Source organism: Peromyscus eremicus, chromosome 8a (assembly GCF_949786415.1).
Source record: "Peromyscus eremicus chromosome 8a, PerEre_H2_v1, whole genome shotgun sequence".
Taxonomy (NCBI): domain Eukaryota; kingdom Metazoa; phylum Chordata; class Mammalia; order Rodentia; family Cricetidae; genus Peromyscus; species Peromyscus eremicus.
In genome coordinates this window covers 102,452,863-102,729,635 of record NC_081423.1, presented here as the reverse complement: position 1 = coordinate 102,729,635, position 276,773 = coordinate 102,452,863, and the positions used below count along the sequence as shown (strand labels likewise).

The 276,773-nt window shown below is 49.9% G+C and overlaps 17 protein-coding genes and 1 non-coding gene across 24 annotated transcripts in view; 10 read left to right on the top strand and 8 right to left on the bottom strand.

Annotated features, from left to right (window-relative positions):
* The window catches only part of Arhgdia (Rho GDP dissociation inhibitor alpha), a 2,826-nt gene extending 58 nt beyond the window's left edge, over nt 1-2,768 (top strand). Inside the window, exons 1-6 of one of the 3 annotated variants that reach the window (XM_059272286.1) lie at nt 1-56; nt 1,222-1,433; nt 1,732-1,815; nt 2,042-2,118; nt 2,207-2,270; nt 2,357-2,768. The exon at nt 1-56 is cut by the window's left edge and continues 58 nt beyond it. In XM_059272286.1, coding sequence (XP_059128269.1) covers nt 1,244-1,433; nt 1,732-1,815; nt 2,042-2,118; nt 2,207-2,270; nt 2,357-2,556 — 615 coding nt within the window. In that variant the 5' untranslated portion in view covers nt 1-56; nt 1,222-1,243 and the 3' untranslated portion in view covers nt 2,557-2,768. Of the gene's footprint in view, nt 57-352; nt 612-1,221; nt 1,434-1,731; nt 1,816-2,041; nt 2,119-2,206; nt 2,271-2,356 lie in introns of those variants that run through there. The other 2 variants (XM_059272285.1, XM_059272287.1) reach the window with 2 other exon arrangements.
* Nucleotides 2,769-8,559: 5,791 nt separating this feature from the next.
* P4hb (prolyl 4-hydroxylase subunit beta) lies at nt 8,560-21,243 on the top strand. Its single transcript, XM_059272284.1, has 11 exons — nt 8,560-8,825; nt 9,755-9,961; nt 12,636-12,769; nt 12,891-13,028; nt 18,038-18,142; nt 18,248-18,373; nt 18,585-18,785; nt 19,142-19,262; nt 19,384-19,565; nt 19,667-19,753; nt 20,265-21,243. The coding sequence occupies exons 1-11, from the start codon at nt 8,675-8,677 to the stop codon at nt 20,340-20,342; spliced, it is 1,530 nt and encodes a 509-aa protein (XP_059128267.1). The 5' UTR covers nt 8,560-8,674; the 3' UTR covers nt 20,343-21,243.
* A 7,335-nt stretch (nt 21,244-28,578) lies between these two features.
* On the top strand, nt 28,579-29,444 carry Ppp1r27 (protein phosphatase 1 regulatory subunit 27). Its single transcript, XM_059269867.1, has 3 exons — nt 28,579-28,768; nt 28,869-29,019; nt 29,321-29,444. Exons 1-3 carry the CDS (start codon nt 28,579-28,581, stop codon nt 29,442-29,444), a joined length of 465 nt encoding a protein of 154 aa, XP_059125850.1.
* A 442-nt stretch (nt 29,445-29,886) lies between these two features.
* On the top strand, nt 29,887-36,535 carry Mcrip1 (MAPK regulated corepressor interacting protein 1). 2 transcript variants are annotated; one of them, XM_059269865.1, is made up of 5 exons: nt 29,887-29,976; nt 34,521-34,573; nt 34,652-34,770; nt 35,424-35,525; nt 35,677-36,535. In XM_059269865.1, the coding sequence occupies exons 2-5, from the start codon at nt 34,566-34,568 to the stop codon at nt 35,739-35,741; spliced, it is 294 nt and encodes a 97-aa protein (XP_059125848.1). In that variant the 5' UTR covers nt 29,887-29,976; nt 34,521-34,565; the 3' UTR covers nt 35,742-36,535. The 2 variants fall into 2 exon arrangements, with proteins under 2 accessions (XP_059125848.1, XP_059125849.1); XM_059269866.1 differs by lacking the exon at nt 29,887-29,976 and adding an exon at nt 30,290-30,418.
* Nucleotides 36,536-41,870: 5,335 nt separating this feature from the next.
* Gcgr (glucagon receptor) lies at nt 41,871-46,387 on the bottom strand. Its single transcript, XM_059269864.1, has 13 exons — nt 46,038-46,387; nt 45,834-45,936; nt 44,772-44,879; nt 44,572-44,693; nt 44,370-44,476; nt 44,125-44,281; nt 43,884-44,043; nt 43,749-43,809; nt 43,425-43,494; nt 43,015-43,103; nt 42,764-42,902; nt 42,656-42,697; nt 41,871-42,356 (listed from the first exon to the last, which is right to left on the bottom strand). Exons 1-13 carry the CDS (start codon nt 46,095-46,097, stop codon nt 42,117-42,119), a joined length of 1,458 nt encoding a protein of 485 aa, XP_059125847.1. The 5' UTR covers nt 46,098-46,387; the 3' UTR covers nt 41,871-42,116.
* Nucleotides 46,388-85,015: 38,628 nt separating this feature from the next.
* Nucleotides 85,016-92,289, bottom strand: Slc25a10 (solute carrier family 25 member 10). The gene is made up of 11 exons (XM_059272283.1): nt 92,088-92,289; nt 89,349-89,468; nt 88,845-88,959; nt 88,705-88,753; nt 88,394-88,435; nt 87,262-87,305; nt 87,033-87,103; nt 86,632-86,724; nt 86,274-86,351; nt 85,763-85,819; nt 85,016-85,668 (listed from the first exon to the last, which is right to left on the bottom strand). Exons 1-11 carry the CDS (start codon nt 92,175-92,177, stop codon nt 85,567-85,569), a joined length of 861 nt encoding a protein of 286 aa, XP_059128266.1. The 5' UTR covers nt 92,178-92,289; the 3' UTR covers nt 85,016-85,566.
* A 3,035-nt stretch (nt 92,290-95,324) lies between these two features.
* On the bottom strand, nt 95,325-100,410 carry Mrpl12 (mitochondrial ribosomal protein L12). The gene is made up of 6 exons (XM_059270765.1): nt 100,402-100,410; nt 99,448-99,794; nt 98,772-98,958; nt 98,444-98,530; nt 95,831-95,968; nt 95,325-95,702 (listed from the first exon to the last, which is right to left on the bottom strand). Exons 1-6 carry the CDS (start codon nt 100,408-100,410, stop codon nt 95,586-95,588), a joined length of 885 nt encoding a protein of 294 aa, XP_059126748.1. The 3' UTR covers nt 95,325-95,585.
* On the bottom strand, nt 100,294-116,687 carry Hgs (hepatocyte growth factor-regulated tyrosine kinase substrate). 2 transcript variants are annotated; one of them, XM_059272281.1, is made up of 22 exons: nt 116,555-116,687; nt 115,191-115,275; nt 114,452-114,527; nt 113,966-114,058; nt 112,746-112,869; nt 111,624-111,676; nt 110,649-110,717; nt 109,843-109,967; nt 107,395-107,473; nt 107,215-107,313; nt 106,971-107,066; nt 105,981-106,019; nt 105,753-105,896; nt 105,605-105,664; nt 104,967-105,177; nt 104,461-104,633; nt 104,246-104,386; nt 103,993-104,167; nt 101,580-101,713; nt 101,378-101,497; nt 101,148-101,234; nt 100,294-100,868 (listed from the first exon to the last, which is right to left on the bottom strand). In XM_059272281.1, the coding sequence occupies exons 1-22, from the start codon at nt 116,589-116,591 to the stop codon at nt 100,758-100,760; spliced, it is 2,331 nt and encodes a 776-aa protein (XP_059128264.1). In that variant the 5' UTR covers nt 116,592-116,687; the 3' UTR covers nt 100,294-100,757. The 2 variants fall into 2 exon arrangements, with proteins under 2 accessions (XP_059128264.1, XP_059128265.1); XM_059272282.1 differs by having other exon boundaries at nt 104,967-105,174.
* A 5-nt stretch (nt 116,688-116,692) lies between these two features.
* On the top strand, nt 116,693-119,616 carry Arl16 (ADP ribosylation factor like GTPase 16). 2 transcript variants are annotated; one of them, XM_059272279.1, is made up of 5 exons: nt 116,693-116,948; nt 117,065-117,122; nt 117,551-117,664; nt 118,785-118,900; nt 119,055-119,616. In XM_059272279.1, exons 1-5 carry the CDS (start codon nt 116,887-116,889, stop codon nt 119,224-119,226), a joined length of 522 nt encoding a protein of 173 aa, XP_059128262.1. In that variant the 5' UTR covers nt 116,693-116,886; the 3' UTR covers nt 119,227-119,616. The 2 variants fall into 2 exon arrangements, with proteins under 2 accessions (XP_059128262.1, XP_059128263.1); XM_059272280.1 differs by having other exon boundaries at nt 116,697-116,856; nt 117,066-117,122.
* A 1,695-nt stretch (nt 119,617-121,311) lies between these two features.
* Ccdc137 (coiled-coil domain containing 137) lies at nt 121,312-126,548 on the bottom strand. The gene is made up of 6 exons (XM_059272277.1): nt 126,417-126,548; nt 125,947-126,080; nt 124,812-125,034; nt 122,885-122,967; nt 122,584-122,663; nt 121,312-122,404 (listed from the first exon to the last, which is right to left on the bottom strand). The coding sequence occupies exons 1-6, from the start codon at nt 126,515-126,517 to the stop codon at nt 122,189-122,191; spliced, it is 837 nt and encodes a 278-aa protein (XP_059128260.1). The 5' UTR covers nt 126,518-126,548; the 3' UTR covers nt 121,312-122,188.
* Nucleotides 126,549-126,610: 62 nt separating this feature from the next.
* Nucleotides 126,611-127,982, top strand: Oxld1 (oxidoreductase like domain containing 1). Its single transcript, XM_059269863.1, has 2 exons — nt 126,611-126,818; nt 127,405-127,982. The coding sequence occupies exons 1-2, from the start codon at nt 126,642-126,644 to the stop codon at nt 127,822-127,824; spliced, it is 597 nt and encodes a 198-aa protein (XP_059125846.1). The 5' UTR covers nt 126,611-126,641; the 3' UTR covers nt 127,825-127,982.
* A 3,610-nt stretch (nt 127,983-131,592) lies between these two features.
* On the top strand, nt 131,593-133,867 carry Pde6g (phosphodiesterase 6G). The gene is made up of 3 exons (XM_059269862.1): nt 131,593-132,063; nt 133,115-133,155; nt 133,616-133,867. Exons 1-3 carry the CDS (start codon nt 131,918-131,920, stop codon nt 133,690-133,692), a joined length of 264 nt encoding a protein of 87 aa, XP_059125845.1. The 5' UTR covers nt 131,593-131,917; the 3' UTR covers nt 133,693-133,867.
* Nucleotides 133,868-135,940: 2,073 nt separating this feature from the next.
* Nucleotides 135,941-140,238, bottom strand: Tspan10 (tetraspanin 10). The gene is made up of 3 exons (XM_059269923.1): nt 140,203-140,238; nt 137,663-138,294; nt 135,941-136,268 (listed from the first exon to the last, which is right to left on the bottom strand). The coding sequence occupies exons 1-3, from the start codon at nt 140,236-140,238 to the stop codon at nt 135,941-135,943; spliced, it is 996 nt and encodes a 331-aa protein (XP_059125906.1).
* Nucleotides 140,239-144,710: 4,472 nt separating this feature from the next.
* Nucleotides 144,711-206,916, top strand: Nploc4 (NPL4 homolog, ubiquitin recognition factor). Its single transcript, XM_059272276.1, has 17 exons — nt 144,711-144,938; nt 149,987-150,067; nt 155,362-155,474; nt 161,803-161,979; nt 164,492-164,540; nt 165,234-165,328; nt 167,813-167,936; nt 172,015-172,194; nt 175,550-175,636; nt 177,561-177,632; nt 178,366-178,492; nt 183,862-184,022; nt 196,354-196,425; nt 199,602-199,697; nt 200,827-200,943; nt 202,547-202,649; nt 204,708-206,916. Exons 1-17 carry the CDS (start codon nt 144,924-144,926, stop codon nt 204,863-204,865), a joined length of 1,827 nt encoding a protein of 608 aa, XP_059128259.1. The 5' UTR covers nt 144,711-144,923; the 3' UTR covers nt 204,866-206,916.
* A 1,629-nt stretch (nt 206,917-208,545) lies between these two features.
* On the top strand, nt 208,546-219,590 carry Faap100 (FA core complex associated protein 100). 2 transcript variants are annotated; one of them, XM_059272275.1, is made up of 10 exons: nt 208,546-208,718; nt 208,806-208,924; nt 209,577-210,532; nt 211,684-211,840; nt 212,530-213,299; nt 213,967-214,103; nt 215,028-215,144; nt 217,184-217,270; nt 217,569-217,704; nt 219,159-219,590. In XM_059272275.1, the coding sequence occupies exons 1-9, from the start codon at nt 208,554-208,556 to the stop codon at nt 217,698-217,700; spliced, it is 2,640 nt and encodes an 879-aa protein (XP_059128258.1). In that variant the 5' UTR covers nt 208,546-208,553; the 3' UTR covers nt 217,701-217,704; nt 219,159-219,590. The 2 variants fall into 2 exon arrangements, with proteins under 2 accessions (XP_059128258.1, XP_059128257.1); XM_059272274.1 differs by lacking the exon at nt 219,159-219,590 and having other exon boundaries at nt 217,569-217,789.
* Nucleotides 219,591-219,807: 217 nt separating this feature from the next.
* On the bottom strand, nt 219,808-226,383 carry Fscn2 (fascin actin-bundling protein 2, retinal). Its single transcript, XM_059272273.1, has 5 exons — nt 225,558-226,383; nt 221,201-221,357; nt 220,629-220,750; nt 220,162-220,329; nt 219,808-220,082 (listed from the first exon to the last, which is right to left on the bottom strand). Exons 1-5 carry the CDS (start codon nt 226,381-226,383, stop codon nt 219,877-219,879), a joined length of 1,479 nt encoding a protein of 492 aa, XP_059128256.1. The 3' UTR covers nt 219,808-219,876.
* A 12,634-nt stretch (nt 226,384-239,017) lies between these two features.
* Nucleotides 239,018-241,494, top strand: Actg1 (actin gamma 1). Its single transcript, XM_059272272.1, has 5 exons — nt 239,018-239,231; nt 239,319-239,558; nt 239,841-240,279; nt 240,378-240,559; nt 240,657-241,494. The coding sequence occupies exons 1-5, from the start codon at nt 239,109-239,111 to the stop codon at nt 240,798-240,800; spliced, it is 1,128 nt and encodes a 375-aa protein (XP_059128255.1). The 5' UTR covers nt 239,018-239,108; the 3' UTR covers nt 240,801-241,494.
* Nucleotides 241,495-268,520: 27,026 nt separating this feature from the next.
* LOC131918077 (U6 spliceosomal RNA) lies at nt 268,521-268,627 on the bottom strand. Its single transcript, XR_009380827.1, has one exon. It is a non-coding gene; the product is annotated as a U6 spliceosomal RNA (small nuclear RNA).
* Between the last annotated feature and the right edge of the window lie 8,146 nt (nt 268,628-276,773).

The window sequence follows — 276,773 nt, the reverse complement described above, 5'->3', positions numbered from 1 at the left end:
GACGACGTTCGTCATTTGGTGCGGGAGGGAGCGCGAGAGCGGCGGTCGAGCCTCCGGTGAGTGGGCGCGTTGCATGGCGCGGCGCGGCGCGCGAGCGGGGGCAGTGGGTTGGCTTTGTGCCGCGACCCCGGCAGCTGCGGAGCTGCGGGCGGGGCGCGGTCACGACAGCGGGCGGGGCGGGCCGGGGGCGCCTCGTAGGTGCTGCCCGAAGGGCCGCCGCTGCTCAGGCCTGGGCGCCAGGTGCCAGTGAGACCCAATCCCGGGCCGCGCGGGCGGGGTCCGGCGTGGGGCCTCGCCCGGAGCTCCCGCCGCGCGGCCCCGCCCCGCCCAGATTGCGGGCCCTGCGGAAGTGCGGGCCGCGCCCTGGATGCTGTCGCCCGCGGCCACGCTTGGCCTCGTCGGGCGGGGTCTCCTGGAGCCTCCCGGTGTTGGACCGGACCGCCGCTTTATCTGTTTCTTTGGCGGACACCTCTCAGAGGGACGACGGCGTGGGGCCTTGTGTCAGGGCTGTTCCCTGACCACTGCGCATCGCCTGCAGGGATCCGAGTGGGTTTCTGGGAGACATTTGGGGATCTGCGGAACTGAAAGGGACCCGAGGCGCTTCCGTCCTGGTTGGTTCTGCACCGCGACTGACGCGTTAGAGTCAGGGCCCAGAAACAGGTTCCTGAAATTATTTGCAAGCGATGCACCAGCTCCCAAGTTGCATTTGCAGACCCTCACGATCGAGGACAGGCTTGCATATTTAGGATCTCCTTTGGGCTCTAAGCGGTCGCCTCATAGTTGAGCTTAGGACAGTATTCCGTTGGCAGGAACGAACAGACCCTTGTCCTGCACGTGGCTAAGACATAGAGCATCCCGTTAGAAGAGAACTTACCTCCATGACCCAGTAGGAGTGTCTTGGGATTAGCGCCTGGGCAGTTAGGGGCAGGAGCAGGACCCAAGGGATTTAGCGATGCGGCTGCCTGTTCAGTTCGGTCTGGAGGCTATTTATTCTGTATGGGGAGGAAAGGTGTTTTCTTCTCTGAGGAACAGGCTGTGGTCCCCATTGTGTTGCTTCTGATGTACTCGGGGTGTAGCTTCTGAGTTAGCTGGGCAGTGGCAGCAACTTCTTCGCTCAAAGTTCCCCGCATGGCTGCCTCCATCATTCCCTGCAGGTGTCAGGGTCTCTCTAGGGTGGAATGCCTCCAGGCTGTCCCAGTCCTGCTCACTCCCCATCCACAGGTGTCCCAGGCTAGAGGTGAGCATGGCAGAACAGGAACCCACTGCTGAGCAGCTTGCCCAGATAGCGGCTGAGAATGAGGAAGATGAGCACTCTGTCAACTACAAGCCCCCAGCCCAGAAGAGCATCCAGGAGATCCAGGAGCTGGACAAGGATGATGAGAGCCTTCGAAAGTATAAGGAAGCCCTGCTGGGCCGCGTGGCTGTCTCTGCAGGTAAGTGGGTAGGAGTAAGGATGTCACCTGACCCTGTCGCCACTCCCTTTCTAGTCTGCCTCCCTCCTCCCAGGGAGTTGGAAAAAAAAATCTAAGGAATGGGGATCTGACCTTTTTTCTTTTTTATTGGTGTTTTGCCTGCATGTATGGGTGAGGGTGTCAGATCTTGGAGTTACAGACAGTTGTTAGCTGCCATGTGGGTGCTGGGAATTGAACCCTGGTCCTCTGGAAGAGCAGTCAGTGCTCTTAACCTCTGAGCCATCTCTCCAGCCCCTGACTCTTGACTCTCACTCTCCAGACCCCAATGTCCCCAACGTCATTGTGACCCGCCTGACCTTGGTGTGCAGCACCGCACCGGGCCCTCTGGAACTGGACCTGACAGGTGAGTGGGTATTGGAGCTCCTGGGTGGGGCCAGCTGGCATCCAGCCCTGCCCCTAAAAATAATTTTCTACACGGGTGCCCTCTGGTGGGGCAGAGGGGAAGTGCAGCTAGGTGCTCTCCCAAACTCTGCTTTGTGTCAGGAAGGGCCTGCCCAAAGTGATTGTAGGGGCAGGATGGAAAGCCTCCAAGCAATCAACTGAGCCTTCTCGCCTTCTCCCCAATACAGGTGATCTGGAGAGCTTCAAGAAACAGTCATTTGTGTTGAAGGAAGGTGTGGAGTACCGGATAAAAATCTCTTTCCGGGTAAGATGGAGGCCTTGAGAGTCCTGGCAAAGAGGGGCAGAGGAGCAGGACTGGGGAGCCAGCTGACCCTCGTTCTGTGTCTCCACAGGTGAACAGAGAGATCGTGTCAGGCATGAAGTACATCCAGCACACATATAGGAAAGGGGTCAAAAGTAAGTGGATGGACCTATAGAGTGGGAAGTCTGTGGGTTTGGGAGGGGTTCACATCACCAGTAACCATGCCTTTCCTGTCCCACAGTTGACAAGACTGACTATATGGTCGGGAGCTATGGGCCCCGGGCTGAGGAGTATGAGTTCCTGACACCCATGGAGGAGGCCCCCAAAGGCATGCTTGCTCGGGGAAGTTACAACATCAAGTCCCGCTTCACAGATGATGACAAGACTGACCACCTGTCCTGGGAGTGGAATCTCACCATCAAAAAGGAATGGAAGGACTGAGCTCCAGCTGGGAGGCGGGCAGGGCGACGGACAGACAGAAGGACCGACATGCCCCACCCTAGACCCCTACCCACCCCAAACCAAAGTGCTGACAGGACCCTCCCTCACCATTCCTCCCTGGTCCACTCAGGCAGGCAGCTCTTCTGTCCTGCCCCTCCTCCACCTCCTGCCTGCAGGCCCCTGTGGTCTCCAGTGTCACATTGCTGCTTCTGCCTGTGCAGTGGGGGAGGGGTTCCAGCCTAGGCCTCCAATCTGCTGTGTACCTCCAGGTTCCCTTTGTCTTCCCTTCCTCAGGCCCTGGCTTCTAGAATGGAATGGAACACTGTCTGGGTTGCCCAGCCAACTTTGTCTCTGCCCCAGCTGAGCTAGGTTCCTCAGCATGGGGAAGGGCTGTCTGTCTGTCCTCTAGCCCCACCACTCCCTGGCCAGGTCATCCATCACTGTCAGTCACTGTCTAACCATGATGCCTTAACATGTGGAACGTGTGCTGGGGGCCGTCGCTAACTCTTAACTCCCCTGTCTGCATGAGCATGTGGTCTCCCCTGTCCTTGCCTTGTCTGCCATCCCCATCCTGGTGACCCACCCTGAGAGGCCTGGGGTGTGCTGCTGTTGCTTCCTGCAGGCCTGGCCAGCTCGTTCCCTTTCCCAATGGCCAGGGTTGAGGGTGGCTCCAGTAGCTAGGGGAGGGTCAATTGCCAAAACTCAATGCCTCCAGCCCCATCTAGGAGGCAGGATAGGGTGCCTCATTCCTCTGCCTTCTCTGTCCTTGTAGGCAGCACTCAAAGCCCCTGTCCCCACAGAGAGCCCCTGAGGGACAAAGCCAGCCGAGCCTTACTTGTCTCACCTGGGCCCTATGGCCTGAACCTCGTGCCTGGCCTGTCAGTATTTATTGCCTCCATTTGGGCCAGCTGGCCTGATGCCTCTGCCCTGGCTCTTGGTGCCACCATCCCTGGGCAGGCCCTCCCCGGACCCAGCCAGGACAAACGTGGGACCAAGTGCACACAGTTGGGAGCTGTCTCCTGTGCCTCCCCTCCCCATCCCCGGTCCCCGTGTGGTGTCTGCCAGGCCTAGGCCTCAACAGGCAGAGGAGCCTGTCCCTGCTTCTCTTCTGACTGGGAAATAAACACCCCTGAAGGAGTCTGGGGTGGTGTGGTCTATGCTACTTGTAGGGTTTGGAGGGAATGGCAAGACTCCAGTGGAGGGTGGAGGTCCCTCAGGTGATATTCCCTGGCTAAGAGGTTGTCTGCTGTTAACAGCCTTGTGTGTCTTTGCTACTGGCTTCCTGTAGAGAAGTGAATATAAAACAAACCCCAGATCCGTGGGTGACATGACTCATAAACCTAGACCCTGGCTGGCAGTTGGGATTGGAGTTAAGGGTCACACTGTTGGCCCTGGGCATAGAGCGGATTGCTTGGATCAGCATACCCTAGCAGGAGCTTGCCCTCAGTGTTGGAGCCTTGCATGCCACCCCTGGGTACATCATTTGGGTTATCTCACAGGAGGTGTCTATGGAATAGGAACCCTGCTGAAAGATCTAGAACCTTGAGGGACTTGATGTGGGTCTGCACAACTTGTGTGTGCAAGTGTTCAATGCTGGCTGGATCAGGAAGTCAACACCATGGAAGCATCACCCCATATCTCCAGTAGAGGGCTCTCTAGAGCACCTACAAGGCTACATGTAGGGACAGGACCATTGCACTACATGGAAGCTTGTACTGGAACCCTAAAAGCCACTGATCCTTAACCAGTGCAACATTAGCTCCTCCATAGTCCTCAAGTGACCAGAGGCAGGATTGCTTGTCTGCCTCGGAGCACATTGAAAGACATCTAGTAACCTCAAGGCCCCTCCCTGCCCTTACAGGGGTGTGTATACGGTGACCAATATCAAGCCGGAGTCACTCCAGAACCTTCCATTCAGTAAAGTGGTTGTACTGTTCATGCAGCTAGTGGTCAGCTGCTTCCCTGTAGCCCTCCCAGTCTTGCCTTTGGGGTCCACTAATGTTGACCAGTGGGGTGAAACTTTACTGCAGCTGGTCAGGTGATGCTTTTTTATCTTGCCCCTGACAGCTGATCACAAGTCGGGCCATGTCAACCATCTTTACCAAGTCCGTGGAAGCCCACAGAATACCAGAGCCAGGCTTCTGCCCGACACTGACCTGGTAATAGCAGCCCCTTGCAGTAGGCAGTCAAATTGTTGACCCAAGCCTCTCCCAGAAATGTTCCTGGCACCAGCAGTCAGGCAGGCCTGAGCAGGGTGAGGCTCTTTCCCTAAGCTTTGCAGCCTTACAGACAAATACAGGACCAGCCAGTCAACTCTCCTAGATCACCCTTCAAAATTTTATTCTGTCAGCAATTCTGTTTATCAAACACGGCCTTCTGAAGCTGGAATTGGACTAAGAAACAATCCTACAGCTCCAGGTCTGGCCTGGCCTGGTAGGTGTGTGAACTCAGACCCTGAGTGCCAAGTGTGCAAGCACACTGCCAACAACTAGGACTTTGCTCTGACTCCTCCCTGTGCAGGTCAACTTACGATGGTCTAATAAAGTGCATGACGTGTTTCTTAGGTCCCAAGTCTAACTAGATCTTCCCTATCTCACCCCAACCTGTTCCTGTGGTGTGTTCCAAGGCCTGACCTCTTTCCCCCACCAACTTCTCTCCATGACTCCTAGGAATCCCCAGGTTTCTAGCGTCTCAGCCACCTCCAGACAGGCCTCCTTCCCTGAGGAAGGTGATGGGTTGTAGGTGGTACCAGTTGATGAGCAGTAATTATCAGCCAGTTTGATTTACAAGAACCTTCCCCATGCCCAGCACCATCCTGTACCAACCAAAGCTACTACACTCACGGGGTCATGTACGCCCTGTCCTGCTTCCCACTCGTCCCCAGCACTACCAGTTCACCCTCCAGCACAGATGTTGTGACCAGTAGCATCAATCTGCTGTTCATCCTGCCAGCTGAAAAGGAGTTGCTTGGTTCTGAGAACTCCTAACAGTAATAACCAAAAATGATCAATAACTCAACCCTTAGTTAATGAGTACTTTCTCTGAGTGAGATTCTTTCCTGAAGGATATTTTGATACATTTCCAATGGCCAGAAAACTGTGTTACAGCCGGTGTGGGTCTGGCATGACCTGGACTCTAGGGTGTCCAAACTACCTCTTCTGCAGTGAGAGCTGCTCTCAGAAGGTATAAGACAGGATTGGGAGCAAAAGGAAATTATCAGCTTGGCCCTCAAGGCCAAGATGTTCAGATGATCCAACTTGAATTCATAACATAATACCTGTATGTTATGAGACTACTCAACAAACCCAGAGGGCCCAAGAATTTCAGGCCTCCCTCTGGCTTCTCAAGAACTCACAGTGCTGTGTTTGTGTTTGGGTCTGTGTAGAAGACCAATGCGGAAAGAGCATTCATCAGTCTAAGATTCTGTGACCATACAGCAGACAACATGCTTCAGGGCTGGCCCCTCTTTTCACACAATGTCAGTAGCCCTATTCTGTTATGTAGATAGGGCAGCTGCCTACACTGAGAGTCTTATCCATCCTGTGTCTGCCACTGGCAGCCCAGAGGTGAGCTGAGATGTAGTCCTATCTACTTCGATCTGTCTTGTATGCATCTGGAATGCTCTTTCTTTATTCAGTCCATTTCTTTTTCATATTTACCTCTGTGTCCTGGAGGCAAGTTGTCTTTAACATACTCACACCCTCCTACTCTGTTCCCTTTCATAGACAAAACATCCCATCCCTAGTATTTGCTACCAAAACCCTGAAACTTTTTTTTTTTTTTTTTGAGACAAGGTCTCAAGTAGCCCATGCTGTCCTTCAGCTCCTGGTATTCACCAGGTGTATTTGAACATACTTGTAATCCCAGTGAGTTAGGAGGCAGAGGTAGTAGGATTGCTGAAATTCAGGGCCTGGATGGTCTATACAGTGAGTTTCAAGACAATAAGGCTGGCTTGAAGCGGGGTAGAGGATGGGGGAGGGGAGAGAGAGAGAGAGAATGAGAGAGAGACTTAAAACATGATTTATCCATCTGCCTCTCTCATGCTGGGATTACAAGGAAACACTACAGCCGACTTTCTTCGTCTTGGCTCCAAATCATTGTCTGTAAAACAGGTCAAGGTAACCACAAAAACACTGGGAGATGGCGCAGCAGACGGGAAGCAACCTCCATCATACCAAAGAGCAGGAGTGTGCACAAGCACTTCAGTTAGGCAGAGAAAGGGACAAGCACCTAACGCAGCTGCTGCTGGACTGGGGAGGAGAGGGCGTCCTCAGAGTGGTCTTCAAGGGCACATCTGAGCCCTCCTGAGCCTGTAAAATCACCTTTTAGACACATGAAGGTTTCCCGCTGGGCACAACCAGGATCTGACTCTCACTTTTCCTACACTGGATGTGGTTGAGGCACAGGAGACTTGGTTTTCAAGGTAAGAAACTCTAAGGGGACTTCCATGTAGGAAAGGTGACACATGCCCTCATTTACAGTGTCCAAAAGAAACTATCAAAATACAAAAGCATATTTCAGTTTTCACCATTTCTGAGAGCAGTATATTAGTCAATGTAATAACTATAATAATAATGTAATAAATATAATATTAGTCAATGTATGCACTTAATATGGGAGTGTTTTCTAATGACCCGTAACTAGCAGAACTGATTTTGTAGCAGGAAGCGCAAAAAAGGGGGACTGCTAGAAGAGGGCGAGGAGAGCGTCCGAGGGTGGGGGTGCAGAAGTCGGGTGACAGGCGTTGAGCAGTAAGGAGAAAGAAGGGTGGGCCGAACGCTGGCAGAGATTGCTCACAGCTGTAACCACAGCGCTCAGCAGGCTGGGGCAGAGCTTGAAAGTATCGCTTCAAGTTCGAGGCCAGTGAATTCCAAGCAAGTCAGGGCTAGAGAGACTCAAACCCAAAAGAAGACAGTGAATAGATGATGAGCCTGGAATAAGCCGAGATAAAATGTGAGTCTCTTATGTAACCCTAAATGCTGGTTTACAGAAGCCAGAGTTTCCATTATTAACCCAACCCAACACGCACAAATGCCATTTCAACATGTAGTCTAAACATCTAAAGCCTGACAAGGTACTGCTTTCTCTACTCTCCGTTCGGGCCTCCGAAGTCCGGAGCACACTCCACTCCGCGCGGTATCGGGGGCCGTATTCCCGCGGACATGAGCCTCGGACAAGCAAGGAGCGAAAAGCGCCTGGGACGGTGGTGGCGCACGCCTTTAATCCCAGCACTCAGGAGGAAGGAGCACCTCTGTGAGTTCGAGGCCAGCCAGGGCTACACAGAAAAGCCTTTTCTCGAAAAACCCAAAGAAAAAGCGCCCGGAAAGCGTGCCTGCAGGCTCTGGGACACCTGGCTGGGACCGCGACGCCCACTGGCTGGCGACAACTGTCAGGCCTAGGAGCGAATGAACCCCCGAGCCTGGAGGCACACCGCCCAGGACGCGGGCACGGCTGCACGGGCCGCACGCATACAGGAAACTGTATCACCTGGCTTCCGGGAGGCGTCGCGGGGGCGGCCCCAGTACGGAGACGCGGTCCAGTCAGAATGCAACACGAGGGGCTTCGGAGGCGCAGGCGTAGCTCCGCCCAAGGGCCCGGGACTCCACCCCACTGCCACGTTCGACGAAGAAACGCGCGGGGTGCGCGCATCTCTCGGCCAATCAGGAGCCGCAGGGCCGGCAGTGGGAAGCCGCGGCCGTTCCAGACGCATGGAAGGCGTGGGAAAAGTCGCCAGTCAGAAGTCCAGAAAGAGAAAGTTCGCCTCTGCCAGCCAATCAGGGGCTGGGGGATGCAGTGTGTGTGTGCGCGCACGCGCGCGCACCCCGGCCAATCCTAGGCGGGGACAGGAAGGCCTCGGGTCTGTCTGGACTCTGCGGCCCAGCCTTGAGTGGGTGTCCAGTCTTTGCACGAAGGGGGCGGGCCGCTGGGCTCCTCGACCAGTCAGACGGCGGTGCAGGGCGCATGCGTGCGGCGCCTGACGCGCGCGGCGAGGGGGAGGTGTGGGCGCGTCCCCGGCCCAGGATTTATAAAGGCGAGGTCTGGAGCTACGCGCGCTCTCGTCGCCTTGGCTGTCCCGGCGGCGCCAACCTAACCGACCTGCCCGCTGCCGACGTCCGACATGCTGAGCCGTTCTCTGCTGTGCCTGGCCCTGGCCTGGGTGGCCAGGGTGGGCGCCGACGTCCCGGAGGAGGAGGACAACGTCCTGGTGCTGAAGAAGAGCAACTTCGAAGAGGCGCTGGCGGCGCACAACTACCTGCTGGTGGAGTTCTGTGAGTGAGCCGCGGGGCCTGGGCGGGCAGGGCCCCTGGTCCACAGACCGCAGCTCAGGGCCGCCCTCGGTGGCACCCAGCACTGCCCTGCGCAGCCGGCCCCTCTTGGGTGCGGTGGCCCGTAGCTCGCCCCATGGAGCACTGGCTGGCGGGTCCCGGGCTGCACCTCGCTGGGAGCACCTACTGTCAGCTTCGCTGCTTCCAGCCTTCCAGAGAGCATCCTTCCTACCTGAAGTGGAAATCGCTGTGTTCAGGGCTCCTTGAGGGTGACTGAGGGGTTGAGAATCGGGAAGATGTCTTTATGCCCGACGTCCACATGGCCCGATCCTTCTGTTAGCCGGGAAAAACAGGACGGGCTGTGTGAGCAGTAGCAATTCCGATAGAACAGGTCCAACACTATTTACTGTGCCCACTCTACGTGTAACCTGCCATATCCTCCTCACTGGGAAGCAGGCCAGACCCCAGATCCTAAGCTTTACTTCTCTTCACAAGTATGTGAACTCCAACACAGCTGCCAGGCTGCCTTGACAGATTGTCACATTCCCACACTAGAAAGAGAGAGCAGCTTCAGATAGGCATCTGGGCTCGTTCTTGCTAGGTGATATAGTGCTGGGCCAGCAACCTTTTAACCTTTCCTGGATTCTTAATGGGAAATCCTAGGGATACATTGGCAATAGGAAGTTACAAGGCAGGATTGTTTTGCTGTGTTGGTGGTCACAGGGCAAAGTAGGGGTTGGAGTTGGTTGTCGCTCATGGCCTCTGTCCTGACATTGCCCAAGAACAACCAGCTATCAGCTCGGTCTCATGTATGCGTTAAGAGGGTTATCTTAGTGTGCTGATAAGGTTTTTATGAAAGGAAGTACAAAGTAGAAGGGAAGCAGTAGACCTGGGTCAAGGACTGCCTTCCAGTGTCCTGCTTTCTTTTTCAGATGCCCCATGGTGTGGCCACTGCAAAGCTCTGGCCCCTGAGTATGCCAAAGCTGCTGCGAAACTGAAGGCAGAAGGTTCTGAGATCCGACTGGCAAAAGTGGACGCCACAGAAGAGTCGGACCTGGCTCAGCAGTATGGCGTCCGTGGCTACCCTACAATCAAGTTCTTCAAGAACGGAGACAAGGCCTCTCCTAAGGAATATACAGGTGTGACCATAGCACTGCCCTTTAATGATTGTGTAGGCTTTGGGAGCTGACCAGAAGTATGTCTTGGAGGTAGGGAATCTTTTCAGAGGTTTAGAGAGGACCCCGTTCGAAGAAGGGGTCTACATCAGCTTTTTTAATTTTTTTTAATTTAGTATGCATTGGTGTTTTCCCTGCATACATGTCTGTGTGAGGGTGCTGGATCCTGGAGTACAGACAGTTGTGGGCTGTCATGTGGGTGCTGGGAACTGAACCCAGGTCCTCTGGAAGAACAGTCAGTGCTCTTAACCCCTGAGCCATCTTTCTAACCCCTCTGTATCAGCTCTTGCATCTGAGGACCATGGAAAGAAAGTTCCCTTTTTGGAGTACCTGACAGGAAGAGCGTCACATCTAGGATGACCTACAGAGTAGCCTGTTGGCTGAGGCTTATCTTAGGATTGACCAATGAGGAAAAGGAGGCAAGTGCCTCTCTGAATGCACGGGGCTTTGAACTATTGGTGCTTCTAGATAGTGTAGGCGTGACACTTGGGTGGCTTGTAAGTATCACTCACAGTGTGCCAATACCAGGCCAAGCGTTCATGATTCTCATTGCACGTCTCCCTTTGGGCCCCTTTCACAGTCACAATGTTCTAGTTGTTGGTTACAGACTGCAAATCCAAGCTTCAGACTGTCACCCAGCCATTGCTAAAGCAATTTTCATGTAGGCAACTCATTAGTTACTACTAGCAAAAGAAGACTCGGGCCGGGCGTTGGTGGCGCACGCCTTTAATCCCAGCACTTGGGAGGCAGAGCCAGGCGGATCTCTGTGAGTTCGAGGACAGCCTGGGCTACCAAGTGAGTCCCAGGAAAGGCGCAAAGCTACACAGAGAAACCCTGTCTCGAAAAACAAACAAACAAACAAAAAAAGAAGACTCGGGTCTCCAAAGCCAGTTTCGTGGAATAGCCTGTGTTCATAAAATATCCCTTTAAGCAGCCTTGTACTGTTGAGTGTCAGCCACTCTGGTCACCTCCCCAGGATGTCTCTACTTTTTACATGAGTTCACTATTGGAGTAGAAAGTTCCTGGTCTGGAACGTCATGTGTTGGCATACCTATGGCCAGAACCTGGGAGGCAGAGGCAGGAGTATCCTACAAGTTTGAGGCCAGCCTGGTGTTGGTTCCAAGCCATCCAGGTCTACAGAGTAAGACCCCATCTGAGGGAGGTGGAGAGATGGCTTAGTGGTTAAGAGCATTGGCTGCTCTTCCAGAAGACCGGGTTCAGTTCCCAGAACCCAGATGGCAGCTCATAACTGTCTGTAACTCCAGTTCTGAGGGATCTGACACCTTCACATCAATGCACATAAAATAAAAAAAGCTAAATAAAAAACCATTTGAAAAGTATAGAGCTCAGTTGATAGAGTTCTTGCCTAGCATGTATGAAGACCTGGATACAGTCCCTACCACCAAGTAAACTGGGCATGGTGACATTTTGTTTGCTTGTTTTTTTGTTTGTTTTTTTTGAGATGGGGTTTCTCTGTGTAGCTTTGGAGCCTGTCCTGGAACTCACTCAGTAGACCAGGCTATCCTCGAACTCACAGAGATCCGCCTGCCTCTGCCTCTGCCAACCGAGTGCTGGAATTAAAGGTATGCACCACCACCACCACCACCGCCGCCCGGCTTGTTTTTTGTTTTTGTTTGTGTGCACACGCTCCTAAAACTTAGTATATATGTGCCTCTTGTGTGTTCTGTGCCAGAAGAGGGTGTTGGATCTCCTAGAACAGGAAGTTGTGGGCTACCCATTGTGGGTCCTAACAACTGAACCCAGGTCCTCTTGAAAAGCAGCAAGTGCTCTTTTTTTGTTTTGTTTTGTTTTTTCTTTTTTGTTTTTGTTTTTTGAGGTAGGATTTCTTTGTGTGGCCTTGGCTGTTCTGGGATTCCAAGTGCTGGGATTAAAGGTGTGAGCTACTATTCCTGGCTTCAGCAAGTGTTCTTAATAATTGAGTCATCTCTCCAAGCCCTCACAATAAAAAATTCAAAGAAAAAAATTTTTTTTAGCGGGATAGTAGTGGTACACTCCAGAATCATGGTAAATCTAATGTGCAGACCTACCTTGATTAGTCCAAGTGGCCAGTCCAGGAGGAAAGAGTCATCTATCAGCCTCTACCTCAAGGAAGAAGCAGGCCTTCTTTCTCCTCACCATGTCTGCTTTGGGTGCACTCAAGCACACAATATTTTTCCAGTTCTTACCCATCTGGGAAGTGGATAGGGCAAGTTCCAGACAGGAACACCTGGCCCACCCTGGGTGTTGGGGTCTAGTCGAGCCTGTTTTAGGGTTGGCAGAACTAGCACTGGAGTTGACTAACCACATCTCCAGGGGTGTAGCCTGGTGTGAGAAACTGTAGCAGAAACTGAACTGAATAAATTCTCTAGTATTTAAGGAAATTTGGAAAATGCACACAGACTGGGGAGAAATGGGTAGTGAGGAAGCCCTGTATTCCAGATGTGTGCACTCTTTCCTTTGACAATCGTGGGAGCCTCTTCTAGAATCCAGAGGCTAGCCAGTCCTCTATAGGAGAACATCTTGCTCTAGGGATGGGCTGGCCTACCTTGAGCCTCCTGGGCACAGCTCAAAAGAGAGATGGCCTGGTGGGGTCGGTGACACCCTGTTTCACGGGAACTTGCGTTTGTTTGCGGTGTAGCTGGCAGGGAAGCCGACGACATTGTGAACTGGCTGAAGAAGCGAACAGGCCCTGCTGCCACAACCCTGTCTGACACTGCGGCTGCGGAGTCCTTGGTGGACTCAAGTGAGGTGGTTGTCATCGGTTTCTTCAAGGTAAAGCTTTAGCATTCCATTTGGCCTGTCCGTTGTCCTTACAGAGGGAGGGGTCCTGGTGGCTTGGGTACTGCTGAAGGTTGGGGTGTGTAGTCACCTCTGCTTTCCGTTCCTCTTCCAGGATGTAGAGTCAGACTCTGCTAAGCAGTTCTTGCTAGCAGCAGAGGCTGTTGATGACATACCTTTTGGAATCACATCCAACAGTGGAGTGTTCTCCAAGTACCAGCTGGACAAGGATGGGGTGGTCCTCTTTAAGAAGGTGAGTGGCCTTGGGCAGCTGTGCCCTGAGCAGTTCAGGTGTTGGTCTGCAGGGGGTGGTGTTGCCTGCTTATACTGGGGAGAACCAAGCTGGGCTGATGGGATGGATGGTGATGAAGGCTCTGCTGTATCATTGTGGAGTCATGCTATGGCAGCCACCTTATACTGTGGCCTTTGGACCAGCTTCCTGTGACGGCCAATACACTAGGTCTCCTGAACAGTACAAAGTGGTGGTTACGGCAAGTTGTAACCACTCTCTCTCTCCTTCCCTCTCTTCCCCTATCTTCCTTCTCTCTTTTTAAGATAGGGTCTTAGCCTGTAGCTCTGGCTGGCTATTTCTGGCTGAAATTCACTTTAACTCAAGGTAGTAGTTCTCCTGACTCCATCTCCTTAAAGACGCTCACCCCACCCCACCCCACCCCACCCCCACACACACACTGAGTTTCTCTGTGTGACAACTCTGGCTGTCCTGGAACTCACACTATAGTCCAGGCTGGCCTCAAACTGAGAGATCCGCCTCTCGAGTGATGGGATTAAAGGCGTGCATCTAGCCGGGCAGTGGTGGCACACGCCTTTAATCCTAGCACTCTTGAGGCAGAGGCAAGCTGATCTCTGAGTTCAAGGCCAACCTGGTCTACAGAGCGAGTTCCAAGACATGCTCCAAAGCTACGCAGAGAAACCCTGTCTCGAAAAAAACAAACAAAAGGCATGCACCCTCACCACCTAGCTTAAAGATTGTGTTGTTTTTTTTTTAATTTACTTACTTTTAATTTTATGTGCATTTGCCTGCATGTATGTCTGTGTGTGGGTGTTGGAACTGGAGCTACAGACAGTTGTGAACTGCCATGTGGGTGCTGGGAATTGAACCCAGGTCCTCTGGAAGAGCACCCAGTGCTCTTAACTGCTGAGCCATTATTCCAGCCCTTGATTCTTTTTTCCCTCTCCCAGGTAGTGTGTCATATACCCCAGGCTAGTTTTGAACTCTATGTGTAGCTGAGCCTGCCCTTGAATTCCTGATCCTCCAGAATGTACTACCACACCCAGTGATTTGGTTTTGTTTTGGGTTTTTTGTTTATTTGTTGTTTAAGTTATACACTTACTCTGTTGCCCAGGTTGGCTTCCTACTGTTTCTCTTTGGGATGTTAGCTCTACTTCCACCCAGTGAACTGGATTTTCCTGTCTGCCCTGAGACAGACTAGTAGGGCCAGATAGTTCCCAGTCAGGCCAGGCCAGCCAGCCACTGCTTACTTTCTGTCTTGCCTGGAAGATGACATGCATCCTAGACTGAAGACAGAGCTCTGGAACTAGGGAAGGCAGCCGGAGCCGCTGGTATACTGTCTGTCATGACCTGGTGGGGCTGCTGTTTATAGCAGAGACAGTGTTATGGTATCTGAATGAGACTCTCAAGCCAGGCCTTTGCAGCAGTCCCCAACTGAATGAGAGCTGTTTTTGTTTGTTTGTTTGTTTTCCAAGACAGGGTTTCTCTGTGTAGCTTTGTGCCTTTCATGGATCTCACTCCGTAGACCAGGCTGGCCTCGAACTCACAAAGATCCGCCTGCCTCTGCCTCCCGAGTGCTGGGATTAAAGGCGTGCGCCACCACCGCCCGGCAGAGAGCTGTTTTTGCCATAGTAGTAGACGGAACAGATTGTGTGGCTATATTGCCAAGAAGATAGCAGCCCAAACCAGGTAGTCAGTTTTGCTTGCAACCTTCCGTGAAAGGTTGTGGGAGTGGATTGTTCTGCTGGAGGAGGAGCCTTGTTGGTTGGTAATGGTGACTCAGCATCATACCTGGAGAGAGTGTCTGATGGAACCCTTAACCAACTCATTTTCCAAATGCATTCCATTCAGTATCCTCTCCATTGTGGCTGGTTTGGGGAAGATAACAAGGACACCTGTACCCTGTGGGCTCAGGTGGAGTGTAAGAGCACAGTGGGATCAGCTAGTTTTCACATTTCCATGCCTGCAACCTGTGGTTGTTTGAAATGAGCACTTCTGGGTTCCTTCCCTGGCCCCAACTGCCGCCTCCTCTTCTTTAAAAGTTTTTAGTTATGTGTGTATTTGTACGCCTGCTGTACGGGTATGTGCATACAAGTACAGAAAAGAGGGCTTTGGATCTCCTGGAACTGGAGTTAATAGGCAGCTGTGAACTGACCGATGTAGGTGCTGGGAGTGTCACTGTGCTCCAGAGTAGTGCGCACCCTGAGCTGTCTCTCCAGCACCTGCCTCCTCTTGAAGTTACTTTTGGGAAGTGTAGTAGAAGGTGGCCAGTAAGAAAAGATGAGTAGTCAGCCTACCACCTCCTTGGATCCAACTATCTGGGCTCAGAAGTGTTTGGAATAAGCTGGGCATGGTGGCACATGTCTGTAATCCCAGCACTCAACATGCTGGAGCAGGAGGATCACAAGTTTGAGGTTGGCCTGGAGTACAGGACAAACCCTGTCTCAAGTAACAAATAAAAAAACCCCAAACAAATAAAAAAAACTGGCCATGGTGTGTTAGGGTTTTAATCCCACCACTGGAGTTGAGACCAGCCTAGTCCTGTATAGGAAGTTCCAGGCCAGGCAAGGCTAAAAATTGAGACCTGAAAATAATGAAGAGTTATACCTGTACCTAACATGAGTAGGCTTTTTATTTTCCCTTGTCATTGCCTAAACCATACAATGTAACAACTAATCATAGAGTATTTACATTGTCATCATGCCAGGCAGTGGTGGATCACACCTTTAATCCCAGCACTTGGGAGGCAGGGGCAGGCAAATCTCTGTGAGTTCGAGGCCAGCCTGGGCTACAGAGTGAATTCCAGGAAAGGCGCAAAGCTACACAGAGAAACCCTGCCTCGAAAAAAGAAAAAAGAAAAAAATTATGTCATCAGCAGTAGGTAGATCTCTGGTCTCTGAGTTTGAGGCCAGCCTGATCTACAGAGTGAGAAGGATTGTGTTATCTGACAGGCGTGGCAGCACAGGCTTTAGTCCCAGTACTCCAAAGGCAGTTGGATCTCTGAGCTTGAGGCCAGCCTGGTGTGCATAGTCACTTCTAGGACAGCCAGGGCTGTCTCAAACAAAAAGTCATCTGGAGAGGATGTAAACAGCAGGCCATAGATGCTATGACCTTTTATATAAGGGACTTGGTGTGTGGATTTTGGATGGGAGGAGTTAAGGAATACCACGTGCCCACGCAGATACTAAGGGGTGGGTGTAATTTTATTCCTCATTTCAGAAGTTTCAGAGCAGTGATGGGCTCGTGGAATTTTCACCTGAAAAGTTTTAAGCACAGGAAACACTTTCTCTGCAGAACTTGTTTCTTGTCCACTCCTTATCTGAAGCAATGCCTTGGATGGTCTAAGCAATCCTGTCCCGAAGCTATGGAGGTGGATAGCTATCTCTGCCTCGTGACTTCAGAATGCCTTGATCTGTGGTGGTGGTGGTGGTGGTGGTGGTGGTGGTGGTGGTGGTGGTGGTGGTGAAGGATCCTGAGAGCTTATATGTGTGGATTCCATTGTCATACATACTATGTTAGAGGTTAGAACTATAGCTGAGTGTGGTGTCTCACCTGTAATCCCAGGACTCTGGAGGCTAAGGCATGAGAATTGCTGAGAGCTCAAGACCAGACAGTGCTACATAATGAGACTCAGTCTCAAAACAAAAGAAATGGGTAGACCTAAGGTGTTATTGGAAATGAATGAGTGGGTTTTTCTTTTTACAGTAGATGAGCTTGTGACAGCCGTCTGTCTACTCTAGAGGCTGAGGTTGGAGAATCATCTGACTGCAAGCTTTAGAGGACAGCCAGGGCAACATAGTGAGACACCTGTCTCAAGTAAATCAGAATAAGATATCAATAAACAAGTTCTTTACATGTTGTCAGGTAAACACTTACATGAAACTTGACTCTCCGTGTCAAGTCAGTTTAGTGACTGATGTTTATGTGTTCACCAGTTCTTTCTGTATCTGGTGTGTTGGGAGGTAGCTGAGTTCTTTCTGTTCCTCTGGTCTGTGCTGAACACATCCTGCAGGCCCCTCACCCTTTGCTGCAAACTAGGGACACGGAGTGGGAAGACAGGCACCAGTAAGTGTGGTTCTGAAAGAAGCTTTGACTGGACATGGTGCTGTATGCCTGTAATCCTAGCATTCAGCAGGCTGAGGTGGGAGGATGGTGAGGTTGAGGCCAGCCTGGTCTACAGAGCAAGATCCAAAACTACACAGAGAAACCCTGTCAAAAGAGTAGTTTAGGGCAGTTGAGATGGATCAGCATATAGATGTGTTTTCTACAAAGCCTGATGACCCAAGTTTGATCCCCTATTACCTACATGGTAGGTGGACAGACTGACTCCACAAATTGTCCTCTGACTTTCAACATGTGTGCATGCACCACCCCTCAAAAAAATGCATTAATTTTATTTACTTACTTAATATGTATGTATTATTTGCTTGCATATATGTTTATGCACCACCATGTATATGCCTGGTGCTTTGGAGGCCAGAAGAGGGCAGTGGATCCCCTAGAACTGGAGTAGACTCAGTTGTGAGCTACCATGGTAGTTTCTAGGAATTGAACTCAGGTCCTCTGAAAGAACAGCCAGTGCTCTTAACCATGGAGCCATCTCTCCAGCCAGTGTTTTGTTTTTCTTCAAAGTAGCTTTATCTAGCAGATGTCCTGAGAAGGTCTGAATTCCTCTATCGTCATTGTGGCCCCCACTCCACCTCATCCTTAGGAGGATCATGCTTTGTGAGCCACTGTTTCTAAAGCAAAAGTGGCTACTTTCCTAGCACTCAGCTCTGAAGATTCCTCCTCTGTGTTCTGCAGAGACTGCATGAGCTCATGCCTATGCCATTCAGTCAAAGCAGTGGGAGGACCGTGAGCAGCCAGGCATGAGGTGTGAACAAGCCACCACATTTGTGGACTGGCTGCTGGTCCCAGGTGATGGCTACATCCAGTTTAGGCCTTCAGGGACAGTTAGTGTCTGTCCTTTGAGGCTGGCACAGCAAAGCTCACAGCCCCTTCCCTGTCTGCAGTTTGATGAAGGCCGCAACAACTTTGAGGGTGAGGTCACCAAGGAGAAGCTGCTGGACTTCATTAAGCACAACCAGCTGCCTTTGGTCATCGAGTTTACTGAACAGGTGAGGCCTCTCTGAAGGCAGAGTGGTGGGGACCCTAGGGCCACTGAGAGAATAGTCTGAGAACTGCTCATGACTCAAACCCACTAACTATTACTTGTCCCACAGACAGCCCCAAAGATTTTTGGAGGTGAAATCAAGACACACATTCTGCTGTTCCTACCCAAGAGTGTGTCTGACTACGATGGCAAGCTGAGCAACTTCAAGAAAGCGGCCGGGGGCTTCAAGGGCAAGGTGGGCTACCTTAGGACGTGGGTTTCTTTCACAGGAGCTAGAAGCCTGCCTCGTCTCCCACACTGCTACCCGTTAGGGTCTGCATTATGGGGTCCACTGGGCCAACTCTGTTACTCTGGTGAGGCAGCCCCAGGCTCAAGGTGTACAGAGCCATTTCAGGGGTGTGAGCATGTGTCCAGGTTCCGTCTGAATGTGCCTTTTCTCCCCCAAGATCCTGTTTATCTTCATCGACAGCGACCACACTGACAACCAGCGCATCCTTGAGTTCTTTGGCCTGAAGAAGGAGGAGTGTCCAGCTGTGCGGCTTATCACCCTAGAGGAAGAGATGACCAAGTACAAACCTGAGTCAGATGAGCTAACGGCTGAGAAGATCACCGAATTCTGCCACCGCTTCCTGGAGGGCAAGATCAAGGTGTGGAGTCGGGCCTGGGTTGTGGTGACAGCTCACCTTGCAGAGTAGGATCCACCCCTGGGATCTGGTGTCCCGTGCCTCCTGCAGGGTTGCCTTCAAAGCCTGAAGACATGAGCATAAGTCCCCAGAGGACCGTAGACAAACTCCCCCCTTGTGTGCTAGCCTCACCGTGTACCAAGCTTCAAGCACCAGGACACCACCTGTATTCCACTTGGTCTATGTTGAAGACTCAGCTTTCTCACCAGATTCCTGGCAATATCAGCTCTGGTGCTTTATGGAGGACCGTGTGTGTCTCAGCTGTGCCAGGATTGGATTATGGGCCAGTGCTGTCCCTGACTACTCTCTCTCTCCTCTAGCCCCACCTGATGAGCCAGGAACTGCCTGAAGACTGGGACAAACAGCCAGTAAAAGTGCTAGTTGGGAAAAACTTTGAAGAGGTTGCTTTTGATGAGAAAAAGAACGTCTTTGTCGAATTCTGTAAGTGATGGTCTCTGGCTTCCCTGCCTGGTCCCCATAGGGCTTACAGGTTATAGCATACAGTGAAAACATCTGCAGGTGGTTCCGTCCAGGATGGACCCTCAGCACTGTTCTCTTTCAGATGCCCCTTGGTGTGGTCACTGCAAGCAGCTAGCCCCCATTTGGGATAAACTGGGAGAGACATACAAGGACCACGAGAACATCGTCATTGCTAAGATGGACTCGACGGCCAACGAGGTGGAAGCCGTCAAAGTGCACAGCTTCCCCACACTGAAGTTCTTCCCGGCAAGTGCAGACAGAACGGTGCGTTTTCCACCCAGGGCTCAGCTGGGCTGTTGTGCATGGAGGGGAAGCTGCTGTCTGTGGTGTGGGCCCAGTTCACCCTCTGTGCTCATTTCCTACAGGTCATTGATTATAATGGTGAGCGAACACTAGACGGTTTTAAGAAATTCCTGGAGAGTGGTGGCCAGGATGGTGCAGGAGATGATGATGTGAGTGTGATCAGCTCGGGGTCCTTGTGGGACGTAGTAGCTCAGGCTTTGACTTGGAGGCTTGATGTTGTTAATTTGGGGGAAGGAGAGGGCAGGTCAGGATTTGATAGGGCGGGACTTGAGGACATGTGAGGCATGTGTCCTTGAGGTTCACCTGGAAGTACTAATGAAGCAAGAAGCGTGGGGTAGAGTGAAGTGGCATCTCCTGTCACTACAGCACACAGCCAGGGAAGTGACCAGCAGTCAGGGTTTGGACTTGTGCTGGAGCTACTTTCCCTACCAGGTCTGCAACTTTGCAGTTCCTAGAGCCGTGCCCATTGGAGGTCATGAGGGCTTAGCTGGGCTTCCTGACTCTGGAAGCCATCCTGTATCTTGCCTTATACTCAGAACCCTCATCAACCAGAGCTACTACTGGCGATGGCAGCCAGGTCCTTGGTATGAGGGCTTGTCTCACTGAGGGCAGCCACACTGCGGCTTTGGTACTTTAACTGGAATTTCTTCCTTCGTCCAGGACGTGGACCTAGAAGAAGCTTTAGAGCCAGACATGGAGGAAGACGATGATCAGAAAGCAGTAAAGGATGAACTGTAGTGGAGAAGTCCCATCTGGGCACCTGAACCCAAACCTCGGTGGGCCATGCTCCCAGCAGCCCACATCTCCGGAGCCTGAGCCTCACCTAAGGAGGGAGTGTCCTCAGAACCCAGGGAATCTTTCTGAAGCCACACTCATCTAACACACGTACACTTACACCTGTCTCTCTTGCTTTTCAATTTTGGAACAGGCTCTCTCTCCAGGCCAGCCCATCTTAAAGAGCTGTCTCTTGGTGTGTGTGTTTGTTAGTTTGTTTTTGATTTTTTTTTTTTTAAATTGTGATGTACTTTTTTATATGTGGATTTGTCCCAAGTGCTCACTGAAATATTTGGAGATCTCACACTGGTAATGTCTTTCCTGTTAGAGAGGTTTATGCTACCACTTCAAATTTCATCTGTGAGACATTTCATCTTTTAGACAGTGTTTGACATCGAGACACTTGTTCCACCATGAAGTCTCCCTGAGACTCCTTCCTGCCCTCTGTAGGAAGTGATGGATCTGGGTTGGATAACACTCTCCACCTTCTACTAGTGTTGTCATGGCAGCATGGCTTTTGTAGTTTTCAGTTAACCCTGGGACTTAATGCATCCTGTCAGAGGGTGGGTCCCCCACGTGTGGAAGAGAGACTGTGTGGCTGGCAGCTGGGCCCGGCCAGGCCTGGACAGCTCTCGCTCTTCAAGTCAGGACTACCGACCAGCTGACTATGGGCACATCACTCTGTGACTGCTGGATTTTCTTCCAGCATGGCCTGTGACCTGTGTGAGGCAGAACTGGGACCCTTGATTCCCAGGCTGGGAGTCAGCCAAGGACACTGGGGCTGAATCAAACGCCCATTCTTGAGGCATTTCTACCATAATATTGGAATTGAACACATTGGCTAAATAAAGTTGAAATTTTACTACCCATTGTCACCTCTGTTTTATATCTCTGAGCCAAGGGAACAGCTGAAATTCTGCTATCAAAAGGGATAGTGAGCTTGATGGGATCCTGCTGTGGGATGTTCTGTATGGCAAATGTGTTGCTGATTGGTCAATAAATAAAACACTGATTGGCCACTGGCTAGGCAGGAAGTGTAGGCGGGACAAAGAGGAGAATAAAGCTGGGAAGTGGAAGGCTGAGTCAGAGAGACACTGCCAGCCGCCATGATGAGAAACAGCATGTGAAGATGCCGGTAAGCCACAAGCCACGTGGCAAGGTATAGATTAATGGAAATGGATTAATTTAAGCTATAAGAACAGTTAGCAAGAAGCCTGCCACGGCCATACAGTTTGTAAGCAATATAAGTCTCTGTGTTTACTTGGTTGGGTCTGAGAGGCTGCGGGACTGGCGGGTGACAGAGATTTGTCCTGACTGTGGGCCAGGCAGGAAAACTCTAGCTACAGGATCCCTTTGTCAAGAGGATACCACTACCCCCATTGGATTGTCTTTGAAATGCAGAAACCCATGGTGATAGCTCACCACACAAGCTGTTTGACTGTACTGCTTCCCTCCTAAGTCTAAGATCAGTACAGTGACCACATCACAACCCTGGATGCAGGTGTTATGGATAGGTGATGCTGTTGATAGGTACTGACTGGGTCATTGTAGGACCTACTTCTTCAAGTTACCCTGTCATGCATGCTGCAGTACATGCATGCCTGCATACACATAATGTCATACATGATAACTCTTTTGAGACAGGGTTTCTCTGTGGGTAGCCCTAACAATCCTGGAACTCGCTTTTGTAGGCCAGGCGGGCCTCAAACTTACAGAGATCCATCTGCCTCTGCCTCCCAAGTGCTGGGATTAAAGGCGTGTGTCACCATAGCCAGGCCACAGTAACTTTTTAAATTCAGGATTGAGCCCTCTAGAAGTAGGCATCCAGAAGCCAGGCATGCAGCTCTCTGAGGAAAGAAAAGCCTGATTATTAGGGTGGTAGTGGCATACCTTTTATCCTAGTGCTTGAAGGCAGAGGCAGGCAGATCTCTTGAGTTTGAGTCTACACAGTGAGTTCCAGAAAGGGCTACACAGAGAAATCCTGTCTTGAAAAACCAATTTAAAAAGACACTTCTGGGGCTGTGGATGTAGCTCAGTTGGTAGGGTTCAAGCTCAAGGTTTAGTCCCCAGCACCACAGCGTATCTGTTACCTTAGCTCTGGATGTGGAGGCAATAAGATCAGAAATTCAAGGTTATTCTCATCCACATCTTGAAATATTCAAGACCACCTTAGGCTACATGAAAGCCTGTGTTAGAATATTTTATCAGGAATGGTGGAGCATGTTTATAATCCTAGTGCTTAGGAAGTGTAGGTAGGAAAACTGGAAATTCACAGTCATCCTTGTTTATACAAGTTCACAGCTTAGGATATCTTCTGGCCTCGGAGGGTACCCCCCCATATATATATATACACACACATTATAATACATATACAATACATATAATACAAACATATACATATAATATATATACATTATATATATTATATGTATATATATATTATATGTATATATATATACATATAAATGAAAATGTTTCAAAAGGGAAAGCAAAGCTGGGTGCAGTGACGCACTCGTTTGATCCCAGCACTTGGGAGGCAGAGGCAAGTAGATCTGTGACTTTGAGACCAGTATGGTCTACATAATGCGTGCCAGGCATTGTAAGACCCTGTCTCAAAAAAAGAGGGGGAAAAAGGCTGGGCATGGTGGTGCATACCTGTAATCTCAGCACTTGAGAAGGGCAAGCAAAAAGACATCTTCAACTACACAGTGAGTTCAGAGCTAGCATGAGCTACATGAGACTTTAAAAATAAGGAAGTTTAACTTGAAGACAGTTCAAGGGGCTGGAGAGACAGCTCAGTGGTTAAGAGCCATCTCACTGCTCTCTAGACGACCCGGGTTCATGTCCCAGCACTCACACGGCCACTCACAACTGTCTGTTACTCCAGTTCCAGGAGATCTAACACCCTCACACAGACACACATGCACGCAAAACACCAATGCACACAAAATAAAAATAAAAAAGAAGACAGTTCAAAAGGAGAAACTAAGACTGGAATCAGTTGTTTTCCCAGGCTTAAAACTACCACCTCATGTGCAATGGGGATGGTGATGTTCCTGAGTCTGGCTTTCTCAGACTTCCCCTCTGGTATGGACACCTTTGGGAGCACTGCAGTGTCTGAGAGTCTCAGGGTAGTGAGTAGAGGCTTACAGGGCTAAAGGTCACAGGGCTCAGGGTGTTCACAGGGGTCCTGACATAGTAATGTTACAAGCTGCCTGAGGTCAGACAGAGACCCGGGCCTTACCTGTATTCTTAGGAGCCTGTGTTTACACACATGCACACACACACACACACACACACACACACACACACACACACACTTTCTGAAGATATCCAGAGCAAGACATCTTTACATCATCAAGGATAGGTGCCCTCCTGCTTATAACCATTGTGTCAGACTCAACTGTAGTGGGTAGCCATTCTAGCTTTGATCTGGAAATTCCAATCCCCATTGAGGCTTCGATAACTGTCACGCCTACAAAGCAGGGTCGAGAGAGGACCCTGAAGACCAGAGATCCGAATGGGCTGCCTCTCTTGGTTCCTGGACCCTGGACACTGGAGGTAGACTGAGCAGAGTTCTCCAGAGAACACAGCCGGACTGTGCTACACCTTTCCCAGACCCTGTAACCTATCCCTTCACTTGTAAGTTACCCCACAAAATAAACCTCCCTTTTAACTACGTGGAGTTGCCTTAATATTTTAAACAATACCCAACTGTTGGGATGGACTGAAGGACTTATGATTATCTCCCAGGTCTAGGAGTGTGGAGTGTGGTCATCTCCTCCATGGCTACCTTATCCTTCCATAAAAGTCCATAGATGCTCTGAGCTGATCTGGCACACAGGCAGGGGAAGAGGACCCTCTGTCACCTCCTCAAGCAGCACCAGATTGCCCAGTTATCTACCATTCTTTTTTTTTTTTTTTTTTTTTTTTTGGTTTTTCGAGACAGGGTTTCTCTGTGTAGCTTTGCGCCTGTCCTGGAACTCACTTGGTAGCCCAGGCTGGCCTCGAACTCACAGAGATCCGCCTGGCTCTGCCTCCCGAGTGCTGGGATTAAAGGCGTGCGCCACCACCGCCCAGCGTATCTACCATTCTTGATGCTGTCCATTCTGACTCGCAATTAGGTCAGATGTCCATTTATGCTGCCTTCACTGGCTGTTGGTGACTCATTATAGGGCTGATCTCCAGCTACTTCAGTTCCAGAAGCTTCAGCAGGGACCTGCTGACACAATGGCCCATGATCACCTTAAAGTAGGTACAGTCACTTTGGAGTTTGACATGGGAAGGTGCAAATTCTGTCCCCAAAATGTGAGTCAAGGCTCTGGGGCTGACGTGCCATTAAGGGAAGACACAGGGCTACCAGAGAAGAAAACCCAGCAGGGCTGTGAGCAGATTGTTTCCAGTCCCAGATAAAAAGGTGTGCTATACATCCTGCCCTAGAGACAGCCAGTGAACCACTGCCCAGCTGTGCAGGGACTTGGTCTCTGGATAAGAAAGCCCAAAACAGGCAGCCACTGTCATGTGCTTCTGAGAGGAGCATGACTCACAGATATCTTTCCCCTTTTGCAGAGGCAGCCAATGGAGCATTCCAAAGCCAGGCTGTTCAGGGCAGCTACAGGGTGGTGTCTAAAACCTCTGTGTCTGAGATTAGTGAATTAGTAAAACAAGTGGCAGTGGTGAAGGGTTAGTAGACTGGAATTTCCCAATTCCCCCCAGGTAGCCAGAGCCATTAGCTTGGAACTTTAAAAAAGTACTGCCCTAAGGGGTCTTCAGGCTTTGAAGTTTAATTCTAGACTGACCATTCCGTGTGCCTATGCTGGATTACCTAACACCTAACAGCCCCCAGGCACTGAGTACATGTCACTACTGTTGGGTGGCATTGTCAGACTTTTTTTTCTTCTTATTTTTTTTGGTTTGGTTTAATTTAGGCTTGTGTCATCTCTGCTGGCCTTGAACTCACTCTGTATCTCAGACTGACTTTGGACTCATGACAAACCATCTACCTTAGCCTCCAGAGTGCTGGGATTACAGGTTTGTGCTACTATGCCAAATTTGTGCTGGACTCTTCATTGTTGTTTTTGAGACAGAGTCTGGCTGTCCCGATAGGCAATGCTTTACCCCAGAACTATGTTCCCAGTTCTGGACTTTCATAAATTGGGATTGGGTATGGTAATACAAGCCTGTGATCCCAATGTTTAGGAAGCTCAGGAAAGAGGATTGATTTGTTTTGTTTTGTTTTCTTTTGTTTTTTTGAGACAGGGTTTCCCTGTGTAGCTCTGGCTGTCCCAGAACTAGCTCTGTAGACCAACCTGGCCTCAAACTCACAGAGATCCACCCACCTCTGCCTCTAGAGTGCTGGGACTAAAGGCATGCACCACCACTGCCCTGCTGGCAAGAAGATTGAAAGCTTGAGGGCTACAAAATGTTGGAGGGTTTTTTGTTTGTTTGTTTGTTTTTGAGCCTTGAACTTCTTGCCTCTATCTCCCAAGCGCTGGTATTACAGAAATTGTCACCACCCCAGCTTTGTGTAAATGTTTTAGTCCATTCTCTAAAAAGTAGAAATTCTAAACATCATATACTAGTCACTTTATAAGTCCATACTGGCTGAATCAATCAGGGACAGAGGCATGTAATTCCAGGCTTTGTTCTAACATCAACCACCATAAAAGACTCGCACAGCGTATTGTGGCTCCTACCGAAAGTCGAGGTATACTAGGCAGAGACCTCAGCTCAGAACACACAATTCCCAGGAACACTGTCTGTAAGGCTTTGGGAACTAGACTGTGACTCAAACAGAGACCCCAAACTCAAGAACCTCTGTGCTCTAAATGACCAGAGGCCTCATGTGCTAAATATGCCCAGACCTAGTCTCATTGGAGGCCATTCACTGAGGGAAGGAAGGGATGGTTCTACCAGTCCTCCCTGCTGCTCTGATGGTAGCACCTTCTTTCACATGCTTTCATATGATCCTCAGAGCTGGGAGTGCAGACCAAACCTTTCCACAACACAAAAAAAGACAATCGTCACATCTAATCAAGGAGGGGTTCTGTCACCCAGCTACAGCTTGGAACGTTTAGTTTCCCCACTTTAGGTAAACAAGTTAGAAGTCATGGTACCTGACTCCTCTCAAGTGACCAGGAGTTAGAACTGAGCCTTGGAGATGCAGAGTCACAGAACCATCCACAGCAGATTCTCTTAGGGCCCGTCCAAGTTTCTGGGATACTCAAACTCAGGGAACAGCCCCTGAGCACTGAGGGATATGGAAGCACCCTGCCAGGCAGGGAGTTCTTGTTCAGTGTGTCTTGTAGCCAATGGACCTCAGCTTTACACCTACAGGGTGCGTAACATGTTGGCTTGATGAAGGTTAGAAAGCAGCCAGGTGATGTAAGGCCTGCTGCTGACCACATTGCCTTCTCAGCTCCCCAGCTTGCCAAGGAGCTGCCCAGTCTCAGGCCTCCCATGACCACCTAGGAATCTCATCAGTATAGTAGGTTGTGTTTCTCAAACTCATGTCCTAGCTCCTAGTACTTTTGAGTGTGACTTTTTTGGAAATAGGGTCATTGTTAGTATAAATGGATAAAGTGAGGTCACACTGGAGAACGGTGTACCCTAAGTCTTTGTAAGAACATCTATGGATGGTGTCTTTATAAGGAAAAATCTGAGCCAGATGTGATAAAAACATGCCTGTAATTCCAGTACTTTTGTGAGGAGGCTGAGAGAGGAGAATTATGAGTTTAAGGCTGGCCAACCTGGAAAACAACCACCTTTCCTGAGGAAAAATAGAAATAAAAAATTAATGGGGTAGCTCAGTGTGGTGGTGAACACCTGTAAACCCAGCACTTGGGAACTGATGGCAGGATGCTCAGGAGTTTCCCTGATTTGCAGTTTAAAAGGGAGTTCAATGCCAGTGACTCTATCTAAAAAAAGAAAGAATAGAAAAAAAGGTGGAGGGGGTAAGACTTGACACAGGAAGAGACAGAAGCCATTAGAGATGAATGTAGAGATTGGGCAAATGTTTTTAGAAGCCAAAGAACAGAAAGACTGGACTGACTTCCAGAGCCTGGGAAGCCTGGGACAGGGGCTCTCCCAGAACCCCAGGAGTCCACCCTGGCATCAGGCTGCTAACCTCTGGAACTATGAGGGCAAATTCTTGTTTGAGAGTTGAGACCCGGTCTGAGCTACTTGGTCATAACAACCCTAGCAGACTCAACCATTAGCTTTCAGGAATTCAGGGAAGCTGTAGAGTCAGGCTATCCACACCTCCATAACCAAGTTTCTGGGCTCCTATGACCCAGCTGTACCTGCATTCCATCTACCAGGTAGTCTCACACCCCCAAGCCAAGCACCACCTGAGACCTTCGCTGAAGCTGTTGCAAAAGCAAGACAGCTGGCAGAGTCTGCAGGAAGCTAACATATGGGGTCCTTCCCTTTCTCCACCTGTACCACTCCCTGTCCCTTAGGAACAGACTGGATGCCACCTTCATGAGTCTCTAAGAAACGGTCCAGAACCCAGAGGCAGGGTGTGTGTGCGCACAGGGTGGGTGCCTTAGGACTGGTAGTGTTGACCTGCAGGACTGAGATCCTAGCCTGGGCAGCAGCAGTTCCTAACAGTATGATATACTCTGAAGGCAGTTCTGGGAATCTTCTCTAGACGCTACAAGGGAAGGTAAGAGCAACATGTTGGAAAATGGACAGTGCTGAGGCCTTCTAAATGACAATGGATCAGTGCTCTTCAGATGGGGAGGAGACTCAGTTTCCAGCAGGTAGACAGGTAAGCCATCCTTCAAGCTCAGACCCTCTTGATGCTTTTAAGCCCACATCCACAGCTTTTCTCATGGGCACTCTCCTAGTCCTTCTCCTGTCCTCTATAAGGCACCTTCTAGGTCCAGCTGCGGACACAGAGTAGTAGTAGCCAGGAAGGATCTGACCCCTTTGGCCGGACATAGTGACAGGTGTGCTGAAAGATGAGCCACTAAACATGATCCTGTGCTCCGGGAGGGGGGAGCAGCTCGGTTTCAGCCCCTCGCGTCTCCAAGCATGACTGTGCGGCTTTATATAGCCCCGCAAGCCCTATATAAGCTGGAATTGTGGTTCTGTCAAGCCAGAGGGCCATCACACTGATCTGGTCTGGCTGGCATACTTCCCACTCTTACCTACTGAAGTACGGTCCTCACAGAGATAGCCCACCCCGACCCCCAGGATGCCCAGCAGAACTGCCCGCTATGCCCGCTACAGCCCCAGACAACGGCGGCGGCGGCTGTTGGCTGATCGCAGTGTGCGTTTCCCTAATGATGTTCTCTTCTTGGACCACATCCGCCAAGGCGACCTGGAGCAGGTGGGGCGCTTTATCCGGGCTCGGAAAGTCTCCCTGGACACTATCCACCCCTCAGGTGAGTAAGCACTGATGGACTGGTCTTCTGTCTTTAAGGAGGTAGGGGAAATCCTGTGCAGAGGGCTACAGCCTTGACCCTGCATTCCCACCCTGCCCAGGCCTGGCTGCCCTGCATGAAGCTGTGCTCTCTGGAAACCTGGACTGTGTGAAGTTGCTGGTCAAATATGGTGCTGACATTCATCAGCGGGATGAGACTGGCTGGACACCTCTGCATATTGCTTGCAGTGATGGGTACCCTGACATAGCCAAGTAAGACTATGGAATACGGTTCAGAGGTTTCATCCCAATCCCTCCAAGCTTCAATTGGTCTCCAGCATGTGAACCCCCAAATATAGCTCCGATGGTGTAGGCAGCAACTCTGAGGGATTCTGGCAGTTTCTACTCGATTGCAACATTAGAGCAGGCTGGAAAATCTGGCCACAGGTTCCAAGGGGTCAGGTTTCTTCCTCCTTACTCTGCCTGGAAAAAACAAACAGGTGACCCCAGAATTCTAGCCCTCTGTTCCTAGGTGGGCTGAGTAAGCTTTAACCAACAGTCCTTCACACCCCAGGTATCTCATCTCTTTGGGAGCAGACAGAGATGCAGCCAATGATGATGGCGATCTGCCCTCCGACCTTATTGATCCAGACTTCAAGGACTTGGTGGAACTCTTCAAAGGAACCAGCATGGACTGAGCCACCCCTGACCTTTGGGGGTTTGTGCCTCCCTGGAGAAGAGGCAAGCACCTTGCCCCAGGGGCCAGGGTGTGCCCAGTGAACATGCCGGTGAGGCAGCCAGGCTGCCAGGACCTGTCGTGGGGCATGACTCCTCTGCCCCTATTTCTCTGGCTTGGCTTTTTCTCCAGGTTTTGTTTGGTTGGTTGGTTGGTTTTTTTATGATGATACTTTTTACTTTTTCAATAAACATGATTCCCAAGCTGTGATGGAGACTAATTAGCGCGGTCCACTGCAAAACCATCGCCATGCACGCTGAGCTGGGGCTTAGTGGCAGCGCAAGGCCTGGGCTTGGAGCCTCGAGGACCAGAGATGCAGGAAAAACACCCCCAACCCCGCGTTTCCGGGACGACCTCGCGCGCCTCCGACCTCGCCGTACCCCGTGCGCCCGCGATCACGTGGCCCGCTGCGTTTGCGCCTGCGCGGTGCCGTCACTTCCGGCCGGCCCACTGGAAGCGGCGGCGGCGGCGGCGGCGGCGGCGAGGAGGGCGAGGTGAGGAAGGCGCGGCGCGGGCGGCGCGGCGGGGCGGGGCTCCGCGGGCTCCGCGGGACCTTGGCCGCTCCGCCCCGCCCCGCCCTGGTGTCGCTGGGTCGCCTGGCCGGCGCTGGGAGAGACGAGGCCGGTGTCGCCGCGGGGTGCGGACGTGGCGGCAGCTTGGAGGAGCCTTTCCTGCCGGGCCGCCCGCGGGGAAACGACGCCCGCAGTCCCGGGGCAGCCTCCGAGCTCTTCCTGCTTTGGGCGTCGCAGGCCTGCCCCCTAACCCGCGCCCGGGTCTTTGCCGGTGCCCTGCCCTGCCTACATCCCTTTTGTTCCGGTGCAGCGGCTCCAGGGCCTGTCCGCTGTTAGTCCGCAAGGTGGACGGGATGGTGGCCGGAAGTGCCGTGCCCCTGTTGACAAAAGCAGTCCTGGACCTAGGGTGGTCGTCTTAGATAAGGTGATCTTCCCTCTGAGCGCCACGTTTCAGGCAGGGGACAAGCTCAAGCAAGGGTCCCCAGTGAGTTCGGATGAGCTCCTGGACTTCTGGGTGGGGAGTGTCCAGGGCAGAGAGAGGACACACACACACAGGACAGGAGGACAGCAGGAGCCAGGTCCTCCAGAATGAGGGGCTGGGGTCCAGTTGGGGAATATTGTGGTTTGCTAGTCCAGGGAAAGAAGAGAATACACATTGCATTCGAGGTCTAATGACTTGCCGTCATCACCCGGAAGCGGGCCCAACCTGTCACAGCAGAGTCTCCTGCTTGGCTGGTTAGTTATTAAGTAAAAGCCTAACAATTTGTAAAGGATACAAGGCATGGAAGGAGGAACCAGAAAATTTGAAGCAGGGAGTGGTGGCAGGTATCTGTAATCCCAGCACTTTGTGAGGTGGAGTCAGGAGTATCAGAAATTTAAGACCAGCCAGGGCTACACGAGACCTCTTTTTCTAAAAGGGGTGTGGAGAGAAGAAAGGAAGGAAAGAAAATTTGGATAGCAGAAACTCCAAAAGAACAAGAGTGACCAGCCTTTACACCTTTGGTTCTGGTGGGGGACCACCCTCGTTGTCACTGTGTTGGGCAGCAAAGTTATGACCACCAACTAGCATCATGTCCCTGGCATGTTGAATGTGTTTAGAAGAGTTGAAATGGGTTCTGGATCCCCTGCACCCTGTACTATCTCCCCCGCCTTGCCTTCCAGGAAGTCTCTGAAGGCCTTGGGTCCATAGAAGCTGATGGTTCTACATAGAATAAACCCATTCAATAAGAATTCTCCATGGAATAGAGGACTGTGAGCACACCTACATGGGTGTCACTGGGAAGTGGGCATTTCAGAAAGGAGAGGAACCTGATGTAGGATGCAGGCAGGGATTGAGGCAAACGTAGGGATAATTAGCATCTAGCACCCTGCTAGTTAATGCAGCTGTGAGGCCCTGGGTTGGATGGGGGCTGGGAGTCATTCAGATCACCTCTGTTAGGTGACAGCTGCTTCATCCTCTGAAGTAGGATTGTCAGATGTCTTCTTCCTGGCCAGCATGGTAGGAGCATGAACAGTGCGTAACATTCCCAGCCCAGGGGCTGCCCTGTGGTCCTCCCTTGGCAAGGGTCTGCTGTGGCCTGTGTGGTTCTCAGTCTCTGGATCTCCACCTTGTTTAAGTATGAACTGACTCCACATTTTCTGTCTCACACACAGTGGTCTGTAGCATCCCTTTATTATTAGTTTTCACTGGGGTAATGCAGTATGGCTCTGTCATGTCCATTATGTTGGCTGAAGAGCTGCAGGTCCTTCGTTTGAGGTACAGGCTTCATATGGCTATGCTTCAATCTTTGGAGCAGGAGGACCTGTTAACTGTTCCTGGTGACCAGTTCACTTTCAGTGAGGAAACCACAGGGTTTGGAAGGCCTCTGTCCAGGGTACTTCTGAACAGAAGATGAGGGAATAGAAAATGGTTCTAGTTCTGTTAGATTTTTAAAAGGCAGCTGGAGAGAAACTAAAGGAAGAAAGAAAGACTTGGTCTGACCTTAGGGGGGCCATGTTTATTCGCGGAGAGGACTTTGTCACCCAGGTGTGCAGATGGCCAAAATACCTACAGAGGAAGATGGGATGTGTAGTCTTTCAGCAGGAAACAAGTTTACAGCTGACTGCTGTGGGGGCTTCGGTATAGTGGCTGGTGACACGAGGAATTGTGGACCAAGAACTCAATGACTGTATGGCTCAAGTGGTTCCCACTGGGGAGTGGTGAAAAGTGTCAGGAGGCTGTACTGCCTGCCAGCTGTTTGTGTCTACAGTGGAGCTAGGGGGAGCTGGGGCAGCAGGGATGGGTGTGTAAGTCAGGAGGGCAGGGCCACAGGTAGAAAGAAGTATGTTGATAGAGGGAGTCCTTGGCCCAGGGATGTGTCAGAGGGTCATCAGATCTGAGATACAATCATTATTAGTTGTGCCTTATTTTGTGAGTTCACTAAACACAGCATGTATACACAACTGTGGAGCCTGGTAGCACAGGCTCATAACCTAGCTACTCAGGAGGCCGATGCAGGAGGATTGCAAGTCTAAGGCCTGCTCAGTCAGCAGTAAGTTCAGAGACAGCCTGGTGACTTAGACTGCGTCTCAGAAGTAAAGAAGGAAGCGGTTACACGTAAGGTGGCAGTTTGCCTAGATTTACGGGGAAGTGCTGCTTGGCTTGGGTGTGTGGGATTACTGGGACAACAACTTTCAAAGATACAGAGAAAAAGCATGGTGGAGTAGTGCCAGGCATAGTAGTAGTCCATGCCTGTAATCCCAGCACTTGGGGGTGAAGACAGAGAGCCAGGAGTTCATGGCTAGCCCTGACTACACAGTGATTTTGAGGCCAGCTTGGGCTTCCTATCTTTAAACACGAACAGCAGAAAGACCCAAAAAGTATTGTGGAATTGATGGAATGATTTACCTGTTGCTAGGGTGTTGAGGAAACACTTGTAACACAGAGAGAGAAGAAAAACAGGGCAAGGAAGTGCTGGGTTTGGAGCTTGAGGTGGCCTTGCCTGACCTCTGCTCCTGCTATCATCCTGGTGGGAGCCCCAGGGGATAGAGGCCTGGGTACTGCAAAAATTCTTTTGAAGTAGGGCTCTTTCCCTGGCTGCTCACTCGAAATGGTACCCCCTTCTATGGATGGCCTTTGTTAGACCACCACCCCCTTTACCTGGGCTGCTGAGTAATAGTCTGTGATCTCAGAGGTTTTTAGACATCCTTGGCACTTTTGCAGACTACCATTCTTCTTAGCCCATTGTACCTCTTTGGTCCTGGACCCCAGCATGTTAAACCTTTTAGAGACCCTGCTTATTTGGTATCATAATACTTTATTCCTTGCCGGTAAACGTGCTCAGGTTTCTCTGCTTCAACAAACATAAAGCCTGCTGCCAGCTAGGCTGGTGCCAGCAGGGGCACCCAGACAGAAAAGGCATTGGAGAATGTGACCACCAGAGCCTGAGGCTGCATGGGTAGAGGCGGCAGAAAATAGCGGCCTAGGGGACAGGTACTGACAAGTAGCAGTGAATCCTGGACAGAAAGGGTGTCAAGGGCAGAAGGCAGCGTGGACCCTGGAAGCTAAGGTAGGGATTGGCCCCTGAGCCCTGCCTTTCTCCTTCCTGGCCTGTACCTGGAGCTTCTCCATCTGGTCTCACTGCCATCCTTACATCTCAGAGGGCTTTTCTGTGCTTTGATGTCCTGGGCTGGCAGCTTTGGGAAAGACAGAGAGAGTGGGGGCTGGGAGCCAGGTTTGAGGAGAGGCACAGGGTTCTAGAGCTCTTATGGAATTGATACCATGAGGCATCTGAATAGTTAATGATCACTAACCATAGAAGAGCCTGGTGTGACATGCTTGGGACTGTCTGGATCTCCTTTGTCTTCAGCATCTGGGGTTGTCCCATCTGGACCAAGGCCAGGCTTAGAACTAACCCTGTATGACTGGTTTCCTTGTCTTGGGTTGTGTATCCTCAGCTGGTTAATTATGAGATTCTGACCCTAAACATAGATACCCCGCTCACTTGTCAGCAAAGATCCTCTGGCCTATAAACAGGTTGCACCCCAGGGTTCTGGTCACTAGGTTGGGTCAGGTCTGGCTGCTCCCACCAGAGATATCTTTCTCCTGGTCTACTTTATTTTTGATGCTCTAGTGTTCCTGGGATCCTTTGTCAAATGTCACTGAGCTTCAGGATAGCTAGTTTTCTCAACATGCAGTTCCCATGGACAGTTAGGAGGCTGAGTTTAGGCTTTGCAGAAGCATGAACGAGTCCTAGTAGCCCTCTGGGGTGGAGCTAGGGTCTGCAGACTGAAGACAGGAATGGGTTGGGAGATGGGGCTGAACACATGGTCCCAGTGGCTACGTTAAGCGGTGTTTGACCTGCGTGTGTCCTTTGTGTCTCTGACACCGACAACCTCCATAGCAGTTCAGGAGTGCTTGGAGCCCACTAGCCACTCAGGTCTTGGGCCTAGCCTAAGGGTCCCCAGTGGACTCAGGGCCGCATAGTTTGTTCCTTTTTCTGTTGGAAAGGCGACATCTGCAGTGCCTTGGGGTTTCTGTTTTATAGGCCGCAGGATCCAGCAGCCAAGTGCCAGGACCAGACATCCCAGCAATGACCAGGTGGGTCTTAGGTTTGTGTGGGAGTTGGGACTCCATCTGTCCTACTAATCCCTTCTCACACATAGAGCTTTTCCCCAGCTCTCCTGTCTCCAGAGTCGTCTACAACGGCAAGAGGAACAGCAGTCCCCGCTCTCCCACCAACAGCAGTGAGATCTTCACGCCAGCGCACGAAGAGAATGTGCGCTTCATTTATGAAGGTTGGTGCCCTTGGTGCCTGTGCTCTGCTCTACTGCCTGCCGTGGGTGAACACCCCCGCCCCCCACTCTTCCCACTCTGTCTGGGTCCCAGACAGTAGACCTTCAGTGAGAAGGCCACCATACTCCAGTGGCCATAAACTCTAGACCAAACAAGACTGGTGATAGAGGGACATGTGACGACAACCCAGAAGAGGGCATGGGGCTTGGGTAGAACCCCAGAAGAGGCGCTGTCTTGGAGGCAGTCCTCATGGCTACAGGCTTCCTTGGGAGAGGAAGTAGCTGTGAACACAGTGTGTCACTGAAGTGGACAGAGGTGGTATGGTTGGAATTGGAACAAATGTACTGGGAGGTAGGGTGACTAAAAGAGGTGGGGATGGGTGGGACCCTCTAAGGCACGTATGTGGCCCTCTAGCTTGGGGAGGCCATTGCACAGAAGGGACTGGCCTTCTGGAGGAGCAGGGGCGGGAGGAGCTGATGCAGAGGGAAGACAGTTTGGGATTCTGCAGGACACCCTCAGCTGACAGAGGGAGACTGTAGAAGCAGGCATGGATGCTGCTGAGGGAAAGGAAGGTCTGCTTGGCCCAGCATCAGGGGCAGATGCTCTGTTGGCTTGAATACTGCAGAGCACTCAACCCACTGTCCTCTTGTTGCAGCCTGGCAGGGTGTTGAGCGAGACCTGCGCAGCCAGCTATCTGGCGGTGAGCGGGGCCTAGTGGAGGAATATGTGGAGAAGGTTCCCAATCCCAGCCTGAAGAGTGAGTAGGGCAGACCTAAGGGAGCTGGAGGGAAGGCCCTGCTTCCTGCCTGCACTGTCATCCTTTCCAAGACACCTGGGTTTGGGAGCCTCTAGCAGTGGGGACTGGGTGGGGCTCTGTTCGCAGCACCAACCAGACTGTCCCCCGACAGCCTTCAAGCCCATCGATCTGAGTGACCTGAAGCGCCGGAACACGCAGGATGCCAAGAAGTCCTAGAGTGCCTGGCGCCCCTCCCCTGGCCTCCACAAGATCAGGGTGCACTTGATGTTGGTTCCCTCTGTTCCGGTGGCTCTGCTCCTGGGAGGGGGGAGGAGAGTGTGCTCTATTGGGCCGTAATCCCCAGAGCCAGCAGGATTGATGGTTAAGGCCCTTCCTTTCCTCTCCAGGGTATCAAGGTGCCTCTGTCACTGGGGGAACGGGGGTCTGGCCATGTCATCCCCTGTCCTTTTCCCCTGGCCAGCTGCATCTTGGGTAGCACCTGGCCCTGCCTACCCAGCCCTCTCTGCTGTTACCTGCCATGCCTGGCCCCTCTCCTTCCTGGCCACTCAAGGTCGGAAAGGATAAAGGGACCTCTGTTTCTTTGGCTGTTGGAACCTTGGATGACCAGAAATTAGGACATGTGCAGTCCCACCTGCATCTAGTGTGGGTCTCTCCATGGAGACTTCTGGCCTGGACCTTGGGGAGCTCCCCTATCCCCACTGTCCATCTTGCCCCTTTCTTGCCTCAGTTTCAGAGTGGAGTCAGCTCTGAGCCGAGGACAGTGCTGGCTCTCTGGAGGGGCCTCTGGCCACCAGGCCTGGTCTCCTGGGACCTGTAGCCCTGTGGCCACAGCAGTGCCCTTGAACAGGGGCACTAAGGCTGGCCTTGAAGGAGTGGTGCTGCCAGGCCTGTCCTGGCTTTCTGGGGTGTGCTGGGAGGATTACCAAGGCCCCCTTTTCTTGTACCCTCTTGAATCCAAGTGTCTGTGTTGGAGACTGAGGGTCTGTGAATAAAGGCGGGTGGCACTGGAAGTGGTGTCTTAGCGGTCTGTTAAGCCCTGCTCTGAAGCCCACACAGCTGCGCAGGACTAGAGACTCAGGCCTTGTGAGCCCTGCAGATCTGTGACCCCTGGCCCCCCAGAGCAGTCTGGTGAGTGATAAAACCAGATCCTTGTGGTGTCCAAGCTGCCGTTCCTCATATGGAGCTCTGAAAGTAGTTCACACTCTTTTTTTTTTTTTTTATCACCTTAAACTCCTTGCTGGCCTGGTTTATATGGACTCTGAGGAGCATTGGCTCCTTGGCTGTCTGGGGCAGCTGCTAGGCCCATGAGAGACCTGGCTGCATTTGACCTTCAATCATGGAAACAGCCCTGGAATGCTCCTGCTCCTGAGAAGATGCCAAAGCGGAATTTATTTCAGGAACATGCTTTCCCAGAAGAGTATTCCGGGGCTCAAGTGGCCCCCAGAGGCATCTCCTGGGTGTGGGCTGGGCAAGACAAGTCTCCTCAGGGAGGTGCAGGCAATACAGGACAGTGAGAAATAGGTGTTCTAGGTGCCAAGCCATCCCCCATGAGTTGGCATTGTTAGTTCCCTGGAGCCTGTTGGGCTCTTTGAAGAGGCTCAGTGTCCTAGGCTGTTGTTACCTAATCTGCTTCCCATTGTCAGGACTGGAAGGGGACATCAGGACAAGGTGGGTGGGCACACAATCTGTGATCCAGTATGTCCGCTGAGGGATCAAGCAAAGTCCTAACCCGAGAACATTCTGCCTCCTAGTGGGTTGATTCATACCAGCTCTACTAGGGCACTTCCAGGGGCTTCCCGGCCTTTCCTGGAGGGGTAGTAGGCTTGGACTCTGGCTGGGCTGGTGTCACACACATGACCTTCAGCGAAGTTGTCATATCCCAACCTCTTATAGTGATCAGTACTTGGTTCCTGTGTGGTTCCCAGGCTAAGTACCCGCTGCCACTATTAATCACTCATGGATTCACTTGACAAGGTTAGCCCAATATAGTGAGCTCAGTGACACATAGACACATACTAAATGTCCCTGAGATGTATCAAAGCCATATAATTGCTGGGCGGTGGTGGTGCATGCCTTTAATCCCAGCACTTGGGAAGCAAAGGCAGGCAGATCCCTTGTGAGTTTGAGGACAGCCTGGTCTACAGTGAGTTCCAGGACAGCCAGGACTGTTACACAGAGAAACCCTGTCTGTGGGGCGGGGGAGCCATATAATTTGGGTCCTAACAACTGGATCAGTCCTGTTTTGGGCTGTGGGTTCTGCCTTCTTCCCCCTAACCCCAGCCACCTAGGCCTCTGCTTTGCCTCTCAGTTCACCAGGAGTCCTTGCCTTGTACTCAGTGCTAGCTGGAGTCCCTTGCCTTAGAGTGTAAACACCTGGGAGGGCTATAGGGGGCATCCCAGTACCCATGCCCTCTGCATGGACCCTCGTGCTGGATGATCCCAGGTCAAAAGGTGAGCAGGACAGAGGAAAATAGGATTTGGTAGGTGGGGCTGACCTGCTTCAAGGACTCAGGGAGATATGCCCCTTGTTATGTGCCCCCCCCACACACACAACACAGTCATCTTCCCTCCCTGCCAAGGGCTACCACTTGGAGTCAGTGCCATGGGGCCACTACCTCCTACATAGAGTTCACCTTACAGGGTGAGAACGTGGATGAGATACTTGCACCTATCCACCTGTGGAGAAAGGGGTCAGGATCAGGGTTTGGAAACCTGCAACAGGTCTCCCACCCTGGCTGCAGGCCCATCCTGAAGCTACTCTGTCACCGCAGTACTTAAGTCATACTTGTAACTCTTAGCCATCCAGAGGGCTACCAGGCCTAGTGGTTAGCAAAATGAGCTGAGCAAGAGGATGCAAGCACCTTTGTGGATCAGTGTGCCTCCTCCTCCTGTGCTGTTCACAGAGGCAAACCCACACATCACAGTTAGCTTTCAACCAATGGTGACAATAAAAGTACAAATAAAGCAAGCCTGGATTTGTTTGTTTGTTTGGTTTTTTTGTTTTGTTTTGTTTTTTGTTTGTTTGTTATGGGCCTGGCTGGTCTGGAACTCACAAAGATCAACCTGCTTCTGCCTCCTATGTTCTAGGAAGTAAAGGCGTGTGCCACCACAACCAACTATCCTGAGTTTTTCATTTATTGATTTTTCCCCCTTCCCACTGCACCAGGCTGTTCCTGTCCGGTGTCTTCTCTAGATTTTTTTTTTTAAATTCTATTTATTTTAAGGTTTTGTTTTTTTTTTTTTTTTTAAAGATTTATTTATTATGTATACAGTGTTCTGCCTACATGCCTGCAGGCCAGAAGAGGGCACCAGATCTCATTATAGATGGTTGTGAGCCACCATGTGGTTGCTGGGAATTGAACTCAGGACCTTTGGAAGAACAGAGTGTCCATAGAGGCCAGAAGTTGCATCCCCAAGAACTGTAGTTACAGTCAATTGTGAGCTGCTTGATATGAGTGCTGGAGTCAGAATTCCAGTCCTCTGCAAGAGTATCCAGTGCTCTAACACAAAGCCGCCTCTCCAGTCCCTACAGTGGTTTTGCTTTAGTCTTTGTCTTTTTTTTTTTTTTTTTAAAGATTTATTTATTATGTATACAGTATTGTGCCTGCATATGTCCCTGCAGGCCAGAAGAGGGCACCAGATCTCATTACAAGTGGTTGTGAGCCACCATGTGGTAGCTGGGAATTGAACTCAGGACCTCTGGAAGAGCAGTCGGTGCTCTTAACCATTAAGCCATCTCTCCAGCCCAGTCTTTGTCTTCTTTAGATGGGATCTCAAGGTGGCCTCACCCTTACTATGTAGCTGAGGGTGGCCTTGAATTTCTGACCCTTCTTCCCTCCAGCTTCGTAAACGTAGGGGTTGTAGGCATGTGCCACCATATCTAACATGCTGAGGATCATGCTAGGAAGGGACTCTACAGCTGAGCTACATCCCCAACCCTCCAATAGTTTTGTTTTCCCTCAATTTTGGTCGCATCAAGATTGATCACATGATGTTTGTGTTTGTATTCAAAGCAAACCATATGGTGAGTTGTTTTTTCTATTTTTTTTCCTTGTGGAATTACTAATTGCCTTCTTTCACCATCTGCTTTGTTTCTTTTCCTTACCTTTTTGTGTGTCTGTATGTGTAAATGTGTATGTGCACGTTAAAGTATGTGCATGAGTGGAAACGGGAAACACCTTGAATGCTATCTCTAGGAAGCCTGTCTGCCTCCTTTGAGATTGGCCTGAAGCACTTGTCACTCAGGCTGGACTGGCTGGCTGGCAAGCCCCGGGTCCTCCTGTTTTCTCAGAACTGAGATTCCACTTGCATACCACCTTGCCCTTTCGTTCTGCCTTATTTGTGGGACCCAACAGCTTCATACGTGGTAGGCAAGCACTCCACCATTGCTCTGCAGCCTCTTCCCTTTAGGGTTTTGTTGTTGTTGTTCATTTGAGACAGGGTCTCTATACAGCCCTGGCTGTCCTAGAACTCACCATGTGGACCAGGCTGGCCTCAAAATCAGAGCCCTGCCTGCTACTGCCTCATAAATGCTGGGAATAAAGGTGTGCACCGTGACCCACAGCTGGCACCTTCAGGTTTTTGTTTTGTTTTTTTTTGGAAGTCTCATGTAGCCCAGGCTGATCTTGAACTTGTAGTTCTAGGCCTTCAAGTCTTTATCATCCTCCCAAGTACTGGAATGACCACATCTGGTTGTGTTTGCTTAGTTCCTGTATATTAATCCTAAAGCCTGAACTCTACCCAGTCATCTGAATCTACCATCTGTTCATTTTCACTCCCTTTAGGAGACTCTCTGGAGCCCTTTTTCTGGCTTGAGGTCCCCTCCTCTAAGCAGTCATCCACAGCTCAACTCTCCTAAGTTTGATCCTTGATGATCAATGTCTTTTTTTCTTCTTAGTTTTCATCTTTATTTTTGTGATATGAATGTCCACACACCAGATTCTAGGGGACCACGTGCAAGTCATCTTCCTTCTAACAATACACATTCCTCTGGAACACTGAACATACCTGCCACAGGATTACATTTCCTTTCCTTCATATTCACATGCCTGTGTCCCTCCGAGGTACCTGTGCACACTCACACACTTTGCTGAACAGCACCCAACATTCCTATGGGGAGAAGGAGACTGACATGCAGGACTAAGGGAGGAGAGAGAACCCTGGAGAAGGGATAGGGTCCCCTGAAATGAAAGTGATGCTGCATGGACCCTGGGTTGAGCTGGAAAGAGTTCCTCCACCACTGTGGAGCTGCCAGGTCATGGTTCATGTTCATTGGCTAAGTGAACCTGCCTGGCTCCCACCTCTTCCCTTGCCTGCACCAGTCTGCTCCAGTTCCCTTGGGGACAGAGATGGGGACAGGGGTGAAGGAGGACAAGGGCAGAAGGACTCAGGATGGGGAGGGCTGTCAGGAGGCCCCAAGTGAGCTACATCCCCCAAGGCAGTCACCAACCCTGAGCTCAGCTGGCGTGAAGGAGAATGTACATACTCATGTGCTGGCCTGGAGTGGCTTTGTGCCCACAGCAGGCACCCAGGCACCCAGAGCTCTGGATCTGGGGCTTAGAGTCTGGAGGTCTGGGATGAGCTGCCCAAGATTGCAATGTCAGAAGTCCCGGGTCTCAAGCAGATGCAGCCAGCTTCACTGGCTTCCAGCCCTTTGTCTCCTACCAGTCCTAGTATCTCAAATACCCACCTGGGCCAGAGGTGCACCAGTCCTCCGAACCCAGCCTCCTGCATGTCTCCTCCTCACTTCCCTCCCTGCTGCTCCCAGGCATTTGGAGGGTGGCAGGGTAAGGCCCCCTTCTGGCCCCAGTGCCTGGCCTGGCAGGTGAGTCATTCTATTTACCTTTCCTGAGAGGCCTCCTGTCCCTTCATTTGCTTCAATTAGCTGCTCTGCCTGAGCAGGTACAGCCCACGTGGCCTGATGCTGGCTGTGTGCACCCCTCCCCCAGGATCCTGCACCATTTTCTACTTTAACAGAGGTACCTGGCTGACTTCTTCCCCACCCTATCTTCACAACACAGGCCAAAGAGAGAACCCTAGAGGTTGACCACAGTCCTTCGTATGTCCTATTCTGCCCAACAAGGCCCTGGTTTGCATGGCTGAGTCAGGAGACTATCAAAAACACTTCCTCAAGGGGCAACTTAGGCTCAGGGTGATCCTGGAGAAAGCAGCCCCTACCCCAAAGCACCACGTTGGGGACAGCTATTTCCTGGATCGCATTAGCCCTCTCTGCCTGGTGAGTACCCATCCACAGCTGCTCCTACTCCTTGAGCTGGCCCAGCTCTCCCAGTGCTTCAAGCCCTGCTGTTGAGGATATGCACAGCAGCTACTACTTGGGCTCTTTATTGAAGGACATATATCTGTGCACATGGGACATGTCAATACACATGGGAACACCCAGAGTCTATAGCACAACTTCTCCATCATATTCCACCCTCACTCCATCAGTGTGGCCTGTACCAGGGTCCGGACAGGTTTGGGGAGTGTGGACAAGCTGTTGTCTAGCTGCATTGTCTCCCCAGCCTTGGCCAGGCATCTGGTCCTGAGTTGTCCTGTAATCTGAATCCAGCCTGGCTGGGCTCCAGTGGAGATTCAGGTGTGGCTGTCAGCCAACCCTGAGAGACTACTGGCAAAGGAGGTGTCCACAGAGGGTTCATGGTGGCCAGTCCCATTGCTGTTGCCTGCACTCACAAGCTGAAGTTTCTCCCCGGGATCACCACCACTAGACCCTGCAGGGGCCATGTGGCTGCCATGGCTGATAGCTGTCTGTTCATCCTTCAGGGCTTTGCCCTCTCGCCATCGCCTCCAACGCCGCAGCAGCTCCGCCTGCACCTAGGGGAAACACAGGTAGGGCCACTCTGTCATCCTACCTCGCTAGGATCCTGCCTGGGTCACTCTGAGGTGCCCAGCTTTAGTCTAAACAGACCTAAAGTCAAACTCCCATATTGGGTACATTAGGGCCATTTGTCACCAGGGAAGGTGAGGATCACCTCACATACTGAACTCCCTGAGGACCTGGGGGGCCTGACATCCAACACATGCACCCATAATAATGGAGAGGAAGGTATGGTCATACCAGGGCAGGGCTGGCCCCTGTGCCATGCTCTGATCCTGGTCCCAGCCTCACCTACCTCCTTGTTAAGGAAACAGTAGAGAACAGCCACCAGCAGACCCTGGAAAAAGAGGGTGGTCAGGGGCAGCACTCTGGGCCCTAGGGGTGGGGTATGGTGGGGACTCACCTGGAAGGAACTGAGGAAGAGGTCGAAAAAGAGCTTGGTGGAGCGCAGGGTGCCCTGGGCGTGCTCATCAGTCACAAAAGCAAAGACCACCTCATGGACCCCCAGCAGAGGGATGAGAGTCAGCGTGGACCTGGCTAGCCTGCAGAGGCAGAACTTGAGCACCCTTACCTGCCAGGGCTTCTGGGCTCTCCCCAAAAGGCATTGGCCCCCAACCCCAACCCTCTCTGGCCTGGGCCCTGGCCCTTGCCCACCGGAACTTGTAGTCAGCATAGTGCATTTGATGGGCACGCAGCTTGGCCACAAGAAGGTGAATAATGCGGACAAAGATGAAAAAATTGATCTGTGTGAGGAAGACAAAGGTCAGAGGCAGCCTGAGAACTTCTTGCATGGTGCTCATGTGTCCCCCCTGCAGGTGAGGTTGTTGCCAAGTGAGCCCTGGACACATGGTTCTAGGGCTGGCAGGCATCCAGCCAAGGATGGGCAGCTTGACCCACAGCCCAGGGTATACAGCCCTTGGATAAGTGCTGGGATTACCCACCCTCCATCCTCTGGGCAGAATGTGTTCTGCTAAGCCTCTAGAAGGCTGAGGAAGCAAGGACCTGGGAGAGCCAAGCCAGTGGCCCTTTCCCTGCTGAGGGCAACAAGCATCTTGTTTCCTCACCAGTATGGCCAGGAAGACAGGGATGCGCAAGATCCACCAGAAGCCCATGTTATCATTGCTGGTCCAGCACCTGCAGAGGGTGGTCGCTCACATCCTGGGGATGCATGCAGCTCCCCAGGCCCTATCCCTATCTGCTGGGATTTACTGAACACCCCCAGAAAGGAAAAGTGAGAGCCTTTAATGAACCCCAGCTCCAGAACCCTGGATTTACATCTCTTGTCAAAGTGTGACCCTCACCCATCTCCCCCCACCCTAGGGTCTCTTTACAAAGCCCAGCACCATCAGCCTCAGCTGCTCCAGCCCAGCCTATTAACTCATACTCACTGGACATTCTCAAACAGACACTTGACCACCACCCAGGGGATGACAAACAGCAGGGGCGCCCCTGTGGGAAGCAGCAGCTGTGGTTCCATGGCCCTGGTTAGCTTGCTTCCCCATTCTCCCCACAAGCCTACTCACCCCAGCCAATGCCCAGGTAGAGGGAAAAGAAGCTCTTCTCTGGGAAGCTGGCAAGGCTCAGCAGGCTGGACAGGTACACACCCTCTACCAGCAACCAGCAATAGTTGGCTATGATGCCGTACTGCATGATCACTGTGGCCACTCGACAGCCAGCCACCGCCTGAGCAAGGTGAGGTATGAATGGGGTCCATGACACCCTGCCACCCTACACAGGCTGGCGAGCCTTCAGATCTGGGCTCACCCCATCACTGAGCCAGACGCTCACGCTTAGGTCATCTCCAATCTTCTGGCTGTAACGTGTCTTGAGCAGCCAATCAATGACCAGCACAGAGCCAGCCTTGAGCACAAAGGATGCAAACAGGTTCCCGTGGATATAGTTTCGGGTGCAGTGCAGCTTCCTATACGACAGCAAGTCAGCACCACCCCTGCCCTGTCCCTCTCCCCCCTTACCACACTGAGTATGAGCTGTGATTGACAGCTGCATACCTGAGGCCCAGCAGGATGACCAGGGCAAGGAGCAGGGCCCCCAGGGACAGACTGTAGCCCACAGTGTACATCACCTGGTAGCTGCTATACATCTTGGCCACTTCCTTCTGCAAACCAGAGACTGAGCGGGCCTGGGCAGTGCCTCATCCCCGGGCCCCACCCAGCCCCACTGTGATTCCACCCCAAGCCCTCCAGAGCTGACCTGGACCTTGATCTCTTCATCATCCATCTGACACTGGGAGGCGTTGCGCCATGGCTGCCCCCGGGGCCCTCTCACCCACTGCCCGTCAGGCCCACACCTCTTGAACACCAGGCGGTGCTGCACTGGGACATGGGTGCAAGGCTCTGATCAGCCCACCCTTAAGCTCCACCCCCTCAGCTTCCCAGGCCCTCCATCATTACCTTTGTGGTACCAAGGCAGGTACCAGGGGCAGGAGATGTTAGCTGTGGTATTGGGTGGGGTGTCAGGCCAGCAGGAGTACTTGTCAAAGGTTCTGTTACAGACTAGCTCTGTGAAGATGAAGGGAGGTGGGAGAGGGATTCCAAATCAGGACCAGAAGGCCCCTGAGCATCACCATCACTTCATTGAGCCTGCATCCAAAGGGGCTGCCTCCCTGATGTGGGGCACAAGGCACAGCCCCTGGGTCTAGTTATCTTGCCTCCTGGACCCCATGCCCACCTCCCCCTCCAGCTCAGCCAACACTTGAGTTTGCCCAAGGTACCTTTCCTTCAAGATCTCCCATTCAAATGTGCCCCAAACTGCCTTTTTTAAAAATTAGTTTTTAAATTTTTCACATTTATTTTAGTGTGTGTGTGTTGTGTACATGTACATGTATAAGCACACAGAAGCACACGTGTGGACATAGCATATAGGGTCATAGGACAACTTGGAAGAATCATTTATCTGTTTTCACTCTGTGGGTCCCAGAACCTTTATCTGCTGAGCCATCCCACCGGCCCCTCCCTCCTTGTAATACATTCCTTCCCGGATGTTGATCCCAGTTTGGTTGGCATCCTTTCTAGGCCCAGTCCCAACCACAGTTCTTACATCCTTCTCCTTCATTCTAGGCACTGGTCATCTCCCTCAACTGAACAATGACATCGCCCCAATCTCTCTTGGCACCCACCACTGACCTTATCCACTGTCTGCCCACTGTGAGCCGCACCCTGCGGCAAGGAGGACAGCGGAGGTGTCAGCTGGCTGGGGATAGGGGCACCCTGCGGCAGGGAGGACAGTGGAGGTGTCAGCTGGCTGGGGATAGGGGCACCCTGCGGCAGGGAGGACAGCAGAGCACGCCAGCTATAAGGCAGTTCTGCATTTCTTTTGTTTCCTGACCATGCTGCCTTGGGGAAGCCACTTGCCTCTGGAGGTCAGTCACCTGGCCTGCATTGAGTGTCCCTGTCACATTCCCATAAGAAGGTCCCGCAGGGTGACGGACGCAGGAGTCTGTCGGTGGGACTCACCGGTAGGTGGAGGCAGCAGGCTCAGATTGTGGTGGCACTGGTCACCGTACAGCTTCCATTTCTCAAACAAGAAGTCCATTACCTGGGCAGAGGGTGCCCTTGGCTGGGAGACAGGTGGCAAGCCCCAGAAGGACAGACAGCTGTCAGCACTTCTGTGCAGGGCAGGCAGCCCTCTATGCAGGGTGATGGGTGCACAGCACTCACCAGGCACAGCAGCAGCAGCAGCAGCAGCAGGTGGGGACTGTGGGGCTGGGCAAGAGGCATACCTCTGGGTAGCCACCCCCCACATCTGGCGGGGGTTGCACGTCTTGGTCCTTGGGGGTGTGTACACCCCTCCTCTGGCTAGAGAGAAGCAGAACAGTGGAGTCTGGAGAAAGGCTATAGAGCATCCTGTCCCCTAAGACTAAACCTCTGAGCCTAAGGCCTCCTGATAGCTGAGGCTTGTGGAAGGGACATGTGAGCAGCTCCCAGTCAGAGATGGGCGACCATGGGCAACTGTTTTCCTGCTATCTGGGGCTGGCTGGCTGACAGTAGTCAGCCTTCCTACCTGGCCACCCTGTTCTCTCAGAGTGGCACCAACACCTCAGTTACTTCCTCCTCCCTCAGTCCTGTTGCCCTGGCTGGACCTAGACCTCCCCACCTATCCTTAACCCTTGGAAAGCCGACTGGCCAGACAATCTAACCCAGGATAAAGAGAGTGAGATGGAGTGCCTAGGCCCATTGCCACTTGGCCCTTGTGCCAGAGAAGTTCCTAGACTGCCAGGGGCCGGGGGGCGGGCATGTGCTCAGGTTGTCTCTGCCACCTGTACGTCCCCTTTCCCAGGACCAGTGTGTTGTACAAGGTTCTCAGACTGGGCCTCATGGTCACTTGGGGCACCAAACTGGCAGCACATTCCTTTAAGGTTAGCACAGCTGCTGCCAGGGCCCAGACGAGGGACACCTCGGCCTGATGTTGCCAGCAGGACCTGAAACACTAGTGGCAGGTCCCGGGCAGCAGCCTCACACCTCAGCCCCACACTGCTTCAGAACTCTGCTTGGCTCTGCTGGAATCTCATGGGAGAAGAGAGAAGAGCTTCTTAGGGCCTCACACTATAGGGTAGTCACACTATGAGCTTCCCAGGGCCTCTCTCCTGTGTACCCACAAGTAGAATATAAAATACAGAGCCAGGTATGATGGCATATATCTCTAGTCCTAGCATTTAGGAGGTGGAAGCAGGGGGACCACCCAAAGTTCAAGGCCAGCTTGGTCTATAGAGTGAGTTCTTGGCTGGCCAGGACTACATAGCAAGATGCCCTTGAGGTGGGGAAGAGAGGATGGTGAAGAGGAGAAGAGAAGAACATGGATATGGCTAAGGTAGAGGGATTTGCAGGGGTCTCAGCTGGCAGAAAGGGGGACCCCTGGATTTCAGCCTGCTATGGTAAGCCCCGTTGAGTTCTAGAGGCAACAGCTTGATAGGGCTTCCCTGCACTTCTGCCCTCCTACACTTCTGGCCCCTTCAGTCACACTTGGCTTGCCGCCTACTGTGGGACTCCTGAGTCTGGCAGGAGGCAAGATCCAAGAGTTTTAGATCTCTGGTACCTGAACCTCAGGGCAAAATAAATACCCATAGAGTAGAGGGTTCCTGCTAGGAAGAAAGCAGCAAACAGGTTGAAGAGGAGAGGAAGTTCAGGTATTCCTCTCTGGGTCACCAAGCAGCCTTACTCTCCTGATTTGGATCAAATAGCCCCATTCGCTGCCCAGGTCACTAGTGGGCTGGTATGGAGAAACCAGAAACTGGTGCTTCACCCACTATGCCTGGCTCCCACTCCAGAGCTGCTGGGGTCTCCCAGAGGCCCTGAAAAAGGAAGGGTGGAGATGGGAAGGCTTCGGGGCACAGTGAGATTGACAAGGGACGACCAGTGTGAGTAGATGGATATTGGGAACACAGGCAAGGGGCATGGGAAGGAAGGATACTGGCCCAAGGCCCTGCAAAGGTGGAAATCAGTCCAGTACGGGCAAACAGACCTTAGAGCCCAGGTCTGCCTCCATAGCCCTGGTTGAAAACATGAATGTTCAACAGCTGGATGGTCCCAGCAGCCTGGAGTCCCAGCACGCGGGAGGCAGAGGCAGGTGGATCTCTGAGTTGGAGGCCAGCCTGGTCTACAGAGCAAGTTCCAGGATAGCCAGGGCTACACAGAGAGACCCTGTCTCAGGGGAAGGGTGTGTGTGTGTGTGGGGGAGAAAATGTGAACTTCTGAAGCCCACCTTACTTATTTCCCCGGGCTAGGAGGACTGTGGAGCTGATTGTAGGAAAGGGCTGCTGATGCTTATCTGGGAACTCCAGAGAGAAGCAAGCCCCCAAAGAAGGAGGGATGGGTCATTCTGGACCTTCATGGCCCCAGATCTCTCTTCAGGGCAGCTTGTCCAGGGGCATACTCCCATACCACAGAGAGTCATAAAGGCAAGACTGAAGCTGAGCACAGTCATACAAGCCTTTAATCCTAGCACTTGGGAGGCAGAAGCTAGGTGGATCTCTGAGTTTGTGGCCAACCTGGTCTACATAGTGAAGTCTGGGACAGCCAGAGCTACATAGTGAGACCTTGTCTTGAAAAATACAAAAATAAATAAATAACAAAGAAGAACAAAGGTGAGACTGAGAATCCTTGAGGATTTCCTTCCACACAGATCAGGGTGGGTGGGCTCAAAAACGCTCAGGGCTAGATTACTAAGGGTCCAGTAATCTTCCACTGAGTCTCTCATAGAAATTAGGAAAGGGTAGAGTGGGCGAACTTCCTATTCCTGTGGGTGGTGAGGAATAACAACAAGGGGGTGTCTGGACAGTTCTCTGAATGGTGAGATAGAGAACATCAAGGATATGGGGACTGATTTTCAGTCCCACAAGGCTGAGACACTGGGTCTCTGCAGAGAACACCCAGGCCTCATGCTGAAGCCTGTGAAGAGGGACCAACAGGGAATCCTTTTTCTTGTCACTGAAGGGGATGTACCACTGGGTGGTACAGGGCTTGTAGGATAGCACTGCTCAGTCTGTGTATCCTGTGCAGTCTGCCTCCTGTCCCCACAGTGGGGGGAAATACTGACACCCAGACAGAGCCCACCAGCACTGATAAACACTCATCCAATGAGAGCACAGTCCCAGCCCTGCGGGGACAGTCAGGGGTGGATGTGGTACCTTTGCTCCTGTGGCTGTCCGCAGGTCTGTCCCTTTTTCCACCTTATTACCCTCCCTGGCAAGGAACACATGGGAGTAAGGGACAATGGACCAGGGACACTCCCCTCCTCCCTTCCTGGACTAGGTCGCTGAAATCCCTCTCAAGTCTCAGACTTCATGAGGCCAACTGTAGGTGAAATGTGAAGATGTAAGTCTGAATTCCTAAGATGTCAGTCTGTCTTGTCTTTATGCTCTTGCCTATGCCCTCTTCTTCACAGCTCAGATCTGGCACACCGGCCGGACTGGCACTGCCCCACACCACCACTGCTCCCAGCTGGCTCCAACAGGACAAAGGACGCTGGGGTGTTTGCAGTGTGGCCAGTGAGCCACTGATTTTTGTCTGTACGTGGCTGAGGGTCAGATGGATGGCCCAGTGGCTAAGGGAGGCATCACTGGGGAGGCTCTTGGCTCCCTAGGAGACGAAGTTGGAGGGGTAGCAAAGTCTTTGTTCTGAGGAATCCATAAAGGTATCGATTGGAAGAGGGTTTTGGTCAAAATAGAGAAACTAGTCCAGGTCACAGCCCTAGGGTAAGGACAGGATCAGGATCCATAGGCTGTTGACAAAACCTAATTCCTGAGTCCTTCCCCCTAAAGAGGGCGGGCAGGCCCTGAGATACCCGCCACAGTGAGCTCAGATTCCTCCTCCTATGTCTCCAAGACAGGACAGCAAAATATTCCTGGTCGATCCTCGGAGGGTGCCAGAGCCAAGAGGTGAACTGCGTGGGTCTGAAGTGGGAAGGTGGTCGCTGGGGAGCCGGAAACAAGACAAGGGCAGTGATCCGAGCTCGCAGGGGTCAAAGCGAACAATTGGGAGCTGCGGAAGAAAAGCCCTCGAGGCAGAGTGCCTACGCGCCTCACCCTATCCCAGCAAGATTGGGTCACTGCTAGGGAGTCCTGGGCATTAGGGACACGTAGGAGGGGAAAGCGGATCCAGCAGAGGGGAACGAGCGAGCCATCGGAGGAGGAGCGCGGAGCTGAACCGCGTTTGGCGCTGAGTGGGGCAGCAAGACCCACGCCTGCGCCCACCCTCTCGCGCTCCCGGAGAACAGAAAGGAGAGCTTGAGACCCCTAACCTTCCAGACGGTTAGGGATCAGGTGACCGTCCAAAGAGTAGGACACATCCCCGGGGTTGGAAACTGAGGTGTTCGACTGGGGCGAGAACCGCAACACCCAAGACTCCAGGGACAGTTGGCCCACGTCCAGGTCCGCGGGCCAGCTCTTGAGTACCCTCTCTGTGCGCCCTGGTCACGCCCGTGCTCCAGCGCCCCACAGACCGCCTGGGACTGCCCCCAAGGGGCCCGACCCTAGTGCTCACTGCGCTCAGTCGCTCGGGTTAGGGTTGGGCTCCTCGCGGTCCTCGAGCGCTCGGGTCTGGGAGCTGGCAGCCAATGGTCTCCTCCGCGCTGCGATCGGGGTCGGCGCCGGCTCCCAGCCAGCCGCTTGCAAACTTTCCGGCGGCGACGTTGGGCGGCGGCGGCGGCGAAGGGGGAGGGGTGGGGGCGGGAGCGGCCAGCAGGGGAAGGGGAGAGCCGAGGGTCCGAGCCCTCGCCTTAGCGCAGCGGACCTGCTGCAAGCCCTCAAACCCTCTCAGTGTAACCCCGGATATCTCTCCCGTGCGGCGCTTGCTTTGCGGATCTGCACCTCGCGCACCCGCTTCCCCTCCCCTCTGGCACACAGAACCTTGCGCAGGCCCTGACCCGGACTCCGACCCGACGGGTCCTTTCCGAGGACCCTCGCTTGGTGTACCGCAACCCTGCAGATCCAGTCTTGCACCTGGACTTCAGAGACCCTCCGCGGGTGAATCCTGACCTGGCCGGTGCGGGTCCTGGCGGGTCTGAGCTCGCCAAGAAAAGAAGTGAGGGTGTGACTCAGCGCGCCCCTTTCTCTTGAGACGTCCGCTGTCCTGGGGTCGCACCATTGCATTCAGGTTGCAGTCCTGATTTTCCGGAAGGATTAAGTCCCTTACTTAACCCCATCTGGCTCCCGAGTGAAGGAAACCACTGCAGCGGTCACACACGCACCACAGGCGAGGTGGGGGAGGTCAAGGCATGTGGACTGCCCTGCAGGGTTCAGACAAGGGATCCTCTAAGAGTGGCCCTTAATCCCTTGCCAGGTTACATCCCCTGTGGGCCTCAGAGACTCCTCCTGTCCGAAAAGTCCCCTCCAACACCGCTCATTTGGCAGCCGTTGACCTGACCCGGACCTCAGTCTGCACAATCCGTTCCTTTCCTCGAAGCATCCTTTTCTGAGGAGTCCAGTGTTCTGAGCAACAGTGCACCTTTCACCCCTAGACTCAGCCCTGGAAAGGACATTCTCTCCCACTCCAGCGCCCCACTCCTGTGAGCCCTTGAACCACCTTTTGCTCCCTCATCTCTGCCGGGGCATTCCCCTCTTGCCCAGTGACCTTGGGGTCAGAAACTCCCACGGGCGCTCTTGGATTTCCATTTCTCTAGCTTCTCCACATCCTGTAACACTGGGGGCCATGTTGCTTTCTAGAAAGTTCTCCGTGTGGCTGTGGCTTTCGGCATGGGTACTCACTTTCTCCTGCTTTCATGGAGATATCCCTCCTCAATTTCCAGAGTTCCCAGACTGACAACTCCTCTGAGGTCCAAGCTTCCTATCTGTGTGGTGTCTCCTTTACCTCTTACGTGCAGATCACCTAGGAGTGAACCCAAGGCACCTCTCAGGAGCCCAGGCCATCACCAAGTGTCTATGTCCTCTGGAACACATTTGGTCTCTTCTCTGTCACCCACTGGCCCCCTCCCCAGAACTCCCCTCTGGACCTTGGGTCAATTCTTTGGTCAGATGCTGTCCTTCTCCAGGACTCCATTTCTGTTTTAGGGGATGTTGAATCCTGTGCCCCAAGCTATGAGTCCCCCCACTGGAGAGCCAGTCCACCCTCCAGGGCCTACTAGGCAGCTCCTGCTTTGTACATGTGTCAGGTCCACAGGACAACCCTGCCACCTAATCCTCCTCCTGTGCTGCAGGACTCAGCGAGAGGGATGCTCCTGGCTGCTCTGTCTTCTGTAGCCTCATTTCCAGAAATCCCACATGGGGCCATTCTCTCCGTTTTGCTCCAGGCAATGACCAGAAGGCAAAGACCTTCTGTTTGCTTCTGCTGTATGGGGGCCACTTGTGCAAGGCTGAGGGACAGATACAGCCCCTCGTTCAGTTCCTGTCCCACCTCCCTGGGGCACAGGCTGGAAGACTGAGTGCCACAGCCAAGGGCTGCCCCTCTGTGAGCTGGTAATGAGACTCAGGGGTGAGAGGTGCCGTGAGCTGGGCACCATTGTGGCCCTGAGCTGCGGGTACCAGCTCCTCAGTGGTCAGGGGCAGAGTGAGAGCAGGAAACGGGTCTTCAGCTGCCTCCGTTATTCTGTGGTTCGCTTGGGCTTCCTGAACCTCAAGGCTAAGTCTTCCTTGGAGGATGGAGGGCTTTCCTGGTGGGATCTTTTGAGGACCTTACCCTCTGGCCTTGTTTTCTTGAGGACAGAGTGTGTGGTGGGGGAGGCAGCAGGAAGAGAGAGTCTTGAGAGTATGGGGAGGCAACTCAGGGCTGGCTGTAACAGGGGCCCGGCCCCTGGTGGGCTCCCGATTTACCTCACTGAAGTCTGCTTGCTCACGCTTCATCAGGCTCCTGGACCTGTTGGTGATCCCACGAGTGCTCAGCCTTGTGAGATCCAGTTTTTGGGGCTGGAGAAAGGCTCAGTGCACACAGGGTAAGCGTTGGATCTACGTTGGAATCCCTGCACACACACCATCTGTGTGCATCTGGAAGTTGGTGCTGGAGATTATAGAGACAGGGGGTCACTAGGGCTTGTCGGGTACCAACCCAGCTGAAAAACTGAGCTCCAGACCCTGTCTCAAGTGAAGAAGGCAGAGAGTGACAGAGGAAGACACCTCTGATCACACCCACTGGCAGGGGTGTGTGTATGCACATACACTCATGCATACGATAATAACTAATTTTGTTTTGGTTTTGGTTTTTGAGACAAGATTTCTCTGTGTAGCCCTAGCTGTCCTGGAACTTGTTATGTAGACCAGGCTGCCTCAGACTCAGAGATCCACTTGCCTCTGCCTCCTGACAGTAAAGGCTTGCACCACCACACCCAGCTAATAGTTATATTAAAAAAAAATACTTTTAGGGCTGGAGAGATGGCTCAGCGGTTAAGAGCACTGGCTGTTCTTCCAGAGGTCCTGAGTTCAATTCCCAGCAACCACATGGTGGCTCACAACCATCTGTAATGAGATCTGGTGCCCTCTTCTGGCCTGCAGGGATATGTGCAGACAGAACACTGTATACATAATAAATAAATAAATCTTTAAAAAAAAATACTTTTAATTAATTAATTTATTTATTTTATGTGTATGGGTTGTTTTGTCTGCATGTATGTCTGTGTATCACATGCATGCCTAGTGCCCCCAAGGGCCAGAAGAGGGCACCAGATCTCCTGGAGCTAGAGTTACAGACAGTTGTAAGGCCCCATGTGGGTCCTGGGAACTGAACCCTGGTCCTCTGGAAAAAAACAGCCAGTGCTCTTAACCATTGAGCCATTTCCCCAGCCTTTAATAATTAAACTTTTAAAAATCCTGCTTGGCAATGGCAAGATGGCTCAGCAGGGAAACTTGCTTCCATGCCTGAGGACCTGAATTTGATCCTCGGAATCCTCATGGCAGACTGTTGCAAGTTGTCCACTGTACAATGCATGTGCCACACTCCAACACGTACACATGATAAACAAATAAATGTAATTTTTTTTTTTTGAGACAGGGTTTCTCTGTGTAGCCCTGGCTGTCCTGGAACTCGCTCTGTAGACCAGGCTGGCCTCAAACTCACAGAGATCTGACTGCCTTTGCCTCAAAAATGCTGAGATTAAAGGTTTGTACCACTATGCCCAGTTTTAGCAATAAGCCTAAAGTCTGTGGGAGCACAGACTCCTCAGCCTCCATCTCTGTTAGCTGTTATCCCCTGCCCTGGTCTGCCTTTAGCATGAATCCTGTTAGGCAGATATACCAGACTTCCCTGAGCCCCAGTATCTGCTGCCATGGGCTGTTGGTTCCCACAGGTCATGTGCTCTGAGCTCAGTTCCAGATGTGGGTGTCTACCCCATAACAAGAACTCTGGGGGCTGGAGAGATGGCTCAGAGGTTAAGAGCACTGACTGCTCTTCCAAAGGTCTTGAGTTCAGTTCCCAGCAACCACATGGTGGATCACAACCATCTGTAATGAGATCTGGCGCCCTCTTCTGGCCTGCAGGGATACATGTAGGCAGAACACTGTATACATAATAAATAAATAAATCTTTAAAAAAAAAAGTCTGGAAAAAAAAAAAGAACTCTGAATAAAGTGTTTCTGCTGCTTGACCATTTAGTTCTGATTTCCTCATATCAAAAGACATAAACAGAGTGGAGCTGAGAATGAAGGGGGCTGGGCCTTCCCACGTAGCTAGCCAGTGTCTGTGGGCCTGGGACCCGGATGGCGCCTGTTGTCCGTGCTGTTGGGGTTCTTAGTGAGAAGGACCTCCCAGGAAATGCACTGTTTTGTGTTCCAAGACAGGCTGTATATTTGTTCAGAAAATAAGATGTGGCAATGCAGGAAAGGAGCAAAAGACAGTGATGCAGGGCCCTGAAACAGCAGAGAGTTCTCTTCTCTCCCTCTCCCTCAGGGTCCCAAATACCACAAACCAATCTTGAAGTGTCAATGTAGGCAAGAATGACTTTGAACGACTGATGTTGCCACTAACACGTCCTGATTGCTGGGATGACAGGCATTCACCACCATGCCTGGATTCCTTTCCCATTTCTGTTTCCTTCATGTCATGCAGGGATGAAATCCAGGTCTTGGTGCATGCAGGTAGCTGTTGTCTAGGTCTCTCTCTCTGTCTCTCTCTGTCTCTCTCTGTCTCTCTCTCTCTCTGTCTCTCTCTCTCTCTCTCTTAGTTTTTTTTTGAGACAGGGTTTCTCTGTGTAGCTTTGGTGCCTGTCCTGGATCTCCCTCTGTAGACCAGGCTGGCCTTGAACTTACAGAGATCCGCCTGGCTCTGCCTCCTGAGTGCCGGGATGAAAGGCGTGCGCCACCACCGCCCGGTGTTTAGGTCTCTTTACTGGGGTAGCACAGTACTTTTGTTGTTTCCTGACAGGATCCCCTGTAGCTCAGGCTGATCTCAGAAGTTCAGCACAGCTTAAGACTCCTCTTGCAGCCTACCTTTGTAGCTAAGGAAAGCTCAGGACTATGTAGCTCAAGCTGCCCCAAGGTAAGTCTTTCAAGTGCTGGAATTATAGATATGAATCACTATGACTGGCTACATCGTACTTTGGGGAAATATTTATTTTGTTAATTTATGTGTATGTATCTGTGTGTTTGTGTATATGCATACAGGTACCTGACAAGGCTGGAGGAAGGCATTGGATTCTCTGGAGTTGGGGTTATTGGAGATTGTGAGCTTCCCAGTGAGGGAGTTGGAAAACAAACACTGGTCTTCTGAAAGAGCAGAAAGTGCTCTTAACTGCTGATGCATCTCAAAGAGAACCATCAGCCAGGGACCAAGACTATGTGGGACATTTCAAACCACCATGTGACCTATGTACTTGTAACCAGGACACTAGGAAGTGAACCAGGACTTCACATACGCTGGGCAAATGTGTGAGGTCCTGGCTACCACTGAACCACATCCCCAGCCCTTTTTTAAAAACTTGTTTTTGGAAGCAAGTTTCATTAAGTTGTTCAGCCGGACATTCAACTCATTCTGTAGGTCTTTAATGAATAAAGATGTTTTAAATTACATTTTTGTTTGTTTGTGTGATGTGACTCAGCAGGTAAACTTACCTGCTGTCAAATGAGAACCTGAATTCCATCCCCAGATCCCACACGGTAGAAAGAGAGAAGCAACTCCTTCAAGTTGACCTCTGACCTGCATAGGAGCACCTTGGCACAAGTACACACACACACACACACACACACACACACACACAAATAATAAGTTATCAAGTGGCAAGTTTATTATAGATTTTTGGTATAAATCTTTCACTAGAAACATGTTTTATAAGTATTTTCCCTTTCAATGCCCCTACATAGCCAGGACTGGAACACCATGTCTGGTGTGGTGACTTGAATGACATGTGTCCCATAGTCTTGGGAAAATACACTTGATAGTGCTATCAGGGAGGTGTAGGAGGTGTGGCCTTGCTGGAGGAAGTGTGTCTGAGATATGAGCCCTCAGTGGCTCCTGCTGCCTCTCTGGGGCCATGTTTTCTGGCATGATGGACTCATCCCTTTGGAACCATAAGCCCAAATAAACCCTTCCTTTTATAAGTTTCTTTAGTCGTGGTATTTTATCACAATAGAAAATAATTGATGTTGTGAAATAATCTTTTTGTACACTGTGAATATGTGTCACTCAGATTGGTTTAATAAAAAGCTGAATGACCAAGAGCTAGGCAGGATTTTTTGGGCAGAGAGAATGCTGGGAAGAAGAAGGTGGAGACACAGAGCAAGCAGGATGTGCAGTATGGAGATGAAGTAAAAAGACAGAAGGCAGAAAGTAAATTAATAGAAATGGGTTAATTTAAGTTATAAGAGCTAGTTAGAAGAAGGCCTAAGCTATCAGCCAAGCTTTCATAATAGTAAGTCCCTGTGTCATTATTGGGGAGCCCACAGTCCCTACAAAAAAGTCTGACTTCAAATGGTCCCCAAAGTGGGGCACATATTTCCACATAAGACCTGAGAAGCTTAAAAAAAGGTTCCAGGGGCTGGGGAGATGGCTCAGAGGTTAAGAGCACTGGCTGCTCTTCCAGAGATTCTGAGTTCAATTCTTAGCACATGGTGGCTCACAACCATTTGTAACGAGATCTCGTGCCCTCTTCTGGTGTGCAGATGCACATAATAAATTAATAAATCTTTAAAAAAAAGGGGGGGCTGGAGAGATGGCTCAGAGGTTAAGAGCACCGACTGCTCTTCCAGAGGTCCTGAGTTCAATTCCCAGCACCCACATGGTGGCTCACAACCATCTATAATGAGATCTGACACCCTCTTCTGTGTACATAATAAATAAATAAATCTTTAAAAAAAAAAAAGGTTCCAAACACACAAAAATGGAGCCAAACATGGCTTCCTAGTCCCACAGTCTCTTATGTGGGCCAAGGTACAGAGAAGCATCTCCCAGACACTGCTTGAAGGCTTGAGCCACCAGTGCAACATCAGCTAAGCTGCAAAACAGTGTAAGTTTTGCTCATGCAAAGAAAAAAGGCTAGAGATATTCAGTAAAGTAGGTTCAGATAAAACAAACAAACAAAACCCTCTGAACAGGTGTGTTTAAACGTGTGCGTAGGCTTAAGAAAGAGAAGAAAATGGATATAAACAGTCATAGAAAAAATAGTTTAAAAATAATAGTCTTTAAAGAGAAAAGTAAAGTAATATAAAAAGAATAAACCATGTAAAGAGGAAAAATACACAGGGAGTCTGGATCCTGTATGGCATTGTATTGTATTTTAATTTTTTGATTGCTGATAAGCAAATGACAGCTGCTGAGAGACATGGGGTTAAAAGAGGGACTGCTGAAATAAACCAGCCTAGATATTTCAAGAATGCCTTATGGGCCTAGAAATTAATAGCCAGCAGGAAGAGGAGCCTGTGCAAGCATCTGATGAATCAGATCTCCCCTCAACCAGCTAGGACCCTCCTTCCATCTCTTCATGGATATTAGCAGTAGTCAGCTGAAGCCTTTCAGACTAGTAAGACTTCAGACAACATTGAGACAGGTGTTCACGGTTGTCAGTTTAACAAAGAGGTGTAAGTCATGCAATGGGAGGAAGAGGAAGAAAAAATAAAGGGATCTGTAAACTCTAACACCTGTGAATAAGACTGGCAAATCTGTTTTAATATAATGATTGTCAAGTTGAGAAATGTTTTGTATTTAAATAGGTAGGCTCATTTCAACATTCTTTAAAATAAAATTTATTTCAATGTCAAAAAAAAAAAAGAATGCCTTAACTTTAAAATGGAAGTCGAAAACGGTATTGCTTTGGGGAAGAGGTTTTGCCTTTGTTTCCAAACGAAGTAGAAAGCTGTGGATTTATTCAAGATTGATAGAGATCAGGTTTGATTGGGAAAGACCCCCTGAAAATCTTTCCTACAGATGAAATAAACCTAAAGAGACTACAAAACAGGTGACATATATTTTACCCACTCAAACATGAAATAAAAAATCATCTTTGGCTGGCTTATATACAATGCACATTCCATACTTGTGTTAATACAGATATGTATGTTACCTTTAAAAGTTTGTATGTTTTCAGAGCAGGGGCACCAAACACAAATGAAAATGGGTGGCCCAAGTGATCCAGCCTCTCACAGTGTGTCTGCTGCAGTTTCCTCAGAGTTCTGTATCCAAAACAGCTTCAAGGCTGCTTGCTGAGATGGTCCAGCCTCACAGACTACTTTAGCCAGACTTCAGATAAGCCCTACATTTTTCCATCACACTGAGACTAGACAACAGCTACTCTCCCAGGAGTTGAACATTATCCCAATTTTCCCAGAGTCCCCTAAAGATGTCAACACCCCCCAGACAACAGGAAGCAATCTAGAGAACATGACGCCCACATTCCCAAGAGGTGAGGTGGATGGTTTTCGGTTGTTTGGTTGGTTATGGATGTTTGTCATCATTTAGGGGTGTTGTTTACAAACTGTTACTGTTCATGGTCAGGGAGAAACCTAAACAAAGAAGATTAGACTCAGGGATCTCTTTCTGAAGGGAAAAAGGAGGATACAGTATAGAAATGAGATAAGCCAGGCGGTAGTGGTGCACGCCTTTAATCCCAGCACTCGGGAGGCAGAGCCAGGTAGATCTCTGTGAGTTTGAGGCCAGCCTGGGCTACCAAGTGAGTTCCAGGAAAGGCGCAAAGCTACACAGAGAAACCCTGTCTTGAAAAACCAAAAAAAAAAAAAATGAGATAAAAGGGTAGATTGTTGAGTCTACTTTTGAAGAATCACTAGTCACAAACATTTTACATTGGTAGAGATTTTTGGATTTTGATACAAATTTAAGGTTATTTTTGTTATATTGTATATATATTTCTACTCTTGTTTCAGGTATTGTACCTATGCAGCTCATTTAAAAATATACTGTAGAGTTTTAGTCCTTGAAAGCTATTTAGGATAATAAATAAATACAGGTTAATAGTTAGTCATCTATTACATCAAACTTATAGAAGTCATATTAGTTATGTTTTCAAGGTCATACAGAGATATACTTTAGATAGATAGGTGATCTTTAAACACTTCAAAGACCTACAGAATATGACATTTAAAATGTTTTAATAACATAGGACTTTTCATGATAGTGAGACATGTCTGCTCCTGGCAGCACCAATTTACTTCAAAAGAGGATGATGGGCATTGAAGAATCTCCATGTGGAGTTTGCTTTCTTTGTGGTGAAAGCTAGCCACTGGGCAAAGAAACTTCCCTTGCCTCAACTGCTGACAGTATGCTGTACAAATTGGACAAGCAGGACAAAAGAAAGTGACTGCTATACTTTGTCAAGACAAGTAGGAAAGTCCTTCAAAGTTCTTGCTTTACAAAAAAGTCTGGCAGCTGGGTGGCAGTGGTGCATACCTTTAATCCCAGCACTTGGGAGCCAGAGCCAGGCAGATCTTTATGAGTTCAAGGTCAGCCTGGTCTACAGAGCAAGACCTAGGACAGGCACCAAAACTACACAGAGAAACCCTGTCTCCAAAAAAAAAAAAAAACCCACAAAAAAAGAAGAAAAAAAGATTAGACAAAAAAGTCTGGCAGATAATCTAAGTCTGTAGGCCAAAGATGGATGCCCCAACATTACAGAGGAACCCTAAGGTAACTGCCCAGGCAACCAGATGTCTCTGTTATTTCATAGTTTTAGAAGTTGCTTGCTCTGTACTTCCTATTTATTTAGGTAATATTTTATCCTTCTCAAGTCTCTGATGGGGTTGAAGACTAGGTAGTTATAGTTACAGTTTTCCTTAGTCATGACAGAAAGTAAATTAGGTACAAAACTTTGGACTCACCAAGATAGGATAGGTAATACAGTACTTTCTCCAAATTTGCTAAACACAAGTGGACTGGACATTGTGAATATAATTCTTACCTGGTAATTGTTCTTATTGAATATAGTTTTACTGCATTAGAGTTAAAATGTTTCCTTTTTATTTAAACAAAAAAAAAGGGGGAAATGTGGGATTATCTTTTGTTATTTTGTTTTTTGTTGTTGTTTTTTCTAGAGCTGAGGACTGAACCCAGGGCCTTGCGCTTGCTAGGCAAGCGCTCTGCCGCTGAGCTAAATCCCCAACCCCTGGAATTATCTTTTGTACACTGTGATGTGTCACTGCTGTGGGATGGTCTGTATGTCAAGTGTGTTGCTGATTGGTCAATAAATAAATCACTGATTGGCCAGTGGCCAGGCAGGAAGTATAGGTGGGACAAGGAGGAGAATAAAACTGGGAAGTGGAAGGCTGAGTCAGAGAGACACTGCCAACCGCCACGATGACAAAAAGCATGTGAAGATGCCGGTAAGCCACGAGCCATGTGGCAAGGTATAGATTTATGGAAATGGATTAATTTAAGCTATAAGAACAGTTAGTAAGAAGCCTGCCATGGCCATACAGTTTGTAACCAATATAAGTCTCTGTGTTTACTTGGTCGGGTCTGAGCGGCTGTGGGACTGGCAGGTGAGAGAGATTTGTCCTGACTATGGGCCAGGCAGGAAAACTCTAGCTACATGTCACTCAAATTTATTTAATAAAAAGCTGAATGGAGCCGGGCGGTGGTGGCGCACGCCTTTAATCCCAGCAATCGGGAGGCAGAGCCAGGCGGATCTCTGTGAGTTCGAGGCCAGCCTGGGCTACCAAGTGAGTCCCAGGAAAGGCGCAAAGCTACACAGAGAAACCCTGTCTCGAAAAACCAAAAAAAAAAAAAAAAAAAAAAAAAAAAAACTGAATGGTCAATAGCTAGGCAGGATTTTTTTGGGCAGAGAGAATGCTAAGAAGAAGGTGGAGATGCCAGGAAATGCAGAGCAAGCAGTATAGACAATACAGAGATGAAGTAATAAAGCCACAAGTCAGAAAGTAAATTAATAGAAATGGGTTAATTTGTTGTTGTTTGAGACAGGATTTCTCTGTGTAGCTTTGGAGCCTTTCCTAGAACTCACTCTGTAGCCCAGGCTGGCCTTGAACTCACAGAGATCTGCCTGCCTCTGCCTCCTAAGTGCAGAGATTAAAGGTGTGCGCTGCCCGCCGCCGCCGCCGCCGCCGCCGCCGCCGCCGCCGCCGCCGCCGCCGCCGCTGCCGCCGCCGCCGCCGCCGCCCACCACCACCACCACCACCACCACCACCAATACCACCACCACCACTGGGTGAAACAGGTTAATTTAAGTTATAAGAGCTAGTTAGAAACAAGCCTAAGCTATTGGCTAAGCTTTCATAATTAATGATAAGTGTCTGTGTCATTATTGGGGAGCCGATGGTCCCTACGACTTCAAACTAATACACCTGGAATGATAATATATTTTTGGGAGCTGGATTCATATTCTCATGAAATTTTTTGAGGCAATGTCTCTCTATATATTTATAGTGTGTGTGTGTGTGTGTGTGTGTGTGTGTGTGTGTGTGTGTGTGTGTTGCCTCAGGGCAGTATATATATGGATTTTTTTTTTTCAAGATAGGGTTTCTTTGTGTAACAGCCCTGACTGTCCTGGAACTCATTTTGTAGACCAGGCTGGCTTTGAACTCACAGACATCCTCCTGCCTCTACCTCCCAAGTGCTTGGATTAGAGGTGTGTGCCACCACACTTGGTGCTCATGGAATTTTTATTTGATAGTTTTTCTCTTTCTTTAAATTTTTTCATACAATATATTTTGAGCCTGATTTTCCTTTTCCTCTAACTCCTCTCAGATCCTTCCAACTCCTTACCAATCCGACTTCATGTTCTTTCTCTCTCCCTCTCAAAAAAAGAAAAAAACCGAAAGAAAGAAAAGAAAATTAAAATTAACAACCAATAAGATGTAAATATCCAAATAAAACAGAATAAAACAACTATCCCCCATTCACACACACAAACATGGAATCCACTGTGTTTTGGTCAACTACTCCTGGAAATGGGGCCTGCCATGAGATGTGGTACCCAGTGATACTCCATTAGAGAAAACAGATTTCCCTTTCCCAACAGGTATCAATTGCAAATAGATTCTTGATTGATTAGGGTGGGGTTTTGTCTGGTTTGAACCTGTGCAGCTCTTGTGCATGCTGTTGCAGTCTGTGATTTCACATGTGCGTCAATCCTGTATTGTCTCGAAGACGACACCTCCTTGGAATCCTCCACCACCTCTGTGCTGTGAAATAATACTGTACACTGTGTGAATAGATGTCTCTATGATTGGTTTAATAAACAAGCTGACTGCCTAAAAGCTGAACAGGATAAAGTCAGGCAGGAAAGCCAAACTGAGAATTATGGGATGAGGAAGGGTAGAGTCAGAGGAGTCTCCAGCCAGATGCAGAACGAGCTGGACACATAAAATGGAATAAAGGTAAAAGCCGTGAGTCTTGGGGCAGCACATAGATTAATAGAAATGGGTTAAAGGGGGTTGGGGATTTAGCTCAGTGGTAGAGCGCATGCCTAACAAGCGCAAGGCCCTGGGTTCAGTCCTCAGCTCGGGGGGGGGGGGGGGGGGGGGGGGGGGAGAAATGGGTTAAGTTGTAAGAGCAAATTAGTAACAAGCCTGAGCTATTGGCCAAGAATTTTTTTATTTATATTAAGTTTCTGTGTTGGTTATTTGGGAGTAGGCAGTCGGGACAGGGAAATTTCTACCAACACCTCTGGCTCTTACAATCTTTATGCCTCCTCTTCTACACAGATCCCTGAAACTTGAGGAGAAAGGTTTGATTTTAAAAAAAAAATCCCATTAGAGATAAATTCTCCAAAGCCTCTCACTGTATAACTATCCAGTTGTGGGTCTCTGTGCTATTATCTACTGCAAGAAAAATCTTCTCTTGATGAGGGCTGAGTGAAGCGCTGGTCTATGAGTGCCATAGTATGTCATTAAGAGTAATTTTATTGTGATTTTCCTTTAGCAGAATAATAGTAGGCTTTCCCCCAGGCCCAGGACCTAGCTAGTCTCAGGTTCTTGGCCACGTTAGTTGTGTCAAGCATGGGGTTCCATCTCATGGAATGGTTACTGTGTTAGTATTTTGTTTTTGAAACAAGATCTCATGGTCCAGGCTGACTTCAAGCTCTTTGTGTAGCTGAGAATGACCTTGAACTCCCAATCTTCTTGCCCCTACCTTCCAAGTTCTGGGATTACAGGAGTGTGCCACTATATCTAGTCAAAATTTTATATATGTGTGTTAGAATCTCCCTATGCAGTTCAGCTGTCCTCAACCCTCAACCTTCCTTCCTCAGTCTCTTGAGTGCTGGGATTGCAGATGACTCCTTATTTAAAATTTTGAGTCAGCTGGTCAGCTGGTACAAACATTCTTATATTAAGATTCAGTGGGGGACGTCGGGAACCAAAGGCTTTGTCTTTCTCTGTAGGTGAGTGAGCAGTGTGGGTGGATGACCAAGCCAAATAGGATGGCGCAGGGAGAAATTGGAGGCTTCGGTTTTGTGGGACAGCCTCGGAGGCTTAAGGAGCAATGACGCTGTCATTTTCTGGGTCTTCAAAGCAGTTGCAAAGAGATACCCAGATGGAAGAGAGAGGCCCAAACCATCCGAGGGAATTCATAACAGAAAGTAACTTGCTAAAGACCTGACTCTTTCTCATTTCAAAAATGACTGCCAACGCATAGAGATACCAGCTGCCTGTAAAGTTCCTAGAGCTGCTGGGAGAATGAGTGGACAGTGGCACAAGGCTTTGCTGGCGTATAAGAATTGGATGTTGTGAACATCAAAAAAAGGCAGACAAAAGAAGAAAATGTACAGTATTGACTAGGGGGTTTTGAGATGAGGTCTTTACATAGCCCTGGCCTTGAACTCAACCATCTTGCCTCCCAAGTGCTGGGGATTTTGTGCCAATAAGGCCAACTATGATACTAATTTTTATTAATGGATAGAACATGAGATCACTGCTTCTTAAAAAGGGTTGTTGAATTTCTTGTAATAAGTGAAAATATTCATTCTTTAATTTTATTGGATTTAAGATGTGGATGGAATTAAAGCTGTGTGGAAGTTTGCAGTGATTCATGAGAATCTAGTAGGATTATGGCAATCTGTCTAATGAACAGAATTCAGCAATTTTGTGACTGGTAAAATTTGTTACAAGCTACATTTCCTTATCCAGCAGGGCTTACTGTGAATGCTGCAATAAACGGTTCTATTGTACCAACAGGAAAAAAAAAAAAAGATTCAGTGATTCAGTGGGGGCTGGAGAGATGGCTCAGCAACCAAGAGTATTCATGGCTCTTCCAGAGGACCTGGGTTCAATTCCCAGCACCCACATAGCAGATCACAACTGTCTGTAACTCAAGTTCTAGGGGATCTGACACCCTCACACAGACATACATGCAGGCAAAACACCGCGTAAAAATAAATAAAAAGATTTGGTAGGAGAGCTGGAGTTTTTCTGGTGGTAGACTGCTTGCCTAGTATATGTAAGGCCCCCAGTTAATCCTCAGCACTAAAGAAAAAAAATATTCAGGAGACACTAGAGGTAGATTTGAGACACATATTTTAGCATCATCCAGTCCACAAACATAGTACACCTGTGCAACTGACCATTTATTGGGATTTTCTTTAATTTCCCTCAGTAATGTTTTGTAGTTGCTAGCATATGAATTTTATATTTTTTGTTTGTTTTCTTCCGGTTTCATCATTTTTATACTACTGCAAATGATTTTTTCCAAGTCCAGAGACTCGGGAATGCTAGGCAAATGCTTTACCCCTGATGTGTACTCCTGACTATAAGCTCACACACCCCTCTGCCCCTGTCAAGCCCCTTCCTTCCCTTAGCTGATTGGTTTATATAACTAATTAGCTGACGAGGCATTTGGAGTCATAGTTACTCAATATTTACTAGCATTTTATTGAATTTTCCCACTTTGGCATTCAGAGCATTGGGCAAAAATAGCATTGTCTCCTTACCACAGATGTTCACAGTGATATTTGAAATCTTTTATTTCCAATTATTCACCACTAATCCATAGAATTGCAACACGTTTTTGCTCTCTAGGTTTGCTAAATCCATGTAATAGCTCTCTTATTTCATACCTGTAGATTCCTCAGGTTTCTCTATGAAGACGACTATGCACTGTGTGCAAAAAATACATTTTCTTTCTTCACAATCTGCAAGATTTTATTTACTTTTTGGTAACTCATTGTTGGAACTGTGACCCGCAGTACAATGTTCAGGAGCAGCAAGAGAGAGATTTGGTGCTTTATTCTTGGCTGTTGAGGAGAGATGTCCAGTTTTTACATGAGGTATGCTGGAGGTCAGAGTACTCAGAGGCACTTTCCGGGTTTTATTAGTTAAATTTCTTTTTGATGCAAGGTCTCATTATGTAGCTCTGGCTGGCCCAGAACTCACTATACAGACCAGCCTGGCCTCAAACTCAGAGATGCACCTGATTCTGCCTCGAGAGTGCTGGGATTAAAGACGTGCACAACCACCACCTGGCTATTATATTATTATTATTATTATTATTATTATTATTATTATTATTATTATTATTATTATATGTGTGTCACAGTGGCATGCATGTGGGGAGTCAGAGAACAATTTGTGAAGTTGGTCTTCTCCTTCCATCTTTATATGGGCTCTGGATGGGCCTCACTCAGGTCCTCAGACTTCCTGGCAGGCATTTTTATTCTCTGAGTCCCGTCTCCCACCTTCTGAGAATGTTTCCAATTATTACTAGTTTTCTGAGAATTTTTAAATTTAAATTTTATTTTATTGATTTTTTAAAGTTTTTTTTTTTTTTTGTGACAGCGTTTCTCTGTTTCTCTATGTAACAGCCTTGGCTATCCTGGAACTCACTCTGTAGACCAGGCTGGCCTCAAACTCAGAAATCCACCTGAACTGAACTTGGGTCTTCTACAGGAACAATAAGGTTGTGTCAAAACTTGTCTTTACAAACACTGGGTGGTCTTGCTGGGAGGCAGAAGCCATAGGCCTGGGGGGGTCTCTGTCCCACAGCAGGTTGGATCTGGGTCTTTGACAAGCCCACATCCCCTCCAGTTGGCCTCTTTTCTGGCCACAGCCAGTCCTATTAGGCAAAGGCAAATTTAGAGGCTCCTCAGGGAAAGCGTCCTCCCAGATGGCCCTTCAGCTGGGCAGAAACCCAGGCCCTGCTGGCCAACTGGCACCTAGATTTCAGCTGAAGAGAACAGGAGACTTCAATACTGCAGATGCCTTCCAGGCCTGCTCTTCCCTTCACAGAAGGCTCGGAATCCCTGGCACCGGGAGCTTGCAGCTTATTCCGGAATATCTGTGTGTGCGTGCCTATGTCTGTTTGTATTTGTGGTATCTGTGTGTGTGTCTGTGTGTGTTTCAGTGTGACTGTATGTCTTGGAGCTGTCGAGTGATGGAGTGTGGTGGGCTGGCCTGTGAGGCCCTTGACATGAGGAGCCGCTGTTATCCAGAGGCCTGGGTATAGGCAAGGGGGATAGAGGGGCTAAGTGCGGTTCAGGTGAAAGTGCCTGTGAAAGGCAGCAAAACTGTTTCATCCACATCGCCAAGCAAAATTGAGGCCTAGGGCCTACCTCATGTCCAGCCCTGCCAGAACCCAGCATAAAGGGCCAGGAACCCCAAGAGAGAGAGAAACCAAACCCCATGACTGCTGGCCAGTCTTCCCTCCCCCATAGAGGCATCATCTGGGGCTCCTAGACTGTCCCAGATACTGTCACTTCCTGAGGTCTAATCAGCCTGAGAGGCTCCAGGGGCCACTCCAACATCTCAGCTCCCCTGGGGCCAGGCCTGAGTGACTCCCATACTCCTAACCCTGAAGTCCTCCCAAAGCTTGGCAGAGACAGGAAATGCAAATGGGGACAAAGAGAGGTCAAATCACGGACTCCTGCCTCAGAACCCTCAGCTGAGATGGGGTAGGTAAGGGAGGCCTTGTACGGTGGGAGGCTAGAACCCCACAGATGGGGTCCCTAAAGACCTGGAGGTGGGAAGTGACCTGTCCAGAGTGGTCCCAGAAGAAGGTTCCATTACAGCTTTCAGAAAGCAGGGCTGTACCAAGGAAGGGAAGTCCTCGTGGCCTCTCTCTGGAACTGGATAGACCTACAGGGGTTGTTGTGAGTTTCCCAGTGAGTGCTGGAGATCCATGCGAGACCCACTGGAAGAGCAGTGAGTGCTCTTAAGATTGGAGCCATCAACTGGACTGTGGTGGCACATGCCTTTGATCTAGGCTGTCCTCTAGCTCAAGCTGTAGACCAGGCTGGCCTCGAACTCACAGAGGTCCACCTGCCTCTGCCTCCCGAGTGCTGGGATTAAAGGTGTGCGCCACCACCCTGGCTAGTTGTTGTTGTTGTTGTTTTTAATAAGATATTTAATATATATATATATATATATATATATATATATATATATATATATTTGGTTTTTCAAGACAGAGTTTCCCCGTGTAGTTTTGGTACCTGTCCTTCTCTCTCTGTATGTAGACCAGGCTGGCCTTGAACTCACAGAAATCCACCTGGCTCTGCCTCCCAAATGCTGGGATTAAAGGTGTGTGCCGCCATCACCCGGCTTGTATTAATTTTTTTTTCAATTTATTTATTTTATTTCATATGCATTGTTGTTTTGCCTGCACTGGAGTTAGAGACAGTTGTAAGCTGTCATGTGGTTGCTGGGAATTGAACCCGGGTCCTCTGGAAGAACAATCAGTGCTCTTAACTGCTGAGCCATCTCTCCAGCCCCTTGTATTAATCTTTTGAGAATTTTATGCAATGTATTTTGTTTGTATTACCATCCCACCCCTTCCTCTATCTCCTCCCCGATCCACACCCCTGGCTATTGGCCAGTCAGCTCTTTATTAATCCAATCAGAAGGCCTTGGCAAAGACACATCTTCATAGTATACAAAAAGATTATTCTTAACAGGTAAAGGTAAGCAAGAGGTGGCCCTGCCACAGAGGCTGAGCCTTGGAACCGAGCAACACACACAGCCTGGCATGCAACACGCAACTCAACTTGTGTCCTCGGTCTTCGCCAGAGGAGAAGCCATTTCTGTAACTCGTCTTGACCCAGGGGCTTAATGCTCCTGCAGTAACCAACAATTCGAGTACATATGAGCACAGGCCATGGGAACTATGACATTTTTGGTCGTGAGTCTCTAGCAACACACCTCAAGCTGGCTGGAAGGAGAAATTGTTCATGGCACTAAATGATATGAGGTGGGCTTCAGAAAAGTTTTGTTCAGGGCCCTGGCTCCCTCTTCACTGTTTTGCCAGCTCTGTGTGTTGGCTTCATTCTTGGGCTACCACGGGAGTCTTTCTCTTTATGTTATCTTTCTCTGCCTGCTTCCGTGCCTCAGGAGGAAGTGTTTCCCTCCCCCCAGTTCCAAGTTGCCCAAGAGTAGACCAGTTGAGGTCACATACTCTTCTGCTGAGTCCGTTAGACAGGGGAATCCCAGGGACTGGCAGGCAGGAGGGAGGGGAAGTGGGTGATCCAAATAAGCAGCTGTGGGGGCCGAATGTGCAAACACAAGCTGTCCAAAGTGTCTTGCCAGGGATGGGGGTGGATCCAGGGACTCTTCCCAGGAGGTTCCCTTCTCTGCGACTTACTGGAGGACACATGGGGAAGATCCTGGGCTGGGCTGCAGGCAGGAGCAGGTGACGCAGAGAAAACAGTGTTCTTCTGGGTGCTGTTCCCGACATCTCTACACCGAGGAAGGAAGTGCAGGAGGTTCCAGTAGATGTTCTGCCCTCTGGAAACATGTCAGAGGTCCAGACCTGCACTGAGGAGACTCTGTGTTTTAACAGAGAGACTGAGTCTCACCCAGCTAAGCCTGGTAGGGGTCTGGGTGGGGGCTCATATGCCTGTTATTAAGGAGACACAGGATGCTCTAGTGCCAGGCCAGGACTCAGCCCAAGATGTCCCACTGAGTGTGGACTAGGAGGACCCCCCATCCTGGCCAAGCTGCTCCCTCACTTGCGGTGTTCTCTTCCCAGGTGATACTAGTTTGTGCTAAGTTTACAAAAACTGACCAGTACAACAGCCGACTCATCTGGCTTCTGCTTCTGTCCCCCACCAGCCCAACGACACCCTAGTGCTCACATCAGACCTGGTGTTCAGGTAACACTGCTCGTGGTCACCCACCCCACAGGCCTGAGTTCTAGACCCAGGGGCGGCCTGGCCCACCCTCATCTGCTTCTGATCCCTCCTCTGAATCTGTATGCCCCAGACAATTTTCGTTTTCCTTTGGAGACTGTTTTATTCTACAGCCCTGGCTGCCTTAGAACTTACTCTGTTCACATCCCCAGCTGCCCCCAAAGTTTTGTACTTTTGTATTTCTATCCTGCTAATACTCCCAACCAAACCCAGAAAACACTTTGCCAACTCTCCAACTTTGGCTGGATCTTCCCTTGCTCCACCTGTAACCGGCCTTGTTCTGCCAGAGCAGGCCCAGCTCTGAGTCCCAGCCTGGGGTTGGGCTCCTGTTTCAGTCTGGACCCTGGACTGCCACGTCCACTCCTGGGCCTTGCTAGCATGGCATCTCTGAGTCTAGGCCATACCTCCATCTGCCTGAGCCACACCCTTTCTGGGGCTACCTCCTCATCTACCCTGATCAGTCCGGTTCCAACTGCTGCCTACAGACCAGTGGACGCTACGTGGCTGCCACCCAGAGGCCACTCCGGTAGTTACAGACTGTCCTTAAATTTAGGCGGCGGCGGCGCCTGCTGCCCAGACATCCAGTCTTCACGTACTTGGCCTCGTAGGTGTAGGTGTGGACACCAGGGGTTGGCCTCAGCCCTCCCCATCCAGCTCTGACACAGCCACGAAACATGTAATTAAAGGGTTATTGACTCAGGGAGGAAGGAAGCAGTCACCGAGACGGCTCAGCTGTTAGCTCCGGGTGCTCAAGAGGACCAGGATTCTGTTCCCAGCACCCACTGTTATAGGAACCTGAAACTCTGGTTCCAGGTGGTCTGATGCCTTCTTCTGGCCTCTGTGGCACCAGGCCTTGCAAGTGGTGCACAGACACATTCAGACAAAACACCCAGACACATAAAATCGAATAAAAGGGAAAAGGTTTTGTTGTTGTTGGGTTTTGTTTTGTTTTGTTTGAGACAGGGTTTCTGTGTAGCCCTGGCTGTCCTGAAACTCACTCTGTAGACCATCTTGAACTCAGAGATCCACCTGCCTCTCTCTCCCAAGTGCTGGGATTAAAGACATGGGCTATCACCACCTGGCTCCTGGTTTCTTTTCTTTTCTTTTTTTTTTTTTTTTTTTTGGTTTTTCGAGACAGGGTTTCTCTGTGTAGCTTTGCGCCTTTCCTGGAACTCACTTGGTAGTCCAGGCTGGCCTCGAACTCACAGAGATCCGCCTGGCTCTGCCTCCCAAGTGCTGAGATTAAAGGCGTGCGCCACCACTGCCCGGCTGGCTCCTGGTTTCTTAACATAGAGTACCATTGTATAGCACAGGATGGCTTAGATCTTTCTGCCTCCACCCCCTCAGTACTAGGATTACAGGTGTGTGCACCCTAACCAGGCTACTGCAGTCAATTGTAGAACTTTTCATCACTCCAGGAAAGAACTCCCACCCTGCAGCTGCCAACCTCCTGCCTCACACCTTCTCTATCCTTAAGCAACTCTTGCATGGGATACTCTCTGTCGTGCTCTTAGCATGTTGTTGTGGGGTAATCATTTTGTACACTGTGAAGATGTGTCTCTGCCAAGGCATCTTCTGATTGGTTTAATAAAGAGCTGAATGGCCAATAGCTAGGCAGGAAAGGATAGGTGGGACTTCCAGGCAGAGATAGGAACTCTGGGAAGAATCTGAAAGGTTGGGATTTGCCAATGAGACACAAAGAAAGTCAGATGTACAGTATGGAGGACAGACGAGCCACGTAGCAGAATGTAGATTAATATAAACAGGTTAATTTAAGTTATAAGAGCTAGTTGGGAACAAGACTAAGCTAAGGCCAAGCTTTCATAATTAACAAGAGGTCTCCATGCCATCATTTGGGAGCTGGTGGTCTAAAGAAAGTCTGCTTACAGTGTGTGGACCTGCAAGTGGCATCACACATGTGTCCTGTGTCTGGCTTCTTGTGCACCATGTCCACACTGTTTATGCATGTTGTGGCAGGTGGCAGGGCCCACTTCTTTGTAAGACTGGGATTGAATGTGGTAAAACCTAGCCTCATACACATGAAACCCTGGGTTCAAGCCTCACTACTGAGCCAGGTATAGTGGCACCTGCTTGTAATTCCAGTGCTCAGGAGGCAGAGGCAGGAGGATCAACCAAGCCTGGTTTATGTAGTAATCTGGGCTACACAGTAAGACCCTATCTCAAAAAAGCAAACCACAATATTGGGAGGAAATCAGTAGTCGGCTGGGGAGCTAGAGCTGTTGGGAGAGTGCTTGCTGTGCAAGCAGAGGACCTGAGTGTAAAGCTGAGCGTGGTGACACACATCTGAACCCCAGTGCCGCGGAGGCAGACAGGAGGTTCTCCTCAGTGCGTGTGCTGGCCAGTCAGTCTATTGATTCAGCAAGCTCTAGGTTCAGAAGAGACCGTCAAAAAAATAAGGTGGAAACCCAAGAGGAATTAAGGAAGACAGCTGAAATTTACTTCTGGAATCCATGAATGTTCTCTCTCTCTCTCTCTCTCTCTCTCTCTCTCTCTCTCTCTCTCACACACACACACACACACACACACACAGCTGGATTATAGCTGGTGGCATGCACGTGCTACACTATTTATTCATTCATTTGTTATGACTACTCACTCATGTACGAGTGGAACTGTGAGTGTTCCCACATACATATTAAATTAAATAAATAAATCTAAAACTAAATTGAAAAAAAAAATCTGGTCAGATCATGCCATTAATCCCAGCAGCACTCAGGAGGCTGAACCAGATTGATCTCTGAGTCTGAGGCCAGCCAGAGCTACAAAATAGAGAGACCCTGCCTCAAAACAAACAAATAAAAAGAGACCAGCATCATAGAGTACATAAATCTGAGTACTTCCTTAGGGCAAGCACACAAAAGCTGAGGTCCAGAGCAGGTGAAGGTTGTACCTCATGCTGGCAGCCAAACTTGGTCATGTAAAAGATTTTCCCAAGTAGTATTGTTTTCTAAGACAGGGTCTTACCATGTAGTTCTGGCTAGCCTGAAACTCGTCGATACTAGATCAAGATGGCCTTGAACTCACAGAGATCCAGACACCACTGACTCCCAAGTGCCTCCTCCCGAGTGCCCCATGGCATTGGTTCTGAAGGGGTCATGGAGAGCAGCTGAGGCTTGGCACCATGAGAGGTCAGGTGAGGTCTCAGTTGCAGTGGAAACCCCAGCATTTTTGAGATGCCAGTGCCATGGATGACCATTAAGGATATCAGCAACTGTCGAGCTGGTCTGAGCCTAGGAGACAAACTCTGTGTGCTTTGAAAACCCCATGTCACCATAATATTAGCCTGTAGGTAAGCCTGTGGGGAATTTTTTTAATTAGTGATTGATGGGGATGGGGGCACAGCCCATAGTTGGTGGTGCCACACCCAATTAAGGGGTGTATAAGAAAGCAGGCTAGCTGGCGGTGGTGGCGCACACCTTTAATCCCAGCACTCGGGGAGGCAGAGCCAGGCGGATCTCTGTGAGTTCGAGGCCAGCCTGGGCTACCAAGTGAGTTCCAGGAAAGGCGCAAAGCTACACAGAGAAACCCTGTCTCGAAAAACAAACAAACAAAAAAAAAAAAAAAAAAAGAAAAAAGAAAGCAGGCTGAGCAAACCGTAGAGAGCAATCCAATAAACACCTTGCTCTATGGCCTCTGCCTCAGTCCTGCCTCCAGGTTCCTGACTTTCCTCAGAGACAGAACGTGACCTGAGAGTTGTCAGCTGAAATAAATGTTTTCCTCCCCGAGTTGCTTTTGCTCATGGTGTCTTTGAAGGTGGTAGAAACCGTGACTAAGACAGGTGCTGAGTCATTGTGTTCCACAGCTCCAGATATCACCAGGCTGACACTAACCAAGAACCAGGGCCAGTGGCTACAGCCAGATTCCCAGTGGCCCCTCCTACACACTGCCTTCGGCTGTCACCTATTGGTTGCCAATCCACCAATGAGCGTTAGACTCCCAATCCTCTTGCTTCCACCTCTAGGTTAGGGATTACAGGCAAACACCACACCTAGCTCCAGGCCACAGTGGGAGGAGGAGGAAGTCCCCTCTGCCCTAATCCTCTTGCTAGGGCGTGGTTGTTTTCCCGAGTTTCGACTCCCTGACTTCCCTACACAGACATAACTGAAATCACAGCCGCTTTCTTCCTTCCTGCTTTCCTGTTCTTTCTCTACCTACCGAGCAAGCTGTTTCATTTGGCAAATCCTTGCCTGCAGCTGGAATCTAATCGAAACCAGGTAAGGGCAGCAGGTTGTCTAGGGTTGACCTTTGACAGCTTCAAGTGACGGGCAAAGGACAGACTGGGTCGCTACAATTCACCTCTTGTCACCTGGGAAGGACCATGCTGACTGAGGTGAAGAGGGAAAAGGACCAGAAGGTGGTGGTGCTAGTCTGAATCAACAGCAGATGAAACTGAGGACAGCCAAGGACAGACCGGAGTTTCCCGTCAGCCCAAGAGGGGGACAGGCGTTTACAGAGACCACAGAGGAAATTGACCAAGATGGGAACAGTTAGGGAGCAAAGACCCTAAGTGAAGACCAAAAGCCCCTGAAAAGGACTTTCTGCCAGGGAAAATCTTCACCGGAGGCAGGAAAGGCACCTCCAAATATCTAAGGGCAATACACAGACTGCCTCACAGTTCAAAACGGAAACCTGAGGACTGGAGAGATGGCTCAGTGGTTAAGGGCACTTGCCGCTCTTCTAATGAATCTGGGCTCAGTTCCTGGCACCCACATGGCTGCTCACCACTGTCTGTAACTCCAGTCCTGGAGAATTCAACCCATTTTCTGGCTTCCACGGGCACCAGGCATGCACATGGTACATAGATAGACATATGCAGGCAAAACACCTGAGTATACATAAAATAAATAAACTTAAGGGAAAAAAAGGAGAGGCCAGGCACAGTGGCACATGCCTTTAATCCCAGTGCTTGGGAGGCAGAGACAGGTGGATCTCTGTAAGTTCAAAGTCAGCCTGGTCTATGTAGTGAGTTCCAGGTCAGTTAGGGATACATAGGAGAGACCCAATAGCAGTCCAAAAGAAACTCAGGACAAATGGCTACCTGTGGTGCCTCGTACTAAAGCACATGCTGAACTCCAGGCTCTCAGAATCACAAGTACCTGTTACAGAACCCATGCTGGCATTCTGGCCCTTCTCAGCTCTCCCCAGCCTGCCCTTCCCCCGCCCAGCTTCTCCAGTCATGGGCTTCCCTCCTCCAGCTTCTCATTCCTATATAACCCTGATACTCTGGCCAGACGCTGTCTTGGCCCCCTCTCTCTTTCCCCTCTTTCTTGGTCTCCTTTGCCCGAATTCTCGGACTTCCTCTCTGGCTCTGCTCACCCATCCTGTCATGACCAGGTCCAGTCTGCTGGCCATGTTCAGTCTACTACCCTCTCTCCCTCTGGACTCTTCCAGGTGCCTCTGGTGGTACTCTCACTCATATCTACAATAAAAACATTCCAACCTCAACCATACCTTAGAGTGATCATCGAGTTTATACAAAAAAAAAAAAAAAAAAAAAGGAAGCTGCATTTTGTTTTGTTGTTAGACAGGTTCTCTTGTAAAACCTTGTCCTTAAAAAGAATTACAACCCCCGTGACTGAAAAGACCCCAGTTAAACCAAAGCACAAGTGAGAAAATGAACTCTTCAGCCTGTGCACAGTCCTCTCACTCTCTTCACTGGAAGGGACACTGGAGAGGGCTGGGGCTGGCCCAGTCAGATTCCATGGCCATAGGCTTCCAGGAGACAGCACCCAGCCTTTCCTAGAACAACTTACCAAGAAAGAACAGGTCAAGCTGGGCAGTGGTGGTGTGTGGCTTTAATCTCAGCACTAGGGAGGCAGAAGCAGGTGGATCTTTGTGAGTTCGAGGACAACCTGGTCTACAGAGCGAGTTCCAGGACAACCAGAGCTACACAGAGAGACCTTGGTGAAAGAAAGGAAGGAAGAAAGGGAGGAAGGACAGGGCAGGTGGAAGCATTTCAGTGGAACCTGGTAGGGTGAGTCGATGAAGAGCACCAAGTCATTTCTGTAACAGGCTCTCGTACCTTAGTAGGCCCCCAGGCCTTAGCACAACTGACTCCATTATGGAAGTACCACCAGGCCATAAAACTCAGCACATAGACAGCTCCATCTGCTAAAACAAAAACAAAGACCTAATCTATCAAAGTCTGAAGTTCTAGGAAAGTCTCTAAATGCACTAACCTTGCTTTTTGGCTTCTGTAGTTTTGTTTCTGGTTAACCGATCTTGTCAACTGAAGTATGTCAACCCAGGACATGGTTTTTGTACTTAAAAGCTCACCCTGAGAAAGGTTCGGGGCTACACTGGGATCCTGAACAAGTGTAGGAAGCCCTTGTTTTTTCCCAGGGTGCTCTTGAGGAGGGAGGAGTGAGAAATATTTAGATAGAAGGATAGAGGGGAAGAGAGACAGATAGAAACACAGGATAGCCTCGGGAGGGCCTGGATCATTATCCACCAGCCTGTTCTGTCTCTTCTAAAGGACGTTTTATAGGAATGCCAAAGGGTGGAGCAAAAGACCTCCCCCTAGTTCAGCCAAGTACAGACCCTTTCCAATCACCTGGTGACCACACACATGGTCAAGCAATCCTCTAACTGCTGGGTAAGGTAAGCTCAGATCTCACTAGAAAACCTTTGTGGGCCTCCACAAACAAGCAAGCTGTGTAGTTGCCTGCTGGCTAATAATGACTGCCAGTGGCCATGTCAGAGGAGCAGCATGTGGCAGTTGAAGTTCAGGATGTCAGCCCACCCCGAGAATCTCACTTGGATGGGGCACTGGGACCATAAATCCTGGAATGTCTTTTGACCTGTGGATTGTTATTGTGGGGATGGCTTTCTTCCTAAGCTGTCCCGACTGATTGATAGTGGTGGTGTTGGCTTATGCAGAGTTTGATGAGTGAAGGTGGATGCGGGGAGGTGTTACACAGCTGGGACTATGAGTTTCACTTGGGGAGCTGCAGGGATTGTAGCTCAAGTTGATGATTAGAAGAAACAGTTAAGTCCCAGGATCCAGGCTGACTCAAATTTCTTTAATCTCAATGTTAAAAGGCACAGTCATGCCGGGCAGTGGTGGCGCACGCCTTTAATCCCAGCACTTGGGAGGCAGAGCCAGGCGGATCTCTGTGAGTTCGAGGCCAGCCTGGACTACCAAGTGAGTTCCAGGAAAGGCGCAAAGCTACACAGAGAAACCCTGTCTCGAAAAACCAAAAAAAAAAAAAAAAAAAAAAGGCACAGTCACAGGTTTGGGTGTGCATCATTAGCTGAAACAAAGCCTTATAATAACTTAAGGTAAAACCAGATGTTTTGATAATAGCCTTAAGATGGAAAACTCCAGAAAACAATCTAATGTTCACAGGGACACATAGCTGAGGTCAAAATACAGAGCAGCCCAACTGTTACTAGCTGACGTATTTTCATGTTAGGGGTGGTTGATGATCAAAGGTAATGACTAATTCCTTGTACCCATTTTTGCCTTCATTTGTAGCTTGAGTTTTCCTGCCTGGCCCACAGTCAGGACAAATCTCTCTCACCTGCCAGTCCCACAGTCGCTCAGACCCAACCAAGTAAACACAGAGACTTATATTGGTTACAAACTGTATGGCTGTGGCAGGCTTCTTGCTAACTGTTCTTACAGCTTAAATTAATCCATTTCTGTAAGCCTATACTTTGCCACGTGGCTCGTGGCTTACTGGCATCTTCACATGCTGTTTCTCATCGTGGTGGCTGGTAGTGTCTCCTTCTGCATTCTTGTTCTTTCTTTTCTCCTGTTAGTCCCGCCTATACTTCCTGCCTAGCCACTGGCCAATCAGTGTTTTATTTATTGACCAATCAGAGCAACACATTTGCCATACAGAACATCCCAAAGCATTCAGTCTCCTCGTATAAAAAATTATTGATAAGTGAGATCCTAAGGATCTAGAATACAGCTGACTTTTTTTAATGCATAAAAGTTTAGGTTTTTGATTCCTTTAAGATTCCTCAAGATAAATAGTAAAGTGATTGATTCTTTCTTTGTAACATCAATATACAGTCTGCCAACAAGAGTTGGCTGTGAAAAAAAATACATGTTTTTACCTGTACTCGGTAGGAATTTAGCAGAATCACTGTATAGGAGAAATATTAGAATGAACACCTGTTTTTTGGAAGTACCTTGACCTTGAAGAATCCTTATGGAAGACAGTGATTATTTTACTGAAGGGGTTTTGCATCTCTCCCATGACTTTCATCACAAGATGTCTCAGGCACACCTGAGGTTCTTGTATTATTGTGTGTTGCACATATAATAAAGGACTAGAGTCATAGAGGCATGTGATGCTCTCCTTCAGTAAGACATGTAAATTAAGATTAGGGAACCATGAGAGTGGGAAAGAGAAAAGTGCTAATGGCCCAGGAAGTGTCCTAGGAGGGTGTGGTGTGAGCTAATCATGACAAGAAAGGAGGGGTGGACCTGGAACCTCTGCTGTGTGGGTCACCTCCTCTAGACATGGGGAAGAGGTCAGATAGAGTGGAGAGGACTATGACCCAAGGACATGGGAGTCAGTACCACACCCGCTCCTTCCTGATCTTCCTTTTATCCATGGTTAAGAAGGGCAGAAAGGTGGGGAGGGGGCAAAGGAGGCTGCAGAAGCAAAGGAAGCACAGGGCTCGCCTTCTCAAGGGTTCACATTTCTTGGGAATTAATTTCTCTTGCGCAAAATACTTTTCTGAAGAACACGGCTTTCTCCTACCTCATCTGTTTTTCATTTCTCCTTTTAATTCTAGTGTGATGAAGGAAATTCCTAGGATCCAGCATGGTGGCTGCTACCTTGGGAGAAGTGAGGAAGAGCCACCCCACTCCAAGGAAACCCTTCCATGACATTGCCATGAGTTGATGGCAAGGATCTGGGTGTGGTCTGAGAGGAAGAAGATAGCCTGAGCTCCCATAGAACCTTCTGGAATGGTCTGCTGGTCTCAGTAAGAGGTGTTACTGAGCAGCAGCAGAAGGTGTAGCACTCTGCTGGGTGTGGTGACCCACACCTTTGATTCCAGCACTTGAGAAGTTTGGCACTTGGCAGGTGAATCTCTGTGAGTTTGAGGCTAGCCTGCTCTACATAATGAGTTCTAGGACAGCCAGAGATACATAGAGAGACCTTGTTTCAAAAAACAAAACACAACAAGGGCTGATGAGATGGCTCAGCAGGTAAATGTGTCTGCCATCAAGCCTGAGGACTGAGTTCAATTCCTGGGGCCCACATGGTAGGAGGAGAGAACACACTCATGAAATTTGTCCTCTGACCTCAGTCACCCATCCCTCCCACCCCCATGCACAATAAATAAATAATAAAAAAGATTAAAAATTGCCGGTGGTGGTGGCACACGCTTTTAATCCCAGCACTTGGGAGGCAGAGCCAGGAGGATCTCTGTGAGTTTGAAGCCAGCCTGGTCTACAGATTCAGGATAGCCTCCAAAGCTACACAGAGAAACCCTGTCTCAAAAAACCAAAAAAAAAAAAAAAAAAAAAAAAAAAAGATTAAAAATTAAAGAAGGGGGGGCTGGAGAAATGGCTCAGAAGTTAAGAGCACTGGCTTTTCTTCTAGAGGTCCTGCGTTCAATTCCCAGCAACCACATTGCGGCTCACAACCATCTGTACTGAGATCTGGTGCCCTCTTGTGGTGTGCAGGCAGAACAATGTATACATAATAAATGAATAAATAAACAAATAAATAAATTTTAAAAAATTAAAGAAGGGTCTGGAGAGATAGCTCAACAATTATGAGCAAGGACTGCTCTTGCATAGGACCTCAGTTCTAGCACCCACATCAGGCATCTTACAACTACCTATAACTCCAGCTCCAGGGGGTCAGCTGCCTCTGAGGGCACCTGTACTCATGTGCACATACTCACACACAGAGCTTAAAACTTAAATATTTAAAATAATAAAATTAAAACCTGTGGAGATTGCTCAGCAGTTGTTGCTAAAATTCCTTCTCTGGGGAAGACATGAGCAACATTCATTCAACAACAAACCAGGGACGATTCTGTCAGAGTTCACTTGGAGGGGCCAGTTTATTGGGTTCCTTGTAGAGTATAGGTAAAGGGTTACTAATGGAGTATGGGTGCTCCTCCCTCTAAGCAGGCCATTCAGCAGGGGTGAGGGATTCCCCATAGCTACACATATGAAGTCCCTCTCTTTTAGTCTCTCCTATATGTATTAGCCTCTCCCTGAGGCCTCAGGTAATTAAGGCATCATGGCATAATCAGGTGCTAGGGAGGTGCTACTTGGATGAGGGTCTCATGACCCTCCCTGACCCTCTGTAGATGTAAATGGTCAATAAGCCCAGTTGGGATCATTTTGCAAAGTGGGGACACAGCTGAATTCCTAAAATAGTAGTTGTTTGGCTTGGAGAATAGTCACAACAGTGCATACTGCTCTTCCAGAGGACCCCAGTTCCATATCAGGCCACTCACTCCACAGGAACCCAATACACTCTTTTTGCTTCTGCAGGAACTATATACATGTGTGTACACACACACAAAGAAACACACAAACACGCCGGGTGGCGGTGGCACATGCCTTTGATCCCAGCACTTGGGAGGCAGAGCCAGGTGGATCTCTGTGAGTTCGAGGCCACCTGGTCTACAGAGTGAGATCCAGGACAGGCACCAAAACTACAGAGAATCCCTGTCTCAAAAAACAAAAAACAAAAAACAAAAAACAAAAAAAAAAAGAAAAGAAAAGAAACACACAAACACATAAATAAAAATAAGTTAAAATTTTTTTTTCAAGACAGGGTTTCTCTGTGTAGCTTTGTGCCTTTCCTGGAACTCACGCTGTAACTCAGGCTGGCCTCGAACTCACAGAGATCCACCTGCCTCTGTCTTCGAGTGCTGGGTTTAAAGGTGTGTGCCACCACCGCCCAGCTAAATTAAAAAAAAATTTGACACAGGGTCTACACTAGCTCTGGCTGTCCTGGAACTCACTCTGCAGACCAAGCTGGCCTTGAACTCAAGAGATCTACTTGCCTTTGCTTCCCGAGTGCTGGGATTAAAGGCATGTGCCATGGTGCCTGGTTGAAAATGAATTTAAAAATTAAAAACATTTGTCAGGTGGTAGTGGTGCATGCCTTTAATCCCAGAACTCAGGAGGCAGAGCCAGGCAGATCTCTGTGAGTTCGAGGCCAGCCTGGTCTACAGAGTGAGTTCCAGGACAACCAGGGCTACACAGTGAAACCCTGTCTCGAAAAACCTAAATAAATAAATAAATAAGCAAACAAACAAAAATAAAAAGAATAAAATAAAAACATTACATATTTGGGTAGTTTGCCTGTATGTCTGTCTATGTACCACATGGATATCTAGTGTCCAAGGAAGCCAGAGGGTGTTAGATCTCCAGAACTCTAGTTACAAACCATTGTGAGCTGCCATGTGGGTGCTGGGAACTGAATCTGAGTCCTCTGCAAAAGCAGCCTGTGCTCTTAACCACTGATCTCTCTCTCCAACCCCAACAAAACAAATCTTTGAAAAAAAACAAAAACCCCACCTTGAAACCTGATTGATAACACTGGTTGAAGTGCTGGTACATGCCTGTAATCCCAAAGCATGGGGCCTGAGGCAGGAGGATCTGGAGTTCAAGGCTCCTGTGGGCTACGTAGAGATACTGTGCTGGCTAATTTTTTTTTAATGTGTATTGATGTTTTGCCTGCATGTGTGACTGTGAAGGTGTCAGATCCCCTGGAGCTGGAGTTACAGTGGTAAGCTGCCCTGCCTCCAGGTTCCTGTCTTCCTTGAGTCCTGTCCTGACTTTGGATGATGGAGTGTTGGTGAAGTGTAAGCCAAACAAACCCAAGTTGCTTTTGGTGATGGTGTTTCATCACAGCAATAGAAACCTTAACTAAGACAGATACCTTGTTTCAATGAAACAAAATTAAACTAGAAAAGTAACAGATCTAGGCTTGGGAGCCTGAAGGCTCAGCGCTTGGGAGGTTGAAACCCAAGGCTTGATGTATTTTTGAGGTCAGTCTAGGCTACATAGTGAAAACCAGACCATCCTGGGCTACACACACAGCAAGATCTGGTTTCAAAAACAAAACACTAAAACAATAATAAAATCTTTATTGATAAATAATTCCAGGAAGACCGGAGCTTCAGAAGCTGAGAACCCTGGTGGCCCTACACTCTCCCTGAATTAGCTGGCAAAGACAGCTCCCCTGACATGCCAGGACTTAACCCTCAGACCCTCTGTGTTGACATCAATTTTCACCTAAAATCCCATGTAAATCTAACTCAAAGGGCCAGAGTGGGTTCTATGTTCTCAGACATGGGTTCTTATTGAAGACTCACCAGATACCACCACATGGAGAGCAGTGATCCCTGGGTGGTACAGTGTCTATGTGACTCATTTACTTTTTTTGTTTTTGTTTTTTGAGACAGTGTTTCTCTGTGTAACAGCTCTGGCTGTACTGGAACTCTGCCTGGAGGTCAGGGGAGACATTTTTAACTTTTAAAAAACTAAATTAAAGCTTGGTGGTGGTGGTGCATGCCTTTCATCCCAGTACTCAGGAGGCAGAGCCAGGCAGGTCTCTGTGAGTTCTAGGCCAGCCTGGTCTACAGAGTGAGTTCCAGGACAGTCAGGGCTACACAGAGAAACCCTGTCTCAAAACAAACAAATCTTTTTTTTTTTTTTTTTTTTTTTGTTTTTTTGTTTTTCGAGACAGGGTTTCTCTGTGTAGCTTTGCGCCTTTCCTGGAACTCACTTGGTAGCCCAGGTTGGCCTGAACTCACAGAGATCCGCCTGGCTCTGCCTCCCGAGTGCTGGAATTAAAGGCGTGCCACCACGGCCTGGCTCAAATAAATCTTAAAACAAAAGAGGGCTGGAGTACACTTAGGGATAGACTGGGTTTACCATTCGTAAGGCTGTAGGTTCCATTCCCAGCACCAGGAAAGAGAGAGAGAGCAAGGAGAGCAAGTGAATGAGAGACTGAGAGGCATTGCTCTAACACCTGACCCAGGAAGCCACATACCCCAACAGCAAACACTCCAAAGTGACTAGAGTCAATCATAATTTCAGCCTCCTCATTGTTTCCACTTCTAACTCCAGACCAATCAGAAGCAAGAGTGACCTAATCACTGGCACCCGGGGCTGGGTTGGGGGACACTCCTGCCACCCCAGAGAGTCTGTACCAAAGGCAAAGTGTGTCCAGCCACTTGCCGTGGAGGGCCGAAGATGGGCAGGGCAGCTTTTCACATATTTCCACTAGTGCTGTTTCTATCTGCTTTTAGCTTTAGTGTGCGTGTGTTTGCCACATGTGTGCCGGGACCTGAGAGCAGAAGGTATTGGGGCCCTGGAACTGGAGTCACATGGAAACTCAGGACCTCTTAACCAGTGAGCCATCTCCAGCCCCATATCTGACATCTTGCCCGTGGATCTGTGATCTGCTGATAAGTGTGTGTGGTGTGAGGTAAGCAGCCAACTTCGCCCCTGAATACATGGGCGACTTTCATGGCACCATTTACTGAAGAGCTTTTGCGTGTGTAAGGGTGAACTTGCCCATGTGTGCATGTTTAGAGGTCAGAGGTCAATGTTCGGTCTCTTCCTCTCTCCACCTTTTAGAGATAGTGTCTCTCACTAGACCTACCTGGAGCTTGCCAGTTCAATGGGATTGGCTTTACGCACCCTGCCCTGCTGGGCCTGCTGCCAGGCCTAACCCCACCAAACCAGACTGGGTACTTTCTCGCCTCCAGGGAGGCTTTGCTGGGCAGGGCTGAACGGCGATTAGGTGTCATCAGCTTCCCCAGTGGCCACGGTCGCAGGGATGGGTAAGACCTACTCTGAGCTCCATTATCTAAAGAGTTTGAAGGGTCAGTGGTGGGGTCTGGAGAAACAGCCCTTCTGGGAACCACAGGAGTGGGCTTCTAAGCTAGAGTGTCCTACCCATCTGTGACTCTGACCTCACACTGAACGCCAGCCAGACTCCAAGGCAGGATGCTTACTCATGATGCTGTGGCCAACAGGTGGGACCCCAATCTAGTTTTCTCCACTGGTTTTAGGGTTGGACTTTATGGCACCACTTATAAGCCCCATCCCACCCCACCCCAAGTCAGGACCTCAGTCAGTAGCCAGTACTTGTAGGCCTTGGTGATCTGCCTCTTAAGTGCAGGGACTACAGGCATGAGCCACCACATACAGCACAAACCCTTTTTTTCCCCCCCCTAAGACCAGGCAGGTCTCTCGGAACTTGCAATCTAAAGCAGGCTATCCTCAAACCCAGATCTGTCCGGGTGCTGCCACCACACCCAGCACAAACCTAATTCTTTTTTTTTTTTTTTTTTTTTTTTTTTGGTTTTTCGAGACAGGGTTTCTCTGTGTAGCTTTGTGCCTTTCCTGGAACTCACTTGGTAGCCCAGGCTGGCCTCGAACTCACATTGATCCGCCTGGCTCTGCCTCCCGAGTGCTGGGATTAAAGGCGTGCGCCACCACTGCCCGGCTACAAACCTAATTCTTAAACTGAACATGTCCACACTTGTTATCTTAGTAACTGGGAGGCTGAGGCAGGAGGATAACACACTGGAGGCCAGCTGGGGCCGCAGACTCTTCTGTTGGAGGTACATAGGCAAGGCTGGGAATGTAGTTTGGTGTTTACTTAGTAAGTATAAAGCCTAGGGTCTGACCTCCAGCACTGTAGAGACTAAAACCCTCATAGTTCAGTTATCAGGTATTCCGGGTTCTCAAGAGTATTACGTATCATTACGTTTCTAGCTCACATTACACTTTCCGTGTCTAACAAACTACAGCTGTAGCTTTGGCAAATGTCCTGTTTTCAGGGATGTCCACTTAAGTGTTTATGATACAACAGTGCCCGGGGCTCCTGAAGTTGTGATGAGTACATTGGATTTCTTCTGATGCAAGGACCGGCTTTATTCAGAACTGTGGCCCTGGCACCTCTACCTGGCATCCTGCTCCGCTCATATGTCTGGAATACTCCCGGCCCCGCCCAGGCCCGTGCACTGCTGCAGCCTGGGTTTCTCAGTCAGTTAGTGTGCACCCTAGACGGACTCGAGGCATCTGCTGTGGGTTAAGGTGGCCTTTCTCCCTTCCTGCTGACCTCTCAAGCTTCCCATAGGCTCTACCCCCTGGAATAAAGTGGCCCTGATTTGGTGGATGCATTGTCCTATACAGCAAGAGAGCTCAAAGGAACAGCCTGCACCTTGGAGTAGGTGAGGAGCATGTAGGGAAGACATGAAGTTCTCCTAGGCCACTTGGTTTATTAGATCCTGAAGAGGGGTGCAGACAGTGCCGCTGGGCCCACTGCCACCTCTTGGGTGAGGACCCCGTGCTGAGGGGACTGTGAGGGGGAAGTGGGTATAGAGCTCAACCTCATGTTGATACACCCAACCCCATCTGGGGGAACACAGGCTACTGAAGCCCGGGGGATGGTGAGGGGTGACCACTGCCATATAATAGGAAGACAAGTCCCTGTAGGGCACACACAAGCCATCATGGCTCCAGCGCTGCCAGCACGCCTCCCTACCCCCAGGGAAGCCAGGCAAGGGAGGGACATAGCCAGTTCCTGATGATGGCAGTAGCTGCTGACCCGGGAGGACTCAGCAAAACTGACCATTAAAGCAGCCGAGGCTGAATGCAGGAGGCGCATGGGAACCCCAGGCACTTTCTCTGGACTCCACCTCATGGTGGTCCCTGCTGCCTGCTCCCTCTCCTGAAGGCACTGCCTTCAAGAACACGACATGATGGTCCCTCTCATGACAAAAGTACGTGCACGCTCTAACCATTGGTAAGCAGAAGCTGCCATGGTCCGCACCCTGCCACACTACCGCGGTTCTGGGTAGAAGCTGCTCGGTGTAGAGAGGGCCGGCCGGGAGCGGGAGGTGGTCAGCTTCCTCCTGCTTACCAGGCAGGGCAGGGCGGCACAGCAGCCGGGGAGGTGGGAACCTATTCTCCTGAGTGAATTGTGGGGTGGGAACACAGGGCAAAAGCCCCGTGGGGACAGCCTGGGAGCAAGCAGGGCAGAGGTTCCACTCCAGTGGGCCTAGGGAAGGGACAAAGGCCAGTGAAGTAAGCCCGGGCCTGGGCAGGGTCAGAAGACCTTGCCAGCCCAAGGGTGGGAGAAGAGAAGCCTGCTGGGGATAGAGCATGGGCCCAGGCCAACAAGGGGAATCCACTCCCCTTCCACTCTTCCAAGGAGCTCAGCACAGTGGCTGAGCATGGCCCTGGTGTCCATGGTGATGTCAGGTTGGCACTTTGATGCCAAAGTGCTTCCGGAGCTGCTCTAGGAACATGAAGGTGAGCACGGTGTGGGGGACGAGACGGATGCCCGCAGGAAAGAGGCCCTGGGTAAAGACACCAGAGGTGGAGACGTCAGGTCCAGGGAGACCCGGCCCAGCTGCCCTCCAGCCGCCCGCCATCCTCACTGCCCCAGCACACCTTGAAAAAGGCCTGTGGTCCAAGCTTTGCGGTCTCCATTGCACAGTGGAAAACACCCTACGAGACAGTGAGGGGCACTCAAACACACAGGAGAGCCCTCCAGGCACAGGAAGGCATGGTAGCTCTGAGTGCGCCCAGGAACACGGCAGGAGCCAAAATGAAAGCAGCTCAAGCTGTGACACCAACAGGCAGAAGAGCAAAAGCCACACAGGCCAATGAGACTGGCTCTCAAGGCACTGGCCAGATTCTACCGACCGTGTGAAAAGCTGCTTCTGTTAACTGGTGGTTGGCCTAAAGCAAAACCACGGCCAAGGCCTTGGAAAAGTACAGCCCCACCCTGAGGCAAGTGCTACTCAGAGTTGAGCAACTGGAAGGGAGCAGGGGACAAGGGCCAGTCTCTGGGCCCCCATGCCCCAGTGGGAAGCACCCACGGCTGCAGGATAAGGTCACAGAGCAGGGCTGTAGATGGCAGGAACCCCGACCAGCCCTGGGCCTGCAGCTCAGTCCTTACGTGATATTCGCCCTTAGAGTTCATCAAGCGTGTCTTCAGCACATCCAGGGGCTGGCACAGAAATGTGGCACATCCGCCCTGAGGGAGGGAACTTGTCACCAACGGGCCTTCAGGCACTCCCAGACCCTCACTACCCACAGGCTACCTTAAAAGAGTCCTTCGCCCCGTTCGTGAGTCTCAGGGCTGCAAGCCCTGTGTCTCCAGGAGAGGTGACACAGGAATTATCTTGGCCTGGGCTAACATATGAACTTGAATCCCACACGTGGCCTCAGAGAGGCTGCACCAGGCTCACCGCGCCTGCTCCTTGAATTGTGCCCCACCTGCCCTCATCCTCCCTCAACCATGCCGGGGCACTTACTGCAATAAAACTGGAGACAAAGTGAGTGAAAATGTTGTCAGACAGGTACCCAGTGCTGAGGACCAGCTGCTTGGCCTGGTCATAGCAGGACAGCTGTAGGTAGGAATGGGGACAGTTATGGCCAAAGAAGAGCTCCCAGATCCAGGGAGAGTGAGCAGGGTCCACGGTGACATCTGGCAGTGAGCAAGCACTCACAGTCACCTGCATCGCCACACCTGGCCATGCAGGTGAGGGTCTGCCAGCTGCATGCTGAGCCCACCTGTGCCCACCCCTCTCCAGGATAGCAGGTATCTGTCTCCCCAAGGTTCCCAGTGCCCACTGCTATGTTCTGTGATCCCTGAGAATAGAGGTCAGAGGTCAGAGACATTGTCCACAAGCCCCATTCTGCACAGGAACCCTACCTGGCCTACAGTGACGAGGGCCCCGCGGCTGGATGCCATGGTTGCTCCCGAGAAGAGCTTCTTCAGGCCTTCTGCAGGAGGAAGTAAAAGGTGACATCAACAGCCACCCCTATGCTGCACGTCATTACCCACTCTGCGTGCTTCCTCAGGCTGCTTTTCCACCCCAAGCCCACCAGCTCATATACATCGACTACACATTTACAATAACGTAAAATCCCTCTCCTCTCACCTTCACGGGCCACGCGGTACAGACCGTCCAGGGCATGAGAGTAGCTATCGTGACAAACATAGGTCAGTGAGATTTACCACCCTGGTTCCGCAGGGTGTGCCTTAGGACCCAGAAAAGCCACCCCCATTGTGGGCCACAGGACTCCTGCATTGGCACCGTACTCAGTGGGGGATCTCACAGGCCTGTAAGCCTTTCCCAGGGAAAAACACTCAGGAAATGAACCCTGTGGGCTCATGCTTGTCCTGTCTGTGGTCTGCTCTGCTATTCCTTTGGACAGAGGTTCCATTTTCCCCACAGGATCCCAGGCTTGCTGTGGCTTCCAGCACACTAGATTATCACCTGCCCTTGTGGCTGGAGAATCCAGGCCTGGTAGTTCACACCTGTAATCCCAGCACTCAGTAGGCAGTTCAAGGTCAGTCTGTGCTATAGAATGAGACCCTTATACCAAAATAAAAATAAGAAACTGGCTCAGCCTAGCTTTGTGGAAGCCAAGATAGGAGGATCTGGGGTTCAAGGACAGCCTGAGCAAAAGCAGGGGCACTAGAAACAGCTTGGATCCCCAGGGGGGAAGGGAAAAGTGAGATGACTCAGACTATGCTAAGAAGGACAATAGACACTTCTAGGAAGGGAAAGGGCTACTGCAGAAGACCTGACCCCAAAGCCCCATGTTGTTCCTGGGGCTGGCCTGGGGTGGAGGAGGAGGGCCATTTCCCACCCCAGGCCTCCTGGCTGTGAGTCCTTCTTTCATGTGCCTCACCCTATGGGCTTTGAGGCTGGGCTGCCCTATACTCAAAGACACCTGACTTGGGCAATCCTCAGCTACAAAGAGGCCCAGCCCTATATGAGAGTCCAGGTGTCAGCAGGTTCCAGAAAGCAAGTGTAGGAACTGGCCCTCAGCCTAGTGAGACTCTTCCCACAAAGAACCTAAAGGTCTTAGGGGACCAAGGGACACACTTAGTGACATCTGGGTAATTGTGCATGGTATGTGCTCTAAAGCCACCAGCCCCCCGTTTGACCCACAAGCAACATGGGGAGTCCTGGTAAAGTCACAGCAGAGCTGGGCAGGGGTCCTCCCCAAATGGGCCTTTTACCCCCACTATCCCCTACTGGGACAAACTCCATCTTCACTCACTTGCGTCGCTGGCTCAGAGGCAGCTTCATGTCATTCTGCATCCTGAAACAACAGTACAACAGGCAGGGATGGGTGGGCCGCTGGACATACATTAGCCCTTAGGCCCCAGGTCAGCTCACTGGCTGGGGTCAACAGTGCAGGACTGCCTACCCGAGTTCATGGGACTGAGCTCCTCCGTAAAACCAGGCTTAGAGTCTGAGTGGCTTGCCCCCAAGCTACTACTGCAGAGTCCAGGAGTAGCCTGAGCAAGGGCTTGCCCACTTGGGAACAGGAGAGCCCTTGACCCTGGGGGATGAGAGGCACATACACACCTGACATTGACCAAGTCTGCTGGGGTCCCCACGAAGCCTCCAGTCAAACCTGTGGTGACATAAATGCCAGGGCCAATATGTGACGGTTCCCTGTGTCCTGGGCCTTTGCCCGGCCCTTGCCCTGACTACCCAGTGCTCACCACTGATGCCGCCCAGCAACACCTTGTTGTAGAAGGGGAGAGGCCCCTGGTGGTCCTTGGTCATGTAGTCCCGCATGGTCTCGTAGATAGCGAACCGAGTCAGGGAGTAGGTCATCTGGGGAGGGGGCCCGGCTCAGAGGACTGGGCACTCTACCCAGCCCAGTCATTACCCCATGGGCCTGGGACACTGAGTAGCCATTCTGAGGCTACCGAACTTGCAATCAGCCAAGCCAGCCAGTTCACAAACCCAGAGGTGCTGTCCCCAGCTATCCTTAACCTCAGTTTTCCTATCTGCCCCACACCCACCCTGGGTCTCTTCTGTAATAAATCTGAAGTGGGGAGAGAAAGTATCTAGAACTCCCTAAGGCTCCTTCACAGGACCGAGCCCCAGAATCAGGACCTGAGAGGCTGGCGCCAAGACCTAGGAAGCCGATGCCAATAAGAGAGAAGAAAGAACTTTGTGGGTCATGAGCCCTGACAGAGAGCCAAGACCTGTGCACACACCTGCCTACACAGTGAGGCGCTCAGGCCATTGTAGAGTGCCAGGATGCCGTCGGTCCGCACCACCTGCAGCGCCATTCCCGTCATGCGCAGCTTCACCTCCTGCTGTGTCTGAAGGTGCACCTGTGCATAGGCAGGAGAGCATGTGGTGTCCGCAGAGCAGAGCTCTGACCTGGCCACAAGTTGGCAGGAACAGGGAGGCAATGAGAGCTGTCCAGACCTCCACACAAGCTCTGTGGAGGTCACTGCAAGCACCGGTTATTCCCAGGTCCACACGCTGTGGACTCAGCTGTCAGCACCCATGCCTAGCAGCAAGGGAACTGAGGCGGGGGCGATGAGAGGCCCCAAAGGGCCTCAGGCCTGTAATTGTTCTCTCTTTTATTTTATAGTAACTGTTCTCAGGGCCTTGCCTCACTCCCACACCCATACTGGTGGACTGGTCCTGAGCATTTTTGTGTCGGTCCTTGTACTGACCCCAAAGAAGCCGGCCCACAGCCAAACGTGACCACAAGCATGCTCACACTCATGCAAAAAGGGGACAGGGAAACAGCTATGATGGTGAGGACAGAGGAGCTTTGGACTCAGCAACAGGGTGTCATTTTCCAGTATGTGGGTCCAGAGGGACGGGGGTGTAGGCCTATGCGGGGAGCAGCGGCTCTGAGGGCAACTGCCCCTGTGCATGAGAAGACCAAGCCAGGGCAAAGTAGACACATGAAGAACTTCAAAACAAGTTTTTAAAGCTGGCATAGTAACTCAGGCAGGTGACCCTAAATACTCAGGTGACTGAGGCAGGAGGATCATGAGTTTGGGGACAGCCTGCAGTACAGTAAGATCCTGCCTTAAACAAAATCCACACAGGTTTTCAAGTGGTCTCTGTGAGCAGTCCTTGTTGGAACCCCCCGACCACCGCCTCTTCTGTGGCTGGGCACTGTCTACTGGCACGGGTCCAACAAGGGTGTCCGGGTTCCATGGCAGCCTTTCTTCATCCCCCAGGCACCAAGAGAACATCGGAGTGGGGGTGGAGCTGAGAAGCAGTGAAGCCCAGAGGGAGCTTGGACAGTAAACAACCATCTGGGACTTTTATGTCACAACTGGTCAACACTCGAGAGGCCTGGCTGGGAGTGGGGTGGCTGGGAGGCCTCCAGGGTCCACACCTAGTTTAGCTATCTAGCCCGACCTCCATGATGGAGAAGGCTGCTGATACAGGCACATCCCGTAAAGAAAAATAACCTCAAGAAGCCCCTCCCAAAGCAGCCAGTACTAACGCTGTGACACTACCTGCAGTGGTGATGCCCAGGGGCTCAACCTCTGTATGCCAAGTGAGGTTCAGTCCTCGCCTGAACCCAGTGGCCAGCATTCTCTTGACTAGAAAACCTAGCTGGGAGCAATAATGAACGCTTGAAATCACCGCCCCTGGAAAGCAGAGGCAGAAGGAGCAGGAATCCAAAGCCAGCTTTAGCTGCATAACGAGTTCAGGGTAAGCCTGGGCTACAAATAAACAACAAAGAAGAGCTACTGCTCTTCCTAGGAAACATGGTCCCCAGGCAGAGACAGAAACTAGCCTGGAAGTCTGGAGTGGTAGAATTATCTGAGGCTAGATCACCAGCTCAAACCTCAGGGGCCAATCCAATGCAGGGTGTGAGGGAAGTGGCAGTCCGCTCTGTCCACGGTCACCCTGCAGCACCAACAGAAGTATTTGTTCTCTGTGGTAAGACAGAATCAGGAAAAAATTCCCCGGGGCTGGCCCTGGGGAACAGGAAGCATGCAGTCTTAGACTGTCCTATATAAGCATTTTTTTTTAAAGGAAAAAAACCCCACAAACCCACGTGTCTCATTTGTTTGTTTCTTTTTTTTCCCATGGTGGTGTGTGTGTGTGTGTGTGTTTTGAGTGTCTGTAGTCCTGGCCCATCCTGGAACACACTCTGTAGACCAGGCTAGTCTGGAACTCAGTGATTTGCCTGCCTCTGCCTCTCGAGTCCTGGGATGAAAGGCGTGCGCCACCACCACCCAGCAGTCTCATTTGTTTCTTGTGTTGAGACGGCCAGTACTATTGGGTAGTGCACGGTGAATGCAGGGTCTCCTCGCTCACCTGGTGGTGTGCTGATCCTAACATAGCTAGCATTCAAGCGGAGGTAGCCCAAAGCAGATGACCGAGGTCACACCACCACCTGGCCCATTGCCACATTTCACCCCCCACAGTTGGTGGTGTTAGGCACCGGCAGATGTTGGTGCCATACCATACCAGGAGACGCTGGTATGCTGGAACCAGGCTGGTCTTTAGGTTTCAACACCTGTGCCCCTGCAACTCTACCCACAACTTTTAACCAGTTGTCGAATGTCTGCGGCCGAGGCATGGCTCAGAGTGGAGGAGTTCACACAGGTATTAAAGCGCAGAGCTGAGGCGGGACAGACAGCCATCTGTTAAAGACTGGGGAAACCAGCTGGTACGCTGAGGAGCGGGGATGTCCCCTCTGAGGGTTAGCTGCCTGTCACCTGAGAAAAGCATCTGCAGAGGGTCCCCGGGGATTTTCCATGCCGCCTACCGGGAAGGAAGCGTCAGTGGCGCCCGCAGGCCCAAACGCGACAGCGCAGAGCAGGGCGGCCGGCTCAGGCCGGCGTGGGCGTTGCCGGCGCTAATTAACGGGTGCGCAGTCAAGCGGCGGCCGCAGTAGGCGTCAGGCCCGGGACGGTCCCCAACGACTGGGGCTCACGCGCGCGCTCGGCCTGGAAACTCAGTCTCACCTTGAGCAGGTCTAGCGGGTGTGTGCAGCAGGCGGCCCCGCAGGAAGCCAGTCCCCCAAAGTACCAGCGAGATGAGCGTGCTTCGGCCATGGCCAGAGCAAAAGCGACCTGGCCCGACCCCAGTCAGCACCACAACTCCGGTTCCAGCCGCCTGACACCCGGTTCAAAGTGCCACCGAGCGCCCGCGCCTGGTGCAGCCAATGCGCCCGCGCGGCCCCAGGGGCGTGGCCTGATGGACTCCGCCCGCCCTCTTAAAGCGGTCGCTGCGAGCAGAGGTGGGGGGGGGGGGTCCACCAGAGACGACAGTGAAACCCCTGGAGCTAGCCCATGGCCACGCCACTCTAAATTATGGCCTGAGTCGCAGATACGAAGGTGCTCACCCATTCACCACTCATCAGGAGGCTGGTTTCCTACCAGCCCCCCAGCCCTAACCCTAGCCTGAACTTGCTCCCTGGTGCTGACTGGTGTTACCCAGGCGAAGGACACGTGCTGCAGCAAAGGACCTCTGTCCCCCCCAGCCCCCGCCTAGATGTAGAGGGGGAAGGAAACCTCCTTGGGGCCAGCTTGCAAATTAAATAGAAACCAGGGACAAAAGGCTCTTAGTAAAGAGTAGCAGTGCTCCTCCCCCGTGCCTACACCCAGTGAGTCCCTGCCAAATGCAACTCAGCTCAGGCCTTGCTGTGGACACAGCCCAAGGCAGCCACCATGGAGAAGGTTCTGAGCTGTGAATTCTTCATGATTGGCTACCGGCTCAGGCTCCTAGGAGGCAGCTCCAATCTGCCTGGTCTCATCTCCACCTCCCAGCAATGAGCAAAGAAATCCCATGCGCTCCTAGGTAGGTGAATTCCAAATCCCAAGGCTGCTTTAAGTCTCGCCACATGAATTAAAAAGACCTGTGTCCTGCTGCATGGTGCAGGATCTACTGGCATCTCACATGGGGCTGCTCTGTCCTGGCATTCCTCATGTCCATGGGCACACTGCACTCGAGGATAAAGCCTATAGCAAGGGGGTTAGGGTCACTTCCCATTGGATCCATTCCTCTCCTGCAGCTGGTGTTGGCAACATGCAAAGCTTGGGGGCTAGGCAGGTCTCTGGGTGTCAACATCTGATAACCCTGGGTCAGCCACTCTGGGCTGGGGAAACGAACAGTTGAACTGCTTGCTGACTGTGAGACTAGAAGCAGCCTTTGGTCTTGCCCACACAGACCAGCCCTACCCAGATACTGAGAGGTTCTAGATGAAAACTTCCAGGCAGAGCAGAGGTCATAAGCCAGAGGAAGCCTGGCTGGTGCTCAGTAAGGAGACGACATTGCATCTGTATAAAACACTGGAAACACCTTCAAAGCTACATCTAAGAATCATGAGCTACAGAACTGAGGGTCAGGGTAGACAAGAGCCTGATCTTCACAGAAACAGAGGAATGTCCAAGTCCACCTAGGCTCTCCAACACAGCATGGGAACAAAGCTATGGCCACAGCTGTCTAGTCTCACTTGGTGCAAATCCAACAGCAGTCTAATCATGTTATCAGAATGGAGATGACCAGACTACAGATGTGTACGTATCCAGTCTATCCTTCTTTTGAAAGCTGGAAATTTACTGACCAGAGGACCTCAACCCATGGGAGAAAGCTTACAAGGTACAGAGCAAGGACAAACCCCAACAGAGAAATGGAAGCCAGGAGCTGAGGACTAAAATCTCATCTTTGAGACAGGTTCTTACTATGCAGCACAGGTCAGCCTCAAATTGTTGGGAAGGCATTCCCTCGACACACAGTTACGTAATTAAGGGGCCCCGACCCTGGGAGGTACTTACCACCAGTCTGCGTCACCTGCCTGCTAGGGGCTGTAGTTGCCCTCAGACTTTTTTCTATAATTTATTTGTATCTTGTGTGCATTGGTGTTTTGCCTACATGTATGTCTGTGTGAGGGTGTCATCCCCTGGAAATGGAGTTACAGGCAGGTATGAGCTGCCATGTGGGTGCTGGGAATTAAAATCAGGTCCTCTGGAAGAGCAGCTCTCAACCACGGAGCCATCTCTCCTGGGCCCCTGCCTTCAGATTTCTAAGTGCATGGCCAGAAAAACATCCAGAATCACAGGAATGAGGTTAACTTAAGGGCCAAAGAGGTCAAGGTCACTCTACCCACTGACTAGAAACTCTGGCCCTGGCTAAGATGATAGTCAGTGCAGAGGTGAACTTTCCAGGCCACAAGACAAGCCCAACCTGGAGTTCTACAGCTCACTCACTACCTGCCCCAGGTGTTAGTGGGATCTGGCAGGTCATGCTTAGGCCTCCTGGTAGCCACCTTTGTGGTGATAGCCCTGAAGTGCTGCTGGAGAATCATTAACCAGAACAGTGTGGCCATGAGCAATCCTCATGGAGGCCAGGAGTTCAGCCAGGAAGTTGTGGTTTCCTAGTTATGTGACTTGAACTGGCCCACAGCTGGGTGGGGTTACCAGATCTCGGGCTGTTCTCACAAAGCAACACTGCAGAGCACACTGCCCTCTTGTGGTCTCTCAGAGAAACTGCAAAAATTCTTCCAAGTCAGTGGTATCTTCTGCTCAAACACTCCTGAGGATTTGGGCTCTGGTCAAAGACCAGCTGAAGAAACTTCTGTTCCTCTCCCAGGCTCTGCCTAGAGGTCTAGGAACAAAAATAGCTACTCCACACCCTACATGTGGGGTGACTCACCTCAAGCTTAGTCAGGGTCTTCCAAGACCTGCAAGCACACGCCCCTCTCTGCCACCAAGCCCCAGCCGGGTGGGTTCTCCAGAACTCCCATCCTGCTAGCTAAGTGTGATTACCTCTGCACATACAAACCCCTTGCCTTGGGCATTAGGGTTAATAGCTCAGCCCCCACCCACACCAACTGGAGTGATGCTGGACCCAAGACTGTCTTGGTAGGTTGGGACAGTATTACACTTTGTTACTTTAAAAATTCCAAGTAGCGAAATGGAAATTCCCCATCCAAATCTCAGATCACCCCCCATCCCACCCCACCCTTGCCAAATTCCAGTTCCATACCCACCTGCTGTGCCTGTATGCACAACCTGCTGTGGGGACCAGAGGACAGGCCCCTGCACAATGGAAAGTGATTGGATGGCTGGAGACCCTCAAACATTGCCAACGGAGGAGTGGCAGGAGCAGACAGCCTGGGGAAGATCCAGGGCACACACAAGCCTCTAGGTGACCCTTTACACCACCAGCCCTGGGCACACACACCACTCACTGTACACACCTAGCCTCAACAATGTATTTTCTCAGTAGCCACCAGGGAGGTGCTCACTTTGTAAGTTCCCAAGGCAATCTCTTGAGAGCTCTCAGGCTGTAACTGCCCCTCCCCATCACAGTAGGTCCATCCTGTCCCTCTCCCAGGAGAATTCGGTCACCAGCGTCAGCAGCTGTTGCTCCCAACACACCACCTGGGAGTGAAGCAGGTGTGAGCAGGCCTTTGCCCAGGTCCCAGGGACCCCAGTCCAAAAGTCCTCAGAACAGGGGTGTCACTCCAGAACTACAGTGCCACCCACTGCTTCCAAGGCTGCCTTGATCTTTTCAGCCTCAGCTTTGGCGACGTTTGCTTTGATTTCCTGGGGCAGGGACTCCACTAGCTTCTTGGCCTAAAAGAGACAGCAGTAAACATTTGGGGTACTGAGTTGTCATTACGAAGCCCAACAAAGAAAGGCCTAGTGCCTTTCTTTCAGCACCAACACAGGGAAGGCTCTCAGGAAGGGGAATGGGGTCTCACCTGCACAAGGTTTATGCCCTGGACATAGTTCTTGATCTCCTTAATCAGTTTCACTTTGTCCACAGGCTTTGCTTCTGTCAGACGGACAGTGAAATGTGTCTGTTCTTTCTTTTTGGGGATGTCTTCTTCCTCAGTCACCTTTAGGGTGTGGAAACAAAGAGGTAAATTGAGGAAGGATGAGGTAAGGCTGCCCACCAGGACCTGCAGGTAAGATCTAAGTAGACTCTGAGCTCTGCGCTCTACAAAACATACCAGGCAGGTCACCACTCGTACCAGACCCTACTCTTTCATCTAGAGCTGCGTCTATCTCCCCACAGGGCAAGACCCTGAAACAAGCCTCACATTCCCTCTATCTCCTGACATTCTGCCCCATCCCCCCAGGTTTCGAGACAGTTACTGTGTTTGTGTTGCCCTGGCTGTCCTAGAACTTGCTCTGTAGATCAGGCTAGCCTCAAACTCAGAGATCCACCTGCCTCTGCCTCCTGAGTGCTGGGATTAAAGGTGTCTGCTACCACACCTGGCTCATTTTACCTCTTTAAAAATGTAATTGATGGGGCTGAGTAGATGGCTCAGTTGATGAAGCAGCATTTGCCTTGCGAGTATATGAGGACTTGAGTGTGATCCCTGAGCCCTGGCATGGCAGCTTGTGCCTGTAACCTTAGCACCAATGAGGCAGACAGGAGGATCCTGAGGGCCTACTGGCTAGCCAGCCTAGCCTTTTCAGCAAGTTCCAGACTGTTGTGGGATATCTGTACACTGTGTGAAGATATATTGCTGTAATTGGTGTAATAAAAAGCAGAATGGCTAGTAGCTAGGCAGGAGGTATAGGCGGGATTCCTGGGGAAAGGAAGAGGAAGAATCTAGGCGTGCAGAGGGTACCAACGGAAAACAGGAGGTGCAAGATGAAGGAGAGGTAACGCCACGTGACAAAATGTAGATTAATAGAAATGGGTTAATTTAAGGAACTCGTTAGGAACAGGCCTAAGCTAAGGCCAAGCTTTCATAATTAATAACAGGTCTCCATGTCATTATTTCGGAGCTGACTGGCAGGACAGAAAAAGGCTCGTTACACCAGGCTAACCTAGAAACTATCTCAAAATAAGGTGAGTGGTGTTTGAACAAGAGAGGCTTCCACATGAACACATGTAAGCACCCACAGGTAACAAGCAATTGTACTTATGAGGCAGGGAGAATAACAAATGCTTTGCAGATAATAAAGTTATAGAAAATTGGGACTATTTCAGTCCTCAGCCAACAAAGCCTATGTGTCAATAACCAATGACAACTCCTCCCCCACCTCCCTCTGAGATAGGGTTTCTCCATGTAACAGCCCTGGCTGTCCTAGAATTCACTCTGCAGACTAGGCTGGCCTTGAACTCAAGAGATCAGCCTGCCTCTGCCTCCCAAGTGCTAGGATTAAAGGCGTGTGCTACTATCGGCTGGCTAAATGACAACATTTAAAGCCCTGCTCTTGCAAGACAGCTCACATTGGGACAGGTGGACCATGGTCCTCCTGATCTGATATATAGAGACCTTATGGTCCAGCTCAGCCCTGGGGCATGACTGGATTGGGGTTGCACAGAATGGATATTTTTCAAAAGTACTCCAGCTTAGACAATCCTACCCTTGCTTCAGAAGTTTAGTTTGGGCTAGAAATAGTTCAGGTTAGGAGAATATGTTGTTCTTTTGGAGGGACATCAGTTTAGTTCCCAGCACCCATGTCACGTCAGGCTGGTCACAAGGGCCTATAACTCCAGCTAGAAAGAATCCAACACCCTCTTCTGTCCTCTTTAGGGACCCACATACATATGGCACACACACACACACACACACACATACACATATATGAATGAAAATAAACCTTTAAAACAAAACAGAACATTTGACTTGAATCTAGTCCTGAACAGCTTAGAATTCAGAGATGCACCCACCTCTATCTCCCAAATGCTGAGATTAAAGGTGTGTGTTACCACGCCCAGACCCTGCCCAGTTTTTAAATATTGCCCAGGTCTGTCAGCTAGATCTGTGAGGAATGCCTCTTCCTCAACACCTTCAGGTTTCATTCTTTGAAATTCTAGCCCTCTACCCAACTTAAGCTGCTTCCCTACTGGCCTGCCAACCCAAAGCACATCTCGTACGGGACGCTGGCACTCTAACATTACCACCACATCCCTGCACCTTGCCTACTTTCTCAATAGCACTCATGACTCTGCTGTTTGATGTTACCATTTATCTCTTCACACCACTGTGCTTCCTTCCTTAGGAAATAATGTCTACCAACCAGCACAGCTCAGAGCGTAGAGGAACTTGTGGACCTGAGTTTGATCCTCAGAACCCATCGTGGAAGGAGAGAACTCCCGAAAGTTGTCCCTTGACCTCTCCCCATGTGCTGTAACATGCACACCCACACATATGTACAATAATAAGTAAACAGAACAAGACCTTGCATGCCTTTGGCAGAGAGGAGTTCCCAGAAGTGTTACAGGGGAGCCCACAAAGGGGACACACTAATGACAGCTGCAGACCAAGCAGGGGCTAGAGAAATGTGCCACATGTTGGGGCCAACAGTTAACTAGGCACACAGAAATGGCTCTTCCTATTGCCCAGGCTCACCTCAGGGGCTGCAGGTGCAGCAGGGACGGCACCAGGCATCATGCCACCCATTGGCATAAGGCCGACATCCTGGATCTTCAATGTTTTCTGTAGGATAGAAGAGAAGTCAAAGTGGCTGGTTGTTTAACCACGAATGTACTTTCTAATGGAGGAACAAGACTGTTGGCTCTGGCATCTCGGAAAGCATGTCTGACAATTTACCAAACTCCCGAAACACATCCAGAAGGGACAGGGACCTCTGACCCTGGTTTGACAAATTACCAAACTCCCAAAATACAAACAGAAGACAGGGACCTTAGTCCTGGTCTGTGGAACTCTCTCCCAATACCTTCAGGAGTTCGTTGAGGTCTGAGATCTCCAGGAGAGTAAGGCTGGCAATATCTTGGACCAGCTGCTGGATTTTGGGAGGATATTCCTTGGGAGCATTATCCAGAGGTGCACCGGCGAGTGCTTCACTCTTTCGCTGGCTGCTGCTCCTCAACTGCCGCGCTGCACAGACACCAGGGACCTGTTGCCTAGACCCCCATGCAAACAGGCATCAGACCCGTGAAAGGGGCAGACTGAGGAGACCCGAGGGCACAAATGGTTCATGTGCTCAGTCCGCCACAAATGGGCCCAAAATTCACCAGTTGGGGCTAAGGGGCCTTCAAAGCTTCCCTACATTTGACAAAGAGTCTCAGGATCCCAAAGGATTATGCCGGCAATCCTGCACGAAACAGCAGGCTTCTGGTTGAATGAAATACATCAACCTAGAGGGTGCATTCTGCTGCACCAAGCATTGCAAAGCGCCGGCCTCGGGCTACGCTGCCGTCCACAGCGATGGGTCTCAGGAGCGGGAAGCTTGGGACAAAAGGTACCTGCGCCCAAGGTCGCCCAGGCCGAGCCGTCCTCTCCACGCCCCACCAGCAGGGCCGCGGAAGGTGGCCATGCGCCTGCCACCCGTTCCCTTCGGACCTGGACGAGCCCGCCGTCCCGGCAACAGCGCTCTAGACCCCCCACTATACCTGGCAAGGCGGAGCGCAGCTCCCCGCAGTCCAAGCCGCGGCCCCCACAGGCGGCTAGCCGCCGCCGGCAGCATAGCTCCGCAGGCGGGAAGGTCACACGCGGCTCTCTGCGGAAGCGACGCTCTAGCCGAGAGCAGGCGAGCTGGACGGGCCGCTCTAGCCGCAAGGCCTCCAAGCATTGGCGCCGAGGACCGCTGCTCTAGTCTGGGTTGGTTCCTGATATTACGCACTAGACGGCGCGACGCGCAGGCGCAGTCTGGGCCCGGAAGTAGTGCTGGGCTAGCGGTTACCTCCGAAAACCCTGTAGGGCACTCCTTTGTTTCTCCCGTAAAATACACAGGCGCCCCCTACATGCGGAGCTCGTCCGTGTAGACCCATGAATTCAGCTCAGTCGTCCAAGAGATTAGCGGTATAAGGAGTCTAGTTCCCTAAGCCTAAGCTAAGGGCCCAGTCCCTTGTTCTAGCAGCCTGGAACCCCTCCCCAACGCGGAGAGCTCTTTACTAGGCGCTTAGCTGAGAGGGAAAGCGCCAACACTTAGGGCTTCAGTGTCCTCACCAGAAATCAGGTTGAAATGTGTTCCAGGGTGAGATATTGAGAACTGAAACCTTAAGCAGTGGTCTGGACCCAGTAAGGCTGTAAAAGCCCACTTTTGCGCCCTTTTACAATTGCTGGGTGATGTCCTGTGTCACGTGAGTCAATATAGAGTCCCCACTCGCAAGGAGACATTTAAGACTTCCCAACCAGTACCTCCCAAACTCCAGAACTGACGCAGACTACTGGTAATGAAAAGCACCTCCCACTCTGGTCCCAAACTGAGCCTGCTGCCCCACCAGACACTCAGGACAGCCTTTGAGATACACTTTATTGTCAGTGTTCTGCACTGGAGAGATGACTGAGGAGCAGGGAAGCTAGAGACGCCTGAAGCCTCCACCCTTGCTGTTCTTTCGGGGCACCAGAGCCATGCCTGGACACCACATAGTTCACACCAGACTCTCTGGGACAGGCTAAGCATCCTCACAGCAGTCACCTGTGGCAGGCTCCAACACAGCTGGGCACTCCTCAGAGAAGGTCCTACCTGCCCTGCAAAGTCCCAGCCCCAGGGAAAGTCAGACTGCATCAGGATCAAAGCAGGGAACCAGTGACAGGAACCAGATCACGGAGGACAGGGAAGAGGGCCAGGGTGAAGGCCTACCCCTTGCTCACAGAAGGGATACTACAGGGCAATAATAGGGGAGGAATGGCTAGTTAGACACATAAGTGGTTTCTGTTGAACCGTAGTGTTACTCTGGATGGTGAGTGCCGGACTCAGTCAGTCAAATGAGATGAGCTGGGCTTCACTGCCCGGTGCTGGCGGTCCCTGTGTAGGCGGTGGCTGGGCCACAGGGGGCTGCTGCTGGGGAGGGCCAGTGGAGGGTGGCATCTGGAGAGGAAGAGCAGACAGACCTCATCACCCTTCTTTTCACACACAAGAGCTTTTGTTTAGAACAAGCTTCATCTCATCAGAGTAGATGTCCGGTTGTCACCCACACTGCCAATGCACTCACGAGGCTCCTGTAAATCTGTCCTCTTATGCACGCATACAGGTGTATGTGTTTGCACTGACTTGCATGTCCCCACTCTGACAGCTAAAAAAGCCCCCGAGTATAAACCTAGTGCAAGGGATCAAAGGAAGCAGGGAAGTGGCCTGAAGATGGCTCACCTGCTGGTACATGGGCTGTTGCCCTGTGATGTAGGGCTGCTGGGCTGGCAGAGACGCATCCTGGCCTGGAAGGGTGGTCATGAGATTCTGTGGAGAGTGAGATGGAACCTAACACTGAGTAGACTGTGACAAGAGAGACACAGATCCTTCTGGCTTGAAGAAAGCCCAAGACGGAAGGACCTGTCCTGTGCTAACCCCTCTTATGCCCAGCAGAGACTAGGTCTCTTTACCTGCATGTTGTATGGCTGGTAGCCCATGGACATTGGCTGGCTCCCCATGTAGCCTATGGTGCTGGTCTGTGGAGGCTGGGAGATGGCTGGGAGGCTCTGTGGGGCCTGAGAAGCCACAGTCTATGGAAGGAAGGGGGTGAAGTAAAGGAACAGGCAAAGGCTGGGAGCAGGTGAGAGGGAGTTAGTTACTTTGCCCACATACCTGGTAGCCTGGGGTTGGAGTGGGCTGGTAGGAGGAGTAGGCCGGGCTGGTGGTGGGCCCAGCCTGGGCCTGTGGGGCTGCCTGTGCCCCAGGGGCACCTGTTGGGTACATGTAGGCACTGACCATGCTGGGATCTGTGACAAGAAAGATGAGCTGGTTCAGAACGACAGAGTGAGAAGAGAATGCCCTTTCCTGGGGTTCTCCTTTTGTTGTGTCTTTCAGAACCAAGCACGTTTCACATTCTTATAAAAGGTAGGTAAAGCCAATAAGGGAGAAAATAGGTCCTAAAAGAAAATGAAAGCAGAAAAAAAAAAAAAAAAAGAAGCTAATTCTTTTTGTTTTGGTAGTGCTAGGGGCCGAACCCAGCTAATGTCTTGTACATGCTAGGTAGGTGCTCTACCTGAGCTACAGCCCCACCCTTCAAACTGTATTGAAACAAGGGCTAGTCACAGTGAAGGGAAGGGGCTAGAAGAGTTGACATGAGAATTCTGAAGCTCATAACTTGGAGTTTCACAATCCAGACAAGAGGAACACAGACAAACACCCTCTCCTACAGTAGCTCAAGCTAACACTCCAGGAAAGACTATGTTGGACAGAAATGAACAAATATATCAGGGACAACGAAGGACACCCCCAGCTGTCAGGATGAGAAGAAGTAGAGTGAACTTAGTCTGCATACCACATCGACATACTCTACAAAGTCCTCTGTGACACCCTAAGAACCCAGGCCTTACTGTCTGCTGGAACACAGGTCTTTGCACTTGGGATCTTCTTGTCTCAACCTCTCAAGTGGTGGATTATAGCTGTACACCACCACACACAGCCTTAATGGCTATCCCCACAAAGAGGAAGCAGGATCCCAGAGATCCAAAGAATGGACAAGCCAAGCAGAGTACTAAGCTGACCTGGTCAAAAGGTGACAGGCTAGTAAAGGTTACAGAAGTGGTTGGCCGACTCACATGGGCCCTACCAACGATAGAGAGATGGGATAGAGAGATGACTCAGCAGATATAAGAGCACACTCCTCTTTTTTTTTTTTTTTTTTTGTTTGTTTGTTCGGTTTTCCCTAACAGGGTTTCTTTGTGTAGCCTGGCTGTCCTGGAATTCACCCAGTAGATCAGGCTAGCCTTGAACTCAGAGATATTTGCCTATCTCTGACTCCAAAGTGCTGGGATTAAAGGTGTGCACCACCACTGCCCGGCTCAGAGCACACTCCTCTTACAGAGGATTCAAGTTTAGATCTTAGTTCCTATGTCAGGTGGCTCACAATCGCCTGTAATTACAGCTCCAAAGGATCCAACTACCTCGTGTGGCCTCTGAAAGCACCTGCACTCCCATGCACATACTTAGACAAAGACACAGATATACATATAATTAAAAACATAAAACTTGGCCAGATGTAGTGCCACACACCTTTAATTCCAGCACACAGAAGGCAGAAGCAGGAGGATCTCTAGGAGTTCAAGGCCAGCCAGGGCTACAGAGACCCTATCTCAGCAAACAAACAACAGGGCAGTGGTGGCGCACGTCTTTAGTCCCAGCACTCTGGAGGCAGAGGCAGGCGGGTCTCTGTGAGGTCAGCCAGGCCCACACAGAGAGACCCTGTCTATAGCAGTGAAAAACTGTTCCCCTTTGAACAAAATGTCCATAAGCTCACACCTACATAAATGACAAGGGCAGAGAAGGGAAAGTACCTCCTCCAGAGGAAGGATGGTGACTAAAAGAAAGGTACCACTTGGCAAACACAAGTTCAAGCAAAACTTAGAAGATGCAGGAGTCTGAGTACCAAGGGATTTGTTGTCTCAAGGTCTTTTCTAAAATGACACCTACTGATAACGGAAACAGATGGGATGCCTGCTGAGCCTACCTCAGCCCCATGGCAGTGATGCATCTAAGCAACACAATGTACCTCACATGCCAAAGCTCCATCTTGTGCCTTTCTGACTAAAGGTGTAGTCCATGGCATAAGCAAGCACAAACACCAGACAAACCAAACTGAAGGCATCTTGCCAACTTCAGGACAGTGCTCATGAGGTGCTCAGGTCAGCACCACACAGCACAAAACAGAATGTGCAGTGTTCAGAAGAGAACAAGGTGGGACAGGCTGACAGATACAGTAACAAGGGGCTTTTCTATTAGCACAGAAGTCTTCGCTGGGGCAGTGTGTGATAATGACCTGCTGTGATCCACTGTCTCCTGTCTGTGAGCACATCCTGATTTTAGGAAGTGCATTGTGGGTGAAGGGCTTTCACCTGCCCCTCACTCTAGAAGAGATCAGGAAAGAAGTTGTGTGTGTATATGAACAGATGTTTCCATACGGACAGGAAAAAACAACTGTAGAAAAATATTCACTTCGAGGATTTGGAAAAAGCTTTGGAGTAGTCTCACAACCTCTGTAAGCTGGCAAGGTTACCTGCTGTGGTGCCAGGCATGCTGGGGTAGGGACCAGTGGCTGGGGCTGGCTGGCTCATGTACACACCATGCATTGGGGAGCCCTCTACTGAGCCTGCTGGGCTGAAGGTACCAGGAAAGCTGGTTGGGCCTGACGGCTGGTAGAGTACACCTCCAGCTGTGGGCATAGCCTGGAGCTAGAGACAAAGAAGAGCCAACAGTCAGTGTGGTTGTCCTTGGCCCATGAGGGGCAAAGCGGGGTGGGTAGCACATGCCTGGGCATAAGGCAAGGGGAAGGCAGGCATCTGGGCGCGCATCTGGACCGTCTGCTTCTGCTGCTCCAGGCGCATCTGCCGTTCCTTCTCCTGCTCCTGCAGGCGCTGGATAGCCAACTGCCTCTGTACCTCCAGGTACTCCTACAGCCAACAGACAGGTGGTAGTCAGGCTAGCCTGGGCCTCCCCTACCCACATGCCAGGTAAAGTGCCACACCTGCTTCTTCTGTCTCATGATCTCCAGCTTCTGTGCCAGTTGGATTTGGCGTTGGCGCTCGGCCTCCTCAGCTGCCCGGCGCAGTTTTTCCCGGTGTTCCTCACGCAGGGCACTCAGAGCTCCTCGGGCATCACGTATCTGTGCCAGCTTATCCTGGAGCCCCTCATAGTACACTGTGTGCAAAGAACAGGGCAACTCAGATCTCTCACAGCCTGGAGGCCTAGTTGGTATGGACTTCTGCTCTGTCTGGGCAGGGCTGCTAGCACTAGGCTGTGGCTGGAAAGGAGCAGAGCAGGCCCCACCAATGGGAACACTGCCCAAGAGCATTCTCTGGAGGAATCAAGAGCCTCAGTGGAGTATGGGCAAGGAGCCCTGGGTCTCACAAGACCCAGGAACAATTAAGTTAACCACTGAATGGGGCTCACAAGACTACTGCCTGTGAGAGCTGAAACCCATGACGCCCACCATGGCTCTAGAGTGACCCTCGGAGGCACTTGGACACCTACACCTGCGCTCATCCAGCTGGTTGAGCAACTCCAGCAGCTGCGGGTGCATGCTGTTGATGGACTGGAAGAGTGACAGCACAGCCGAGTCGTTGGTGATGCTGCGGCCCCGCATGTGGTTGCTCTTCATACGGTTGACAAAGGTAGTGACAGCATTCTGTAGGGCCTTCAGGAACTGCTCGTGGCTCTCCTCTGACTCCCCATTCTGGTACTGCTAGAGACGTAAAGCAGGTGGCTGAGTACCACCACGCCAGGGGTGAACACTCTGCCTCCTAAGCCTAGGAAGTATCTTTGTGAAGGTGCCAGGCTGGCAGACAGGCGTTGCCCACTGTGTTTAGAGCCTGGCACGGACAAATGATCTAGTCCTTAGCCTGCTTGAAAAGTGAAAATCGTCAGCATCCCTGGTCTACACACAAAGCAACACAGCACAGACTAAGGCTCTCATCCACCAGGACACTGTTCCTCAACTTAGAGCTGGGTAGGAACCTGCCTGGGTATCACTGGCAGACAGCTCAGAAGTCCAGGGAGAGGGAGGGCCTCCTCTGAGCTTCTCTGGAACATGGGGACCACAGGGCACCTGGAGCCTGAGAGACTCCTTGCTCTAACATAGCCCTCCAACCAAGACAGGATGCAGAGCTTACCTCACTAAAGGGGCCACTGGAGGGAGTTATGGACTGAGAGTCTGTCTCTGGAAGAGGACCCTGGAAGAGATCAGAGACTAAGGGCATCTTTGGCCAGCTTCATACCTTGCCCTAAGGACTGACAGTCAAGAGTGCAGAGGAGCCTTACCTCCACCATGCTGTTGGGGGCTGTATGCCCCTCCCCAGGCTGGGCAGCTGGCTCTGTAAGGGGCACAGGTGCAGATGGTGTGGGGCTCTTCCGAGCCTCTTCCTGTTTCTTCTCCCAGTAGTTCCGGTTGAGGTACCGTGCAAGCTGTGAAGCAATGAAGGAGGGAGAGGGAGTTACTGGTGTGAGTTAGGAAGCAGAAGACTGCAGCATTGACACTGTGCTGCTTACCTCAGGGTCGATGTCCTCAGCCAGAGGTGCCGATGAGTTCTGGGGAGACAAGCAGAGTCTGAGCAATGACAGGATGAAGGAGGCAATCATGTGATCCCCAACCAGTCATTCAGACAGGAACCCAGATGGTACCAAATAACAGCAGATCACAGGGCTGGCCAATGTTCTAGCCACCTGTCTGGCACCTGCCAGCCCTTCCCTTCACAGGCCCTTTGGGGCTGGCATCCACTTTCCTTCTTGGCAATAAACTCTTTTTTTTGTTTGTTTTTTTGAGACAGGGTTTCTCTGTGTAGCTTTGCGCCTTTCCTGAAACTCACTTTGGGCAATAAACTCTTAAGATCCTGAGTTATGAAACTGTCATGTATCACTAAAATCTTTATAAGGTACAGGGCAGCACCGGCCAGGCCTCACTGACTTCCTAGGAGAGGTGCCAACACTTCGCATGGACACTGTGCCGAGCTCTAATGAAGCCCTAGTGTGTGGACCGTACTCAAAAACCTGGGGAGGAGGAGTTCCTCAACTCCAGCCCCATCTGTGGCTGGCCACTCTACAGAGCTCTGCAGTTTCCAGGTGAGGTTCTAAGTTGGCTACATCTTCACTCCCATTTACAGGACTGAGGGTGGGAGTGAGGCGGATCTCCAGGAGGTGAGATCTGTAATAATTAATATATGCAAGGAGTGTGGAAGGTTCATCTCCCTGGCAGGGGCCTCTCTTGGTGTCCTCTGTACCCCTATAAGAAAGCCCCAAGGCCGGGCGGTGGTGGCGCATGCCTTTAATCCCAGCACTCGGGAGGCAGAGCCAGGCGGATCTATGTGAGTTCGAGGCCAGCCTGGGCTACCAAGTGAGTCCCAGGAGAGGCGCAAAGCTACACAGAGAAACCCTGTCTCGAAAAACCAAAAAGAAAAAAAAAAAGAAAGCCCCAAACCAGCAGAACCCTTTTGGTGATCCCTGGAAAGAGAGAAGCCAGCCTAGCTGACATGGCTCACTCACCACAGGTGAGGAATACAGACTGCCGGCTGGGGGTGCAGATGACGCCAGGGGTGTAGGCTCTGCCTTTGGGTGCGCTGTGTATGCTGACTTCTGTCTCTGAAACAGAACCAGGAACAGACATCATTAGGGGAGCGTGTGGCCCAGGCTAAGGAAGAGAGCCTCCACACACCTCATCTCCAAACATCTGGGGCCCTCCATCAGCTGGGGAAACTCAAGGTGGCCCTCACAGGGCCCTGAGGCTTACCATCCTCTCTTTCTCCTCAGCCTCTGACTGTGAGAGGGCCAGAGCCAGCTGCAGTTCCTCCTCTTCCTGCAGGGCTGTCTCATCCCGCTTCGGGGGCAGCTGAGGACAGACACGGTGGAGTGAGGAGGGCCCCAGGGAAGAGGGGCAAAGGTGTTCTGGGGATGAGGAGGGGCCTCGTACCTGAGACTGCTGTGACAGGGGGCTGGTCAGGTACTCGGGAGGCAGCTCTGTGGTAGAGGCAGCCTTTCCTTCTGCTTTCCTGCAGGCAAGATGAGACACTGTAAGTGACCATACACTGACACCAGCCTCCCAGGGATTCCCTCACACCATCTCCAAAGACCAACAATGACGGTCCTACAGGCACATGTGGCTCCAGGGAATGGCAGGAGGGACCCTTGCCCCTCAGCCAGCTGCAGAAAATGAATGGGTCACTTGGCTTAAGTCAGTTCCTCTCCTGGAAATGGCATTTCAAAACCCTTTCCTGGCTGAGCTCAGCAAGGGCCTTTCTATAGCACCTAGACACTGCCTACTGCACCTACCATGACCAGCAATGGGCCTTCCCCTCAGAAGATGCCAGTAAGGGCAGCAAGGTCCAGGCAGGCCAAGAATTTTCTGCGTTTGAGACAGATCAGAGATTTCTCCACAAAGTGCGGCTGAGGGCCACATGTATATAGCATCATCAGGATTCCAACCCACACATGCTCTTTTCTAAAAGAAAAACCACGCTAAAGCATGTCTACACACACTGAGGGGAGGAAGGAAGCCAAGCAGCCAGCATTACAGGACACAATGGTTGGAAATGAACCTCTGCAGAACGAGGTGGGTTTCACAGATGGAAAGCACTGTGCAAAAGCCGAGGCCAAGACTCATCTGGGATCAAGGCCCTTCCCATTTAAAGGCAAAAGAGCTTCTTTCAGCAAAATCTGTGCCCTGACAAGTGATGTGATGCCGTGTTCAGTGTGACTAACTGGCCATAGAAATCCACTATACTGGGGGCTAGCGAGATGGCTCAGCAGCTACAAACACGTTCTGTCTTCCAGAGGACCAGATTCCTAGCCCTCTGTGAGGCAGCTCACAACTACCGGTCACTCCAGTTCCAGAGGGATCTGATGCATCTGGCCTACTCAGGCACCTGCATACATCTGCACATGTCTATACACAGACAAACACATACATATAATTGAAAATAAAAAAGTGAGCTGGGAGATGGCTCAGCAGTTAAGAGCACTGGCTGCTCTTCCAGAGGTCCTGAGTTCAATTCCCAGCACCCACATGGTGGCTCACAACCATCTATAGTGTGATCTGATGCTCTCTTCTGGCATAAAGGTGTACATGCTGACAGAGGACTCATATACATAAAATAGATCTTTAAAAAATAAAAAATGTATCTTTAAAGAAAAAGAAAAAAAAGAAGTGATCCCTCTATAAACTGTGATTGGGTACACATTCTCTTATCTGCTTCTGTGATGTTGGCTCTGACTAGATGTGAAGCTTTTCAAAATCCACAGTCATTCACTGTAGACTTCACTGAAATGCATACCCTATTTAATGTCAGTGTATTCTGGAACATTAAAAAAAGGGGGGACGGCAAACAAAACAAAAAACAAGAGCTTCTTTAGGAGCAGCCTCCTCACCCAACTCAAAGGTCATCAGTGACAGATGGGAGAGGGTCACAGCCTCGCACCTGGGGCTCTCACCAGAAACATACACTCTGCAGCTAAGCACTCAGTAGCCTCAGACGATCCTAATGGAGGGATGTACACAGGGCCCACACCCTGGGAACGTGCATCACACGTAACAGAGGCTGAAAACACTATCCTGGTCAAGGAACCTGGGAAGGTATGATAATACAGAGACTATGCTCTGAAGACCCAAGAGATCCCAACAGAGACAAAGCCACAAAGACCCTTCTAGGACAGTGGTCAAACTGGAATACCCACAGGACAGGTGCTAGCAACACAACATCACATGACCTATGACAATACAGCACCGACACCTCAGATCATCTCTGGGCGTGTTCAAGCATAAAGGACCATGAAGAACACACAACTCACTTCAGGAGCATCAAAATCACTCAGTGGGAGTAAAGTGCCTGCAGAGCCAGCAAGATGGACCTAATTTTGTTCCCCAGAAGAAGAGAATCGACTCCATAGGCACACCAACCACAGCATTAGCACTCACACCCAATTATGTCTCCTTCCCAACCCCAACAAATGTTAAAATTTAGAATAAAATGGAAACATAGATAAAAGGTGGGCGGGGGAGATAAGATTGACCAGACAAACCACCGTTGAGAAATCCAAGGGAAGGGCTTGCACACGTGTCCCTGTAGACACACTTTGTACCACACTCACCCCTTTTCTGTAAGCATTATGTCTTTCTTTCCTTTTGGTTCTTTTTGAGACAGGGTCTCACGCAGACCTTAGCTGATCTGGAACTTGCTATGTAGATTAGGCTATTGTGGGGCCCTGTCACCCTACCCACCCGCCTGTTCTGGAATTTGGGATGGTGGAGCTGCCTGGTAAAGCTGCATGGGCTTGCCTCTTAACACTTCTGACAGTGCTTCAGGAGCCTGTGAGGTCTACAGCCCTGAAGCATGACAGAGTACCCAGGGAGTCTACAACTCACTTGTTCAGCTGCTCATAGCAGGGCTCACACACGCGCACCTCCTTCTCAATGCCGAACTTAGGGATGGTGGAGTACTTGGAAGAGCACTTGCCGCAGAAGATCTGCCCACATGCCCGGCAGTGGTGCTGTGAGATAGAGCAGGACAGGTCCAGTGACACTGGTTACGGTTACCCTGATTGCCTGTCAGCCAGAACTGCCTTGGACAGTGTTACGAATTGGAGCAGGGACAAGCAGAGCAAAAGAGATGGAGACTTGTAGGAAACTCAATTTCAGCCACCATTTGGAGGATAAGAAAGGAATTAAAATTAAACAACAGGCAGGGCAGTGCACTCAGAAGGCAGAGGCAGGCGGATCTCTGTGAGTTCGAGGCCAGCCTGGCCTACAGAGCGAGATCCAGGACAGCTGGGGCTACACTCGAAGAAAAAGAAGAAGAAGAAGAAGAAGAAGAAGAAGAAGAAGAAGAAGAAGAAGAAGAAGAAGAAGAAGAAATAATAATGAGTCTTCACCCAACCCTGGAGAAATACTACAGTAGTGGTTCTGACTCGGACCTCAGCCTAAGCTTGGGATGTCAGATCCCCATGGTGAAACTGGGCCTTGCCCGTGACGCAAACTTCAAATGAGGATACTGATCATCATTGAGGCCAAACACCAAGCTCTTGCTTCAAGTACCAACCAGTTCTTAGCTGGATTTGCCTCCAAAACCATCAGGCTGGAGCAGAAGAGACAGGACCACCCAAAAGGAGCATGGCTTTTTGAGAAGATGGCAGGGGTGTGGAACTGAGCACTCAAGTCCCTGGGGTACTCACTTTACGGGTCACCACTCCAAACTGTACTCTGCACCGGTGGCATTCCTCCGCATCCACCCAGTCAGGGGCCTAGGGACAACAATCATGATCACATACCATTCCCTTCCAAGTGCCTGAGACGGCAGAACTTACCCCATGTCCCAGATAGGAAAAGCACCCAGAGAGGGTCCCAATGTGCCAAGCTCCCCAAATCAGTAGCCCAAACCACATGACCCAGGGTTAAGTTGCTTCAAAAAAAGAACCTTCTCCTAACAGACTTCCTGTCAAAGGTATAATCCTGATTTGTGAATGTGGAGTTTCATGTTATTGTTATATTTTTGAAAGAGGGTCTCTATGTAGCCCTGGCTGTCCTGCAACTCACTGTGTAGACCAGGCTGGCTTTAAACTCACAGAGATATGCCTGCCTCAGCTTCCAAAGTTCTGAGATTAAAGGTGTACACCATTACAACTAACCTTGTTCTAAGGTCGTGTAAAGGAATTCACTCCCTTATTTTTTCTTTCTTTCCTTCCTTTTCTTTTTTTAAAAATAGTGCTACAGATTAAACCCAGAGCCTTGTACATGCCAAGTAAATGCTCTACCCCTTGAAGCACACTCCAAGCCTAAATGCTTTTTAGCCACATGAACCCAGTAGCTACAGCCCAATGGCATTATAAACTCTTTTCAACCTGGCCTATGGGAACAACTGCTTTTTTTTTTTTTTTTTTCTTTTCTTTGCTGAGTGCTGAACCCTGAACCACCTCGTTCATGATAGGCAAGAGCTTTACAATGAGCTAAATCCCCAAGGCTTCACATTTTCTTTCTTTTGAGTCAGAGTCTCATTATATACTTAGCACAGGATGTCCTAGAGTTCATGGAAATCCTCCTCTGGAATGCTGGGACTAAAGGCATGAGCCATCCGTACCGAGTCCCAAGACCTCCCTCCTTCCCCAAAAGAGCTTCTAAGACTGACTAGCAGTGGATGACCCAGAACTCACTCTTTCAGCAGCAAACATGGCATCACTTTCCTTGAATTCCGGGAAGACATGTCCTAGAAGAAAAAAAAAAGCAGTTGCTACCGTAGGTCAGGTTGAAAAGGGTTCATGATGCCATTGGGCAGTAGCAGTGCACACCTTTAATCCCAGCACTTGGGAGGCATTGGCAGGTGGATCTTAGTGAGTTCGAGGCCAGTCTGATCTACATATCAAGTTCCAGGACAGCTAGAACTGTTACACAGAGAAACGCCCCCAAAAGAGAGAGAGAGAGAGAGAGAGAGAGAGAGAGAGAGAGAGAGAGAGAGAGAGAGAAGCTCTTTAGCCGCCAAGCCCTGGTCTAAAATCTGCAAGTGACTTCCTGCTACACACACAGCAGTAACACATTCTGGTCTTGCTCTCCTCTGGCATGAACTACTCTTCTGTCCCTCCAGCAGGTCCAGTGGACTCTGACCCCAGGGTCTGAACTCAAGTCCTCTGCAAAAGGTGCCAAGGCAGAGCTGGAGAGACAGCCTAGTGGTTAAGCACTGGCTGCTTCTTCCAAAGGACCCCAGTTTGACCCAGCACACAAATGGTGGCTCACAACCATCTGTAACTCTAGTCCTCAGGAGGTCCAGCACCCTCTTCTGACCTTCAGGGGCACCAGGCACGCATGTGGTCCACAGACATACACTGCAGGCAAAGTATCCATACACATTAAAACAAAACAAAACAAAATAAAAAATGTGCCAAGGTCCTGGGGTTGCTCAGAACTCCTAGAATCCACTGTATTGACTTGAGAGGTCTTCCAAGACTGCTCATCCTGTGCTACCCCAAGAAGCATATCACTCTGAGTATACTTGTCACCAGACTTTACTGTTTCCTGCCTGAAAATATAGTCTACTGCCTCCCTGTTGGGTGGAGGCGTAGAAAGCAGGACTTCGTCAAGAGACTGACCTCTCTCCATGGGGCTTTCCAAGACTTGGGAAACACCACCTCCTTAGTCTCACTGCCAATCACTCAGGGAGGACAAGTCTACCCTCCCTTGTCCCTTATCACTGGGACGATTTAGCTTAATTGCTAGCAAAACAACCCTAAGGCTCCTGGTGGCCTTGTTCCCAGCCTGGAGCTGGGGCAGTTCTAACTCACCTTCTACTTTCATGATCTGGTATGTGTCCTGGACCACCTTGTACTTGGGCTCATTCCGGAACGCATGTGCCCAGGCCTGGATCAGGTACAGGATCTTGTTCCGAACATTAACTTCCACTTGCCTCTGTGGAGCAAGAAGGAAGTAGGGAGGGCTGCAGGAGAAGTGTCTGAGGCCTCAGTGGGAAGAGTCATCTAGACCAACTGCCCTGAATAGAGACAATTGGCATAAAGGCCAAGGAGAGTCCCTGGGTGGCTGCCAGGCACCAATCTATCTCAGGAGCGACTCTCCTGAGTATGTACACGTGTGCATCGTCACAATTCTTAATCCTGAAAGAAATCAGAGGACCTCCAGAAGCTACACTGCTTCATGTTCCTAATCTACAACCATGTTTCCTTCTCCATTTCTCCATGGGACAGTTCCACAATTGGGGTCCACAAATGGCACTCTCTTAGGGAGGTCATGACACCAGCCTGTTGCCTCTGCAGGATAACAGAACCAAGTGTGCCGACATGCCAGCAGGAGGTCTCCAGATGCTTTGCCCTTCTCCGGCTATGCAAAGAACTGGCCCAGGTCTGATTTAGGCCCCAAGTGAGAGGGGCCCAGCTAACAGCTCAGTGCCTGAGACAGGTTCTTGGCAGCATGGGTTAAGGGTGGAGCTTCCTGTGAGACCAAAGCCTGATGCTGTGTCACATGAAATAGCATCACTTTGCCCAACCCACAAACCCAGCTGCATCACCATCCACATCACAACCCCCCAGGTGGTCCTGGGGACAATCTCACATGGATCCAGAGAGCCTTCCCTCCTCCCTCCCTGGGGCAGCTCCTTGCTCTACCATTTTGCCCTCCTGACTCTGTCACAGATACACCTAAACTTTAACTTCTGCACCTCCACTGCTCAGACCTCTCCCACTCCTGAATGGGTCACTCCAAACCTCTTCCCCAAGCTCCTACTTACACAGATACTCCATGACCACCTCTGCCCACAGTTCTAAAAGACTCAGCCCCATGCCCTGCTTCTGAAGCCTTCCCTGGTCCAAGAAGAATAGTGTCTTCCTCATGCACATGAGCCTGGAGGTGTCTCTCCCCGGGCCTAGGTCAGACTCACAGACCATTCACAGGGACCTCCTCTTTCACACCCACTGCTCCCCTGGCTGTAGGGCCCACAAACACTTAAAGAGCTGGTAGTATAGCTAGCTCCACCTTCTCTCATGACACATACCTTCAGCAGCTCCTTTAGTTCTTCCATGGTCTGTTTGTTAGCCACTTCATCATGGACTGTCTGGCCACAGTTCTTTACCACAGACTCCATCACCTGAAAATCCCAAGGAAGAGAAAGGCCTAGCTTGTGTCCAGAGCAGGGCCTTTCTCTTGCTGGAAGACAGGCCTCTGAGCCCACTCAACCTGTCAGAAACCCCAGCAGCACCCAAAGACAGGCTGCAGGTCTGGTAACACCCTGTGGTCAAAGGTGACGCCATCTCAGCCTTCATGGTGTTTGGACTACAGGTGGAGAAGCAGCATCTTTGCTACTTCCTCTCTTCCCACAAGCGTGCTCAAGCTCAGTGGCAATGCTCACAACTGTACTTAGTGCTAGAGGGATTCCATTGGCCTCTATGTTCCTGGAAATTGGGCATGGCTGCCTGACAGTGGCAGGAAAAGAATCTTTGAGTGTGGAGACCAAAAGACACTGCAGCAGGGTTCTAGTTACCTCCAGGGCATACAAAGCCACGTGTGGGTTCTTGTCATTGACCTTCTTCTTGATGGAATTTATAGCATATTTTGCTCTGAAAAAAAAAAAACAAGCATTAGTAACAGCAGTAAGAGGAAAGGAGGGGAGACATCTCAGTAAGATGAGGAAAGCTCTCCACCATCTCTATTTTTTGAGACAGGGTTTCATGTAGCCCAGGCTGGCCTCCAACTCAATGTGTAGCTACAGAAGACCTTGGACTTCGAGATGGGGTCTCATTGTGTAGCCCTGGCTGTCCTTGAACTCACTATGTGGACCAGGCTGGCCTCAAACTTGCAGAGATCCTCCTGCCTCTGCCTCCCGAGTGCTGGGATTAAAGGTGTGCGCCACCACCACTGCCCGCTGACCCTGGACTTCTTATCCTGCCTTTTCCTCCCAAATGCTGTGACTATAGGCAATGCCATCATGCCTGGTTTGTGCTGTGTTGGGGATGAAACCCAAGGTTTTATACATGCTGGGCAAATACTCTGCCAACTGAACTATATGCCCGGCCTTCCACATACCATCCTTCAGACCTCTAAGTATCTACAAACTGTACAGCTTTAATCGTCCCAAAATAAAACTCGGATGCAGACCAGGCAATTGTCTACATAAAGAACTCTTGTGGTCAACTTAATCTTGGGAGAGCAGTGGGCACCAAAAGATGTCAGCATAGTACACAGCTGCCCCTCGCTTTACAGGACGGGCCCTCCTCACTTACTGTGTGTCTCCCTGACGGATCAGGTCGCAGATCTGTAGAATGGACTCCCAGTCCGTCTCCAACAGAAGCTGGCTGGTGGCTTTGTCTAAAAGAGAGAGATGTCACTCAAGGGGCCCACTGTGCTGTGCTTCCTGGGTGGCTCCCAGGTTAGCAAGTTCCCTCTTGTTAAACAGCTGAACCGAACAGAAAATCCTCTAGAAGCACACTGACAACGTTGCAAACGGCATCCTCCCGTGCAAGAAGCAAATAATGTGGAAATTAGAAAACAATGGCTGCTGTGCTTGTTCCCTATCAGCTGTCATTTCAAACTCTGAATTCACTCAGAACCTCATGAGATAGGCACTACCTCCATCCCCTTTAAAGACAGAGGGAAGTGGATGCCCGATACCACAGCTTGCTGGGCACTTTGAACTGCCATGCACTGCTGCTTCTCAATGGGGTCACCTGACCCTCAGGGTCTCATCATTTAGATGTTTTGTCCTTTATATTAGCTCTTAGCCAGGCAATCACTAGAGAGATGAGGAGGGACCATGACTTCTCCACTCCAAGTGGAGGGGGTAAAACAAAACCTCCAAGGATTCCCCAGCTAACACTCTTCACAACCTTATCACCTCCCTTTCACAAAACACACCACTTTCGTTACTGATCCAGCAAATTACTGGACTCATACCTGAAGTGTTGAACCTCCCCAGAAGTGAGAGTAAGGAAAACGCTTTATCTACAGCCCCCTTGAAAACCCTAGTTCAGGAAGAAGCAAATGAACGGACTATGGTGGCACCCTGTTGCTTGTTCCTGGACACAGGACATTTTTATTGAGAGAATGGGGCATGCATGGCAAACCCATTGTCCCTCCTAAAATTTACACTCTCCAGGAGGATCAAATAGGATCAACAAGCACCTACAACAATGAGAGAAAATGTCTTCCAAAACCCAGGGACACTTCCAGAGCCCAAGGGATAAACAGGATGGGACGGGCTGGGGTCCTAGAAGGCAGTCCCCAAGGGCCTCAAAAGGTTTGAGGGCTGTATCGATTCCACCCTTCGAGCTGGTATTAGGGTCAAAGGACCCGCATGAAGCTAAGATCTGAGTCATATACTTCATGACTCAGGACTTTGGCCCAATCAGTTCGGGGGCGTCGGACCCGGAGGAAGCGAGGTCCACCGCGGATTCCCCAAGAGCATCCCCCATTGGTCGAGGTGCACAACCCCGACGGCCACACCCGAGGCCCGGGAAAGGTGTAGTGATCCCGGGAGGCCGACGGCTGGTCAGAGCGGCCGGCCCGCTCCCCTGAGACCTATGCAGGCAGCGTCTGGCGGGTGCGCGAGAGGGCTGACGGCGAGCTGGCTGGCTGGCGGATGCGTTACCTAGGAGACGCTCGAAGGTGCCGCTGCCTCGCCCCATGGCGACCCCACTCCGGACCGACGCCGCGGATGCTCCCTCTTTCGGAGCTGACGCGCCCCCCAACTTCCGCTTCCGTCTTTCTTTTTCGGCGCGCGCAAGCGCACGTCACCGCGCCACCCCGAGACCGGCCCCGAGGAAAGCCTTGCGTTGGCTCACTGACTCTGAGCGTCCATTGGACCTCGCGACTAACCAATGAGCAACTTGGACGAGAGGTCTATCCAATGAAAGCTCAGGGGAGGCGGGCCTACGGCGTCGTAGCTCAAAGGTACGGGTGCCAAGTTGACCCGGCCCGGGGATGTGTCTCCTGCTGGGGGCTGCGGGAGTCGGGAAGACCCTGCTGGTGAAACGCCTGCAGAATATCCTTCCGCACCTCGTGGGCGGGCAGGGCCCCTGGCAGGGCGGGGGACACGCCGGGGTGATTCGGGACGGGAACTCCGTCCTCTGCCTCACTCATGCCCTTGACCACCCCAACAGCTGAGCTCGGGAGATGGCGAGGGCGACCTGGGGGAGCCTCCGCCTACGCGGCCCACGGTAGGTGTCCGCCTCTCCCAGGTCTGACCAACGCGGGTTACCTTTGCGACTTAGGCGGAAGCCGCCTCGGGTGGTCAGCGGGTTGGGTACTGCCTTCGGGAGAGAACTCCCGACACTGAACCGCCGAACCTGCGGAGAACCCGAAGCCCACCTTCCCGTGGGCACTTTTCTCTCCCCTCCCGAGGGACTTATTTCGCTGTCACCCTCAGGGCCCATCTCTGTGGTTGACGTTGGCCTGGAGCCCCAGAGAGCTGCTGCTCTTGGTGACGAGCTCTGCGGAAGGGCTTGAACGGTTGTCACTATCGAGGTTTAGCCACCCCTTCCCCCTACCCCCCCCCCACACACACACATCGCAGAGCTGCTGTCTAGGAATTCACAATGGCACAGCACTTACACTCGTCGCTGTGCGCCGTGTTTTTTTCCCAAAGGTGGGCACCAACCTCACTGACATCGTGGCTCACAGGAAGATCACCATCCGAGAGCTCGGGGGTTGCATGAGCCCTATCTGGTCCAGTTACTATGGAAACTGCCATTCGCTCCTGGTGAGTCAATACTTCTTTTGGGAGCAGTGTGTCCGTCTCCCTGAGCCATCAAGTAGCGGGCCCTGCTTTATATGGGATAGGGTTTGGGGTCTTTGATGATTGTGCTCAAGGAAACAGGACTTAGGCTACATTGCTTGCTCTTAGGCATTGCTCTGAGCTCCTGAGCAGGGCTCAGACTCCAGGAGGGTTTGTTGAAGGCACTGTTTGTTCTCTGCCTTGGTACCTGAATATACCCAACGTTTCTGTATCCCTATGGTCGGTCACATCCCCACGAGGAAAGGGCTCCAAATTCTGAGATGGAGAACTGATGGCCACAGGAGTAGACTTTATGTACTTAAAAAGATACCAGTGACACCAAGTCATCCGCATATAACTCCCTTTGCTGCGTGTTTCCAAAACCTTTTTGCTTAAAAGCCACGGTGAGGCCAGGCATGCAGCTCAGCAGAGTGCTTGCCTAGTCACACTTGAAGCCCTAAATTCAATCTCCAGCGTCCTAAATGATCATTTTAAAAAGTTCTGTATGCTGTCCCTGAGTCACTTGTGTAATGCCCAGGATTTGTGACACGAATTCCTAAAGGTCTTATAATAATTAACCCTGAGCCAGATATTGCGGTAAATGCTGAAAGATCAGAGAGACAAAGGAACTAGCCACTGCCACGTCTTACCTCGAAGACTCCTCAGCCTGAAAAGGCCTTAGTTCCTGTCTCCTCACACCTTATATACCTTTTCAGCCATATCACTTCCTTCTTAGTGCTGGGATTAAAGGCATATGTACTTCCCAAACAAAGGTCTGAGATCTCAAGTGCTGGGATTAAAGGCGTGTAACTCCCAAGTATTGGGATTAAAGGTGTGTGCCACCACTACCTGGCTCTGTTTCTCTCCTAGACTGAATCAATTTCATGTAGTGCAAGGTGGCTTTGAACGCACAGAGATCCAGATGGATCTCTGCCTCCCCAAGTGCTAGGATTAAAGGTGTGTGCCACCACTGCCTGGCATCTGTGTTTAATCTAGTGGCTTGTTCTGTTCTCTGATCTTCAGGCAAATTTCATTAGGGTACACAATATATCACTACAAGGATTGGCCAGGAACACCTTCTTAGCAAATGTTTCCTTTTCCCTAGTTCGTGATGGATGCCTCTAACCCCACCCAGCTCTCTGCATCCTGCACGCAGCTCCTGGGTCTCCTTTCTGCAGAAGAACTTTCAAAAGCCTCGGTCCTGATACTCTTCAATAAAATGTATGGGTCTCGGGGCTAATGAAGGACAGGATGTTCCAAGGAGTTGCTGTCCTTGACTGCAGCCTAGAACTGGGGTCTACACTGGGGAGGTGCAACTTTGGGGAGGGTAAGTTTGTGGCCGTCACCTTCTGATAACGTGTTTCTTTAACAACAGTGACCTTCCCTGTTATATGACCATGGAGGAAATAAAGTCATTAATCAGGCTTCCAGACATCACTGCTTGTGCCAAGCAGAACATCACCACAGCAGAAGTAAGTGCCAGGAACGGCACTGGCTTGGCAACGGTACTGCTCTGGCTCCAGGAGCAACACAAATGCAGCAGCTGACTGCAAGATGGAGAATTATGGCCGACCCACCCAGTGCCTAGGTGACCAAGAGTGACAGGCGGCCTCTGAAGGTCTGTTCCGAGAGAAGCAGTCCCACCCAGTGCATCCCTAAGTGACAGGGACCTATGCAGCGACAGGTGAACAAGCATACGCTGTACAGACTACTGTCACCTTGCCTCTGAAGAATGTCCCCAAGACTGGGAGAGGACAGAACTGCAGGTGGCTGGATGTCTTCTTGCCATCTAGATATAAGTGCTGCTGGGACTCCCACCAGGAAACTCTAGACCTATGCCTGAGGGTTTTGGACTGTACTGCTCCACTGAGACCAGATCTTTTTTGTAGTACAAGCTCTGCCCTTCTGAGATTGATATTCTGAGCATGTTATTCTGAGCATGTTGTCCAGAAAAAAATATAAAGTTCATGAAGTGAGTATAAGAACTGTGTCTCAAATGAGAAACAAAAACCAGGCAGGATGTGGTGGTATAGGCCTGTGGCTTGAGCTACTCAAGAGACCACAGTGGAGGGATTATTTTGAGCTCAGAGGTTGAAGAACCTAGGCTACACTGGGGTCAGAAGAGCTTCTCTCAAAAAGATGGGGTGTGGGGGACCAGGTGTGGTGGAACATTTCTTAGGAGGCAGAGGCAGGAGGATCTGGTTCCAGGCCATTATGGTGTACACAAACAGTCTCAAAAAAACAAAAAGATGGGGAGGTTTTGCTTCACCAGAAACAAGTGTTTCCATTGATTCATTTGTTCAGTGAACTTTTATTGCTCAAAGACATCAGGTGAGCAGTAAGAGATACAGATGGCACAGGGGCTGGGTCTATTGTGCTAGGACTCGTCATCTTAGTCACATCAGCTTGATAGAGAATACTTAATGGTTGACCCACGCATCAGTCTGATCATCTTTAAGTGCTGGACACAAAGTGGGGAGGTCAGGGGAACCCCAGGGGTATTCTACCCTTTATACGTCAGTACCTAGTCAGTGCTGAGGCAACAGTGGTGATGCCCCAGCCTACCTGTTAATATTTAAAGAGTGCTGCTCTGAAAGTCAGGAGTCCAAAATGGTAGCAAAGACCAGGCCTAACCTTGGAGTAGGCAAGGAGCAAGAGCTGCCTTACGGTCTTCCATACCAGAAGTGAGAAGAATGGGAAGAGACTAGACAGGTGGCTCCAGTACCATCAATTGGTCCAAGATCCATTTGAGAAGGCTTAAGCACAGGTAAACAATCCTTTTGTAATCAAGCAGAGTTTTTAAACCAGAGATTTAATAAAGGTATTCTGAGAAAGAAAAGCACCCAAAAGACAATACCTGAGGGGCTGGAGAAATGTCAGGGGTTTAAAGTGCTGCCTGCTCTTACGAGTTCAATTCCCAGCACCCACAGGGTGGCTCACAACCATCTATAATGAGATCTGGTGCCCTCTTCTGGCCTGCAGGCATTCCTGCATGCAGAACACTGTATATGTGATAAATAAATCTCTTTTAAAAATAATACCGCCGGGCAGTGGTCACGCATGCCTTAATTCCAGCACTCAGGAGGCAGAGCCAGGCGGATCTCTGTGAGTTCAAGGCCAGCCCGGTCTACAGAGTGAGATCTAGGACAGGCACCAAACTACACAGAGAAACCCTGTCTTGAAAAAACAAAAAAATAACAAATAACACCTGAAAGCATAGGTGTGGGCTTCTTTAAAGATATACCTAAAGTACATATGGGTAAGAGAGAGTTACCCAGAGTTCTTTACTGCAGTTCACAGAACTGGCCAGTTGTGCTTTAAGTGGATGATTACACTGCTTCTGGAAAGAACAGAAAAGCCTGCAGCTCTAATAACAGTGGCTCTGGGCCCTGGCTCTAGTCCTGATGCTTAGTGGGAAATCAAGTGGCCAATGCTACTGTTGGGTGTGTGTCTAAGCACTCGTCTCCAGTCACACTGACCTGCACTGGCTGGGACTGAGTGTGTCAGAGAGCAACAGTCCAGACTTCAGAGACAGCAAATTTAATAAGACTATGCTTCCCCAGCAGGGCCCAAGCCTAGCTCTCTCTTTTGATGTCTACATGTGTTTTTGTTGCTGGTTTTGGTTTTTTTTTTTTTTTTTAAATACTGTCTCATGTAGTCAAGACTGGCTTTGAACTCCCAATTCTTCCACCTCTACCTCCTAGGTGCCAGGATTATTGGGTGGAACCACACTCCTGAGGTTTGGGTGAGTTTAGTATCAGGTACTCCCTCTTTTGGTACTATGGGAGACATGCTCAACCAGATTCCAACCCTGGTCCTCTCAGAAGGCCTGCCCTATTTCCCAGAGGACTGTTATGCAGGACATGGACCTGTTCCTACTTTCTTGGTGAAACTACTCTGCCCTTCCTACCACTGAAACCTGGCTATGTGTATACCTCAAGGTGCTCAGCCAGTACTGACACCCCATCTCTATCCAAACCAAACCTAGACTGGGGCTCTGGCCTCTTACACAGACCCCTGCAGGTAAATAAGGTGCTGACTGCCAGGTGCCTGGCTGATATACACCTGCCCTTCCGCTGTCCTGTTAACCTGCTTTGCCCCGTTCCCTGCCTTGCATTGCACTGAACCCGGGGGAGCCTCTTAAGACACAAGGCTGACCTTCAGCAGCAGCTTCAGTAATCGGCTGGATTAAGGAACTGAGTCCTTTCTACAGTGGTCCTGGCTCGTCTTCCCCGATTCTTGTTTCAGAATGAAGCTAGGCTCAGGGAAAACACCAGCCAGCTCTCCCATCTGTGTCTCAGGCAAGTGCTGGGGAAACGTGCCCTGTATGAGATGGGACTCATGGGTGGTCACTCTGAAAAGGATGATCTTAAAAGCGGAAGGGGAAAGGAAAGCACCCATCCCCATACTGAAAGCTTATGCTCAGAGAAAAGCATCTGCTGTCTTTCCCTTTCCAGGTCTAGCAGTTCCCAGGCCAGTTTCCAGGGATTGGACCCCTGGGTCTCTGAATCACAGACAAGTTTGGAGCTTCCTCTGAGAAGAGCTGCCAGGTGGCCGTGCAGGCGTCACTTCCTGTTGCTGCAGCTTCTTCAGGGCTCTGTAAGCCTGCACAGCACGTTCCCGCTCTTCCCCCAGGATCCGCTGGCGGGCCAGTGAGGTGGCTGGAGTCAGGGACACACCACCAGGGCCCAAAAGCATCTTCAGCATTAGCGATTTCTTGCCAGGCTGAGGAAAGAGAAAGTTGTAGCACAAGCTGAGCTAGAAAAGAAGATGGCAAAGGGCTTTGGCTGGTGCAGCAGCTCACAGCCCTTTAGGAAGCTCCTGGGCCAGGACACTTGTTCCCCAGCAGAAACAGGAATGACCCTGCTGATCCCCACTCCCTGCATTACTTGGTCCCCACGTACCGCCTCTCTGCTTATGCTCCTTCTAGGCTGGACTGTCAGCTCTGGGGGCTGCAGCACAACCTCTCCAAACTTCACAGTATCTGTAAAGACAGTGAACAGAAGCCTGCTGTTCACAGAGACCATGCCATTTCTGACTCACCACCCACCCTCCCTTTCTTGAGGGCTTCAGAACTCACTCAACCGCTGGCCTACTAGTGATGAGCCTGGAAGAGTCCAGAGGTGCCCCAAGGGGATCTAAGGGAAAGACCAGGTGGAGCCCTCTGGGGACTACAGCTTCTGTGCCTCCTAGGGGAGAAGCTACCTTTCAGCAGATCCTGCTCCAGTCTCTCCACTGCTTTTGCCTCCTTTTTCTTCTGGGCTTTTTCAAGTCGCCGCTTCTGAAATCTGGGGGGGAAAGTACATGCTTTTCAGACTCCTACACTCTTGTTCCATCTTAGGGACAGCAAAGTCAGCCTGCCTTCAAGGACTGCAAGATGTGGAGCTGGGAGGCAAACCCATGCTCTGCACCCAATAGGCTTCCCAATGCTGTGGAATAATGCTTTTGTATACTGGTTTAATAAAACGCTGATTGGCCAGTAGCCAGGCAGCAAGTAAAGGCAGGATAAGCAGACAAGGAGAATTCTGGGACATGGAAGGCTGAGCAGGAGACACCAGCTTGCCGTTGAGGGAACAGCATGTAATGGCACACAGGAAAAGCCACAGAACACATGACAACATATAGATTAACAGAAATGGGCTGAATTTCGGTGTAAGAGCTAGTCAGTGGTAAGCCTGAGCTAATGGCTGAGCAGTTTTAATTAGTATAAGCCTCTGTGTGTTTACTTGGGTCTGAGCAGCTGCAGACCAGGTGGAACACAGGAAAACTTTCAGCTACACCAGTCAGTAGTTCTCCAGGGAACAATGATAAAGCCTAGACATTCTGGGTTGTCAAAAGGATGGCAGGATGTGGCTAAGTACCTTACAGTGAGCCTGGCCACACTGCTAGGAGCCATGGGCTGTCTACCTGGAACAATGCACTCCATATTGAATGTCAGTTATGAGACTGGGTCAAAAGGGCCTTGCAAAGTACCATATGTGTGTCACACCACACCTGGTCCCCCCCCCCCCCCCCAAGACAGGGTTTCTCTGTGTAGCTTTGGAGCCTATCCTGGAACTCACTCTGTAGACCAGGCTGGCCTCGAACTCACAGAGATCCAACCTGGCTCTGCCTCCTGAGTGCTGGGATTAAAGGTGGGTGCCACCTCCACCCTGCTTGCACCATACTTCTTTGTGAGCATTTGGAGACCACTGTGGCTTTAGACTGGGCTTTGGTTCATGTGACTATAATACTAGAAGGAAGTAGAAAGCAATCTCATCAGAATAAAAAGGACACATTTCCTGTACTAGTGAGGAGGAAAAGTAGGCAATGTAGTCATTTTTGTTGGTCATCTTTTTGTTTGAGACCCTGTCTGGCCTGAACTCACAGCAGGCCCCACCTCAGCCTCCTGGATCTTGGAATTATAGGCATGAGCCACCCATGCACGGATGGAATTTTTCTTCAACTTCAATGAAAGCCCAGGCTGAGCCAGGCAGATCTCTCTGAGCTCCAGGCCACCCTGGTATACAGAATTAGTTCCAGGACAGCCAGGGCTACAGTGAAACCCTGTCTCAAAAAAATTAAAAAAAGAAAAAGTAAGAAAGAAATTCTGGGCTGCTTCTTCCTGAAAGTTGTGGTTTGTGCATATAAATAAATAAATACTTTTTTTTTTTTTGCCTGCACACAAGCCAGGGGTGGCCTGGGCAGGAGGTGACTGAGTAGGTTGGGGGAATTCAAGCTTGTGGTGGGCTTCCATTGGTTGGACACCATCCCTATGGATGATACAAGAACAGAGCTGAACATCATGACCATGGCATTAACTCCTCTTAACAGTCAAGGACACCAGGCCAAGACCGCACAGAACTTGCACAAACAAGACAGACTCAAGTCTCTTTCAAACCAAGAGGAACACTAGAGATAAACCCACTACAGAGCAGGTGACAGGCTGCGTGCCAGCCAAACACGGGTCATTCCACAGCATAAGTTCCTTGGGGATAATGTCTTAGCATCCAGCAAGGTCTCCTGTAGCAGACAGCAAGTTTATCTTTTTCCACTTTCCTACAGCAGTACACCCAAGGCATTCAAGTGCCCTTCCTGTCCAGTTCTTCCTGTCACCAGAACCCACAGCCCTGGGGCTCCAGGTTCAACTCACGCTCTCTTCCGTTCAGACTTCTCCTTCTTGGGAGCTGCCTGCACCTCTGGCTGCCGCGTGGCCTGGTTCTTGCTGAGGAACAGCACGTGCTGGGCCTCCTGCTCCATGCGTTGGATGTAGGCCGCATCAGACTCTCCCTTCCTTTGCTTGAACTTGGGGACAATGATGTCTGGCTCTTCTCCCTTTGCTTCCTTTTCCAAGGTCTTCCTGAAAGCCACCTGGGCTGAGGACAAAGGACACCCAGAGTAGGTGTAAGACGACACTCAGGACAGAGTGGCTGGTGACAGGTAAGCAGCCTATGACCATTTCCCTCCTACAGCAACAAGGAGGGAAGGCCAGGCTTAAGGACAAGCAGCGATCTAAAATGTTCAGTACAGAGCAGCCCTACAGATGTGATCTCATGACCACTGGCTCCTGTCAAAGATGTCCACTGCCAACACAGGTGAACAAAGAAACCAGAGTTCCAGCATTACAGGAGTGCACACCTGTAATCCCAGCACTCAGGAGGCAGAGGCAAGTGGATCTCTGTGAGTCTGAGGCCACCCTGGTCTACAAATGGAGTACTAGAACATCCAAGACTGTTACACAGAGAAACCCTATCTCGAAAAAACCAAAACCAAAACCAAAACCCAATCTTTAATCCCAGCCACTCTGGAGGCAGAGGCAGGAGGATTTCCCTCAATTCAAGGCCAGCCTGTTCTACAAAACGAGTTCCAGGACAGCTAGGGCTACACTGAGAAACCCTGTCTCTGAAATCAAAAACACACCAGTTCCACTGGAAAGATAGCTCAGCCATTAGGAATATGTACTCCTCAAGGACCTGGGTTTGGCTCCTTAGCAACCACATTGGGCAGCAAAGGCCTGTAACTCCAGGTCCAGGAGCTCCAACACCCTCTCCTGGCCTCTGCTAGCAACTGCACGCACATTCCTCCCGACCTGTCACGCTTGACTGACTGTACATAATTTAAAAATCTCAAAAGTCCAAGCGTGGCGAATTACAGAGAAGACTGCTACCCGTCCTCCCCTCAGTGCTCCTTCCCATACTCTGCACCCCTGCCTCAAACACTTCTAAGTATTTGGGAACTGGATGAGTACAGACAAAGCTATGCTGGCACCTAGCAAGGGCTGTACATACCCTCCTTCTTCCTCTTCTTGTTACTGAGCGGCTTTTTCATCTCCTGTCGGCTCCTCATAATCTCTCGGAGTCGGAAAGGGATTTCTTGCTCATCTTGGTTCTTGGGCTTGCAATTCACTTTCTTCTTTTCTTTGCTGGAAAGATAACCCAGGAGTGAGACCCTTCCCTAGTACAACATAAGCAGAAACAAAATAAGGATTATTACGCCTGTAAAGAAGCCGTGCTGGGGCCATGAACAGACGGTCCTTTCCTCACCCTTGACCCAGGCTGCCTTGAACTGGATTTTCTCAGCTTGCTAAAGCAAAAGGCGCTACGAAAGCCCAGGGAGGCAGCAGCCATGGCCTCATACCCGGAACGTGCCTCACAAGAAACTTGAGACACCGTTCATTCAACACATGGCTGAGAATGGGTCTGGCCTGAGTTATGTAGAAAAGCTCCCAGCTGAGTCCTCTCCTGGGGACCGCACCCACCTGCGCTGTCCCGGCCGTGAGGCCGAGCGCTGCTGTCCCTGCGAACCTCCAAGACCCGCCGACCGTGCGCTTGCCACGGCTGCGCGTCCAGACCCTGCCATTATTACTCCAGGAGCTCCCAGCACGAAGCCATTTCCGCCCTCTTGCAAGACCCCGCCCTATGAGCATCACTTCCGCTTCCTGCGCTCCTTCCCAAATTCATTGACCTCAGCGTGTGCACCAGCTATGGGAATACTGCTGCAGAGCCTGTCCCGGGGAGGCCGGGTGGGAACTGAGCTCTGCTACTGGGCAAGGACTCGCGGGCCGAGCGGGCCGCAGTGCCCCAGCTGGGTTACCAGAAGCCTTCCGCACAGCCGGGGTGTCCCAAGTCTGGGAGGCCAGCCAGCCCTTGGAGGAGTCACGGTCAGCGAGCTCGCTGAGAGCTTTCTTCAGTTTTGGGCCCCAGACGAGTTAGCGGGCACGTAAATTGCAAGAGTACCAGTTAGTGACCAGGGTCACGGGTGAACGTCAGACCCAAGTGTCTTTGATGCGTTAGAGGCGGAGAGTGGGGTGACCCGATATGCTTTGAACTTCTCTTGTGAAATGATGGAAGGAAGATGCGGGCCTGAGGAGGGTGCGGATAGTCAGAACGGTCAGAGGAGAAGTGCTTAGTTAAAACTGGCTGATGAGGGTCAGCCGGCTCTATGGCCTTCGCCTCATCCTGTCCACGATCAGTCATCGATCTAGTCGTCTGATCTAGAGCTGTTCCTCGTGCAGTCGTTTGGAGCTCAGGCCCAGTGCCTGGCACCGAACCAGGCCCTTAAATGTCTTCTCATACCAACCAATATGTCCATTTCACAGATAGGGAAACAGTACACAGAAGTGAAATATAATAACTTGCCTACAGTCCTACAGGAAGTGAGGAGGCTGAGAAGGATATTGAGCCACTGAACATTCCCAATGCCTTCCCAGCTTCCTGGAGAGTCATACGATTATCCCATGTTCACAGGGGACACAACAGTTCTCCGGCTGGGACTGCTGCCAGAGTCTTTCCCGAGGAAGGCACGGTGTTCTCCACAGACACCATGCTCTAGTGCGAGCCTCTGATAGATGCAGAAAGTTGGGGATGGACCACAGGGAAGGTTTCCAAACGGGTGCAGAGGATGACAGGAAGCCAAAAGCCTCCCCGCCCCCGGAGAACCTCATAAGACCCCCGGACTCTCTGTCACCTGAGCTCCAGCCTCCCACAAACTGCTGCATGAGTGGCTGTCCTAACTGCGTGTGGGTAGATTATGCAGAAGCTCTGCTGAGGCACTACCAGGATGGTGGGGAGAAGGCCCTGGCCATCCTAGAGGAGCATGTGACTGATGAGAACCTCAAGGCCTTCCTCAGCATGGAGATCCGGCTCCGCACACAGGGTAGAGGCTGAGCCAGTTCACCTGGGACTCCTCGCTGCAGACAGACGCCACCCTTTAGAAGCAGCAGGGCCACTTTTATTCTTGAGTCTGGGAGATTCCACATGTCCACCAGGAATAGAAATTATTGTGTAACAACTTCACCTCTGAATAAATTCTCTGTGACAACCAAGTTGTGTTGTCCCTCTGCCTGTGTTGTCAAAGAAAGCATACCTAGGCTAGCTGTGTGTCCCTGCTGAGCAGCCACAGCTTCCCCACTGGTGAAGATGAACTAAAACCCTCATCTCCCTGAACATCCTGTGACAGGAGCACCTCCAGGCCCCAGTGTACCTGGGATGTTCTGCTGACAGTAAGCTCTGGTTCCCATCATGTGGGAGGGGCCTAGCTGCTCCCTGCCTCCTGCTGGGTCGGGGCGCGGATGTTCTTTCTTCCCTGTAGTACTATAGGGTCATCCCTTAGAGGTCTGAATACTGCTAGATGCAGTTGGCGCATCAAGCTCCAGAATCAGCTGCAAGGCACTAGCAAGGGCTGAGCTTAAATGTATTTGCACCTACCTAACTTTGTTTAAGGGGAAAGCTAGGATTATAGAGTGACTTCCTGTTGGTTTTAAGCTGATAAATAAGGCTTTTTCCTTTTTGTTGTCTTACACAGATTTGTGACAAAACTAAGACCAGAAAGTCTGGGCACTTTGCTAGTGGGTGACAGAAGACAGTTTAGGCTGGCATCTTGGACAGATGATGCATGCCATCCAAAGTACTCAGCAGAGTCTGGGCCCAGTTAAACATGATAATAGTGACCACATCTATTAGATCCTAGACTTTTGTGTAGCTTTTACTGTGGATTGAAACATTTCCTCCTGAAAAGAGGTTCAAAAGATGGTTGGTTTTTCTAGACAGGTTTTCTCTGTGTAGCCTTGGCTGTCCTGGAACTCCTTGAATGCACAGAGATCTGCCTGCCTCTGCCTCCTGAGAGTTGGGATTAAAGGAGTGTGCCATACTTAGTGTAGGTAGACATCTGTTCACATCTCCAGGAAGTGTTAACACCAGTGAGTCCTATGAAAATCAGCATTTCCAGCATTTGACAATTGTGGCAAAGGCCAGTAAGGCCAGGAAGTATGAGATGCCCTCAAAGAAAAGTCATTGGCCATCCTTTTGCAGTGGGCCCATGTCTGCTTCTGGGTATGTGGCACTCAAGTTGTCAGACTCTGCCACACTGGCCTGCATCTTATCTTATCCATCAATTTCATTCCCAGGTACTTACTACCATGCATCTGTGAAATGCTCCATAGTGGGCCAGACACTAGCAGTATAACATGCCTCCCATACCACTCCAGTGTAGAAGACAAAGGTTAACACAAAATCATGCAGAGCTGGCTGTGTTGGCACATGCTTGTAATTCCAACACTTGGGGGGCTGAGGAGGACAAGGACTTCAAGACCGTCCTACAGTTTGAGGCCAGCATGGGACTACTTGAGACCATGTTTTTAAAAAGAAAAACAAAAAAAACAATTTCTAGCCGGGCAGTGGTGGCGCACACCTTTAATCCTAGCACCTGGGAGGCAGAGGCAGGTGGATCTCTGTGAGTTCCAGGCCAGCCTGGTCTACAGAGCAAGTTCCAGGACAGGCTCCAAAGCTACACAGAGAAACCCTGTCTCGAAAAACAAACAAAACAACAACAACAAAAACCAACCAACTCTATCCAAACATACAAATGAGTGTAAAGAAAAAAAAGCTGATCTGAAATAGGTATCCTGTCCTAACCTGCGGGGCCCCAAAGACACTGGGGCACATGCAGAGGCCTTGGGGTTGGAATGTAAGAGACAGGGCTGAAAGGCAAGGGGGAAATAATAGGGGCGGCCACATAGAGCATCAAGGTCCACAGACAGGTTCCTCCGTAGATGGGACAGAAAGGGAGGGGTAAGCCCAAGCAAGAACTGTCTGGAAGATGGCCCTGTTGTTTCTGGAGGTGTAGTCCCACAGCTGGTGAAGATAATACTTCTCCTTCCCTTCTTGACCACCTTCTGGAACTGGATGTCCTTCCCTCAGGCACTTGACTGCACCTGAACCCCACCTGCCCACCCCCAGCATCCCGGTCAGTGGTGGCTCCCTCAAGCCCCAGCAATCTCCTTAGTGTAGCATCAGAGAAGACAGTCATAATCTGCTCACCAGGAAAAGGATAAATTCCTAGGCCAGTGCTCTGCTGACCCAGGTCCAGCCAACTGGCACCTGCGGCTCCCTGAGACCTGTCCAGTGCTTGGTGAGTGGTGACCCATCTTATGGCCCTTTCTGACAGCCAGATGTCTGCTCATTCAGAGTTGGGGTTGGGGGAAGCCAACAGGCTTTTACTGCCCTGCTGAGCTTTGAGTCTTTAGGCGCCTGTCCCCTTTCCCTGTCCTTTGGAGAGGACATTCTGCCAATTATCTCCTCTGCTTCTCCACAATATCGAATGGTAGTGCCTTACCAAAGCCAGCCACCTGATCATGTAACTGAATAGCACCAGCTTCAGGTCCGTCTGGGTTAGGCATCTCAGGCATGGTTTCCATGGAGACAGCACTGATCATTGGAGCTCTGTTGGGGGTTCATGGCCTTTGGCTAGAGAAGTGTTTTAGCACTGGGAAGTAAGGGATGGATGCCTCAGGGACTGAGAAGCCTGGTCTTCTAAGCTCCTGAGTCCTGGTTCCTAAGCTGGTGCTAACTTCAGAGATAGAGACTGAAACTAGGAAGGGTAGGGGGAGCCACTGAGATTGAGGTGGACGTTGCCTACAACAGGCTCATCCTATCAGCTGACTAGTCTCAGGCCTGACGTTCCAGCAGACCACTGACTGGCTTAAGGGCACTATACCACATAGGACGGAGAGCAGAAAAGGGGACTCTAAGAGGTAGTCCCTTGGACGCCTAAGGGTTGGGGCAGCATCTCCTGCCTGGGTCACCTGTATTCAGCAGCATGTGAGGTTTATACAGCTTCCCACAAACTCTGGGAGATTAGGAGTCTCCTTCAGGTGCTTATAGGATTACAGAAAGCTGGACTGTCCTTGGCCAAAGTCACTGGGGCTTAGAGCTCTTAGGAAGAGGAGGAGGGATCATCCTGTAGAGTGTCTTCTGGCTTGTGGCCTGATACAGGGCAGCAGAGGGCAACTCAGCCGCACCAGAGCCCTAAGGTGATGTCTAACCAAGAACAAGCCCCAAGTCAGTGAGCTAGTGAGCAGCCTAAGGGAACAATCCTAGTGTAACTGCCCTCCCTGAGACCGGCTTGGCCCTCTGAAACGGAGCCATGAAAGTGAGGGGTACCAAGTTCAGCTGGTTCTGGTTCAAAGACAGGCCCCTTCCTTAGGGCATCTCTGTGTTCCACTTTGTGGAGCATTTATTATTATCAGCAACAAGTCCAACCCCAAGGGACAGATAATAAGCCAAAACCAACAAGTACATAAATATGAACAAACATACTTAAAGGATCATATGTAAATAAATGAGGAATTTAGCCAGAATGTGATATGAAGGCATAAATTAGGACCTGGAATACAGAATGACATGGAGTAGAGTCAGAGGAGGACTTCCTGAGAAGAGACCTGGTACCAGTGAAAGCAGCCTGGGGCTGGTCACCTGGAAGAGAAGGTAAGAGGTTGTGGGGATCACATGCAGGATCAGGAAGGAATGTTCTTTGTTTACTATCCCAGGAGTCCTCAGAAGGCTTTCCACAGAGTGATATGGCTGGATCAGATTCCAATGGATGAGAAGGAGGGAGGGAGTAAAAAGCCCTGGTTGGGGACATGTTGTGTGTGTGTAGGGGTGTGTGTGTATGTGTTTGATGTGAGTTAGGAGTATGGGATGGGCACAAGGAAGTACATGAGTTGTGTATGGCTGCTAGCAGTGGGAGGTGTCTGATGGTACCAGAGGAAGGAGAGTGCTGGGGAGCCCTGGTGGAGCTGGCAGGTGGTTCTCTGGAATGGAGGCAGCTGTCCCAGGCACTCTGCTCCTAAGGTTAGAAGGGAAGAGCAAGGGCTAATGGGGATCCATCTGTCTGGTCTGCCCCAGCCTGCATGAGGAGTACAGCCCAGCCTGACAGAGTCCAGAAGCTAAGGGTCACTGAAGTGTCTCTGACAGCCTCACCATGAACCTGGAGCCACCCAAGGCCGAGATTCGGTCAGCCACACGGGTTATGGGAGGACCAGTTACCCCCAGGAAAGGACCACCTAAGTTTAAGCAACGGCAAACCAGGCAGTTCAAGAGCAAGCCCCCCAAGAAAGGCGTCCAAGGGTAAGCCTAACAGCAGAGGGGAGCCTTTCCCACAAGGAGCACTCTTCCCAGGCTGCATGGGATGACAAGGTGGAGGCTGGGGTGGGGCTCCGGCCATGGTTCTTTGCATATGTCTTCCTCCTGATAACTGGGGCCTCAGGAGTTTTGGGGGAACCAAGGGCCTACCATTTACTCCAGGAGTAAATGCAGCCAGGCAGGTCTGGAGAGCAGACTGCCTGAATCTCCTCAGGGGTGTGTGTGCACCCAAACCACATTCACCTGTGCACACAGACGCCTACGTGTGAACACCTGTAGACAACGTCTTGGCCAATTTTATGTTGCTTTGACAAAATAATGGGAGCTGAATACTTTATTCAGAAAATATTTGTTGTGCCCACTGTTTTGGAGGTTGAAAGTTCCAGGAGAGGTGGTCTCAACTGTTTGACCTCTGGAAGAGACCCTGTGGCTATATCACATCCTAGAGGATGGTATCGTGGCAGGGTGCTGGTAAAAGAGCCAGATCATATGGAGACAGAGAAAACTAGAAAGCAAAGAGGAACCAGTCTCTCCCTTATAGCCACCTTGTCAACAGAGTTATAACCCTGTCCTGTGAGGATGGCATCAATCCACAGTAATGTTCCCTTGGGATCCAATCACTCTCTGCTTGGCACTCCTCTTAAAGACCCACCACTTCTCAATACTGTTGCACACTAGAGACTAGTTTCTAGATGTGTGCCTTTCAGGGACAAACCACAGCTGGCACACTGAGAGACACACACAGCACCCTCACACTCACTCACATGTTCCATGTCACACTCCTATAGAGACCCACAGCCCAAATCCACCCAGGCAACATTGTGTTGGCGCCTGCCCATGTGTACCTGGGCATACTCTTTCTTTCCTGGTCCTCAGCCTGTGAACCTCTGGGAAGCACACTAGCCCTGTGTTAGTAGAAGGGAGCCCTCAGACCCTGCCCCATAGCAGATGTTGGGGAGGAAGCCTTCAGTCTGGTCTCCAGGGGTGGCTAGATCTAGACCTGGAGACATCATCCCTGACCACTCTGTCCTTGCAGGTTTGGAGATGACATCCCTGGAATGGAAGGACTGGGAACAGGTATGACAACTCAGGATTGTTGCATCTGGATATTCCTCCTAAGTCCCCTGCATCCCTCAGACACACTCCCACAGGTCCCAGGTTCCTCTCTTTATTGCTTAGCCTGACTCCCATCCGGTCCCCTATTTCTCTCCCGACATCAAACTTCAGATCCCACTGAGAGGGCTTCTTCCATGGGGGTAGAATCTCTAGGCACAGGAGAAACTTTTGCTGATCCCTCCAACTTTGGCAAAAGGTCCCTGAGCTCCCCATTTGGGCCTGCCACATTCCTCTCTACTGGAGGCAGGACCCAGAAGACAGAGTTGGCGCTTCCTGCCGAGGAGGAAGATTTGCAACCAGAGTTTAGACTCTCATTCTAGGCAGACATGGCTTTTATCTGGGGAGGGAAAGCGGGACAGCAGGGAATGGGGTGGTCGGTACTAGGGCCATGGAGCCCTCTCTAACCACACCTTTCCTACAGACATCACTGTCATCTGCCCTTGGGAGGCCTTCAACCACCTGGAGCTGCATGAGCTGGCTCAGTATGGTATCATTTAGTCGACCCCTGCTACAAGAGCCTGTGGAGGAGGCCTGCTGAAGACCCACCCTACCCTACCACCCCCACCCTCTGTAAGCCCTGTCCAGGACCCCTGCCCAAGCCTAAGCCTGAGTCCCTAGCCAGGTTGTCCCTGGCCTCCAGGTGGGACAACTTCATGCCCTGACACCAGCTACCAGAGCCTACAGCCTCCCACAGGCCACTCTGCTGACCTGAAGTCCCTGGTCAGAAGAAAGAAGGGAGGGGGACCCAGCCCCACCTCCTGTCCTTCCTGTGGCTGGAATGCAGGAGTGGACTCCCCAGTAATGTTTCCCTGAACTGCCTTCTGTAGGTAAGAAAGTTCCCCTGTCCTACAACCCTTCCAGATGGGTGTTTTGGAGTGGGACACTGTCCTGGGGTGATGTGGTGAGAGAGACTGAGGTTACTCCACCCATTATACCAGCCTTCCCAACATACTCTGTCCCTTGTCCCTATTTCAAAATAAAATTAGCATATCCTTGCTTATCTGGGGTGCTTTGATGGGTGTGGCACCTACAGTAGGGTTGCTTTATCTGTACCATGGAGGAAGGTTCAGGGCATGTAGAAGTAGGAGAGATTGGCAAGAGAGAGAAAAAAAAAACTCCCATTAATCACATACTCCACAGAGGCTTGGCCTGGAGGTCCTGGACATGTGAGCCTGGCCCTGACCCTCACTCCTGGCGGCCATAGTCAATGAAGCAGGCTCTCCAAGAAGGCAGGAAAGGACCAAACTAGAAACCTAAACACAGGCACCTAATGAGTAGCCCCATGGCCCAGCCAGTCCTCCTAAGCGTGAGCTGGCACCCGCTGTGCACCCCAGTAACCTGAGAGTTCCACTCAGAGAGGTAGGGCACCCCAAAGCACCCACAATCCCTCTGAATGACCAGGAAATGGCTTTCGGAAGGACCCTGTGTGCTGGGCATTGCAGTGTACCCTTGTAATCTCAGAGTTGTAAGCAGGAGGCAGGAGGGTGAAGGTCATCCTCAGCTACATAGGGAGTTCAAGGCCAGCCTGCAATACATGAGGCTCTGTCTGGAAAAGAAAGAATAGAATAGAAAAGAAAAAGACTCGTCTTACGAGACAGCCACAGACTGACCATGCTAACTCTACAGATGAAATCAGAACTGGGCTGCCCTCTGCCCACACTCAACCCTAGCTGGGGAATGAGGAATTGTCTCCATCTTGATTTGAAGAAGACAGTCCCGGTCATTGTGAGATCTGTAGTTTACTATGCAAATATGGCTATGCAGCCATAGGAAGACCAATAAACAAGTCTTCCTTCTACCAAAAGAAGCTTTCTACAGGGTGTGGCCAGCCATACCCTATATCTCACCAAAGACCAGAAAGCAGGAGGAGGCCCGTGAGAAGCCATATCTGTGGAAATGGAGATCTAGTGCCAGTCAGGGTGAGTCAGATCAGGGTAGGTAGCTGAGGTTGGAAGCAGGATCCCCCTTCCTGCCAGCCTAGTAGGAAGCAGGTGTGCTCAGGCACAGACCATGGTAGCCTTTGCAAAAGACACCCATGGACTTTGATGGGTCCTGAGAAATCAGGAGTGAGGCAGCACAGAGTCAGTCTAGGTGTGTGGTGATATTGTGTTCCCCGATATATTGTGCACCCTAATAAACTTATCTGGGGTCAGAGAACAGAACAGCCACTAGATATAGAGGCCAGAAAATGGTGGCACACACACCTTTAATCCTAGCATTCCAAAGGCAGAGATCTGTCTGGATCTCTGTGAGTTCAAAGCCACACTGGAAACAGCCAGGCATGGTGACTCACGCCTTTAATCCCAGGAAGTGATGGCAGGAAGCAGAAAGGTATATAAAGCATGAGGACCAGGAACTAGAGCCTGGGTAAGCTTTTAGGCTTTTTAGCAGCAGTTCAGCTGAGATTCATTCCAGATGAGGACTCAGAGGCATTCAGTCTGAAGAAACAAGACCAGCTGAGGAATTGGCAAGGTGAGGTTGGATGTGGCTTGTTGTCTCTCTGATCTTTCAGTGTTCACCCCAATACCTGGCTCCAGGTTTGTTTTTATTAATAAGATCCTTTAAGATCGGTACATAGGTGGGACCGACAGATGTAGCAAAGAAGGCAGTGGGCCAGGAGTGGAGTCCAGGAGTCTGTTCCATGGGGACCTCTGACACCTTCCCTGGAAGATGAGGAGAGGCCTGGAATTTATCCTGTACCAGGGTCTTTTCAGTTCTGCTCAGTGGGGAGGGTGGTACTGGCACCTCACAGAGGGCCGGGTTCTGTGTCCTTTGCTGCCTTTTGGACAGCTAGGGCCCTCAGCAGGCAGGCAGCCAACAGGAGTTCAGTCCCTTGGATCACAACAACAGTGATGGCACAGCTGCCTATGGCCCGCATGTTCCCTCGCAGCCACTGCTGCAGCACAGGCCAGCAGCCCTGCAGGTATACTACTTGTCCAGCTGCATCCCGGTCCAGGTGCAACACCCCAAAACCACACTGAGTGTTCACCAAAGCTCCCTCTTCCTGGGGGTTGATGCAGCAGGAGGCAGGAAGGCTGCAGGCTTGTACCCCAGGAGAGCTGCAGTTAAAGTACCTGCAAAGCATACAAGGTTTAGTCCTGGAGAGGAGGCCTGTCTTCAAACTCGCACGCACGCACGCACGCACGCACGCACGCACGCACGCACGCACGCGGGCACCCTTGCGTGCATATGAAGGGGCACATACATACACGTGCAAACACACACACAGGATACTCCGTTTCTTGTATCACAGTGCTTACACCCCTCTGTACTTGCGGACAGGGGGTGGGGATCGGGTGGGGTGTCTATCTTGGCAGGCAAGGAAATGTTTAGTGAAGTGGTTGAAGGAGAGGCGGTAAGAAGACCTTGCCCCATCCACACTGTGAGTTTACTTGAGCAGGCAGTATCAGAAAGGAAGTAGACTGAGTTTCCAGAGAAGCTTCTAGAATGGGCTGCAATAATAAGGGGTGTTAGTGGGCAGCAGCAAACAGCTCAGAGCTATGAGGAGCCCCCTGGTGGCTAAGGAGCATCAGCTGCTCACCAGGCCCTGATAACTACCAACAGAGTGTACTCTCTGTGACCAGGTTCTCCCAGAAACCGAGTGTGTGTGTGGGGGAAGTGGGGGAGATGAGGGAAGTGGGGGGGGGGGGCTAGAGGGGGTGCTTTGCAGGATCCCAGGAGCATGGTAGGCACCATATATTGTGGCTATGTTCAGAACAAATGACTGGTTCTTAGAACGTCCTCTGTCTCCATCCCTCAATATTAACTGGCCTCAGAGGCTTCAGGGAGGCACAGTGTTTATCCTGCCTGTTACAGGGAGGACAGGTGTGGCTCAGGGAGTCTGTGCATTGGCAGATGTAGACAAAGCAGGGACCTTCAAGCAGAACATAAAATATTGTGTCATGCCTAAATTGGAAGTTCAATCACACTCACAGGAATACATGCATACAGACCTGTGTAGTCATGAACTGAACTAACCTACGGCATTTTTCTTGACACTGAGATGTCCTGAGATTAAAAAAAAAATTACTTTCCTGGTATCTTCTGGCTTGGCCTCTCCATTAGATCCTCACAGTGGAGGGACAGCGTGGAGAGGCTGAGTCTGGGCTCTAGAGTTGGCCAAAACTTGGACTCATTCACGTTTAAGGCCCATGGCCTACGCAAAGGCAAGTGCCACATACCTTGTGAGTAAGTGCACACATTGGCATGGCTGTCTGTGTACATGTGGTGTATGTGTGTGCCTCAGGATGAGACTTTGTTTTGTGTTTGCACAAAAGGGATATATGAGAGTGCATTTGTATGCACACAAGGAAACTTCTGTACAGGCGTGTGGAAGCAGACGTGCAAGGCATGTGGTTGTGTGTGGACACAAGAACACACACGTATATACGCATGCATGCTCAAGTGGGTGAGTGAGGCATCCAGACCACCCCTTCTCTTGCCCATGTAGGGTATGGGGGGCACTCACACGTTCTGTTGCCAGTCCTGGTAGGAAACTGCCCCACAGCATTGCAGCCCCAGCTGGACTCGGTCGAGGAGGAAGCGTAGGTCTGGATCATCCCGGTAGTGGATGATGGCCACATGTAGGGTATACTTGAGGTCATCCTGCAGTGGGTCCCAGAGGGCCACCACCAGAGCCGCTGCCAGGGCTTCCAGGGCCAGGCAGGTGAGGACAGCTCCACAGTAGAAGCGCAGTAGGCAGCTGTTCTCGCAGAGAGCACCCAGACATCCGGACAGGGTCACCACGCTGACCAGCAGGCCTCCCAGCAGCAGCCCCAACATGGGGTCCGTCGGCAGGGCTCCACCCCAGCTACCCTCTGGAGACCTTTTGACAGTCAGGCCCCAGAGCCCTGCTGCCAGGGCCAACAGGGCCAGCAGGGAGAAGAGGAAGTTGGAGAGGAAAGTCAGATACTTGACACAGCTACTTCCTGTGGAAAGTGGGAGAGAGGAGGCCTGGCCTTCCCTCCAGGCCTGATGTTTTGCCCCAGGACAGCATCTGCAGCCCCAGGCCCCTACCTGATCCTCCCAGAGTGCTGGACCTGGGATGTTTGAAGTAGGTGGACTGTTCCTGGTGAGTGGCTGTGCCTGACCAGCAGTACCCTGCAGACAGAAAGAAAACTTAGAGGATGTATTGATGAGTTCTCAACCACTCAGACTCTGTGACATCCGAAGAGGTGAGGCCTCACTGGAGAGGAGCTAAGAGGATGGAGTGGGCTTGGAGGAAGCTTGTGGGAGGGAGAATTGGATAGCTAGGGGCCTGGGAACTTGTGGCCTCATCCTGCTTAGGCAGGGAGCAGACGGGCAGTGAGGGGTCCTAGCTCACTGCCTACCTGGGTAGAGATGAGGTCAGCCTCCTTTGGGGCCGTGTGATGGTAGCACCCCGGAAGGTCTGTTGTAAAGACTAAGCAGGACAGCACTCAAAAGATGCACCCAGGCTGGGTGGTGGTGGCGCAAGCCTTTAATCCCAGCACTTGGGAGGCAGAGGTAGGAGGATCTCTGTGAGTTCAAGGCCACCGTGGTCTGCAGAGCGAGTTCCAGGACAGGCTCCAAAACTACACAGAGAAACCTGTTTCTAAAAAATAAATAAATAAATAAAAAGAGAAAAGATGCACCTGCTTCCTGTCTTCCACGCCCTTGCCCAGGCTTTCTGTTCTTTGCACAGGGCAGAATGGTGGTGGGTGGGCCTGCTTCCCCCGCATTTGGAATGGTCTCTTTGTTTGCATCAGTTTGCTGTGCCCCAGCAGTGACTTTGTACAGTCACAGGAGGGACTTTCCTATCCAAACCAGAAATGCAGGCTGCCCAGGACAGAGAAGCTGCTCCTGTGACCATCCTTCTACCATCCTCTGTGAAATCAACCTTGACTTCTCTGCCTCACCTCGGACCCACCAACTGAACCTAGGCCAAGCATAGATACTGTGCTTGACCTAGTGTGGAGGATACAGGGAGGGACTGTCTGGATCCTGCCTGCCTGGCTTTCTGGTCAAGGAGAGGAGCAGCCAGTAGACTGGGAGGCAGGGAAAACATGCCTTCTGCCAGGCAGCTCAGCTGAGCAGGTAGACATGAGAGAGGCCCTCTACAGGGAGCTGGGGAAACCCCACTCAGGACCGGGTTCTTTTTTTCCTTCTCTCTTTTTTTCCCGAGACAAGATTTCTCTGTGTAGCCTTGGCGGTCCTGGAATTCACTGTGTAGACCAGGCTGGCCTTGAACTCATAGAGATCCACCTGCCTCTGCCTCCCAAGTGCTGGGTTTAAAGGTGTGCGCCACCACTGCCCTGGCCACTACTGGTTTTTCTTTCTTTTTTTGCTCCCCCGAGACAGGGTTTCTCTGCGTAGTTTTGGTGCCCTGTCCTGGATCTTGATCTGTAGACCAGGCTGGCCTTGAACTTACAGAGATCTGCCTGGCTCTGCTCCCGAGTGCTGGGAGTTCCACCACCGCCCAGCTGGTTTTTCTAATGACAGTTTGACTTGGAAGAGGCTACAACCAGGTGTCTAGGCAAGGGTCCCATGTCATCTCAGTCAATCCCATCACTTCCACCCGTCCTAGTCCAGCTGTGTGGATGGCTCTTTTATCCCGAATTTGAAGCAGAATATATGAAGATTATTTGTCAGCTGGAGTCTCTCAGAGCAAATGGATATCCTGCTGGAGTCCACTTGGCAACATGAAGACTGTCTGAGGCCATGGACACGACCACATTCAACTTCAAAGGACATTTGCCTTTACCTGCTCCTGAGCCCAATGTCGGAGTTTCTTTCAGACCTACAGGAGACCCTTTGAGGCTAGCACCCAAGTGTAGCCATCGGTAAGGGGAGCCATCTGATTAGTGAAGCCCCACCCCAATCTGAGAGGGTCACCCACTGGCATCCGCTTAATGACAAATCCTAGCACACAACTATACTGGGGTGGGGCCAGGAGTCAGGTCGACTATAACCTGGTCCAGGGGCCCCCTGGCAGACCATAGGACTAAGAAACATCTTCAGCTTGAACTAGGCCATTAGATGCTTGCTCACCTGAGATAGCAAGGGGCTGCGTTCTCCGTCTTCCATCCTCCACATGAATTGAGAAAGCCACAGAGACAGGTGGCCCGGGGCCTCTCTGGACAGGTTATATATGTTCCTGGTGTGATGGTATTCCTTGGTTGCTCTGTAAACTGTACACCTCAGAGCTGGAGAGCTGCAAGCTCCACCCACGCAGTGATCACAGTGGGATCATGTGAGGAGTCACATTTTAGGGCTTAAGGCAGGCCCTTGCTTCTGCAGATGCAACTAGTCTTCCTTCTTAGCCCCTAATTCTTGGCCTTGGCTCTAGGGATGCCCCTAATATCTGCACATTTGGTAAGTGGCTCTGGTGCTGGCCTCATGGTCATCACTGTTGAGCCTCGGCTGGTAGGCTCATCAGCTGTTCTATCAGCACCTTTAAAGGAACAGATCTCTGCAAACTGGCTCACAACGCTATCTCCCGGGAGACCAATGGGCAACACAAATGCCAATTCACCCCCCTAGTTTATCCAGTACAAAAACAAATCAATATTCACATTCCAGATGTCCCCTTCCTCCAAGCTTCTCAAAAGCAGGATTTTGTTATGATCACCATACAGTCCTTGTGTCTAAAGGACTTGAGACGGAAAACATGTTCAAAGGCTGTCAACACTGGACCCTACCAAACACTAACTCTGTGTGGCCTTGGGCGTGTCCCTCCACAGGTCTCCATGCCCCCTCCATTTCCACCCCAGAGCCCCTGAGTTTAAGCTTTTGATGGACATTCCAGGCCCAGCCTCTGACTTTAGCTTTATTTATCTATTTTTAAAGATTTATTTATTATGTATGCAGTGTTCTGCCTGCGTGTATGCCTGCAGGCCAGCAGAGGGCACCAGATCTCCTTGTAGATGGTTGTGAGCCACCATGTGGTGGCTGGGAATTGAACTCAGGACCTCTGGAAGAGCAGCCAGTGCTCTTAACCTCTGAGCCATCTCTCCGGCCCCCTGATTTTAGCTTATTTACCATTGTTCTGGCCTATGATTTTGTAGTCCAGACAAATTTGCTGGCCTCAAATGGCCTAGCACCTGTGTCATCCCCCACTGCCTGGAGCCCTCCAGTGTCTTCCACAGTCGCCAACACTTTTTTCCTTTTCTTCTCCCCAACCCCATTGTGAGGGATGGAATCCATCCTCTGCCAGTTGTAGACCACCTCTTCTATCCAGGCTTCCACTACAGCCCAGGGTGCAGCAGACTGCCACTGTATAAATCCACTTATATAAAATGTTCTTACCTGGGCTAGGTTTGTAGTTCAGTGGGAGAGCACTTGCCTACCACTCTTGCATAAGGCTCTGGATTCTTATTCTGTTCCCAGTATTGAAGAAAAAGGAGGAAGAGGAAGAATATGAGGAATAGAGTCCACAACATGAGTGAACCTTGAAAACATTATGAAAAGTGAAAATAGGCAGATATGAAAGTCACATTTTTTTTGTTTGTTTTTCAAGACAGGGTTTCTCTGTGTAACCCTGGCTGTCCTGGAACTTGCTCTGTAGATCAGTCTAGCCTTGAACTCAGAGATCTGCTAGCCTCTGCCTCCCAGTGCTGGGATTAAAGGTGTGCGTTACCAACCACCCTTTGAAAATCACATGTTATTCAATTCCTCTTGTATGTAATATTCAGGCAGGGCATGTTAGCATATACCTGGCTCCTACATGGGATCTGGACCAGGGTGGAGACAGCACCAAATTCCTGATGGACTTGGTGGCCAGCGAAAAAGCAGCTCAGGCATGCTTCTTAAATGGTTTTGAAGGTCTCCTTGATGATGACTATACCCAACCAAAGAGGGAAGTCAGACAGGAACTGGAGCAAGAAACCGAGACAAGAGCTACAGAGGAATACTGTTTACTGGCCTATTTTCTGGCTCATTCTCAGCCAGCTGTGTTAAAGGGCCCAGCCCCGCCTGCCTGGGGATGGTGCTACCAATAGTGGATAGGCCCTCCCACCACAACCACCAGTGAAGACAGTCTTTCACAGCGAGGCCTCACAAACCAATGGGATCAAGGCCATTCCAACTGAAGTTCCTTTTTCCAAGTTGAGTCTAGTTCGTGTCAAACTCACAATAAAAGCTAAGCAGCACGACATCCCTGAGCATCTTTATTTTATTTTGAGACAGGGTCTCATTGCATAGCTCTGAATGTCCTGGAACTTGCTATGTAGACCACACTGGCCTTGAACTCAGAGCACCACCTGTCTCTCCTTCCAGAGTGAGTGTCATCATACCCAGCCCCATCTTAAAAATAAATTAAGTGGGGGCTGGAGAGATGGCTCAGTGGTTAAGAGCACTGGCTGTTCTTCCAGAGGTCCTGAGTTCAATTCCCAGCAACCACATGGTGGCTCACAACCATCTGTAATGAGACCTGGTGCCCTCTTCTGGCCTGCAGGCAGAACACTGTATACATAATAAATAAATAAATCTTAAGAAAAAATCGCAAAAAAATAAAGTGTGTGCGTATGTACTACAATGTGTGTGTGTGTGTGTGTGTGTGTGTGTGTGTGTGTGTATGTGACGTTAAGAGGACAACTTCCAATAATTTGTTTTTCTTTCCACTTTGTGGGTTCAGGGGATTAAGTTTAAGTCATTAGATTTCACACATGCACCTTGATTTACTTGGCCTCTTTTATTTTTACTTTATATGTTTTATGAGTGTTTTATCTTCTTGCTAGAAGGGGCCATTGGTTCCTTTGGAACTGGAGTTACAGCAGATTGGGAGTCATCATGTGGGTGCTGGGAATGGAAACCTATCCTCTGGAAAAGCAGCTAATGCTCTCAACTGCTGAGCCATCTTGTCAGCTCCTAACTATCTTATTTTAAACATATTCTATCAACCTCTGTGTTAGTTTGAATGAAAATGGCCCCCATAGGCTCATAGAGATTGGCACTATTGGGAGATGTGGCCTTGTTGGAGTAAGTGTGGCATTGTTGGAGGAAAAGTGTCACAGGTTGGGGGCTTTGAAATCTCAGATCATCAGACTAGGCTAGTGGCTCACAGTCTCTTCCTGCTGCCTTTGAATCTGGATGTAGAACTCTCAGCTACCTCTTCAGCACCATCTAGGCCTGCATGCCACCATGCTTCCTGCCATGATGACAATTGACTAAACCTCTGAACAGTAAGACAGCCCCAATTAAATGCTTTCCTTTGTAAGATTTGTCATGGTCATGGTTTCTCTTCAGTAGAACAGAAACCCTAAGACACCCTCTCTATCTATCCTTACTTTGGTTGTGTGTTTATCATTAATAGCTACCTGATGTTACATGTCTGCAACTTGATCTACCTCTGGGGTACCTTTCTACTCGACTCCCAGTGTGAGAGCCATGCAAACACTGTTAGCACGCAGTAAAATTTGTTGATTGAAAGAATACGCCAAAATTTAAATAACAGAGGCTAAAGAACATGTGTTATCAGCACTAATATTGGCAGTGATGATGAATTCAATGAAATTAGGGAGAGGGGAACCAGGTGTGGTGGTGGACATCTACAATCCCAATATTCAGGAAGCAGAGGTAGGAAGATTTCAAATGTAGGAGACCCTGACTAAAAATGGGCTTTGGCTGTGGACTACTTGGTAGAATGCTTTCCTACCACACACGAAGTCCTGGGTTTTACCCCAGCATCTATAAAACTGGGTATGACGGCACATTCCTGTAGTCCCAGCAACAGGAGGTGGAGACAGGAGAATCAAAAGCTCAAGTTCAGGGCTGGAGAGATGGCTCAACAATTGAGAGCATTTGATGCTCTTCTAGAGAACTTGGGTTTGGCTCCTGGCACCCACGTGGTGGGTCTTAATCATCTGAAACTCCAGTTCCAAAGGATCCACTCCCTCTTCTGCCTTTCTTTGGCACCAGGCACGAATGTGGTTTGGCATACATCCATGCAGGCAAAACACTCACACACATATAACATATAAAATCTTAAAAAAAAAAAAAAGTCTAGTCAACTGGGTTGGTGTGCGCCTTTAATCCCAGCACCTGGGAGGCAGAGGCAGGTGGATCTCTGTGAGTTCGAAACCAGCCTGGTCTACAAAGTGAGTTCCAGGACAGCCAGGGTTACACAGGGAAACCATGTCTCAGAAAAACAAAACAACCCCTCCCCCCCAAAAAAAAACCAAAACCAAAACCAAAAAAATCCCCAAAACACAAAAACAAAACCAACCAACCAAACAAACAAATAGGTGGCTTTTAGCCTCTTAAAAGATTTCCATAAGGTCTCCTTCAAATCATATGCAAGAAGTGCAAAAGAAGGTCCCGCTCATTGCTGGAAAATTGTGAAGACAGTACAGAATTCCCTCAACGGCTAGTTTTTGGGTGACATTTCGATGCTTTTTCTTCTTGGGGCTTTTCTGTGTTGCTCGAACTTGCAGGCTTCTTCTGAACTCTGGGTCTGTTGCTGAGCTTAGGAGGCCGGGCCCAGACGCGCCGGGTATGGGCGGGGCCGAGGTCAGCGCGGCTCCACTTGCGCATGCGCGCGGCCGTTGGCGGGGCCGGAACCTTGTTTCGCCTGTGTGTTCGCCCGGCGGAGTGCGTTGAGCGAAGCACTGGACGTCGGCGGCTGGCGGAGCCGGGCGGCGAAGCTGGAGCGGCGGTGGCGGCGGCGGCGGGAGGCCGAGGCCAGGGCTGAGGCCGAGGCCGGAGTTGCGAGGCCTTTGGGGAGGCAGGCGGCGGCAGCCCGGGGCTCGAACCCGGAGGCAGGAGCGGCCACCATGGCCGAGAACATCGTGAGTGAGGCGGCCTGGAGGGAGCGGGGCGCCGGGATGAGGCAGCAGATTTGCCGGCGTCCTGGGCGGGCCCGCGCGGGACGGTGCTCGGCGCCAGCGGCTCCTCCTCACTAGCCCTGGGTTTGTGGAGGTACCTTAGCTGAGCCTGGAGAGGCTGGGGGGAAGGAGACCGAGAGGTCCGAGTGGAGCGGCCTTCCTCCTCCCTGCTGCCGCAGGTTGCTCCGAGCGACCCCAGCCTCCTCCCAGGCCCCGAAGCCGGTTACGACCTTTCCTCCAGCCCTTAGGGCTTTCTCCTCCCCCATCCCAGCAGTGCCTCGTCATGATTTCACTCCGGAAGAGTAGTCGGGAGAAGGGCATCAATCAGTAGGGAACCCCTTCCCCACAAAGGAAGTGGCCAAGGGGGTTAGACAGCAACCTGGAGGGACTGGCTCCTCTTTGGCGGAGACAACTTGACTACCTGTTTAAAAGGAGTGTAATGAAGAAGGCTGATTTCACTTTAGCCTCACAGTAGAGATTGTACCCTCCCCACCCCACCATGAAATATGTCGTTAAAACGAGAGAGGAAAACCAGCGGATAGCCTTCAGTTAACCTGTGGGAGCTTGTCTCCAAAGTAAATGTGGCAGAGGTTGGGGAATGGCGTGAGTAACAGGCTGGTCTGACAGAAGAATTGTGGTCAACACTAAGGGGTATTTGGGATTTCTGGGAAATTGGAACCATGTTGGGTGCTTTAGGCCTGGGACAGTTCTGTAGTGGTTCCATGCATTCGAAATAACATCGCTTCTTTCTGGATTACATGTGTTTCCAGGGAAGTTCAGCTCTTGAGGCATTTTGTTTTACTTTTTGAGACAGTCTTACCATTTTATACCACACCATCCTTGACCTTGACATCTTCCTGCCACAGCTTCCTCACCAGGATTGCAGACAAGGGCTATCATTTCTGGTAGGTTAAGAGTTAAGGCTTTTCTCTGAGGGAAGCTTCTCTTTCCCCACAGTTTCATTTAGGGGTCTTCTGTTCTCTCTGTATTTCCCATTCCTGAAGATGTGCAGAGAAACCTCAGAAAGGCTGACTTCGTTTTAAAACTAAAATTTACTAACCTAGATGACTTGCCTAGAAATAGGTGAGGTATCAGCAGTTAGAACTGCTTATTAAACTTTCTACACACTGTAATGATCTTTACTGAGGTGAAGTATTTATTCAGGTATTCCAAAGGCTCTCGTGGGTACCGGTGGGTCTTAAATTGACTTTCTCAGGTTGTGAGGAATTAATAAACTCTTCTGAAGTTGATTTCAGAAATATTACTTTTTTAAAAAATTTATTTTTATTCTATGTGTATTGGTGTTTTGCCTTCATGTGTATCTGTGTGAGGGTGCCAGATCCCCTGGAATTGGAGTTACAGACAGTTGTGAGGTACCATGTGGCTTCTAGAATTGAACCCAGGTCCTATGGGAAAACAGCCAGTGCTCTTAACTGCTGAGCCATCTCTCCGGCTCTCAGAAGTTTTACTTTTAAGTTTATGTATTTATGTGTATGGGTGTTTGGCTTCATATATGTGTACCACTTGGATGCCTGGTTCCCAAAGAGGCCAGAATAGGGTATTGAATCCCCAGGAACTGGCGTTATAGATGGTTGTGAGACACCATGTGGGTGCAGGGAATTGAACCCAGATCCTCTGGAAGAGCAAGCAGTGCGCTCTCTCTCTCTCTCTCTCTCTCTCTCAAAATAATTTATCTAACTTTATTTTATGTGCATTGGTGTGAAGGTATCAGATCTTCTGGAACTAGAGTTACAAACAGTTGTGAGCTGCCATGTGGCTTCTGGGAATTGAACCCGGGTCTCCTAGAAGAACAGCCAGCGCTCATAACCGCTGAGCCATCTCTCCAGCTTGTTCCCTCACATCTAACTTATTCAGAATCTGTGTTCTCCATGTGGCCCATCTGTCTGTTCCTTATGTTTTCTTTTGTAGCCTGTGTCAGAGGTTAATCTAAAACTTTCTTAGTACAAATTTCCTTCTTAAAATCAAGACTCCTATGCCATGTTGTAGATCAGGTAGAGTGATTTGCACTGTAGAATTCTTCTTTGGTAAACTAGGTGTTGGGGCATAGGCCTGTAATCTAGGACTTGGGAAGATAGGCAAGGAGGATAGAGGATTTGAAGCCACTTTGGTCTACATGGTGTGTACAACCAAACCAAAATCAACCTAACAAAAGGATTCTTCCTTGGGACTTCTTTCTCATAGTGACAGACTCTCATTTCTGAGTAATTGGATGAAGAAGCATTTGTAGAGCCTTGTGTGGAACAATCCTTTTCTACACCATGTGATATTTTATTTGTGCTGAAATGTGATTTTATTTGTATGTTAATAAATAAAGTTGCCTGGGGGTCAGAGCTAATAGCAAGCCATAGCAGAAGCCAGGCGGTGGTGGTGCACACCTTTAATCCAATCACATGGTAGGCAGAGTCTGTGTGTTCAAGGACATAGCCAGCTTGGAGACACATGCCTTTAATCTGAATACCAACCATAGAGACCTGGAGGTCATGTGGTTGGGTTTACAACCAATGAGAAGGCAGAACAGAAAATCAATAAAAAGACAGTCACATAGGAAGTAGGTCTCTTTCTCAGGGGAAGGACGGCAGCAAGGCCTGGGGTAAGAAGGCGGTCTTGGTCTCAGCTCTTAGCTACTACTCTGACCTCTTGGGCTTTTAACTCTGCATTTGGCTCTGTGTTTCTTATTTAATAAAACCGTTCAGAATTACATCTACACCATGAATATGTATTACTCTCATTTGCTAATAAAAAGCTGATTTGCTGATAGCTGGGCAGAAAGAGATTGAATTCTGGGAAGAGGAAGAGGGAGTCAGAAAATGCAGATAAGCAAGATAAGAATGTTGTACTGAGAAAAGGTACCAAGCCATGTGTTTAAACATAGATAAGAATTATGGGTTAATTTAAGTGTAAGAGCTAGTGAGTAATAAGCTTGAGCTATCAGCCAAGCATTTATAATTAATATAAGCCTCTATGTGGTTATTTGGGAAGCAGCTGCTGGGTATTTGGGAACAAGCAATCTGGACAGGAAACGTCTGATTACAGAGCCTTCCACAGAGAAGCAGAGGTTTTTACTTTTTGACATGTCTCAGTGTTGAAGACAGATTGAAGAATGAAATATGTGCATATAGTTTCCTTACATTTGTAAAGGTGTATTTCCTTGGTATCAAATCCCAAGTGAAGAGTACTAGAAATCAGAAGTCACTTACATTTGCACTTAATACAGATGAGTGAGCAGGGTGAGGAAATGGGACAGATGTGGTTTAGAAGCAAATGTGTACATAATTCTGTGCCCTTTAACAATCAGGATATTCATAGGGACTATCCAGAACAAAATCTAAATGTTGAATATACATGACAAAGCCAAGTGAAAGTCAGCAAAAATTAAGAGACATGATTGTGTTATTTTAGAAAACTCACATTATTCTTAATTGTTTGGTGAAAGTAGACAAAATTCAGTTGACTGTAAACCATTATGGAGTTCTGCAGTGTGTCAGTAGAAATCTTTAAACAATGCCTTGTCAACATTTTTTATCTACAAAGCATTTTCTATATAACGTACCATTAATGACTGCCAGAGTAGGAAGTACAGCAGCGGCATTTTCTGAGGTATTTTGTGTCTTTTCTCTTAGCCCTTGGGTGGCCGAGCAGCAACTGCCTGGTTTATAGGGCATGCCAGTTCATGCCAGCATAATGAATGACATGTTCTCAGAAGGCTTGGACCAGTATAGAAATCAAGGCCTAGAAACTGATCCATGTCTAGGAGTCTTGAAGGCAGCCAACATTTTTAGCTTTGTCTTGCCTTCGAAATATATTTTGTTAAGACTGCCTAGAAATCAAACTATTAATAATAGAGTTTATCATGGTATTAAGGGCCTTTATTTTATTTTACTTTTTAAATAATTTATCTTTTATTTTTATGTGTATGTGTGTGTGCTTGTGTGAAATTTATATGCCCCACAAGCATGCAGGATTCTGTGGAGCAGAAGTGGGTATTTCATCCCAGGGATCTGGAGTTACAGACAGTTGAGAGCTGCCAGTAGGTGCTGGGAATTGAACCCAGTCTTCTGTAAGAGCAGCCATTGCTCTCAAGAGCTGAGCCATCTCTCCAGCTCTTCTGTGTTTTTAAGATAGTTTCATGTGATGCCCTCTTCTGACCTTGAAGGGCAATACATGCATGTGGTGCACAGACATACACGCAGGCAAAACACTTATACATGTAAAATTAAAAAAACTATCTTAAGGTGGTCTCATGTAGCCCAGGCTGGCCTCTTGTTTTGCTCTTGCCTCCACCTCTGGAGTGCTTGGGATTATAGGTATTCCTACCGTGGTTAGCCTTGAAGTTGTATGTTCTACAGGAAACTATAAGGTGTTTGAATCAGGATGGTACTCGAGGCAATCTTTCATGTGTTGATATGTATGCCTCACCTCTCTTGTTTCCCCTTCAAGCAAAATGGAGTCGGGGATTCAAAGGGGGAGGACACACAACATACACACCAAAGAAAGGTACGGAAGAGTGACTCTTACCTTTCAGTTTCAACAGTCCAGATGCCAAAAGACTTCAAGTATGTCTTTTTTTTTTTTTTGGTTTTTTCGAGACAGGGTTTGTCTGTAGTTTTGCGCCTTTCCTGGAACTCGCTTTGGAGACCAGGCTGGCCTCGAACTCACAGAGATCCACCTGCCTCTGCCTCTTGAGTGCTGGGATTAAAGGCGTGCGCCACAACCGCTTAGCGTGTTTTTTTTTTGTCTTTTTTTAATTAGTTTATTTATATGTATATTTGGGTTTTGCCTGCATGTATGTGTGTGTGAGGATGCCAGGTCCCCCCTGGAATTACAGACAGTTGTGAGCTGCCATGTGGGTGCTGATCTGGAATTAAACCCGGATCCTTTGGAAGAGCAGCCAGTGCTCTTAACTGCTGAGCCATATCTCCAACTTCAAGTGTAAGTCTTATAAAATGGATGTCTCATTAGGTACAGTAACCATCTTACTTCATTTATAATAGATAATCCGAGTCCAATCCCCGGATGGAGTGAAGCGGATCACAGCAACAAAGAGAGAAACATCTGCAACGTTTTTGAAAAAGGTACCTGTGGCCAATCTTCCGGGGTTGTTCCCTCCAGTGTGCCTGTCTGTGCCTTTTCTTGTTTCCTTTTTTCTCCTGCCACCAAGATGTCATTTGTGTGGCTTTTCTCTGTGTGATTGAACTGGCTACCTTCTGGATTGTCGTGGTGGTGGGAGGGGGTAGGGGTAGGGAGGGAGAGGGAGATGAGGCAGGCAGAGACAGAAAGACAAAGTCTCACTCTAGGCTGACCTTGGACTCTAAGCAATTCTCCTGCCTCAGCTTCCTGAGTGCTGCTGGGGTTACATGTATGAGTTACCATGCAGAACTCTGGCTCAGATGTTTGACACAGTTGGTCTCTACCAGGCCATGGCAGATGTCAAAGTACTTTGCAAGAGTAGTTTTTACAGATTTGTTTTTGTTTTCGGTTTTTGTTTTTTTTTTTTTTTTTTTTTTTTCCGAGACAGGCTTTCTCTGTGTAGCTTTGCGCCTTTTCCTGGAACTCACTTGGTAGCCCAGGCTGGCCTCGAACTCACAGAGATCCACCTGGCTCTGCCTCCCGAGTGCTGGGATTAAAGGCATGCGCCACCACCGCCCAGCTGCAAGAGTAGTTTTTGAGAATGAAAATTCGGAGCTGAGTGTGGTGCTCACACCTGTCATCTCATCTCAGGAGGTTGAGACAAGAGAAGTTTAAGGCCTGCATAGGCCTTGTAGTGAACTATGGACCAGCCAGATCCATGGAATGACATGCTTTCTCACACACACTGAGCAAGGACCATATCTCAAACAAACAGAATTTGGAGGAAAAGGGAAATTGTAAAAAAAAGAAAAAAAAATGTTTAGAATGATTCCATTCTATTTACTTATGTTTTTATTTTTGTTTTGTTTTGAGACAGGGTCTCCCTATATAGTCCTGGCTGTTCTGAAACTCTGTGTAGACCAGGCTGGCCTCAAACTCACAAAGATCTGTCTGCCTCTGCCTCCTGAGTGCTGGGATTAAAGGAGTGCACCACCACAATCAGCTCATTCTTTTTATTTATTTATTTATTTATTTATTTATTTATTTATTTATTTATTTATTTATTCATTCACTTATTTATTTATTTTTTGTTTTTTTCAAGGCAGGGTTTCTCTGTGTAGTTTTGGTGCCTGTCCTGGATCTTGCTCTGTAGATCAGGCTGGCCTCACAGAGATCCACCTGTCTCTGCCTCCTGAGTGCTGGGATTGAAGGCGTGCGCCACTGCCACCCAGCTATGATGTATTTATTTTTATTTTATGAGTATTTTGCCTGTGTGTATGTCTGTGCACCACATACATGCAGTGTCCATGGAAGCCAGAAGAAGGTGTTGGATTCTCCTGGAACTAGAGTTACAGGTGGATGTGAGCCACCATGTTGTGCTGGTAACGGATTCTGGATCCTCTGCAACAGTTTGAGTGCTTTTAACAGCTGACTCATCTCTCCAGCCCTGTCCCCCGACCCCATCTTTTTATTTTTAATTATTTTTAATGTGTATGGGTGTTTTGCCTGCATGTGTTGCCAGGTTTGCAGGCATTGCTTACATGCCTGTTTACCAGACATAACTGTGGGCTATTGTGGCACTTTTGTCATTTTTAGGTTCACAAATTAGGACATGTGCACCATATACATGTCTAGTGACTGTGGAGGCCAGAAGAGGGGGTTAGATCCAGTTGGAATTGAGTTAAAGATGGTTGTGAACTACTGCATGGGTGGTTGGAATTGAACCTGGGTCCTTTGGAAGAGCAGCCAGTGCACTTAACCACTGAACCATTTCTTCAGGATACCCCTTTCCTCTCCAGTTCTTTTTTAGAGAAATTAAAGCCACATATTTATGACTCTACGTACAGGGAGTGATGGAGAGAGCTTGGGTCAGACCTTAAGTGGATGAGAAGTCTTGAGCAAGGAGAGTAACTTTTGTTTTACACTTTGTACTGAAGACTAGCCAATTGTGGCCCTCCTCTTTTACATTGTTGTTCATATAATATATAAGTAAGTGGAAGTAATACAATTCCCAATTCTGTTTGCTATTAGCAGCATTTATAACCAAGCTCATAGTGTTATTCTTGAAGTATTTTTTTTGGTGAAGTATTTAAAATGTTAGAGGCAACCTTACTGATGCCCTTGCTACATTTCTTCAAATCTAAGACATAATCGAGCTTCCAAAGGAGTCACTATGTATACCTAGGAAACTAAAAATGGAATTACACTTGCTCTCCCTTGTCATTAGGATTTTATTTTGTGCTTTAGTACTTTTTGAAAGTTATTTGGAGCCAGGCGGTGGTGGCGCACACCTTTAATCCCAGCACCCGGGAGGCAGAGGCAGGCGGATCTCTGTGAGTTCGAGGCCAGCCTGGTCTCCAAAGCGAGTTCCAGGAAAGGCACAAAGCTACACAGAGAAACCCTGTCTCGAAAACCCCAAAAAAAAAAAAAAAAAAAAAAAAAGCTACTTGGAAATCATTTTAATTGTATATTATTCTTATGAATCCATAAGAAGGAAAAACTCGTGAAATTAAAGGGGTCCATCTGAACAGCGTTCTGCTCACAGGGTCTAGCCCTGCTGCATCAGTTCCTCTGTGCAGGTCCTGTCCCAAAGGGTCGTCTTCTGCCAGTGTTGAGAGGACACTGACTCCCAGTACTCAGGCTGCTCATTGCATTTTAACTAGCAGAGCTCAGCATCCAACTTTTCCCTTCTTTGGTCATTCACTAATTGGCTTGTTTGGTTGGGTAGCAAGTTAAGCCATTGGGAGGGACAAGTTTACCCAAGCCCAGGCAGGTATCAGTTTGGACACAGACTTGGACTGTAAGACCATGTTGTTTACAAGGTGTGCCGGTGTTCAAGATGGCATTATATGGCTGTCTGTGACCTGTTCTAACGTAATTAAATTTATTTATTTATTTATGTATTTTTGGTATTTCAAGACAGAGTTTCTCTGTGTAACCATGCTGGCTCTCTTGGAACTCATTCTGTAGACCAGGCTGGCCTGAAACTCACAGAGATCCACCTGCCTCTGCTGGGATTAAAGGCATGCACTACCACTGCCTGGCTTCCTTGTTTTTATTTTTTATTTTTATTTTTATTTTTTACTAGACTGTGTTATAGATGTGGTTCTCTGCTACTAAATACAGATTTACATCTATGGTACTGGGTGTTCTTTTTCTCTTTCCTTGTGTCACATATTTATTTTTATTTCACATCAAGTTTCTTGTATACTTGCATTACTGTGAAACATGTCTCTAGAGTGTTTTCATTGCGCACTTCTGAAATCCATCCCCCTTGAACAACCCTTTTCTCCTCACTGCAGCCACCATTCTGTTTTCTTTTTCTGTGACTTGTGCTACTTTAGATATCTCATGTAAGTGAGATTATACTATGTGTGTGTGGTTTTGTGTTTTTGTTGTTGTTTTGTTTGTTTGTTTAGTAATAAAATCCCAACAAATGGTCTCTAAAACAGTCTCCTTATATCCTTACAAACTTGCTTGGAAAGCAGGTCTTGAGCCCTGTGAATCTTGTTTGGGCAGGGTGGCCTGTGCTCAGTAGCATTTATATGTGGCTTTATGCTCTGTAAAGAAATTGATGTTGGCATGTGTGGTGAGATTGTTTATATTGAAAATAGCTCACACACCAGCACTTGGGAGGTGGAGGAGGAAGATCAGGAGTTCAAGGCCAGCTCTAGCTGTATTCTAAGTTTGAAGCTAGCCCTAACTACTTGAGACCTGTGTTACTGCCTCCTCCATGTGGACTCAAGCCAAAGAAAAAGACAGCTCATGGGATCTTAGTGATTGGTTCATTTGAGACCAGTCATTTCAAGGTCTCATTGTTTGGTTTTCAGAAACCAGAACCCCTAGAGCTCGTTTGGTAGGATGTTTAATGTCTGTTGAGTTAAATGATTTCATTGCTCCTGGTAGCACAAGTGAGTTGATAACTACCCACCTGCCTACTTCCTTGTCTTTCCTTCCTCTTTCTTTCCCTCCTCCTTTCCTTGTTTTTGTCATGTTGTCAGGATCTCATGCATGTAGTCCAGAACTTGTGTAGCTGAGGCTAGTCTTGAACTCCTGATACTTCTGTTTCCATCCTCCCAGTGCTGGGATCACAGGAGTGTGCTACTATACCCAGCTGACATTTCTTTTTAAAAAATATTTTAAAATCTTTTACACTTAAATGCTTACACTACCACTTGTTGAGATGGGTGGTGGTGGCATGCATGACATGATACACATGTGGAGGTCAAGAGTCAGTTCTCCTACTGTGTGGGTCTAACATCAAATTTAGGCCATTAGACTTAGCAGCAGGCACTTTACCTGCTGATATATCTTGCTAGCTGCAGCTGACTATTCTTTTTTTTTTTTCCGGTTTTTCGAGACTGGGTTTCTCTGAGTAGGTCTGGCTGTTCTAGAACTCTCTGTAGACCAGGCTGGCCTCCATCTCATGGAGATCTGCCTGCCTCCTGAGTGGGAACAAAGGCATGTGCCACCATGCCCAGCAGTTGACTTTTCTTTCTTTCTTTCTTTCTTTCTTTCTTTCTTTCTTTCTTTCTTTCTTTCTTTCTTTCTTTTTCTTTTTTTTGTTCCCTCCCTCCCTCCCTCCCTCCCTCCCTCCCTCCCTTCCTTCTTTTCTTGGCTTTTTTGAGACAGCTTCTCTGTGTAACAGCTCTAGCTGTCCTAGAATTCACTTTGTAGACCAGGCTGGCTTTCATCTCACTGAGATCTGCCCACCTCTGCCTACCTCCTGAGTGCTGGGATTAAAGGCGTGTGCCACATGCCTAGCAGCTGACTTTTTTTTCTTTTTTTTTTTTTTTTGGTTTTTCGAGACAAGGTTTCTCTGTGTAGCTTTGCACCTTTTCTGGGACTCACTTGGTAGCCCAGGCTGGCCTCGAACTCACAGAGATCTGCCTGCCTCTGCCTCCCGAGTGCTGGGATTAAAGGCGTGCGCCACCACTGCCCGGCGCTGACTTTTCTTGATTTGTGACATCACTCTATACTCATTTTTTCTCTATTGTTAGGTTTTATGATTGGAATTGGGTTTTTACTCTTGATTAAAAAGGAGTGATTAACTTGCCACACGTGGCCTTGACTGGCTAGTTTCATCTCTTACATGTTTATACAAGACCTTTGTTTCCCGTGGGCCACTTATTTGAATTGGCACTGGTATGATCACTACAGTTTTTCTCCAGAGTGAAATGACAAGGGGTCTGTCTGGTGAGCACTTCCTAACTTTACCATGTGTTTTCCAGTGGTCTTGGCAGCCTGTGGTATATCAGCTTGGATGTTTTATTACATTTCTGTTGTTTGGGGCTTGTAGGTTGCAAAGGAGTTTGGATTCCAAAACAACGGCTTCTCAGTTTACATCAATAGAAACAAGACTGGAGAGATAACAGCATCGTCCAGCAAATCCCTTCATTTGCTAAAAATCAAGTAAGTGTCCAGCTAGTGGAAGATAGGCAGCGGGAGGGACTAGGTCCAATGCTCCAACTGAGGCTGCCTGGATTTCCCTTATCCTCTGGATACTACTATAATTATGGCCCTGTTAACCGCTCACAGACAGAGATTGTGTTGCTTGGCTGGTGTACAACAGCTGTACTAGACCAGCAGTTAGCATTGAGCAGGTTTGACTATGGAATTCTAGAATGGTGTTAGGAGAAGGTTATGGTCTTGGATCCATATCTGAAGTAGAGTCAACGTCTTGTCTGGAGCAGAGGACTTACTTAGAGCGCAAATATTTGGGAAGAGATCATGCCATGTCAGCCCTGCTTACTAAGAAGACAGGGAGATATGGTGGTCCATTTTCACTTGTCAGTGAGGCTTTGGCAAAGGCCTCTGACTCACACTCCTGTTTATGGTATTATTGGAACGCAGTCATGTCTGTGACTACTTTCATGCTGTAAGTTCAGAGGTGAGTGATTATAACACGTAGCCTGCAGAATTCAAAATGTTTGTTGTTTGGCTTTTTATAGACAAACTGAGCATCTGCATTAGTGAACAGTCTATTTTTTTTTTAGTTTTATGTGTATGAGTGTTTACCTGCATGTATGGCTCAGTCTGCAGGCATTTGTCTGCATGCCTGTTTATTAGACAGAACAGAACAGTAGGCTATTCTGGCAATTTTACCACTTTTATCATAGATTAGGATGTGTGGCGAACAGAAATATATAGTGATTTATTTGTTCTGCAGAGACTTGTCACTGTTTGCCTATCCCTGTAATTAGTTACTGTCTTTCATTATTGTTATTTGTGACCAAGGGTGGCCAAGGACATATTTTCTTTGAGCTTTAGGAAAGTTTGGTTGTTTGTGTGTTTGTGTTTAATTTATTTGGGGGTAAGATTTTGCTAGATAGGTAGATCAGATTGGCCTTTAGTTTTTGTTTTTTTTTTTTTTTCCCTTGGTTTTTTTTTTGTTGTTGTTTTTTGTTTTTTTCCCCCAGACAAGGTTTCTCTGTGTAGTTTTGGTGCCTGTCCTGGAGCTCACTCTGTAGACCGGGCTGGCCTCGAACTCACAGAGATCCGCATGACTCTGCCTCCTGAGTGCTGGGATTAAAGGGGTGCACCACCACCGCCTGGCCAGCTTTTAGTTTTTTTTATGGAACTGGAAGTGGAACCTCTTGTCTAGAACATGGTAGTCACTCCTTTACCCCTGAGCTGCATCCTGGTGAAGGGTTTTCAAATTTTGAAAATCAATCATTTCTTTAAAAAACTTTATATAGCCAGGCATAGTGGCACACACCTTTAATGCCAGCACTTGGGAGGCAGAAACAGGCAGTTGTCTGTGAGTTTGAGGTCAGCCTGGTCTACATAATGAGATCCAGGACAGCCAGAGCTATGTCTCAAAACAACAGCAACAAAATCTATTATATTTTATTTGTGCGTGTGCACATGTATGAGCATGCTCTTGAGTGTAAGGTCACAGGACAGTTTGGGGAAATGAGTTTCTCCTTTTGGTCCTGGAGGCTAAACTCAGGTCATTGGACTTGTCTTAGGCCCCTTCATTCACGGAGCCATCTCACCAGCTCCCAGAGTCAAGTCATTTTTCACAAATGTTAGGGAAGTTTGAACTTACGCTGCCATTCCCTCCCGCCTGTGAGCCTTGGAAAGTTTCCTCATTTCACTGGGTCTTGCTCTCATAACAACAGTGCCTCTTTCATATGAGTGTAGTAAGAACAATGGCTATGGCTTTTGTGACACTTTTTTTTTTTAATGTGTATGTGAGTGTGTGTCTGTGTGTGTTACAGGTGGTTGTGGGCTGTCTGATGTAGGTGCTGGTAATTAAACTCAGAAATGCTGAGCCATCTCTCCAGCTGGGGCAGGGCTTTTGATGTTGCTATTGGAGATTGGATTTAAATCTTCACGCATGTTAGGCAAGTGTTCAAGCACCCCAAGTGCTGGGATTAAAGCACCACCAAGCCCTGCCTATGAGGTAAACCTTCTTTTTTTTTTTTTGGTTTTGGTTTTTGGAGACAGGGTTTCTCTATGTGGCCCTGGCTGTCCTGGACCTATCTCTGTAGACCAGGCTGTCCTTGAACTCACAGAGATCTGACTCCAGTGCTTCTGTTTCCCAAGTGCTAGGATTAAAGACATGTGCCACCACTGACCTACAAGATAAAATTTGAAATATTTTAAAAATACATGAAAGTAAAGGACAGCGAGAGCTACATAGTGAGACCTTGTCTCAAAAAAATTAAAAAGAGGGGCTGGAGAGATGGCTCAGTGGTTAAGAGCACTGACTGTTCTTCCAGAGGACCTGGGTTCAGTTCCCAGCACCCACATGGCAGCTCACAACTGTCTATAACTCCAAGATCTGACACCCTCACACAGACATACCAATGCACATAAAATAAAAATAAATTATTTTAAAAAAAACTTAGGGGGGTGGGTTTGGGGATTTAGCTCAGTGGTAGAGCGCTAAGGCCCTGGGTTCAGTCCTCAGCTACAGGAAAAAGAAAAAAAAAACAGAAAACTTAGAAAAAGTCTGAATTGAGTTTACTGACACATAGTCTTGGGAGACTAAGGAGGATTGTGAGTTTGAGACTTTCCCTCCCTCCTTCCCTCCTTCCCTCATTGTGGGCTGCATTCACAACTGCTCTCCTTGATCTCAATTCCTTGCTCTTCATGTTGAATGTGGAGACCTGATTGGAAAACAGGACAGTCTCTGGGTGTTGCCCTCTTGTTTAGGAGTATAGCGTGTCTGTTTTCACTTTTCATATTGTTTTATTTTTTGAGTTGGAATTTTCCTGCTTCAGACTACAGATGCATACCACTGTAGCACTTTCACTTTAAATACCCTTTTTTTTTTTTTTTCTGTACTGCTATCAACTTGCAGTAAGTACTGTTATGAACACCAGGCAAGTGCTATACCACTGAGCTGTGACTCCAGGTCTCTGCTCCCGACTTTTAAACTTTTTATTTTGAGACAGTCTTTCTGTGTTGCCCAGGTTAGCTTCGGACTTGCCTTCTGTCTCAGTCTCCTGAGTAGCTGATTTACAGGCCTAGCCAAAACATAGTTTAATTCCCTTTCACACTGAGCTGTTGGTATGTAGCACTTTAAGGTTCCATATCACTCCTAGCTCTTTCTTGGAAGGTTTCTGTTCCATTCTCTGGAGTTTGTGTTTGTGTCTTGTAATTCCAGCATTTGAATCCTAGGCCTTCCTCTCTCTCTCAGCACTTATTTCTGTCTGCTCTTGCTTGAGGGATTTTATTTCCCTTGTATCTTTGGTTTTTTTATTGGGAGAGGTGTGAGGAAGCATAGTTCTATTCGATGCAAGTTCATTTTAGTGGCATTTGCTGTGTAAGCACAAGGGGGTGCTATGGAGCTAAGACTGCATGCCTTTCTGGTTTTGATCTTCCAGATCCCCAAACAGCCCAGATTCCACTCCCATATGCAGGCCTCTGCTTAGAGCCTTGGAGGTAACTTCCCTGCTGTGCTTCTGGTGGAAGCAGACTGGATTTCTTCTTGGCTCCTGTTTTGACCTCCTGGATTCTCTTAGTTGTTCAGACTTCCCTTAGTCACCTGGGTTTTTTGTTTGCTTGTGATTTTTTTTTTTTTTTTTTTTTTTTTTTTTTTTTTTTTTTTTTTGTTGATGTTGTTTTTTGAGACAGGGTTTCTCTGCATAGCTTTAGAGCCTGTCCTGGAACTCAATCTGTGGACCAGGCTGGCCTCAAACTCACAGAGATCCACCTGCCTCTGCCTGCAGAGTGCTGGGATTAAAGACATCCACCACCACCACCCGGCTTGTGTGTTTTTTTTTTTTTTTTTTTGTTTTTTTTTTTTTTTTTTTAAAGACAGGGTCTCATGTAATCCAAGCTGGCCTTGATCTTGAAGTGAAGCTAAAATACCCTGAATTTGTAATCCTCTTGCTCTCACTGTCCTCAGTGCTGGGATTACAGGTGTGCACTGGCAAGCCTGGCTAATCATTTGGCTTTATGTGGGAATTTCAGGCTAACAGTCTTTTGTTTGTTTGTTTGTTTTTGTTTTTGTTTCTGTTTATTTGAGACAGGGTTTCTCTGCATAGCTTTGGAGCCTGTTCTGGAACTTACTCTAGACCAGGCTGGCCTGGAACTCACAGAGATCGCCTGGCTCTGCCTCCGGAGTCCTGGGATTAAAGGTGTGCTGTCTGGCCAGGCTAACAGTTTTATGGGGCAGGGAGCTCCAGGCCTAATCTGTTGTCTAGTGAACACCGAAGTCTTGATCAAGTTCTTGATCCTGGCCTTGGCCAAGGGACTGTGGCCGTGTCCTCTTCTGTTCCTACTGACCTCACTGCCAGCTTTGGGAACCCTGGGTATTCTGTACCTTTAGAGCTCAGCATTTTTACAGTATATTTGTTAAAACTGGTCCAGGGTCTGAGCCAAGTAGTTCATAGCTAGAGGGTGTTTAGGAATATCTAATCCCCTGCTAGAAGCAGAACTCCTGGTTACAGTTTGGCAGTTTTATTGCCTATGAATTATGGAGGAATAAGAAGGCGAGAGCAGCTCTCGAGCTGCAGCCATGCTCCTGGGGGCTGCATGTTTTGCAGTGTTTGCACTTGCAGACTGCTCTTCCTTTGGTTTGCTGTTCAGCACTGGGCCAGCTGTTTTCTTGTGCGTCCTGTTGATGGCAGCTGAAAGTTTGCCAAATGTTCTGTCGGCTCCTGTCTTCAGAGGCTGGAGCTGATTTAGTGCCACAAGCCATCTCTGGTCAGGCATGACCCACGATGGGAAACATCCTTCAGCTACAAGTCATGTCAAGTTAGAGCACACAGCAAGTAGACTTGTGGCAGCTCTTTAGGAAAGCAGACCTTCCACAGTCTTGGAACAGAAGGCTGTGCCTAAAAATCTGCCTTATCAGAGTGAGTGTTGGCATCCGTTTGTGGGTATGTTTTTCACAGTGGCAGAAACCAGCAGACTTGCCCCTTAGCATGGTGAGCCTACCTTCCTGGGGAGTATGAAGCCAAACTGGTAGCACATATCTGTAATCTTAGCACTTAGTAAGTAGAGGCAGGAGGATACTGAGTTTGAGGCCAGCCTAGGCTACATAGTGAGATGTGTTTTTTTGTTTTTTTTTTTTTAATGAGTCATTATTTAGGATTTCTGTTGCTGTAATAAAACACCACAACCAAAAGCAGCTGGGGAGGAAGGGGATTGTTTGGCTTACATATCCTGGGTCACAGTCCACTGAGGGAGGGGAGGGCAAGGCAGGAACAGAAGCAGACGCCATGAAGAAATGCTCTCATTCCTTTTTTGCTTTTTTTTTTTGTTTGTTTGTTTTTTGAGACAAGGTTTCTCTGTAGCTTTGGGGCCTGTCCTAAACTAGCTCTGTAGACCAGGCTGGCCTTGAACTCAGATCCACCTGCCTCTACCTCCTGAGTGCTGGGATTATAGGTGTGCGCCACCACCTCCTGGCCTCTTTTTTTGCTTTTGTTTTGTTTTTTTGAGACAGGGTTTCTCTGTGTAGCTTTGGAACCTTTCCTGGAACTCACTCTGTAGCCCAGGCTGGCCTCGAACTCACAGAGATCCGCCTGGCTCTGCCGAAATGCTCATTCTTTAGGAAAAAAAAAAAAGTTTTATTTATTTGTCATGATTACGGTATTCTGCCTACATGCATGCCTGTAAGCCAGAAGAGGCACCAGATCTCATTATAGATGTTTGTGAACTACCATCTGGTTGCTGGGAATTAAACTCAGGACCTCTGGAAGAGCAGTTAGTGCTCTTAACCTCTGAGCCATCTCTCCAGCCCCAAAATGCTCATTCTTAATGGCTTGTTCAGCTTGCTTTCTTAAACACTCCAGGACTATCTGGCCAGGGGTAGCACCACCAATAAATGGGCTGGACATTTCCACATGAGTTGCTAATCAAGAAAATGCTCCACGAGCTTGTCTACAGGTCAGTCTTTTGGTTTTTTGAGACAAGGTTTCTCTGTATAGCAGTCCTGTCTGTCTTGGAACTCGCTTTGTAAACCAGGCTAGCCTTGAACTCACTGAGATCCATCTGCCTCTGCCTCCCAAGTGGTGGGATTAAAGGTGTGCACTGCTACTGCCTGGCCCTCATAGCTTTTAAAATAAATTGGTGAGAGAAGTTAGATTTCCGAGAATCTGTACTGATGTGTATAATGCCAAGAAACAAATAGTTCTGTTCTCTTAAAATCAGAAACTTCCCTATGTACAGCTTTAGACTGTAGCATTGTCTTTGAAGCTATCAGGATCCATGTATCCACACTAAACTATGTGGTTTGATTTTGGAGGAAAGGATGGCATTTGATATTTTGTCCTTTGAACAGGCATGGCGATTTGTTGTTCCTGTTTCCCTCAAGTCTTGCTGGACCTTCGTCTGAAATGGAGACATCGACCTCACTAGGGTTAAAGGCCTTTGGTGCTCCTAATGTGGTTGAAGATGAGATCGATCAATATCTCAGCAAGCAGGACGGGAAGATTTATAGGAGCCGGGACCCACAGCTGTAAGTGCTCTATAAGGCTCCTGCCTGCGGAGCTCTTAATGGATCATTAAAGGAAATATTTAAGAGCTTTTGTAATCTTAGCACTTGGGGGCAAAACAGGAGGACTGGTCAAGTTCAAGGTCAGTGTGGTTTACATAGTGAGCTCTGGTTAGCTTATGAGAACCTTGTCTCAAAAAAAAAAAATTTAAAAAAGTTCCATGCTAGTAAGTATCTGGTAAAGGTGAAAGATCTAAGTGGCCATCTATTGTCACATTATTTTACTCAAAAGAAACAACAAACAAAAAATATTAGGCGTATGTGAATACTAAGAGATTGAAAGGTGTCTAGGGACAGGTAGGTTCTATTTTGATGTTCCTTTAGATACCTGTCCCCTCCCACCAGCAGAGGTAGGGGTAGAAGGACCAGTGGTTCAATGTTTATCAATACAAGGGCTGGCTCTGACTTCTCAAGAGCGAATACTGTTAGAATAACCTGGGCACTAGGTACTAGTGTGTGCCTCTAGTGAGTATCTGGTTTGCAGATCTGCTTTGAATGTTTACTTTGTACCAGGTTATGTAAAGTGCTAGTGCATGTGTGCATTCCTTAATTTTAGACTTTTTTGCAATTCTTTTAAAAGAAACCAGTTAAGAACTGGAGAGATGACTCATCAGTTAAGGGTGCTTGCTGTTCTTGCAGAGGATCCAGGTTTGATTCTCAGCACCCACACGGTGGTTTACAGCTGCCTGGCCTCTGAGAGCACCAGACATGTATGCAGATACACATAAAGGCAGAACACGCATACCCATAAAATCAAATTAAAATTAAAAAATAAAATAGGGAAACCTGTTAGAAACATCTGGATTTACACTCAGCAGTGTGATTTATGTGAGTGGAGGCTGTTTGTCTCTGTAGTGCGTCTTTTTGAAGTGCATCACTCTGTGACTAAGGTAAGATACTGACACTGGCACACCGCTGTTCTAAATGCTAGATCAGCAACTGTTTTGTAAGATGGAATAGCCACAAATGCTGCTCAGCCGCAATGGCTGGAGCCTCTAAGATGCCTTCTATTTGTGTTTGTTCCCGGGAACTCACCATGATCTGGGCTTTCATGTCTCCATTAGCTATCTTTTAGAGCATGCGCTCACCTATGTGTTAATTCTGCTCTTCAGAAATACACCTGCCTCTTACTGACATAGGAAATACAGACTCTACCTCTTTTCTTTTTTCTTTTTTGGTTTTTAAAGATGAGTTTCTCTGTGAGCCCTGGCTGTCTAAGAATTCACTGTGTAGACCAGGCTGGCCTTGAACTCAGAGAGATCTGCCTGCCTCTGCCTCCTGAGTGCTGGCATTAAAGGTATGCACCACCACATCAGGGCAGGCACCCACCAGCTCCTTCCTGAGCCTCTTGTGCCACCACTGCCCAGCTAGTCTTGCTCTTCTGTTTTTTTAAAAATCACATTCCTCTAAGAATTCTGACCCCATTTGAACCTTAGCAGGACTTCAAACAATTTGACTGTCCTAATGATGCCACTGTGCCCTTATACACTTAAGCATCTCTCCATTTATTGTACATGTTGTCTATCCCAAACCCCTAGTCCTGGCATCCTTATGTGTTTACTGAGTGTGCGTGATGTACACATTTCAGACTAAGGGCTGCTTATGCGGTATGTTAGGGTTTCTGCCCTATCCATGCTTTTTGGGGGGTAGGGTTTCCAAGACAGGGTTTTTCTGTGCAGCTCTGGCTGTCCTGGAATTCAGTCTATACATCAGGCCAGCCTCAAACTCACAAAGATCTGCCTGCCCCTGCTTCTCAAGTGCTGAAATTAAAGGTGTGCACTACTACTGCCCAGCTTTTCTGTAACATTTTTATTTAATGTGATTTCAGAACATTTTATCTTTTATGCTAAAGAGGGAACATCACCTTGTGTGTTTGATAAGCACTGTTTTATTTTTAGTTAGTGTCATTTTAAGCAGTTACTATTCATGAAACCACAGGTTTAATGTGGCAGGTTTTTCACTTTCCATTTCTTCTCCTCTCCACCCCGTTCTCTTTTGAGACAGATTCTCCCTGTGTAGCCCTGTCAGTCAGACTGGCCTTGAACTTACTTGAGTCTTTTTGCCTCTGCCTCCTGAGTGCTGGGGTTACAGGCTTGTGTCATCCCATGTAGTAGTTTTTTTCTGATACATACCAGAATAAATAATAACTATTACAATGGAAACATTTATCTGTGTACCATCAACAGTAATTCTTTATTTGTAGGGAAGCATTTTACCAAAGTGTGATGTACATTTTAAATATCAAAAATCTTGGGAAGTAGGCCTTTAATCTCAGCACTTGGGAGGCAGAGCCAAGCGGATCTCTGTGAGTTCGAGGCCAGCCTGGACCACCAAGTGAGTTCCAGGAAAAGGCTCAAAGCTACACAGAGAAACCCTGTCTCGAAAAACTAAAAAAAAAAAAAAAAATCTTGGGAAGTAGCAACAGAAAATAACCTTGGTGTCCCTGTGCTTTTCTTTGACCCTGTGCACCCTCCAGATGTCGCCATGGCCCCTTGGGGAAGTGTGTCCATTGTGTCCCATTGGAGGTAAGTCTGTGCAGAGGGAGTTCTTGGCTGGGCAGTGTGGTTGGCTGCTGACAGAGCTCTCAGCACTTTCTGGTCCCTAAACGTGGGTGTTGTGGCTCTTAAAAGAATTTTTCTATTTATTGTCTTGGGCCTTGTATTCCCAATAGTACAAGTGGCACAGAGAATCTGAGACTTATTTATGGGAGTGACCTTCTAGGGGGATTGTGAATGGCTGAGGCATTGTGTTGCTGATGAAGAGTATGTACAGTTGTCTTCCTAGGTAATTATTCTCTGACACATAGCTGGGCTTCTGGGTTCCTGCTTGTCATGGTTTTGATTTACCATGTCTGAGGCTTATGTCTGCTGTTGATTTGTCTGTCTGTTTCTCGTGCGTGTGTGTGTGTGTGTGTGTGTGTGTGTGTGTGTGTGTGTGTGTGTGAATGAGGATTGAACTCAGGGCTTTGGTACTAAGCTGTATCCTCAGGCCTTTTGTGACTTTGCAAAATTTTCTTAGAGCTTTTGTCTTTAATAGGTTCATTTTACCATGAAAATGTAACAGAAAAAAACTTGATTCTGACCTTGAAGTAGTGAAGACCTAGCTTAGCCTCCCTCCATATCTCTGTGCTGTCTGATCTGATTCCCTGCACAGTAAGATTGAAGTTTCATGTACCCTGGCAGACCCATGACCACTCATTTCCTGTATATTATTAATAGCCATTTGATGAGGACTATCTGAACCACTTGGAGCCTCCTGTGAAGCACATGTCCTTCCATGCCTACATCCGGAAGCTGACTGGAGGGGCAGACAAGTAAGTATCCACTCTGGCCCTAGCACTCAAACTCTTCATGCATTTCTGATAGTTTTGTTTATAGTTACTGGTCATGGAAATGCAAAAGTAGAGGAAGGCAGTGCAGAGAGCAGTAGTCTTGAATATTGTCTGTTCTAGAACCAGGGGAGAGAGTCTGGCAGATGTCCTGCTGTACATCTGTCCTGCTGTACATCCACAGTACGCAGAGAAACAGACAGACTCACAACTGATGGTAGATGTGGAATGGCCTGGTGAATCCCTGAGTCTGAACCATCTTCTGCTTTTCAGAAAGACAGCTACCGCATAAGGATCTCAGCTCACCAACCTTAGCTCCTGCCTGCTCTTTCCCCAGGGCTCTGCTTGTTTGTCAGGTTCACTTTTACAACTGTAACAGAGGTGAAGCCACAACACTTATCTACGGGTTGTATTCTGGTACCACGGGGCTTTAGTTAACGTACTTGGTCAGGTGGACGGCACAAGCAGCCTCCTCTTTGCCTGAGTGCTGGTGGCCAGAAGGTGAACTAAGACTGGTGTTTGTTTGATTGAGATCCTCTTGCCTTGGCCTCCTGAGTGCTGGGATTACAGATGTGTACTGTCCCTCCTGGGCTGCATTTGTTCTTTTAATCTGCGTGTCTGTGCAGCTCCTTTTGTGTCCATCTGACCAGAGAGTAGCAGACCTCCTGTCAGCTTTGTAACTCCTGTCACTGGTAAGAAATGGCACTGGTTCAAGTCAACCTGCTAACACCCAAAATTATTTTTAAATTTTATTTATTTTGTTTTTTTGAGCCAGGGTTTCTGTGTGTTTCCTTGGCTATCTTAGAACTTACTTTGTAGACCAGGATGTTCTCAAACTCAGAGATCTTCCTGCCTCTCATGTGCTGGCATTAAAGGTTAAAGGCTTATGCTACTACATCCAGCCAAGATGACCATTTAAAAATGTTAGACTGGGGGTATAGTGGCGGGTTAGAGATAGGGCTCAGCAATTAAGAGCACTGACTGTTCTTCCAGAGGACCCGGGTTCAATTCCAGCACCCATATGGCAGCTCACAGCTCTCTGTAACTCCAGTTCCAGGGGACCCAACACCAGTGGACATAAAATAAAAATAAATAAATTAAAAAACAAAACAAGCCAACCTTCAAAAAAATAAAAATGTTAGACTAGGAGCAAAACACCACCAGAAACACACACACACTTAACTGTCAGCGGGGAAGGCTGTGGGGTTCTTGGAAACAGGTAGATTTACAGTAGGAGGTGCCTGCTCATATTCTTGTCATTTTGGGTCAAAGAACGTTCCTCTTCTGTGTGGACAGAGCCTGTGAGCAGCAGCTCACCTTATGCGGCAGAGGCTAGTGCACCCTTGGCTTGGGAAAAAGCATTTAGTATCAGGCAAAGGAATCCTTTTTTTTTTTTTTGGTTTTGTGAGACAGGGTTTCTCTGTGTAGATCTGGCTGTCCTAGAACTCATGGTGTAGACCAGGCTGGCCTTGAACTCACAGAGATCCGCCTGCCTCTGCCTCCTGAGTGCTGGAATCAAAGGCTTATGCCACCACTGCCCAGTGAGGTAAGATAGTCTTAATTCACCTCAAGTTAGCCATCATAGCATATATTTTGAATTATCATGAACACCAAAAACATACAATTTTTATTTACAAAACAAATGTCACATTTTACAACTTAATGTGTATAAGTTTTTGGGTCACTTATGTCTTAATAAAGCTGGGGGAGGGTAAGAAAGAAAATTGAGGTTGGTGAGATGACAAGGTAACACTTACTATCAAGTCTGATGACCTAAGTTGTAAGTTCAATCCCCGGCCAGGACCCACATGGTGGAAGGAGAGAACCAGCTGTTGCAAATTGACCTCTCACCTCCATGTGTACATACATGTGTGAATGCACATACACATATACACACACTATGTATATAAAATGTAATAAAACAACTATTACAAAGGAAAAAAGTGGAATTAAAGGGGGCATTCTGTGATTGAAGAAATCAACATCACTTTTACAGAAATTCCCTATCAGTGGTAGGCCCAGTACTTCCTCATTGATATCCAAAGACAGTGCTTTTTGCTTTTAGCTAAAAGCAGATAGAATGAATATATTATTGTTCTGTATCCTAATCAGATTTTTCCTATGAGTAGATACTGGGCTAATAATGTCATCAGTCACTGATAAACTTCCTTTTCTCTTAGTGGCACAAGTTAGATAATAGGTATTCACTAGTGTTCTTGAGAACTTGATGGGTGTGGGAAAGAGCTGAGAACAAAAACTGGATTTCTGTAGAAAGAGAGCTTTGTGTCCCACTCTGAGGCACTGTAAAAAGTGGGGAACTTTGAATTAGAGTGGTTTTAGTGCATTGTCTTGCATTCTTGCCTCCTAGGTGCACTGTCCAGTGGGTGGAAGATGTCTCACTCACCCTTCTTGGATCCTGCCTGAATCCCCACTATTGTGTTTAACTCAGTCTCTTGTCTTCTCCCTTAGGGGGAAGTTTGTTGCCCTGGAGAACATCAGCTGCAAGATTAAGTCAGGGTGTGAGGGACACCTCCCATGGCCAAATGGTATCTGCACCAAATGCCAACCTAGTGCCATCACGCTGAACAGACAGGTGAGGCTACCTATGTCCCTGAGATTTGTTTTCATGCCTAACAAATGGACACTTCTGTGGCAGATTCTGTGGTGCTTCATTTATTTATTTGTTTATGTTTTTAGTTACATGATTTTTTGTTTTGTGGGTTTTTTGTTGTTATAGTTGTTTGTTTTCTTTTTTTTCTTTTTTTTTTTTTTTAAAGATTTATTTATTACATATACAGCATATATGACTGAAGGCCAGAAGAGGGCACCAGATCTCATTACAGATGGTTGTGAGCCACCATGTGGTTGCTGGGAATTGAACTCAGGACCTCTGGAAGAGCAGTCAGTGCTCTTAACCTCTGAGCCATCTCTCCAGCCCAGTTGTTTGTTTTCAAGATGGGGTTTTGTAGCCAGAAGTTTCTCTGGTTCTGCCTGGCCCTAAGGTCCAGATGAATCTCTCCCATTTGAGGTCCTGCAGCCACTTATAAAACAATCATTCAGAGGCTTAATATTAATTACAGACTATATGGCCTATGGCAGGCTTCTTGCTAGCTAGCTCTTTCATCTTAAATTAACCCATTTCTATTCATCTATGTTTTGCCATGTGGCCATGGCGTTACCTGCTCTCTCACATCTTGTTTCTCCTGGTGGTGGCTCACAGCGTCTCCCTGACCCTGCATTTTCCCTCTGTTCGTCTTGGATCTCCCGCCTGGCTCCATTCTGCCCTGCCATAGGCCAGTGCAGCTTTGTTTATTAACCAATTAGAGCAGCACATATTCACAGCATACAGAAAGACATCCTACAGCACTTCCCCTTTTCTGTCTAATCAAAACCACTTCAAAGACCTACAGAATATGGCAATTAAAATGTTTTAAGAACTTAGACTTTTCTGGACATTGAGACATGTCTGCTCCTGGCAGCACCAATCTACTTCAGAGAAGATAATGGGCATTAAAGAAAGTCCATGTATGGAGTGTTTTCTTTGTGGCAAAAGTTAGCCACTGGCCGGGCGGTGGTGGCGCATGCCTTTAATCCCAGCACTCGGGAGGCAGAGCCAGGCGGATCTCTGTTGAGTTCGAGGCCAGCCAGGGCTACCAAGTGAGTCCCAGGAAAGGCGCAAAGCTACACAGAGAAACCCTGTCTCGAAAAACCAAAAAAAAATTTAAAAAAAAGTTAGCCACTGGACAAAAAAATACTCTTGCCTCGACTGCTTAACAGGACGCTATATAAACTGGATATGCAGGACCCATAGGAAGGTGACCACTGAACTTTGCAAGGCCCTTCAGGTTCCTGCTTCACAGAGGAGACTGCCAGACATTTTGCAGGACACAGGGAGAAACAACTGATGAATTTTGCCAATAGGCGAGTCAATTCTTCAAATTTCCTGCTTCACCAAAAAGTCTGCCAGAGACGCTAGGCCTTTAGGCTGAAGATGGGTGCCCCAATGTTGCATAGGAACTTTGGATGACTATCCAACAGCCGGATGTCTCTTGTCATTTCTAGAGTTTTGGAAGTTGCTTTCAATGCACTTCCTGTTTGCTTAGGTAATATTATATCCTTCTGGGGTCTTTGATGGAATTGAAGACTAGATAGTTATAATTATAGTTTTCCTTAGTTATGATAAAAGGTAAATTAGATATAAAACTTTAGACTCACAATGTAGAATAGATGATAGAATATTTTCTTTAATTTTGCCAAATACAAGTAGACTAGATATTGTAACTGTTACTCTTGCTTGATAACTGTTTTGTTATATATATATAATTTTACTATGTTAAATTAAAAACTTTCCTTTTTGATTAGACAGAAAAGGGTAAGTGCTATGTGTAGCTAGAGTTTTCCTACCTGGCCCACAGTCAGGACAAATCTCTCTCATCCGCCAGTCCCACAGCCACTCAGACCCAACCAAATAAACACAGAGGCTTATATTGCTTACAAACTGTATGGCCGTGGCAGGCTTCTTGCTAACTGTTCTTATATCTTAAATTAATCCATTTTCATAAATCTATACCTTGCCACATGGCTCGTGGCTTACCGGGATCTTCACATGCGGCTTGTCATGGTGGTGGCTGGCAGTGTCTCTCTGACTCAGCCTTCCACTTCCCAGAATTCTTCTCCTTGTCCCGCCTATACTTCCTGCCTAGCCAATGGCCAATCAGTGATTTATTTACTGACCAATTAGCAACACATTTGACATACAGACCATCCCACAGCAGCTATGGGATGTCTTTCTGTACACTGTGAATATATGTTGCTCTCATTGGCTAATAAATAAGCTACTTTGGCCTATGGCAAGGCAGCTTAGAGGCAGGTGGGAAATTCAAGCAGAGATACAGAGAGAAGAAGTGCAGAGTCGGGGAAGGTGCTGAGAGCCGCCCAGAGAAGCCAAGTTGTAATGCAACACAGGTAAAGTCACACAACACATGGAGATACATAGACTAATAGGAGTGGGTTAAATTTAATTGTAAGAACTAGCTAGCAAGAAGCCTGAGCCATAGGCCATATAATTTGTAGTTAATATTAAGCCTCTGAGTAATTATTTTATAAGCAGCTGCAGGACTGTGGGTGGGGGAGATTTGTCCAGACTGTGGGGCAGGGCGGGACTGAGAAGCTTCCGCCTACAAGGTCTCTCTGTGTAGGCCTGGCTGTCCAGGAACTCGCTCTGTAGACCAGGATGGCATTGAACTCAGGGATCTACCTGCCTCTGCCTCCCAAGTGCTGGGATTACAGGGATGTGCCACCACACCTGGCATTAGTTACACATACACTGTGTGTCTGTAGCATGTGTGCAGGTACCTGAATAGGGCAGAAGAGGGAGTTAAAATTACAGGGAGTTTTTAATCTTCCCGATGTGGGTGCTAGGAAGAGAACTTGGCTTGTTCTCTGGAAGGCAGCAAGTGCTCTTAACTGCTGAGCCATCTCTCCAGCCCTCTGGTGTTTTTAGATGTAACCATCTACCTTTCTTTGAGTCATAGATGAAAGATAAGTTTCTAGTGCTTGCAGGTGTGGGGCTTAGAGTTTTGATTCCATTTGGTTGGCTTGTGCAGAGGATGGCTTTTCTTTGAAAGGCATTTTAAAATATTTATTATTTTTTATTTTATATATATGAGTGTATTTGCCTGCATGTATGTATGTATTGTGTGTGCATGCGACTAGAAGAGGGTGTTGGAAGTCCAGAACTGGAGTTACAGGCAATTACAAGTCACTGTGAGCGCTGTGAACCTAACGTCTGGTCCTCTGATTGAGAAGCCAGTGCTCTTAACCACTGAGCCATCTCTTCAGGCCCCCTTTTCCTTTTAAATTTATTTTAGTTATTTTGTTGTTGCTTATTTTGAGAGGTGGGATTTTCTTGGAGACTTTCAAATGTTGAGTGGTTGTGACTTTGCCTTTAAGAACATGTTACATGGGAGCTGGTAATATAGATTCAGACATCTGTTCAGAGATCTGCTCAGATTATTAATTGATGAAATCCTCCTTTCCCTGTTGCCTTGATCTCTAAAGAACAAAGCAGTTTGTCTCCCTCCCTCCTTCCCTCCCTGCCTCCCTGCCTTCCTTCCTCCCATTTTAGAAGTAGTCTTCAGCTGTTTCCTTTAGTCCAGGTTGGCTTCAAACTCATGGCAGTCTTCCTCCTGCATCAGCCTCCTGAGTGCTGCGATGGATCAGAGTAGGTTCTTGAATTTGGGTTTTGTTTGTTGTTTTTAGGGGCTTAAACTCCAGTGCACATGCTAGGCAAGTCAGTGATCTACCAGTGGCCATGTCTTTGAACTACACCCCCAAGCCTGTTTACCTTGTTGAAAGAACTAGATAAGGCTGGGTCCAAGCTGAAATAAAAACAATCAGGTCTGGGGCGATGGCTGCAGAGGTCCCAGGTTCAGTTCCCAGCACACACATGGTATTTCACACTTGTCTGTGACCACAGTCCTAGACCTCCAAGGGCACCGTGTACGTGGGTGGTGCAGACAAGCAAAACACTCCTGTACATAAAAAACAAAAACCTAGATAATGTTTTCACTAGATTTTTTTTCTTGAAAAAATAACATTGTTTGTGATGGAATGGTTTTTTGTTTTTGTTTTTTTTTTTTCACTTAAACCTATGTTTGTTAATTCTACAGAAATACAGACATGTGGACAATATCATGTTTGAGAATCACACTGTTGCTGACCGCTTCCTTGACTTCTGGAGAAAGACAGGAAATCAGCATTTTGGGTATTTATACGGACGGTACACAGAGCACAAGGACATTCCCCTTGGCATCAGGGCTGAAGTGGCTGCAATTTATGAGCCTCCTCAGGTATATGAGTGCAGGATCTACCGTGTGTGAAAGCTGAGGCTGGGATGTACCCTTTCTAGATGGCCTCTCTTACTTTGCTTTTTCCACAGCTTTTCTATCTCTTGCTATACACTCTTGAGCATGCACACATTAGACAGTACATGCACATCAATACTAGAAAGATCACAGCCTTATTATGTCACAGGGTAGGGATATAGCTCCTTTGGTAGAGTACATGCCTAGCATTCACAAAGCCCAGGGTTCAGTCCCTACCACTTTAGTCTCTGTGTGGTGGTATATCCCTGTAATCCCAGCATTGAAGAGATGAAGGCAGGAGAATCAGAAGTTTAAGATCATCCTTAGCTACATATTGAGGTGGAGGCCAGCCTAGGATGAGACCTTGAATCAAAAAAATGAGAATTTGACTGCCAACAGGAAACAGATATATAGGAACAGATTCGTTGTGGGGTTTTTTTGTTTGTTTTTTTTTTTTTTTTTTGTTGTTTTGTTTTTTGTTTTTGGTTTTTTTTTTTGTTTTGTTTTGTTTTTTTGAGAAAAGATTTCTCTGTGTAACGGCCCTGGCTGTCCTGGAACTTGCTTTGGAGACCAGGCTGGCCTCGAACTTGGAGATCCACCTGCTTCTGCCTCCCGAGTGTTGGAATTAAAGGCTGGCACCATCACTCCTGGCTCTTTTTCTCTTTATTAGTATATTTGTGTTTCTATATATGTGTGTCTGTGCATGCCACAGTACATGTGTGGAGGTCAAAGGAAAACCTCCTGGAGTTAGTTCTCTCCTTCCACTGTGTGGGTTCCAGGGATCAAACTCAGGTTACCAGGGTTAGTGGCAAATCTCACTAACCACTTTCCTTCTACCTCAGTGTTCTGGAGGTCACTTAGTTTGCTTTGTAGATAATCTGACCCAGGGCCCCATCTGATCCTGGGGCACAATTCAGGGTCTGCAGACACGCCTCTAGAAGTACAGTGTATGGCCTCTGCAGAAGTGCATGTGCCTGCCTGCCTTTGTAACAAGGATTTCTTGTGTGTGCCACCCCACTTTGACATTTTAGCATTTGTATTGAGCTATTTGTAAATTGAAGTCTTTTTTTTTGTTCTCTGAGGGTTTTGTTTTTTTGTTTTGTGTTGTTTTTTGTTATTCTTTTTTTCAAGACATGGTTTCTCTGTGTAACAATTCTGACTGTCTTGGATCTCGCTTTGTAGGCCATCCTGGCCTGGAACTCACAGAGATCTGCCTGCCTCTGCCTCCTGAGTACTTGGATTAAAGGTGTGGGCCACTACCACCAAGATAATTGTAGAAGTCTTTTATGATACTTTGTTTACAAAGAAATGGTCAATGGTAACGGAGACCCTACAGAGAAACCTATTTATACAGACCTTGGATCGTGGAGTATTCACTGATTGGAGTGCTGCTTTATAAGCACAGAGCCTTAGCTCGGTTTTGTAAGTTTCTGTCATGGATAGTGTAGCAGTTCTATTAAAAGCATAATTGAAGCCCAGTGTGGATACTCATCCCTTAGATCCAAGCACTTGGGAGGCCAAGACAGGAGAATCGAATGAAGTTCAAAGTCAGCCCATGCTGCGTAGTGATCTGAGTCCAGTCTAGATTAAAAAGTGAGAAACTGTCTTAAAAAAAAAGGGGGGGGCTGGAGAGATGGCTCAGAGGTTAAGAGCACTGACTGCTCTTCCAGAGGTCCTGAGTTCAATTCCCAGCAACCACATGGTGGCTCACAACCATCTGTAATGAGATCTGATGCCCTCTTCTGGTGTGCAGGCATACATGCTGTATACATAATAAATAAATAAATCTTTAAAAAAAAAAAAAAAAAAGGCAGGATGTGGTAGCCAACACCACTAATCCTAGCATTGGGGAGGGTAGAGGCAGGAGATGGTCGCAGCCCCCCCCCCCCCCTTCGAGGCAGGATTTCTCTTGTAGCCCTGGCTGTCCTGGAACTTACTTGGTAGATCTAGGCTGGTCTCAAACTTTGAGATTTTCCTGCCTTTGCCCCCCAAGTGCTGGGATTAAAGGTGTACATCACTAACGCCTGGCTGTCAGCTGTTGTTTTCAGGCCAGCCTAGTCTACAGTGATTCTGAGGCTAGACAGGACCACATAACCAGAGACTGTCTCAAAAGAACACCCCCCACCCCTCCCCCAAAAACCAACAACTATACAAACACATATTTTGGGGGGAAGGAACAGAAACCTCTGGCATTCTGATTGCTGCTGTCAGTATCAGTGTTTCCATGTTGGGGGTCCCAGTGGTTGAAATCCTTGACCTCTTAACACCATCTACCCATACAAAGTTAGCCCTGGCTACCATGTTATTGGGCAAGCATCTTATGTTTATGCTATGCTTGGTATTTGACTTATGTTCTTAAAGTGGTAGTGTTTCCTACCTGGTGAAATCCAGCAAACATAAAATCCATGCTGTTCTGTTAGAACTTGACTGGTTTACAGGACTGAATTCCATTAAAGCTCCTTTGCATTTTAAGTCCCTGTGACTGGGGTTTTGGCTTAGAAGGGTACTTACTCATGACCTTGGGACTGCATTTAAGTGGAGAGGAAAGATTTTGGTAAGCTTTGTCCATTTCAGGAAGTGTCACTTATTATCACTTAAAAATTCTTTTCCTCTAATTCTTCTTGTTTGTTTGTTTCAAGACAGGGTTTCCCTGGCTGTCCTGGAACTCATTCTGTAGACAAGACTGGCCTCAAACTTCTGCCTCTGCCTCCTGAGTGTTGGGATTAAAGGCATACACCACCACCACCTGACTGCCTCTAAATTTTTTACATTTATTTATTTTGTGTGTACATAGTGGAGGTCAGAAGACAGCTTTTGGGAATCAGTTATCTCTTTCAACCATGAGTTCTGGGGTAAATTCTGGTCATCATGATGCAGATCTCATGTCTGAGCTGTCAGTTTAGGTTGACGTGCACCGGCCACACCCAGAGCCTATTAGCTGGATGTTCCTCCTACTGCGCAGATTACTTTGGGCTATCTGTTTATTTTTGGTTAGATTGTGCCTCTGGCTCAGTGTCTTGGCAATACCTGGTCCTATAGCCAAGACACTGAGCCAGAGGAACAATGCACCAAAATGGTTCTGGGATGTCTGCCACCTTGCAGCTGCAGTCTGTCTGCCAGCCACCTGTCTAGAGCAGAATTACCTATCAACGGGAGTTCTGAGAGCAGCTCCATTCCCCAGGTGAAGGCACCTTTCAAGCAAACAGCAGTCCAGCTTTCCTTGGGCCCATTTACGTTTGTAGCTGTGTGTTTCAGAAGGGTTGAGGCTTGAGGTGGAAGTTGTAGAAGTGCCACTCTTCAATCTGCCTTCTAACTGCTTTCTAACTATGGTTCCTCACAGATCGGTACACAGAACAGCCTGGAGCTTCTGGAAGATCCGAAAGCTGAGGTGGTTGATGAGATTGCTGCCAAACTTGGCCTGAGGAAGGTATGAGACCTCTGCCAGCCAGGTAGCCTTTGGGGAAACCTGGGCTCCAAGCTGGGGAAATCTACAGGTGGAGTGGCTAAGTCTGGTCTGGGACCAAACCCCTTGTGACAAGATCAAGTGTAGGCTCAACCCCTTTGGACCCTCATTTGTGTTCATTGCTGCAAATAGCTTTGATGTACTCTGACGTAGATTGAGGTGAGAACATTTTCTGATGTATAAAAGCAAAGGTGAGCATTATGGCACATGTGTGTCAACCCTGTCGTTGCCCCGTCCCCCCTCTGCTGGCTGAGGCAGGATGATCAAGAGTTCAAGGCTAGCCTGGTGCATAGAGCAAGACTCTTTAACTATAAAATCCAAAATAAAGATATGAAGACACAACTTTTCAACTTGCCAGTCAGTCATAGATAGTATCTGAGGACAGTTGCCACGTTGTACACTATAGGAGTACTCACGTGGCTGGCTTCACTGTCTGTCCTAGGTCTCAGTGCGGGAACCCTTCCTGCATCAGTTTTGGATTTCTTGTGTCTCTGGGACAGTGAGTAGGTAGGAGCAGAAAGTCCTTTCAGTCCATTGCTGCCGTTGGTTTCACACTCTTGATCAGGGTCCTAGGTTGTGTTTTTTGTTTTTAAGACTCGTTCTTGTTTTGTAGCTCACACTGGTCTCAACTTAAATCCTCCTGCCTCAGCCTCCCCCTGTGAGGATTACAGATGTGCGCTACCATCCCTGGCTTGTTAGAATTTACAGACTCACTGTATCATGAATTTGAACACATTGTGGAAGTTTAGTTGAGTATTAGTAGCCATGTAAGTTTTGCCCTTTATTTGGACAGAGAGGATCAATCTGTATGGATTGCTTCATCTTACCTCTCTAGGTGGGCAGGAAAACCTAGGAACATGACAGAGAAAGTCACAGCATAGTTTTACCTTGTTGAGGCAAAATACCCCACAGGTTCTGGAGTCAGCACCTTCATGTCAGATCATAGTTTAGTGCAAATTCTGGAAGTTCTTTTTGTTTAGGAGAGAAACTGGCCCAGACTTGTGTTTTATAACATCATAATGTAAAGTCTGAAGTTACTTAAGTTAGTTTCTCAAAACCCAAGTTCCTTGGCTTGCTCTTACCTCAGCCTGATTTGGACTGTGCCAATGAAATGGATCCTCTGTGCTTGTTTTCTCTGATACCATCCTTTTTGGTTTGTGCTCATCTGGGCATTGTTATAACAGTAGTGATCCATAGTGTACCAGTCCTGGGAGAGTGGTTTGAAGAGCTGAATCTCGGGGTCTCCTGGAGAGGGTGGTGGCCATCTTTCAGTTTTCCCAAGGATGCAAGTGGATGCTTTGCTTGTCCTCTAGCTACAATCTGATAGGCTCTTACTGTCTTCTGACTCTGGAGGCCAAGGTAAGCCTAGATGATAGAGCATGCAGACCTTGTCACTGTAGGGCATTTGAGATTGGCTTTTAGGAAGCCCCAGAGATGCAGCTTTAGAGCTTGTACCCTCAGCTGCTCCTTATGCTGCCTGGCAAGCTGAGACCTTTGTTGTAGCAACTCCTTTCATCTTAGGTGCCTCTTTCCAGGGAATCTGTTTCTTCCTTTGAGGACCTGCCCCAGGAAACCTTACTGCTTGCTTCTTGTCTGTCTTCCTTTTCGGAGCCTAAACTCCTTCTTGCAACATCCTCTTCTGACTTCTATCAAAGTGTGGGCTTGAGTGGTCCTAAGCAGAGTCTGTCTGATGGATGAATGTTTGTCATGGCAGCACCAGAGGAAGGTGCCAGTTTCTCCCTGGCAGCAGAGCCAAGGAACTGTGCTCTCAGCTTTACCTGGCTCAGGAGCCGGAAGGGTTATCTGAAGGGCACTGCTTTTATGCTTCCTGGACAGAAGCCATCTGTTGTATGGAGATACTCAAAAGATGCTTTCCTTTTCCATTAAGGTTGGATGGATATTCACGGACCTTGTCTCAGAAGATACCCGAAAGGGTACAGTCCGATACAGTCGGAATAAGGTGAGATGGAGACAGGAGTGTTACTTGGCCTGAAACCTCATTAAGGTAGTGCTGACGTGGATCTCTCGTCTCTGCACAGCTTGCAAATAACTTTCAAGACACTCTTCTTAGTTAAGTCTCAGCCTATTGATTCTATCCCACAGAGAAAATCCCACTCACCTTCACTTGCAGCCCTGTGGGAGTGGGTTGCCCAGGGTCTTCTGCCCTTCTAGTTTGGGTGGTTTTAACTAGTGAGTCCCTAATGGCTAGGAATTACAGGTGTTTGTCTCAGTGTTTTGCCTCAGGTATTTTTGAGATGCTGTAGATTAGCTCTTTTTATTTTTTTGAGACAAGGATCTCAGCATGTAGTAGTGGCTGGCCTGGAACTCACCATACAGACTAAGCTGGCCTCAAACTCACAGAGTTCCACTTCCCTTTGCTTCCCAAGTGCTGGCATTAGGAGCTCTTTCTTGTTTGCTTGTTTGTTTTCATTTTAATTTGATTTATTTATTGTGCATGTGTACACACCGGTGCCACGGCACACATGTGGAGGTCAGAGGACAGCTTGTAATTGTTTCTCTCCTTTCACCATGGGGGGCCTGGGGATTGAACTCAGGTCAGTCAGTCATGGTAGCAAGCATCTTTACCTGCTGAGTCATCTTGCTGCCCCAGCTCTTAATATTTTCTGCAGAAGAAATAGAAGCTTGCTTTGACACATGCTGTAAAATTTGATATACCGCCTCTCTTGGCTTAGGACACCTATTTCCTGAGTTCAGAAGAATGCATCACTGCAGGAGACTTTCAAAACAAGCACCCCAACATTTGCCGGCTCTCTCCCGATGGTCATTTTGGATCCAAGTTTGTTACTGCAGTGGCCACAGGTATAAATGGGGCAGAGTAATGCCATAGATACTCCTGCCCATTAATGTTTGTTCTTCTTTGCAGCAGCTTTTCATCCTTAACTTTGTTATAATAACCTTCTTAATGAACTTTCGGGGGCATAGATTCTTCCTTTTGTTTACGGCAAAAATTCTGAGTTTAGCATCATCCATGCAACTGGGGCCAAGTCAGGACTTTTCCATGGCTATCCTCAGGTCTAATGTTCTCATCACAAGTCTAAGGTAACTCTTGCTTTTGGATATGTGCTCCTTTTCAGCAACTAGAAAGGACTGGAAGAAGAAAGACTTCTGTTGTCACAATTCCTGTACACTTTACATTATGAATGGGACTGCCATTCTGAAAATTTTTCCATAAAGTTCTTTTGGGAGTGATATGTATTAGAGAGTACATGTCTTATACATTATAAATATATAGTAGATCTTAGCCTATACAAACATGCACCAGATGTTTGATTACATTCCTAAGGTGCTATCCTACAGAAAAGTCAGACATAGGGCCATAGAATTGAAAGGTATAGGGATTTGGAACTTGGAGAACCAAATTGTAAGTGTGTGATCCACCTAGCTAGATTTTAAAGTAAGCACTGATTCTGACTCTGAAGGTCTCACCTCTCAAAGGAGCCAACAGTCCTCTTGTCTAGGTGACCTACTTTCTGGTTCTTACAGTGTCCCTACCAGTTCACACACAGCCTGCATTCAGGGTCCTAGTTCAGACTTCTTCTGGTTCTTAGAATACCCTACCAGTTCACACTGCCTGAGCGCAGGGACCTAGGTCAGGTCTCTGTTGCCATTAGGTTACTGGTTGAAGAGACTGTCACATTGCCAGGATTTTTAAGCCTTGATAAATGCTAGCAAGCTTGCCTTTCCTATGGCCTGTTTAGATTGACAAGTACCTTTTGTTTTTCTCAGTGAACAACCTTTTCAGGAGTGAGAGATATGGTGGCATCTTTGCTCTGTTATGTTGATAATAGAGGCATGTTAATTATTGCACATATAGATTGGTGACATTTTTCTAAATTGTTGCTGGAGTTGAGTGCTAAAGGGAGTGAATGGAGGTGTGGGCAGGTAAGGCAGAGGGCACTGACACCAATGGCAGGTGTCAGGCTGCATTATGGTTCATAATGCATAATATGTTCATAAGGCTGAACAGCAGGTCTGACAAACCTCTGTCCTGATTGGTAGAGTGACGGCCTCCTGAGATGCTCTGTGCTTTACCTTGCTGAAGCCAACCTGTGTGCCCCTTCACAATTTTGTGGTCCTGGCGTCCTCAGTGGGTATTATAGTCGTGTATGTATGATTTCATGGTGGTTTATAAAGTAGCATTGATTCTGATCTTGGATCCTGATAGACCAAAGGGGAGTTGCCTACATGAGTGTGTAGGGGGTGAGGATATAAAATAGTTCTTACTGTTTGTGACACTTCTGTATCTGTCAGGATGCCTAGCATCTTCATCCCACAAAAGCTGGCAGTGCCCCTCATCGAGACAGCCAGAAACACCTTCAGAGACTTGCAGAACTGTCACCTTCACTGAGAATGGCTGTTTTGGGTGCCTGTGGGCTTCCATAGTAATTCAACCTTTTTTTTTTTTTTTTTTTTTTGGTTTTTCGAGACAGGGTTTCTCTGTGTAGCTTTGTGCCTTTCCTAGAACTCACTTGGTAGCCCAGGCTGGCCTCGAACTCACAGAGATCCACCTGGCTCTGCCTCCCGAGTGCTGGGATTAAAGGCGTGCGCCACCACCGCCCGGCTGTAATTCAACCTTTTTAATTACTGTTTCTATGGGGAAATTTGTCCCATGGGCCAACAGACTGGCACATTTTTAGTATTTTAAGTAGTTTACATCTTAGAGACTGCCACCTTTAACTATTGAGTCACATTGCTTGTTGAGTTTGGAAATCAGATCCATGACATTTTTGCTTCCGGAATTGGCTCTTCAAGGATCTGGAGCTTGAGGTAATGGCTGACCTTGTTTACAGTAAGATCTGTAGTCAGCTTACTTTCTTGAGTGTTGACTCCTCACTTTTGGTGCTTGCTCTCATCATCTTCCAGATGGGGCACTGGCTGAAGAATGGCTGTGTACAGTGCTGCAGATCCTAATCCAAGGTCTTGGTTACCACAGCTGGGACACTGGTTTTTTTTTTTTTTCTTTTGGTTTTTTTTTTTTTTTTTTTTTTTTTTTTTGGTTTTTCGAGACAGGGTTTCTCTGTGTAGCTTTGTGCCTTTCCTGGAACTCACTTGGTAGCCCAGGCTGGCCTCGAACTCACAGAGATCCGCCTGGCTCTGCCTCCCGAGTGCTGGGATTAAAGGCGTGCGCCACCACCGCCCGGTGGGACACTGGTTTTCTAACTCAAAGGAAAGTATACTCTTTCTCCTGTAGGGTATTTTGGCCAAGGGCAAGCAGGGACCCTGCAGAAGTACTGGGAAATATACTTGCTGCAGTTCCATCTCCTTTGTTGGAGAGGAAGTTGTGAGCCTGCATGTTTACAGACACACCCTAGGAGTTGGTACCTCTTGTGCTGGGCTGGCCCTTCTGCAGGCTGAGCTTGGGTACCTTCTGGATACCAAGGCCTAGCCCTTGCCTTTGCCTACAGGTTTTCCTGACCCCCTGTGATTTTCATATCTTTTCTGGCTTGGATATGTATATGGTGGTTTGTTCAAGTGAATGCCACACTACATGTGAGGTCTTCACTGTTGGTTACATGTTCGGCTCCTGGGCTGTAAAAATGACTTTCTGGAGACTCAGATTCAAGGCAGCTCAGTTCTTTTTTGTCACTGTCACTCTCCAGCATGTGCTTCATTGTGTGTGGACATCATAGCAGGTGCTTTGCATAGGGAATGAGTTCACCTGCCCAGCCTTTTTGAAGTTTCCTAAAAGATAAGTAAACCATGTATATGTGCATGTATTTCTTCTCCACTTGCAAAAGGAGTATGTGTGTAGCTTAAGTTACTTGCAGAGACTACCTGTGTGAACAAATTACTCCTCCTGCCCTTGCCCCTTTCTTTGTGATGTTGGAGATTGGAGATCCAGGGCCTCAAGCTCGCTGAATCTACCGAGCTATATCCTGAGCTCTTTTGGGGGAGGGGAAGATCTCATGTGGTCCAGGCTAGCGTTAAACTCCTGATCTTCTTGTCTCCACCTTATAAGTGCTGGAACTAGAAACATGCGTCACCATGCCTGGTTTCTGATGATTTTTTTTTAATAATCTTGTATTTATAGATACTACTTACCATCCTCTTCACACTAAGTTTTTCTCTTCCTAGTGACCTGTCACACTTAAAGATTGATCTGAAAACCAGCCCCAGTTTGAAGTATCCTGAGTAAATAGCTGTACATATGATGACTTTCTTGCATTCCTCCAACTTTGGTCTCTGTGTTCAGAGCCAGTGAGCTCAAGTATGGTGCCTTGTGTCTGCTCTCAGATGCACTGCACAGCTGAGCCTGGCTATGCTGATGACATGTAATGGAGGTCTGCGGTAGGACCGAGGAGAAAGTGCGAGGCTCTCTCTGAACAGGACGTTGGAAACTGGTTTGTGCAACCCTTTGCAGTTGGCCTGGATGTGTAGTGGTGAATTGCTCGGGGGCCACCTTGCCTTTGGTTCCACTTTTTCTGATCGTGTTTCTCAGTCAGATGTATTTGAAAACCAGACAGACTGAATCTCTTTCCTGATTTGTAACTGTTTTCAAACTGAAGTAGAGATAGGATTTTTTTTAACTCTCCAATGCTATAAAAGAAAGATGAGGGGCTGGAGAGATGGCTCAGTGATGAAGAGCACTGGCTGCTCTTTCAGAGTACCCGGGTTCAATTCCCAGCACCCACCTGGCAGCTCACAGCTGTCTGTTATTTCAGTTCTGGGGACCCTATGCCTTCACATAGACATCCATATAAGCAAAACACCAGTTTACATAAAATAAAAATAAATCATTTAAAAAAATAGTAGACACTGGAGTTGTCCTTGTATGTAGCCCTGATTCTTGGATGACACCTACCCATGCTACATTACCCTCTCCTCACCCTCCTAATTTCAGGGCTCCAGTGTAACTGTCTGGATGGCTCTCTCTGAAATATCCATTTATACTATCTTTGTCCTTAATTTAACGTTTTCTTAAAACCAAATTCACGTTTTATTATAAATTACAGTATCACAAATATGTACTTTTGTATTTGTTTTGTGTGTGTACCTTTTGTGTTTGTCGGCAGACATGGGCCGTGGCATGTGTGCTGTGGAGTGCATGCAGAGGTCAGAAGACCACTTGCAGGGGTCATTTCTTTTCTTCTGTCATGTGGATCTAGAGATCAAACTCAAGCAGGCGATAGGTGCCTTTACTCACTGTCTCTCCAGCCCCCCTTAATGTTAAGTCTTTATGGATGGTGCTTGGGAAAGAGGAATCTACTACAGGGCAGTATATGTGTCATTAGCGTGGAGGGCTGTGAAGAGACTGGTGGGGTACTCATTACCATAGGTCTGGGCAGTGTCACAGTGTGAGATACCTGGGCCACTGACTTGATACAACCGGACCGCATAGGTTTCTGTAATCTGGGGAATGCTGATCTGTGATCTGTGTGTAGGATCAGTTTTCTTTTTTTATTATTTAGAGAGGGTGTGGGGTGGTGTTTGGGGAGGGGGTGCATATAGGAGTGGAATTCAGTTCTCTTTTTCCTTTGTGAGTTGTAGGTCTGAATCCCAGGCCAGTCTTCAGATACCCATGGCTGAGCTTTTTGGTGTGGTTTTGTTTTGTTTTGTTTGTTTGTTTTGAGACATTGTCATGAAGCCTAAACTGGCCTTGAACTTGCTATGTACCAGAAGATGACCTTGAACTTCTGATCCTCCTACCTCTACCTCCCAAGTGTTAGGACTACAGGCATTCACCACTATGCCTGGTTTATGCCAGAGATTGAACCTAGGGCTTCATGTATGCAAGACAAGAACTCAGCAACCCAGCCCCCTATAGTTTGTTATGTTACCTCCACCCCTGTCCTTCCCAACCCCCTTGCCTCCAAATGAGTCTATTCTTGTTTCTAACCCTCTTCACTCAGGTGCTAAAGCTGGTGGGATGTGGGATGATGTCTGTCTTTATCCTTTCCTGATCCAAACTGGTAGTCTGTGTGCTTTAAGGGCACTAAGCACCCCCAGAGCTCTGGGGGTGGTGGTGGAACAGTGGACTCTGACCACCTGTCGTGTGACCATTGGCTGTGGAGGAGTGAGCAGTGTCCAAAGCCTCGTGCTCCAGCCATCCTCCAGATTACCTAACAGAGTCTTGACTGTTTGCTTCCTACAAGTAGGAGGATAAGTGCCATGAAATGCTTTTGATTATCCTTTTTGGTAGATTCTCTTAGAAGGTTTTTCTCTTACAGGTGGTCCAGACAACCAGGTTCACTTTGAAGGGTACCAGGTATCCAATCAGTGCATGGCACTGGTCCGAGATGAATGTCTTCTACCTTGTAAGGATGCCCCTGAGCTCGGCTATGCCAAGGAGTCCAGCAGTGAGCAGTATGTTCCTGATGTGTTTTATAAGGTAAAATTAAAGGAGAACAAAAAAAAATACTAAATATACATAGGATGATGTGAATCTGTCCTGGACTCTTGTGATCTTGCTATACTGTGTGTCAGCCATTGCGGTTTGGAGCCCAGCTTATAGATCAAAGCGTCTATCACATTTCTGGAGCTTATTGTTACTTACTCAGGCTTTGATGGCATTGTGTGGCATAGTCAGAAAAGGAGTCAGACATGTTTGCTTTGGGTGTGTTAGACCAGGTCTGTCCACTGTAGCCTGCTTTTGCTTTGTGAAGATGAGAGTCATTTGGACCATTGTTGGAATTCTTTCTGCTACAGCTACTCAGTTTTTTTTTTTGCTGTGAAACTTCCAAGTAAAGGAACAAATAACAGTAGGAAGGAAACATCCTCACATCAGAGGCTTACAAACAACATCCAGCGGAAACTGACTGAGGATCCCTCCTAATGCAGTCAGTTAGATGGAGATCCCCATCAAAAGTCCTGTATCTTTGCCGAGCAGTGTCTTCCTGGAGTGAGGCTTCCAAGTAAAAGAACAAATAGCAACAGAGAGAATGTCAACTCAGGTTTTACAGCATCAGTCGAGACCAGTTGGGGAGGCTGACGGCTGAACTTGCAGTTTTTCTTCCCCACTCTAGGCACTTGGGTAGCATGGGAAGAACGTCAGTAAGAGGCTGACGTCTGGCCCGTGAGGGTTTCTACTCTTGGGTTGTTGTGTTGTTTTCTTCTCCCTGTCACAGAGTTGGGGGGAGCAACACATCCCCAGACGAAAGAGCCTTAGAAAATAATTTGAGACAACGTGGTTGGATCTGAAACGGGGTGGGGTCAACCCCACTTGCATTTGAGTGAGCTCAGATTTTACATGACAGTTTACTGATATAATGCACATCATACATTGACAGGGTCAGGTTGTTTCTGCTCTGACGTCCTGTCGCCTGTGGTTTTGGAGCAGTTTGACCTTTCTCTTGGGGTTGGTTTTACTCCTGGTTACTTTTGGTTCCTTATGTCCAGTCATAGTGTTGCCTGTGTGCTCTCATGGACCACTCACGACCTTCCTCCTCACAGGGGTGGGCATTTGTTGTCCTGTTCCCTGCCTCGTTTGTTTGGGATCTCTGTGTAGGTGTTTTATTATTTTGAGTTTTTTGTGCGGAGGGAGAAGATAGGTTCTCACTATATAGCCTGTCTGTAAGTAGGCCATGTTGGCCTCAAGCTGACATAGATATGGTTACCTCTCCTGAGTGCACTATTTATAGTTTGTGTATATGGGTGTTTTGCCAGCAAGTATGACTGTGCACCACATGTATGCCTGGTACCTACAGAGGTAATAAGAGGGTGTTGGGTCCCTTGGAACTTAAATAATATGATTGTTAGCTGCCATGGAGGTGTTAAAGATTGAACCTGGGTCCTCAGGAAAATCAGACAGCAGGCTTAAATACTGAGCCATCTTTCTAGCCTTTTTTTTTCCCCCTCACCGCAAGCCTTTAATCCCAGCACTCGGGAGGCAGAGGCAGGTGGATCTCTGTAAGTTCGAGGCCAGCCTGGGCTACAGAGCGAGATCCAGGACAGGTACCAAAACTACACAGAGAAACCCTATCTCGAAACAAACAAAAAGAGATTTAATTAGTTGGGCAGAGGTGGCTCACGCCTTTAATCCCAGCACTTGGGAGGCAGAGGCAGGCAAGTTCTAGGACAGCCAAAGCCACACTAAGAAACCCTATCTCGGAAAAAAAAAAAAAAAAAAGTAAAATTTTATCAGCATTGTTGCCGTCTCTTGTGCAGCTCTTTGGGTGTCTTGTGTAGACAGTCCACTGATGAGGTTTTACTTCTTGTTTGGTTTTGTGTGGTGGCTGATATTTCCCAAACAATGTCAAATGACTGTGTTCACCTCTGTCTCCCTTTTTCCTTTTTCTCTTTTGTTGAGGGATGGGGTGGGAGTAGGATGTCACTATGTTGCTGGCCCCTAATTCATAGTCCTGCTGTCTCAGCCTTCTGTGTGCTGGCTTTATGAGCATGAGCCAACATCCCAACCTTTGTCTTGCTTTTCTTTGGTTTTTTTGAGACGGGGTCTTTCTATGGAGGACTGGCTGTCCTAGAACTCACTCTGTAGACCAGGCTGGCCTCAACTCAACAATAGATCTACCGGCCTCTGCCTCGTGAGTGCTGGGATCAAAGGTGTGTGCAACCACGCCCAGCCTTTGCCTTTTTTAATCTTAAGGAACATACTTTCAGGATTTCATCATTAACTATGCGTTTAGTGTCCGGTGTTTGGTTTTAAGTGTCTTTTTTTTACCAAATAGGAAACCCTTCTGTGTCTGTGTCTGTCTGTCTGTCTGTCTGTCTGTTTGTCTGTCTCCCTTGTATAATTGTTGTACTTAGGATAACAATTGGTATTTCCTTAATCCTGTTCCTTTCCTTTGTTTATCTGGCCTGTGTTAGTGAGAACATGCAAGAATGCTTCTGAGTTGTTTATAGCTCCTTGGAGTTGAGATGCCCATTCATCATGTGTTTTAGGGAAGTGTCAGTTGGAGCAAAGAGAACTATAACAGCAAACATTGAAGCAATCCTTTTAATCCTCCTGTGGACTTTGTGGTTGATTTTAAAATACCCTGTATAAATGAAACCTGCACCAGTATTTACCTGAGTCTGTTGTTCATCACAGTGTCACCTGTGGTCATAAAACTAAAATGATTGGATAGTCCTATAACAAAGGAACATAAATAATCACACATCCCGTGGTAGATTGCTATGTGACCCCTTCAGTCGGTTGTTAGCCAGTTAGTTAGAGATACCAGATAGAACTCCTCATGTAAAATTAAAAACAGATATATGGAGTGTCATCCCAGTATCTTTTGTGTTTTGTAAACATGTAGGTGTTTATATATGTCTGTGTACTTTTCTTGTATTCATAGATAGGGTGGGAACAGACTCATAACTCAGGGAGCCTGAGTATGCAGTGGAAATTGTGCTGTGCTCCGTATTCTGTGCATGCAGCTGAGAAGCAGGAAAGAGCAGTGGGCAGAGATTTCTAATGCTGGCAGATTAGCTGGGAGACCTAGATGTGCAGTGATCCCTGTGTGCTGTAAGGAAAACAAGGCAGGCATATTGGCTGTGTGTGGATAGAAAGTTATCCCCCAAGGAATCAGGCTGTTGCTGCTTATTCCCAGGACTGTAAGATGTGAGGGTTAGGAGTTGGTTTGTTTCTCTCAGCCACCTGCACTCCACACGAGGACCATTGGCAACTGGCTGAGCATATTCATTGTAGACACTTGGTTTCTGCAGAAAAATAGGAAGAAGACGTTTAATGATAACAACTTTTAGAAAAGATTTATTTTAGTTTTTTGTGTGTGTTTGCCTGCATGTATGTATGTACACCTCATGTGTACAGTGCCCAAGGGGTCCAAAAGAGGGCAGGGCATTGCATCCCATGTCACAAGTTACAGGCAGTTGTGAACACCATGTGGGTGTTGGGAACTGAACTTGCGTCCTCTGCAAGAGCAGCAAGTGCTGTCGAGTACTGGGCCATTTCTTTAGCCCCAGTGATAACTTTTGCTTTTAGCTGCTTCCCCCTGCCCGCGCGCCCCCCCCCCCCCCCCCATGTTTCTCTGTGTAGCTTTGCACCTTTCCTGGAACTCACTCTGCAGCCCAAGGTGGCCTTGAACTCACAGAGATCGCCTGGCTCTGCCTCCCAGTGCTGGGATTAAAGGCGTGTGCCACCACCTCCGGGAAAGAAAAGAATTGTCATTAGAATAAATGAGTACCTTTATTAATTGGTGACCAAATCTGAATATTGGTTAGGTGTTGATACTTCAGTTATTTCTGGTTGTTGTTACAAACTGGCCACATCTTGCAACTATTATATATAGTCTTCAAATCAGTTGTGTCTAGGGAACACCTGGAGACACCAGACATTGTTTGCAGAGTCTCAGATCCATTTTGAGTACAGTGGTCTTCCTGTACTGTGGAGACTGTTGTAGTAGAGAAAGATGGCTTTTAACTGGGTGGAGTTTTAATAGGTAGTGATGGCTTGGCCCTTGGATCTGGGAAGGATTATTCCAGGCAAGGCAGCAGCCTGTTTCTTTTTTGTTTGTTTGTTTTTGTTTTTTGAGACAGGGTTTTTTTTGTGTAGTTTTGGTGCCTGTCCTGGATATCACTCTGTTGACCAGGCTGGCCTCGAACTCACAGAGGTCCGCCTGGCTCTGCCTCCCAAGTGCTGGTATTAAAGGCGTGTGCCACCACTGCCCGGTGCCTGTTTCTAATATGGAGCACAATAAGCAGCATGGCTTGGATTGCTGGAGCAGAGACAGGAAGGGGCACATTCAGTGGTATGGACCACTGTAGGAGGGTTGACTGAGAATTCACTGCACAAGCTTAGTGTGTAGAACGATCCCTACAGCTGGGAGTTGGCCAAGGAGGCAAGGCCTGAAATGGCAAAGGAATGATTAGGAGCCAGGTCAGGCTAGCAGCCTTAGTGGTGCAGAGAAGCAATCTGAATCTGTAAGGGCCTTGTTCAGGCCAAGACTTCCTGGGGCTTAGTGTATACAGTGAGAGAAGAAACAGGCAGGAAGCCCTGAGACTTTCAGGCCAGGTCCCAAAGGGCACTGTTGAAGATATGCAACTTGTTACTGTGTCATCCTGATGGAGCCACTGTGGTGGCTATTGCTTAAGAGAATGAAGAAGGTGTAAAACTAGGCATCGGAGGCACAGTGTTGAGTTGCTCAAGGCCACTGGCCTAGACAGCATGGTAGGAGAGAATGAAGGACCAAAAGTGGGTCTCTGTCAGGGATATAGAAAGGGAGAGAGGGAAAAGAGACCAAAATCTAATGCCAGGGAGAGCTGAGGTGTCTAGGAAGCTTGAAGGAAGGTTGAAGAATCTAGCTTGATCTGCATTGTGTTTAGTGACAGGAGGCTGAGGAGCAGTGCTGGGTCAAGTTGCCAGACTGGTCACAGGAGCCCGAGGTGTGTGCTCTTTCAAGGAGCTGTTCTTCAAAGTAAAAGCAGCAGAGGGTGGCCAGATGCAAAATGGGGCCACGTGTTCTCATTTGAGGGCTTTTGTATGTAAACTGCTAAGATTGGTGTGAGCACAGTGAGTAGACTTTACAAGGGATAGTGCTGAGTAGCAGTACTGAGTGAATGGTGAACCACAGAAACAAGTCAGCACTGAGAGTGGAGAATGGGTAGAGATGGGCGAGGTTGGCCCACAGAAAGGTAAAGTGAGGCCAGAGGTGGAGATGTGTGGACCTAGAATCTACACACACAGGGTATATGAAGGCTGATAGAGGAGCAGGCCACAGGGTCATCCTGGTCATACCCTTTAAGGTTTGTGTTTGTCAGACAGCACCAGACTCTGCAAAGTTAACACATGGAACATTTTCATTTAATGTAAAACCACACATCTACTTATGAAAATCAGGAATTATAAACTTACAGGAAATCCTCAGACAGCTCCCATCACATGTTCCTTAGGTACCTTTTGTAATGATGGGGTGCCCCGGAGGCCTTGGCAGATTGGGCCAAGGTGTTCTGGTGGGTGAGGGAGACAGGTCATTGCAGATGCGGTGGCAGGCAGCGTGGCACTGAGGAACGTTACTCACACCCCAGGCACAGCATCCACGTGGAAGTTTATTATAAGAGGGAGAGAGAAAGGGGAGGGAAACAGGAAAAGGGAGGAAGGAGAAGAGAGAGAGCAAAGGGAGACGAGTTTTTTCTTAAAGGGGACTTCACATAAGATGACACCAGGATGCTGGGTGGGTTCAGAATGCTAACACCCTTGCCTTATGCTCTCACATCCATAACCATAACCTCAGTGGATTGACAGCCAAGCTGTCCTTCTTATTCATCTAGAGATTGTTTGCTGAGCACTTTCACTTGGGCCTATGACCATCAGCAAGTCATACCTGGCTCTTTTCCTTGAAGAGTTAGTTGGATGGTGTTCCTGCCCAGGGTAGGACAGGTAGGTAGGCACCTCAGAGCTAAGACTAGAAGGAGCATGAGGTAAGCTGAGGCCAAGCAAGTCCACTTCTTGAGGAATAGTATTTGCATCCAGAGGGTCAATCTTGTCAATATAGTTGATGGTGGATGTGTCAGGCCACAGAAAGTGATGTGGAAGGTGGGTTTTAGAGCACTCCTGTTAGATATCATTTAGAAAAGGCTTTGCAGTCAAGTATCTGATTCTAGGGACCTTAGTTAGGAGGGGCAGCAGAGCAGAGGGGTGGGACAAGGCCCATGCCCGGTTACAAGCTGCCCTGGATAGCTGCTTTAGACAGTGGGAATGAGGAAGAGGTCTCCGTTGTACAAGATCCATTCTTTAGTCCACTGTGGAGTTGGTGGGCTGAGTAGATGCTGCAGATTTAGAGGCATTGCAGAGACACAATGAGGAATAGGAGCAAGCCAGCCTCTTGGTGAGCAGGGGTATTGTGGAGCAGTGTATGGGTCTATGTATGAGGATGGTGAGGTCAGGCACCAACATTTGCATTTTTGAAAATAGGATATTTCTGTATAGCATGAGGCTCAGGAGTCTCTTGCCTCAGCCTCCCGAATCACCGGTGTGTACTGCCATGCCCAGCTGACACTGGTGTCTGAAGCTGGGCTGGGCTGGCATGACAGCCTCAGGCAATTACCAGTGAGGCTGAAAAACTCAGGCAAGAGATAGAGGCTGATAATGCCAAGCTCAAATTTGTCTGCATAAAACGTACAAATTATAGTTCCAGAAGCATGCAAGAGAAGCTGAGATTGCCAGAAGAAAACCAGAGGGGAATTGTTGCCGAGTATTATTTTAAAGTGTATTACTTTTGTTTATGCTCTGAAATATTTGTTTAATGATGCAAAGATGTGTTTGATTAAATAAAATTCACCTGCAGTCAGGAGGCTGCGTCAGCAATAGCTGACAGGAAGTGGTAGGGAGGAGCCAGGTGAGAAAGGGTTTTTAAGGAGGGGCCAGGAGACGCACAAGGGCTTTTTAGAAGATAGGAGCAGTGAGAGGAGGTGAGCTACTTGCTATTCAGCCTCAGAGGAGCAGAATTCCTCCTTAACCTTTGAATCTTGAGTTCTTTAGACAGAGGTTTAGTTAAGTTCCCTTCTAGTCAGAGTCAGAGCCTGAGGGAACAGAATTCCCTCAGGCCAGGGTGCTCTCGGGCTAACCTCTGCTGGTAGCGGTGGAGTTGCAGTTGCCGTGGCTTTAAAGCCGCAACAGTTCAATAAAAGGACAACAGGGAACGTTGGGCAAACCTGAGGACACTGGCCTGTGAGTGCCAGCTGTGGAGGGACCAGAGGTGGTGCTCCCACTGGAAAGAATGACACTGAGAGCTGTGCTGACAAGTGGCCTGGGCAAGGACTAAGCAGACATTCTTCTTTCCAGCGGGTAGAAGGAAGGACGTCTCTAACATCCGTGAGCTCCGTTCCGAGGCTGAGGCTGTATACTCAGTAGAATGGAAGTTGCTATGGCACCCGCATGAACAGTGCTCACTAGGTTTCTTATAACTAGTTCTTCCTGCATACCGGACTTAATACTTGGGATGAATGTGCACTGGCTGGGCTGCAGACCACACCTGCCTTCACTGACTATTTATGAGAACTTGTGCTCAGTTTCCATCTCTGTTTCAGGGACCCCCACCCCTGTATGTGTTAATTAAAAAAAAAAAATTATACATACTTACTGTCTGTGTATGCATGTAGAGGTCAGAGGACAACTTGTAGGGAGTAGTTTCTTCCACCATGTAGGTCCTTTGGATTTGAACTCAGGTTGTCAGGCTTGGCAGCAAGAACCTTAACGATTGAGTCATCTCCACTGGCCTCAGTTTGTTAAAAGTTTATTTTATGCATATGGGTGTTTTGTCTGATTGTGTGTCTATACGCCACATGTGTGCAGTGCCTGTGGAGGCCAGAAGAGGGCGTCAGGTCCCCTGGAACTGGAGTTACAGATGGTCATGAGGCACCATGTGGGTGCTGGGAATCAAACCTGAGTCCTCTAGAAGAGCAGCCAGTGCTCTTAACCACTGAGCTGTCTGACCAGCCCCATGTGTTACATTTTTAATAAATTTTTTGTCAGAGTTTTATTCTCTGTATGTTGTGTAAAGTCGCTGAATCATTTATGGTTTTTTCATTATCATTTCCGCTTTTGGTCTAGTGTGGTAGCACATTCCTGTAACTCGAGAACTTGGGAGATACAGGTAGGAGGATCAGGAGTTCAAGGTCATTCACAGCTACATAAGGTTTGAAGCCAGCCAGGGCTTCTTGAGGCCTGTTTCAAAAAATAAAAACCAAGCTTGTTAGCATACACCTTTAATGCTAGTGCTGAGGGCACAGAAAGAAGCAGGCAGAGATCTCTGTGAGTGAAGGCTAGCCAAGTCTACATTCCTGTCTCCCAAGTGCTGGGATTAAAGGCAGGCACCACCACCACCCCTTGTGAGACCTTATCTTTTAAAAAAAAATTAAAAATTTGTCATCATCTGTTAGAAATAAAATTGTTTGGTGGTGCTGGTGGTGATTGGTTTTAAAACATGTCTTACTATGTATGTAGCCCAGGTTAGCTGCCCCTGAACTTGGGATCCTCTTGCCTTCATATCCCAAATGCTGGGGATTTCAAGCTTGCTGCACTGTGCCCAGCTAGAATTCCTGTGTGTGTGTGGTGCTGTATGATTTAATTTTACTTTGTGATCACTAAAACGTCTGTGCATCATCTTGGTACAAGTGGAAATCTGGTTTTGTTTGTCCAGGTCTCCTTACTTCTCAACACAGTGATATTGTTTGGATCTAGGAAAAGACTGTAGTTTGTTCTTCAGGGTCAATACAAGTGACAAGTGTGCTGCCAGAACAGAGCCTGAGCTCCAGACTCCAGGAGGACACAACTCAGGTCTGAGTGTGCCCTGAACTTTGCAGTCCTGCCAGGTCGAGGTGTGAGCCTGGGCTCTGGATATATATAGGTGGACTTGCTCTTCAGTAGTCATTCCTTTGGTTCTACTGTCTACTACATCTTGGGTTAATGAATTATTGAAGGACAGTGCCTGTGACGTGTGCAGTTGGAGCCAGGCAGACTACGGCATGCAGGATCCAACCTGGCAAATGTCTGAGAAGCACCAGCTGTTGCTTCTGTGGCCTCTGGCAGGCACCCTGCAGATGTTATGTGGGTGGGGCTTCCTTGTCCCACAAGATGTTGTGTTCTGAGTGCTTCTCAGGCAGTACTGCTGGCTGTCCTTCCAGTCATTAGTGGAGCAGCAACTTCTCTAAAGCAGGGTGACACAAGTTAGTCACCCACCAAGCCACAAAGCCTATGTTGGCTGGGTGATAACAAAGACACCAGTATCTGTGTTTCTTTTTCATGTTAAGATTATGGCGCAGTGCTTCCAGACTTGGCCTGCGGTAGGCAGTAAGGCATTGGGGACCATGATGTCTCACTCTCCCTTGTCTTGCTCCAGGTGCAGATAAAACTGCTGACACTTTGGCAGCTGTCAAACTTAGAATTAAGATGTCTTCCTCCTAGTGTATTCTGTCTGACATTTGCTAAAGCCCATAAAAAGTAAGTGCCTTTAAAATGGTGTGTAGGGCTAGGGATTGGCTGGCAAAGGCACTGAGTGAAGGCATGGGAGAGGTAGAAGTTAGCTGGCTTTCCCGTAGGGAAAATGGGGGCTACAGCACCTTTATTTCTGTGGTGAGAAGGAACGGTACAGTTGGGTAGTTAAACTTGAACGAGAATAGCACAACACAAAGAAAGGATGGGGGGCATTTAACAAGAAGAGTCCCTGGAGGGGAAGATTGAAGTGAACAGGTGCTGGAAAAATGTTTCTGCATATTAGAGCTTAATTAGATTTGAAGATGAATTCCAGATGGGCTAATTATGTGTGAGTTGTTGCAGGTTATTTCTTGTAGGGGCAAGCATGTATTTTTGGAAATGGTGATTTAGTTTGATTGGGCTTGATTCCTGCCTCCTACCCTGTCTCCATCAAGACACTGTCTCTTCAGAGGCCTGAGATCCCCCTCAGTAGGCCCACATCTTTGGGACCCGCTGTCATACATAGCAGAAGCAGAACGTGGAGGCCATCCTGACTCTGTGATCACATGTGTGGGCAAAAACAAGTGACCCTTCCCCGGGTCAGTGGAACGTCACCCTCACAGAAAGCAGGAAGAACATAGTAGGTATTGTAGGAGCATGATACCTGCTTGTTTGACATGAAGATGAAATTAAACCCCACACTTTTCACATAGGTGCTACATAGATAGATATACTTTGGCCAGCTTCCTTAGTAGGGCAGAGGGCAAGTCTTTGTTGGATCCTCTGTAAGTGACAGACAGGAAATGGGACTAGTGTGGGCCAGTGATGTCCTGTTAAGATGATGGCCTTGACTTGAGAACAGCTTGCAGTGATTGTCTCAAAGGATGGCCTGGCTCTCTGAGGGTCTCTGAAAGGTGTGGATGTGCTGGGAGTGGCCTTATGGCACACCTTGGGAACATATGGTTGGCAAACAGTTTGGGTCCGAGGGCTTCAATAAACAAACTTTTATGTAAGGATCTATAATTAGAAATTATGGACACATATTTTATATACAGCTCATGAATGACTCATAATGTTAAGTGATGATTTAGATAGAAAATATGACTCCTCTTGTAGGATCTTTTAATAAAAAGCATCAGTTCTTAGGAATTTATTTCTAGAACTCTGTTTGAACTCAGCATGTTTGACATAAATCAGATCTAATTGTCATTTTATGATTAATGAACATATGTTGGCCATTTTTCCCCATAATTAAACTTTATGTTCTGTGCATCTGACAAAGCAAAACAGGTTTAGACTTTGACATATTGGTGGTGGTGGTGGTGGTGGTGGTGGTGGTGGTGGTGGTGTGTGTGTGTGTGTGTGTGTTTTGTTTTGGTTTTTTTTTTTTTTTTTTTTTTTTGGTTTTTTTTTTTTTTTTGAGACAGGGTTTCTCTGTGTAGCTTTGCACCTTTCCTGAAACTCACTTGGTAGTCCAGGCTGGCCTCGAACTCACAGAGATCCACCTGGCTCTGCCTCCCGAGTGCTGGGATTAAAGGCGTGCGCCACCACCGCCTGGCGACATACACCTTTTTGTACATGCCTTTATTTTGTGTATGTACTAAGTTTTTTTCAAAGTCTAGTTTTCAGAAGTGAAAGTTTTTTATTTTTTAAATTTTATTTTATTTATTTTTGGTTCTTCAAGACAGGGTTTCTCTGTCTAGCTCTGGCTGTTCCAGAGCACACTTTGTAGACCAGGCTGGCCTGGAATTCATAGAGATCCGCCTGCTTCTGCCTCCCAAATGCTGGTCAGAGGTGTAAGTTTTTTTTTTTTTGTTTTTGTTTTTGTTTTTGTTTTTTTGTTTTTCGAGACAGGGTTTCTCTGTGTAGCTTTGCGCCTTTCCTGGAACTCACTTGGTAGTCCAGGCTGGCCTCGAACTCACAGAGAGAGGTGTAAGATTTTTTTTTTTTTTTTAAAGTCAGCTAATTTCTTTTTTTCTTTTTTTTTTTTAGATTTATTTATTTATTATGTATACAGCATGTATGACTGCAGGCCAGAAGAGGGCGCCAGATCTCATTATGGATGGTTGTGAGCCACCATGTGGTTGCTGGGAATTGAACTCAGGACCTCTGGAAGAGCAGTCAGTGCTCTTAACCTCTGAGCCATCTCTCCAGCCCGAGGTGTAAGATTTTTAAGTTGAGACTTTGAGTGTTTGTGGAGGGACAGAGTCCAGCCTGAAGGACCTTCAGGCTGTTTTCACCGCTCAACCATCTGTGGTGCCAGGTTAAGCTGGGATGGGTGCGTAGTATATTCCCTCTTAAGAGGTGCCCAGGAACTTTCTCAGGTCATGGCCATAATACAAAGTTCTAAGAAACAATGAAACAATACAGGGAAATTGTTGCAAAAATATGTAGATTTTCCTTTCTGCCTTCATTTATGCACTTGAACAAAATAATAATCTTTTTTTTTTTTTTTTTTTTTTGTCTTGGAGATAGGTCTCTAGTCTAGGAACTCACTTAAGTAGACCAGGCTGGCCTTGAACTCACAGAGATTTTTCTTGCCTTGCTTCCCAAGTGCTGAGATTAAAGGTGAGTGCCATCATGCCTGGCTAAATCATAATATCTTGAAAGAGCCAGGCATAGAGATGTGCACCTATAATTCCAGCCCTAGCAAGACAGAGTCAGGATTGCCACAAGTTCAGTGCCAACCTGGTCCACATAGTAAGTTCTATCCAGGTCAGTCTGAGATGTTGTTATAAAAAAATAATAATAAAATAAAATAATAATAATTTAAAAGTTGAAATACTGGTGTGAAAAGAATAGTGTCACTGTTCACCTTCACTCACCTGATGTTGACCTTTGATTGTTTCAGGACATAGACAAGTTTGGCAATGAGATCACCCAGCTGGCCCGTCCCCTGCCTGTGGAGTATCTGATCATAGATGTAAGTACTCTTTTTGTACTCAAACTCACTGGCTGGTACCATAGCCCTCTTGAAGGCCAGACTCCTGGGTGGTGGCCATTTGAGGAAGGAAGCCAGGGAGATTTGAGTCAGTGCTCTGTTCCAAGGATTGTTTCTTGATTATCAATCCCCATGTTTCCAGAAACTGCACAGTTTAAACAAACTAGGGATTAAACTTTCCTCAGGCTGAAGTGCAAACAAAGGACACCTGGCCTACAGTTCCACCCTGTGGCCTCTGGAGGGCAGTGATTCATGGGGCTGAGAATCAAGGGTATCTGAATGGTTCTGTATATGTGGGCTGGTAGCTGCCCACTGCCCAGGAGGTAACAGATGTTGCCCTGCCTAGCCCAGCAGTAGTACTCCTGGGGGCCACTCCATCAAGAGTTTCCTTGGGACACATCCATAACTTAGTGCCTGTGAGTAGTGAGGACCAGTGTTGTTTCTGGGCACACCTCCAGAAGGTGAGAGGAGCCGGCTCTGCTGCTGCTTCTGAGTCTCTCTTCCTTTCTAGAAAAATCTGATGGTCACAGAGACATATTCATGTCATTGGCCACAGGGCAGTGAATGCTACAGGACACAGCAGCTGGAGTATCATTGTCTGCTAGTGTTCTGGGGTGGGTTGGAGATGGCTGATTTTCTACATTATTGCTGTGCCAGAATATCTATTCAGGCGCATTTGGACTTAGGATGGGTATATGATTCAGGCAGTAAAATATCATTGCATTTGGAGCAGTGAGTCCCCCTGAGCCTAGCCCATAGATGCTCCATTTCAATTGACAGCTCCTGAGAACATATCTATTACCTAGGCCATAAAGGCATCTGTTTTTATGCTACCTGGGGTGTAATTAAGATGAAAACAGATTGATGGAGGAGTCAGCATGATTTAGAATAAGCTTCCTAAGCCCTTCCCTTTACCTCCCCACCCCACCCCCGCCACCCCTGCCCCCAGCACTTCCCCACCCTTTCAGCATCACTGGGTTGCTGGGGAACCATTTACCCTGTAGTATTCATGTTCTCTGTCCCTATGAAGATGAGGCCTGGGAGACTCTTAGAGTGGGTGTCCAAAGAGTGCTGTTTGGCTCTTTCCCTGGTGCCAGAGATAGTATAGATCTGGACTAGGCCTGTCTGTATCCCCCTCCCCCGCCTTTTTTTTTTTTTTTTTTTTTTTTTAAAGACAAGGTCATACTATATAGCCCTCACTGGCCTTAAAGTTGTAATCTTGCCTCTACCTCTTCAGGGCTGGAATTAGAGGTATGAACTACCATGCCCAGCATATCTGCAGGGTTTTTGTTGTTGTTGTTATTTGTTTGGGGTTTGCTTTTGTCTTGTTGTGGTTTTGTTTTGGTTTGGTTTTTGTTTTTTGAGACAGTGTCTCATTTATGTAGCTCTGACTGTCCTGATAATCACTGTGTAGAACAGGCTGTCCTTGAATTTATAGAGATCTGCCTGCTTCTGCCTCCTAAGTGCTGTGATTAAAGATATAAGCCACCCCACCCAACATACCTTCTGTTCTTAAATTTGAGAGTAGGATAACTGTATCACAGCAAAGATTTTGCACAGAGTCATCTCCCAAGCCCTGGGATGGCTATTTCATAAACCCAGGGCAGTCTGAGCAGGGATGGCCTTCAGCACATGAAGAGAAACTGGATCCCTAGAGTGATCCCCTGGAGCCACCACAGACTTTGATTGTGTTGCTCTCTAGGGTCTCCTGCAAGGTTAAATACTCCTCACCCTTTTGAGATTTGAATGCATAGCATTGTATGTACTAGGCAAGCACACTGTTACACCCCTGTCCCTTTTTGTTCGAGTTTTCTTTATTTTGAGATAGGCTCTCCCTTAGTTGCCCAGCAGCCTTCAAACTCAGAATCTCCTGCTTTGGCGTCTCGAACAACGGAGTTACAGATGTATACCACAAGTAACTCTGGATTACTGGTAAATTCTAGCAAATACTCTGCAGCCACCCTCCCACTCCTGCTTGTGCCTACCCAAAAGCAGAGACTTGAGTATCCCCAGGCTTTTGCTTACAACTTGATTATACTTCTCGTGTCTAGTGTTCAGACATGGCTGGAACTGTGTTGTCAGTACCGTACTCGGTGCTTCTATGGGAGCCACTCCCATCATCTGCCTCTTAGATAGGAACCTGAGCCTATGGCCAGCCCACGGCTCAGGTCTATAGACTTGGCCTCACTGCTGCAAATATGTGTCTGTAAAGGACCAGCCATCTATGATGCATCTGATGGTTCAGCTTGTCCTTATAGAGTGCTGACATTGGCACAGCTGAATCCAGAAATAGCCTGCTGCCTTTGCTGATGTAGAAAACAGATCACAGCGACCAGAGCAACGTTTTTATTCTTTAGAAATAGTCCCACAGGAGTTAAAATAGCTGTTCTATATCTGGAAGGGGTATGACCTGATGATGCTAATGTCATGTGCAGAGGGAAGTATGTCAGACACAAGTGTTGGTAACTTGCACTTAGGTGCTTTTGTGGGAAGGGGCCTCTGCCAAGAGGAATAAAACCTGTGTTCCTATTGATCCTGCACATTCACCAGTGACCCTGAGTCTTCTATTGATTATATGTTAGATTTAAAATGCCCTCTGCCATTAACTAAAGCATGCTGGGGTCAGAGAATTGGCTCACCTTTGGTAGAGTCTTGACTTAGGTCACTCGCCTTGGAGGAGAACAGCGCCCATGGCTCTTAGTCCTGCCTGCAGAAACTGGTTCTCACAAAGGGCCTCTTTGAGACTCTTGGAGGTAATTGGCATTTCTCAGGCCCACACTGACTCCATAGCTGCCACCAAGCCTAGTGTTGAGAATTTTATGCCTTTAGTCTGTCTCTTGCCTTCTCCGTTCCTTTCTGTAGTTCCCTGACCAGGATGAACTGGCATTGGCTATCCATAGCAAAGTGAGCGCAGTGGCACAAGCCCCGGCAGTTAGGTGTCGTGTCAGCCCCGAACAGAGCCAGGCTGCCCAAGTGTTGGCACTTGTAAGATACGTTCTTTAGTTTGTTTCCCAGAGTCTGGGTTTATTATTTGAGGGTGACAGTTTCCTGTTCCCTTCAACACGTCATCTCAGAAGGTCTGTCTAGATGGTTTGTACAGGCAGAGTGCCCATCCTGTTTCTGGAACATGATCATAGTATGTTTTTTTTGTTCTTTAGATCCCAACCACCTTCCCCAAGGATCCAGTTTACACTTTTTCTATTTCACAAAATCCGTTTCCTATTGAAAACCGGGATGTGCTGGGTGAGACACAGGTAAGCTCTTTGTCTTAGAGACAAAATTTAAAGGAACTTCCGATTGTCTTATTTTTCCCCAAAAGTGCCATTTTCACACTCCCTTGATTCATTATCTAGCAAGTCCCATGAGGCCCTGTTGTGGGTATTGTTGGTTACTTGGATTCCCTTTTCTCACCAGGTAATAGATAACCATGCTTAAATCCCCTGAAGCCCTTGGCCTACAGACTTGCCAGAAATCCATTCTCACTTGGCTTTTAACGTTTCCAATACTATTCATCACTTTTTGTTGTGTGCCAAGCTTCCTTTGTTTGTTGCTGTCCTGTACAGTAGAGCAGTGCAGACAGTCTCCCTTCCCTGTTGGTCTGCCATGCCTTTGCTCTCTGAGTTTGCGGGGTCCATCCGGACTCTGGTGGCATGCGGTGTTGATGGGCTTTGTTGCTCATATCTCCTACTCTGTCCTTTGCTTTAACTACAGATCCACCTGACCTGAGTTGCCATTATTGTCTAGTACAGACAGTCTGTGTACTTAGTTGTTTTTAGGCTGTACCAATACTTCAGAATATGAGTTGGCTGAGGAATAGCCATAAATAACATCTACTTTTGGGGTGTGGTTCCTTGAAGCCTATCCATCCAGGGATGTCAGATGCTTATGGGACACTGCCACTTACTTGGCAGACCTTTGAGATGTCCACAGTGATCCTCTTGCTTGTGTCTGGTTGTTTAAAAGCTACCCTCAGCAGGTGTGATGGCACACGTCTTTAATCCCAGCACTCAGGAGGCAGAGGCAGGCTGATCTCTGTGATTTCAAGGCCAGCCTGGTACATGTAGTTCAAAGACAGGGTAGGTAAAGGGATGTTTTCTGTTTATCTGACCAATGTCTTGGGTCTGGGCCACTTAAATACCTGCTTCCTTATATACCTGGGTCAGGTGTGCTGAGGGCTTCCACTGGGCAGCAGAGTCACACTAATCCTGTAGCTCTCTGTTCCTCTTCTGGACTCCCTTGATGGTCACTGAAACAGGAGAATAATGTGTTTCTGCTATTTAATGTGCCTATGTTTAGTAAAAGGCAGCACTCTTTCTTGGTTTAGTGGTAGGGATTTGTGATAAAACATTAATTTTTTTCCCTCCTTTCTTGACTCTTCCTTAGGACTTTCATAGTTTGGCCACTTACTTGTCCCAGAATACCTCGTCCGTGTTCTTGGATACCATCTCTGACTTCCATCTCCTGCTGTTTCTGGTCACCAATGAAGTCATGCCACTGCAGGTACAAGCTCTGCTGCCCTCTTGCTTGCTTTCCTCAGATCCCAAGTACTGGGGTAAAGCTTGATGTCAGGAGATAGCTGCCCCATGCCCAGTGTGTGAGATGTACAGGCCACAGCACTTCATAAGGGAATTTCACTGTTGATAGAGATGTTTGATCTTTAGCCTCTGTGGTGTAGGACAATTGGGTTGTTGAGAATCACCTGGAGAGCAGAGGGAGATGAGGTCTGTCCTCTAGTCTGGAGCCTTAGGCATCCCACAGTCCAGACAGCAGACAGTCCTTGTTGCACAGCCTCAGAGCCAATGCCTTTGCTGTTTCCTGATGCCATCTCTCCTTATGAGCCAGAACATTTTTTTTGGGGGGGGGGGGGTGTTTTTCGAGACAAGGTTTCTCTGTGTAGCTTTGCGCCTTTCCTGGAACTCACTCTGTACCCCAGGTTGGCCTCGAACTCATAGAGATCCGCCTGGCTCTGCCTCCCGAGTGCTGGGATTAAAGGCGTGCGCCACCACCGCCTGGTGAGCCAGAACATTTTATGGCCTGAGCCCAGAAGGTTTGGCCAGTTTCCAGGACCTGCATACACCATTGCACAGTTGGCATTTTTAAGATACACAATAAAGGAAAATGACTGAATGTTTTGCGGATGTTAGATGCTCTATTAACAGGGCAGGGCAGCAGGTCCCCCAGGAAGCCTGTGTGTATGCCTTGGGCATCCACAGCATGAGTGCCCTTTTTCTGTGGCCTTTCTTTGCCTGAGATCCATGGAAATGCCAAAGAGATAAGAACAAGTCTCTCTGAACTTGATGATACTAACTCAACCTCTTTCCCTAAGGGGACAAAATAGAGGCCTCACTCCCAGGATATTTCCATCCAGCAGCTTGTAATTATCCTTTTATCTTGCTGGGTTTATATACATCATAGTATATACACATTAACATGTCCACCACCCAATATGATACTCTCCGTGAGGGACCCTGGTTTTTCTGGTTGTGGTCAGCCTTCTGGATCCAGGGTAAACCCTCTATCTGAATACAAGGTGACAGAAGGGTCTGTCTGTATCAGGACCACCTTTCTATCCAGCATGACTGTTTTTGCAATTACCTGATAGAAAACATTATTGAGAGGTACTGAGAGCCCTTGATAACCTCATTGTAGAGACTGTATGTTGACCCCCAAAGGCTATAGATAGTTTGCGGGCACGATGGAGAAGAATAAAAGCAGAGGGCAGATTGTGAGGGAGGAGAATAGGTCTTACAGACGTGGGTTCCTGCTAAACTGTCTCTAGGACCTAGGTATGTGCCTTCTTTGTTGTGGGGGCTATGTGAGAAGAAATTAAGGTTTAGTTAACTTTAGCATTTAAATGTATTTATTTAATACCTTTCTCTCTCTGCATACTGGGGATTGAACCCAGTGCTTTACATATTAGGCAAGCACTCTGCCACTAAGTTGAATTCCCAGTTAGATCTAACGCATCTTGCATTTTGCAGTGACAGCTTCTGAGGTTATTTTCAATTTTCTTTGAAAGATGTTATTGATGTTAAGGGAAAAAAGATAGTAAGAGTCTTTTCCCCTCAGAGCAAAGTAGAACCTTTGTTGTGACTTCTTACAGGACAGTATCAGCCTGCTGCTAGAAGCCGTGAGGACCAGAAATGAGGAGCTAGCACAGACATGGAAAAAATCTGAACAGTGGGCCACCATTGAGCAGCTTTGCAGTAAGTGTCCTCTCTTCCCCTCTGCCAGGGGCATGAGCGCTGTCATTTAAACCCTGGACTTCTAACCCAGCTCCCTCCTTGAAAGGATTGGGCAAAGGGACAAACACAGGCAGCCGCCATGGCTGGGTATATGTCATGGTTGCTGATGTGGCCACATACTATCCAGGCTGTAATCCTTGGGTTTGTAGAGTTTTACGCTGTGATTGTATGCACCAGCTAGATCCTTGGTCTGAAAGGGTATTTGTGAGCACCTTATGTGTCACCGCCATCCCCCACACTTGAGTTCCCAGTGCTGCAGGCGGCAGGGTCCACACTCCTGTGTTCACTAACCCTAACTCCTAAAAAGTCCATGTCTGATGGTCCAGTCCTGTGCACAAGATCAGTGGTGAGAACCAAGTACTGTTTACGACAGTGTCACAAAACAAGACGCCAGGCTGTGCATGGTGTGCACACCTTGGATCCCAGCACTTGGGAGGCAGAGGCCAGCCACAGAGTGAGTTCCAGGGCAGCCAGGGCTGTTATACAATAAAACCCTGTCTCAAAAAAACAAGGCCAGGTGGTGGTGGCGCACACCTTTAATCCCAGCACTTGGGAAGCAGAGCCAGTTTTTTCTAGTTTTCTGGTTTTTCGAGACAGGTTTCTCTGTTTTGGTGCCTGTCCTGGATCTCACTCTGTAGCCCAGGCTGGCCTCGAGCTCACAGAGATCTGCCTGGCTCTGCCTCCCGAGTGCTGGGATTAAAGGCATGCGCTACCACCGCCCGGCTGGCATGCTTTATACTTACCAACTCTCCTGGTGTCATGGTAGCTCCAGCATAGAATTTACCTAATACATACAAGGTGTTCCCAAGTATCTTGTTTTGTGACGACTTTTTTTTTTTAAGTGAAGTAAAATTAACAGGTTCTAACATTTATTTAGAGACACAGAGAATCTAGAAAAGCCAAGTCCACCTGAAAGGCAAGGGAAAAGCTAGAGAAGTCACCTGTCTGACCTCAAGCATAAAGCTTCAGTGATCCAGCAACATGGTGTTGACAGGAAGGCAGATAATCTGACACACTGGTTAGGAGTGAGCATGGATCAACGCGGCCAACTGAAGAGAAGGATGGCTTTCACAGGAGAGTGAGCCGAGACGGCTGGGGACTGCAGCACACACCTGTGAATTCCAGCACTTAGCACTGGGCTATACACTGAGTTCAGGGTTGGCTGGTGGTGTTGCTTGTTGGTATAGTGCTTGCCCAGGCACAAAAGATTGTTTAAGTTGAAAATTAAACAGTTAAGCTAGGCGGTGGTGGCGCACGCCTTTAATCTCAGCACTCGGGAGGCAGAGCCAGGCAGATCTCTGAGTTCAAGGCCAGCCTGGTCTACAGAGTGAGTTCCAGGGAAGGCGCAAAGCTACACAGAGAAACCGTGTCTCAAAAAACAAAACAAAACAAAAAAACTTGGGGTGCCACTGCACATTCATCAGAGTAGCTAAAATGAAAAAACAAAACACAAAAACCTGACAGTATCAGGCACTGTTGAACATGGGGTAGGTTGGACTTGACCTCTATCTACTTGGGAATGGATGTGACTTTCTTAGGAAATGCTACAGAGCTGGTGGTGGTGGCACACACCTTTAAGCCCAGCACTCGGGAGGCAGAGGCAGGTGGATCTCTGTGAGTTTGAGGACAGCCTGGTCTACAAAATCTAGTTCCAGGACAGCCAGAGCTGTTACAGAGAAACCCTGTTTTGGGGGGAAGGGGGGTACTCCAGATGCTTGGCCTCTGATGCAGCTGGACCTTTACCAGAAGAAAGTAAGATTCAAGTCCACAAAGAGTTTATGTAAGAAACTACCCAGAGACCCACCACAGGGGTGTGATGTTGTCACAGGAATGAATACCTAGCAACAAGGGAGCGAGCTTCTAGTGCACAGCAGGGTGGGGTGTTTGCGGACTGGAGCCAGAACAGATTTTGTGCCGACAGTTTGGGACTTTGGAGCCACCTCTGCCCTGTCGGTAGAACTTGAGGAGATGTCTTTCCTGTGCATAAGTGATGTGTTCTCGCTGCGCTTTACCCTACAGGCACTGTTGGTGTGCAGCTCCCAGCTCTCCAGGAGTATGGCGCAGTCGGGGGCTCGGCACGTGCTGCTACCTCTGCCATGTGGGCCTGTCAGCACTGTACCTTCATGAACCAGCCTGGCACTGGCCACTGCGAGATGTGCAGCCTCCCCAGGACCTAGGGCTCTGGCCCTCTACTGAGCGGGACTGGGCCAGCCCAGCCCTCTCTGAAGCCTGGAGCGCCACATGTTTCCTATAAGGCCGAGCCGACAGCCCTGAAGCAGTGGGCCAGCTGCCCTGGTATTCCGGATACACTGAGGCTTCTCAGTGCGGATCTTGAAGAGAAAGCGCCCCAGCTGCTATGCTGGGCTTGAACAGAACCTCCCAACTGGAAGGGCAGAGCAGCCCTGCCCAAGAGCACCCCACATGCCTCACCTAGTTATTAGCTCCCTACTGTATTGGAAGGACTGAGCACCTCCAAACAATCACCTGAAATTGGGGGTGCAGAGAGGTTGCTGCTGTCACCCCGCTGTCTTTCCTTTCTCTATGCTTTTTGTTTTCTGCCTCCCACCTTCTCCCCAGTGTTTGGATGGATGCTCCTGGCTGTCTCTGTTCCCTTGCTGTGGGATGTGTCCCTCCTGTTGGGAGCATGGGTGGCTGGCTAGCTGTGGTCCTCGGTCTGGCCTGCAGTGTGATGTGTCCCTGTCCTTGCCTGAAATCAGCAGTTATCAGTAACTCCTGCCCAGAAAACTTTTATTTATTGTTTTGAAGATAAAACTGCACAGACGGGAGTGAGAGCAATGTAATTCTGCTTTCTTTCCTCTTGAGTGCAGCCCCTCCCGGGTGGTCAGGTGGTTATGGGCAGGGGCCACCATTAGTTCTCCTCGGAAGCAAACCTCAGTGCCTGAGACTTTCCTACCATGCCACAGGATGGTGGCAGCTGGTAGCCTGGGTGGTTTAGCAGAGCAGTGGTGGCTCTTGCCTGGTAGTCCCTTCAAGTGTGTGGGCCAGCCCTGGGATTCAGGTCCCCTCCCAGCACTGTTCCTTTTCCCAAGGCCTCCCTACACTGTGGCCTTCTTGCACAGTGCTGTAGCAGTTGAGACAGTCTAGAAAAGGTGCCCATGTGGCCACCATGAGGCTTGGACAGGTGTGGGCAATTAAAAATGGTCTCTGAGGGTCCCTTGTGGCTGTGTTGTGACAGCCCTTACCCAGGTTAAGATATGGATATCTTGATGCCTCTTTGCCTTAATGAGAGCTAAGTCAGCTGTCCTTTACCCTGGGAAAGGCCATGCCTTCCGTATCCTTAGCCCTGTGGGCAGGACACTTGTCTGCTAGGTCTTCCTGGGGCAGGGTTAGGGTCAGCACCGCTGGTTTCACCTGGCATGCAATCTGAAGTCAAAGGCCCAGGGGCTCTGGACCCATTGAGTTTGGTCTGGTATTGACAGGGTCATCCTGGAGGGTCAGGAGGTAGAGAGCAAACAGTCTCTCCAGCCACCTACCAACAGCCTACAGAGAAAGTGCTGAGGGCTATCTTTCTCCTTCCTGGTAGTCTCCCTGTCTTTTCTGGTCCCTGAGATCTGGTAGACTGGATGTCCTAGCATAGCTGTGTTCCTGATGCTGACTATACTGGCACCATTGTACATGCTGGGCAGGTGCTGGGCAGCACAGACTCTGGAGACCTTTTTGCCACTACTTATTCCCCATTCATCTTTGTCTACAAAGTTAATTACTTTTCTCATGTTCTGGCATCCAAATAATTCTTGTTTTCTCTGTCTTTTAGCTAAAGAAATTGTTGTGATTTCTCTGCTTATGGTTTTCAGTTACTCTTTGTTCAGTAATGCACTTTATTTTATTGTCCAAAGAGAGTCAAGCTAATGCTACCAGCTTGGGGTGAGCCCTACAGAAGGTTCAGGCCTGAGCCTCTAAGCTACCTCCTCCTACATGGAGGTGGCCCTAGTCCCACCTCTAATCCCTCCTGCCATCAGGCACTATAACCCAGAAAGGGGTGCCTGTGGGTATACCTACCCAAGTGAACCCAGTGGCTGCCATGGTCCTCTTCAGGCTCAGAAATGGGGCCTAGCCCTGGCCTTGCTCTGACCAGCCTGCTCCTGGGACATGGGTGCTCCCGCTTCGGCTCTGCTTTGGGCTCATAGGTGTGCATTGGCTGGGTGTGGACTAGTATTTCTTTGACCCTAGCCCTGCAGTGGAACCTAATAAAAGCGCCTGAAGCGATTGCCCTGCTCCCAGTGCGTTGTTCCTGTGCCCAGAACCGTTGTCCACCAATTGTATCATGTGTGGTGTGTATGTGCATGTGCTGTCTTGAGTGTTAAAACCTGGTATGCAGAAGATAAGCTGAGGATGCTTCCAACTCTTTGGAAGAGACTCAGATGCTTCAGAGGAAGACTTCATCCTCCAGGCGTTTCCAGCCAAGGTGTCTTCAGAGCAGCCTGGGGACAGGACTTAGAGATCTGTTCCAAAGGCCACTTAGAATTTGTGCAGTAGGTTCACCACCACTACCACCCCCAGGTTGTGGTTTGGTTTTTAGTTTTTTTCATTTTATTTTTTAATTTACAGCTGGACATGGTGGTGGATGCCTCTTTAATCCCAGCACTCTGGAGGTAAAGATAGGCCAGGACTACAGTCTCCAAAAAACATTAGTTTATCATTTGGTGTTTGGTTTTGGTTTTTTGGTTTTTCAAGACGGGTGTCCTGGAACTTGATCTGTAGACCACCCTGGCCTCAGAACTCAGAGATCCACCTGTCTCTGCCTCCCAAGTACTTGCTGGGATTAAAGGTGTGCGCCACAACCACCCAGCTTATTGTTTTTATTGTGTGTTTTTGTGCACATGAATAGAAAGGCCAGTAGAGGATGTGGGAGCCCCTGGAGCTGCCAGGGTTGTGGATGCTGGAAATCAAACTTGGGTCCTCTGCAAGAACAGTATGTGCTCTTAACTGCTGAGCCATGTTCCAGCCCCAGAATTGTGTTTGAACGGCTATGCTAGGATTATAACTATGTCCAAGCCCACGGGACATTTTTTTGTACCTGGTTGTGTCCCAGACACCTTTACTCCTAGATTTGGCCACTGAAATATTCAGACTAGCATTTTACCAGACAAGGTTTCCTGAGCTGACCCCACAATTCAACTCAAGCAATCCTGCCTCAGCCTGAGGAGCTGCCGCTCTAGGAACATAGGCAGTGGCATCTAGGTTCTGAGTAGGATTCTCATCTCAGCCGGCACCCTCAAAGAGCAGCAAGTAGAACTGTCATTGAAGAACAATGGAAACCGTCTCTTAGACCTTGCTCTTTAGGGCTCTCAGCATCCTCTGCTCCAATTCAGAATCCCTTTTGCATCCGGATGAGTTCGTGCACGGAGGAAAGGCTGTTCTGGCTGGCTGGCCCGAAGCCCTATTTTCCCTGATCAAGGGACTGCACAGTGTACTGAGCCACCCAACTCCAAAGAGCCTGTGCTATGTTGGTGACACCCTCCCCAGTGCTGACACAAAACCGGGTGTGGCATGCAGCCTTGTACTAGAGCAACCTCTGCACACCAGGTAGGAGGTCTGAGGCAAGGACCCCTACCTGGGCCGGAGTGGACTTGAAAAACCGCTGCCCATCGGGCGGCCCTCGGCCTTCCTGCGTTTCGCTCTAAATCGTGGCTCTGCTGAGCCACGGCGTCTTCGCGCCCGCTGTGACGGGGCGTTCCCGCCGGCTACAGGACCGTCGGACCGCCGTCCCCGCCCCTGCACAGGCCCCAACCCCGCCTCCGCAGCGGCCGCTTTACGGCGGAGGCCGTGCCACGCTGTAGGCGGCCGTAAAGCCTGGAGGCGGCACCGCCTCTCGAGCCTGAGCCCTGGCCCGGCGCCCGCACCATGGCGGGCGCTTCCTCGCGCGTGCACTACCTGTCCGACTTCGGCTGCCCGCTCGGGGGCCGGGCGGGGGGCCAGCCGCGAGTGCTGCGTCATGAGGCGGAGATCTTTCTGTCCACAGGGCGCGAGTTCGTCTATGTGTACGACCAGGAGGGAGGGATGCTGACGGTGAGCGGTGGGCGGGCGGGCGGCGCCGTTCCGAGGTGAGCCGGGGCCGCGTGTGCCCTCGCCTGACCTCGCTCTCCTGGCGCCCAGGCGGTGTACCAGTTTCCCGACCAGGTGTGGCACCTGCAGCTCCTGGCCATCCGCAGGGCACTCTACGTCCTATGTGCACGGACTGGCATCTACTGTCTGTCGTTGGACTCCCAGAACAGGTGAGGGGGCGTGGCCCCACGCGGCTCCGGCCAGTTCACAGGTCGGGTCCCTAGGGAGGCCTGCACATGGTAGACCTGCTGTCGTATCCTCCTTTGAGCAGTGCCCGGTTTGCCCCTGTCCGTACTGACCGGCCACTGACAACATGCAGGAGGCAGGGGACTGCGGTCTAGGCCATCTGTATGTGCACTTGGAACCTCTTGCCCCCACAGTTGTGACCCTAGAGTGTCTGCTTCCATGAAGTTCTTAGCTGTTGAGGCTCAGGTAGTGAAGTCTGCAGCCAGGAGCACAACTGCTGCTGCCCTCAGGTGTCTGGCAAGACCACTTAGAAGTGGGTCTCAGAAAGAGGTGTCTCCTGTTGGTAGTAACAGCAAAGGCTTGTTGGCCAGTGGCTTGTGCTGGGAAAACTCAACAGACACAGCCCAGATGCAACACGGGATCATTCCCACACCGATGAGCATTGTCTGTGGAGCTATGCTTCTGGCTGATCCGTGTGTCAGGTGGCGTATGTGACCTGCTGAGTGGCCTGTGGATGACATGGGAACACTTTCAGGCACTGCTCTGCCTAGCCTGCTCAGAGCAAGTCAGGTTATTGTTGAACATAACGTAATGCCACCCCATCCAGTACTGACTTCTGCTCCATTGTTCCTGAAGGTCTGTGATCCAGGCCTGTGAGGACAAAGAGGATGAGGCTCACCCTTGCCCTGTGATCCATGTGGACCCAGATGCCTGTGTCCTCCCCGATGCGGCTCTCTGTGCCTTCACTGTGCTGGATGACATGCTGGTCACCCTGGTACAGGGCCCCACCCAGTGGAAGATGCAGCTCTTTGCGCGTCCCTGTCCAGGGGAGGAGCCTCAGCCTGGAGGCCAGGTTGGTGAGGTGGAGTTGTCTACCTGCACCCCTCCAGGTGGGGTGCCGGGAAAGCCTGCAGCACCCTGCTTCCTGCCGGTGCTGTGCTGTGTGTTCCCGCCAGGCTCCAGGGCACCTCACGGCCACCCGCAGGGCTGTGGCTGCTTTGTGCTAGAGGAGGCTCTCTTTGGCCTACTCTTTGGAGCTGATGCCAGCCTCCTGCAGTCCCCTGTGATCCTCTGCGGTCTTCCTGATGGCCAGCTTTGTTGTGTGGTTCTGAAGACCTTGGTCCCTTGTGGGTTAGCCCCCAGTGACCCAAAGGTCCTGGTCAAGATCCTCCATCACCTGGAGGAGCCTGTGGTCTTCATTGGGGCTCTGAGGGCAGAGCCACATGCTGAGGAAGAGGCAAGAGAGCTGCTGCTTGAGGAGAATGTGCACTCTGACTGCCTGGTAGCCCTTGGCCACCAAGGCCGGACACTGGCCATCAAGGCCAGCTGGAGTGAGTCAGGGAATCTGGTGCCAGAGCTTCGTGAGTACTGCCTCCCCGGGCCTGTGCTCTGTGCCGCCTGTGGCGGGGATGGCCACATGTACCACAGCACCCCCTCAAACCTCTGTGTGGTAGACTTGACTCGGAGAGATGCTCCTTGGAACCCTGAGAAGGCAGACGGGGCCGTAGGAGGTCTGCCCTCCACCCTGTGCCCAGCCAGCTTGAACATCTGCAGCGCCGTCACGCTCTACGTATCATCCAGGGCATCTACAGGTATGAGCTGCCGTTGGATAGGACTGTGCCTTAGGACAGTCTTTCCCCTGAGCTGTCCTTGCTCCTTGCTTTTTTCTTTGGTGAGACCTTTGCAGAGGTGGCAGGTCCAGGCTTTCTCGCCAGGCCTATCACAGACCAGTGGTTCACTCACTCCTGTCTTGGGGTTGAGGTACCTCTGTATGTGTGTCCTGCCTGGGATTGGGCAGTGTGCTGCTCTACCTGGGTGTGCCCTGGCTCTTCAGTTGAGTGCCAGCTCACAACATGTGGCTTATGAGGTTGGTGTAAGAGCATACCCCCACAGCAGGTCTCAAATCAGGTCAGGCCAAGCCTCCCTATGTCCTCTGAGGCTGGATGAGCCTGCTTTCCCTGCTGTATGACCTGTTTATGAGCCATTCAGAGGGTGTCTCGGTTCTCTAAGACAGCTTTAGCTGAGTTTGCCAGGCTCTGGGTTGAGAGGAAGACACTCCTCTCTCCCCAGTGCTTTCCCATAAAGATCCACTATGAATAGGTTAAATCTGCAGAAAACCGCTTATCAGGAGAAAAACACTTGGAAGAGCCAAACTACCACAGGGTCGGGGCAGGGGTAGGTGTGGCTGGAGACCAGAGCACCAATGAACTTATTTCCAGCTACTAAACTACCCACTTCAGGGTTCATGGTAAGAGCTATGTTGGGAGTCAGGAAGCAAGCAGACCTTTGGCAGGGGCAGCCTCTGTCCCCTCAGTGCCAAGAAGAGGGCAGGATGTGGTGAGATGTGCCCAGTGAGGATGAGGTGAGCAGAGCTGGGCCTCCAAGGGCACTTCTCTTTGGAAAGCTCAGCAGCTTTGCTCTGTGTGGCCTATTGAAGACTGAGACACTGTTGAATGATTGGATGCCATACAGTGTCCTCCTTTGGCCCCTTTTTGTCCTGTCTGTGTGGATCAGTCACTACCATGGCATCACATCTGGGCTGACACTATCTCGTGTAGGCAATCCAAAATGAGTATAGAAAACAGTGGTCACCTTCTCTGTCCAGCCCCTTGGTGTGGGCTTCCCTGGTCTCCCCACAAGCACCTCATTTCCTTCCTTGGACTCTGCCTTGGCCCTTTGCCAACCCTTTTCCTGGAGTCCAGAGCAAACACTGCTGACTGGCCCTGCATGTGTTCATCATCAGGTAGCACCGAGCTCCTGGCCCTGTCTTCCAAAGGACGCCTGATCACCTGCAGCCTGGACTTGAACTCTGAGGTGTGTGTGCCTGCCAAAATGGCTATGGCAAATGCAGGCCAGAAAATTAAGGAGCTGCTCTTGGACATCGGTGATGTGTCTGAGAGGTGAGCTTCAGGCTCTGGCTCATGAAGAGCTTGTATCTTGTTCTTGGGGGCCAGCATCCTGGGTGGAGCTGACTCAGGCTAGGGAGGTTCTGCGTAACAACCATGTGTGTGGCTATCTCCATCAGGGGCCAAAGAGTCTGCACCCAAGCCCTCAGAAGACAAGAGACCCCTTTCTTCTCAGTCCTTCACCTTCCCTCTGACAGGATCCAGGAGCCTGCTAGCACCAATCCCTTGCCTGTTTCTGTGGATGCTCCTTACAGCCAGTGTGTTCCTGCTCTCAGCCAAGTTTCCAACACCCAAACTTTCCCCTCAGCCACGACCAGTGCTAGTTCCTCTTGCTCCTCATGACTTTGGGCCTAGAGCTGCTTGTCTATGGGCTTTATAGCCTTGTGACTTGGGGATATTCCCATAGGTCTACCACCCACTGTCACTGTGGAGTATTGCAAAGGAGAAAGGGGGCCATTTGGGAGCTTGTGGGGTGATTTGTGGGGTAATTCATCCCTGGCAGGCATAGGCCAGTTCAGCGTCTCCACCCTTTCTTGCCTTCCAAAGCCAAGAATAAAGATCAGGTCAAGCAACTGAACTTGGCTTCTGAAGGGTTTCCCCGGCATCCTCTGAGAGCTGGTGCACAGATGTGGCTCCCTCTGCTGTGACCTCATGGTCCTGGGTGTTGTGTCTGTTCCTTTCAGAGTGTCCTTTCTGAAGAAAGCTGTTGACCAGCGCAACAAGGCCATAACAAGTCTCAACGAGGCCATGAATGTGAGCTGTGCCCTGCTGTCCAGCCAGGAGGGTGTTCGGCCCATCTCATGTACCATCACTATCTCCTGGAGCCGCCTGGAGTTGCGAGACATGCTGATGGCCACCTGCACACTAGAAAACAGTAGCAGCTTCAGCCTGGACCAGGGCTGGACCTTGTGTATTCAGGTGCTTACTAGTTCCTCTGCCTTAGACCTGGATGGGGCTGGCTCAACTTTTACCTACACCATTCCAGTGGACAGACTTGGCCCAGGAAGTCGGCGGGAAGTGACATTGCCCCTGGGCCCTAGTGAGAGTGGCATGCTTGACCTGCCAGTGACCATGTCCTGCTGGCTCTTCTACAGCCTCAGGGAGGTGGTGGGTGGGGCCCTGGCCCCTTCAGATCCTCTAGAGGTCCCCTATCTGGAGAAGCTTCCTCTCAACCTTCCTAAGCAAGAGGGTGTCTGCCTGCCCCTGTGCAAGCGTACAGTGGACATGCTGCAGTGTCTGCGCTTCCCTGGTGTGGCCTCACACCCTGCACAGGCGCCCTGCGTGCCTGGCCCTGCCTGTGAGCCTGTGGAAACCTTCCTGAAGACCTGCCAAGCCCCTGGCAGTGAGCCAACTGGAGCTGCCTCCCTGCGGGCCAAGTACCTGCCTCCATCTACAGCATCCATCAGGGTGTCAGCGGCGCTCCTCAGGACTGCCCTGGAGGGCGGTCACTCAGGTTGGTGGCACTACTGGCTTCACTTCGGCCTCAGGGCCCTGTAGCCTGTGGAAGTAGGATGTTCCCCTCTCTCCCTGTGGCTCTTACGAGTGCACTGCATCCTGATTGCTGTTGGAGTCCTGTGTCATGCTGCCCTGTCATGTCCTTTGTGTGTTTCTTAAAAACTGTAAGGAGGCACAAGCTGAGCAGACCAGAAGCTGGTCTGTCTGAGGTCTATTACAGCATTGGGCCTGGCTTTTGCTCCCACAGTGTGCTGAACTGTTTGTATTGTTTGGCACCGGATGTGTGGCAGAAGTGTCCTGGTTGCTGGTTCCTCTCTGCTGCTCCCAGTGGATGTTGGGTTGTATATCTGTTTTCAGTCTGTCCTGGGGAGGGCTGAAACCATCCTGCACAGCATTTCTGTCGGCACCACAGTGCAGTTAGGCCTGTACCCTGTGCCTTGGAGGACCTCCCCAAGTAAGGTTCTAGCTCTGGGTCCATGATTTCCTGATGACCCCTATTTCTTCCTGTCTCTTGAGTAACTATCTATCTTAGCTCCCTACTTGTGGTAAGACTGTGGGCATTTGGGACACATAGGTGGCATTGGAAAAGGAACATTTGAGGGAAGCCACACAGGTGCCATTTAGTATGACCTGCCTACACTCCAGCAGGCACCTCTCTCTTCCAGGTTTCCACCTGTGCAGTGCCACCCTGCAGTGGCTCCTTGCCGAGAACGCTGCTGTGGATGTTGTGAGAGCCCAGACACTGTCTTCCATCCAGGGAGTAGCCCCAGATGGTACTGATGTCAACCTCATCGTCCGTGAGGCAAGCAGGGGTCGCTTGCATGTTCGTGGGATGGGACTCAGGGTCCACAGTCCTCAGTGGGTCCTTGGGCCATTGCTTATGGAGAATTACTTTAACTGGCCTGTCAGTCTGGGCCACTGGGTCACAGTGGACGATAAATACAGTATTGGTGGTCAACTAACCCAAGCCAGTGTCAGCTAACCTGTTGGACCACCAAAGGGCAGTGGGCCCCTTTGGGGAGCCTCAAGTGAGACAGCCCACCCCCTCTGGCCTTTTCCTCTCGTACAGCCTCTTTTTGGGTCCTCCTAGCATCCAGGATCCCCTGCAATAGACCTTTGCATCTTACTGTCAGAGACTCTTGGAGAGGAAGCCCTGTCTGCCAAGGACCATGGACCTGTACTCCCAGAGCTCAGGCCATGTACTCCGATCCCTCACCTCACTGCCTACTGCACTGCCCTTTCAAGCCATGTTGTGACCAACATCTAAGCCAGATGATCCCTGGCCAAGGCTAAGAACTAGCAGTGGTCCTGGTCAGTGGACAGAGTCTGTGCTTGCATGGAGAAACCATTGGTGGCCAAGGCCTTTCTACAGTCCCCAGGCTCTGGGTCTTATGCCACTGTGTAAAGAGCAAGACAGGGCTACCCAGCCCTCAGCCTGTCTAGTTAGCGCAGTCAGACCTCCTGGAGGGTGCTGAGATATCCACAGACAGGCACTTCAACGCCCTGTGTTAGGCCTTCATTCCATTCCTGACATAGAGCCAAGTTTAGCTTGGTCTGGGTGCAGCTCAGAATGAGGTGGTTTCTACAGGATTGGATTCTGAGTCATCCTGATATGGCTGTCCATTGCAAATAGGTTTCTTACCGTAGTTCTCCAGCCTGCCTGCCTTTAAAATGTGAAGAACAGGCCAGGCTGTGTTGCAGCTACTCAGAGCCTCATATGTTACAGGTAGCAGTGACTGATTTGAGCCCCGCAGGGCCCATCCAGGCTGTGGAGATCCAAGTGGAGAGCTCCTCTTTGGCCAACATGTGCAGGGCGCACCATGCCCTCATCAGACGAATACAGGTACCACAGCCAGCAGGGGTGGGAGGTTGGGGAAGGAGACTCTGAAGGCACTGGGCAGCTGTCTAGGTTTCTTCTGTGGACCCACACAGCTGTGGGCGTCTCGGTGCCTGTGTGAGCCCTTCAGGGGTGCTGTCAGCACGTGTCACCCCAAGTTCAGAAATGGCCGAGTCCATATGTCTGATAAATTTCTAGTCATTACTTGTCATATCTGGGGCTAAGCCCCTCGTATGGATTCCAGGCCAAGTGCCTATGCTATGAGTAGATGGATCAGCCCAGGGCAGTTCATCAGTGCAGAAGAAGCCACGTCAGCACAGAGACTCCCCTTGTGCCAATTAGCATGGCTCTGTCCAGAGTGCCATCACCCACGTGAGACTGGTGTGGCCCATCCTCAAGTCAAGGTCCACAGTGGCCACCTGGCAGTTCTGCAGTTAGTTCTTGGCTGTAGCCACCAACCTGACCTCGGAACTTGTCCCTGTGTGCTCTGGTGTTGCTTCTCTTGAGAATCAGGCCTTAGAGCTGGCAGATGCTCTGTGATGAAGGGACAGGTGGAGGTGCTCACTGCCTGCAGAGCTGGAAGGTCAGCCCTAGCACATGACTCCCCTGTCCTGAGCCATTTGTGAAGTTCACCTGCAAAGTGAGTGGCATAACAGTAGCAGGCTGTAACACAGCTGTGGGCTTTGTGTGTTCAGGAGTTTAGTCCCCATGTGGTGGACTACTAGCAGGGTAGTCCCCAAAGCAGTGGCGCCACCAGCCTCCAAGAACTTCTGTCACCTTTTGCCCAAATTTCCCATTATAAGGACACAGTCACATAGGATTAAGGCCACCCCAGTGGTTTTTATCTTGGTCATCTGCAAAGACCCCATTTCAATAAAAAGCTGCCTTCAGAGGAACTAGAGTTAGGACTTGGTGTGTGATTTCAAGGGGACACAGTTGATCCTTCATAGAGAATCACATGGTGCAACTGCCCCCTAGGTAGCATTCAGCAGGGCAACTTTAGGCAAGCACCTCCATGGTCTATAGACAGGAATCTCCCACAGCCACTGGGACCTTGCCCAGATGTTGCTTCCCCAAAGGTAACACTGTCCAGGACCCTGGGGTGGATATTCAGCCTAGGCAGGTCTGCTCCAAAGGCTTTGACATATCTAAAAAGGTCCTTTAGCAAGCTAGACTGCCTTCAGAAAGCAAGAATGAATGCCCAGCCCTGAGTGAGCCTGCAGAGGGAATGAGCAAATACATCAGATGGGGCTCCTGTCTAAGGCCCAGCCCAAAGTTTGAGTCACAGAGTCAAGATTTGGGTTTAGGTTTAAAAGGGTTTAAAAAGGCGCTTTAAGATGAATGTTGTGGCATACGCCTTTAATCCCAGCACTTGGGAGGGAGATAAAGGCAGACAGATCTCTATGAGTTCGAGGCCAGCCTGGTCTCCAAAGCAAGTTCCAGGACAGCCAGGGCTACACAAACCCTGTCTCACAAAAAAAAAAAAAAAACACCAAGGCCGGGTGGTGGTGCATACCTTTAATCCCAGCACTAGGGAGGCAGAGCCAGGCAGATCTCTGGGAGTTCAAGGCCAGCCTGGTCTACAGAGCGAGATCCAGGACAGGCACCAAAACTACACAGAGAAACCATGTCTTGAACAACCAACCAAACAAAAAAGGGGTCTTTGGTCAGGCCTAGTGGTACATTCCAAAATCCTAACAGTTGGTAGGTTATGGCAGGAAGATCAGGAATTCAAGCCCAGCCTGAGCTACATAGCAAGTTTGAGGCTACCCTGGGTTATTGAAGGCCCTGACTTAAATTCTAGAAACGTCTTTCTTTATTACTGTGGGTGGGAGCTCCTGTGTCTCCGAGGAGGAAAGGCCTGGGGAACATGGTGGGAAACACTACTGGGTGAATGAGTGGGCTCTCCACAAGAGATAGTGTTTGGGGAGACATAAGAAGTGGTCACTATGATCTGAGGGATATGAAGACCTTGGCCTCTGACTGAGGCATTCACTCTGGGAAGCACTCTCCAGTACCCAACCAGCAACCCTTCTGTTCCCCAGACTATGGTCACAGAGCAAGCTGCCCAAGGCTCCAGCCCACCTGACCTCCGAATACAGTATCTACACCAGATCCATGCCAACCACCAGGTGAGCCCCAGTTCCTGGGTATGAGGAATGTCCCCAGATGGCATGTAGGAAAGACACTACTCAGAGGGTACCAGCCATGTGGAGCTGCCCAGTTTTCAGTGTGGGCTGGGTTCTCTGGATGAGATCAAGATGTGGGGGGTCATGTCCATTTCCTGTTTGCCTGCCTATATCCACGTGGTTGTATGTCACATATTTAAGGCCCTGTGAGCCAGTGCTCTTTTCTGGACCACCCACTACCTCCCAAGTACAAGACCTTCCTAGGTGAAGGCGTAGGCTGAGCTGTGCTACCTGCCCACAGGAACTGCTCCGGGAGGTGCAGACACTGCGGGACCAGTTGTGTACGGAGGATGAAGTCAGCTCCTACTCCACAGCCCAGAAGCTCCTGCAGGTTTACAAGCAGCTACGCAACCCTAGCCTTGTCCTGTTGTGACTAGGTGGGTCCTGGTCCTCTCTCCCACTTTGTCCAGTGTGCTGACCTCTGTGGTTCTATCCAAATGGAAAAGGATACACGCTGGCTCACTGGCTTAGGCAGCTGTGCCTCCTGGCTAGTCAGCCAGGAAAGCTGAAGAAGTGGGGTGTGAGGTGGGATCAGGCGGCATCTGAACCCACTGGCCTTTGCTGCCTTCCTCTCACGCCGCCTTCCTTCCCGACAGCTGCTGGCCAGCTTCTCCCCACGGCAGGACACACCTCAGGCTGGGTCTGGGACTGGCCTGGCAGCACCCCTCCACTGGAACCTCTGCACCCCTGATGGGAAGGATCATTGCCCAAGTACTCCAAGGCCATGGAGACACAGGGTTTCTGGGGCTCAGACTTGTGGGTTTAGGACTGCTCTGCTGCTGACCCCACCACATCTCAGGAGCACTGACTGCCTCTCTGGAGCCACCAGGTGGCAGAGTGCTCACCCTCAACCAAAGCACAAAGACCATGGGAGGGCTCCTATAGATGCCAATGGCCCAAGCCGCCTCCAGCCGGTGTCCCAGCCTCCTCCTCGGCTGGGCAGTACCCTGCTGCTGCTGCTGGTGCTGTTTTCACCATGGGAGGAGAGCATGTCTGCAGGGCCTTGCCCTGCTCCTGTTGAGTGCTGTCTGTGAGGTGCTGTACCGACAAGCTGCTCTTTTCATGACAGGTGTCAGATGATGTTTACTTCTTCCCTCACCCTCTTCACAGCCTGCTCTGCTCTGTGCAGCTGGGTGGGTTGTCCGTCCCAGCTTCCTCACGGTGCCCAGCTACCCTCCACCAGGGCTCCTGTGGCCATTTGGGGCCAGAGATCTGCCCCTCAAGGTCTGGACAGACTGGGCTCCTGCCACCCTCACCTCACAGGGTATTTGCATAGGCGTTTGTCCGTCCTACAGGACAGTCCTCCATGGAGGCCGTTAGGAAATGGAATGGCCTCTCTGGACACACCTGCAGTCTGTACAAGCCTGGCTTTTGTAACAAGGTGCTCAGTGTCAGGGTTGCCGGCTTACCTTGCCTGCTGGCCTGCTAAGAACCCTGTCCACAGCTTGTACCCAAGGCCACTCTTGCCACCTTCCGAGTGGGAGCCTCTAGCTACATCATGTAGTGTGCCTGACGTCTGCTCTGAACAAGTTAGCGAGGCTGGGTCAGCCCACAGGACAGCAGGCCTGCCTTGGAGCAGAGAGAGGTCTGAACTGGCTTCTGTCTCTGTCAGAGCTGACAATTTCTAGTGTCCCCTACTTGCCATTATAGTCCTCAGAAATGGCAAGGTTTGTCTTTAAGCTTGTCTCCAGCAGGTCCCGGGGGATGGGGCACCAGGGCTTTGCCTTGTTAACCTTGGCACTGGCAGAATTAGTAGGCCCAGCACCGGTCTTAGCTGGAGAGTCTCACTTGAGCTGTCATCATGGAGTAAGAGCCACCATTATTCCAGCAGGGTCCCCCAGTCTTGTCCACACCCGTGTGATGTCCCCCACACATGCCAGGTAACACCTGACCTCCGTGACGCTGCAGGCCGAGGAGCCACCAGCTTCTGAGACCTAGCCCACTCAGGCTGCTAAGGTCAGCTCTGAGAGTTAATAGGGATGCCCTGATGTGTGACCCTTGTTGCTCTGAATAAGCCAAGGACAGTCCCTTTCTTATTCCTAAGGGTAGGGGTGGGTATCCAGCCATAACTTCCTTCCCAGCATGCTTCCTGCCTTTCCTCCCAGCTATACATTGCCTCCCCACCCCCACACATGCTCTGGCTGAGTGACTTCTTGTCTTAGACTTGCAACTCTCCATAGGTCTCATTCGCCCTGGGTAGTTGGAGAGGACTTCAGGGCCCCAAGTTGGGTCAGGTCGGCCTACGTTAGGATGGCCTTCCTCAATCTCTGACCCAAAGCCTAGCAACTGCTGGAGCAAGGTGGGGTGAGGGGACAGAGGGAGCCCCACTTCCAGCCATGGCCCTGCCCTAAGGTTGCTGGAAAGTGGAGAGATCCTTGCACAAAAAGGTGAAGGCTCCTAAGGGTGGGGCTCTAGTGCTGAGCAGTAGACCGGGACTCCAGGCACACACCCTTACCATTCCCAAGCTGGGTGGTATAAGCCCACAGCAGCTGAGCAACAAAGGTTTAATGCTGGATGGGTGGGGTGCTGGGGTCAGCCCCTGTGAGTCCTCAATATTCCCAGAGAGCTTCCCCCAAAGGCAGGTCTGCATCAGCACGCAACAGCCCTGAGGCGCCGCCACGTAGGTACTTGCCACTGAGGGCACGGATGGCCAAGCGGCCACGCTCTCGGAACTCGAAGAGGAAGTCTTCCGCCAAGTCACCGTCGCTGCACACGCTTCCGTGGCTGCCAATGTACCAGAACCCAGCTCCGCGGCCTGCGGGCAAGGCTGGAGGTCGGCAGGGCCCGTGGACCCCATGCCTCCCATTGCCTCCCTGCATCCTTTGTTCCCGCACCTCTGATCTGATAGGCGCCATCCCTGAAGCTCAGGTGGAAGACATCATAGGTGGAGCGGTTGGTGTCCAGCTGGTTGGATCCTCGGCGGTGGCAGACGAAACCATCCAGACCTCGCAGCACCAGGATGGGTCGGTTGATGAGTTTAAGGATGAACAATTCGTCTTCGCCTAAGGGAGAGGACGCTGTGTACTGCTCCTGCCCCTACCTGTCCTGTGCAGGCCGTGGACTTGGGGGTCCAGGTGTGCCACTGCCTAGTGTGCTCCTGTGGCAAGGAACCTGATGTGACAGAACCTAGACGTTCCTAATGTACAGGGGTTAAGGGAGTACCCAGGGTTCCCCAAAGACAGTAAAGGAAAAGACCCTGGATCTGACTTCTTTCCTGATGAATGAAGTGGGAGGCGGGGCTCAGATGCACTGAGGAGGGGTGGAAAGCTGCCCCAACTTACAGAAGGCAGGGAGTGCTCACCCACAAAGTCACTGATGGCGGCCAGCTGCCCGTTTTTCTTCATGCACACGTAACGCCCGTTGCTGGCTTTAAGTGCCACCCGTCGGCCACGCCATTCCATTTCAAACATGGTGTTGGCAGAACTGGGGGTGGGGGAGACACAGACAAGATCTCAGAGAGAGAGGCGCAGTTTGGTCTCCCTATCCTTGGGTTCCAGGGATGAGATAGAAGCCTGCCCTCTGCAGAAATATCCATGGCTGATGGGAGCTACTCCCCACCCCAGTGAACATCTGCTGTCCTCACAGATAAGCTGTGCTCAGATGCTGCTGGAGATGATGGTTGTGGAGGTGATGACAGGAGTGATCGTGGTCACTGGGTGCGGTGGTGTACATGCCTCCAATCCCAGCTCTCAGGAGGCAGAGGCACATCTCTGGGTTGGAGGCCACCTTGGTCTATAATAGTGAGTTCCAAGGCTACACAGTGAGCCCTGTCTCACAAACAGAACAAGACAAGAAAGGTGTGGGGGGGGTGGGACGATAGTGATGGTCATGTTTGTAAGTGATGGCAATGGAGACAGGGACAGGTGCACTCACACTTGTGTGGCTGTGGCCTGAATGCCCCCATGAGTGACCAGTGTCCAGTAGCCACCATTGCTGGAATAGAAAGTACACTTCTTTGTCTCCTGGTCAATTTGCATCAGGAAGGTTTCATGGTCCAGTTCTTCATCCTGATTGGCTGAGACATTGATTCCTGGAGGGAGAAGACAGTGAAGCCCCTCAAAGCTCCGGGAGGCATAGATGGGGAAGCATGCTTTGGGATACCATGAAGACAGACAGTCTCGGCCAGAGCTCTCATCTTGGGATTTGGAAGCCATCTGTCAGAGGCAAGGGAACTCTGCCCAGGACCATCCAGATACCAGTGTGCCCACACATACCCAGCTCTTCCCTCGATCCCTGAGATAGTACCTTTCATGCTGCTAATCCCCATTCTGCTAATCAGCAAGTAATCTGCTTGTTCCTGCTCTCTTGACCCAGGATTTACAGCAGCTTCTATTTATATTTCATCCTTAAGCTGCTAGGGGGTCTCTGACCTTCCCCCTGAGGTGACCTAGATCATAGCCAGGGACTAGGAACTAGCCTACCTCCCACACATGTACTGGGTATCCTGGAGCCCTAGGGGAAGGCAAGCTGCCCAGGACCCGCCCAGTGTTTGTGTTCCATGTCCTGGTGCAGCATGCAGGCACCTCAGGATTGTCCTATAAGCCCTGGCCCCCTCCCACAAACCCATCAGTTTCCTGGCAACTGGTCAAGTGTGGCAGGTAGAACCTCCGTGAGCCCCAGGGGCTCAAGGTGTAACTAATGAGGTGGGAGGGGAAAAGCCCGAAGGAGGGGCCACATCTGATCCAACCCTGAAGGAGAAGAGAGGACCAACCAAACGGCAGCCACTGGTGGAGAGGGTGAAATCCACTGCCGTTCTCTAGCTCCCAAAGGCTATGCCCAGGCATCCTCACACTGGGGGTCACTGCTTCCATGCAGAAGAGCAGCTAGCATATCCCAGGAAAGGGTCTAACAGTTTGTTTCTTGAGTTGGTTTATTTTTTTTAATTGTATGAGTGTTTTGCCCGTGTGTATGTCTGTACCACTTGTGTGCAGTACACTCAGAAGCCAGAAGAGGAAGTCAGGTCCCCTGGCACTGGAGTTACAGGTGGTTGTGAACTATCATGTGGGTGCTGGGAATTGAACCTGGGTCCTCTGGAAGAGCAGCCAGTGCTCTTAACGGCTGAGCCATCTCTTCAGCTCTGGGCCCACAAAGACCCCAGTCTTTTTTTTTTTTTACTCCACCCCTGCCAGCTTCATCATTCTAGCAACAAATACTAAACTGGATGGCTGGAACCAAGGAGAGTCCTCAGTCTCATGCACCAAGCCTCGTGGTGAGCAGAAGTCAATGGGAAAGTCCCGGTAATGTGTCTCACGTGGATGAATGCAACAGGATGCAATCAAAGTGGGCTTTCAGCGGGCAGAACCAGGTCAAAGGACGTGAGCTGGGCAAGCCAACTAGCACCATCCACTGACTTCAGCCAATGCCACAAGCCATCTCGCAGGCCAAGGTGCTCTGTGCCCACATCACCCCACCTGCCTCTGCAGACAGAATGCTGCCAAGCATCTTCCTCCTCATATTCACCTGCTTAGGGAACTGACTGGCAGTGGGAGGGCCACAGAGTCCAGAATGATCTGGACAGTGAAGTCCAGTGGGACAAACTGTACATTGGTAGCCCATAAGCAGCTCCTGACTAGAAGACAAGTTTGGGACTGTCTCTCCAGGTGACCAGGTCAAGTTGGGCAGCTACTCCATAGATGCTATGCTGGCCAGGACTAACAAGCCCAAATCCACCTCTCAGACTTCCTTGAACCTAATATCACTTCCACCCCGACACACAAAGACCTGCCTTCTCCCCAACACCAGTCCCAAGGCTGGGACAGCTGTCAGGCATCACCAGCCCAGAGAAGCAGAGATGAGCATTTGGTGCCTCTACTTCCAAGTCCTTAGTAGGAGACCCCCCACCAAAGGGATGGAATCACATACAGGGTGGTCAAGAGGCTGAAAAGAAGCCGGGCGGTGGTGGCGCACGCCTTTAATCCCAGCACTCGGGAGGCAGAGCCAGGCGGATCTCTGTGAGTTCGAGGCCAGCCTGGGCTACCAAGTGAGTTCCAGGAAAGGCACAAAGCTACACAGAGAAACCCTGTCTCGAAAAACCAAAAAAAAAAAAAAAAAAAAAAAAAAGAGGCTGGAAAGAAGTCAGTGAGATGTCTTAGCAAGTTCAGGTGCTTTCTGTGAAAGCCTGGGAATCTGAGATCGATCCCTGGAATCCATGTAAAGGTGGGAGGAGAAAAATGATCCCACAAAGTTGTCCCTTGACCTCTATAAGTGTGTCATGCGTGACATGCATGTGCCCCCCCACACACACACACACATACACACATACACAATATTTTTTCAAGACAGGGTCTCACTATATAGCTCTGGCTGTCCTGGAACTCACTGCGTAGAACAGACTAGCCTCAAACTCAGAGGTCCACCTGCCTCTGCCTTGAAAATGCTGGGATTAAAGGCGTGCACCACCACACCCAGCTAATAATAATAAAAATTAAAAGACTAAAGTGGGCTGGAGAGATGGCTCAGGGTTTAAGAACACATATTCTTGCAGAGGACCTGAGTCCTGTCCTCAGCACCCTTATCAAATGGTCTACAGCCACTTATAACTAGAGCTCTAGATGATGTAACACCCTCTTCTGGTTTCTGGAGGCACCTGCACTCACTTGCACATACCCTTCCCCCCCACACACACACATATACACATAACTTTTTTTAAAGGCTGAAAAGTAATCCACACAGACACTATCCTACCCAGTGCCATGACTACCAGATCCACCATCTTTTTCTTCAGTGCTGGGGATGGGACTCAGGGTGCTGTACACACTAGGCAAGTATTCACCAGAGTTATCTCCCCAGCCCACTACAACCTCCACCAACTCCCTTACACCACCATCCCTTTATTAACACCTCCACCATCACCATCTCCAGCCCTCCACCACTCCCACCCCTCCATCACCATCTTCACCACCTCTACCCATCACCACCTCTACCACTTTCACCCCTCTATCATCTCATGAACATCACTACCAATGCCCCATAGCACAGCCATCAGTATCGACACTACTGTGGCGCCTCCTTCCTGAGTCTCTTTTACAGGCTATTCATACACTCTGTCTACCATCACCTCCTCCTCCAGGAAGCACTCCACTGCCACTGCCCCAGCTAGCTTGCTTAGTTTAAGGACTGTGGACACTCTGAGCCTTCTCCAGGCCAGGTGGTGCGGTAGGACTGCTGGGGTGGTGATGGGAAAGGACACATGCTGGTGACTCCAATACCTGTTGTTGCTTCAGACCGGCCTAAAGGCCACGACTGCAGCTGTAGGTCCTGGGCAGGCTGGCCTCTCACATGGGTGTCCCTGACCATTTGGAGAGGACCCAAAGATGCCCAGAGACTGGATTGCTGCAGTGGGCAGTGGTACGAGAGGCTCATGGGAACTGCCTTTTCTCTGGTAAGTGCTGGCATGAAAGGGGTCTACATGAGTAGGGAGGGCCTGCCTCACGTCTTCATTTGAGCCCAGAGAACCCAGGTCAGGGTATATCTAGGCACTCTGGGGGTGCATGAGCCCAGAACCCAAGATGGAAACAACTCTACCTTCTAGCCTAGGCCAGGATTATGCCAGTAGCCTAGGGCCACTAAGACTTTTGGCTTCGTCATGGGGCAGTAGGAACACTATGTTTACCCCAAACTACTCAGGTGTCACACAAGTGATCAGTGGCCAGGAAGTGAAGAGCCAAGCCACACCCACACCCATAGGTGGAAATGGCGCCTTTCCTCTAGAAGCACAGGTCCTGGGCAAGGTGGCCTTGGCTTATATCTGCTAACACTGAAGATAACAATGAGCTCTCCCATTCTTGGGCCCCCCTCAAGGTTCCCACTGGTCAAGCATATGAAAGTGGGGTCCTTGCCCTGCCCTGCTCTCTCCCTTGTCTCTCCCAAAGACCAGAAAGTGGGGTGGCAGAAGAGCAAGAAAGTGCAGGACCTCTCCAGTCTGCTTCCCACCCTCCCACTGCCCTCAGACTCTGCCATTGCCTCACCCTCCAGTCTTAGAGAGCTGCAGTCCAGCAGTCACCAAATTCAGCTGATGTTCTCTAGATGATGAGAACATCCTACACTGATGAGCACTCCTCTGAAGCCACCGGGCCTCAGTAGGCCCATAGGCTTATACTGTATGCAGAAATACCCATCTCCAATGGATACACACCCAACCCCCCGGCACATGTAGCACACACAACACAATGTTAGCTACACACACACACACACACACACACACACACACACACACACACACACACCCTACCTTGCCTCACAGAGACATAGCGGTGGTTGGCAGCCACCAGTACCACCTGTGGGTGACTTTGCTCCAGGTCAAAGAGTTCATCCTTGCCGGGCCTCGTATTGCGGCCAGCCTTGAGTGTGCCAGAAGGCCCCATGGGTGCCAGGTAACGGCCATCACAGTCCTTGAAGGCCAGCTTGCCTGCCTTAAACTCTAGGGTGTAGCAGGCACGGGCTTCAGGCTCCCAGACAAGGTGGCCGTCACTGCGCAGGTAGCGGCTGTCATAAGACTTGAGGCAGTACCGCCTGCTCTGGAAAATGAGAGTGAGCAACGCATCCACACCCCAAGGCATGTCACCGTCTGCTGCCATCTCGTCCTCCTGCAGGCACAGGTGCACATAGCGCCGACGGCTCACACTCAGCAGATGAGCCTGCGGGTGGATGGCCAGGTGCACAGTCCACAGCTCTGCAGGGGAAATAGCTGTAGCAAAGCAGGACAGTTGGTCCTCGGTGCCACCAAAGAAGCGGCCGTGTGGCTCTGACTGCAGTACCCAGCGCCCATCGGGCTGTGGCAAGACCAGGAAGCGACAGTCACGGCCTGGCCGATCCATCTCACAGGCCACACGTCCATCTTCTTCTGCTGACAGATAGCGGCCGAGGTGGCTGCTGCGAAAAAGCACGGCGGTGCCCTGCCCTGGGTCAGGCTCCAGGACCCATGTCTGCTTCCTCTTAAGGCTGGGTGCCGAGGCATTGACCTTGAAGCCAAAGCTCTCCGCTGTCAGGTAGCGGTTGGCATCGTTGACAAGGCCAAACTGGATCTTCAGTACCTGGTGCAGTCCGTTGGTTGGCATCTTTGAGGCTAGCCACGTTGCTTCAGAGTCCTGGGAAGCTCTCTCTGAGTGTGCAGGGACCCTGTGGCCTCCCCAGAGGCCCAGCTCTGTTCAGCTGGCCCTTGGCCTCCAAGCCTAGCCAGTGACATGGACACTACCTGCTCCAACACTGCCTCCGTCTTGTGGCCTTGGCCACCCCGGCAGATCTTACATGGCCAGCGGGCAGCCGAGGGCGGGTGAGGGGGGCGGATCAGAGATGCACCGGCTTAGGAGGAGTAGCCACCTTGCCTTACCCCCAGCTTGGATTTCAGTGGCTCCTGGATAGCACCAAGTCCAAAGCCTGATGCCCAGCAGGACAAGAGCAAGACTGACTACCTCCTTGTCCTCACCCACGGCTGACTGGGTCCTACGTCCTATCTTGTGGGTTCCTCACCTCTTAGCTTCTCTTCTTGCTGCCTATTGCTCCAGAGCCTTCCACCCCCCAGCTTAGACCCCCTAGTCCAGCCCAGCTCTTTCCCAAGGTAGAAAAAGCTGCCCAGTGGAAAACTCACAGCAGGGCGGCAACCTGATCGCAGCCCTCCACCCTCAGTGGCCGCCAGATCCTCTGCAGGATCCAGTTACTGCGTCTCTGATTCCTGCTGCCAGGAGCAAATGGCCCCTTGTAGCATGCAGCATCATCCTGGCCTGTCCCCCTGGCCCACAGTTCCTATCCGTGTGTGGCCCTGGGTCTGACACTGTCCCTGTCCGTGGGCTGGAAGGCAGCAGGAAGGGTGTAAGGGCCAGTGGTAAGGCTGGGACACCTTGACCCTGCGACAGGTGCCCTGGTCGGTATTCCTGATCCTCTTGGTTTGAGAAGACCAGCCTCATATGGTGAGCTAGGGAGACGGTGTGACGCACACAGGACTGTATTGTGTGGGAAAACATCCCTGTGGCTGGCAAAGACCCAGGGTGTGCCAGGGCTCCTATGTACTCCCCTCTATGCAGGGAGCTCAGGGTGATCCAGCTTCAAGGGCCTTCAGCAGATTTGGGGACCCCATTACTGCTGCTCAGATCACAGGGGGTTACAGGCTTGACTTGTGGCCTTAAAGATGAATACAGGGGGCTGTGTGGGGAAGAACAGTCTTCCCTATGTTTCCAAAAATGTCCCCATGGAATCCAAGAGTGGGGGATGGGATGTGCAGTTCAGGAGATGCTGGAAGCTGGCCACACATGACCTCGGGCTCCTTTTTACCCCTGGGACCACCGGACTGTACCCTCTCCATCCTGAGTCTGAGAGGAATCTTAGAGAGCTTTGGCGGCCCTGCTCAGTTTTACCCTGCTCCCTGTGTGCTGCACCTGCCTAAGGGGACCAGAGCCAAGCAGGAAACTGGAGCTGCCCATCCCGGGCCTGAGCCAGAACTGGTGTCTTCTTCCTCCTAACAGTGTGACTGTTGTGGACTGGGAAGCCCATAACAGTGTGTGAAGGCGTTCCTGGGAGTCAGTAAGAGAAGGACATGGAGCATTTCCAGCCACGGCCCAGTCCTGCCATCTTCCTGGGCCCTCCACCCTCAAGTGGCCCTGGTAGGGGATTTATACAGGGGCAGACTGGCACAGGTGTCTGTGTGTAAGAAGCATGCAGAGGGTGAGGTAGATCCATCCAACACGTGGAAACACTGAGGAACTAAGGGAGCTGTCCTCAACAGAGGACTCAGAGTGGGCTTCATGAATGATTGTCATGTGCTACCCGCTCTGGTCTCAGCTCTCTCTGCTTTATTCACGTCTGTGACCCACACATGTATGAGGCACCATCTGAAAGTGTGATCAGGCTGTGTGCCAAGTACTGCCCTAGAGACAGTCTGGGGTGACATGATGTCCATGCAAAAGCCCCTCATTACCAGGCTGGTGTCCATACTGAGAAGTGTCCCTGGCTTGGAGCAGGCTTACATCAATCAGGTCCCAAGGGGTCTGTGGGGGTGGGGGTGGGGAGGCCTGAGTGCCGGCTGTGCCAAATGGGCCCTAGCCTCACCTAGCCAGGCTGCAGAAGATCCCTGTGTGTCTTGTCCCTCTGATTGGCATAATGGCTTCATTAGCCTGACTGGTGCTGGCAGGATTCACCGGCATCAGGTGCCTAGCGGGAGGAGGCCTGGCCGCCAGGCGCTAAGTGGCCTGGCTCTGGACAGTATCTTGGTAATACAGCCAGAAGTGTGTGGCTGCTTAATTTTGGAACACTCCCCGCAAGAGCCCCAGGTGGAGCAAAGCTATTGGTATTTGTGTGATATGAGGCCTGCTCGCCCAGGGTGTGTGAGGAGGGTTTGCTTGCAGGGAGGACTGCTGGCTTGCAGGGAGGACTGCTGGCTTGCAGGGAGGACTGCTGGCTTGCAGGGAGGACTGCTGGCTTGCAGGGAGGACTGCTGGCTTGCAGGGAGGCAGCTTTCTTGGGTCTCCTCCATTGCCGACTCCAAAGCCTATGGTCCACCGCCCACTAAGGATCCCATCAGGGGTTCTATCACAGAATAGGTGATTCTTCGGTGTCTGACTGATGCTGGGTCTAGTTCCTGTGTAATGAGCCGTGGTTCTGTGGGAAGTCGTAATACTGTTGGCAGGTCTGGGTATGGAGTGTCTGTGTTGATGTGTGTGAGGGTTCACAGGGAGAGGGGCTGGGCCGAGTCACTGTAGTCACTGTGAGTCAGAGCAGCCTCTGAAGATGCTGCCCTAGACACCAGCTGACGTGCATGCTGGCATAACAGTCAGGCTGGGCACTGTCTAAAGGATCCCCTAACCAGGGTGTAGGTCGTATCCCAGCTATACACAAGTCTATGGCAGGCTGGGTTCTCCTGCCAGTCTTCAAGGTACTTAGATGATAGAAAGCATACCTTTCTTTTTTCTTTCCTTTTACATTTTTATTTATTTATTCATTTAAGTGTTATGTGTGGTGGTATTTGGCCTGTGTATATGTCTGTGTGAGGTAGTCAAATCCACTGGAACTAGAGTTACACAAAGTTGCAAACTGCCATGTGGTTGCTAGGAATTGAACCTGGGTCCTTTGGAAGAGCAGCCAGTGCTCTTAACCACTGAGCCATCTATCCAGCCCCAATGCACACCTTTTTTTTTTTTTTTGGAGACAAGATGTGTAGCCATGGCTGTCCTGGAACTTTCTCTGTAAACCAGGCTGGCTTCAAACTCACAGAGATCAGACCATCAGACCACCTCTGCCCCCGGGTGCTGGGATTAAAGGCGTGTGCCACCACTGCTCGGCATGGGTTCACATATGTGTCTGCACTACGGGCTGTGCAGGCTGCACCCTGGGAACCTCCCTTCTAGGATCCCGTCTATCCACCCTGAACCAGAGGGGAAGACCGAATGCCCAAAGTATGGCTCTCTGACACTATTGCACCAGGTCTGGGCACAGATGCCAGGCTACCTGATGCACCAACTTCAGCATGTGTCTTCGGGGAGGAGCACCTTTGATGGACTCTGAGAGGCCACTGGGGTGAGCAATGCCCCCAACCTCTACTTCACAGAGCAGTCCACTGTGAGTGGACCAGCAGTGAGTGGGCCATTCTAATCATAGCTGGGTCTCAAAGGCAGGGGTCACCTCAGCTGTTAGTCTGCTATGGCAAGGCTAGTGTCTGCCCTTCTCAATGACAGTCCAGCTGGGGGGCAGGGGCAGAGAATGCCCTGAAGGCCCCCAGACTCAAGGTGTTCACCACACACCTAGCTTTTAGGAAACATTTCTCCGAGTGCTGGGGGATGGGTTTCCCTGACCACTAAAGGGCCTCTTTGCCCTCTCCCCCAAGCTGGCTCCCAACAGTGTTAATAGTACCCAGAACCCAGATAACTCCCCATCCCCATCCAGATTAGCCCAATCTGGGGTTCCTGCCAGCATGCTGCCTACTGCCATGGCAACCAGCACGCGGGCCAAGCTTGGTGCCCGGCAGCACTGATGCTGGTGGTGTAAGCTGGCACAGACCCGTCAGTGCAGGGATGGGTGTTTCCCCCCTGGATGGCCCAGAGCCCTGGAATCTGGGAAACAGCTGGGCAGACCTGTGGCCAAGGGCTGACCTTTCACAGCCCTTCAGGGAAACCGGGAAACCCCAGCTCTTCACCCTTCCAGAGAGGCTTTCCACCCACACCGCTCAGCTGCTGCTAAGGTTCAGATCTCGGCCCCATCAACCCCTGTAGCCAACCCCTTCCTGGTCTCCCAGGCTCCTTGGCCCTGCAAAAAGGGCAGGCTACCCAACTGGCACCATGCTGCCCAACACTACCCACAACCTTGATTTCCTCATCTTTGTGCAGGGCACCTGCTCCTTCCTGGGGTCCAGTTTGGCGGAGACCCAAGCCCTGCCTCCTGCTGTGCTCTCCCTCCCTCCCTCCCTCCCTCCCTCCTGCGGCTCCTGAATCAATTTTTCATGGGAGGCTCTGCAGTTCCACTTACACACAGCGAAGGGGGAGGAGCCTCGCTTTATTTACTCTGCCTAGGTTCACTTACTGAGGCCTGCAGACCTGGTTTAGGGTAACAGGCTCCGCTCAACAAGGGAGGGTCATGTCAGAAAGAAGAGCATGGGGAGAGAGTTTCTTGACTGCACAGTGAGCACCTCCCCTCACCTCCCTCTCCCACCCCTCCCCTACAAACTCCCTGATGCCAACCTGAGCAAGGCAGCTCACTGACATACCTGGATTCTTTTTGTTGCTCTTTTCCATTTTTTCTTTTATTTTTGAGATTATAATATAATTACATCATTTCTTATACCACTGTTTGCTCTTTCAAATTCATAGGACATACACGCAGGCAGAACACCAATGCACATAAAAAATGACAGGCATGTAAAGCCATGCCTGGCTAAAATACCTGTTTCTGCTGCTGCTCTGGCCCAGTGACAGACCTTTCCTTACCTGTTAGACGTGAGGCCCTTGGGCTTGATCTCTAGTTCCACCAGAGCACACACACACAAAAGACCAAAACATCTGTTGTATGTCAGCTCCTGTGCCACCCCAGTCCCCTTCACAAACAGAAGCCATGATATCTCCTGGCTTCCATCACTTTAAAAACCATAAAGTAGTGATGCCTTATAAGCTAAGACAAGGGAGGGGAGACCGGGGACTCTGTCATGTCAGAAAATCCAAGGCTCTAGCAAGACCAAGAGTCTCCAAGAGGAACAAACCCAAGGACAACAGAGGGTGTCACAGCAAGTCTGTGACCTCAGGGCAGGAGGGAGCACTCATGAGACATCTGAGCCCAAGTCCTTCAATGTGTGGGCTTCACTAGGTCCGCTCCTAGGAGACAGACACCTGTGTGGACAATGTGAGCCCTGAACACTGCCTAGCTTCCGTCTTTGAGATCTTACCATTTCTACGGACTCAAAGGCCCAGATATGCCCAGGCACACAGCAACAACTGCCTGCAGAGATCAGCTTGCTCTCCATGAACTAGACCCTCCTCACATCAGTCAAAGACTTTTAATGTGTGTGTATATGTCTTTTGTGTGTGCATGGATGTATGAATAGGCCAAAAATTGATGCTGGGCGACTTTCAATTGCTCTCCATCTTCTCTTTTAAATTATTTATTTACTTACTTATTTATTATGTGTGTGTGCAGATCAGAGGACAACTTTGTGGAGTCAGTTCTCTCCTTCCACCTTTACATGGGTTCTGCAGATCGAACTAGGTCATCATATTTTTACAGTAAATGCCTTCCCCTCCTGAGCCATGTTACCAGCCCCCACCTTTCTTTTTGAGACTGGACCTCTCACTGGAGCTCAATGATTCAGCTAAACTGGTTGGTCAGCAAGCTCCAGGGATCCCTCCCTATTTCCACTTCCCAAGTGCTGGGATCACAGGCACACACTGCTGCAACCTACTTGTTTAGTTAGGATTTCTATTGCTGTGGCAAACACCATGGCCAAAAGCAACTTGGGGAGGAAGGGGTTATTCATCTTACATTTTTATAGCCCATCATCCAGAGAAGTCAGAAACCTGGAGGCAGGAGATAAAACAGAAGCCACAGAGTGCTCGTTCTCCGTAACTGCTCAGCCTGCTTTTTTTTTTTTTTAAGATTTATTTATAGGGCTGCAGAGATGGCTCAGAGGTTAAGAGCACTGACTGCTCTTCCAGAGGTCCTGAGTTCAATTCCCAGCAACCACATGGTGGCTCACAACCATCCATAATGAGATCTGGTGCCCTCTTCTGACCTGCAGGTGTATATGCAGACAGAACACTGTATACATAATAAATAAATCTTTAAAAAAAAAAAAAAAGATTTATAGCTGGGTGGTGGTGGCAGATCTCTGTGAGTTCGAGCCCAGCCTGGTCTATAGAGCAAGTTCCAGGACAGGCATCAAAACTACACAGAGAAACCCTGTCTAGAAAAAAACAAACAAACAAAACAAAGATTTATTATGTACATAATATTCATGTACATAGTATTCTGCCTGCATGCCTGAAGATGGCACCAGATCCCACTATAAATGGTTATGAGCCACCATGTGGTTGCTATGAATTGAACTCAGGACCATGGAAGAGCTGCCCGTGCTCTTCACCTCTGAGCCATCTCTCCAGCTCCTCAGCCTGCTTTCTTATACCACTGAGGACCACCAGGCAACAAGTGGCACCACCCACAATGGGCTGGGTCCTCCCACATCAAACACTAGTTAAGAACTCAGAGACCTATCTGCCTGCTTCTGCCTCCCGAGTGCTGGGATTAAAAGATCTAGTTGTAGTTGAGCAGTGGTGGCACACACCTTTAGTCCCAGCACTCGGGAGGGAGAGGCAGGCGGATCTCTGTGAGTTTGAGGCCAGCCTGGTCTACAGAGAAGCTACACAGTAAGACCTTGTCTCAAAAACCAAAAAAAAAAAAAAAAAAAAATCAAAAACGAAAGATAAAGAGGTGGAAGAAAAAACAAACAAAGAAAAAAAACCAACAAACAAACAAACAAAAAAAACCCACCTCTGACTCAATGGGGAGCAGATCAGGTGTGTGTGGAGGGGACTTGGAGTCCTAACCTCCACTCCAGACCACTTCTGCTCTGTGACCTGCACTGCCTTCTGCACTGAGCCGCCCTTGTCCTTTTCTGAGAAATGACGGCCGGTAGGTGACGGTGGACCAGTGACACCGAGGGGTACAAGGAAGGCAGCTGGGAGCAAGCCTCTCACACTAGCAAACAGACACACCGGGTCAGGGGATCCCTGTGTGTGTATGCTCCAGATAGCCAATGGGCTGGTCCTATCTGTCAGAGTCCATCTGTTCTGGGTGCCCGCCGCGCCAGCCCCACCTTCTCCCCATGCCTCAGTACCAGCTGAGGTCACCCGCTGCTTGGCCACAAGCCAGCCTTGGTTACCCTGGTAGAGATGACTCGGCGATGGGCCAGCCCTGGCCCTGCGCGGTTATTAGCTTCAGGGTCCTTCTCGGCCTTCGAGGTGAGGATGATTTGAAGTGCAGGTGAGCTGCACTCCTGAACCTCAGTAAGTGTCAGCAGCGGGACTCACCTGGCGGTCCACACGGGAATGACACTAGCCAGCCAGACCTGCCTTCCGCATGGCCCATGCCAGGGGCGCCACCTGCTGGTCGGTGTAATCCAAGCGCGAACCCCGGGAAGCGGCCCCTAGCCTGCGCCCACCTTGGAAAGCCGGCCTTGCGTTCATCCGCTCCGCTCCGCCCCAGGCGAGGTCTCAGGAAGGGGAGGTACAGCCCGAGCAGCGCCTAGCTTTCCTCCTGCCTGCAGTTTGTGAGGGGGAGGCAGGCGGCCCAGGCTTCCCAGGCCTTGAAGTTTGAGACAGACAGCCTTTACGCACTCCCGACCACCCAACCCACAGGTTTTCCTTCCGAGGCCCATTGTGCCCTCTAAAGATAGATTTCTCCGCGGGAAACCCCGGTTCCGAGGATGCAGGAGGTGAGAAGCTAGGGGTCGGCAACTGTCACAGCGGGCCAGACACTGGACTTGGCCTGAGTGCAAGCTGGGCCCCTCAGACGACAGGTTCCAGTGCCCTGTAGAATACACTCCCACGGGCCAGCCCAGGTCACGCCTCCCTCCTCCCCTGGGAGGGCAAAGGTAGGGTCAGAGTGCCCCTCCTGAGTCCTGCAGAACTCCAGCCTCCCTCCACCTCCCTCCCTTGGTGCACACCAGCTGTGGCAGGGCACAGAACGTCCAGAGCCATGGCTTTCGGCCCTTTGTCCGTCCCTGACCTGCTCCTAGTCAGGTGCTTGGCCCAGCCTCCTCAGGGTGGTTGCTGGCCCCGACCCAGACTAGCTCTGCAGGTGACTCCCTGTATGGTGTGGCGTTAACCTGTCCTGTCCCCTGCAGCCCCTCCGTAGCTGCTCCTTGGTCTGTCTGGGGTCACTAGAGCCGATGAACGGTGATGAACTGAACCGGGAACGGGAAAGGGACCCTGGGAGAATGGGAGTCTCTCCCTCCCTGTGCTCCAATCCCTGGACGTTGAAACTGAATCTGCCCCATTTTCTTGGTTGTCCAGGCCCTGCCCACTTCTGCTTCCCCCAGAGCTGGGAAACCCTCCCTCTCGCCTCCATCTGGCTCCACTCAGGCTTCCCATGCGTAAGGGTATCCAGCTTCATCAAGGGCAGGGCTTCTGTGGCTCCTCAGTAGGTGTAACTAGAAGCCTCAGATCTCTGGGCCTAGGGGTGGGGGGCAGAGATGGAAGCCAGGCAGTGGTCAGGAGCCAGGGTTCAGTCAGCAAGGATGGAGCTTCCGGCTTAACCCACACCAGAGCCCCAGTGCCCCTGGACAGCGCTCAGAGCATGAGGCCGTGTGAGGGACAGAAAATGGGGGATGCAGAGCTCACTGTGGGGACCAGCCTGCTGCTGAGCCAGAAGCAGGTTCAGACAGATGTGGCAGGTCAGCGGACTGGGGTGGCCAATGGTGTCTTCTGTGGTTCAGAAAGAGAGCACTGAGAATAAGAACTGCGGGGTATGTCAGCTTTAGGGTGTGCTGGGCTCTGGGGAGGAGGCAGTGTGTCCTCAGCACTCTCTCCCAGGACCACTTACCACAGCACACCTCGCAGCAGCAGAAGGAAGGGCAGAGGACACCTGGGCTATAGAGCTACTTTGTGGAGCCCACAGAGAGCAAGGCCCTTGGCTGTCCTGGAACTCACTGTGTAGATCAGGCTGGCCTTGAACTCACAGAGATCTGCTCGCCTCTGCTGCTGCAGTGATGGAATCATGGTGTGGGCCACCACACCTGGCTGGGGGAGAATTATTCTCTTTGAGGCCTCAGCTGGCTGGGTGAGTGTATCCGTGAGAGTAGGCCAAGGCACAGGTGAGCAGTCCTGCCTCGTCTAGCCTCAGGTCTGACACAGAGGAGCACTAAGTGAACACAGAATACCTGGGAACATCTTGGAGCAGTTGGGAATCAACTCAGGCTGGGCAGAAGTCCTCCCCAAAGTGGGAGGGGCAGGCTCACAGTGGGCTAACATACTGTGTTACATGTGGTGCGTGTCCACGATGCTCACAGACCCTTGACCTTCATGGCTGTAATGTGCCGAGTTCTGGCTCAATGCTCTTCACTGGAGACTGCGTCAGCCTCACCCTCAGCTTAGTGCCCCCTTCAGGGGCAAGGCCAGTCCTGTGCCTCCTGGCCTGCCCGCCCTGGACAGACAAGAAATACCCACTTGCATGTGATGTGTCTGCAAAGGCCTAGGACAGGAAAGTGAACTCAGGGTGTTTAGATTTTGGTTTCCTCGGACATTTTACTTTTTATTATGGGTTATTAGACTTACAGAAACGTTTCAGAGACAGCAGAGGAGTTCAGCCCTGGCCCGACAGCATCTTACAGTGCCGCAGCCCGCCCTCACCGAAAGGTCAGCCTTGGTACTTACATTCCGAACCTGCCCCGAGTCTCACAGCTTACCAGTCTCTTCTCTGTCAGAGTTAGGCTGACATCCCTGACGGCAGGAATAGCAGAGACCAAGCGTAGACCCAGGACCAAGTTTCTTGTTCCATTCGCCTAACAAGAAGCCATCCTGTTAGGAGGAAGTATGGAAGGGTGCAGGTGGGTGGAGCACGTGCTGGAGGATGGAGGTACCAAGTACAGAGGTGAGCAGGAGTCCAGGGAGTATCCAAAGTTGCCGCAGCGGGACAGAAAACACACGGGGGGGGGGGCTTCAGGGTGGGGGCAGCCTGCATTAAACCTCCCTACCTCCTCACCTCTTTGAACTGCTGTTTTCTCATCCATTAAGCGACCAGAATGTGAAATAAGATGCATCGAGGTCACAATAAAAACTGACCAAAGCCAACACAGGGAAACAAAAATTCTTGTCATTTCTCTAGCCTGAGTCTCTCTTTACAACGGGAGGACACGCCCACTTCTGGCAACCCTGCAGTCGCTGCCCCTGGCCTGCCCGCTCCAAGAGGGGTGGGGCCCCCAGCTTCCGCAGCAGCCGGGAACGGCCCCGACCTGACCTTGGGTGAGGCCTCGCACTGCCGGGTTGCAAAGCAGAAAATCACAGCGCGCACACAACGCCTTCCCCCTCCCCCCCTCCCCCCCGACCCCGTGCGCGGCGTCGGGAGGCCCGGCTGCGGCTCCGCTCCGCCCGGGGTGCCCCTCCCCCGCGGCCCCCAGGGAGGGCCGTGTCTGAGCCCAAGCGCACAGCCGAGGGGGTCTGCGGCGCGCACCGGCCGCGACCGCCGCCCCTTTGTCCCGCGGGCCAATGGGTAGCCTGCTTGACTAAATAAGGCGAGGAGCGCCTCGTCCGTTACGTCCGCCCCCGTGACTCAGGGCGGCCGCGGGCCTCCCGGCGGCGGGCGGAGCGCGGGTCGAAATCGCCAAATATGGCCGCGCCGCCCGCCGCCGCCCCTGCCCCCACCCGCACACCTGAGCCGCACCTGGGCCTCGCCGCGCCCGCGCGCACCGCCGGGGGACAAGGCGCCCGTCGGTGTCGGGAGGAAGCCTGCAAAGCCGGCCCTGAGTCCAGTGCCCTCTGCACACACGCAGACAAAGGCGCTCCAGAGAGCCGGGGGGTGTGAGAGGTGGCCCCTGGGTGAGAGGGGTTACCGAAACCCCGCTTCCCCGTCTCAGTGTGTGCGACCGCCTGCCGGAAGGTCGCGCAGGCTCGCGGTCCCAAGTCCGGCCCTGCGTCCCTTCTAGGGTGGCGCTCACACCTGACAGCCCCTTGGCCACCCGTGTACCCTTCTCTCTGGGCCCGATGACAAGGTGACCGCTGGCACGGGTCTTGTGGACAGCGGGTAGACTGGCAGGCTGCTGGGACCGTCGCAGACGGGGAGCTGACCTTGCAGGGCCGAGGGCGCCCCGAGCGCCTGAGGGCTGGCGGGGAGTGGGGCACTGCCCCCCTTCCGCTAGCTGAATGTCCTGTGACCTTGGGGTCCATCCCCTCACTGCTACCCCTCCGCTGCCCCTTCTAACGCTACACGGGGCCATTCCAGAAGCTTACAAATAAACCCAAGTGCAGTGCCAGCTTTCCCTCCGGGTATAATCAAGGCGGAGCACTGGAAGGTGCGGCCACGACCCTGCCAAGGGTGACAGGTTTCCCTGAGCCGTCTCACGGGGAGAAGGGCAGTGATGCCCCCCCATCGCGCGCCTGTTTGGAGGAGACGAAGGTACCTGCATTCTGTGCCCAAAACCAGTTTGACCCGGACCTCATTATCAATGGAGAGGCATCTCGCCCAGCTTGCCTAAGACGGGGGCGGGGCTGGACCATTCTGAAAGTCAGAAGTTCTCCCTCGCCTCAGTTTCCCTGGAATGTCCTCAGGAGACTAGCATGGCACAATGCCCCCCCCACACCACCACCTCCAATGCTGACCCACCCCGGCCTGCATGTGTGACGACCCTCGTCCGGTGGAGGGGCCTTCGCGGACGTGGCTGCAACCAGTGACCCCTCCCACGTGACTGAGACACGGTGGTGGCCGCTCCCGGGACCCCCGGGGACCCTGATGGCCCCTCCCCAGCCAGGCGCCAGCTGTTGAGGCCCAGATCCGCACTGAGCCTGTAGGGAGAGCTCCGGGGGGTGCACGGGGCGCAGAATTCAGAGGGGCGGGGGCCACGGGACTCACCCCAGCTCGGGGCGCGGCCCACCCGGGGCCCGGCAGTTTCGGGGCGCAGCCCGGGCCCTCCCTGCTGCAGTGCCGGGGCAGGGCAGGGCCTACCACCGGTGCGCGCCACTCGCTGCGACCCCCGGAGGCCAGGCCCGCGCCGGGTCTCGAGCACGCGGGGGCGGCGCGGGCGGGGCCGTTGGCGGAGGCGCGGGCTAGGGGCGGGCGGGCCCCGGGCCCCACGTGTCCCTGGCGGGCGGGCCAATGGGCGCCCGGCTTTTGGAAAGATCGCCATATATGGACATGTTCTGGGGCCGCGCGCGCCTCCGCCCGCGCGCGCGGCCCGCTCCCGCTTAAATACCGGCGGGGGAGGCCGCGGTCGGTCTCACACTCCGCCGCCGACTCGCGCTGCGTGTGCTTTCGCTGCTCCGTCTCCCCGTCCTTTGCCGGTAAGCGGCCCGCTCCCCTCGCCCTCGGACCTGGCTCGGTTCCCTTCTGTGGCTCGCTTTCTCCCGGGCCGCCCTGCCGCACCTCCGCGGGGCCCAGGGCGCCTGGCGGGTGGACCGAGGGCTGCATCCCCGGCTCGGGATCCCGCAGGGGGCAGGGCGGGGCCCGACGCAGTGCGCAGCCCCTCGGCGGAGCGGGGGCCGCCGGTTGCCGACGGTTACGCGGGCCCCGGAGGCCGCCCTGGGAGCGGGGTGGGCAGGGGGCTGCGCTCCCCCTGGTCGGGGGAGGGCTGCGCTGATTCCCTGGCGTCCCCGCACAGATCGCAATGGAAGAAGAAATTGCCGCACTCGTCATTGACAATGGCTCCGGCATGTGCAAAGCTGGCTTTGCTGGCGACGACGCCCCCAGGGCCGTGTTTCCTTCGATCGTCGGGCGCCCCCGACACCAGGTTAGTGGAGAGTAGACTCCCTCGGGTCCTCCCTAGGCCCCAGGTGCGCGGTGGGTGGGGCAAACCTGACCGGCTCTTTTCTCGCAGGGCGTCATGGTGGGCATGGGCCAGAAAGACTCCTATGTGGGTGACGAGGCCCAGAGCAAGAGAGGTATCCTGACCCTGAAGTATCCTATCGAGCACGGCATTGTCACCAACTGGGATGACATGGAGAAGATCTGGCATCACACTTTCTACAATGAACTGCGTGTGGCCCCTGAGGAGCACCCAGTGCTTCTGACCGAGGCCCCCCTGAACCCCAAAGCTAACAGAGAGAAGATGACGCAGGTATGCTTACGTCCAGGCCTGTGCTGTCCTTGAGTCTGACGAGTCATTTTCTGTTCTGCCTCATTTCCTGATATTCAAGTGTTTCTTTGGTGTTTCCAGGGTTCTGTTCCTCCTCTCCTGGCATTTCCTCCCTGAAGCCTCCAGGTTTCTGTTTGCGTTTCTGCTTGCGTTCTGTTCCTTTTTCCTTCACACATCACATTTGTGGCATGCAGCATGTAGAGTGTGGGTGTGGGTGGCTCCGGGTCTCTGTCACTCACTGAGGTATTCTTTGTCCCTCCGTAGATCATGTTTGAAACCTTCAACACCCCAGCCATGTACGTGGCCATTCAGGCGGTGCTGTCCCTGTATGCGTCTGGGCGCACCACTGGCATCGTCATGGACTCTGGTGACGGGGTCACACATACTGTGCCCATCTATGAGGGCTACGCCCTGCCCCACGCCATCTTGCGTCTGGACCTGGCTGGCCGGGACCTGACAGACTACCTCATGAAGATCCTGACTGAGAGGGGCTATAGCTTCACCACCACGGCTGAGCGGGAAATCGTGCGTGATATTAAGGAGAAGCTGTGCTACGTTGCCCTGGATTTTGAACAAGAAATGGCTACTGCTGCATCGTCCTCTTCCTTGGAGAAGAGCTATGAGCTGCCTGATGGGCAGGTGATCACCATCGGCAATGAGCGCTTCCGGTGTCCAGAGGCGCTCTTCCAGCCCTCCTTCCTGGGTAGGTGTCCTGAATGTGGTGCATGCAGGAGGGCTCTTGTATTCTTGGAAGGGGCGGACCACACGGAAGTGAGTGGCTAAAGGAGCTCTGTCCCCTAGGCATGGAGTCCTGTGGCATCCACGAGACCACCTTCAACTCCATCATGAAGTGTGACGTGGACATCCGCAAGGACCTGTATGCCAACACAGTGCTGTCTGGTGGAACCACCATGTATCCCGGCATTGCTGACAGGATGCAGAAGGAGATCACGGCCCTAGCACCCAGCACAATGAAGATTAAGGTAAGTGCCTGCCACTCCACCCAAGCAGGCCTAGCAGCTGTGGGTGGGAGTTGGAACTCGGAGAGACAGGTTCTTATTCCTTGTGTTTCCTCTGCAGATCATTGCTCCCCCTGAGCGCAAGTACTCAGTCTGGATTGGCGGCTCCATTCTGGCCTCACTGTCCACCTTCCAGCAGATGTGGATCAGCAAGCAGGAGTATGACGAGTCGGGCCCCTCCATCGTCCACCGCAAATGCTTCTAGATGGACTGAGCAGGTGCCAGGCATCTGCTGCATGAGCTAATTCTGAAGTATCAATTTGCCCTGGCAAATGTACACACCTCATGCTAGCCTCATGAAACTGGAATAAGCCTTTGAAAAGAAATTTGTCCTTGAAGCTTGTATCCAATATCAGCACTGGATCGTAGAACTTGTTGCTGATTTTTGACCTTGTATTCAAGTTAACTGTTCCCTTGGTATATGTTTAATACCCTGTGCATATCTTGATTTAGTCCTTAGTCATGTGGCTCGGTCACTTGGTGGCTGGGGTGAGCATAGCTGCGGAGGAGAAATCCCCAGCCTGGTGGATCTGTGAAGCACCATGCAGTGATCTGTGCAGGGTATTAAAACCAACAGCTGACTTCCAGGATTTCTCGAGGCTGGCAAGGGTTCCTGAACCAGTTACCACTTCCGTCTTGTGAACGGTGGGAAAGTCCGAGCCTTAGGACCCAGTTTCCGTTCTGGTGTTTTCCCTCCTGACCGCCATGGGTTGTTACTTGCCTTGAGTTGGGAAAGTTTGCATTGACACCTGTAAATGTATTCATCCTTTTAATTTATGTAAGGTTTTTTGTACTCAATTCTTTAAGAAATGAGAAATTTTGGTTTTCTACTGTTCGGTGAGAACATTAGGCCCCAGCAACACGTCATTGTGTAAAGGAAAATAAAAGTGCTGCAGTAACCGACCTTTGTCCTGTTGGAAAAGGGCCATGGGGTTGGGGGTGGAGCACTGGGAGGGCTATGGTCCCCTTCCAGAAGGGGAAGCTGAGGAGCCGGTTGGGAGTGCTAATGGCTTCTTGGGGAAGTGAAATAAGCCTGGTTTGTTCAGCACTGGAAGGCCTTCCCATCAAAAAATATACTCTAGGACTGGTTATTAGTTAACCAGGGTTTTGTGTCTGTTTCCCCACAACGTAAAGCCGGCATGCTCCTTCCCCTTGATTTGTCCACCACTGCTTGAGGCTACATTGTCCACATAAGGGTCAGGAATTGGGCTGGATGTCAGGCTTACGTGGTCCACAGGATGAGAAATGTCAATGGAAGATCTTACTAGGATTGCTGTGGGAGTGCCGGAGAGGAAGAGCAGGCAGAACCAGCCCTTGTCCATTGTGGGCAGGTCCTTGGTTAACCATGAGTCTAGGAGTCTCAACAGTGTCCTCCCCAGAAGAGGAAAATTGCTCCAATAATGTTACAGCAGCACTAACCCTAACAGCTGGAAAGAAATAACCCAGATGTCTTGAATTGGAGTGGAGGTTTTGAAGAGGCTAGGCAGTAGAAGAGTCATCAAGGTGTGACGCTCTGGCAGGTGCTGCAGTGCAGGTGGACCTTGAAAGACCATGTGGGGTGAGAGCAATGGAGAGACTCCATTGTGAACAGTTTGGGGTGAGGAGGTTCTGGAGTTGGGGCTGGTGGAGTGCTTGCCAGCACGCACAAGGCCCTGTTGAATCTTCTGGAACCGTATATGGTGAGCATGGTTATAGGTTCCTGTTATCTCAGGTGAGAGGATCAGGAGTTCAAAAGTCATTACGTGCACAGTGAGTTCAGCCAGGCCTACCTGAGACCCTGTATCAGAAAAGGGCTATAGGGGTCGCGGGGAACTGGAAAGACAGCAGTTACGAGCAGTAGTGAGCACTCTTGCAGAGGACCTGGGTTCTGGGTTCAGTTCCTAGTATCTTCATGGTGACCCACAACTAATTAGTTACAGAGGAGCCAATGCCCTTTTCTAGCCTCTGGGCTCCTGCAAGATCTGGTGCACAAAAACACACAGGCAAACACACACCAACAAAATAATTAAAATGTAAAGGGCTGGGTGTGGCTGCACTCAGGAGGCAGAGGCAGATAGATCTCTGAGTTTGAGGCCTGGTCTACAAGTGAGTTCCAGGCCAGCTAGGCCTACATAGTAAGATCCTGTCTAAAAAACCAAAGTAGATAGATAGATAGATAGATAGATAGATAGATAGATAGATAGATAGATCTACAAGTGAGTTCCAGGCCAGCTAGGCCTACATAGTAAGATCCTGTCTAAAAAACCAAAGTAGATAGATAGATAGATAGATAGATAGATAGATAGATAGATAGATGGATGATAGATAGATGATAGATTGATAGATAATAGATAGATAGATAGATAGATAGATAGATAGATAGATAGATAGATAGATAGATGATAGAACAATGCTGCAATGCTGGATGGATTGGAATCTCTAACATGGACTCTACATCCAAAAATTCAGAAAATCAATCCATCCAGTCCTTTTTAGGCTTGGAACACTGGCCTTGGTGGAGCCCCTGTTCCACCCACAGCCAGCCCCCACTGCCCTCTGCTCTCTGATGTGTAGGTCTTCCTTGCCAGCTCCAGACTAGCCCAAAGCCTTGTGTTGATCCTCAACCTACTCTCTGTGTGGGCCAAAGCCAGCCTGTATTCTGGGGTTCATAGAGATCCAGGCCTGGGGGTCACCTCACACCTGGCACAAAGCCAGCCCTGCCTGGAATGTGTATTTGTAAGATGACAGGAGATGATCACATCAAGGCATTTGTTTGTTTGTTTTCCGAGACAGAGTTTCTCTGTGTAACTTTGTGCCTTTCCTGGATCTCACGCTGTAGACCAGGCTGGCCTCGAACTTACAAAGATCCGCCTGCCTCTGCCTCCCGAGTGCTGGGATTAAAGGCGTGTGCCACCACTGCCTGGCTCAAGGCATTTTTTTATTTTACTTAGTTTTATTTTGCAAGAGCAATCTACTAGCTCAGGGGATATGATCACGTGTTCTTTAAAGAGGTGGAGAGCTAGGGCTGGAGAGATGGCTCAGCGGTTAAGAGCACTGACTGCTCTTCCAGAGGTCCTGAGTTCAATTCCCAGCAACCACATGGTGGCTCACAACCATCTGTAATGAGATCTGGTGCCCTCTTCTGGCTTGCTGTTATATAGCTGTATACATAATAAATAAATAAATCTAAAAAAAAAAATGCTCAAAAAAAAAAAAAAAAAAAAAAAAAGAGGTGGAGAGCTGGCCTAGACTTGGTTTCTCTGTGTAATTTTGGTGCCTGTCCTAGACCTTGCTCTGTAGACCAGGCTGGCCTCAAACTCACAGAGATCCACCTGGTTCTGCCTCCCAAGTGCTGGGATTAAAGGCGTGCGCCACCACCGCTGCCCAAATCTCTGTTTTTTTTTTTTTTTTTTTTTTTGGTTTTGTTTTGTTTTGTTTGTTTGTTTGTTGTTTTTTTCTTCCCCCAAGACAGAGTTTCTCTGGGTAGCCCTGGCCATCCTGTATCTAGTAGCTCTGTAGACCAGGCTGACCTCGAACTCAGAGATTTGCCTGTCTCTGCCTCCCGAGTGCTGGGATTAAAGTTCTGCACCATCACTGCCTGGTGACAATACATTTTTGGTTTGGTTTGGTTTTTCAAGACAGGGTTTCTTCATGTAGTTTTGGTGCCTGTCCTGGATCTCATGCTGTAGACCAGGCTGGCCTTGAACTCACAGAGATCTGCCTGGTTCTGCCTCCCAAGTGTTGGGATTAAAGGCATGTGCCACCACTGCCTGGCTGACAATAAATATTTTTTAAAGAAATCAAGAACTTCTAATTGGTGTGAATCAATAAGAGTGTGGGGTCACTTATTATGCAGCAGCTTAGCAAAGTCTCTGCCTGATGCATAAGTGTAGCACATGCCAGTGGCTTCCCTAGAGTTGGGTGGCGCACACCATTGTGGGGAGTGGATGAAGTCTAGAGTGAATGTGTGTTTTTGACACGGCAACAGCCATTTATCAAGGATTTCAATGCCTCAGACTCATGGAAATGCCAAAACCTTCTCCAGGTAGGTTTCGGAGAAATGGCAAAGCCTCCCCAGGTTCAAGTGTAGATGTTATGAATGATTAACCTGTGTATGCAGAAATTACCAGCCATAGCTTCCTCCTCCCAGGTGACAGAAACCCTAGACCTCCTACCAAGGTTAGCTAACCCACCTCCTCCTCTTTCAGCTGTGTACAGTAAACTTGCCTAAAATAAACCCATTTCCAGGCTACAGCTGGGTGCGGCTCCACCAGAATGCACGGTCCACCTAATCTCACTACCCCAGTCAGGTTAACTCCAAAGCCATGCAGCTCTGGGCACACCAGCTGTGTAGCTCACATCCTGCGTAAGCAGAGCATTTCCACCTCATCGCTCCATTCCTGGGCTCCTGGAACACTCGGGTCTCCCGGGTCTCAAATAACTCAGGCTGGTCTCAGAACTAGGGATGACCTTGACCTTCCTGCCTCAGCCATCCAAGTGCAGCTTCATAAGCATGCACTACAATGCTCAGCTAAGATGTGTGTATGGTGTGTGTGTGTGAGAGAGAGAGAGACACAGAGAGACAGAGAGACAGAGGGAGGAGCGGAGGTAGAGAGGGAAGGGAAAGAAAAAGAGAGAGGGAGAGAGAGAGACAGACAGACAGACAGAGACAGAGAAAGAGAGGGAGAGAGAGAGAGATTCAGGTATCCCAGAGGCTGGCTTCAAACTGACTGTGTAGCCAAGGATAACCTTGAACTCCTGACCCTCTTGCCTACATCTCATGAGTATGCCACCAAGCCTGGTTTATATGGTGCTGGGGTTTGAATCTCACATTTTTGTGCATGTGAAACAACCCTACCAACTGAATTGCATCCTCAGTAGAGTGTGTGTGTGTGTGTGTGTCTGTGTGTCTGTGTGTGCTTGTCTGTGCATGCCTCTGTGTGTGTGTCCGTGTGTGTGTGTGTGTGTGTGTCTGTGTGTATGTGCTTTTCTGTGCATGCCTCTGTGTGTGTGTCTGTGCCTGTGTGTGTCCATGTATGTGTACCTGTGTCCGTGTGTGTGTCCCCGTGTGTATGTGTGTGAGAGAGAGAGAAGGAGAGAGAGCGTGCACATGCACAGGTGTGCTATTATAACCTCTTATCGGACAGGATCTTTGTTGTTGGCTACTGCATATGCTTCTGGGGATCCTCCTGTTTCTGCCTGCAGAGCCCTTACAGACATACCACTGTGTGTGGCTGTGTGTGGGTTCTGGGAATTCAAACCTAGGTCTTCAAGTTTGTGCAGTAAGTACTTTATCCACTGAGCCACTTGCCCAGCCAAAGCTTTAAAATGATTTATTATCAGTATGTGTGTATGCTTGCTTGAGTTTGTGTGCACTACAGGAATGCAGTAGCCTATGTAGGACACAAGAGGGTATCGGGTGCCCCAGACCTGGAGTTACAGATGGTTGTGAACCACTGTGTGAGTGCTTTTAAAATTGTGGCAAATATCCATAACAAAATCTATCCTTTTAATCCTTTTCTCCCCACCAGTATTAGGTAGTGAACCCAGGACCTTGAGCATACTAGGAAAGTGCTATCCACTGAACTATAGATTCTGTGTTCTTTGATTTTGATTTTGAGAAAGTTTAGCCTAGGCTGGCCTTGACTTGGAATATTTCTGCCTTAGCCTCCTGAGTAGCCAGAATTACAGCTCTGACTCTCCTTGGTGTTCCTGGTCTCTCTCCCTCTCTCCCTCTCTCTTTCAACAATTTTTTAAGTACACATCTAAAAGGTGGGTGTGGTGGTTCACGCCTATAATACCAGTGCTGTGGAAGCTGAGACAAGAGAATTGCTTTGAGTTTAAGGCTAAAGAGCAAAACCCTGTCTCAAAACAAACACCAGGCTGGAGAGATGATTGCTCATTGGTTAAGAGCATTGGCTGCTCTTGCAGGGGCCTGGGTCCAGTTCTCAGAACCCACATTACCGCTCACAGTCTTCTGTAACTCCAGTTCCAGGTGACCTGATAGCTACCGAGAGCATGGAACTCGTGTTCACACACACATGCAAACACTCATACACACAAAATGAAAATAAATAAATCCCTCCCCCCCCCCTTTTTTTTTTGAGACATGGTCTCTCTACATAGCCCTGGCTGTCCTGGAACTCTCTAGAGTAGACCAAGGTGGCCTCAAACTCAGAAATCCACCTGCCTGTGCCTCCCAAGTATTAAGAATGAAGGCATTAGCCACCATGCCCAGCTCCATAATAAATAAACCTTTTTTGTTTTATTTATTTATTTATTTATTTATTTATTTATTTATTGAGACAGAGTTTCCCTGTGTAGTTTTGGTGCCTGTCTTGGACCTGGCTCTGTAGACCAGGCTGGCCTCGAACTCACAGAGATCCACCTGGCTCTGCCTCCCGAGTGCTGGGATTAAAGGCATGTGCCGCCACCACCCAGCTAAATAAATCTTAAAACATCCAAATAACAAAAAGGTATACAGTTATGTTAGGGCACTGCTTGCACTCATTTCTTCATTGTTAAATTTTTGAAAAATTTATGTGGGCTGGAGAGACGGCTCAGATTTTAGGAGCATTTCATCTTGCAGAGTTCATTTCCCAGTACCCACATGGCAGCTCATAACTGTCTGTAACTCAATTCCAGGGGACCTGGCACCCTTCTGACTTCCGAGGCTCCTGTACCCCTGTGTGGTGCACATACATCACTCAGGCACATACACACAAAACAATTAAATAAATACGTAGTTTTAAAATTATGTATTTGTGTGCTTTCTTTTATGTATGCCACATGTGTGCAGGTATCCACAGAGGCCAGAAGAGGGCACCAAATCCCCTGGACTTACATCACATAGGGGCTGGGAATCGAACCCAGATCCTCTCTGCAAGAGCAGCAAGTGCTCCTAACTACTGAGCCATTTCTCCAGTCCCCTTCAGAATCTTTTCTTTTTTAAAGGTTTATTTATTTATTTATTTATTTATTTAAAGATTTATTTTTTATTATGTATACAGCATATGTGACTGCAGGCCAGAAGAGGGCACCAGATCTCATTACAGATGGTTGTGAGCCACCATGTGGGTGCTGGGAATTGAACTCAGGACCTCTGGAAGAGCGGTCAGTGCTCTTAACCTCTGAGCCATCTCTCCAGCCTGTCTTCAGAATCTTTTCATCCTCCAGAGCTGATATTCTTTTTTTATTATTATTATTATTATTATTATTATTATTATTTTAGATTTATTTATTTAATTTATTTTATGAGTATTTTACTTGCTTGCTGGAGTTATAGATGGTTGTGAATCATCATGCGGTGCTTGGAATTGAACCTGGGTCCTCTGCAAGAACAACAAGTGCTCTTAACCACTGAGCCAACTCTCCATCCCTAGAGCTGATACTCTATTCTTTTTAAAGCGCAAAGATCTTCCACTATGTTTAGGGCCCATTACTCCGGGGATGGGCACCGGGTGCTCCCTCCTAGCTGCCATGTTGATGTGCATGGGGCCAAGGCCTCACGCTCAGTTAGCTCTCTTGCATCCCACGACTCCAGAAGTGGCCACCCTGGAAGCTGTGCTGCAAACCCTGACAGATGGGTTGTCTCCAGGCCTCACAGGAAATACCTGACATTGCTCTACAGAAACCAGAAGCCCAGCTCAGGAAACACCCCAGAACTCAGGCAGCAGAACCAGCCCAAAGAGAGGTCAGAGCTGTCTATGTCCCATAGAGGATGAGTGGTATGCAGGATCCTGCAACTTACAGGATGTGGAGAGGCAGGCAGGCCAGGATTCCCCGGTGCTTGGGTGCCATGGTTCAGACAAGCATCCCCCAAAGGCCTTGAGTGTGCTGGCTGCTGGACCCTCCCAGCTGACAGAAGCTTAGAGTACCTGTGTGTGTATTCACTCTTGTGTGTCTACACACATACCAATGTTTCTCTGTGTGTAACCTGCAGCGTGTGCTGACGCTGAACACCAGTTCCCACTGAGGGCATTCTCAAGCAAGCCCTCACTGCCCTCTCGTCACCCCATTCCCTGGTTCTGCCCGGAGGTTCTGAGTGCAGGTATAGTGGGCACAGTGTGGCCAACCATAAAGATGATTTTACTGGCTAGAGTCAGTCTCTCCAGCTTCCTTGGCCTTTGTTCTTACACTTTGCACTCATTTTCAGCTTCTGAGGTCACTTCCTCTTTCAGTGAGGTCAACCTTCCCCTTCAGCAAGGCCATGCAGCACATTTCTTGATGCAGAGTCCTGTCACTGTCTGAATTCCATCCTGTGATCCTGTTTTTCTAAACATGTGTTCTCTGTCTTTGTCTGTTTCTCTCTCTCTCTCTCTCTCTCTCTCTCTCTCTCTCTCTCTCTCTCTGTGTGTGTGTGTGTGTGTGTGTGTGTGTGTGTGTGTGTGTGTGATAGGGCTTTGCTGTGTAGCCAAGTCTGGTCTTAACCTTGTTGATTGTCTGTCCCAGCCTAAGTACTGGGATTACAGGTGTGAACCACCATGCCTGAGTTGTGTGCATTATGACTCACGTTTCCTGCAGGAAGTTTCTTTGTGTGTCAGTTTCTTTGTTTTGGTCTTTGTCTGGTGCAGTGACAGTACCATACCAACCCAAGGCCTAGCCATGTGCTACACAAAGTACTTTGACACAAGCCACATCCCCAGTCCTTGGCAGAATTTGATAAATGTGAGACATCCATCATTATACACAGAACATGTCCACCACCCTAAAACACCTTCACTGTCTTTTCAATCTGCCCCATCTCAAGCCCTTAGTGGTTGTGGTTGTATAGTTTTGCCTTTTCTAGAATGCCTCATAGGTGGATTAGATGGTAGGTGGCCTTTGCAACTGGCTTACTGCCCTGGGAAGTATACATTTAGGATTCCTCAGGCTCTGTCAACATTGGTTCCTTGTTATCACAGTCCCTGGACCAGAAAACCCGGGTGTGTTCACCTACTGACTGGGGAGAACTTCTTTAAGTTTCCAACCATTATGAATAAACGTCACTGAGGTTTATGTGGACGTGTTCTCCAGTCATTTGGGTAAGACACCTAGAGGGTTTTCTGAGTTGTAAGGCAAGGTCTGTTTTCCTTTGTCACAAACTGCCTGGTTGTTTTGCAAAGCAGCAGGTGAACTGCTTCACATTCCTACCACCCTTGAAGAGAATCCCCATTGTCCCATGTCCTTGGCAGCATTGATGTTGGTAAGTTTTGAAACATTTATAGTAAAATACATACAGCTTAAGACTTGCTGCCCTAGCTGGGCGGTGGTGATGTACACCTTTAAACCCAGCACTTGGGAGGCAGAGGCAGACAGATCTCTATGAGTTCAAGGCCAGCCTGGTCTACAGAGTGAGTTCTTGGACAGCCAGGGCTACATAGAAAAACCCTGCCTCAAAAAAAAAAAAAAAAAAAAAAAAAAAAAAAAAAAAAAAAAAGACTTGCTGTCCTAACCCCTCAGATAAGGAGTCATGCCGAATACATTTGCAAACCTGAAATGCTATATCCTAGCAGACAGTCCAAGCCCTGCTCATGTCTGTAAGTCCTGACAAACCAGTGTAAATCCCTGGCCCTACTTTCATGATAGTGCTTCAGGTTTAAAAATCACAGAAGGTCCCAGCCCAGGGCAGTAGAATGTCTCAAGCCAACCATGAGACCAATCTGAGACTCTGATAAGGCTCAAGAAGAAATGAGATATGAGGTATGAGGTAACTAAGAAAGTAGTCTCCTACAAGTCAGAGTGTCTCTTCGTGCTCATCCGTCTTTGAGGCTGCAGATTGGCATTCCTCATGTATGTGCCTGAGCAGTATGTGTTCCTACCTGGGCATTTCTCTACATAGTAATGCAGGCAAAGGATCTAAATGAACCCCTCACCAAAGGCGTCAGAAAACTAGGGATAGAGGCACAAACCTGTGATCCCAGGTGTGGATCAAAGATGTGGAGGCAGGAGGATCAGAAGCTCAAGGTCACCTTTGGCTACAAAGTGAGTTTGAGGTTAGTGCAGACTACAGGAGACCCTCTCTCCAATATTACCCCCTCAAAAAGAAGAGGAGGAGGAGGAGGAGGAGGAGGAGGAACAGGAACAGGTGTGATAGCCTACACCTTTAATCCTGGAACTTGGGAGGAAGAGGCAGGTAGGACAACCTGGTCTAGATAGAGTTCCAGGACAGCCAGGGTTGCATACTGAGACTTTCAAAAAACAAAAAGTGAGTGGGTTATAACTGTGTTCATATACAAGTGGCATCCTGCCCAATCACTGCTCACTGATGGACTATTGGGTCATTTTTGTTTGTTTTTTGTTTTTAGAGACAGGGTTTCTCTGTGTAGTTTTGGTGCCTGTCCTGGATCTCGATCTATAGACCAAGCTGGCCTCGAACTTACAGAGATCTGCCTGGCTCTGCCTCCCGAGTGCTGGGATTAAAGGTGTGCACCACCGCCTGGCCTGTTGGGCCATTTTTGCAAATGAAGCTGTTGACTGTTTCCCACCTCAGTCCCCAGTGCTGGGATGGCAAGTGTGTCTCTCCACACCCAGTGCTTCTGTTTCTCTTGGGTAAACAGTGGAGTTGCTGTGTCATATGTAAGTGGATATTTAACTTGGTACAAATTGTCAGATGATCTCACACTGTGTTTGCTCTGTTGACACCATCAGCAATGTCTGAAAAGTTCCAGTAGCCCCACCCTCTTCTCCTTGAATGATACTGCTGCTCAGTTTACGTCATTCCCACAGATATGGGTGTTACTTCAATGTGATCATTGTCTACGTTGTCCTATGAGTAGTAATACTGAATGTCTTCTATTATTAATGCATCGGCTTATTCTAAGGACTTACTTTCTCTTAAATTATGTGTATGTGTGTCTTTGGGTGGGCATGTGCACATGAGTGCAGGTACTCTCCAGGACAAGAGAGGACATTGGAGCTGGGCGGTGGTGGCACATGCTTTTCTTCCCAGCACTCAGGAGGCAGAGGCAGGAGGATCTCTGTGAGTTCAAGGCCAGCCTGGTCCACAGAGCTAGTTCCAGGACAGCCAAGGCTATACAGAGAAACCCTGTCTTGAAAAACCAAACAGAGAGAGAGAGAGAGAGAGAGAGAGAGAGAGAGAGAGAGAGAGAACTGGATGCCTTGAGCTGGAGTCATAGGAGGTTGTGAGCTCCTGAAACAGGTTCTGGGAATCAAACTCAGGTCCTCGCAAGTGCGGCATACACTGAGCCATCTCTCCAGCCCCTAAATGTTTAACGCGTCCTTTTCCCTTGCTGTTTTCCTTTCTTTTTTTTTGGGGGGGGGGCGGGGATAGGATCTTGCTCTGTGGCCCAGGAAGGCCTTGGATTATGACCCTCCCATCTCATGTTGAGATTGCCTGTACCACTACCAGGTACCTTTATGTTGGAAGAATATTTTCTCTGGATAGGATTCTAGGTTGAAACGTTGGTTTTTAGCAGTTTTAATATGTCATTCTGTTTTCTTCTTTTTCTTTCAATATTTCTTTTTGTAAGTCAGCTGTCATTTTTATCTTTGTTTGCTTAGATTGAACATGCATTGAATCCTAATTAATTTTACTGTACTAGTATTTTGAGATAAGGTGTCAGGTGGCCTAGGGTGCCTCAAATCTGTTATGTAGCTGAGGTAGCCCAGAATTCTTTTTTTTTTTTAAATATTTATTTTATGTATATGAGTGACCTGTCTTCATGCACACCAGTAGAGGGAATCAGATCCCATTACAGATGGTTGTGAGCCACCATGTGGGTGCTAGGAATTGAACTCGGGACCTCTGGAAGAGCAGCCAGTGCTCTTAACCCCTGAGCCATCTCTCCAGCCCCGGTAGCCCAGGATTCTTGACCCTTCTGGGTTCTAGTATCCTTTCTTGTGTGTGAGTGGGGGGCTCAGGTTTGGGAGGTGTGACTGCTCATGGCTAGAGTAGGCTTAAACTGTCCCCTTCATGGCTGCGTCATTTAGTGTCCTGTGAACTCCGCTGAGGCTCTAAAGTCTCCCAGAAGTTCACTAGCACAGCATTTGGCTTTCTGTCCATTTTCCCCTGAGAATTCCAGCTTATTACAAATCTTCAAGTGACTGGGACAGACGCCTTTGTGTGTCTCGCCTTTATTTCTGTCCCGTTCATTGCTTTAGCACTCTACAAAACCAGTTTACATGCTGGTTAGAATCATTCAGACCTGCTTCACTCACCTCGTAAATATCATGTCCCACCACGGGGCTCCATGAAGCCATGCAAACCCTACAGTCCTGAGGTCCCTGGAGAATTAATGCCTGTGTGTATTTCTGACCCTCTCACACATGTATACAATGTGTTCTGGTCACATTTACTCACCTCCCATTATCTTCTCCTACCATTTCTCTCTTAAAGGACAGACGTGACTTCCATGTCTCTCCTCTTTCTTCCTCATCTTTTTTAAGTTATAAGGGAAACAGATTTATTTTGGTTCATGATTCTGGGTCAAGGTTGGGAGCAGTGTGTGGCTAAGTCCCCAGGCAGCACAGGGGCTGACATGTTGAGAGACAGGAAGTGCCTTTGTGCTGTGACTCTGGAGAGGCATGTAGTGTTTGTAGTCCCAGCAGCCACCTTGCAACCAGGAAAGGAGGGAAGCCCAGCTGCCCCGGATGTTTCGGGGAAAGAGCAGAATCTGGGACCCTGACTGGACAACCACACCCACTCCTAACTCCCCCACCCACCCCATCGATAATTACGTGAGAAAAACAATTGTTGTAAACGGAATCTCCTGCTAGTTGGTATTCTGTTCTCTGCAACCAAATTCGTTCCTGGTGACTGAGTAGCAGCGCTGCTTCCTGGGCATGCCTCTGTGGTGAACGCCAGCTCTGTTGAGAGCCTGGGGGAGCAGAGGCCATGGCTTCTGAGGAGTTATGCTAAAGCATGCAGGATTCTTGCCTGTAGGTACTTAATTCCCAGCTCTGGGTAGCAGAGTGAGAAGACAGTCTGGGGGACTGGGCGCCCAGTGAAACCCGGGGAGCCATTATCAGAAGGTGAGCACGGGCATCTATGATGGCCCAGTTCCCACCACCTCACCACCATGTTATCCTGTGGGGCCTGAGATTCGCAGACACCTGCTGCTCACCCCAAGCCACTGACCGTCGCCAGTCGTGTGGCCTTTCTGTATATAAAGCAAGCCCTGAAGGTGGGCATGGGGTATACGGCAGCACTGGGGAGGCTTGAGTTGGAACTGTTCCAAATTCAGGGCTACAGAGTGAGTTCTAAGCCAACCTGAACTACACAGGGAGACCCCGTTTCAAACAACTAAAACCAGGCAGTGTGCGGCTAGCATCCAGCAACCACAGGCTTCGGGCATAGTTTGGTCCGAGGGCCGCTTGTTTTGTTCTGGTGTGCGGCTCCACTCGGGGGTTAAGTGTTCAACATCTCCAGGTAGAGCTTCCCTTCAGTTTCCCCAGCTCTGCCCTCCACATTCCCCACCTCCTGTTCCCTACCCGGTGGCTCGGCAATCAGCAAATCTGGACCTTCCAGCTCAGGAGGAACAAAAGCCTGCGGCTCCAGGCAGCCCTGCGGTCAAAGAGAACTTCATTATGATTGGGCGAGGCCCGGATTGCCTGAGCCAATCACAGTGCAGGGCAGCCAGGTGTGCCCTGATTGGCTTGTGCTGGTGCTGGGCAGGATGGACGGCTGCAATGCCCAGCCGCTACTGTCTGGTCCCCCGCCGGACGTCTTGGGAGACAGACCGCAGCAAAGCCGGTGGTTTTGCCCCAGGCAAGCCCGAGCGTGGACCCAGAGCCAGTTGCCAACGTCAGTTCATTCTGGCTCGCTCACTTACCAGTTACAGAATTAAGCCTCACAGCCTCGATGCCTCAGTTTTGCCTGTGTGGTGTGGTTCACAATCACACACACACACACACACACACACACACACACACACGCACGCACGCACGCACGCACGCACCCACGCACGCACAGCCACTGAGCCCTCACCAGAGCAGAGTGGATGTCAATGTCATGCCCTCCAGCCTCCAAAACTGTGTACAATGCTTTTTTCTTTACAAAGTGAGCCCATCTCCCGTATTTCATTATAATAAAAAAAAAAAAAAATACTCCAATGCAGATGGTGCGTCAGCTCTTTATTGCCAGGCAACAAATGACCTTACAACCCTGGAGCTTGAAACAGACATCTGTTACTTCCCTCACACAGTGTTTTGAGAGTTGGCAGTCGGCAGACTGGAGTGGTTTTGGCTCAGGGTCTCCCATGAGGTGTGCGGCCAGGCTGGGTCTAGGGCTACAGTGGCTTTACCCGCTGCCAGGTGCAATCCACGTGGAAAAGGGGAATCAGAAACCATGGCAGCTTCCACAGCCTGATTCCACAGGCATTATCACTTTTGTGGCCACAGACACAGAGGGAGAGTAGACTCAGGCCGGGCATGAGCGCTGGGAGGCTGCTGTTCCGTGTCTGTGTGTCTGCCCGTGTTCGTCTTAATCTCTTGTCACACAGTTTTGTAAGGAAGCTCCAAGTTTTGCTACAGTTTGTGAGTCACGCTCCAGAAGTGGAATATGGCTCTTTCCCAGCCCTCCGTGAGAGGTCCTGCAGCTCAGGCCATTCTGGCCCTCCCACTGTATACTAAGACTTGAATATTTTTTCTCAGTTTCTTTTTGCTGATAATACCCACATTGGCTGCAAATAAAACCCTTGCCTTGACACTCTGACTTCGTCTGTCTTGATAATAGATTGAGGAATGGGTAGAATCCAAACCCTCCCTGTGAGGGACAAGCACAATTTTGTCAGCCCCAAGGAGGGGCCAGGGCTGCACCCCTACCTAGGTCCCCCAAAGACACAAAAATGAGATTCCAGCCACAGGCTTCAGGCACATGAGCCCACTAGCAAAGCTTGTACAAGCGGAGGCCCAGCAGGGAGCACAGTCAACCGATCATCAGAATCTGGGAAATGGCCTTTAACTCCAGGGGCCTATGGCATCAGACACTTGAGGCTCAGGAGCTAGTTTTTCAGGTATTTGTCCCACGAAGTCTCCGAGGAGATCAAATATTCAGTCCACACCATTTAAATAACTAAATTAAATGTGCCCACACTACACACTTCAGGTAGCGATGCAGAGGAGAGGGGTGGAGAGGCGTTGGAATTGTTGCTAAGTGTTCCCTTCCGGGGGCTGCACTGGCTTCCTCCCACTGACCACAAGGTCCTGCAGGCCCCTCCTCAGAGAGTGGGTCCTACACCAGCTTAGTGTCCCTGGCTAGCCACAGACCAGGCTCCTCCTCAAAGGTGTCACGGAAACATCTGACAGTAACTGAACTGAAAATGAGGAAGGGGTGCAGACAGCAGGAGGTCAGTCTGTCCTCCACCTGTGGCCACTCTTGGCCAGAGCTGTATTGTCATTGTCCTGCAGAGTCTAAACTCTGGACACTTGGTGCTTAATTTCTGCACACATCGGTACTGAGTGGAGGTATGACTTGTCTTCTTCCTTCCTTCTCCTTAGTGGGAAGCTCCAGGGGCTGGAATAGCAGATCTCACCACCTAAGCCTGTCTTCTCCCCAAGGTGCCCTCCAGCTTCCCCACACAAGATCTGCCTTTACATCAAGGGATGCTTGCCAGTTTGACCGGTGATAAGTGACCATTTGTGACTATCTGAGTTTGTATTTCTTTCTTTCAGGGACATTATGGAATATATTTGATAATCTTTACTTATTTCCTGTTAAGTGTTCCTGTTTTCCTTTCTAAAGAAGGACCCTCTAGAATATTTGTTTCTATTTACTTAACTCTGAGACAAGGTCTGACTATGTAGCCCTGGCTGACCTGAAACTCATAAAGAGATCTGGCTGCCTCTGCCTCCTGTGTGCTGGAATTAAAGGCATGTACATATGCACTGCTCCCCCCCCCCCAAATATTTGTTTCTCAGTTGGCTCTGGTATGCAGTTGGAAAGAAACTAGCTGTGTTGAAAAGAGGCTACACATTCAGGTTGAGTTTTGTGTGTCATATGCATGTATATAAAGATGTGCGTGTCTTTTTGTGCACATGCAGAGCCCAGGGTCAATGTGGCTGTCTTCCTAAATTGCTTCTCCACTTTATTTTTTATTTTTTTCATTCATTTGCTCACTCTCTCTTACCCCCACCCCCACCGTGTCTGTGTGTGTGTGTGTGTGTGTGTGTTGTGAAGTTACTCTGTATAGCCCTGGCTGTCCTGGAACTCACTTTATACACCAGGCTGGTCTGGAACTCAGAGATGAGCCTGCTTCTCTGCTTCCTAAGTGCTGGAATTAAAGATGTGCACCACCACCATCCAGCTAAAATGAAATTAAGGAAAACACAAAACAGATTTAAGCATTAATATATAAACCAGGCCGACCTCAAACTTGTGGCGATTTTCCTACTTCAGCCTTTCAGCCTCTTGGGTGCTGGGATTACAGGCACGTGACCCCACAGTGAGTTTAGAATTAAATTCAGAGTGAATGTATGTCCACAGCTCTGCTGTCTGCTTGAGGTTGACTAGGAAGACTGAAGGTGTGGGATGTGGGAAGCAACAAAGCCCCTTCCCACTAGTCTGGAAATCTTTTGCTGAGAGTCAAGAATTCCAGCATGATTCATAAAATTTGCTGTGAATGTTGTCTTTGCAGAGACAATATCCCTTTTATACAGAAATATCTCAAAAAATAAACCAGCAATAAACCAGGCTTGAGACCTAAGAGTACATGACCTCTGAGCTTGGCCTCATTCTCTCCCCAGATAAACCTGTATTGTCTAGGAATCTCTCAGACAAGATTATAAACCCCATTATGGTAACAGATATGGCCTACCCTGTGTGCAACATTTGCAACCCATGGTTTTACCAGCTCAGACTGTGATCCTACCCAAACCACCTCAGGAACAGCTAGCTCTATGGTCTCCGTTAGTGAAGGGAAAAGGGGTCACTTCCAAACGCTTTCAGCAATATAAAGCTCAGGAGCCATTAAAAAAATTGCTATATGGTTACTGCTGTTCACTCAAAGCAGGACACACCCACACCTGGATGTGTACTGTCTTTTCCCTGAGCACCTTTAGTCTTAAATCCGTTAAAAACCTCATCTTAACAAACTCCATCTCAGAATTCTGGCTTCATCTGGGTAGTGTGTGAAAGGGTGTGCCTCAGACAGCTACAGGCACCAACGTGGAGCTGTCTTTTGCTCCCATTACAGCTGACAGATTAACACAGATTCCCCTTCTCCCCAGCCCGGTAGGCCTGACTCAGACACTAGCTGAGGGAACAGGTTATAAGTCACTGTGTACTGGGCCACAAAGGAAGGAGGAGCCAAGACTGGAAGTAGAGGTTCCATGGAGGGAGGGCCAGTGTCCCCGAATGGTCTTGATCCTGGAACCACTTGGAGGTTAATAGGGTGGGGCAGGTAGGTGGGGCTGTGAGTTCCCACGTGTCCTCAGGGTTCTGAGTGAGAAGTACTAGGCAGTGCAATGCAGTCAGGTGACACCCCTGGAGAGCGCAGGAGGTCAAAGCTGAGGACACACAAAGCTTTACCTGTGGTCCAGCCAAGGGTGCACAAGCCCCACCCACCCCGTGGTCGGCCTGCCTTTGTTCCCTCCCTCTATGGTTTGGGGTTCCGGATCCAACCAGCTGGCCCTTGCGGAGCAAGGTCCAGGCCAGGGAGGGTGTAATTGACTGCTTGAAGCGGTTCTGCTTGGCGTTGGAAGAATCGGGCTTCCTGTTGTCCTCTGGTCCCGTGGCCCCAAGTGCAACCCGCTGCTACTGTGGCCTGGGTCGTCTCCTTCATCAGGGCGGAAGGAGTCCGAGGCAACGCGGGTGGCCAGCGCAATCCTACGCACCCCCGGGCTGGGGCCCTCGCCGAGGTTTCCCTGCGCCCGCAGCGCGGCCCCGGCGCTTTGTCCTGGGGTGAGGGGCGCGGCCCCGCCGCCAGCGAGCACCGAGTCACGTGGGGACTGCGGGACCCAACAGCCGGCCCCGCCGTGAGCCTCGGACCTCCCGGCGTGCGGAGCCCAGTGCGCACGCGCGAGGCTCCCGGCCCGCCGCAGTCCTAGAGGGCGCTCGGACGCTTCCCGCTGATTGGCTCTGGCTGCCGTCCTCTCAGCCAATAGGCGCGCGGCTGCTGGGCTGGCGTTTGGCGGGGTGTGTGCTTGTCGGTGTCTCCAGGCGAGGTGACTGCGGGCGGAGAAGGGAGGCCCTGCAGTGCGAGCCCCTGATTCCTGAGGCCGTCCGGACGCCCTGACCTTGGCAGTTCTCCCACTCTCCTTGTTTGGCCTTGGGTCTGATTTTTGCTGCCCCGCCCCCTCCCCACACACTGCCCCCACGAGGGAGGCAAAGACTATCCTGGGCTACATGTCAAGACTGTCTAAAAAGGAGGGAGGCTGAGGTTGTAGCCGAGAGTGTTTGCCTAGATGTGCAAAGCCTCATAAAACCGGGTATGGAGGCGCCCGCCCGCAATCCCAACACTTGAGAGGTGGAGGCAGCAGGATTAGAAATTCAAGGCTATTCTTGGCTACATAGGGAGTTCAAGGTCAGCCTGAGCTACATGAGACCCTGCCTCAACCAACAAAACAGAGCTGGAGAGATGGCTCAGTGGTTAAGAGCACTGGCTGCTCTTCCAGAGGACCTGGGTTCAGCTCCCAGCACCCACATGCAGCTCGCAGCTGTCTGTAACCCCAGTTCTAGGGGATCTGATACCCTCACACAGACATACATGTAGGCAAAACATCAATGCACATAAAATAAAAATAAATAATCATTACTGCTTTAAATTGAAAGGTGCCCAAAAAGATGGAAACTGACTTGTCCACCCTGGACAAATGAGTAAGCGAGGGTGGACCATACATGCCCTAACATAACAGAGACCTGGAGTATAGGACAAGGACCTTAGTAAGGTCCCTATAGTAAGCTGGCTTTTGAAAACATGCTATGAGTAAGGCAATCACCTAGGACAAACGCATGAAACATCATGAAACACCTACAGTAGGATAATTAAAGTGCTTTTTCTTTCTTTCTTTCTTTCTTTCTTTCTTTCTTTCTTTCTTTCTTTCTTTCTTTCTTTTTTTTTTTTTTTTTTTGACCGGGTTTCTCTGTGTAGCCCTGGCTGTCCTGGAACTCACTCTGCAGACCAGGCTGGCCTCGAACTCACAGAGATCCGCCTGCCTCTGCCTTCATAGTGCTGGGACTAAAGGCATGTGCTACCACTGCCTAGCATAAAGTATTTTTTAAAAGAGTTACTTATTTTTAATCTATGTGTGTATTTTGCCTGCATATATAGTGTCCATGAGGACCAGAAGAGGATGTGGAATTCCCCTGGAACTAGGATTACAGATGCCTGTAAACCAACACATGGGTGCTGAGAACCAAACCTTGATCCTCTGCAAGAGCAGCGGGTCCTCTTAACCACGGAACCATCTCTCCAATACTATGATAACTTAAAGTTGGAGAGGAGATAGAGGGTGGCAGAGAGGTGGTCTGCTTAACGAGGGCAGAAAGTTCTGCCATAGATGGTGGTGTGACTGCACAGCACCGTAAATGCACTTAAGGACATATATATTAGAGCTGAGGACCGAACCCAGGGCCTTGTGCTTGCTAGGCAAGCACTCTACCACTGAGCTAAATCCCCACCCCCCACTTAAGGATATTTTAAAAGTTAAAACTGAAGCGTACGCAGACCCCTGCAACCTGTGAATTTTATGCTATGTGTAGATTGTGTTTCAGTTAAACAGTTACAAACTTCACTGCTTATGGTAGAAGCAGTCCCTGCTCTCTGTCTAGATGTGGCAGGATTTGGTTCCAGGAAGCAACAATTATCTGTGGGTGAGCCAGGCTGTGCTTCCCTCCAAGAGTAAAATGCTCCTTAGCTCAGGCAAGCAGCGGGGCAGGAGAACTCCCTTGGAAGTTACCTACTTGAGGGATTTGGGAAAGTTAGAGTTTGACGAAGGCCTTATTTTTCTTGGGACACAGCCTCAGGCAATGATGATAAATCAGGCTGGACTTCTGACATGGTGCTCCCCAGCTCCGAGGAGTGCTCCCAGGCTGCTTCTTGCTTTCAGTCTTTATCCGTGTATTCTGCCATCTCCTAATGTGACCGCTCTAGCTCCTGACTGGGCAGGTTCCACTCTGGTTAGGAGACCTCTGGCTCCACCCCTTCGGGACCCTAGTGGAGTCACCCAAGTGTGTGTGAGGTGCTTGCATGTGAATGTGTGTCTTCCAGAGCAGCATGCCAGGTGTCTTCTCCTATTCTCTGCTTGAGACAGAACTGCTCATGCAATCAGAAGCTTGCTGGTTACATTAGGCTGTTTGAACCCTGGGCTCTCAGGATTTGCCCATCTTCTGCCTCCAGTGCTGCTGGGACTATAGGCAAGTGCAGCCAAGCACAGCTTTTCACCTGGGTGCTGGGGGTTCAAACTCAGGTTCTCTGCTTGCAGGCCAGTGCACTTAGCCCCCCGAGCTGTCACCCAGCCCTTTGGTTGCTGTGTGTGTGTGGGTGCCCGGAGAAGTCAGAAGAGGGCATCAGATCTCTTGGAGCTGGAGTTACAGACAGTTGCGAGTTGCCTGACATGGGTGCTGAGAACCAAACCCAGGTCCTCTGGACGAGCAGCCAGCACTCTTAACTGCTGAGCCGCCGCTGTAACCCTCCGGTTTGTGTTCTGAAAGCAGTCCCACTGTGCAGCCTAGGCTGCTCTCAAACTCAGGATCCTCCTACCTCAACCATCTGAGTTAGGGTCACAAGTGTCCACCATCACACCCAGCATAAGAGACATCGTACCCTTCCCTATCCACTAAACCGTTCATTTTTTAGTTCCCAAGTTGTCAGGAGCGTTTGGATCCTGGAAGCATTCCCAGTCCAGATCCACATTGCTTCCTTCTCTTCTCCCGGCAGCTGCCATACCGAAAATGACCGCTGGAGGGCGCCCCCACATCGCTCCTACTGGCCAACTGGCTCCTATAGGAGGGCCCCTCTGTGTGAGAGCGCAGAAGATTGATTTCTAGATTCTCATACTCAAATTGTAAACCCAGAGCCAGAGCTCGGGAGGCTGCAGAAGCGAGTTCAGACTAAAGTTCCCCAACCCACTTGGCGGCAACTTTGTGTGCCAGGCTCTAGGTCATTCACTAGGTCAGGGAGGCAAAAATAGGGAAACAGCTTTGTGTACTAAAGCCTGTCCATTTCTCCCTCTGCCTACCGGTGGGCTGCTTGGGTGCCCAGTTTCTTTGTACGACTGGAGTCATGTCCAATATGGATGAAGTAATGCTGCCAGATGCTTACAGGCTGCCCATGTGCAGACCAGCCAAGGCCCTTTCTCGAATCCCGTGTGGGCTGTCACCAAGCCTTCAACACTGAACACAGAGGCAGAGGTGGGGTGATGGCGACTTTCATTGTCACCTCTGTCCTGACCTTCCAGCCTCTTCGCATTCACCTTCCTTTTATATACCCCTCCTGTAATCGCGTGGTCACGTGGTCAGGAATCGGCCCACACATGGGGCCCACGACTGGTCTGGACACCTGCATAGGCTACTCCAACTTATGCCTTCTAGCCCTATCTCCGGTTATTTCCTGCACTCTTGACCACCCCCTCCCCTGCCCCGCCATCTCATGGCCAAAGCTCTCCCAAAGCATTCTGACCCCGGGGGCTCCTGATTACTTCAGATCCCTAAGTACTCTGCCCTCCCTGGGGGCTTACTGATGACGTGCCTCAGGTAGCCCACTAACGGTTGCCTGACTTCAAGAACAGGGATGGTTGGACTCTCAGGCTGATAGTGAAACACCTTAGCACGCAACTGAGGAAAGGCAGGGGTCAGCTGTGACTGCAGGTGACCAGGGCTGTGGGCAGGGAGCTCTGCCTGAATCAGAGTGCACCCTCCCTCATCAGCACTGTCCTGATCTTTGGAGAAAGGCGTTCAAGGTTGTCTAAGAGCAGGCTGGACAAGGGGGACATGGTAGCAGCTTAGGCCCCCAGGTCTGTCCTAGTCAGCTGGGTCACAGAGTGTCTAGCATCTAATTTTTATTGTCTGTCTTGCCTGAAGAAGAGGATTCTGCTCCTGGTGGGTGACCCAGGCCCTTCCGCGTACCTCTACCACAGTTTCCTTTCTTCCTCTGCCACCTCCTCTATACGCCCCAGGGAGGCCTCATCTCCTGGATACAGACTCCCAGCTTTTGTAGAGCCCTCAAAGACTAAACTGCTGGCTGGCAGCAGCAAAGCCCGAATGCTGGAGGCCTGAGAGCACACAGCCACCACTGGTTCCCCACTGGAGTTTCTCCCACACCAACCACCTCCAATAACTTCCACTCTCTTATCAGCACAGGCTGTCTGGTCTCAAAAGAGCAGGGAAAGAGGTGTGTGAACTTCATGGGGTCGGGGTTGCCTCTCAGGAACCTGCGATACTCCCCTCTTCCATTCCATTCACCTGTTCCCAGCCACCCAGGGAAAAACACCCCGCAGATGTAGTCCAGCACCCCACACTTAGGACACAGACGCCTGCCATAGGCCTGAGGCTGTCAGGGTGGTCCAGACCTCTGTACTGCTTGCTAGGGATGCATCCTGAATGCAGACATAGGTTCTTTTAGACTCCTAGATCCAGGAGGGTGACCTTGGAAATGCCCCCACTTCGGCCAACCTACTCTCTGTCCTCCATCAACCTAGGAGCTTTTCCAATGCATGTTGTGAGGATGCTGAGGATTCCCAGGGCCTGACCCCTCCCCTGTAGGCCATGTACAGAGTGGGCGTCTGTGTCCAAGCCTACAGCACTGTGGCCTCTCCACAGAGAATGCCTGCAGCCATGGCTTTGCTGGGGAATGTGCTGAAGCAGTTTCTAAGTGAAAGGTGTTGAGACCAGAGGTCAGGAGACCCATACCTGACCCCCTGACTCCCCAGTTCAGCCTAGAGCTCTCTCTCTTGCTGCTGGCTCCATGCTTCTGAGGCCGCCACTTTCCACACCAGACGGAGTCCACTGCCACTGACTGACTGAAGAAAGAGGGTGGGCCAGGCGGTCGTAGCGCATGCCTTTAAGCCCAGCAGAGGCAGGCAGATCTCTGAGTTTGAGGCCAGCCTGATCTATGTAACGAGTTCCAGGACAGCCAGGGGTGTTATAAAGAGAAAACCTGTCTCGAAAAACCAAAAAAAGAAAGGAGAAAGAAAGAAAAAAGAAAAAAAGAGGGTGATTTAGGAGAGGGTCAGCACGGATGGGCAGTCAGGGCGGGAGTTCTGTCCCATTCCCACCCAGCCCAAGTAAGTCTTGGCTAGCAAAAGGAAGCTCATTCTGGAAACAGGCTCAGGTTAGTAAAGACCCTCTCTAGGCAGTTTCCCACGTGGCCTCTCTTAGGAAAGACCAGAGCCCTTATATCACCGAATGTTAGGTTTTAAGAAACATCCCTTGCTTGCTGCCAGGTCCTGTTCTTCGCCACAATTCCCACGAGACAAGGAGAAAACGAGGATAAGAAACCCGGGAACACAGAATGAAAGCGCCCGTCCAAGGTCAGACCCTGAGAGGGCTGCGTTGCAGGCGGCTGTTCCTAGCTCGCGTGTGCGAACAAGCGGGGGGTTCCGGGAGGCGCGCAGGGCCGGAGTGGGCCCGCAGGTGGCGGGGCCGGAGCGGGCGCGCGGCGCGGGCGCAAAGAACAAAAGGGAGCCCCACTCCCGCCCCGCCCGCCCTCGCCTGGCCAATCGGCGCGGTCCGAGCAGCAGAGGCCCTCTAATTGGCTGCTCAGCGACCAATCACGCGCCAAGGCCGAGAGCCCCTGCGGCCCCACGTGGGGCGATGCTCCTTGCTAGGGAAGGGCGGGGCAGGGAGCTGGGGCGCGCACGGAGCGCCTCGGGGACCTGACGGCGACCCGCGCTGCCCTGGGGATCCCCTGCGGTCCTCAGTGGACCTTGTAGCCTCCGGTCCCCATGGGGGCGTCGTCAGGCTCCTTCGGCGCCTTGGGAGTGCAGAGCCTCCCGGTCGGGCGCTAGTGGGGCCAACATGGGGCTGTCCCCAGCTCCCATGGGAGGTGATGGGGGAGGCAGAAGAGCGCCACCTGGGTTTGGCTCAGAGGCTGAAGCTGGTGGGGTGGAGGGAAGGAAGACACGGTCCTGCTGTTTAGTGGCGGAGGCATCAATTCATTCTTGGATGGAGTCTGGCTTTGACACCGCTCATGCCCTGGGGACACAAAGAGAGAGGTGGCCCTTGTTCAGGCTTGGGGGCTGGCCTCCCTTCCAAACTACTCCAAGTGGAACATACAAGGATGTTTTTTTGATACGGGCAATTGATACGGTCTTACATTTTTACGGCACCCTCAGACGGGACATTTGAGGAGAGTTGAATAAATGGAAAATACATGAATTAAAGGGGAGATGTGTAGTACCCAGGCTAGCAACGAAGGGGATCTGCCACCACCCCAGACCTGAGGGGCAGCTGCAGTGGAGAAATAGGGACCTTGGAAAGGGGACACTGTGACCTGGCAGGAAGGTGCTGGGTGGTATATACTTTTCCCAGGCTTTCTGGTGCTTCCTACCGACTGAATCCAGGCCCAAGTTGGAGCAAGGGAAGCTGGGCGTCTGTCTACAATCAGTTTCTGCTGTGGACAGGAGGGTGGGGTGATGGTGGTGTGTCAGGGTGCTGGGGTCCAGCAACAGGAGGGTGTCCTGCACCTGCTCTCAAGTGTAAATAAAAGTGTGTTACAAGACATTGGGTTTTGTTTTGTGAGCAGTAGGTAGATGCAGCATAGGTGGACTTGTGTGTCCTACTCGGGCAGTCTTGTGATGGATGGGTGGGATTGGGCTGAACTTTTTTTCCCTGAAGAAGACATCTTGTGAGTTGCAAAGTGAGACAGAAGATGGAGGACACTGTCAGGCATCTCAGCTACCCTCCTAGATGCGCCCTCGCACTGGGAACTTTCACATGGCAGCAGTGGGACCCTAAGTCTGTCTCAGGGACTTGGATTCTGTTTACGGGTGTCCTCTCGAGGGCTGCTGTGTCTGTCAGCACACACCAGAGTTTGCCTAGATGACTCTGAGTGAGGGGAGCATTTATTAATTCAGTAAGTCTTTTAGGAGAAGTCTTTCTGTACCAGGATAGGCTCAGCCCTGGGGATGCCCAGGAGAAAAGGGCACAATCCAGGCTTGGAGAAATTTATGGTTCATTGTGTGGCCATGCTCAAGTCCAGATGAAGTGCTGGAGCCTCAAGAGGTCCAGAAAGGCCTCTTGCAGAATGGGGACAAGGGAAAGATTTGGTGCTCGATGCAGCTTTGAAAGGCAGTTAGGAGCTGGATGGTGGAGAAGGTGGAGAAAGGGATGATCCCAGGTGTTCCAAGAGTGTGGCATCTGGCAGATGTGGTTGTGTGCAGTGGGCCTCTGACACGTGGACTTTGGGGACACTGGCGATGCCCCCCTCCATGTGGTGATACTAACAGGATTATTGGGTGGCTGTAAGGAGGATGTGCTGTGTGTAGCCCAGTCTCTCACAGTTGACAATTGCAGGCTCAATGCACATGCATCCGCCGTCAGTGCGGGCACTGGTTGCAGTCGGGAGGTTTTTGTGGCATGTGAGCTGAGTTGTCTGTGAGGACTGTGGATGATTTCAGGTAAGGACAGCTTTCTTGCTCTTTCGTCACATGCAGAGAGCCTCATCTGTCCCCAGTTGCTGTCTTATAGTGTAACAGGTCTGCCCTCAGAGTCCTCAGCCTGTCTCCCACCCCAGGCAGTCTTCTTGTTGAGCAGGGGCAGCAGAGAGGGGACTGTGCTGCTTGCCAACCCCAATTCTGCTGTTAAAAACTGCTGTTTGTGGGCCTGGAACCAACGGTGTTAGGTCCAGATCCAGCTGCTCTGAGCCCTAGGGCAGCCAGAGCATGGTACTTTGGCGGTGACTTGGGCAGCCTCTTCAGTGGAGCAGCCCTGGTTGTGGTGCTGAGGTACAGGTGCCCTGGGCAGTTGGAACAACCACAACATGCCAGAAGAGCAGACATCATCTGAGGAGAGCACAGAGGAGATGTCGGGGTGGCTGGTGTGGCTGGAGAACAATAGCTCAACCTGGGGGTGGCGCTATAGAGCCCAGAGCCTCCAGCGAAAGCCAAATGCTCTAAACAGGGAAGGAGACAGGAAACACAGAGGGCTGGTCTGATGGTTATGGTGAAAAAACAATTCCTGCAGACACACATGTAGCAATGTGACATTAGACTGATCCATTGTCTGTCTGTCTGTCTGTCTCTATGCATGCATGTATTTTGTGGTGCTGGGGATTCAACCCAGGGCCTTGTATGTTCTAGGAAACCTCTCTACCACCAAGCCACAATGCAGCTCTGCCTCCATTTTATATCTTAAAGTAAAGTGCACTATTCCTAAATGTACGAGGTAGAACTTCTGCCCTGGTGTGCACGCCCCCCTCCCTGAGGCAGGAGTGCTTTTCTTCTTCCCCTACTGACGCGCTTTGCCTGGCCTCACTCGGGGAAGCCACTGCACTGTCTACTTTAGGTCTGTGTGGCTGTTGCTCTAGTACCTGGGCCTTTTACTCTGTAGTACTGGGAGTATGCCCCACAAGTGCTGAGGCCGCAGTGTGTTCACTGGCTTCTGTGCACATCCAAAGTCATTTGCGGCAGGGCGGCACCTCTCGGGGAGGAGATGCTCGTGGCCTCATATCCTTTCAAGCATTTTGTATTTCCATCCCTTCCTGTCAATCATGGGGGGAATCCGAGGGAATACATGCCACTCCATAATCTTCCCAAAGCTCCAAAGGAGTCTCTCACCTCTGCCAAACAGTGCCCCTGGGGAGACCTGGTGGGTAGGGGGTCCATGCTCCACTTACTTCATGTCTGAACCCAGAGTTCAGAAGACCAGGCTGGGCCTGGGTCTACTGCAAGAAGGCTTTGGTATCAACAAGAACAGGACAGGGAAAGAGGCTGCAGGGTGGGGGTGGGCAGAGCTTTGGGTCAGAACAGACTCAGAAGCAGGTGCGGCCTGGGAGCTGAGGACAAAATGGAGATGTGTTCTTGTGCCCAGACCCCTGAGTGCTGGGCACACTGTGGTGAACACCCAGGCAGGAGCCCTGCATCATGTTAATGACAGTCCAGAGGAGGCAGCAGCCGAATAAACCCACAGTAAATACATAACTGCAGCTGCGATGAGTTTTCCATGCTGTTAGAAGGCCTTACCGGCAGTGACATGACACTGTGGCAGATTGTGGCCTCAGGGACTAAGTGCAGCCGGGACCCTTCAAGGGTACCCCGGCAGAATGGTGTGTGTGTGTGTGGGGCTTGTTCCAGAGAAGTGCAGAGGGGAGTCATGGATGAGGAAAGGGGGAGGAGTCTAGTAATTGGAAAGTTCTGAGATGCTGTGTGTGTCCATTATCAGAAACACAGGTTCTTGTCTTGTCATTCTACTGTTCTCAAATGTGGCTTCCTTCTCATAGTAAAGAGGGCAGCTAACACTCAAACATTTCATCTACATTCCAAGCAGCAAGAAGAGAGAAAAGGCACAGCTCTGTGTTTAAGGATGCTGCTTCCCATTACATGTTCACCATCTTGGCCAAAACTCAGTTTCACGCTGGGCATGGTGATGCACGCCTTTTAATCCCAGCACTCGGGAGGCGGAGCAGGCAGATCTCTATGAGTTTGAGGCCAGCCCGGTCTACAGAGTGAGTTCCAGGACAGCCAGGGCTACACGGAGAAACCCTGTCTTAGAAAAAAAACAAAACAAAACAAAAACCCCCACTCAGTTTAACAGCTGTATACAGCTGCAGAGGAAGCTAGGAGATGTAATTTTTACTCTGAAGGAAAAGAGGAGGTTGGTATTGGGGCTCTTCCTGGTAGCTTAAAAAAATGCTGATTCAGAAAGCAGGAGAAGGACAGCAGTCACTGACTCTCTACAGCCACATGCAGGACTCGGCCATGTCTTCCCTGAGGCTGTCTGGCCAATGCCAGCTTTATCACAGACAAGGGAACTAGCTCCCAGCCTGCCCAATCCAGTCGGGGACAGCCTAATGTGAGGCAGGCTAAGAAAGCCCCAGAACTTTTGATCATGGGGCTTTCTCTCCCTCTCTCTCTAAACAGGAAACGCTTCATGGATCTGCATGTCATCCTTGTGCAGGGGCCATGATAATCTTCTCTGTATTGTTCCAATGTTAGTCTGTGTGCTGCCGAAGTGAGCACAAGACGCCGCTTTCCTCACGGTCTCCTTCTCCTTGGATTCCTTGAGAGGTCAGTGTGACTTTATTTTATTTATTTATTTGGTTTTTTTTTTGTTTGTTTGTTTGTTTTTTGTTTTTGGAGACAGGGTTTCTCTGTGTAGTTCTGGTGCCTGTCCTGGATCTTGCTCTGTAGACCAGGCTGGCCTCGAACTCACAGAGATCCGCCTGGCTCTGCCTCCTGAGGCCATCCTGTGTGCACCACTGCCTCCCGGCCAGTGTGACTTTGTTGTTGTTGTTGTTTGCTTGTTTTGAGACAAGATTCCAATATGTAGCCCTGGCTGTCCTGGATCTTGCTCTGTAGACCAGACTGGCCTCAGACTCACAGAGATCCACCTGCCTCTGCCTCCTGAGTGCTGGGATTAAAGGGGTGCACCACCACCACCTGGCTATCCTTTTTTATTTTTTGAGACAAGGTTTTACAGTAGCCTTGGCTTGGAACTTATTTTTGTAAATCAGGCTGGTATACAGCGATCCACCTCCCTCTGCTTCTCAATTGCTGGTGGGATTAACTTAGTGTGCACCACCATGCTATCTTGAGCCTTAATCTTAGCCACAGTTATGATAGTTGCCTTGGGCACCCTCTGGTCCAAAGGAAGGAGTGCTGTTCTCTCTTGGTCCTGGGATCTCACAGGGATGCTCTGTTTAATTTGAAGCTGCTTTAGGACATGAAAGAAAATGCATGTGGCTCCACCCAAGAAACTACAAGTCAAGGTGTCCTCCTTTCTTGAGGTGCTCCATTCTGAGTCTTCCATGTTGTTCCTGGGCAGAGCTGCAGATGGGAAGGCCATGCCCTGGTGGGAGGGCCATGCCCTGGTGGGAGGGCCAATCCTTATCCCTGGGATCAACCCCTGTGGTCTCCCCTGTCAGAGTTGCAAAGGTCCCTCATCACATTAGCACATCACAGAGGAGCGGTTGGTTCTGAGGTTCTCTGTCCACAGGCAGGCCAGTCTGCCAGCCCACATTTTTTTTTTTAAAGATTTATTTATTTATTATGTATGGTGTTCTGCTTGCATGGATGCCTACAGGCCAGAAGAGAGCACCAGATCTCATTACAGATGACTGTGAGCCACCATGTGGGTGCCGGGAATTGAACTCAGGACCTCTAGAAGAGCAGCCAGTGCTCTTAACCTCTGAGCCATCTCTCCAGTCCCCAGCCCACATCTTATCCTCCATCTCCCTTGGCCATGGTTGAGGATCCTTTTCCCTGAGCCACCCGGTGACATGCCATAGTCCTCATGCTGCAGATGGCTAGGCTCTGACACAAGAGCAGAGGCTAAGCTCTGGACACTAGTGTGCCCAGAAAAACCCCAAATTATAGCAGGCTTTTTTGGACTGCCAGCCCCCAAATCTTGACATGGAGACTTAATATTAGTTATGAATGTCTGGCCTTAGCTTAGGCTTGTTTCTAACTAGCTCTTATAACTTAAATTAACCATTTCTATTAATCTTTGTGTGGCTTTCACCTCTCCTTCTGCATGTCCTGCTTCCTCTGCAACTGGCTGGTAACTCCGCCTTTCCTCTTCCCCAAGACTTCTCTGTCCCCAGAAGTCCCTCCTAACCTCTTCTTGCCTAGCTATTGACCATTCAGCTCTTTACTAAACTGATCACAGTGACACATCTTTACAAAGTGTAAAGGATTATTCTGCAGCACCAACAACTCCTCTCCTTATTCCTGTAGGCCCTGCCCCAGACCAGCAGGGCCCTGGGTACCCAGGTAGTGGTGAGGAGCGGTCATGACTCAGCTCCTTGTGAAACTATTCTCACACTCTATTGCTGTGGAGATAGATGGGTGCTCTGCAGAGAGATCAGGGTTTGTCCAGTTCAGAGTAGTGTCCACTAAGGCCAGAACAAGTTGCTGCCTGTGCTACGAAGGAAGGGCTCACAGAAGCATGGAAGCATGAGATCACAGTTGGAATCCAAGTATGAAGATTTTTTTGGTTTTTCGAGACAGGGTTTCTCTGTGTAGCTTTGCACCTTTCCTGGAAGTCACTTTGGACACCAGGCTGGCCTCGAACTCACAGAGATCCGTCTGCCTCTGCCTCCCGAGTGCTGGGATTAAAGGCGTGCGCCACCACTGCTCGGCTCTTGTTTTGATTTTTTTGAGACAGTGTCTCTTGTAGGCCAAACTACCTACGAACTCTCTATGTAGCCAAGCTAGTCCTGAATTCTGATCCCCCTGTCTCTACTCCCCAAGTCCTGGGATTACCAGTCATTTGCCAGTGGGAACCAGTGGGAATCCAGGCCCACTGTGCACGTTGCAGAGTCCCATGATGGGGCCCTTGGTGCCCACAAGCCCATTGAGCCTCTTCATTTACTCGTCTGTGACTTTGGTGATGTGCAGAGTCAGGCACAGGCCAACATGTCTTCTGCCTTCTATGCCACCAACTTCCTTTAGCCTCAGACACAGAGACAATTGCCCCATGCTTTTTATCAGTCTTTGGAGGGTTGTTTTGTTTTGTTTTCCTGCAGAGAGGCACTATAAGGTCTCAGTTGCCTACTTGAGGCTGGGCTACCGCCCTACAAGGGGCTGTTTGCAAAGCTGGGTGCCACACTTTTGGCTAGCAGGCACTTCTCAGAGGCCATGAACATGCGGTGAGGGAGAGCAAGCATGACCGCTTTCGTGCACATCCTTTCTACCCCATGCAGGACAGCTGGGTGCACCTGTTCACGGCCAAGGGGGCTGAGGCATACTCAGTATGAATTGGACAGTTGGATTTCACAGTTGCTAGACTTAACCAATAAAATCTAAATTAGTAGGCAAAATTCAACTTCAGCTAAAGAATGAGTCATTTTTAGCATAAGTATATCCCAAATATTTTATGCTACAAATATTTGCTCCTTCTCTAAATTAAATGAAATCCAAAGTCCGGAAATTTATTCAGCACCTTACCAGTGGGTCTGGTTCCTGCCAGAATGTGCTGGAGTGATCACTGAGGGGGCTAGGTCTATAGTATCCCTTCATGACCATTCCCAAGAAACACTTAAAAGCTGCCGTTCTCTAGGTGACAGCCTTGATTGGATCGTCCTGGGTCAGGTGCCCACCCAAAAGCCAATCACCATGGCTGGGGGAGGTGGAAGTGCTGTGATTGGTCTACCCTGAGTCATGTGACTAGAGAGGCACATGGCAGTCTACAGAACCAACTGAGAACAGGGAAGACTTCCCAGGAGTCCGTAGACCCTGAGTAGGCTCTCCACTATAGCAGCCTGGGCACTGAGGCTGGGGGTTTAGATGAGTTCCAAACTCTGAAGTCCTGCATGCTAGAAGCTAGAAGCCTCCTAGCAAAGCACCTCAGAGCACCATCATCCCTGAGGCACTCAAAGGCTAACCTCAGGCTGCCTGGTGCCCTGGGCCTCTTCCTGTCAGGCTCTCTTCCACACTCAACTCCAGCCTCTGCATTGGCCCTCTTGCTTGGGTTGTCCAGCTCTAGTCTAGCAGGCGCCCCCAAATGCGAGACATTCAGGGCTTTGAGGTGCCCTAGGCCTAAGAGCTTCACTTAGGGTCAGAGTGCAGCTGAGGACCTGGAGGGGGAAATGTAATTACCCAGCAGTGTAGCGTCTCCTCACTTGCCTGCTCACCGCAGCCCGAGACTGTTTCTCCTAAGTAGAAACAGATTTCCCAACAAGGGGCAAGATCATAAACTTCTTTGGAGGCTCCCAAATAAAAATGGCTGTTTTAACTTTCCCTCCTCAGCAAACCAATTGCAAGGAGGGCCTCTAGGCCCTCCCACGGCTGGGCGGGGGGCTGCATGGAAACTTGGGCAAGGTGAGGCCTCAGGTGGGCTCCAAATCAGCCTAAGGAGGATGGAAAGACAGACAGCTCAGAAGGAAACAGGCTGTTATGCAGGTCTGGATCACAGCCTTGTCCTTAGAGCCTCTCTCTGATGGCCAAGATACCATCACAGGACTCTTGGCAGTATGGCTAGTCCTGAACTATAGGAGCAGGCTGGAGGTGCAGGGGCTGTGAATCTGCTGCTAAGGGACTGAGTAGAAGGCGGTGGCCTGGAAAGCCTAGTCTATTCTTGTTAATTTCTCACACTCACATTCTGTGGATGTGTGCTGCCTGTCTTGGGGTGACAAGGCACCCCCACAAACAGATAAGAAACATACTGCAGAGGAGCCTGTGGACTCCACAGCTGGAATGGCAATCGTGGAGTATCCCTGGATACTCACACTCACAGGAGGCCAGAGACACAGTGGGGGTACTGAACCCACAGGGCTGCTTTCCACGTTCTGCACCCTGCGAACCCCCCTTGGCCTTGGCAACTGCTTTCTGTTCTGCTGGGGTCTGCGGCCCCTCTGCCTTCAGGAAGGCCCTCCCCCAAGCTCTCAGGACTCCAGTGGGCTGTATGGAGGTCAGACGTGTCTAGAATGCAGAAATGCTGTAAGTGCCCAGAGAACTCTCCTTTACTACTGCCCCAGACATAACAGTGATGGGATGGAGGCAAGGCCCATTCCTGTCTACACAGGCTGGGTGCTCTCCAGGGTTCCTGTGGGTGGGGATGGGGGCCAGAGCCCCTGCAGAGCGGGTGGGAACTGCAGAAAGCACTGTTTGCTCCCAGGGCACAGCCCCTCCCCCATTGCCCTGTCTATAGCAGGATGGTTTCCAGCGCCTGGATCCACTTCTCTCCTAGGGCCAGCTCTATCTGAATCCCAAGCCCTGAGTCACCAATCTGGCTTTTGTTACCAACAGAGTTGATCCTGTTGAAGGACCTCCTGGTGAAGAGGGCGTGGCTTCTCCAGAACTGTGCATGGGGCCACAGCACCCCTCCATCCCTTCGGGGATGTGGTCCTCAGGTAAATCTGATGAATATTTTCCTGAGATTAGGCTTGTGGGGAAAAGGAGATGTGCAGGTTGAATGACCCACTTGGGACCCTCCTCACTTGTAGAAACCTCTCCCTACTCTGTGAACAGGCCTCCTGCTCTGCATGTCTCTGCCTCAGCCTGCCCAGTTGTGGGACCCGGGACCCTCCATGCTCCTGTTGTTTTTCTATTGCTCCCCCCCCCCCCGCCTCCCGCACAAGTGTGGAGAGAGAAGTCCATCTCAGACCTATCAGGTGGGCATGGCAGGTAGATGATACCTTTACATTTAGTGCAGCTCTCTGAGCAGATGAGTAAATGCAGGGCCCTCATGTGTCTGTCCTACAGAAGCAATACAGGGCTACACCCCGAGATAACCCACTGTCACCTAGTCTCTGAGGAGCTGCTTAGGAGAGAAGCTGGGACCACATCTCTTGACAGGAGGTGGAAACCTATTTTCCCTATGTCCAGTTGTCCAATTGAGGCCTCGTTATGTCTCCATGTCTGAGTCCCACCAGGAGATGTTGAAACAGTGAACCTGGGAATATAAAGGTGTTTTTTCTACATGGGAGCTGAGTTCGTGGACACCCCTGGTAGGGACTGGGATAGCCCTGCCCACATGCTGGTTCCAAACCCTTTTGACTGTCTCCTGTAACCCTCACCTTAGTCTCATAGCAGGTTGGGGACAAGGCCTGTGAAATCAGACACTGCAGGTCCTGGTCTTTTGCCTTGCCTGCCTCTCCCCAGAGTAGGCTGGAGGGCTGAGTCATGGCCTCTTGGTCCCTCTTGGTCAGCTACCGCTGGTGCTCAGGGGACAGAGTGAGGACTGGATGTGTCTACCTGGAGGGAGGATCATCACTGCTTGTGCAGTTTTGAGCAGGTGGCCTGTGGAGACCCAAGGGGTGTGTGGTGTCCAGGAGTGGCCCAGAAAGTGTAAGGCTGGGTCTCTGGTTGTCAGAGGAGAAAAGTTGTGGCTCCCGAGGACCTCTGGGAGGTGAGGGAACAGTACAGAGGGAGAGTGAGATCACCTCTGGAGTCCTGGTACAGGCTTGGCCACAGTAGTGGTAAGTGCAGGGAACTACAGTCATTCTCCTGGCTGGTTATTTCAGGAGCTTCCTTAGCCCACACATGCGCCAAGGCGGCCCCTCCTTACCTGTCTCTTGCCCCTTGATGCACAGGATGCTCAGGCAGGGTTGTGACCCCAGGGCCTCCGAGCACCTCCTGAAGTTGAGCGCCAGTGAGGGCTCCCCTATGTCTGGCCTAAGTAGTTTCAATGCCCCGCCAGCCCCCAGCAACCTTGCCAGGGCTGGGGCCCAGCAATTAAAGCCCCCTCGTCTCCAATTGGTTTGTAGTATTAAAAACGAATTGCGATCGGCCAGGTTGTCATTTCTACCTGATAAAACATCACTTTTATTGATCTCACTCACTCAGGGCCATCATTTATCTTGCTTCAGCATTTCACATAATGGCTCGTTTGTCTTGCTCAAAGTGTAGTCGTGCATGTTTAACCCCCGGGGCGCCACAGCCTGTGTCCTCTCCGTGTGCATCCTGCCCTTGGACCAGGCCCCGTTCTGAGGGTAGCAGGTTCTGGAAGGCCAGGACCACAATATCTGAGGCAAGGTTGGAGGAGGGAGGAGCAGAGGAGCAAAGGGAGCCTGGAGATGTGAAGCCAGTGAAGCCTGCTCCGGCTCGACTATGTCCTACCGTGTCTCCTGGAGCTCCTACGGGGAGGTCCTGAAACTGGACACTGACTCAAGTATGCTGTGGTCAGTAGTCGCCTGCCTGGGGCTTGTCCCACTTGGGTTCTGTGAGCAGCACACCTTAGTCCTGCCTTGAGCTCCCCCATACCAGGGCCTTTGTCTCAGTGCAGAATCCCTCCTGGAGTCTGGGCCAGCCTGGCTCCTTTAACCCTGACCCAGGGCCACCAAGAAAGCCACCTGTCCGTGGACTCTTGGCGCTCTTGAGGTTACCTGCTTGCCAGCAGGCAATTTCAAGTCCCATCCTGCTAAGGGCCTTTAGTCTCCGCCACCCTCTGGCTCCAGCCCCCCACCTCCTGGCCGCTGTCTTCCCACTACCTGCTCTGCCCTACCTGGGACTCCCTTCTCCAGGAAGCTGCCTAGATCAACCAAGGGACAAGCAGAGCTGCTTGCTTCACCAACCACGATTATCCCCATTAGTTCTGGAGCCCTGTGCAAGACACAGTACTGTTCTGGGCTGGAAATGGCAGGACCCACCTTGTGGTGCTGTGAGGGAGTTAGCTTGGCCACCTGGCCCCAGTGCAGCTGCTGGCCAGCTGTCCCCAGTGTCTCCCGTCTGCCTGTCTGAGGTCTTGGAGCCATGGTGTCTTGATGGCTGGCTGTTCAGCTGCTCCTTGCCATGCTATTGCTCAGCACTGCTGGCCGCAGTGGAATTGGTTGGATAGAGAAGAGAAGCCCAAGGCCTGTTGGGGGGTTCTTCATGCCAGGCTTCATAGTAGAGGTCACTGACACCCTCCAGGCTCTGGCCCCACCCACTTTCTTGCATCAGAGCCTCCTTGTATGACCTCCTGAGCAAAGCAAACTTTTCATGTTCTCTCTCTCTCTCTCTCTCTCTCTCTCTCTCTCTCTCTCTCTCTCTGTGATGTTACTGGGAGTAAACTCAAGACCTTGCATATACTAGGTGAACATTCTGCCACTGAGCTACATTCCCAGCAAAATTGGCTCAAGTGGGCAAAGGATGACATTGTTAAATTTCTGTCTCGGGGCTCCAGGATCCACGCCGCGGGTCAGCCCCACTCTGTGCCCATCAAGAACCCAAGCTCCTGCAGTCCTCAAGTCCACAGAGGGTCCCTGAGCCAGAGGCCCAGTGAAGTGCAGCTGGAGTCCGGGGTGTCCACTGGGCAGCTAGGAACGACAGGACACCTGTCCCAAAGGTCATGACTTCTGATCATCTCAGGCCGGGTCCACAGCCCCACACAAAGCTGACTAGTCTTCTAGCACCCCAGCACCTGTCTTTGTGGCCCTTACCCATCAGCTCTTTGGAGCAGGTACCCGCTGGACCATACAGGCATTAGACCATATCCTGCTTCCACAAGAGGAGCATCTCTAACCAAAGTAGTTCAGTGGCAGGCAGGCAGGTGACAGTGGAGAGAGAGACCTGTCCGCCAGGCAGGGCTGTGTAGATGCATAACCAAGCTCTCACATGTGGAGGTGGGAAGCGAAGGACCCAGCCCCGCTCCCAGAATCAATCTTGCTGTTCCACATCTGTCCTGGGTCCCATCTGAAGGTATCTGTAGTGAATTACCAATCAAGGCTGTCTCGCCTGGCCAGTG

Coding starts and splice junctions, on each gene's coding strand:
- P4hb (XM_059272284.1), top strand. CDS start 8,675: ATGCTGAGCCGTTCTCTGCTGTGCCTGGCCCTGGCCTGGGTGGCCAGG. Junction 18,143..18,247: donor TCATCGAGTTTACTGAACAG/GTGAGGCCTCTC, acceptor CTTGTCCCACAG/ACAGCCCCAAAGATTTTTGG. Junction 19,754..20,264: donor ATGGTGCAGGAGATGATGAT/GTGAGTGTGATC, acceptor TCCTTCGTCCAG/GACGTGGACCTAGAAGAAGC.
- Ppp1r27 (XM_059269867.1), top strand. CDS start 28,579: ATGCCCAGCAGAACTGCCCGCTATGCCCGCTACAGCCCCAGACAACGG. Junction 28,769..28,868: donor GGACACTATCCACCCCTCAG/GTGAGTAAGCAC, acceptor CACCCTGCCCAG/GCCTGGCTGCCCTGCATGAA. Junction 29,020..29,320: donor GGGTACCCTGACATAGCCAA/GTAAGACTATGG, acceptor TTCACACCCCAG/GTATCTCATCTCTTTGGGAG.
- Mcrip1 (XM_059269865.1), top strand. Junction 34,771..35,423: donor TGTGCGCTTCATTTATGAAG/GTTGGTGCCCTT, acceptor CTCTTGTTGCAG/CCTGGCAGGGTGTTGAGCGA. Junction 35,526..35,676: donor TCCCAATCCCAGCCTGAAGA/GTGAGTAGGGCA, acceptor GTCCCCCGACAG/CCTTCAAGCCCATCGATCTG.
- Gcgr (XM_059269864.1), bottom strand. CDS start 46,097: ATGCCTCTTGCCCAGCCCCACAGTCCCCACCTGCTGCTGCTGCTGCTG. Junction 44,044..44,124: donor GCGTCTGGCTCAGTGATGGG/GTGAGCCCAGAT, acceptor CACCTTGCTCAG/GCGGTGGCTGGCTGTCGAGT. Junction 42,357..42,655: donor ACTGTTTCCTTAACAAGGAG/GTAGGTGAGGCT, acceptor TGTTTCCCCTAG/GTGCAGGCGGAGCTGCTGCG.
- Slc25a10 (XM_059272283.1), bottom strand. CDS start 92,177: ATGGCCGAAGCACGCTCATCTCGCTGGTACTTTGGGGGACTGGCTTCC. Junction 88,754..88,844: donor GTTGCTGGGCGGCATCAGTG/GTGAGCACTGGG, acceptor ATGTCACCACAG/GTTTGACTGGAGGCTTCGTG. Junction 85,820..86,273: donor ACTCTAAGGGCGAATATCAC/GTAAGGACTGAG, acceptor ACTGTCTCGTAG/GGTGTTTTCCACTGTGCAAT.
- Mrpl12 (XM_059270765.1), bottom strand. Junction 98,959..99,447: donor GCTGCGCTCCGCCTTGCCAG/GTATAGTGGGGG, acceptor ATGGGGGTCTAG/GCAACAGGTCCCTGGTGTCT. Junction 95,969..98,443: donor CTGCACCTGCAGCCCCTGAG/GTGAGCCTGGGC, acceptor CACACCCTAAAG/GTGACTGAGGAAGAAGACAT.
- Hgs (XM_059272281.1), bottom strand. CDS start 116,591: ATGGGGCGAGGCAGCGGCACCTTCGAGCGTCTCCTAG. Junction 110,718..111,623: donor CCATGTTTGCTGCTGAAAGA/GTGAGTTCTGGG, acceptor TGTTGTCCCTAG/GCCCCTGACTGGGTGGATGC. Junction 105,178..105,604: donor CCAGTGGCCCCTTTAGTGAG/GTAAGCTCTGCA, acceptor TTACGTCTCTAG/CAGTACCAGAATGGGGAGTC.
- Arl16 (XM_059272279.1), top strand. CDS start 116,887: ATGTGTCTCCTGCTGGGGGCTGCGGGAGTCGGGAAGACCCTGCTGGTG. Junction 116,949..117,064: donor CTGGTGAAACGCCTGCAGAA/TATCCTTCCGCA, acceptor ACCACCCCAACA/GCTGAGCTCGGGAGATGGCG. Junction 117,123..117,550: donor CTCCGCCTACGCGGCCCACG/GTAGGTGTCCGC, acceptor TTTTTCCCAAAG/GTGGGCACCAACCTCACTGA.
- Ccdc137 (XM_059272277.1), bottom strand. CDS start 126,517: ATGGCAGGGTCTGGACGCGCAGCCGTGGCAAGCGCACGGTCGGCGGGT. Junction 126,081..126,416: donor TCACGGCCGGGACAGCGCAG/GTGGGTGCGGTC, acceptor TTATCTTTCCAG/CAAAGAAAAGAAGAAAGTGA. Junction 122,664..122,884: donor GGAGCAGGATCTGCTGAAAG/GTAGCTTCTCCC, acceptor CTGTCTTTACAG/ATACTGTGAAGTTTGGAGAG.
- Oxld1 (XM_059269863.1), top strand. CDS start 126,642: ATGGGAATACTGCTGCAGAGCCTGTCCCGGGGAGGCCGGGTGGGAACT. Junction 126,819..127,404: donor CAGCCCTTGGAGGAGTCACG/GTCAGCGAGCTC, acceptor CCATGTTCACAG/GGGACACAACAGTTCTCCGG.
- Pde6g (XM_059269862.1), top strand. CDS start 131,918: ATGAACCTGGAGCCACCCAAGGCCGAGATTCGGTCAGCCACACGGGTT. Junction 132,064..133,114: donor CCCAAGAAAGGCGTCCAAGG/GTAAGCCTAACA, acceptor CTGTCCTTGCAG/GTTTGGAGATGACATCCCTG. Junction 133,156..133,615: donor AATGGAAGGACTGGGAACAG/GTATGACAACTC, acceptor CCTTTCCTACAG/ACATCACTGTCATCTGCCCT.
- Tspan10 (XM_059269923.1), bottom strand. CDS start 140,238: ATGGAAGACGGAGAACGCAGCCCCTTGCTATCTCAG. Junction 138,295..140,202: donor GCAGCCCCTTGCTATCTCAG/GTGAGCAAGCAT, acceptor TTCTGTCTGCAG/GGTACTGCTGGTCAGGCACA. Junction 136,269..137,662: donor CAGGACTGGCAACAGAACGT/GTGAGTGCCCCC, acceptor TATGCTTTGCAG/GTACTTTAACTGCAGCTCTC.
- Nploc4 (XM_059272276.1), top strand. Junction 167,937..172,014: donor CCATCACGCTGAACAGACAG/GTGAGGCTACCT, acceptor TTAATTCTACAG/AAATACAGACATGTGGACAA. Junction 199,698..200,826: donor ATGTGCTGGGTGAGACACAG/GTAAGCTCTTTG, acceptor ACTCTTCCTTAG/GACTTTCATAGTTTGGCCAC.
- Faap100 (XM_059272275.1), top strand. CDS start 208,554: ATGGCGGGCGCTTCCTCGCGCGTGCACTACCTGTCCGACTTCGGCTGC. Junction 208,719..208,805: donor AGGAGGGAGGGATGCTGACG/GTGAGCGGTGGG, acceptor CCTGGCGCCCAG/GCGGTGTACCAGTTTCCCGA. Junction 214,104..215,027: donor TCAACCTCATCGTCCGTGAG/GCAAGCAGGGGT, acceptor CATATGTTACAG/GTAGCAGTGACTGATTTGAG.
- Fscn2 (XM_059272273.1), bottom strand. CDS start 226,383: ATGCCAACCAACGGACTGCACCAGGTACTGAAGATCCAGTTTGGCCTT. Junction 221,358..225,557: donor CTATGTCTCTGTGAGGCAAG/GTAGGGTGTGTG, acceptor TTCTCCCTCCAG/GAATCAATGTCTCAGCCAAT. Junction 220,330..220,628: donor CGCCATCAGTGACTTTGTGG/GTGAGCACTCCC, acceptor CCTCTCCCTTAG/GCGAAGACGAATTGTTCATC.
- Actg1 (XM_059272272.1), top strand. CDS start 239,109: ATGGAAGAAGAAATTGCCGCACTCGTCATTGACAATGGCTCCGGCATG. Junction 239,232..239,318: donor TCGGGCGCCCCCGACACCAG/GTTAGTGGAGAG, acceptor CTTTTCTCGCAG/GGCGTCATGGTGGGCATGGG. Junction 240,560..240,656: donor CCAGCACAATGAAGATTAAG/GTAAGTGCCTGC, acceptor TTTCCTCTGCAG/ATCATTGCTCCCCCTGAGCG.